Source organism: Camellia sinensis, unplaced genomic scaffold (genome assembly GCF_055761805.1).
Source record: "Camellia sinensis isolate YWXY unplaced genomic scaffold, ASM5576180v1 Unanchor4, whole genome shotgun sequence".
NCBI classification, from domain to species: Eukaryota; Viridiplantae; Streptophyta; class Magnoliopsida; order Ericales; family Theaceae; genus Camellia; species Camellia sinensis.
Window position 1 is genome coordinate 11,806,589 of NW_028129277.1, and position 288,358 is coordinate 12,094,946.

General features: G+C 39.1%; 7 protein-coding genes, 3 long non-coding RNA genes, 1 other non-coding gene and 1 pseudogene across 15 annotated transcripts; 6 read left to right on the forward strand and 6 right to left on the reverse strand.

The window, feature by feature from the left end:
- Positions 1-20,774: 20,774 nt before the first annotated feature.
- LOC114286831 (uncharacterized) lies at positions 20,775-32,573 on the reverse strand (annotated as a pseudogene).
- Positions 32,574-34,885: 2,312 nt separating this feature from the next.
- Positions 34,886-39,187, forward strand: LOC145816717 (large ribosomal subunit protein uL14). Of its 3 annotated transcripts, none has more exons than XR_014358804.1 (4): positions 35,319-35,476; positions 35,570-36,850; positions 37,327-38,138; positions 38,851-39,187. XR_014358804.1 is itself a non-coding variant. In XM_082912618.1 (4 exons), exons 1-4 carry the CDS (start codon positions 35,464-35,466, stop codon positions 38,931-38,933), a joined length of 423 nt encoding a protein of 140 aa, XP_082768744.1. In that variant the 5' UTR covers positions 35,320-35,463; the 3' UTR covers positions 38,934-39,187. The 3 variants fall into 3 exon arrangements, 2 of the variants coding, with proteins under 2 accessions (XP_082768745.1, XP_082768744.1); XM_082912618.1 differs by having other exon boundaries at positions 35,320-35,476; positions 35,570-35,854; positions 38,097-38,138; XM_082912619.1 differs by lacking the exon at positions 37,327-38,138 and having other exon boundaries at positions 34,886-35,476; positions 35,570-35,854.
- A 6,829-nt stretch (positions 39,188-46,016) lies between these two features.
- LOC145816715 (60 kDa jasmonate-induced protein-like) lies at positions 46,017-138,445 on the reverse strand. Of its 2 annotated transcripts, XM_082912615.1 has the most exons (3): positions 138,267-138,392; positions 46,238-46,987; positions 46,017-46,179 (listed from the first exon to the last, which is right to left on the reverse strand). In XM_082912615.1, exons 2-3 carry the CDS (start codon positions 46,973-46,975, stop codon positions 46,165-46,167), a joined length of 753 nt encoding a protein of 250 aa, XP_082768741.1. In that variant the 5' UTR covers positions 46,976-46,987; positions 138,267-138,392; the 3' UTR covers positions 46,017-46,164. The 2 variants fall into 2 exon arrangements, with proteins under 2 accessions (XP_082768741.1, XP_082768740.1); XM_082912614.1 differs by having other exon boundaries at positions 46,017-46,987; positions 138,267-138,445.
- LOC145816689 (uncharacterized) lies at positions 105,437-106,101 on the forward strand. Its single transcript, XR_014358772.1, has 3 exons — positions 105,437-105,574; positions 105,644-105,845; positions 105,989-106,101. It is a non-coding gene; the product is annotated as an uncharacterized LOC145816689 (long non-coding RNA).
- Positions 133,839-135,553, forward strand: LOC145816721 (uncharacterized). The gene is made up of 2 exons (XR_014358807.1): positions 133,839-134,367; positions 135,134-135,553. It is a non-coding gene; the product is annotated as an uncharacterized LOC145816721 (long non-coding RNA).
- LOC145816716 (60 kDa jasmonate-induced protein-like) lies at positions 136,170-138,274 on the reverse strand. Of its 2 annotated transcripts, none has more exons than XM_082912616.1 (2): positions 137,518-138,274; positions 136,170-136,512 (listed from the first exon to the last, which is right to left on the reverse strand). In XM_082912616.1, the coding sequence occupies exons 1-2, from the start codon at positions 138,252-138,254 to the stop codon at positions 136,497-136,499; spliced, it is 753 nt and encodes a 250-aa protein (XP_082768742.1). In that variant the 5' UTR covers positions 138,255-138,274; the 3' UTR covers positions 136,170-136,496. The 2 variants fall into 2 exon arrangements, with proteins under 2 accessions (XP_082768742.1, XP_082768743.1); XM_082912617.1 differs by having other exon boundaries at positions 137,501-138,272.
- Positions 138,446-154,406: 15,961 nt separating the features above from the next.
- LOC114280078 (uncharacterized) lies at positions 154,407-157,881 on the forward strand. The gene is made up of 4 exons (XR_014358808.1): positions 154,407-154,933; positions 157,344-157,426; positions 157,508-157,572; positions 157,813-157,881. It is a non-coding gene; the product is annotated as an uncharacterized LOC114280078 (long non-coding RNA).
- A 1,820-nt stretch (positions 157,882-159,701) lies between these two features.
- LOC114270116 (60 kDa jasmonate-induced protein) lies at positions 159,702-160,552 on the reverse strand. Its single transcript, XM_082912594.1, has 2 exons — positions 159,813-160,552; positions 159,702-159,726 (listed from the first exon to the last, which is right to left on the reverse strand). Exons 1-2 carry the CDS (start codon positions 160,550-160,552, stop codon positions 159,702-159,704), a joined length of 765 nt encoding a protein of 254 aa, XP_082768720.1.
- A 24,039-nt stretch (positions 160,553-184,591) lies between these two features.
- Positions 184,592-185,841, reverse strand: LOC145816697 (uncharacterized). The gene is made up of 2 exons (XM_082912595.1): positions 185,176-185,841; positions 184,592-185,104 (listed from the first exon to the last, which is right to left on the reverse strand). The coding sequence occupies exons 1-2, from the start codon at positions 185,839-185,841 to the stop codon at positions 184,592-184,594; spliced, it is 1,179 nt and encodes a 392-aa protein (XP_082768721.1).
- Positions 185,842-185,853: 12 nt separating this feature from the next.
- LOC145816698 (uncharacterized) lies at positions 185,854-187,611 on the reverse strand. The gene has a single exon (XM_082912596.1). It carries the CDS (start codon positions 187,609-187,611, stop codon positions 185,854-185,856), a length of 1,758 nt encoding a protein of 585 aa, XP_082768722.1.
- Positions 187,612-188,406: 795 nt separating this feature from the next.
- LOC145789030 (uncharacterized) lies at positions 188,407-203,830 on the forward strand. Its single transcript, XM_082912597.1, is given in 6 exon segments — positions 188,407-188,579; positions 188,830-189,174; positions 198,010-198,165; positions 198,290-198,368; positions 198,499-198,771; positions 203,648-203,830. Coding segments are annotated over 6 exon segments (1,209 nt in total).
- LOC114270126 (small nucleolar RNA R71) lies at positions 189,970-190,075 on the forward strand. Its single transcript, XR_003631852.1, has one exon. It is a non-coding gene; the product is annotated as a small nucleolar RNA R71 (small nucleolar RNA).
- Positions 203,831-288,358: the final 84,528 nt, after the last annotated feature.

Genomic DNA, 288,358 nt, shown 5'->3' on the forward strand with positions numbered 1-288,358 from the left:
TAGTCGCCTAAAGTAAGTAAATGAGTTTTGGCTACTAATATTTTAGTCACTTAAAGTCCAATTTTTTTTGCCTACTAAAAGTTTAGTCGCCTAAAGTTTTATCTTTTTGGCTACTAAGATTTTAGTCGGCAAATATTTTGTGTTTTGGCTACTAAACATTTGGTCGCCAAAAGTTCCACATTTTTCGCTACTAAATTTTTAGTTGGCAATTTTTTTTTTATTCTTCAACTTATTTTTTTAGCTACGAAATACTTTAGTTGCCATATGTTTGATTGTTTTTTGCTATGAAAAATTTTAGTCGCCAAATGTCTTATTGCTTTTTTGGCTACTAAACTATTAGTCGCCAAAACTATTTTCCCAATTTTTTTTTTAGCTACTAACAATTTAGTCGCCAAAAACATGATCTTATGTTTTATCGCAAAATTATAATTTCTCCACCACCTGTCTATATTCCATGCAACCTGTAATGCATATATAAACAAAGCAATACGTATACTATCAATCACTTCACATCTGCATCCGTATATAAAATAATTTTTTTTTTGAATAACTTTAAATGTCAAAGTCCATACAAACCAACTATTGTCCAAACTAAAATAATAATTCCATACAAAATATAGAATCATACAAAAATCAAGCCCTCCTTATACAAAAAATACATTTACTAACATGCGAAATGGCCATTTGGCATGGTACAAAAGCCGAGGATGAAAAAAGTATTAGTTGTATACGAAAGTGTAATTTCTTCTCCATATACCAAAATGAATTATCCACAAGTCCACACAATAAGCCATCTATAAAAAAAGAAGAAGATTGTAATAGGTTACAAAATATCAAGTGATCTAGACATAGGGAAAACTTGTAACATGCATTTAAGGTAGAACAATCTATAATTGTGTTCTTGGAAATAAAAAGCATATATATGTATCATGCAATATTTATTCCAACCAACTACACAAAAAATATTTTCTGTAATTTCTTCGTCCTATAAATATACAAAAGCACCTATTAGAATTTGTGGATGTTATTTTCATAAAGTTGTCAGTCTTCAAACTAGAGTTGGCGAGGTTTCCCTTTTATCTGCATGTCGTAGTTGTGGTTGTGAATTGTAGTGGCTATAAACATATACTACATTAGACCTGCAGTTTTCCATTGTCGGCAAAGCTGGTCGTGACTTCCTTATGGTGGTTCGAGGGCTGTTTCGCATTTTTGCCCCCTTAACGCCCCTTTTCAGTTAAGTTTGAGGCGTTTTTAGCTCTAACTCCCAACCTACACGTGCAAATTACATTTCTTCTATTGTTACAAGTCCTATTTGTTATGGGGAAGCTGGTTGTAACATCCATACGGTAGTTTGGGGGATGTTTCGCATGTTCACCCCTCGATTGCCCTTTTTCGGTTAAGTTTAAGGTGCTTTTGGCTCTAACTCCCAACCTACATGTGCAAATTACATTTCATCTATTGTCACAAGTCCTACTTGTCACAGGGAAGTTGGCCGTGATATCCATATGGTGGTTTGGGGGCTGTTTCGCATTTTTGCCTTCTTAATGCCCTTTTTCAATTAAGTTTGAGGCATTTTCGATTCTAACTCCCAACCTACACGTGCAAAATACATTCCATCTGTTGGCATAGGTCCTATTTGTCATGGGAAAGTTGGTGTGACATCCATATGGTAATTTGGGGGTTGTTTCGCATTTTCGCCCCTTGATCGCCCTTTTCCGGTTAAGTTTAAGGCGTTTTCGGCTCTAACTCCCAATCTACACCTGCAAATTATATTTCGTCTATTGTCACCGGTCCAAATTTTCATGGGGAAGCTGGACGTGACATCCATATAGTGGTTTGGAGGCTGTTTCGCAGTTTTGCTCCCTTAACGCCCTTTTTGGGTTAAGTTTAAGGCCTTTTCAGCTCTAATTCCCAACCTACACGTGCTAATTACATTTCGTCTGTTGTCACAGGTCCTATTTGTCAAGGAAAAACTGGTTGTGACATCCATAAGGGTTGGGGGCAGTTTCACAGTGTCGCTCCCTTAACGCCTTTTTTGGTTAAGTTTAAGGCGTTTTGGCCTCTAACTCCCAACCTACACATTCAAATTATATTTCGTCTATTGTCACAGGTCCTATTTGTCATGAGGGAGCTGGCCATGACATCTATATGGTGGTTTGGTGGCTGTTTCACATTTTCGGCCCTTGATCGCCCTTTTTCGGTTAAGTTTAAGACTTTTTAGGCTCTAACTCCCAACCTACACGTGAAAATTACATTTCGTTTGTTGTCACAAGTCTTATTTGTCACGGGAAAGTTGGCTATGACATCCATATGGTGGTCTAGGGGTTGTTTCACAGTTTCAACCCCTTCACGCTCTTTTTCGGTTAAGTTTAAGGCCTTTTCGGCTCTAACTTCCAACCTACACGTGATAATTACATTACATCTATTGTCACAGGTCCTATTTGTCATGGAGAAGCTAGCCGTGACATCTATAAGGTGGTTGGGGGGCTGTTTCGCAGTATCGCCCGTTAACGCCCTTTTTTGGTTAAGTTTAACGCTTTTTTGGCTCTAACTCCCAGCCTACATATGCTAATTACATTCTATCTATTGTCATAGGACCTATTTGTCATGGAAAAGCTGGCTATGACATCCATAAGGTGGTTGGGGGGCTGTTTCGCAGTGTCGTCCCCTTAACGCCCATTTTGGTTAAGTTTAACGCTTTTTCAGTTCTAACTCCCAACTACACGTGCTAATTATATTCTGTCTGTTGTCACAGGTCCTATTTGTCATGAAAAAGTTGGCCGTGACATCCATATGGTGGTTCGGGGGCTGTTTTGTATTTTTGCCCTCTTAACGCCCTTTTTAGTTAAGTTTGAGGTGTTTGAGGCATTTTTGGCTCTAACTCCCAATCTAGACGGGCGAATTACATTCTGTCTATTGTCACTGGTCGTACTTGTCACGAGAAAGCTAGCCGTGACATGGCTGTTTCACATTTTTGCCCCCCTTAACGCCCTTTTCCGGTTAAGTTTGAGGCATTTTCAAGTCTAACTCCCAACCTGCATGAGCAAATTACAGTCCGTCTGTTGTCATAGGTCCTATTTGTCATGGGGATGCTGGCCATGATATCCATATGGTGGTTTGGGGGTTGTTTCACATTTTTGCCCCTTGATCGCCCTTTTTTGGTTAAGTTTAAGGCATTTTCGGCTCTAACTCTCAACCTACACATGCAAATTACATTTTGTCTATTGTCATAGGTCCTACTTGTCACAAGGAAGCTAGCTGTGACATCCATCCTGTGGTTTAGGGGCTGTTTCGCAGTTTTTCCCTCTTCATGTCCTTTTTCGGTTAAGTTTAAAGCTTTTTCGACTCTAACTCCCAACTTACACGTGCTAATTACATTCTGTCTAGTGTCACAAGTCTTATTTGTCATGGCGAAGCTGGCCGTGACATCTATAAGGTGGTTGGGGGGTTATTTCGCAGTGTCGCCCCCTTGACACCCTTTATTGGTTAAGTTTGAGGCATTTTCGGCTCTAACTCCCAACTTACACGTGCTAATTATATTCTGTCTATTGTCACAGGTCCTATTTGTCACGGTAAAGCTGGCTGTGACATCCATACGGTGGTTGGGGGGCTATTTCACAGTGTCGCCCCCTTCACGTCCTTTTTTCGGCTCTAACTCCCAACCTACACGTGTTAATTACATTCTGTCTGTTGTCACCGGTCCTATTTGTTATGGCGAAGCTGGTCGTGACATCCATAAGGTGGTTGGGGGGCTATTTCGTAGTGTCGCTCCCTTAACGTTCTTTTTCGGTCAAGTTTGAGGCGTTTTCGGCTCTAATTCCCAACCTACACGTGCTAATTACATTCCATCTATTGTCACTATTTGTTACGACGAAGCTGGCCGTGACGTCCATACGGTGGTGGGGAACTATTTCACAGTGTTGCCCCCTCAAAATTCAAATGTAATTAGTCTTTTCAAATGAATTATTGGCTCAAAAATATGAGGAGCAGTTAAGGAGGCATTAGCAAGTTGATGATCGATGTAACCATGACCCGTTCGTATTAGCTCCACCGCTAGTTTGTAAAGGTCTTGGAAATAATCATTGGCATAAGTGATGCAAATTTAACAAATATCAAATGTTACCAACAAACAAAACATGTTATTGATGTGGACGGGAAAAAAAAAATATTTACCTTGAAAGGTTCCAAGCCCATCCACCATACAATCTCTTCTATATGATCAATGTATTCTTTCTTTTTAGCCTCGAGGTTTGTATCATCGTACCTAATATTGCAAAAAAAAAAATCATCAATAAAATTAGAAAAAGTCATCCTATTGTGTTAAATTTAATGGATTCAATAACTTTATTTATTTATTTATTTATTTATTTTTTAAAACTTTTCAGCAAAAAGAAATCAATTCTCGTGATCATTTGCAAGTAATATTCCAATAAACAGAAATATACGCACAAGCATATATATATTGGAGAGACTTCTAGACTCAACAAGAAGAGAAAAGAAAAAATTATGAGAGGGAGAGAGAGAGAGAGAGAGAAGGGGGGAAATCAAAGAGAAACTCAAAGATCAAGCTTGGATTCATCAAGTTTATGCATGATCAAGAGTTATTAAAGGCTTGAGGGAAGGTTTTACCTCTCAAATCTTGAAGAGTAAGTGTTAAAGAATGGGTTTCATAACTTATATGTGATTATATATATGTATGGTGTTATACAACTCAAGAATATGATAAGAAAATGTAGAATCTTGGCATCATATCATGTGATTTATGTTCATAGCTTGTTTTCTTGCATGTAAAATTGGGATTGAAACTCAACTATATATGTTAAATTGAAGTTTCAAATGTGGAATTGAGTTTTTATGTGACGTTATGATTTGTGTTTAAAGCTAGATATGTGAAATTTAGCATGATTTTATGAGTTTTAGGCTTAGAAATGTATGAAAATGAAGTTAGATTTTGAAATGTTTGAGTTCCAAAAGTTGAACAAATTTTCGGACTGAAGAAGAACCCAGCCGCACGTGCGGCTTGAAGCCTCGCACATGCGGAACAATTTTCCAACTTCAAAGTTTGATTTTGCTTAAACCACACATGTGGTGATGGTCTCGCTTGTGTGGAAGTGACTGTCGCACGTGCGGAAAATAGGATAATTTTCGAGTTTTGTTTCTGCTCCACTTTTTACCCTTCTAGACCTCTGTTTACATGATTTTCACGTGTTTTTATGTGCAATTGCATGGATAGAATTAACAAATGAATGGGAATAACCAAACAAATATTAAAGGAAAAGTAAACGAATTGTTTACCGAGAGTACATATGTGTTATGATGTGTAAAAGTGGGACATTGGACAGAACGAGGTGAGTAATTTCCTTGTAATGGTATTTTCTATATGACATATCTTTAATTTGTAAACCTATGCCTTGTATTTGTTATGTGCTTGACAAGAATATCCAGAAAGATAAAGTATGTTATGACCTCTAACGTAAATGTGATGTGGCAAGTTTCAGATACAAAATATGTACAATATGATGAGTTTCTAAAAGATTATGTTGATAAGAATGAATGAGTCTCCCTTTGAACAACGAATATGTTATAATGGAAAATGTACATTGACTTTTGGATATTGTTAATTATCTACGAATCATCTTAGCCATTCTGTACAATTAAATGATTTGTTATAAACGTTCTGTAAGGTGCCAATCTATGATGATTGTTCTGTATGATCTCAATGATAATCGTTCTGTATAAGCCATCAAATACGATGTTCTGTATAGTCATTCAAGTGATGTTCTTCATTCTGTACAAGTCATCTGTATGATGTTCTGCCATTTATGGTTCTGCCAAATGTGGTTCTGGCATCTATATGATGTTTTGTATAAATCGTCAATGTGACGTTCTGCCATCAATATGATGTTCTGTATAAGTCGTTAATATAATGTTCTGCCATCAATATGATGTTATGTATAAGTCGTCAATATGACATTTTGTATGATCTATCAATATGATGTTTTGTATAAGTCGTCAATATGACGTTCTGTATGATCCATCAATATGATGTTCTATATAAACCGTCGATATGACGTTTTGTATGAGCCATCCATGGGATGTTCTATAAGAGCCATTCTAGATGAATGTTCTGTATGGTAATTCAGCAAGTTAAAAGACCTTCGACACTCCGTTATGAGACTGGGAATATGAAAGGTTTGACAAACTAAATTTAACGCCGTGTGATTTGGATTAGCTTTAAATGTATGAAACAAGTTCTAATGCATTAAAGTTGTATTACTTTATTTAACTTATGAGACTTGTTCATTCAACCTCTTACATTGAAATTACTCATTGGGCCTGTAGCTCACTTTATTTGTTTATATGTATGTAGGTGAGTATCGGGAAGTCCCGCATTAGAGCCGTTGCAGTGTCAGCTTTTTTTTGTAATGCCGTCCAAAGTACGCCTCCGAGTCGAGGCCTTGGTTTTTGTCACATCAAGCTCAAAGAGCTTTTATGTATATAATTTATGCTTTTAGTTCAAGTATATGAATAATGAATGTTATTAAATGTTGAGATGTGTTCTGAATTATGTATTTATGGGGATGTGTGTAATCTTGCTATTTATTATTGCAAGTGTGTAGTGTGAGATATACCATGTATATTTCTGTTTGGCATGTATGCACAAGCTCAATGGACATATTGTATATTATTTTATAACTGCTTCCACGTCAGGCCCATATGTGATTAAACATTATTGAGATTTTGTTTTTGAGGCCTAAGTATTGGCCGGTCATGACTCAAACTTTTAGGGGCGGGTTTGGGTCGTGACAGGAACATTCTGCCTTTCACGACATGTAGCACAAAGATGATGAAATAAGGATTGAGCATGCGCTTCTCGGCACGAAGTGCTCCGTTGCATCTTAGCATTTTTTGGTTAATCGAATGGTCCAATAACGTCAAGGATGCCTACCCTCTAGTTTTTTGCCATGTAGAATCCGTTTTGGGGGTCCAATTTTTCAAATTCCGAGTCTCAGAGTAGGGTCAATAAATCGGCAAATCTAGAACGTTGCATAATAGATCAACGGTCAAATCGTGTCTGATCGGCATGCATTTTCAGCAGCAGGCTCATGACGCTAGGACATAATCATCCATCTTTATCGATCCTTCATTCATCACTTGGCCGTATACCACCCACTGGGGCAAGACCCATTTGGATTTCTTTTACTTTTGGCTTCGCAACATGCAATCTGCACTGTTCGCAGTCCAATCACAACGATCCAATAGTCGTTTCCAGTTATTTGAGGCATTTTGGACACATTCATACGGTCTGATTTTGCAAATTCCATACCCCAAATTTTCATATTTCAACCACTCACAATTCTCAACCGATCTGAGCCATTAGATTCATTTTGGCTACAATTACACCATCCAGAGTCCAATTCCAATGATCCAATAATCGTTTCCAACTATTTGGAGCCTTCTGAGCACATCCGTCCGGTCTGATTTTGCAAATTCAACAACTAGAAAATATTCATCGCAGCACAAACAATATTTTTGCTGCCAAACATGGAGTTTGATCGATGCCGACTTCCACAACTAAAAAATATTTAGCGATTTCCTAACTATATAACTGCCAATATCATTATGAATTCCTTCCGAATAACAAAGTTCATTCAAAAGCAATGGGGCATGGAATTTGCTTCAACAATTTGTGCTCGGCTTACTCCTCGGCAATATTGGCCTCTCAGTTTACTCCTCAGCAATGTTGGTCACTGTCCAATCTGAATTCCTTCCGCATAACAACTGTCATTCAAAAGAAATGGGGCAACTATACATTGGACAAAAATGCAACAAAAAGAAACAAAAACGCAACTTAAATAAATTGGCAACTCCTTACAACGGAGGAATACTATGTTTTAATGCTCTACCATTGGTGTACTTTTTTCCACTTTTCACTTATTTGTGATTAACAAGTTTACCTCATTTGGTACAGGCCATCAATGACATGGGATGCATTATTCAAAATCCTTACAATGTTGGCAATTGATCACCATTTAAAATCAGCAAAAGTCTCCGACTATGGCGCAATCTTCGCATTCGGTACGGAGCGCGATCAGTAAAAGCCTTTGAATTCGGAGCAAAACATACATATAGTAATTATGGCATCCTTAGTACAACCCTCACTCGGGGGATACAATACCGCGGCCTATGACCCTTGCCCGAGGGATATAATACCGCAGGCCTACACCCTCACCCGGGGGATATAATACCACATGCCTACACCCTTGCCCGGGGGGACACAATACCGTGGCCTACGACCCTTGCCCGGGGGATATAATACCATGGCCCATTGTTACAAAGGTCCCTGATGTCCCTTATACACATATATTTGTACATACAGTCATTCATTCATATGAAGAAAATAACAAACATGTTATTGTTGATCCCAAAGCAACATCAATTGTCATGAATGGCTCATATTGATGCCCACCAAAATCTCAGCAAAACTAAAGATTGAAGCCGTGTTGCATGCATAAAGAAGTCTTGCAAACCAATTCTTAACCAAGCCAAACACAAAGAGATGCCAACCAAATGTTTTGGCACATCGTGAACCTCGTAGAAGTTGTCGACCAAGAGTTTCGATACATCGAAAAGCTCCTACATTCCATAAAGAAATTGATTGGCACTCATAACAAGCTTGCCAAGTCATCAACAAAATTCTTATGATGATAAGCTCACAAATTCGAGATTCGGTTACCACATCTACTCTCACTCCGCAACATTCAAGGGTTGAATCACATCAATAACGCTTAATGGAGGCACCACATTCGTACTTGCTAGCTACCACCTTACCAAGAAAATAATCTCATCCATTTTCCTCAGCACCAGTAAAATTGTCAATTGACAATGGTTGCTCGGCACGTCCACGCATGGACCTTTGCATTACTTGGTAACTATTCCCTGTGGACTGGCCATTGGAACTTCCATCTATTCTGATGTCACCGCCGTTCAATGACAACTTCACCCATGTAAGGTCGTTTACCTTACCCCGCAATTATGTCTTAATTACACAATCTTTGGAGCTCACTTATATTCTAATCGACACAGCAATAGTTGCTCTGCCATACCGTCCTCTCCTCGGTGAAACAAATACACAAGCAAAGATGAATAAATACATGGACGAGCTCTTATCATAATTATGCCGACATACACTTGTAGACCAAGTATGGAAAAGCATTCTCGCCTCAATGTTGCACTTTCTCGCCGAGTCTTAAATTAGAGGGGGTAGTCCCCTCCTTTGTATTCCTCTTTACTTGCATTTTTGGCCTTCCAAAGGACCATCCCTCTATGCATTTTTGAGGCTTGGTTCAGGCCTATTTTTGTGACTTCTAGGACCTTCCTTGGCCCTGTCCAAGGCTTGTATGGTCATGTCTTGCTTGCATCTTGCATGTATTGTGTAACTCCCTCCATAGCTCATCAAAGTAGCATGTGTGCATAGTCTTTGTTGAGTCCATTTCAGTCCATTTTTGGTGATGTTTTACCATGCCATAAACCTGTTTTGGGTTGGTTTTGTTACTCCATGCTTGCTTGAAGCACTTATAGTGTAAATCCCCTAAACTAGCTTCATATGCTCTATGCCATGCCATGCCATTTTAGCTTGTTTGGTTTACATTCCAGCATGTATTTGGTCATCATTTGGCATGTTATGACCCTATCCGCAGTTGGTTTGATCATCATTTGTATGCTCCATATAGGTGTAGAACAAATCTTGTTTACTAGCCTCTTGTGCATGATGTTTTGACTCATCATACTAGCATATTTTGGTTTTGCTCAAACTTGATTTTATGCTTATTTTGAAGTGTTCTAGGACTGTTTTGGGCTGCCATGGCCATATCACTCATGCTTTGTATAGCTATAGTGTAAATGCTTAGGCTATTCTTGGGTTTTGAGGCTCCTACCATGCCATACATGTGATGTTTGCATGCCTTGCCCTCATTCCACATGCTATTTCAGTCCATGAAATGTCGTCATACACTTGCATTTGACATGCCTTGAATGCTTTGTATAGCTTGTGCTTTATGCCTCAAGAATGGACTTTTGTGCATGCCCCTTAGCCTAAGCCTTTGGCTCATCATTTCAGTGCATTTTGGGTCCTAATATACCATAATGTAACTCTGTTTTTGGTTGTCCAAGTCATGCCATGATTGGTTCTCATAGGTGTAGTGCATTGCCTCTTTAAAGCCTTGCATGCTCCATGCTTTTAGCCTTGTGTTCTAGCCTTTGTTGGCTAGCTTTGAGCTTGATTTTGGTCTTGTTTGGGCCTGCCCTAGGACTGTTTTAGGTCCCTTTGGCCCTTTAGGGCTTGCCTTATATGGCCATGGTTTAAGTCCCTTTGCTTACTTCGAGCTTTGAGTATCCTAACATGCTTTGCTTGCATTGTTGAGTTGATTTGGCATCACTTTACATGATATTTCAGAGCCTACTCCATTGTCATATATCCATGTTTGTTGCTCCTTAAGTGTGCTTAAGAGTTGTCCTCTTTGTGCCTTAATACTTAAGCCATTTGGCATGCATGTTTGCCTTGTCTTTCCATGCTTTTCATGCCATCAATTCCATCACTTTGGCTACTGATTTGGACCTAGTTGAGAGCTGTCCATCTTTGGTGTAAGCCCATCTTACCATGTTGTCGCATGCTTGTTTCATTTCGTATGTTGTTGCATACTTGTTTACCTTCGCATGCCTTGCATGCTCACATGTTCATGTTGCATTTTGTCATGTTGTCCAAGGTCGTCATCTCACATCATGCTTATATGCTTGTTGCATGTTTGGGTTAGTTGCATATTTGCACACTTAGGTCATGTTGCATGTTTGCCATGCTTATGTGTTGCATTGCTTGGATTAAGTATTAATCCGAGCACGAGGAATGAGGGGCGTTTCATACTTCAAGTGATGGAACGTGTCTTAAGTCTCGGTCGCCGAAGCTCTTGATGATTCATGATAGAGTTCTAGGCTTTACTTGCTTTATTTGTGCATTCATTTTCATATTGATGTGCACAAGTTAGATCTTTAGCCATCATGCATCGGGATGCGTGATTGATGGTCGTGGATCTGACTAGGCCTCTCCCTTGATGTTTTGAGGTGATTTGGAGTGCCATGGTGACTACATGTCTTTGGGAAACCCTCCATTTTCTCTATTTTGTGCTTCGTTGCAGTTTGGTGTCACAGCACACCAGTGGCCGGCAGCCTACCACTGATGGCCGGCAGTGTGCCACCCTTGGCCGGCAATGGACCATCTTTGGCCGGCAACTCTCCTTCCTTGGCCGGCAGGCCACTGGTGACTTCCCCTGCAGTGTTTTGGTAAGGTCCAGCAACAAGCACTGGAAGACACCCTGCAAACAGAGCCTCTAAAGAGCAACCGGAAGGCCTTCCAAAGCGAGGAACCGAAGCGAGCATGCATGCCTCTCTTCTTCAAACAGGGCTAGAGTAACACCATTTATTGCTTTCCCTACTTGCTTGTTGTCATTCATTAATTAGTTGATTGATTTGTTAATTAATTAAGTTGTATAATAATTAGTTGTAGCTAGTTATTCAATTTGGTTCTGTAATAATTAATTAGCTCGTGAGTTAGTTGATTAGGTGATTTGTATTATTTGTTCGAACCCTCCGAGCGAGGGCACAATTGTAATAAGTGTGCGTGTGTGTGGTGCATGTCTTCCAACCCCCACTTCTTTCTCCCTTTTACTTACCTGCTTTGATGGTTAGTATTAGGACATATTTACTTTAGCATACCTTATGCTAGCATGTTTGAATCTATTCATCAGTATTGCATGCACCGGGCTCGGCGCATCATACTAACTGCATAAGTATTTCAAATCTAACTTGAATACATGCTACTTGCGCATTTTCATATGTCATTCCTAGGATTAGCCGAGCCTATTCTAGATTGCATTTTGTATGCGATGCATTAGCCATTTTAACATGGACTAGGGTCACGCATGTTTGCTAACTAGTTTACTGTTTTGGCACGGAGTACACTGTAAGTATTTTATGCTTTAGCATCTCACATGAGTATAAATGTTAACATGACAGCATGCTTACCATGTGGCTAGATGCTTATGTGATAAACTGCCTGAATGCCTGTGGGTGAAGGTTGGATTGTTTGAGTTGGAACAACTCCTTGAAATCCGTATTTTAGCCTACTTGCGAGTAGCAAATTCCAAAACATTTTCCAAACAAATGGATATGCAATGTTTCATTCCAAGTTAGACGACCTAGTCTATATTGTATGTTGTACGCATTACATAGTAATTCTAGGCTAATAACCGGAATAAGAACACATAACGTTTTCAAAACAAGATATCACGGTTAGTAGAGGCCGATCTTTGGATCGGGCGAGAGGGGGTGCTCATAGCTGACCTTCCCCAATCGTACCCAAGTTCCCGAGCCAAGGCAACTTTGGTGATGACGGACACGTGGCCTTTGGCACCGTGTCAGGGTTTTCTAAATTCCCCTATTAAAAAATATTTAGGTGGCGACTCTGTATCTGGCAAAGCAGTCCATGTTTGGCACTTCTTTCAAAAATTTGTTTTCTTAAAACGATTTGCCGAATTTGGACTCTTTGGTTCAAGATTAAGAACCGTGACAAATTGAGTCCGAACTGTAACCCATGAGGTCCCTCGTGGACTTGTTACACCTGCCTCAACTATAGGTGTTATTAGGGCTCACCTGACCCTAACAGGTTTACGAGGCTTAACATTTTGGAATAGGGCTTGATTTCAATCACTGTGAAAGTAGAATCTACTTCATTAATCTTTTATGCACCCATTTTGCTTGAGAAATTCTTTAAAAGATATAAATCTATTTCTATTATATATAAATCCAACAACAGAGTTTGTCAGACAGGTGGTTTTGGTGGAAGAATATTTTTTATTTGGCTTCTTTAAATAGCTACCACTTGGCAAATCTGAGAAAGTTTCATATGAAAATATATGACAAGAGAGTGAGTGGAAAATAACTTTGTTTAAGAAGAATTACAATGAGATGAGGAACACATGCATAATGCATGTTCCCCTCCAGTAACACATTAACAGACAACTAGTTGCCATAACTAATGAAAAAACAACAAAGACAATGCCCAACTGCAATTGCTAGAAGATGATAATTGGTAACACAGTATATTCACAATGCAGTAAAATAATACGAACGCAAGATGAGAACATTGTATCCATCACCAGGCAGATACAAATGAACAGAACTCAGGGGAGAACTAGTCAGGTGAAGCAGAAGGTGGTGGGCTTCCCACAATGGCCTCCAAAAGTTCATAAAAGTTGTTCCTCGGATTGTATGTAAGGAAAACGTCCTATAGCACATTGTAGAATTACCATGTCCAAACTCCAAATATCACTCTTATAGTCATAAGTTCTTCCACTAATTCTTTCGGGTTGACAAAAGATAGGAAAAACATTATCACTAGTGGGATTCTTCAAATTACGCAATGCATACTAGTTTGCATAAAAAGTTTAGAGAAAACCAAAATATTCTCATACTACAAAACAAGAGAAGAATGACAATGTAATAACCCGACCCTCGTACATGTTTTCCGATATGTTTTCAGACCCTATTTTGTGCTTTTGAATGCTTATTGTGAAATCCTTTGAGAAATTATGGTTAAGTAGAGGAATTTCATGTTTAAGGATGCCTATCTGTTTGACAAAAAAAGTATTTGTTACGTCTATAAGTTAGAAGCAGGAATTGGAAGCCTTAGGGGCTTAATTATTTGAAATTGATTTTATATATGTGATCAGCATAATTTTTAGGTAATATTAAGCATGTTTGGGAGATTTCAATTTCGGATGTTTAAACGATTGATTTTTGTCCTTATTCAATCTATATATATGTATGCTTATAAGACCCTCTTTGAGTTCAAGACTTAGCAACTTTCTCACAAAATTCCCTTGGGAGAAAAGGGAAGAAAGGATAGGAGCAAGGAGGAATTGAGAGAGATTGAAGCTAAGGTAAGTCTAATTTCCCTAGTCCAATCCTCTTCCTCAATTGAAATAGGAAGCTTTTGATGTTGTATAAAGTCTTGGATGTGTGTGTGTTGAAGATTTGGTATAATACCCCAATCATTTGTGCATTTTGGATCCAATTCAAGTTATCTAATGGGAGCATCATCTTGTTTCTTTACATATCAAATTGGTATTCATGCTTATGCCATGTTTTTGTATATCTATGTATGGGTGTGTGAAGTTAAGAGCCTCAACAATGAAATTATGTTGATGAGCTTCAATTTTTGTCCAAGCCAATTGAGTTGTGTTCATGGGTTTAATTCAAGTTAGATTATGGTATGTTGTATGTTGTACCTTGAATTACATGCTTTTTGAACCATGAATTAGCCATGAAAAGCCCCAAGTTAGACCCCTTAAATATGCACCAAGAGTTGAAATGTTGCAGAAATTCGGATTGGAATTGCAGAATCGCCGCACGTGCGGGAGCCAATCGCCGCACGTGCGGGGGTTGTGGCCGCACGTGCGGGAGAAGAACAATTTAGGGGTTTTGATTCTGCCTAAAAGGCACGTGCGGGCCGCACATGCGGCACATGTGGAAAGATATGGGTTGCTCCGTTTTACGTGTAGGACCCTCTAATGTTGTCGGAATGTATATTTGATGCCTTTTTGATATTTATAAATTCCTTCGAAGTAAAGCAAAAGAGAAAGTAATTTGATATGGAAGATGAACTAAAATGTAAGTTTAAATGTGTGCAGGCCACACTACGGGAGGAACAAGCACGTCATCACAACACTGTGAGTAATAGTACCATTATATGCTTCACATGTAGCTAATGATTATCATGAGTACTGTGTTCAAGCATGATATGTAACTATGCTAATGTTTCAAAGTATGTACAGAAAGAAATGGGAAAAATGAAATATGTTCATTCTGTAAGGCTACGAAATCAAGCCGTTCTGTTATTATGATATGAAACAAAGTGCCACACGGAACTAAGTGATACGATGTGAGTCACCTCTAGAGTCCGTGTGAGACACCTCTTGAGTTCATACAAGCATGTTCAAGGGCTTAATGCCACATGATTCAAGGGCTTAATGCCAACTTATTCAAGGGCTTAATGCCACATGATTCAAGGGCTTAATACCAACTTACTCAAGGGCCTCGTGCCACTATGTTCAAGGGCTTAACGCCACCATGTTTAAGGGCTTTGTGCCACTACGTTTAAGGACTTATAGCCATCATGTTTCAAGATATTATGTTGCAAGCCACCATGTTTCAAGCATGGGCCAAGGCCGTCATGAAATTAATACAGATTCAGACTAACTATGTGTGCATCTTTTTATGCTTTGATGTATTATATTTCAAGTCAAGCATCGTTTTATTTATGTATTACTATTCACTGAGCTTGGCTCACTCTGTGTTATGCCTGTTTTTGTAGGTAACCAACCAGGTGGTCAGTCCTAGCCATGACACCCGTTTCCTTTTGTCAACCTTCGTGGGTCCAGGCACTGCACGAAACCATTTATTTTTGTAAAGTCTGTTAAGATGTTGGCTTATTTTGATTACCCAATTAAGGTTGAATGTATAGAACCTCATGTTTTTGTATATGCCCAATTTTAGGGCTGGGACTGTATATGTGTATGTATATAACCGATACTTCGAGATATAGTTGGAACGTTATCTATCTACCATGATGCATGTTATAAGATCCTGGCATATAGAAGTAGCTCAATGGAGTTTTTATGTATCTTTATTTTCATATTTAGTGCTTCCGATAAGGCCCTGTATGTTATGTACATCAGGTTAACTGTTCGTTTTTGAACGAGTCATGCCCAAACTTTTAGGGGCGAGTTTGAGGGCGTGACAGACAATCACCTAAATAACTAGACCAGCTGAATTCTGCTGCAAATACAAGGACAATAACTCCACTTACCGACATGTAGTTGTAAGTCCCAACAAATGTATCCCGTTGACCCATTGAATTAGCAAGCATTGCACTCACACCAAAACTTATTCGTATATCAATTTTTGTATTCCTAAACTTGTTCGTATATCAATTGTTGACCCTACATCAACCAAAAAGTATCTGAAAAAGAACAGAGCTAACGTGTAGTGTGTTTATGTGTTCATGAGAGCACAGATGGCAGCCAGGATCCATTAAATAATAAACTAATCAAAATCATCTCACTTGTAAGGAATGTGTGATTTCAGCACAGATGCAGTGTTGGCATTGCCAATTAAACCAGCTGATGAAGACTTTTCATTGTGTTGCCAATGCATATATGTCAGCACTCGCATAGATTACATGAAGTAACAAAAATTATACACAGAAATCTTGCCTAATCATTCCATCAAGTTATGAAAACTATAGTTAAATCCCTATTTATCTTTCATTTACTAAATTAACAAAACAGATGCACACTTGCTTGCATAGTACAAAATGATTCCAGGAGATGAATCAAGCAGATCAGGCATCAAAAGTTAACAATCTCAAGAGGCTTACACCACGGTTTAGCCTCAAGTACATCTTTTGTGCGTCAGAGGAAGAATGTGCAAAGAAATGAAAATAACTTGAACAATGATGTTCATAGGGATGAGAGGTAACTATCTTGAGGATGATAACAGTAGCATAAAAAAACAATTTGATGAATGCATTTGCAAGAGTTATGAGGCAACAATAAACAAAGATCAAATAAGAATAGTTCTCAAGGTTGAGTGACACAACACAGAATACTCACTAATGACGAGTAGCTTGATTCGATGTGAAGACACCACTAGTTGAATGTGAACACAAGCACTGTGAGTGAGAAGCCACAAGATGACTTTTTAATTTAGTTATTTATAAAATATTCAAAATGCTGAAAGGTTAACAAATATGATTCTTTTCTAGAAATCAACAATAGAATTGTCGGTCTCCAATGTGATCTTCTCAGTATAGTATGCAGTTAGCTGAAAAAATTAAGAATCGCAACATAAGCTAAACAGAGAGCTTCCTAATCAGAAGAAAATGAAAACTAATTACAAAAGTTCAGTTTCCAGGCTCTGAAGAATACAAAGAGCAGAAACAAAAAACAAAAGCCACATACACCCAGAATTCATTGGATGAACTTCCTTGTAAGCCAATCTATTAAATAATAAATCAAAATTTAAATGATGAAAATTTTATGGTCCAAAAGCATATGAACAAAAAGCATGAAACACAGAGTTCAAGGATTATTTGCCTTGCATCATAAATTGCAATTTTGGTAGTCTAGATTCAGGCAATTAGACTGCAAATTAAATAAATAGAAGGCTTATCAGACAATTCATATGCACGTTATAAATCTTGACATCATAAATCATAGTTTTACTCCAAAAGCCCCATTATAAAGAAACTTTTCTTGAAGCAAACCATCAAATTATGCACAAACAAAGCTGAATTATGCCCAAAACAATACCTGAGCCTATCCAAGAAAAAGTAACTAGATAAGCCAAACAAGCATCTATGGTGAATCCATTCAACTAAACCAAAGAGTTGAAATGTACAGTAGTGTAGCTACAATTGCAAGCTATGAAGAACATCTAAATAAGAGAATGAATCATTGAACCTGAGCCTATCCAAGAAAAAGTACATGACCGTCATCTAATCATACAAAGATGGGTTCCATTGGTGTTAAGAATGGAACTCAGACACTAAGAACAGTAATGATAGTCAACACTAGGTCCAGGCAATTGAATGTAACACCAAGTATTAGCATCTTTCCAAGTTTGGGGTACATCGGAAGCATTGTCATGTAGCGACTTGTCCAGGGCTCAGACCACATGAGGTTAAATATTCTAACAAAGAAACCTTAAAGTTTGTAGAATCTGTAAATACCAAAATGCATAAGGAAAGATAACGCAAATTTGCATACCTAAAACAGTCAAATTTTCATACGAGTCTCAACTTTAAAACACAATATTAGAAAGGGATGTAAACTCACATATATAATTGAAAAAATTTTCTTACCTAATTGATGTAGGATGAATAGTATTGTTAAGGTTTGGAATAAGGGAATTACAGTTCTACTGTGGGTCCCTTATTTTGCAAATGTGTTAAATTTCATATTTATGATTGAATGAAGAGTACATATTATGTTTTATTTTTTGGGATCTATTTGCAGTTGCTGCTTGTGTTGTATACTTGATCCATGTCTATTTGTATTTCAAAATGAACTTGTTGAAAACTGTTAGCTTGGTCGGCAAAAGTGTAATTTCTTGTGGTGGATATACGAAGGAAAACTTAACAGTTAACACTATTCTAAGGAATAACAAATAATATTAATATTAAAAACATTAAAAATCATGCCAACTGAATGAACACTATTGGGTTTTTAATTTATTAGATCAACATCAAATGGACCAAATTTACCTGAACATGGGAAATGAAGAGAGAGTATGCAAGGACCAGATCACTTTTAGGAAAGGGTTAAGGCCACTAAAATAAATCCTAGGAAACATAACTGAAAATTGATGGACTATATTTTCTCTATCCACAAGAAAATCCATAGGATTTTTGAAAGCCAAATTCTTCTTGACTTTTCCATTGCTAACTAGCACACCACCTCCTGCCCTCATTTTTTTTTCCTTCTAAATCTTCAGAAAAAATGAAAAATCTACCCATTCTTGTGCACTTTCATAAAAATGAAATCGCTATATCTAAAATACTTGACCACCCAATTACTGACAAAGTCAAAACATTGTTAGACATGTAAGAGACGCAGTAATCTAACACCCATGGTTAGCAGTATATTAACTTAAATTGAATTGCAGAGAAATTATAAAACAAAACTGCTTAAGAATGGAAAGCTATTGTATATTAAATCGCAAAAGATTAGAATCCAAGGTGGAGAGAGAGAGAGAGAGAGAGAGAGAGAGAGAGGGAAACAGATCACTCTTACTCTGCACACATGCTTAGTTTCCCCGAATGTTGGCTCTCGACAATCTTAAGAATCAACGATTTGTTCTCATCCAGATACTGCACAAAGCGAGGAGCAACCAAGTGATAAATGATGGCAGAGATAGTATGCCAGTTGTTTAAAAATAATAGAGATTAGAGAGTTTCCTTTTTCCTACTTCATGGTAATCACCCAAACAATGTGCAATAGAAATTCAATTTGACAACCTCAAACTAATATAGTAAAAGACAGAATGTTGAACCATAAGCCTCTAACAAGCTAAAAACTGAATGAATGAACCACCAATCACAGAAAATACCTAAATTATTGGGAGAACAGAGTTCTACTATCAAAGAATCTAACTATTTTTTATTAACGTATTAAGCTCTTCAAAGGAGAAAAAAAAATATTGAAAATCACAAATCGGGGAGTAAGAGAAAGAGGGCATGAGAGTGACTAGGTTACTTGAGAGGGTAAAGCTAGCGGCTGATGGTGGAAACCATGGCGGCTAAGAGTAGCAGCTACACTACAAGAAAAAAAATGCTAGGGTTCACAAATTAGGGATGAGAGAGAGAGAGAGAGAGAGAGAGAGAGAGAGAGAGAGAGAGACAGAAAGAGGAAATACCTCGTGCATGCGTGGTAAAGAGGAAAGAGCGATTGGCGAAAATAATCAATTACAAATTACGGCCAAATCACTAAATCTAATCTACCACACCAATAATCAGTTCAAAAGACCATAAATCTAGAACACAAATCAAAACCAATTAACTTATTTCACAGAAATCAAAATCCTACAACATCAAAAAAAAAACTCTAGAGTTAGAGTGAAATGGGAAGAGAGAGAAAGAGGGGACACAGAGAAAGAAAAACCTGAATGTCGACGAGAGGCGAGACAATGGTGAGCGGCAGTGGCAGTGTAATAATGTGCGACAGTGGAAGATGAGAGGTGGTAGTCATGTGCAACGGTGAGATGAGTGGCGGTGGTGATTCATTCCCTGTGTGAAAGAAAGAGAGCAAGAGAGAGAGAGAGAGAGAGAGCCTGCTTGCTTGTGAAGGACTAGGAGACTGATATACAAAAAAAACAAAAAAAGAATAATGGCAAAATTTGGGCGGCAACTTAAAATTTTCCCACTAGATTTTTTATATGCAATTTGCCAACTAAAAGAAGTTTTAGTCACTATTTATGTCACCATTTTTACCGACTAAACTGTTTAGTCAGAAAATGTTAATATATGATGATTAAAATCATTCAGTAACCAAAACATGAACTAATGCTGACCAAATTAAATTTTAGTCGGCAAAAAGTAGTATTCCCCGACTAAAAATATTTAGTAGCCTAAAACCTAAATTAATGCCGACCAACTTTAGTCGGTATTTGCCAAAATTTAGTTCAATATCACAAAAACGCGTAGTTTTATTATCTACAACCAAAATATTTTAGTTGCTAAAAAGTTTTTCATTCCCACTTTTTTTTTTGTCTTCCCTCTTCAACCCTTGCCGATCAAATTTCTATTTTTGTCGCAAAAAATTATATTTTGGCAACTAAAAAATATTGGTTGGCAAAACTCCAAACCTTTGCCGATCAAATTTTTATTTAGTCACCAAATGAAAATTTTTTGCGATTAAATAAAATTTAGTCGGCAAAATTGGTTGGGAAAAATATAATTTCCTGTAGTATCCCATGAAATGAGGTCGGCTACGTGAATCTTTATTCTCTATTCGACTCTATCAAAAGGCTATTTGTTTACAACAACAAATTCACAATGTACAATAAGGTGAGTTATACATCCGAATTACATACTAAAAGCAAGCTTAAGGTGAGTAATAAATCTAAATTACGTACTGAAAGTGACTTTATGAAACAAGTGCCTATAAATTTTTATCTGCCAATAACAAAGATGCCTTGTTGTGAGGTTAAAAGTGGAATTCATGCTCACAATCGGAAGGCATGTGTAACAACCCTCGTCACTGTTTACCGAATAACCACTGATTACCGTTAAACTGAACTGATTATGACTGATAAGTGAACTGGATAAACTACTGAACTGACTGACTGAAATTGAAACTGAATTGACTGAGTATATCTGTTCAATTGTATGTCTATCTGTTTGATTGTTAATTGATCTATTCGTGTTTTTATGTTTAAATTGCAAATTGAAGGTCTTATCGGCGGCCGAACCGGAAATTGATTAATGTTTCATGATCCTCATAATTTATAGGATTTTATGGTATATTTATCTGAAAACTGATTCGGTATGATTAAATTAGGTTAATTATTGAGAAGTTACATAGTTTGACTTAACTACAACTTTGCCATTTGAGTGGGCCACTACACCAAACCTTGTTTAAGCCTTAGCCTTGCATTACAAAACATTTCCTCAGCTTCTTTTGAGCACACCACCGAACGAGAGAGAGAGGAAGTGAGAGAGTTGAATTGTTCTAGAGCATTGGCTTGGAAGACTTGAAGGGATCATAGGAGAATTGCCTAATTGGACTTCTATACTTGTAATTGAAGCTCTAGGTGAGGAATTCAACCTCTCATTGTTGTGTTTAAGTGGACTCTTGCATTGTTCATGTCTAAATTGATGAATTGAGTCATGTTCTAGTCCTAGCATGTCAAATTGAAGCTCATTCCATGCATGCATGTTTGAATTGTTGAGTTGTGAGTTGATTTCATGGTAAAATGTTACATGCATATACATATTGTGTTTAAGTCCATGATTTCATCTTGTCCTTGGAAGAATTGGCTCACTAGAGTATGAAATTGAAGCTTTGAATTGAGTTAAACTCATGCATGTCATGTTGAAATATTGTTCATGAAAATTGGTTTCAAATTGAGTTTATTTGAAACACCCTTGGGCTTTGATTTTGCAAATTGAGCTTTGAATCATGTTAAAGTATGAGTTTTGATGTGTTTTCTGGAAAATTGGCCCAAGAGGATCGAAATTTATGTTTTAAAACTTGGTTTTGAGCTTGAGGTTCAAATCTGGAAATTCCAGAATTTGGACTGGCGCTCGAGCGGGGTGACTGGCGCTCGAGCGTGGAAATCGTGCTCCCAGCATTTTGTTCTGTTTTGAAGTCCGCTCGAGCGGAATAATTGACGCTCGAGCGGGACATTGTGTCTCATGCTCGAGCGGGTGTCGAGTGCCCAATCGAGCGTGATTTTCACCTATCCAGCACTTTTGACTGTTTTGCAGAACGCTCGAGCGGGTAAGTCTATGCTCGAGCGGAAACCTTTGTCTGCATGTCCGCTCGAGCGGAGTAACCTACGCTCGAGCGTGACCCCTGTTTTCTGAAAATGTCTTTAAAGTGCATCTTTGCATCTTCATCCCATTCTAAGCATTCTTAGGCCTAGTTTAAGGCATCTTAATGAGGATATAGATGTAGAACACACCGAGGCAAATTAGGGATTAAGTTATTATCTCTTGCGACTGTGTAGCTTAGTGTGTGTTTAATCTGTTAACTGTGTAGGATTGGCTTTCCAAGGAGACGCTCTAGCCTTACTGTAGCCCAGAACTCTGTGAGTAACATCTGTGTAAAGATATGTTCAAAATGATTATCTTCTGAACAATTGAGCTGTACTGCTTTCTGAACTGATTACTGTTAACTGAATGAATGTATGCCCTATATTCTGAACTGTATTGTGGCATCCTTAGCAACTACTGTTTACTGATACTGTTACAGAGATCTCTGTCGGTTCTCTCGTTGGAACTACTACTGTTACTGACTGATGGCCATCATTTACTGCTTGGTCTTTTAAGACCTACTGTTTACTGTACTGTCATGCTAATGGATGTACCACATATGACTGTATCGATTGAACGACTGAAATACTGATTTAATGAACTATTTTCATTACTGTAAGGACATTCATTCTTAACCCCTTTACGCATTGTGTTATTCACTGGGCTTTAGCTCACTGCTCATATATATATATATATATGTAGGTGTACAGGCACCAGACCGTAGCTAGAAGCGTCGGGGTAAACTCCAGTTTTGTCAAGCCAACCTATGTGCCTCAATGCGAGGTTTCGAGCATGTCAAGTTACGGTTTAGGGGTGTTTTTAATTTCCCCGTCTGTCTCTGTATCTGATCTGTACGACTGTATAGACTGTACTGTATTGAATGATTGTATATATGTATATACTGTTTTATCTGACTGTGTATATTTGAATGAGAAGTCTTTTTGCATACAGACTGTCACAGCTCATTGGACATTGTTTATTTACTGTATTGGCTTCCGCCAGCCCCTGTACTCTATATTACTGTATTACTGTTAAGCAGGCCTTCGGTAATCTCGGATTACTGGCCGGTTACGGTGCTAAACTCATAGGGGCGGGTTTGGGTCGTGACAGAGTGGTATCAGAGCGATACTTACCACGAGTTATACCGCACACACGTGTCCAAATGTGCTATAAGGTGTCCTAGAAAAGTGATTAGGGCATTTCATGAGCATGATAAGTGTGTGGTTATGACATGACTGAACATATGCTAATATGTTAATCTGTTTAAACAAATGACTACTTATGTTGATAACTGTTATAACTGCTTATAGTGAAATGGATAATGCAAACACTGCAACTGAATCCTCATCCTCTGAGGCCAGAATGGCCAGACTGGAACGGATGATGGAACTGATAACTGAAAGATTAGACCCGCAACAGAATCAACAGCCCCCACCTCCTCCTCCGATTGTACCGGAACAGAATGTGAATGTTAATGATGGGGATATAATTGCTCTGACACAGAAGTTTAGCAAAATGAAACCGCCATCCTTTCAGGGAGGCCTTGAACCGTTAAAAGCTGAAGCATGGGTTCTTGAGATAGAAAAATTGTTTGAGGTTTTTCCGTGCTCTGAGGCACACAAGGTACTGTTGGCCACCTTTACTCTGCAGGAAGAAGCTAGAAGGTGGTGGATGCTTATCTGTAATGAAAATACTGTTACGACTTGGGCTCAATTCAAAGGAGCCTTCTTCGAAAAGTATTTCCCTCAGTGTGTTAGGGACAGAAAAGTGACTGAATTTGAACAGCTGAAACAGGGCGCAATGTCTGTTGCTGAATATGAGACAAAATTTACTGAACTTGCCCGTTATGCACCACATATGGTGGACACTGACTACAAGAAGGCCAGAAAGTTTGAAGGCAGCCTTAATGTTGCAATACTCGACAGAATAAATGTTTTGAAGCTACTGAACTATGTAAATGTTCTTGACCGAGCCTTGATGGCTGAATCGAATATCGAAGCATTGAAAACTGAAACACTAGCGTCTGAATGGCGTGGGAAAAGGCAGGGTTTTAAATTCAAGAGAGGCAAGCATAACCCATTGAACAAGAAACAGAATACGGGGTCAACAACTAGCCCCAGCCAGGGAAGTGGTTTCATACTATCCTGTTCTGAGTGTGGCAAGAAGCACAAAGGGGTCTGTTACAAAATATCTAGAGCCTGTTACAGGTGTGGCAAGGTGGGCCACATGGTTAAAGACTGCCCCTCTGCTCCACAAGCCCATAGTAAAGCTGCACCAAGCGTAGCAGCATCAACTGTTGCACCAAAACCGAACCCCAAAGCTACCGGGAAAGAGCCCATGAGGCAGGGCCGAGTGTTCACCCTAGTATTGGGAGACGTACAAAATACAGAGACCGTTGTGTCAGGTATCCTCTCTATTTGTACTCAAAATGCTTATGTACTGATTGATTCGGGGTCTACGCATTCATATGTGTCGCATGCTTTTTCGCGAAAACTGAATAGACCATTAGAACCCATGAACTATCTGTTAGCTGTATCATCACCCATTGGGGAATCTATGACCTGTGCATATATGTACCCTGCTTGTGAAATTATTGTTGGAGATGCACATCTGTTTATTGATTTACTGCCACTGAACATTGACCATTTTGATGTTATATTGGGGATGGACTGGTTAACGAAATATCATGCCACCATAGACTGTGTAACGAAACAAGTAGTTTTCCGTCCACCTGGTTTGCCTGAATTTGTGTTTAATGGGGTTGGAGTAGTACCTCCTCCATATCTGATTTCATCTGTGAAAGCTGTTAAATTGATTAGAAATGGATGTAAAGGATATCTGTGTTCTGTATTGACTGTATCTACTGATGGTATTGCTAATGTGAACAGTATCCCGATAGTTAGCGAATTCCCAGATGTTTTTCCAGATAATCTGCCAGGGGATTTGATTGACAAGGAGATTGAATTCACCGTGGATGTGATTCCAAGAACACAGCCAGTTTCTAAAGCTCCTTACCGAATGGCTCCATCTAAACTGAAAGAGATGAAGGTGCAACTGCAAAAACTGTTAGACAAAAAGTTCATCAGGCCCAGTACTTCACCATGGGGCGCTCCTGTTTTGTTTGTAAAGAAGAAAGACGGCTCATTGAGATTATGTATAGACTACCGTGAACTGAACAAGGTAACTGTGAAAAATAAATACCCATTGCCACGTATTGATGACTTATTTGATCAGTTACAGGGTGCTCAAGTGTTTTCTAAGTTCGATCTCAGATCCGGATACCATCAGTTGAAAGTTAAACCAGAAGACATTGATAAAACTGCTTTTCGAACGAGGTATGGACATTACGAATTTTTAGTTATGCCTTTCGGAGTTACCAATGCACCTGCTGCATTTATGGACCTAATGAACAGAATCTTTAAACCGTACCTTGATGACTTTATTATTGTATTCATTGATGACATACTGATTTACTCCAAAAGTATAGAAGAACATGAACATCATCTGAGACTTGCCCTACAGACCCTAAGAGAACAGAAACTTTATGTGAAACTATCTAAATGTGAATTTTGGCTTGATCATGTTATGTTTTTGGGGCATGTTGTTAGCAAAGATGGAATTTCCGTTGATCCACAGAAAATTGAAGCTGTAGTGAACTGGCCTAGACCAACAAATGTGACAGAAGTCCGAAGCTTTTTGGGACTAGCCGGATATTACAGAAGATTTGTCAAAGACTTCTCCAAAATTGCCTTACCATTAACTCAACTAACACAGAAGGGGATGTCATTTGACTGGACTGATCAAAGGGAATCTGTTTTCCAGGAGTTGAAAACTCGACTTGTGACTGCACCGGTTCTTACCCTACCTTCAAGTACGGATGGTTATACTGTATTTAGTGATGCTTCTCATAAGGGTTTGGGGTGTGTTTTAATGCAGAATGGGAGAGTAATTGCCTATGCTTCCCGACAACTGAGACCGCATGAAAAGAACTACCCGACCCATGATCTGGAACTTGCTGCAGTAGTATTTGCACTGAAAATCTGGCGTCACTATCTGTATGGGGTGACATGTGAAGTATATATCGACCACAAGAGTTTGAAATATTTCTTCACACAGAAAGAACTGAACATGAGACAGCGGAGATGGCTAGAATTGATTAAAGACTATGACCTACAGATTTTGTACCATCCGGGAAAAGCCAACACCGTTGCCGATGCACTGAGTTGGAAATCGATTGGAAATTTAGCCTGTTTGCTTACCGGGCAGAAAGAGTTGCTTTGTGACCTTGAAAAATCTGAAATTGAAATTGTTTTACGAGAACAAGGTGGAACCTTAGCTGCTATATCTGCTCAACCAGCATTGATTGAAGAGATTAAAGAGAAACAGCAACTGGATGACTTCTTGAAGAAGATCATCGAAGAAAGGGAAACTAAACCCAGACCGGGTTTCAAATTTGAAAATAATGTACTGAAATTTCAAGAAAGACTGTGTGTACCAAATGATTCTGAATTGAAAAGAAGAGTTCTGCAAGAGGGCCACAATTCAAAATTTTCTATCCATCCAGGGAATACGAAAATGTATCAAGATCTGAAACTGAATTTCTGGTGGCCGGGAATGAAGAAAGAAATTGCCGATTTTGTATCAAAATGTCTTCATTGCCAACAAGTCAAAGCCGAACATCAACGACCTGCAGGCTTATTGCAGCCCTTACCCATACCGGAGTGGAAATTGGAACATATCACCATGGATTTTATTGTGGGATTGCCTCGCTCCAGTAAAGGTATGGACTCAATTTGGGTTATCGTTGATAGACTGACTAAATCTGCTCACTTCTTACCTGTTAAGACAATTTATAATGCGGACAAATCGGCTATACTCTATATTGATGAAATTGTTAGACTGCATGGAGTACCTGTGTCCATTGTTTCTGACAGGGATTCGAAGTTTACATCGAGATTTTGGCAAAGCTTACAGACTGCATTGGGTACTGAATTGAGACTGAGTAGTGCTTATCATCCTCAGATTGATGGCCAGTCAGAAAGGACCATCCAAACTCTGGAGGATTTACTGAGAATGTGTGTCCTTGATTTTCAGGGAAACTGGGAAAGCCATTTGCCATTGGCTGAATTCGCCTACAACAACAGCTACCATTCAAGTATTGGTATGGCGCCTTTCGAGGCATTGTATGGTAGAAAATGTAGATCTCCGATTTGCTGGGTAGAAGTTGGAGATGGGCCTTTGCTTGGGCCCGAGATTGTATATGAAACAACTGAGAAAGTAAAACTGATACAACAGAGACTGAAAACAGCACAGAGCAGACAGAAAAGTTATGCTGATGTCAGAAGACGGGACAGAGAGTATGAAGTGGGTGATCACGTGTTTGTGAAAGTGACACCGATGAAAGGCCAGACTCATTTTGGAGTCAAAGGCAAGTTAGCGCCGAGATACGTCGGACCATATGAGATTATTGAGAAAATCAATCCAGTGGCGTATCAAGTTGCCCTTCCACCTGAAATGGAGCATATGCACAACATCTTCCACATTTCTATGTTAAGGGACTACCTCCGGGATCCTTTCCATGTGATAGAGCCTACTCGTGTAGTGCTGAGTGACAACTACACTTACGAGGAACGGCCTATACAGATTGTAAACAGACGGATCAAGAAGTTGAGAAACAAAAAGATCCTGCTAGTGAAAGTTGACTGGTAGAACCATGGTGGCGTATATGCCACTTGGGAGAAGGAAGATGACATGGCTAAAAGATATCCTGAACTGTTCCCACTGAATCCTGTTTTCTTCCAGAATGAAGGTAACCCGAATTTAGGGGACTAAACTCTTTTTAAGGAGGGGAGACTGTAACAACCCTCGTCATTGTTTACCGAATAACCACTGATTACCGTTAAACTGAACTGATTATGACTGATAAGTGAACTGGATAAACTACTGAACTGACTGACTGAAATTTAAACTGAATTGACTGAGTATATCTGTTCAATTGTAAGTCTATTTGTTTGATTGTTAATTGATCTGTTCGTGTTTTTATGTTTAAATTACAAATTGAAGGCCTTATCGGCGGCCGAACCAGAAATTGATTAATGTTTCATGATCCTCATAATTTATAAGATTTTATGGTATATTTATCTAAAAACTGATTCGGTATGATTAAATTAGGTTAATTATTGAGAAGTTACATAGTTTGACTTAACTACAACTTTGCATTTGAGTGGGCCACTACACCAAACCTTGTTTAAGCCTTAGCCTTGCATTACAAAACATTTCCTCAGCTTCTTTTGAGCACACCACCGAACTAGAGAGAGAGAGGAAGTGAGAGAGTTGAATTGTTCTAGAGCATTGGCTTGGAAGACTTGAAGGGATCATAGGAGAATTGCCTAATTGGACTTCTATACTTGTAATTGAAGCTCTAGGTGAGGAATTCAACCTCTCATTGTTGTGTTTAAGTGGACTCTTGCATTGTTCATGTCTAAATTGATGAATTGAGTCATGTTCTAGTCCTAGCATGTCAAATTGAAGCTTATTCCATGCATGCATGTTTGAATTGTTGAGTTGTGAGTTGATTTCATGGTAAAATGTTACATGCATGTTCATATTGTGTTTAAGTCCATGATTTCATCTTGTCCTTGGAAGAATTGGCTCACTAGAGCATGAAATTGAAGCTTTGAATTGAGTTAAACTCATGCATGTCATGTTTGAAATATTGTTCATGAAAATTGGTTTCAAATTGAGTTTATTTGAAACACCCTTGGGCTTTGATTTTGCAAATTGAGCTTTGAATCATGTTAAAGTATGAGTTTTGATGTGTTTTCTGGAAAATTGGCCCAAGAGGATCGAAATTTATGTTTTAAAACTTGGTTTTGAGCTTGAGGTTCAAATCTGGAAATTCCAGAATTTGGACTGGCGCTCGAGCGGGGTGACTGGCGCTCGAGCGTGGAAATCGTGCTCCCAGCATTTTGTTCTGTTTTGAAGTCCGCTCGAGCGGAATAATTGACGCTCGAGCGGGACATTGTGTCTCATGCTCGAGCGGGTGTCGAGCGCCCAATCGAGCGTGATTTTCACATATCCAGCACTTTTGACTGTTTTGCAGAACGCTCGAGCGGGTAAGTCTACGCTCGAGCGGAAACCTTTGTCTGCATATCCGCTCGAGCGGAGTAATCTACGCTCGAGCGTGACCCCTGTTTTCTAAAAATGCTTTTAAAGTGCATTTTTGCATCCTCATCCCATTCTAGGCATTCTTAGGCCTAGTTTAAGGCATCTTAATGAGGATATAGATGTAGAACACACCGAGGCAAATTAGGGATTAAGTTATTATCTCTTCCGACTGTGTAGATTAGTGTGTGTTCAATCTATTAACTGTGTAGGATTGGCTTTCCGAGGAGACGCTCTAGCCTTACTGTAGCCCAGAACTCTGTGAGTAACATCTGTGTAAAGATATGTTCAAAATGATTATCTTTTGAACAATTGAGTTGTACTGCTTTCTGAACTGATTACTGTTAACTGAATGAATGTATGTCCTATATTCTGAACTGTATTGAGGCATCCTTAGCAACTACTGTTTACTGATACTGTTACAGAGATCTCTATCGGTTCTCTCGTTGGAACCACTACTGTTACTGACTGATGGCCATCATTTACTGCTCGGTCTTTTAAGACCTACTGTTTACTGTACTGTCATGCTAATGGATGTACCACATATGACTGTATCGACTGAACGACTGAAATACTGATTTAATGAACTGTTTTCATTACTGTAAGGACATTCATTCTTAACCCCTTTACGCATTGTGTTATTCACTGGGTTTTAGCTCACTGTTCATATATATATGTAGGTGTACAGGCACCAGACCGCAGCTAGAAGCGTCAGGGTAAACTCCAATTTTGTCAAGCCAACCTATGTGCCTCAATGCGAGGTTCTGAGCCTGTCAAGTTACGACTTAGGGGTGTTTTTAATTTCCCCGTCTGTCTCTGTATCTAATCTGTACGACTGTATAGACTGTACTGTACTGAATGATTGTATGTATGTGTATACTGTTTTATTTGACTGTGTATATTTGAATGAGAAGTCTTTTTTGCATACAGACTGTCACAGCTCATTGGACATTGTTTATTTACTGTATTGGCTTCCGCCAGCCCCTGTACTCTGTATTACTGTATTACTGTTAAGCAGGCCTTCGGTAATCTCGGATTACTGGCCGGTTACGGTGCTAAACCCATAGGGGCGGGTTTAGGTCGTGACAGCATGGCAGGTCGAATGCTGCTTGGATTCAGTGGAAAAAGAATGTTGTAGTAACCATCCATAACTGCTCCGAAATTGCAAGTTGCTGCAATCTTTGGAATCTGTTCAGGAAACGAATGTTACAGGGTTAGAAGTAATGAAATTTCAACATATGTGAGACGTTTGAAGATTACAATATCTAACAGCTGCATTGCCAAAGAGCTTATTTTCCTAAATGAATGCTCATGCATGGGCATATAAACATATGCCAGTTTTACTACTATGGATTATCAACAACTATGAATCATTAACTACTACATTTTCTGCTTGCTTTTTGTTTGAACTAAGAAAGTACGAGATCTTATTCAGTTAGATAATCCTGTTGAAGGATTAATATTACACACATACTAGAAGGTTGAGATAAAACAATCATAGAGTATCAATGAAAGCAATGTGATATTCTCTTTCTCCCCATCCCTCCCTCCGTTAGGCTGGTTCTAAACTTCGATATTAATATGTAGATGAAGCAATTAAAGAAGGTTTTATCCTGTTGCTTGATAAATGGAATAACTCATATGCTCAATTATTTGTATATTAGCACTTTGCAAGGAGTTCATTCACAAAAAAACATGGTCTCCATGTCAAATAAAACAGTGAACACCAGACTGATCTGGCATAGATGATGAAAGGATGATTGTTGAAATCACCAAAATTCATGTACATCATCACCAACTTGTTCTCTCCCCCAGATAGTCAAATATGACAAATCTAATAAAACCCTTTATTTATCAAGAAAAGAGAAAATAAAAAGCCTCTTCCAATCAGCATTTCGATCTTAATTAGATTTGCTGTTTCTACTCCTCAATGATTCCCAAGAACATTGAAATGGGTAAGTTGTAGATTGCAAGCTAGCATAATAACCCTATATATAAGATATTCTACACCATTAGACTGCTTAAGAATATAACAGTTACAGCATGAGTTGGTACCTGATGGGTATCGCGTATATATGCATGAAGGTTTGGATATTCAATCAGCTTCCTCTTTGTGCATTTGAACAAAACATTATACACAAGATCAAACCTAATCAAAGTTGTAAACAAACATATATCTGCTAGGGTCAACACATCACCACATAAATACCTAAAACTACCCAAGTGATCATCTACCATGTCCGATGTACTAAACAACTCATTCACTATTGAATCATACGTTTGTTGACTCTGAGCAAATCTACACTTGCACAATGCAACCACCATACAGCCACAATTCAATATGATTTGTATACAAAATTTCAACAATCCTTTGGTATCATACAATCATAAATCCAATATATATTTGCACAAGTAGTTTCAATAATTCTTTGAAGTCCAATGTTGAATCATATGCAATATACCTATAGACATCATTGTTAACATTAGAGTATATGATCTGATTCCAATCCTTAATCTTTTTCTTCAACGATGGCAGTGAAAGATCCAAATCAGGATTCTTCGCCAACCGATTCAAACCCAAATTAAACAATTCAATTATGTCATAACTCTCATTGCACACAACCTCCTTCCTCTCCACATCTAAAAGCATCGAAACAGTGGACCGACTATCATATCCCCATCTCCGAAGCCTATAAACCTGCCTTAGGGTTTTACGCCCATTCGCATTATCCAAACCGGGGACAACCCTATCCCCATCTGGGATATCCCTATGCCGGAACTCCCATGACCCGTCCAGTTCCGGCGAGGCGACCGAGACCGACACGGCATCTTTGAGGCCCTTGAGGGTTCGAATGATCAAAGTCCGGTGGGCCTAGGGGCAGGGCAGGCCCACGTAGAGATGAAGAATGCCTGGTTTTTTGCGGAAAAATTGTGTGGAGCGAAATTGGGAGGTGGGTCGGGTGTAACGGTCGATCGGGTTGGAGGGGGCGAGTTGGGACATCACGAGGTGCCATGCGGCGGACCAGGTGGAACGGACAGTGGAAATGAGGAGTTGGGGTGGAAGAGACTGACCCCATAGAAGTCTGGTGAGGGTTGTGAGGAGGTTAAGGTTCGGGGGTTATTGTTGGTTCAGTGACATTCTAGGGCTGACGTGGCGTGTTTTGGAGTTGGTTTTGGCGGTGGTGAGCTTCGTCGTCGTCGTCGTCTTTGTTGGGATGGGTAGGGCTAAGGTCAGCAGCAAAGTGCAGTTGTAGGACATCGTCTCTGGTTATCGATCTACACAGTCATACCATTGATCTCAAAAGTGATGGAAGGGTACTTTTGTTTTTGCACTTTAAGGCCTCGGCTTTGCTAAATAAAATAAAACCCAAACCCAATCTTAAAAAAAAATTTATAAATTCAAAATTTATTTCTTTAGGGCTAGTTTGATAATGAACTATTTTAATTATTATTTTTTTATTTTTATAAAAACATATGTAAAAAAGCAAAGAGAATAATATGAAAACTTATAATGACTTTTTAGCCACTCCCCAAACAAAGTTTATTTATTTAGGGCTCGTTTGATAATTTACTATTTTAGTTACTTTTTTGATTTTTATAAAAAAAAAAAGTAAAAAAGTAAAAAGAATAATGTAAAAACTTGTAATGACTTTTCATTCACTTCCCAAATAAGGTCTTAATCCAATGTAGTAGAAATTACAATTAAAGTTTGGCAAGTCCATAAAAAATCAAAAAGTCAAAAAGTTATTCAAAAAGTTAAAAAGTTAACATTATTCACCAAAAGTCAACAATTATGGCTGTACAATTCCCAATCCTAATTTTCTTTTACAAACCAATTTTTACAATTTTTTATTACACATTTTTCCATAAAAGGTCAAAAAGTTAACCTAAACATCTATATTTTCTTTCTCAATTTTTTAGTCCAAAAAGATAAAAAGTGTACTTATTTAGGACGCCCCAAACAACATATGGTAGTTTCACAAAATAATTATAAGTTCATAATTTTTAAAAAATTTTAGTTATTAATATTTATAAATTTTATCACTAATTTAAAATTTTTATAAGGTATACACTCTATTTCCCTTACAATATACATGCGCTGTTATTTATTAATTTTATTTTAAAGAGTGTTAAAATAAATGGGTAAATTACACTAACACTCCCTGAGATTTATAATTATTACCGTTCCTCTTTCACCTTTTGAAAATTACATCTCTCCCCTTGAGGTTTAAAGTTTCATTACAAATTTTCTCCCTTAACAATTTAATTTTTTTAAATACCAATTTTGCCTTCATTAGGTAAATTACATTGACACTCCTCACATTTTAGAAATTACAATCCTCTCCCTAAGGTTTAAAGTAGCATTACTAATTGCCCCCTCAGTTAGTATTAGTTAAAAAAAAAAATTTAATTGGAAAAAAAATTTATTAGTAAAATTTTTAAATTTTTGTTTAAAAACTAACATAAACTCATTTTTTGAATTTATGTTTTTTCCTCAAATTTACAAACAGAGACAACCATTTATAAATCAAAAAAATTATCAAATTAGTTTTTATGACAGTTTTTTAAATTTTTATAAATATAAATTGAAAACTGAAAATGAAATGGTTACCAAATAGGCTTCAGATGGTAAAAATATCGTAACATTAACAAATAATTAAATAAGTTACTAACGTAAGAAATGACTTATCAAAAGATTCTTAAGCTATAAATGGTTTGATTTTTAGATTTTTTTTAATTAAAAATTAATTTGGTTAAGAAATAAGAAATAAAAAATAATTATCATTTAAGGATAAAAAATAATTATTATTTTAAATTTTGTTCATGTTATATATACGTATTGCTGTTTCAATTTATTTTGTAAAAAATTATTTCTAACCACTTGAAAGATAAAAATTATATAAAAATGATAATTATTTTTTATTTTTTATTTCTTAACTAGATTAATTTTTAATTTTTAATTTTTTTTAAATCAAACCATACATAACCTAAGAATCTTTTGATAAGTTATTTCTTACGTTGGTAACTTATTTAATTATTTGTTAATTTTTTGATATTTTTACTATCTGAAACCTATTTGGTAACCATTTTGTTTTTAGTTTTCAATTTATATTTACAAAAATTTTAAAAACTGTCATAAAAATTGTTTGATAATTTTTTTTGGTTTATAAACGATTGTCTCAATTTGTAAATTTGAGGAAAAAACGTAAATTCAAAAAATAAGTTTATGTTGGTTTTTAAATAGAAATTTAAAAATTTTACTAATTTTTTTTTTCAATTTATTTTTTTCAAATAATTTTTTTCCGATTAATTTTTTTTTTCAATGAATTTTTTTTTTCAACTAATACTAATCGAGGGGGGCAATTGGTAATGCTACTTTAAACCTTAGGGACGTGATTGTAATTTTTAAAATGTGAGGGGTGTCAATGTAATTTACCTAGTAAGGGAAAAGTTGGCATTTAAAAAAAATAAACTGCTGAGGAGGAATCTATAATGAAACTTTAAACTTCAGGGGGGAGATGCAATTTCCAAAAGGTAAAAGAGGAATTGTAATAAATATAAATCTCAAAGGGTGTCAGTGTAATTTATCCTAAATAAATTTAACCCTTTTTATAATCATTTCAATGTGAGTTATTAAGAAAACAAATTTGGGCATTTAACAAATGTTTGATTTTAAGTCATAAAAAACATATATTTAAACTTTTATTATAATTCAATTAAATAATGCAAGAACTAAAACTAATATTTTTAAACAAATGGACCAGACTAATTTTTATTTTTTTGGTTTCAAACATATTTTAATTAATTTATTTATTTAATTGAAGTATAATTTAAAATTTAAACAAATTAAAAATATCTATTGTCATGGGTCAAATATCCAAATCTACACTTTTTTTTAGTTACGATTGGCGGCCTATAAACGCAGACGGGCTTTAATGTTTGATCTTCACTGTCCACTACTACGACACTGGTTTGGGCTTTGAGAAGCCCATATAATAGGCTAGTCAATCACAAACTAACCCCCTCAATTTAAAAACCCCAGATCAGAAAAGGTGCAAGCCATATAAATTAAAACCCTAGCGTTGCATCTCAGCTACTACGCCTTCTTGCTCTGGGGAGAGAGGGGAGGGAGAGAGAGAGAGCACAAGATGTCGAAGCGAGGTACGTCGGACTTTCGATTCTCACATTTTCTCAGTAACCAAACAGATTGATCGTTTGAATTTGTGTTGTTTCGTTTTTTGTGTGGATTTTCAGGTCGCGGTGGTTCGGCGGGGAACAAATTCAGGATGTCGTTGGGTCTTCCGGTGGCGGCGACGGTGAACTGTGCAGACAACACTGGGGCGAAGAATCTGTACATCATATCAGTGAAGTGTATCAAGGGGAGGCTGAATCGGTTGCCTTCGGCCTGCGTTGGAGACATGGTGATGGCCACCGTGAAGAAGGGGAAGCCAGATCTCAGGAAGAAGGTCATGCCCGCCGTCATCGTCCGCCAGCGCAAGCCCTGGCGCCGAAAGGACGGTGTCTTCATGTACTTCGAAGGTGATTTTTTCGTCCTTGTTTCCATTGATGGCACTTGGGTTTAGACTATTTTATATGATTTGTGTTTGAAAATGGGAATTTGTATGGCTTTTGATTTATTTGTTGTTACTTTGATCACTCTAAGAAAACAATTGATACCGCGACCACAATTTCCCTGTATTTGAAGCTATGCTCCTCAATCTTGAAGTTTGATATATATATATATATATATATATATTCATTTGAACTTTATAGCAAGTATTCTTAAACAGCTTTATTCATGCGGTTATGCTTGTAATTGTGAAATTATATATATAGTTCTGCTTGGAATTGGGTAGTTGAAGACAAGCTTGTCCCTACAGTACTCATCTCTGCCCACACAAAAAATATAACTATTCTCATTTATGAATTAGGATTCAATTTTGAGATCCTGCTCAGAAGGTGTGGTAATGCATTGGTAGCACTTGCTAATCTAAGTAGAGGTGTATGACTTTTTTCAAACTCAATCTTATTTCAAGTTGATATAATTTATTTTTATTTATTTATTTTTATTTGTTTGCGATTTGATTCTGATTAATTATTTACACCAAATTAAATGTTTCATCCATAATATAGAATTTTGTTAAGTTAATTAATATTGTAACTCATAAGTCAATACATTGACAGACTACTTAATGTCATTCTATATTGTCTCGAGTTTCATTGAAGTAAATATATTGTATATGTTTGTTTTGCTCATGTGTCCTCTCCCCCTATTTTTTGCTGCTCAAGCATCCTATGAATCTTGTTTGCTTGTTTTCGGGTTAAGTTTTGATGAATCCTTGATAATGTGTTTTTAGCTTTATAAGAGGTTAAATTTTGTAGCTCGAGGTTTGTACTTTGATTTTTCTTACCCTTCTTTGAGGTTGCTTTTTTGAAAGGCGAATGACCATTCTAAAAGTTGGTCAGTCATATCGGGTAGCATATATAAAGAATGTATTGCCAGTTTTAAACAGCATAATGTTCTTCTGTTGCATTGTGTTACCCTAAGAAGCATGGACACGGACACGTGACACGACACGGATACGACACGGACACGCCGACACGCTAATTTTCAAAAAATGCAGGACACGACACGCGGGGGACACGCATGAAATATATGATTTTATATATTTATTATATGTTATATATATGAATATATCATTCAAAGATAATAAAAATATTAAATATGACAATAATTCTTATGAATTTATATGATTTTTGTTTTATTATTGTATCTTAAGTTGTTTTGTTCAAACTTATAATTGGTTTCACATGTGTCTAATTGATAGACACGTGTGTTTAAGAGATACACATGTATTCTCCAAGTGTTCAAAGAGTGTCCGGGTCTTTAAAAATAGGACACGTTTTAAAGAGTGTCGGACACGTGTCGGGAAAGTGTCCAAAGAGTGTCGGTGTCCGACACGGATACGACACGGATACGTTACCTTCTTAGAAGTGTCCGTGCTTCTTAGGTGTTACCTATCACCTGGTAAATTTTACTTAATGTTTTTGCAGGTGAAATTGCTAACTATTATAATCCCCCTATTCAAATCACAGTTAAATTTCGTGTTTATTTTAGAATCAGCTAAGCTGCCTTAAGAAAGTTGGTAATTATTTTATTATTAGTCTTTCTACATGCCTAATGTTTATTTCTCATACATTGAGATTTCCAAATTAAGGGGAGAGATTATTTTTAGTGTTTGCATGTTGTGCATTTGAATCCACATTTTAGTTAATTCTTAGGTAGCTTGATTGTATTTTTTTGGGTACCAAATTACCAATAAAGTTATGCTCTTTGAATCTGATGCTGTCTAGTTTTTTGGGTTATGGATCAATTGTGTAATAAGTAACTGAATGATGTTTTCTTTTTTTGTATAATGGCTTGAAATTGATTTTGCAATTGTGTTAGATTTTTTGATATTCCTCCTGGAATCTTGGCAGTATGTGGCTTTAATTTTTTTCTTTTGTCTTTCAGTTTTTATAATTTCCAAAGTGGGGGCATGTCAAGTAATATGACATAAATGTAATCTTTATATGATCTATCATAGACTAGTATTATATTCCTTTTTGTTGCTGTTGGAAAATAATAAAACCAACCACTGTCATTTTTTATAATTGGAATGAGGTGTTGCTATCAACTTATTGCTTATTTACTTGCTTCTTTTGGGAACTCTAAATGCAAACTATTATCTTATTCAGTTCTTCTTTTGGAAATGCCATACTTATGTTTTTGTATGTGCAGATAACGCTGGTGTCATTGTGAATCCCAAAGGAGAAATGAAAGGTACTACTTACATGTGATGATGTATTTGATAGATGTGGTACATGCGGCCCTCATAAATTCCAAGTGAAAACCAAATTGGACCACTTTGTTGAAGTTATGTTGGCACATGAAATTGGCAGAAGTTATGTTGTGGCCTGTGTTAAACTGGAAATGAAGTTGTGTGTTTACCTAGATTTGATTTGTGATAGCTTTCAGGTTGCAATTTTGAATATTTGAACAGTTCCTTTTGCCTATATGGTGGAATATGCCTCTGGCTGAGATGTTCTTAATTCCTTGCTGAGTTAATGACATATTTTTGGTGCACTCAGGACTTTTGTACAATTACCTTCATTGTTATCTTAGTAATTTCAAATATTCATTCCATGCTTTTTTTGCTTGATGTTGGTATGGAATCTCCATTAACTTGATTGGTTTGTTACTTGGGTTTTGTGATTTTGGTTGGGGAACCACTTTAAAGTTATCATTGATCAAGGGAACCATTCACTTCTGATCATCTGACTTTGGACCAGGGATTATTAAGGAACTATCTCGTTTGACCCATCATATTTTTTTCCCTGTAGGTTGTTTGAATAACATCAATGATCATGAATCATGATCATATGCTTTTACGTGAGGACATGATTAATATGAAATTATCTTGTTTCCATGAAACCGAGCCTTCATATTTTGTGTCGGTGATTCTCATTTGGTTTTTTTGCATTGGTATTTGTAGGTTCTGCAATAACAGGTCCAATAGGAAAGGAGTGTGCTGATCTGTGGCCGAGAATTGCTAGTGCTGCAAATGCTATTGTTTAGGAAGTTGAATAGCAAGTGATTTGGAACAATCAGTTTTGTTTGTCTAGGTGTGGTATCAGGCTTGGTTGTTTTGGGCCTGTCAGAACTAAGATGTTTTGGTTTTGAGCTTATTATGATGTGATGCTAGATTTGGCTATGGCTATTTTTGTTTGTGGTCTGAAAAGGATGAACAATTTCTTAGTATCTTTGGTTTCATTGTGCTACTTTTTTTAGTATTTTTTCGTTTTGAGTAATTATTCATTAATTTTGGAGTATTATGTGTTTTACATGGCTGATATATGTTATAGTGTCGGATTTGGTCTGTTAGCATCCTCACCCCATTGCTCCATATTAATGTGTTAATTTGAAAATATTAATTATTGTTTTATACAGTAACCAATAGGGTTATTGTTAAATATTAACAATGGCCTTATTGTTTGAGTTATGAGATTGTCTTGTAATATAAATAAACTAAATTTGAATTTATTTTGAAACTTGTTAAAATTTTAAGTTTAATACTTGGCTGACTTTTTTTTGAAATCTTATATGGTGAAAACTGGATTATACAGTGACTAAATTAAAAAAGTAAACATATGCATGGATAGAGTGAATCTGTTCAGTTATAACATAGACATCCAATGTGATAAGCTTTTCGTTCAAAATACTTGCACATAAATAGATTTTATTTGAAGTCTTATTTATTGTATATTATTTTGGGATTATTTTTTGCTTATTATATATATGTGAGTCTTATTCATTTTATAATTTTTTTTTATTTTATTTAAATGAATTGTATTTGATCTGTGACGAAATCAAAGTAACATGATAAAGAATAATATTATTTCTATTATGGGGGAATCATGACATTTATGTGTAAAATATAATTTTAAGGTTAATATAAGTTTTTGTTTGTTTTTATTGAAGATAATATATTTTTTGTCTACTATTTGATTTAATCTAGTAAAATAATATAATAATAAGATGTAGTTTTTGTAAATTAGAATGATCAAATTGAGTTGAAATTAAATATTGAATAACTTCATTCAATAAAGATTAGTTTTATTAAATTGACTCGTGGAATTTTTTTTTAAAAAATTTCATATAATTTTTAGTTAATGGTGAGAATATTTGACAATAACTCGTTAACGTGACACGAATTAAACACAGATTGAAAATGATAATAACACAAAATAATAAATAACACAAAATAATAAATTAATTGAGTTAGTATTGAAGTAATTGTGATCCAAACTTAGAATAACACGAACATGACGCATCATGACATGACTCCCATTCCTAATTGCAGGAAAAAAATTCAGAAAAAAAATTAATAATAATAAAAGCAACTTAGGTTTTTTCATATGATTTTCTATTTTTGGATATAAATAATGTTTGAAAATCCAAAAATATATTTTTGTGTATTTATTAGTTTATAATTATAATTTTGATTTTTTCTCTTATTTTTTTTGGAGATTCAGTTTAAGTTTTTGTAAAATTTAAACCTAATCCAACTAAATAGAGCCAAATTGTAAGAAAATGTTTATCAATTAAATTAATGTTGAAGTAATCTTGATACGAATATAAATGACATGACATGAACACCATTTACAACGACATGTAATCCAGTCAAAATTAATTTGGTGAAAAAAACATAAAAGCACTTATTAATTTTAATATATATATATATATATATATATATATATATATATATATATTTTTGGAAAAATTGATCTAGGGTCCTTTCTCCACTTTTCGTAATGGAAGAGATCCACAAAATTATTTTTTGATGTCTAAGGTCCCTAAACATATATCAGATAAATTTGTCTCTCTTCCTCGCATACCAGAAACCCCTCTCTCATTCTCACCCAAAAATGGCGTCAGACATTCTCGTGGAAAGATTAATCATTGCCATTACAAAACAAAATCAAAATATACACAGAGAGAGAGAGAGAGAGAGAGAGAGAGGGGTTTTGTAGCAGTTTTTGTGGTTGATTATGAAAAGGAACACAAGAGGAGGCGGAGCTATATATATATATATATATATATATGTATGTGGTAGAGGCGCAAAGCTTAGATCCTGTGCAAAGGCGCAAAGCTATGGATCTAGATCCTTCAACGAAGTTAACTTAAATCCTTCAACGAAGTTATGGATCTAGATCTTAGCAGAGGCGCAAAGCTTCAGTGATGGAGTGTTCTTGGAGGACAAGAGGTAAGAAGCTTCACTGTGCAAAGGTAGAAAAAAGTGATGAAAACAGGAGAGATGAAAAAAAATATATATATATATATATCTCCAAACCACAAGTTTATCTATCTATGTTTATTTTCTCTCTGTGTTTTGGGAAAATTGGTTCTTTGGCTGTAAGTTCGGTTTGTAAAATTGTTCCGGCACTCTCGATATATCCTCAGAGAAATTCTCTGGGTTTGAACTAAAATTTCTCTGGATTGAACTAAATATATATGTTGTCCAGGAGTACTTGATAATATGTAATCATGAAAGGTCCAATTTTTAGCTCTGTATGTAATTGCATTTGTTTTAAATTATTTTGATTTTCTTTCTGGATTTTGAACTCTACTGTACTTGTGTGATGCATCATTGTAGTGAAAATGCAACATGAAATTGTTTTGCATCTGTTTTGTACTAGCCTTAATAATGTAATAAGTTTTGTGCTGATGCAAAGAGGTTGATTAGTAGGAGGTTCACTCTAGAGAAATTTGAAAATTTCTCTGACTTCGCAGGCCTTCTCACAAAATTACCACTCCAGAGAAATTTGAAAATTTCTCTGACTTCACAGGCCTTCTCACAAAATTACCACTCCAGAGAAATTTGAAAATTTCTCTACAACCTCCTTCACTTGTGCATGTGTTAAGCACTGGACCAATCGACTTGCCAAAACCTGGGGCATAGACATATATGAATGAGAAAGTATGCAAACGGGACACCAACAAAATTGCAGCATAGATACAAGGGTGGGTGTGGGTTCTACACCACTTTGTTCTGTGAATTTTTACTGTATCCGTAGCAAAAATTGTTGAGAGATTATCCTTAATTATGTTGAGAATAAGAGTGTAATCCAGAAGATCATGACATTTTTTAGAAATCTATTATCAATAATTCTGTATCATGGAATCCACCTACTAAACTCCAACACTAGCATGTGTTGAATTATGTAATGTCAGAGCATTTATTCTATGTTGGTCTGGCATTGCTTGAAAAATGTTGCTCTTCAAAAAAATTTCTTTTTAATTAAAAAAATTCAGATATTTGTAACCCAAAGCTGTAGAAGATGCAAAAAACAGAGTAAAGAGTCATAAAAGACCAAAATGCAAGTATGAATCATCTGAACAATAATTTAGAAGAAAGACATTGAGATTGTGTCAGTTGAAATACAAAACTAAAAGATCTATTGGAACTGTAGCTGTAACTACATTTGTGTACAAACATCTCAAGTTTTTTATCGTTAACATTACAAGAAATTGGAATCATTTGATTGCCATTAACCAGAGGTATTTTCCAGTCTCTGACAAGCCAGAGAAATACTCAGATTTTTCCAGAATTTCTCTGGTGCTGGTAAGTTGTCATTGTTATCCCATTCTAATGTTGCTTACATATTACAATGTGGAATTTTTCCAGTTGAATTTAGTTGAACAATGTTGCTTACCTAATGAATCATAATGATTTGGATGTGAATGAGAAGAAAAGTAGAGAAACTCATCCAGAGAAATTTGGTCCAGAGAAATTTCTCTGGGCCAGAATTTCTCTGACCAATTTTCTCTACACTGAAATTTCTCTGGACTGAAATTTCTCTAGGCCAAATTTCTCTGGACCAATTTTCTCTGGACTGAAATTTCTCTGGACTGAAATTTCTCTGGATCAAGGTTAAGGGACCTTAGACATTATGAAAATATTGTTGAGGGACCTTAGACATTATGAAAATATTTGGTATCCTTTATGCTATAAAATCATAATACCAGGGACCTTAAAAAAAAAACCCTATATTTTTTAAGACATAATGTTTGAATTTTTTTTTAAAAAAAATAAAAAGATCTCTTTTCATATTTTTTGTTAGCAAACAAATTTTAAAATTTTATTTTCGTTTTTTTAAACTCTTCAGGTTGGGTCGGTCATGTTCTAAATTCCCATTCGGTTGGTTCGGGGAGGGGTACTCGCTCCATATCCATATGTTTTGACAAACACAGTTTAGGTTTTGCACTCTCTCTCTCTTCTCCGACAGCGGCTATCTCCATCGGCTAGATGAGTCTCTCTCTCTTTCTCTCTCTCTGTGTGCATAGTAATTGTTTCTCTGAGATGGGTGTGTTGGAGCTGTGGGTAATCTTCACTTTATCTCTCGTGTTCTCTTCACGAGTTCAAGTTCTGTTTTTCTGATTTTTTATTTTTGCTTTCAAGAAACCCTACTTGGGAATGGTGATGATGCCTGGGTTTTTCGTTTGTTAATTTGTTGGTACTACTTTCAATTTTGGAATGGTAGAACTGTGATTTTGGATTTTTTGGGTTATTGATTTGTGTGAATTGCTGGTTTTTCAAGTAAAGTTCTTTGTCAAATGCAAAGTTTTTTCTTTTGGGATTAATGGGAGAAACGCACTTTTTTTTTGTGTGTTTTATTGTTTTCTAATGTTTGTTGAAAGGAAGAATGTAAAGTCATGGATTTAAATTGTAAATTTAATGTTTTCAATTATAATTTATTTATTTATTTTTTTCGATCTGGTAGTTTCACAGTTAATGCCTTGATGTCAATGAGAACATAAAAAATTTGTTACTAAGAAACTGTGCATATATTATGGTAGACAACTATAAGATATATTTTTTTAGATTTTTTTTTAGTGATTTTTTTTAATTTGTGTTAAGTTTTTTGACTTTGAAGGCCAATCTAGTCTAGAAGAACCTAAAAAATAATATATATATATATATATATAAATATATCTAAAGATGAAAAAACTCCTAAAAAAAACTTATTTTATGTTTTTCTGGATTTCTTTGATTTTTTTTATTACATTTTTGATCCGTCTAGTCTAATAAATCATAGAAATGATTTTTTTAAAAAAAATTAAAAATAAATTCACTAAAATTAAAATAAAAAAAATCAACAAAAAAAATATTATAAATGCAAATCCCAAACTCTCACTTAGTAAGGAAAGTGTCTTTATTGCCAACTGCGCGAATAACTTGACATGCCAAGCCAGCTTAGAGAGTCTTCCGGATTTTAAAATTGTATTCAACTCAAAGACCTTTATTCTAAAATAATAAGCTATTGAGTGTTTTATATTTTGTTTGGTGTGTTTTCAAATGCACAAATTCTTTTTTTTAAGTATTCTTGTATTCTTTTAGCAAGGGTAGGTTTGACTGAATTTTTTTTAATGATTTTTTTGTTTTTTTTGTTTTTTTTTTGTCTTCAATGAATTTTTTTTTTTAAAAAGGTTTTGCATTTCTAGGATCTATTCGACTAGATCAATCGAAAAAATAAAAAAATAATTATACTTTAAGGGCTGTCATAGAAGATGAAATAAGTTTTTTTTTAAACTATTTGATTTGTTGACTTATTTTCGTCTTTTTTTTTTTGATCAGCGACTTATTTTCGTCTTTAGCGAAACTTTTTTTGAATTTTTTTTATTTTGAATTTATTTATTTATTTTTCATTCACTTGCTAATACAATTTTTTTGAACTCAATTGAATTATGTTTAACGTCTAATTTCTAAGGTAATTTGCGCATGCGCACACACCAAAAAAAAAAAAAGAAAAAAAAGATAAGGATACTAATAATTCAAACTATTTATTTAAATTTGTACGGCTCCTCTTATTTTTTCTTAACTTTCATCTGAGATATAAACAATATATTTTAAACTATTTTTATAATTTTTTATTCTTTGACACTTTATTTTTCTTTTTATAAATGATATTACTGTTTTACTTTCACTGCATAACCATTTAAGCATGCATTCAAAATTTATTATTTAATAATATTATATTTAAAAACATAAAGTATTATATTTAAAATTTCAAAAATAGAAATCGTGTATAGCACGGATAAAAAACTTTTTTATTAATGTATTTGTTAAAGTCCTAGTATTACTGTTTTGTATGTTTTATATGATCGCTATCATGGATGGATGGGTTAGGTGACTGGTGTGGTGTAAAGCATTATAATTAGGGATTGACTTCTCTCTAGTTGGATACAATCAAGTCCAATCAGTGTTGTTGTGTTCACCACGAATTATACTTGATTGATAGAGTCGCATCTTTGTGTATTCACCATCCGTGAAGAAAAAAAAAAAATGATTAACTCAATAATCGTAGCCATCTAATTTCATCAAAATTTTCTTTCAAAAAATGAATGACATTTTTCTTCATGAAAATGAACTTTCTTTAAAAAAAATAAAAATAAATGTTTTAATTTTAAATCATACTTGTCATCATTAAAAATAAATAAATAAACAATTCAAATTACCAAAGTAAGATCCGTGGTAAATATCAAGAATTCAACTGAACCGAACTACACTTCTCTCCAACTCAGTCCCATATAATTACTATTTGTTAACAATTGAGATCACAATTTACTAGCTTTTGCATTTTTATATGGCGTTTATTTTAAATATTTACAGATTTGACCAAAGCTGGTGCCAAATTTGACAATAGATTTGACCGTTATCAAATTTGGCAGCTACTATAACATGTCATTGGAGAAGTCATTTTTGCCCAAACTGCCATATTATGACTTTGGCAGCTGCTTTAGATTGGAGATGCTCTAAGAAATTAATATAAGAAGACATTCATCAAAATTAGAAAAAATTAGATTCTAGTAAGAAGAACTTAAAGTTTTTATAACAACTTGTCTATATTTTCTCTCTTCACCCTTTGCTTTTCAATTTTTCTCTCTCCTCGTTATCCGGTGGTGTGTGTGCAGGTCGTGAAACAGCTTGGAGAAACTCCGGCGACTCTCCAAAAATCACGTCGGAGCCGTAATCGGACTTAGACTAGGGCCGCAAAAAACAAATTGACATGGAAAAATAGCCTGGGAATGAAGCTCAATTACTGAATTGTGAGAAGTATCACTTTTATGCTTATCAATATCCACAGACATATTAAACAATTTAACAACATCAAAACAGATTAATTATTTTATATGTAATCAATAATATAGAACCTGAAACAACCATACCACACCTACAATCAACTTATTAAAACAAAACACTCGCCATAAATGACTAGTGACATATTTATATATATATTCGTCGGTCTCAAGTCCAAGTGACCTTAACTCATGCTGTCCAAGTGACCTTAACTCGGATCTCACCATGCTGTCCAAGTGACCTTAACTCGAATCTCACCATGCTGTCCGAAAATGTTCTTCTGAGATGTACCGGAGAGTTGAGCAGGTAACTCTGCAGTGCCCTTGGCAATCTCACCGTCGTTATCCATCAGATCCGCCCGAACTATGAGGGAGGAGTTCGATGGCACGGCCACCACAGATCTCGACAACGGGATGGGCTGCTCAGGCCTTACATCTACGTGCTCATCTGATTTCTTCCGGAAGAGCACGCTTTCATTCATGAAGTTTCCATTGCGAGCAGTAAGCAGTCCGTAAACATGGGCCGAGTTTTCCCCTTCCCCACCTCTGTTTACGAACGTAACTTCCACAGTAGCCTCAAACGCATGACTCAACACTACGTAGTTGACCGTCACCGAACCATTCTTGAGAGGAAAGTCGTCGTATAAGGGCTCATCATACTTATTGGGGGTGGCGAGGTAAGGGTTCCACCATGTCTGCTTGCTGCTGACATCATCGTCCGGAGACAATTTGTCCTTATCCTTGAGAGCCACGTCGATGGCGACGCTGTCGTAGGCTAAGATGGATCGAGCTGGGCCAGTCAGCAAAACGGGTTGGCCCGGGCTGATGGATTCGTAATGATCTCTTGATCGGTTGTAGATGGATTGAGAACCCGGTGCGTCGGTGACTTTGATTGTGCCGTAGAGGTTCTCTCCGTTGATGTGGTTGATGCTCACCGAGAACACCTCCACCAACGGTCGCAGGAATACATCATCGGCCATGCGCAGAAGAATCTTTTTATTAATATCAATGAGACTTTAATGCGATATCTACCTATCAATATATTATATAAGGCAAAGAATCTTTTTCTTTGCCTCCAAGTTTTTTTGTCCAACAAGTTTCTTCTTTTCCGAGAAAACCATTTCCTTGCCGACCAAGTTTTCTCACATATGAAAACCCTTTTTGTTGTCCACCAACTTTTCTCTCCTATGATTTATGATTTTTAAAAATATATGTATATTTTTCTATTTCAAAATTTAAAATTATGTGTCATGAAAAATGCTAAACGATTCAACAAAATCTAAAATTTATATATATATAAAAAAAACTCTTTCAAATGGTTACATTATCTATACTATAACTAACATAATAATCTTTTTCAAAATGTATAAGAACGCTTCTTTCAAAACTCAATATAGTAAGTTTTTAAAATTACATTAAAAAAAATAAAATTATTTTTATTTATTTCCAAACTCACATACTAAGTTTCTTGATTAATTTTTATTTATTATTTAAAAATAAAGTATTTACACACAAGTCTTAATTTATGAACTTATACTCTATTAAGTCTTAATTAAGATTTTTAAACTCTCAAGTCCCATTAAATATCTATATATATTATATAAGGGAAATAATCTTTCTAATAGCAAGACTTGTGAGAGTTCTAAATCTTCGAATTAAATTTTATGATTTTTAAATAATAAAAAAACATTCTATTGGTTAAACTCTCAAGATTTAAAATTATGTGTCATTAAATTTGCTAAACGATTCAACAAAATCTAAAATTCATAAAAATAAATAAATAAATAAATAAATAAATAAATAACCTTTCAAATGGTCACATTATCTATGCTATAACTAACATATGAATCTTTTTCAAAATGTATAATAACGCTCCTTTCAAAATTCCATTTAAAAAAATAAAATAATTTTTATTTTTATTTATATTTATTTCCAAACTCACATACTAAGTTTCTTCATTAATTTTTATTTATTATTTAAAAATGAAGTATTTACACACAAGTTATGAACTTATACTCCATTAAGTCTTAATTAAGAGTTTTGGACTCTCAAGTCCCATTAAAATTTTAATAGTCAGAATTGTCCTTCAAACAGTGATTGTTTATCATTTATGATTGTCTATAAATGAACATGATAATTTGACATTTATTTTTATTTTTAAAACTTTAAAACATTAACTTTTAAATTGAAAAAAAATTAAAAAAATTATGTGCCAAAAAAAATAAAAAAATAAAAAAACCTTTCAAATGGTCACATTATCTATGCTATAATTAACATAGGAATCTTTTTCAAAATGTATAATAACGCTCCTTTCAAAATTCCATTTAAAAAAATAAAATTATTTTTATTTTTATTTATTTTCAAACTCACATACTAAAGTTTCTTCATTAATTTTTATTTATTATTTAAAAATGAAGTATTTACACACAAGTTATGAACTTATACTCCATTAAGTCTTAATTAAGAGTTTTGGACTCTCAAGTCCCATTAAAATTTTAATAGTAAGGTTTTTAGTTGCCAAAAGTAAGGTTTTTAGTTGCCAAAATCTTTTCCCGACTACATATTTTGGTCGCGGGAAAACAGTCAAGGAAGGTTTTGGCGACTAAAAAAAATTTAGTCGCCAAAAGTCCTATAAATGGCTACTAATGTTTTAGTAGGGAAAAATACGAGGTATTGGCGACTAAATATTTTTTAGTAGCCAAAAGTCATAAATTGGCGACTAAATATTTAGTTGCCAAAAGTTTTCAAATAAAATTAATTTTTATTTTCAGTGACTAAAACTTGTAGTCGCCCAAAGTATCATTTATTATTAGCTACTAAATATTTAGTCGCCAAAAAAAATTAATTTTCATATTTTTTTTTAGCTACTAAATTATTTAGTCACCTAAAGTCTCATATATTTTTTACTATTAAATTTTTAGTCGCCAAAACATCTTTGATTTGTTTTTTGCTACTAAATTTTTAGTAGCCAACAAGTTTTATTTTGTTTTTTTGACTACTAAATATTTAGTCACCAAAAACTTTATTTAGTGTTATTTATTTATTTATTTATTTATTATTATTAATTTCTGCACAACCTGTATTTATTTCGTGCAACCTGCCCCTGTATATAAACAAAACAATACATATGTCTATTTCTATTTCATTTTCAACCATCCAAAAATTTAGTCTTGTAACATCAAATTCTATACAAACCAACTATAATTCAACCCAAAATAATAATTCCATACAAACAGATAATCATACAAAAATGATGTCCTCCGTATATAAAAAAGAAATACTACTAGTAATCTATACCACCAAAAAATAACTTCATCTCTGTTGGATCAGCACAAGATGTTTATTACAAGTAAGAGAGAGAGCTCAAATTGAACAGTGAATCAGGAATCTGTCCAGTAAATTTGTTGAAGCTCAAATCCCTCAAAAATTATATAAATCATGGTCAAGTAAATTCATTATATAATAATGTAAATACATTAAAAATATTTGCTTCATTATATATATATATAATTTTTCAAATAAATTATATATACTTATTGATCGCTGCAAAACAATGATTTGGTCTTGGGAAATAATTTTTTTAAATCATTATTGCTTTTCGTATTTTTTTAATTTTAATAAATATTTTTATATTTTAATTCAATTTTATTTTATTTTCTAGATATATCTAGATTAGGTGCATTTAAAAAGTAAAAAATTGATTCCAATATGAAAAAAATTACTAAAAAATGAAAGATAATTGTAAAAAAAAAAAAAAAAAGTTCTAGAGTTTTGATATTTTTTGTGATTTTTTTGTCTTTTGATAATTTTTTTTTCATATTTGGGTAATTTTTTTTTAGATGCACCAAATTTAGATGCATCTAAAATATTAAAAAAATAACTAAAATATGAAAAAAAAAAATCATTAAAAATAAAAAAAATACGAAAAAATAATGACTTTGAAAAATTATTTTTCAAAACCAAACCAAATGGAGCCCTAGTTTGAGTTGGATTATATTTACAAAAATAACATTATCACATCATTCTTGTGAAATTTTTTTATATAAAATTAACAGAAATTCTATGTGTCCAGAAAAGACTACCAGATTTTTGTCCAAAAAATTTGTGTGGTAGAGATTGAATGGTGTATTGTGGGATCTATACATGGAGGAAATCTAGACAATATGTTAATAATTCTAAATAAAAAATTTAAGTATATAATATTTCTATGAAATTTATGTATGAATATAATTTTTTTTTCTTAATAATGAAATTCTTACCTTCTTCCAAGAAAGCAAGGCCCACGAATTGATTGAAAAAAAGTTATATAAATGATGTACACGTGAAGCTATTTTATTAAAGCATTTTCAACATACCTTTTATATCTTTAAACATAAAAGATTAATCCTCTAAAATTATTTTCCACTCATTTTTTAATATCATTTCTATTTGTGAGAATACATATTCATTCTCCAAATATAGAGAAAGTATAAAAAATAGAGGATAGCCTCTATAATACTATTCACTTTTTAAATACCAACTTTGTCATTAAGGGATTTTCCTTTCAAAATTATATGCCAACCACATCCTTTTTAGTTTCGATTAAATGTTATAAAATACAAATCAGCTTGCTTGTTTTCATTTTTCAGAAAATACTTTTCAGAAAATTCTATTTTCTTATTTTTCATATTTTTTTATTTTTACTGATTTTTTTTAATATTTTAAGCAATTTTTTTAATTTTTAGACACACCTAACATAAATACACCTAAAAAGTAAAAAAATTATAAAAAAAATCTTTTAAAAATTCACTAAATATCAAAAATACAAAAAAAAAAAAAATACAATAATTCAGTACATTTTTTGTATTTTATGTATTTATTAATTTTTTAAAATATTTTTTCACAAATTTTTTACTTTTTAGATACATCTAACTAAGGTGCATCTAAAAAAGTAAAAAAAATGTTTAAAATTTAAAAAATATTTACTAAAAACAAAAGAATACAAAAACCAAAAAACTCACTTTTCAAAAAATTTAATTCAGAAAACTCAAATCAAACACACTGAATAACTTTTAATATGTACATCTAATTTTTATAAATTTAATATCATTAAAAAGACTTAAATCATACCTTTGAAATGAGTCTAATATTAAATATTTTTAACAAAAAATTGAAAATTAAACATTTAGGAGGAAAATATTTAGAGAAGAAAATGAAGATTTGTGGTTAGAGTTTGAGTCAATAGTGAGATGCTCTATATATATTTTTTGAATAAATTTTTTATTTTTACCCTCTATTTAAAAGCATTGGATTGGAGATGCTCTTAGGAGGAGGGTCTCTGTACGGATGAAAATTTGTGTCGCCCTCAATCTTGGTTGCTGTGTAAGATTTTTTTTTTTTTTACGTGACAAGAAAATAGAAATGAGATAGTATTTGCTTTCTAGTCCTTTATTTTTTTGTTTTCGGTCCAATTATATTAAATAAATAAATTTTATATGTATGTATATAATTTAATTTGTTAAAAAAAAAAATAGTAAGAACACTAAAAAATTCCTATACATCTCATATTTGACATCTCTATTTCTCTTTTCAAATTTTTTTAACTCTCATTACTTATCAATATTTTTTTCTCTCATATACTATATTATTTATTTTTCATTAGTATCATCTTCTCCTAAATGTGACAAATTACCTTGATACTTTCCCGCCTCCTTCATCTCTGATTTTTGCACCCTGACAAAGTAAAGGATGAGGGACTACAACCCGGCCAAATTGCCATTCCTACTATTGTGGATAAGGCACAACAAGGGTGTTGCTCTCTTTGGTGGGCTCCACTTAAGAATCATTTTAATGATTTAAATCGTTAATTTTGTAAGGTCCGTCAGGATAATTATACACGTAAACAAATAAAAGTAATCAGATATTGATAGCCACATGATCGGATCTATTTGTCTTCAAGGGAAAAAAAAATTTGAGAATTAAATATCCAACAAGAATGACATGATCATGTGACTATCGATATTCAATTAATTTACTTTGTAACATGCATGATATTTAAGACAAGCTTTACAAAATGACAAATTCAAATTATTAAAATAAATTTTAAGTGGAGCCCACCAATGGGTTCAACATCCCTTGCTTTGCCTCGAAGACCCCTTCTCCACATTGATATTCTTCATCAGTTAGGCTAGTTAGATTTCAATTGTTCACACATGTAATAAAGTGACCGATCAAAAACAATTTTTTAAATTAAAATAGTGAGAAATCCCCCATTTTGGCCACCAAATAATAAAAATTATTTAGAAAGGACTTTTACACCTAGTAGCAAGGACTTTGAAAATTCGAGCCAAACATGTGTTTTGTTCACGTTCGGATCATACCCTGAAATACCTCCAAAACGATGTTGTTTTGGACACTCCCTAGGGGCGTAAATGAAAAGGGCCAAAACGATGTCATTTTGGTCCCTCCCACAAAAAAAAAAAAAAAAAAAAAAAAAAAAAAAAAAAAAAAAATCAAAAATCAAAAATCAAAAGGATGAAGCGTATGACAAAAGCCTTCCAATTGAGCGCGAAGCAGGTTCGCGTAGCAGACAGGGGGAGAGAGAGAGAGGAGGGGGAAGAAGACGGACGCAGCGACGAAGACATCCGGCGATTGGCGATTGTAGGAGACCGACTGGCGTCGAGCAATAGCGGAAGAAAAGACGAGCGACAAAGAACCACATTGTCAATATGTTCTTCGTTCTCAACTCTTCTTCTGCTTTTTTGTTGAATATTCACATTAATCAAAGAAATGTAATCAGATTTGATAAATGTGAATAAGAAATTTCAAAATTTTAGGGTTTATGATTTGGGGATTTGAGAAGACAAAATAATATATTTTTGGGGACTCAATCTCACAAGAATGAAAAAATCTTAAACCAAGTGTGTGTTGCTAAGATTTGTACAACTATCTCATGTGCAGTGGGTTTGGATAATAATTGTGTGGTGGAGGTGGTTTTGTAAGGGTTTTTTTTTTTTTTTTTTTTTTTTTTTTTTTTTTTTTTTTCAAATATCAATTGCCGGAATGCTTGTGCTGATGATGCCGGAATGCTTGTGCTGATGATTCTGGGTGCATTCATTATTTATTCATACAGTCAATTAGTTTTATGTTACATGATTTGTTGTATGTAAAAGAATTAATTTGAAACATAGAATTGAATTGTAATGTAGTAATTTTATGTGTCCCACATATAATGTAAGTAATTTAAGTATTTATTTAATTGTAATGTAGTTTTCTATGTCATCATTTTTCCTTTTAATTGTTATACATTATTATTGTTGCAGATGAGCAATATGTCTATTCTAATGCCATTCATGTATTCTGCACCTACAAGCTATCGAGCATTGCTTAACAATGCAAGTGGTTATGAGTTCGGGTTACTAGATTCACATGCCTCAAACAATCCTACATGTAGTCAGGTATATGATATGTACTAGTGTAATTTAATTTTTTTTTTTTGTTTCATATAAATTGTTAATAATGTTAAGTTTCATTTTCATATTCATTTCAGGCGCCACAGTGGCATGGGCATGATAAAACAGTTGATACATTGAAAGCACATGATCATGATGGAATTTAATGGATTAGAAATTTGTCTTTGTTTCCTTGTGAAAGTTGTTTTTGATGTATTAAGTACTCACTGTTATTTGGGATTTATTAGCGACTTCGTTCTAAATTGTACTCTTATTAGAGTATGCTCGTGCCTGAAGGCACGATATAAATAATTGTGATCAACATACAGTTATAATTTATATGTATCATATTAAAATTTATTATGAAGTCTGTAATTTTTTTGACAAAAATATTGAAAAAATATAAAGAAATACTATTCTTTTTAAAAATTGTAACAATTTTATTTGTATCTTAAGTTTTATAAAACTCAAATAAAATAACAACGAAATAATCCAAAACTCCAGTGATGCATCTCACAGAGAAGCACCGAAATACTCTCACTGCCGGCAAACAAATAATTATTCTATTATTTATACCCATTAATATATATAATACTACCAAATAAATAATTATTATATTGTTTAAGAATTTCAATTTAGTAGTTTGTCCAACAAATAATAAAAGCAAAATAAATTAAGATTTTAAAAATAAAAATAATAATAAATACAATATTTTGATTTCTCAAAAGTCATGGAATTTTCTGACCTCTTCCTGGTTGATGGTGGGTCACCCAAAGCTCTTTCATTTTATTTTTCTTTTATTTATTTATTTATTTATTTATTTATTATTTTAGACTTCACTCTCTATCGCTTTTTCTGCTTGCTTTTTCTGTCCAACCAATCACATTCCGCCCGCATGGTCTTTGTTTTGATGACCCAATTTCCAAAGTCTTTAAAGCTTACAACAACTTGAAAGTGCTCAAAAAGTTCAACTTCTGTCAATAGATTCTTGAAAGTGCTCAAAAAGTTCACCTTCAGATTTTAACACCTTCAAACTACTGATTTATCTGCTAATAGATTCTAACCAAGCAAGTCCCCAGGGTTGATTTGGAGGTTTAAAAATGTATATCCGTGTCTAAATTAATTATAAGATTAAAATATAATTAAATTTAAAAGTATTGATTTAAAATGTAATTTATCAAATTTATTGACTTTGAAATGAATTTTGTAAAAGTACCCAAACATAAATATATTTGCAAAAACACAACTTTTTCTTATTAGAATCAATACTCAACACCTGCAATTCACACATTCCCAAAATAAAATAAAAGAAGAGAATGAATGAAAGATTTTCAAGGAGAAATGAAAATTCAGCAATTGAAACATCAGAAAGCCCAATCTGAAATGAAATTCAATCATTCAATATTTTTTTTGGGTAATTTTCTAATTAAATTTTCTGATTCCTTAACATTGCTATTGAATTGAAACATTTGCAAAAACACAAAAATAAGCAATTGAAACATCAAAAGCCCAACCTGAAATGAATCTCCATCATTAAAAAAAAAAATTTGTAATTTTCTAATTAAATTTTCCAATTACCTAATATTGTTGTTGAAACATTTATAAAAACATACACACATATAGTGGGACCTAATTTAAAATGAATCTCAACTACTCCAATATTTTTCTGACTAATTTTTGAAGTAAAGTTTTCGATTCAATATTTTTTTCTGACTAATTTTTGAAGTAAAATTTTCGATTACCAAACATTTCTGTTGAAACATTTATAAACACATATATATGCATATACCTGACTGATCATGAGAGAAGCTTGGCTCCAATGAAATGCAAAGTAGGCAAGGATGCACCTATCAAACTCCTCAACCAACTTCACATACAGCTCATCAACATTTGGATCATCAGCAAAATACTCATAGATAGTACTCTCACACTCTTTGGATTTTTTGAGGTACTCATATGCTAATTTGCAAAGTTGGGGACATTCACTTCCATATTCAAATCCTATCTGCCTAGCTGATCCATCCCCATTCCCAAAATCCAAAAAACAAAAACAATAAAACATTTTAGTTGTTGTAAAGTGGAAAAACATTATGAAAAAAGAAGAAGAAAAGAAGAATGGAGATGAATAGATTTTTACCGACATAATTGGAGAATCTTTCAAGTTTGGAAACACAGCCAGACTCATTCCTGTCTAACAATGGAACTACGGTTTGATCTTCCAACTGTTTTTGGGGCTTGTCGATGGTAGTAGTGAAACGCAGTGGCAGAGATGACTCCAATGGAGGTTGCAGCCAGGATGTGTGCAAGGATATGCCCATCTAAAGATAGAATTTGAGAGAATATTGTTACTACTGCTGCTGTTACTACTATGAGAGAGAGAGAGAGGGAGAGAGAGAGAGTATTACCTTTGAGTTGCCTGGTTTTATACATAGTTCAAACCCGAATTGCAACAGACAGAAAATAGTCAATCCAAAAAAAAAATAAAAAATTTGTTTTAAATTTTTTTATCATAGACCACCGTTAAAGCAATCCTATTCATACAGGACTCAATCAAAGATAGTCAGTTAAACACCAAAATCGATCAAAATCATTCAAACAGATCCAGTAGGTAATCCATAAAGTAAAGCTCTCGCAATAATATATAACAAATATAAGTACATCCAATTCGAGAGAGTAAAGTTTGTACGATCGGAATTAAATAAATAAATTAGAACAAAAGAAAGTTCTAAGGTTGAGAATTAGAACAGAAATAAATAAATAAATAAAAATAAAAAATACACATACAACAGAATTAAAAAAACAAAGTTAGTTCTAAGGTTGAGAATTTAACTGGAAAAAAAAAAAAAAAACATTACCAACATCTCAATAAATAAACATTACCAACATCTCAATAAACATTACCAAAAAGGGATATGCTAGAATCAGGTCATGGTATTTGACAATAAATAAATAACTAAATAAATAAATAAATTTTAAAAAAATAAAAATAAAGTGAGAAGTTAAGTTTTCAATAACCTAATTGATGTTTTCATGATTTTCAAAATAGGAAAAATCAGCTCATGAAATAAAATTAATTCTAACATTTCTAAACAACCAAATAAGCATCAAAGGAAAACGAAAAAATTGAACACAATGAACATAATCCACAACTACCTCTTTGGTAGCAGATGAATAACATCTCAACGCGGATACTGCAGGCTGCTGTATCCTTTGCAAGGATTGTTCTAAAATCTGAAATTAAATACTATCTATTAGATGCAAAAAAAATCTTCCTTTTTCAAAATCAAAACATACAATTGAAAGACCTACCGGAACAGGAAATCCTCCAGCTCCAAGTTTTTGCCTTGCAATCCTCCATATCCTCACAAATGAACTAAATACATACATACATACATAGTCCACATACACAAAGAAACCATAAAATTAAGCAGATAATATCTCCAAATCAGAGGCAAAACAAAATATTATACATAGTTCAAACCCGAATTGCAACAGACGGAAAATAGTCAATCAAAAAAAAAGAAAAAAGAAATTGAGACTCAATCAAAGATAGTCAGTTAAACACCAAAATCGATCAAAATCATTCAAACAGATCTAGTAGGTAATCCATAAAGTTTTTCTGAATATAGCCATGAATTGAAAACACAAATATATAAATAAATAAATAAATAAAAATAGAATTTATTGGGGAAAATACAGCTTTGATGGACGATAGCGATGTTTCGGATGGACATGGAACCCAAGAAATGTGTTCTGATGAAGTGCAGACTCTTCCAATTTTGCAGAAATTTGAACAAACATATTCTAAATAAAGCCAATTACAAACATATACATACACAAACAGATATTGTTTATGCTCTATTCTTACTGCTTGATCACAACCCATAAGCTTCAACTTGAGGACATAAATGCATTACCAAGACATAAACAAATGAAAAATTACAAAAAGAAATTTCTCAGAGAAAAAACAGCTATAAGTCTCCACAGTCCTTACATATCACATCAAATGTTGCCAAAAAAAAGTAGAAGTGTACCTAAAATAGGCTATGATCTCATATTCATCTCCATAATTATTAAATCCATCTATATCTATTAACTCTTTAACTTAGAAAATATTGACATTTGTATTCCTTCGAATATTATTAAACTAAATCAAGAGATTTCCCAATTGGCCTATAATAAAATCAGCCACTTGACTCAATGCAGAAAGAGGTTTCCAAAACCATTTCCAGTATTTCTATTCCATTCTGGATATTGACAATGACAGAAAACTCTTCCCTCAGTAAACATTGTCCTCAAGCAAGCATCATATATGATAAAAAATTATGTCGTTAAGTAATGTAATGCAAACTAAATAAGCTCAATTGGACCTGGAGATTTCATGTTCAGGATCAAACAAATAGCATTATTAAGATAAGAATCCGTTATCCAATTGCAAAACAATCCATCTTTTGTAATGAAGTGGAGTCCCACAAACATCAAACATTACAAATTTACAATGATCATTATATCATAAACATTGTATCTGAAACAACTGATCAACCATCCAATTTTCACATGATGATAAATGTGCCACAATAATCAATGTAATGCTGAAAGAAAAAAGTCACCTGATCAATCTGCCTTGTAGTGGGCGTGATTTTACTCTCGACAGCCTTAATTAAATCATTGTAATAGCTCTCAGGCACCGTAGATTTCTTCTTAGCCGCCCCGGAGAGCGAAAACCAGACCTTAGGCCGTAAAACCGCCGGAATTCCCTTCCTTATGAGATTCTTGAGCGTAATTGCATTTGCTAAAGCTGAAAATCTAAGGGAAGCTTTAAGGGTGGAAGAAACATGAGTCTGCAAATACCAAGTTCAGGTAAATCTTGAAATTTATACTCTTAAACATTGATTTCAATGACATATTTGGTTATAAATTTCTTGTAGTTTTCTCTAATTTTTATTTTTTGTTTCAGAATTTAAAGAAGGAGCATGCAGCTTTATGCAATGAAGTGAACAGCATCAATTAGATGTTCAAACATAAATAGCAGTGGAGAATCTCATTTCCAATAACCCTGTGGGAGCATAAAATGCATAGCCACTACAAATTAAATTTGCTCACCTTCAATTTGTAGAATTTGGGAGAGCTGTGTCTCTGCTAGCGACCAGAGCGTCGAACAAATTTTAAAATCTACAACAACACATTTCAATTTCAATTTTCTTTTTTTTCCCTTTACAAAAAACCCTAAAAAACAAAATCCCAAATTCTACAACAACAATAACAGATTTAACTTTTATTTTTTTTGCCCCCTTAAAAAAATCCAAAAAAAAACCTAAATTCTACAACAACAGATTTCAATTTGTAGTTATATACCTGTAGGTTGGAGTCGCTGGGTCGGGTCACAGACAGAATCTGGCTGGTCGAAGAGACAGAGTCGAAAGAAGACAGATCTGTCGACAAAAGACAGAGCGTCGACAGAAGAGAGTCTGGTGGGACTGAGCAGCGAGAAGCGAGTCAGGCGAGAGACTCGATCGTCGGAGAGAGTGACTCGACTCGATCGTCGAATGGAGGGAGGCTCGGTCGGTGACAGCCTCGGTCAGGTCGAAGAGAAGGGTTGTAAGGGAAGGAGGAGTAGCGTAGCGAAGAGGGAGGGTGGGTATCGAAGGGTTGGGTATCGAAGAGGGAGGGTGGGCATCGAGGGGTTCGAAGGGTCTTCAATGGCTGTGGTGATTAGAGACACTGTGACAGAGAACGTGGGAGAGAGGGAGAACGTGGGAGAGAGGGAGCTGAAGAGAACGTGCTTGGGGACGTGGGAGAGAGGAAGAGATGAACTCAAACGGGTGGGAAAATGTATATAGACCATTGATCTAAACTCAGGATTCATCTTGGCCGTTAAAACCAAATGTATCTCTGTTACATTTGGGACATTTTCAAAAACAGTCCTCCCTTATTATATAGATTTTTTCTAGGTGATCTCTGGTTGCAATTTTGGGTTATGATTTTGAGGATTGACACAACTTTTTTGGTACCATATAGTAAAGTAGTATTTGTCAATTTACATAAGCAGTGGCTCAACAGAGATATGAAATTACAAAAGCAAAATGGGTAATGTCTAGCACATTGGTATTGTTTAGTAACGTAAATAGTAGCTTAATATAAACATACAGGTGCAGAAACAAAATAGTTGTTCAATGGAGAGTTTTATATTTGGGGAGTTTTTGCTGAAGGTCCACCTGTTTCAATATTTGTGGCAACAGCAGTAGCAGCATCTGAGGGAAATACCTTTAGAGGTGTTTTAGATCAATTGAAGAAGATATTTCATGCTACAGAGGTGTTTTAGATAAACTTTTAGCAGTGTGTCCTGTTATAATATCAACATTGGTTTAGCTGTGTTATTCTGTGACATGCATTGATAGTTTTAGTTGGTTGTGACTTACAACAATCAAAGGAGAGGTTCCTATGACTCTTCCAGCAGAAAATGATTCATCCAATAAATCAAGATTTTTATCAGTTATTATTCTTCCTTTTGTCACTAGGGATTCATGGCAGCCACATCTTTTTTTGTCATGCATGTGCAAGTCAGACTCACACGATCTCTTCTTTGTTATGAATAATGTATCCTTATAGTTTTCAAATTTTGAGTGGGGATGATCTTGCTAACTCATAATATTTGTTGGAAAGGAAAAAATTAAAAATTTAGACCAGATCATTTCAGCTATGGTTAGCAACAATTGCATTTTGTTTCAAGTCAATTTTTCTGGTAAAGTAGTTGTTATGCTGTGCAAAAATGGGTGGAAGAATATTCTACCTATTTGAGAGGGAAATTGACCTAACCATGCCCTTTGACCATCCCGTCTTGAACTCAACTTGATATCATGTTAAGTCTTAGGGCAATGCTTGAAAGGGAAATTTAAATATGTTATACAAATACATAATATATCTATCTAAAAGTTAAGATATATATAAACGCAATTAATAAAAGTAATAACACTGTTATTTGTGGGAGCCAGAAAAATATTTATATCAGCTTAATGAGGCTAATCCAAATAAGGCCTATAATGAGTCCAGCCCAAACAAATATCCTCTATCCCCTATAAAAGGAGGACACCCCAGACACGAGATATGCTTTTCCTCTACACTCTACACACAACACTCTTTACTATTCTTTCTCTTCGTAGATTCTAACTTTGTCATCGCAGTATCCTCGGGCAGTAACTCCGGTTGGGTGACATCAATCATATTTATCTCTTGCAAGTTCATGGGATTATCTTCGTTGAATCTCAGCAACAGTTCATGTAAGGGATTATTTTAGATCTCATAATTGGCGCCGTCAGTAGTAAAGAGAGATGAAAGCTAATCAGATATTTTGATACCCTAAAGGTTTACATCTTTCTAAGTCATTGCTTGGTTACAACAAAAGAGAGTCTAACTTTATACAAATAAAGCCCTTGGCTATACAAAAGGAAATACAACAAAAGAAGCTTTTGCTCCAAAGTCTCTCCAAGCTATTGCCTTAGCAAAAGCATATCACCAACACTTGAAAATGATTTTTTCCAAAATAGGGTGAGCTAAAGCCCAGTAGAAACAATCTGACACAGTATATGGGTCTTAACAAAGATATAAGTACAATGTGCATTTATAATACCAGTGAGAAAACGTTTATATTTTATGTTATCATAAAGTACGAAAATTCATAACTCAATCCTTTTTACTTCCCGTCAATTCAAGTTAAATCATTTCATCTCAATTCATGAGCCAAATTCATTATATTTCAATCAACCCATCTGAGACTACAACTCAGTGGTTCCCAAATTAACACAATTATCACACAAACATTTCAATTTGTCATTTTATGAAAATTTCGTCCGCAGGATCGACACCCATGTATATGAGCGGTTTCAGGTCTTTCACCTAGGACACACAAGCCAACTTAGTTTCAATGGAGTCCATCCCCTAACAATGGAGTACATCCCCTTTCTCCTCCCAAACAATTATACATATACAATGTATTTAAAACTTAGTCATATTCAATGACAACTAACAAGAGATTAGTTTCAATTTACCCAATCCTCATGCAATTTCTACAACAATCATAACTATCCTCCACCGATAGCCCAATACAGATATTTTCTAAATAGATATTCAATCTCAAGACAGATAATTTATTCAAATTCCCATAGGTGTGAGGTAACACATGTCCAACTCCATCATTTATACTAACATCCATCCAATTTCATATTTATAATATCAATTTCATTTATTTATACAAAATAAACATTTGAAGCATTTAGGGCAAACTCCATTTTTTCCCCCAAATATCAACCAAATGCCAAAATCAACTATGTTGACACAATATAGCCTCATATTCAATCCAATAACCATTTATAGCTCATTCACTTAGAAACCTCTCTTTTGATATAATACTCAAACCCTAGGTTTGTTCACCATACCCCAAATTCCACCATTGTTACACAACATCCCATAACTAAGTTAAAAGCCATATAAAAGTGTAGAAAGTTCTTACCTCAAAGAGAGAAGACGAGCCAAGCAAGGGTGGAACTTCAGTGACACTGGAACCAAGTTCCAATCGGATCAAAACGGAGCTTTAGGAATGCTCTAACTTTTTCTCAAAGGCACTAGGGTGGAGAACCCAATGGATCTAGGTAAAAATGTAGAGAGAAGGTGATTTTTAGAGAGAGAGAAAGCCTCAAGATCTAGGTTTTTGGAAATTTTTAGAGAGAGAGGAATGAAAAGGTGAAGTAAAAAGGATTGAGTTATGAATTTTGGTACTTTATGATAACATAGAATATAAATGTTTTCTCACTGGCATTACAAATGGACACTGTACTTATATCTTTGTTAAGACCCATATACTGTGTCAGATTGTTCCTACTGGGTTTTGGCTCACCCTATTTTGGGAAAAACTATTTTCAGGTGTTGGTGATATGCCTCTGCTAAGGCAATAGCGTGGAGGGACTTTGGAGCAAAAGCTTCTTTTTGTTGTATTTCCTTTTGTATAGCCAAGGGCTTTATTTGTATAAAGTTAGACTCTTTTTTGTTGTAACCAAACAATGACTTGGAAAGATGTAAGTCTTTAGGGCATCTAAATATCTGATTAGCTTTCATCTCTCTTTACTACTTGCAACACATGCTATAGATTCAAGATGAACTGTTTATGAATGTACATTATATATGTCACTTTTGTATAACTGTACGGGGAGGAAATAATTCTCCTCGTATAATCCTGTTGACCAAGTCCACGCTCCTCCATACGACGTCGCTTTATCACCTGAAAACACAAACGTGAGCTAGCCGGCGGGTGTGTGCCGGAAACCTCTCCGATGCCTAAGTCAGTAAGCTTGACAAATAGACAAAGTTTTATGTTCTCAGAAAGAATTATGTTCAATTACCTCCTCCAAGGTGGTGCTTGTGAGCTTTTATAGGTTTCGAGTGGCATAATCCTAGTAGGACTTTTATTTCTCCATGCAGAGTCCTCCTAGGATTCATACTCCTAAGGATAATGCTTATCCTTTTACACCCTCCCCCACTGCTTAAACCAAGTGGGATGGTTTTCACTTTGGCCGAACTACTATATGACCGAAATAAGCTTGGCTACGCAGAGCCACAAAGAAGGCCGAACTGTCCTTAGCTCGGTCTTCTCCTCCAACTCCTTATCTCGGCTTTCCCCTGTTCAACCATGGTGTGTTTAGATCAAACTTCCAAGTAGCAGGTTCTGACCGACCTAACCATAATATGTCACGACCGGACTAAATGCAAGGCCGGACTCACTTCAAACTGCCACCGGATCGGAGTTGCTTTACACATTCTTGAACCGGAGTAACCACACCTCTCTTGGGCCGGAATAACTTCACTTCTCCTGGGCCGGAGTATCTATACCTCTACTGGGCCGAAATAACATTACGGCTTCTTACCGATTCCTTCACATTTTGGGCCGCAGGGCCCAACTCACAGCTCGGCCCAATTCTTTCCCAAAAATTACCCTTTCAATTGCCCCTTAATTTCATCTGCATAGCATGATTGAGATTACAAATCCTTCAACCGAGCTGAAGTTCTACAAGCCTTTCCAGCCGAGATAAAAACCCTTCAGTGTATCCAGCCGAGCTAGTTTTACTCCGAACTCTGCTTTATCCGGTCAAAACGTCTCTTCAATCACGACTATAACGCTTCCCTTTCCCTTGCCACGTGACGGGCTCTGATAGGCCGTGAGCTGTTATCACGCCGCCTTTGTACTTCGAACTTTTTGAACAGTCCCGCCCCTTTTTGCCGCTTTTTTCTCTCTCCTCTTTCACAAAATAGCCTTTCTTTCTCTTGAATCATTCACCTTCCATTCTTCATCTTCTCTCTCTGTGTTCTTGCTGTTCGTGTTCTTCCTTCACCTTTGAGAACTGATTTTGCTGCCACTTTCCCATCATCAGATCCCTCTTCTTCCACCTGGTAAGTAGACTCACTTTGCTTCCTTTATTTCATCTGCATAGTTTTGTTTTGCATGTTTTTTGCAAACATTTTCTTTCATTTTTGACGCTTCGCTTCTGTACTTTTATGAAAAAATAATAGCAGAGCTCATACGTGTATGAACCCCTGTAAAAAACTTGCTTTAGATCCAAAATTAGGTAGCAACCGAACTAGAATCCTGTTTGCATTAAATAGGTAGATCACTGTAGTCAATAACCGAACTAGAACTTGAAAGTTTCAAAGAGTTACCAGAGCCTGACTCACTTCAGCCGAAATAAGATCACCGAGTTTTGAATATATCAAACTAGGAACCTCGGTTCTCAACCGAACTAAGCTTTTGGGGCCAAGCAGGCTTTCTTAGTTCCTAAACCGAACTCAGAAAGCCGCCCGTAGAGGCTTAACCGAAGTAACTTTATTCATACTGCAACCGATTTAGGCCTTGGGGCTAAACCAGGTTTCTTAGTTTTTTAGACCGAACTCAGAAAGCTGCCCCCAGACGTTAAACCGGTCTACCGAGCAAACTGCTCAAACCGAGCTACCAAACCTTTTGATGAACCGAGATAGAACCAGTTTTTTGAGGCCGAAGTAGGGCTCTTATACCTTGCTTTTAAATTGTAGCACGGTCCAACGATCAGTGCTTTAACCCCCTCTGTTTTCTACTTTGCAGACTTAGGTTACCCAGGCACTCCTGCGTGCGCTCAACCGAGCTACTGAGCACGATTTTTGCACCGATATAAATTATAAGTAAATTATACATCAGATGGGTAAGTATAGGTATCTAGTTGAGACCCCTGGTGGTATGGCCGAATTTAGGAAGGATTACCATATTCCTGAAGACGTCCATCTGATGTTAGCCGAAAAAGATGTTATTCCCTGGGAAAAAGAAGGCTACGCCCCTTTTACCCTTCAATCCATAATAGAAACCGGACTACGGTTTCCTGTCCAACCGCTGATCTGTGAATTTCTTAGGCAGACTAGATTATGCCCCACCCAACTGTCCACCAATACATATCGCATTATAATGGGAATAGCCGCATTGAACCACCAAACCGGACTAAACCTCGGCCTGGCCGAAATTTTCCATCAATACTCCATCGGCTCAAAAGATGCTGGGTGGGTCTATTACCTTAGGATTCGCCGCCGCCGAGAGAAGATAGTTAAACACACACCGAACAAAGATCTTAACGACGATGATTTTTTCTGGGTCTTTGGGAACTTTGAGGATTTTCAAGCCCAAATTCCTGGCCGACCTATAAATTGGAAAAAGGGAGAGCCCGATAATTTAACTTCGGTCTTCTTCCTTGTATGTTATTTCGGTTTTTTTGGTCTATTAACTGAACTAACACTTCTCTTTTTGCAGATTTCGCCCACCTCCGTTCCCTATATAGCTATCCCAACCTTGCGATTTTGTGAGCCGCACTACGGTGTAAAGAAAGGAGTTGGGCCAAGCTTCTAAACTTTGAACCGACCTACCGGTATAGCGGTCGTCGAAAGGCCCGAGTGACCGATTTCCTTCTAGAGGAAGCACCTGAACCGGACCCAAACTTGCCCGAAATACGACTTGTCCCATTAACAGCTGAAGAAGAGATGGCGAAGAAAAGCAGAGTGAGGGCCCTTCTGACCGCAACAACCAGGGCCGAAGTGCAACCATCCTTAGAAACGCAGCCTGCCGTTGTGGCCCTCCCTTCTCAACAACCTTCTTCAACTCGTCCTTCCAAACGTGCCCGATCTACATCGACCGAACAGCAACTTGTTGATGAGGTTGAATCCATCCCCCAAAGTCCTCAACCTGCCCTCCAACCGGAGCAAATTGACCGAGCTGAATCTCCGAAGTGGGCTCCGCCGCTGACCTTCAACGACCGAAACATCAAAGCTACTGACTCGGTTGTGGCTGAAAAAGATCACCAATTGGCCTTTAACCTGGCCAAAAGTGTGTGCCTCCCCAAGGACATGGAGCACCACTTAAAGCAATTAAACACCGAAATGAAGTCAATCCGGTCCACATCGAAGTCCATGATCTTGGTAAGTAGCTCTGTCCGTTTCTTTTGTCTAGTTTCCAACTTTTACTTCGGCTTAAGAGAAGTCTTTGTTTTGTCAGGCCTTACAGAAGAACAACATTACTTACAAGAAAGTCCAAGAACTCAGAAAAGCCACTAGGCAGGCAATGGCTGAAGCCGAAGCAAAAGCAGCCGAGCTAGAAGAAGCCGAAAAGAAAATGGCCGAGCTACAAGCGGAGAACGGCCGTCTTGCCGATCTGGTTAGTTTGGCGGAGGCAAAAAGGCAGAAAGCGGCCATTGCTATGAAGGACAAATACCTGCGTGAGCTGGTAAAACTTGAAAAGAGAAAAGATGCCGAAATAAGCCAACTAAAAAAGAGCGTGTAGGAAGCTGAAAAGGAGGGGTACAAGCAAGGTTACAAGAAGGCAGAAGACGCCTATGTCAAACAATGCGACGCCGCCAAGGAGCTGTTCTTCAAGTGCGGCTGGAGGGCGGTTGTGGAGAAGCTCGGTCATGATCAACAGACCGAGGTTTTCGACCCTCCAGCTTACTTTATACCGAAGTCCCTTGCGGAATATGCAGACGCCTTGCAACAAGAGTTTCTGGAGGACTCAGATTCTGATGACTCCTCTGCTCCTGAAGACATTCCGGTTGTTAGTGCAGACCCATCACTTCGGTTGGAGCCCATGGTGGATGACCTACCTATCGAACAGCCAAATGAAACCGTGGTTCCAACCGAAAGCATCCTGGCAACCGAGAGTGAACTGCCTCTTCCAACCGGCCTTCAAGTTGCTGGTGACGCGGCTTTTGACGCCGAAATTGAAGAACTTTTTTCCTGATTGTGTACTTTTTCTTGTTGCTTTTTGCCATTGTAACCGAACTATGAACCTCCTTTGTAATAGTTTCAATGAATGAAAAATTTTGCTTCAACTCTTGCTCCGGTTCTGATATGTATGCCTGTACTTTGTAATGCTTCAGTTACTCCAACTGTTATTTCGGTTTTAGGTGGTTAAACTATGCTTGCCAGCCAACCACTCCTTAGCCGATATATTTATTTCGGCTGAGGAGTACAAAGTGTTTAATCCAGCCAATCCAATTTCAGCCAAACCCTTACTTTGGCTGAGGAGTAACAAGAGTTGGTTTATTCCAGCCAACCACTCTTCAGCCTTGCACTTACTTCGGCTGAAGAGTAACAAGTGTTGGTTTATTCCAGCCAACCACTCTTCAGCCTTGCACTTACTTCGGCTGAAGAGTAACAAGTGTTGGTTTATTCCAGCCAACCACTCTTCAGCCTTGCACTTACTTCGGCTGAAGAGTAACAAGTGTTGGTTTATTCCAGCCAACCACTCTTCAGCCTTGCACTTACTTCGGCTGAAGAGTAACAAGTGTCGGTTTATTCCAGCCAACCATTGAAGTTAGTTTTTCCAGCTAACTTATAGTATTTGGTTATTCCGACCAAATGTCCTGCAGCCTGGATCCTTATCCTGGGCTTAGGAAGGGTGTTGGTTTATTCCAGCCAACCACTCTTCAGCCATACCCTTACTCCGGCTGAAGAGTAAAAAGAGTTGGTTTATTCCAGCCAACCTCTAAGTTAGTTTTTCCGGCTAACTTAGAACAATGTTTGGTTATTCCGACCAAAACGTCCTGCAGCCTGGATCCTTATCCTGGGCTTAGGAAGGGTGTTGGTTTATTCCAGCCAACCACTCTTCAGCCATACCCTTACTCCGGCTGAAGAGTAAAAAGAGTTGGTTTATTCCAGCCAGCCTCTAAGTTAGTTTTTCCAGCTAACTTAGAATAGAATGCTTGCAATATACTTAATCTTTACTAAAGCTAACTTTTACAAGGAACAACTTGTGCTAAAAAGAATTTCTCATTTTATTGAAGGAAGAAAAAATTACATATGTTTGAAAAAGAAAAGCTAAAAGTAAAATAACTTGAGATTGGCCGTATTCCATGGCCTAGGGATTGCCTTGCCATCCTTGTCTTCTAGGTGGTATGCCCCTTTGCCTGCTAACCCAACCACCTTATAAGGACCTTCCCAATTTGGGCCTAACTTGCCGTCTCCTGGGATCAAGGTGTTTCCCATTACTTTGCGTAGTACCCAATCCCCAATCTTGAATTGTCTTGGATGCACCTTTTTGCTGTATTTTCTGATTAACTCTCGTTGGTATGAGGCGATGTGGACTAGTGCTCTTTCTCTTCTTTCTTCTGCAAGGTCGAGTTCTAAGGCTATGGCTTCTCCATTTAAGTCTGGATAAAAATTTTCGCTTCGAATTGTGGGGAGGCCAACTTCTAGTGGGATCACTGCTTCCATTCCATAGGCTAAGGAGAATGGTGTTTCTCCAGTTGATCGCCGAGGCGTGGTGCGGTAAGCCTATAAGACATGAGGAAGTTCATCTGCCCACTTGCCTTTTGCTTTCTCTAGCCTTTTCTTGAGTCCATCCAAGACGACTTTATTTGATGCTTCAGCTTGCCCATTTGCTTGAGGATATGCCGGTGTAGAATTATAGAACTCTATCTTATACTCTTCACAAAAGCTTCTGAAGATTCTGCCGTCGAATTGAGTACCATTGTCTGAGATCAGTGCTTTTGGTATGCCAAACCGAGTGATAATATTCTGCCAAACAAACTTCTTCACGTCTTTTTCTTTGATTGACGCCAATGCTTCTGCTTCCACCTACTTTGTGAAATAGTCTGTTGCTGCGAGAAAGAATTTTCTGCCCCCGGGCGCTGTTGGAAGTGGTCCTACTATGTCCAAGCCCCACATTGCGAAAGGCCATGGGCTAGTTAATGGTAGGAGTTCTCTTGCTGGTTGATGTATTTGGTGCGCGAATTTTTGGCATTTCTCACACTTCTTCACATATTTCTCTGAGTCTGCTTGCATATATGGCCACAAATATCCTTGTGAAATAGCCCTGTAAGCGAGCGACCTTCCCCCTTGATGACTTCCACACACCCCTTCGTGTATTTCGAACAAGAATGCTTCTACTTTGCTGGGATGAACGCACTTGAGGTAAGGCCCAGAGAATGACTTCTTGTATAATGCCAAAGATGGAGATAGCCAAAATCGCTGCGACTTTGCCCTTATTCTGTTGGCTTCTTTTTTCTCTTCTGGTAGGATGCCGTCTTTTAGGAACAGGATGATGGGATCCATCCAAGAAGGGCCTAATTCTGTGCAGCATACTTCTTCTGCTTCGGGGTCTTCTATGCTTGGTCTTGGTAAGAAGTCGATGAGTAATGGATGAGGGATTGATGTATCTGCCATTGAGGCAAGGCCTGCTAGTTCGTCCGCTCGGCAGTTTTCCTCTCTGCCAATTTGTTCTATTCTTACTACATCAAACTTCTTGATCTCTGTTCTGACTAACTCTTGGTACTTGGCCATTCTGTCATCCTTTGCTTCGTATTCGCCAGAAATTTGGTTTACCACCAGCAGAGAGTCACTGTATACCATTAGTTCGGTTGCCTTCATGAAGTGTGCTGACTTGAGTCCTGCGAGAAGCGCCTCATACTCCGCTTCATTGTTGGATGCTGGGAAGCCAAGGTTGATTGCTTGCTCTATAACCAGGTCGTCTAGAGAGATGAGGACTATGCCAAGCCCTGCACCATGTCGGTTGGACGCTCCATCCACAAAGAGCTTCCACATCTCTCCAACGAATAGTTTCCAGCATGTGGAAGGATCAGATGATGTCGTGAGGTCAAGAATGGTGTTTTCTTCAAGGTCCATGTTGGCTGTCTGCCCTTCGTCTTCTGCTTGAACTGCTGGTGAGCCTTTGTTTGTCTCCTTCTTGTTGTCCTTAGTATAGTCTGTCTTGGTGCTTGATTGACTACCTTCTACTAGGGGTTGCGCTATTCCGGCGTCAACTTCCGTCCCTAGTTCGGTTGTGTCAGTTAGGTCGACTGGGCAGATATGATGACTTCCAGGAGTAAACTCTGCGACGAGGTCTGCCAAAGATTGGGCTTTTATTGTGGTCTTGGGTTGGAACTTGATGTCGAATTGTCCCAACTCTACTGCCCACTTCAAAATTCGCCCACTAAAGTTTGCTATTTCAAACAGAGCTTTTAGTGGAAAGGTTGTGAGGACGACTATGGTGTGGGCATGAAAGTAGTGCGCCAATTTCCTGGAGGCCATCATTAATGCTAATGCTAGTTTCTCCAAGGGCAAGTACCTTGTTTCGGCTCCCAACAATGTCTTGCTGACATAAAAGATGGGCAAGTGTTGTATTCCTTCTGCACGAACCAACACTGCGCTGACTGCGTGCTGAGAGACTGCCAGGTACAAAAAGAGTTCTTCACCAGGTACTGGAGTAACAAGTAGTGGTGGGGAAGACATGTACTCCTTCAAGATTTCCAGAGCTCGGTCGCATTCTTCATCCCACTCAAATTTGGCTTTTAAAGCTTGGAAGAACGATCGTAGTCTATCTGATGACCTGCTTATGAACCGGTTGAGCGCAGCGGCCATACCAGTGAGATGCTGTACTTCTTTGACTGAGTTTGGTCTCTCCAACTCCTGGATTGCTTTGATCTGAGAGAGGTCTGCTTCTATACCTCGGTTGGTCACCAGGAAGCCCAAGAATTTGCCAGATCCAACTCCGAATGTGCATTTGGACGCATTGAGGCGCAGCTTGTGTTTCTTCAGGATCTGGAACATCTCGCCTAGATCTTTAAGATGGTCATTCTCATCCTTGCTTTTGACCACCATGTCGTCGATGTAAGCCTCCATTGTTCTGCCTAACAATGGTTCAAACATCTTGGTGACCATCCTTTGGAATGTCGCCCCTGCGTTCTTTAGGCCAAAGGGCATGACCTTGTAGCAATATAACCCCCTTGGTGTTGTGAAGGATGTGACCTCCTGGTCTGGTTCATGCATGGCGATCTGGTGATAGCCTCTGTATGCATCCAGAAAGCTAAGTCGGTTATGCCCTGCCGTTAGGTCCACCAGTTGATCTATCCTTGGTAGAGGAAAGCTATCTTTAGGGCACGCCTTGTTGACTGTTTTGTAGTCGACGCAGACACGCCATTTACCATTCTTTTTTGGCACTACAACTGTGTTGGAGATCCATCTTGGGTAGTGCACTTCTCTTATTGCTCCTGCCTCCAGCAGGTTGCCTACCTCTTCTGCCACTATTTCGGCGTGGTGGAGTGCCGATCTGCGTGTGCGTTGGATGACTGGTCTGGCGGATGGGTGGACATTGAGTTGGTGACTGATGAAGTTTGGGTCAATACCTGGCATGTCGTAGGGTGTCCAGGCAAACACTTCGATATTAGAGGTCAAGAATTCCAAGACCTCTAATCTCTCAGTGCTGGACAACGATGAGCCAAGCAAGAAGAACTTATCCGGGTTCTTCTCATCTATTTTTACCTCCACCAAGTCCTCCACCGCTTTCTGATCAGCCTCTTTGCCGACGTCCGCGAATAGTTCATTACTTTCTGGTTCTTCCACCGAATGAACGTATCCTTTGGCAGCTCGGCTTCCATTCGCTGTGGCGAAGCATTGTTTTGACATGATCTGATCGCCATAGACTTCTTCAATTATGCCGGTGTCGTTGGGGAACCGCATTACCTGATGGTATGATGACGCTACCGAACGCATGGCATGCAGCCATGTTCTGCCCAAGATGATGTTGTATGTGGAGGGGACCTTCAATACCCAGAACTCCACTTGTTTTGTTACACTCCCTGCTCTGACTGGAAGGATTATTTTGCCGACAGGCCACTCTGGCATGGAGTTGAATCCAATCAGGGGAGAAACTGCAGGCGCCAAGTCTTTGTCTTGCAGCTTCAGTTGCTTGAATGTGTCGTAGTACATGATCTCACATGAACTACCCTGGTCAATCAGAATCCGCTTGACGTCAAAATCCTTGACTCGGAGAGTGACGACCAGCGCATCATTGTGAGGACAGTATATTCGATCCAAGTCCTTATCCGAAAAGGACATGACATTTGTTGCCTCTGTCTTCCCCTTCTTGGTGGCAGGTTGGGTACTTAATACTTCCCTAAAGTGCTCAGCCTTTTTAATTGATCCTCTGAGCTCGCATACGCGCTCAGGTTCAAAAACTCCATGTATGACATTGATAATACCTTTAGGCGGTGCGTCGATTGGCATTCTGTTGGGATGGTTATTATGATCTTGGGGGGCCGGTTGCGTCCCTCCTTCAATGTATTTGTCCAAGTGGCCTGCTGCCACCAATTCTTCCAAGTGCTGTCTCAGTGGCGCGCAATTCTCAGTTCGGTGCCCCTTTTCTTTGTGGAAGGTGCACCATGATCTGTCGTCGTAATTTTTCTGAGCTTCCCCCAGCTTGGCTGGCCATTTGACAAAAGGCTCATCTTTTATTTCGCTCAGAATCCGATATATTGGTTTTTTGAACACCGTTGTTATAGTAGTGCGGATTCTCAACCATCTTTTGTCTGGGTCTTCTCCGTTATCTCGTCTGCCACGCCCGTTTTTATTCTGCCGATCTACCGTATTGACCTTTGCTAAGGTCTTCTTTTCTAGTACTGCGGTTGCACTAGATTTTGCTTTGGCACGTGCGCCATCCTCTTCTACCCTGATGTGCTGATGCACTCTCTCCATCAGGGCTTCCATGGTAAGGGGTGGTGTCATGGTGATCGAGTCCCTTAGTCTGTTTCCGACTGGAAGGCCTCTTTTATACTGCGCAATGGCTAGATTGGTGGGGCAGTCTCCAATCTGGTTGAATGTCTCCCAGTAGCGACTGTTGTAAGATCTGAGGGTCTCTTTTTCACCCATGTCGATGGAGAGCAACTGGTCTATTTCCACCGGTGTTTTAGTGTTTGTTCGAAACCTTGTTACAAACGCTTCTGCCAATTGGGCCCAGGAGGCTATGCTGCCCTCTGGGAGCTTCTCGAACCAAGTCAAGCCGAGGTCGCCAAGGCTTGATGGGAAGAGTATGCACATTAAAGCCTCGTTTCGCCTGTACACAACCATGACTTGGCGAAAGTGGCTCAGGTGTGAATACGGGTCCGTCTTCCCTTCATATGTAGTGAATTTCGGCTGAAGGAAGCCTGATGGTAGGGGCGCGTTTTCGATTGCTGGAACAAACGGCGACGTCTGTAGTCTTGCCAATGCCTTGTCCGTTGGTTCGTAGGCCGGTCGCGGTATTGGCATTCCAACCTCGACGCTTCCATGCGTCCGAGGAGCCAACCGTTGTAAGGCCGAAACTCGGTGTGGATCCCTTGCCCTGGCATCCTCCTTGCATCGTGCTTTTTCTTCGAGCACGGTTCGTAAGTCGGATGACCTGGGCAGCTCTGTTTGTCTAGATCTGGTTTGGTGTGAATGTGAAGGCCAATACGTGCTTCCTTCAGTGTATGATCTTTCGGATCTCGTCCTCTCAGACCTGGAGTGACGAGTTCTGGAAGATAAGGAATGAGTGTCACCTGTCCTGAGGCTTCTGCTCTCTCCTTGGGAGGGTGTAGTATTCCTACTACGATTCTCTGAGTGGCGAGGGGGCGTCTTGTGCTTGCGCCCCTCTCCTGTCGCCACATCTTTAGTCTTCATCTGGCGTTTTAATGCTTCCATGTCCGCCGCCATCTTCCGAATTAGTTCATCTTGTTCCTTCACGCGATCTTCCAGGGCTTGAGGATCAATCCTCCTCCTTTGCCTGTCAGGACTTTGAGAGTGACGAGGGCTGCTATTCCGCCTTCCCCTGCCACTCCTCCTGGAGTTATGTTGTTGGGGCTCCAGATCTGCCATAGGAGGGACAGAGGGTAATCCTTCTCGCCTTGCGCCCCCGTCTGGAGTTAGCCCGTCGACGGCGGACTGCGGTAGTTCTTCAATGTGTGCCATTGATTTGAGAAAAATGAGAAGCTTAGTCAAGAGGTTTTTGTTCTTGTCTGTTGTTCCCACAGACGGCGCCAATTGTACGGGGAGGAAATAATTCTCCTCGTATAATCCTGTTGACCAAGTCCACGCTCCTCCGTACGACGTCGCTTTATCACCTGAAAACACAAACGTGAGCTAGCCGGCGGGTGTGTGCCGGAAACCTCTCCGATGCCTAAGTCAGTAAGCTTGACAAATAGACAAAGTTTTATGTTCTCAGAAAGAATTATGTTCAATTACCTCCTCCAAGGTGGTGCTTGTGAGCTTTTATAGGTTTCGAGTGGCATAATCCTAGTAGGACTTTTATTTCTCCATGCAGAGTCCTCCTAGGATTCATACTCCTAAGGATAATGCTTATCCTTTTACACCCTCCCCCACTGCTTAAACCAAGTGGGATGGTTTTCACTTTGGCCAAACTACTATATGACCGAAATAAGCTTGGCTACGCAGAGCCACAGAGAAGGCCGAACTGTCCTTAGCTCGGTCTTCTCCTCCAACTCCTTATCTCGGCTTTCCCCTGTTCAACCATGGTGTGTTTAGATCAAACTTCCAAGTAGCAGGTTCTGACCGACCTAACCATAATATGTCACGACCGGACTAAATGCAAGGCCGGACTCACTTCAAACTGCCACCGGACCGGAGTTGCTTTACACATTCTTGAACCGGAGTAACCACACCTCTCCTGGGCCGGAATAACTTCACTTCTCCTGGGCCGGAGTATCTATACCTCTACTGGGCCGAAATAACATTACGGCTTCTTACCGATTCCTTCACATTTTGGGCCGCAGGGCCCAACTCACAGCTCGGCCCAATTCTTTCCCAAAAATTACCCTCTCAATAACAATCCAGATTAATGAAAGCTTAGTATTCCAATTATGTTGTCTTGCGTTAATTGTGATTGGGATGTATTATGATATTTTATCGGGCATTACACCGTTTGTGGAAAAGATTGAACGAGATCAATGAAGAACACAACAAACATGTTAGTGTAAGTAAACATTCAACAACACTTTGATGGTTATCATGAGCCACAACTAAGCTTTAAATTTTCCCTTTGATGAAATTTATTATAAAATTACTCTAAAATTGATTCTTGAATTGTATACATATATGCCTGTGTGTACTTACAAACTCCACAGAAACTCTTTTCTTTTTTCATGGTAAATCTTGATGAAAAGTTTTACAATAAAACAATGCTCATGGATTTACTTTTGCATCTTCATTTTCTCTCTCTAAAAATGGGTTTCAGATTATGTTTGTAGGAGCTTCTTTTCGGCATTATCAAAAGGGTTTCTTTGGCCCACCCCCAGGATTGTTTATTTAGTTTTTGCCTCACAGGAGTTTATTTTATAATTAATTCTTGAGATATACATATATCTATACTAGCAATTTTTATGGAATCCACAGTTGGGTCTTTACTTTCTCTCTCTAAAAGTCTTTTGGCCAGCAACCCAATGTAGGTTGCCGAGAAAAAATAGTGGAAGCATCCAAACAGCTGGTTTATTAATCAAGATATTCGGCACCATCATCCTCTAGGCGGAACCGAAATGAGACTGAAGTAATTGTTAAACTGAAAGGCCCATTTAATTTGGCACTTTATTTGGTTTGCCTATCTACCAACTAAGCAACAGTAACTCTTTATTGGGTTGTCCGCCAACTCTCTTGTTATTCTAAATCTCATATCTAAAAGCTATCTCTATATTTGTAAAGATACATTTATGTATTCATCGATACAAATATTTGCATATGCATTAGACTTGTTTGTTCGGCTCACAAACAAGGTGTTATAGGCCGACCACGGCTTTCTCTAGCGCTATTATCGGCAAAGGTGGAGTCGTGCTGACCAAGTGCTTCATCATGTCAGCCATGGCGATTTGCCTTCCAAATGTCTTGGCAAGACAAACCCAGTGAAGCGGCCGACCCAAAGCTGTCGGGAAGTGAAAAACAAAAACAAGTTGTTGACTCAATAACTTCAGAGTAGAAATGATGCCACACAACTGACAGTTTTGTTAAAGACAGCAGCACACAACATTCTTCGGCCAACCACTCAAGTTTCTTGGCTTTCCATTGAATCAGTTGGGTTTAGAATCACAATGGACCTGTCCGGCAATCCAACAAGGTTGTTCGGCAACTTTACATTTATTTCAGGCATTCGAGCCATGCATATTCATTTCGGCAGTGTCGCGACTCATAGCAAATCACTTGGCAAAGCTACAAAGTTACTCGGCAGATCTGTAACCCCGAGCTCCATTCTTTAGCAACGAAAACGGCCTCGATTATTCACTGCCAAAAGCATATTCAACAATGTGCACCAAGCTCTTTTGCCGAACACCTTCCTTTAGCTGACCACACTTTTACTGAGGACAAGAGCTGAACAATACCCAAAAGACACTACAACATATAAGAGTTTTAGAGACCAAATATTTTGATCTCTAAAAGTGAAAATTTTGTTGCAAAAGACATTTAGGGACCAATTTCTATCATCGTGAGGATACTCGCTAAAAGGTCATCCCGAAAAATAAAAAATAAGGCTTTTAGCCACAAAATTTTGAAAATGTCACTAATAAAAAGACTTTTAGGGACAAAATAATTTGGTCTCAAAATGATTTATTTTTTAAGACAAAAAATTTGGTCCCAAATAGATAATAATTCATCACTAATTTCCAATTTTTGTTGCTAAAAATATAATGACATTTTTCGCAACAAAAATATTTGGTTCCTAAAAAATAATTTTGTCCCTAAATTTTGGTCCCCAAAACCTTAATTTTTTGTAGTGAGAAAAAGAAAAAGAAAAAGAAAAGTAATAGAATAACCTTATTTTTGCTCAACTTTAGGAGGTCCGACAGCATCCAAACAAAGTCAAAATGAGGCATCTAAATGGTGGAATGAATACTAGGCCGAGAGATGAATCCAACGCCGCAAGAATGAGGCCAATCGGACTTAAAACAATAGAGATATAAAGGCTCAAAGTCAGGAGTTCGAACTTAAAAAATTATGGATTTCACGACCTTCTACATGGAGAAAATGACATAAGAATTTATTGTGCGCTTCTCGACGCAAGGTGCTCTATTGCATCTTAGGGTGTTCGGGTTAATCGGGTGGTCCGATAAACTTTGGGGGTGACTACCTTCTATTTTTTCGCTATGTAGAATTCATTTTTAGATTCCAATTTTGCAAATTCTGAGTCTCATATTGAGATCAATAAATCGGCCGATTGGGAACATTAAATGAAAACTCAATGGTCAAATCGTGTCTAATCCGCATGCAATTTTGACAACAGGCTCATGGAGCAAGGCCGCACTCATTCATCTTTGCCGCTCCTTCATTCATCACCTTGGCCACATACCGCCAACTGGGGTAGGACCTACATCCTGGATTCCTTTTATTTCTTTCTCCGCAACATCAAATGATTAACTCATTTTTGTAGTCTTTGCATATAAATTTATTTATCACCTTGATCCTTGTGGCAATCTCTTTTTTAGGTGTTCATTTCAGTTTGTCAAGAAAAATTGCAATGACCATTTTGGCAACTCAGCTACCCACTACGGCAAGTTGCTTGAGGTTGGGCAAGCAATGGAATAAAGAAAGTTATGAGGGGTTAATATCACATAATCAGTTGCCGATCAAGCATTTCGACAAACAGCCAGATAAAAGACCAAGAGGTACAAAAGAAGTCTGTGAGCCAATGAAGTTGCTGACTTGCCGATCATTAGTATAAAAATAATATTTGTTACAAGATAATAAATATTTGCATAAATATGAATATTGACTTGCATTTATATGTTTACGTCCAAGGTGTCATGGATAGCTTGACGAATTGTTTGGCTCAAGAACTGGATCTTACCATTAAATCCATGGCTGGGTCTTCACTCTCTCTAGAAAAATTCTTCCCAAGAGTTATCGACAAAGTTTGACCATGAGTTATTATAGTAATTTATGGTAATATTTTGATCGGCTTTATATGAAGCTAATTAGAAACTCCATATTTAAAATATGGTCTTGACTAAGTATGCAGAGCTATTAATATTTCCATGGTTAGGAGGCCAAGTTTAGTGATGCATATGTTGTTCAACATACATTTGGACTACTCGGCTAATGTTTTGGTCTAGTAATTTCTTTCTCTTTGGTTCAATTTACTTTTAAGTAGTTTACTTCCTGAGATTATGCAAACACAAGTTGCTAAGTGGAACCTTTATTCTTTTCTCTTTGAATAACTATTGTCTTCAATATGATTTCTATATACATATATGCCTATAACCTTCAATTTAATTAAAAATATAGATTGTAGTACTCCACCATTTCTCTGATAACTGACCAAGTGCTATCAAAGAGCAGAATTTACGAACTGCCGACCAATTGTTTCGACAAGCTAAGAAACCAAGAGATGTCGACCAGTGTTTCGGCAAGCCAAGAGGAGTGTCAATCGGAACCAACAGTTGGGTCTTGCTCCTCTAAGAACAGTTCTCAGCAAGTAACAAAAAGTGATTGGCAAATGATTTTTAATATGTGCCAACCAAATGCCGAGTAACTCTCGCCTGGGGTGATCAAGGAGTTATGCGCCGAACACACAAGACCCTTGTGGCAAATTGATCGGCAACTAATCACTCACCGAGTTCCAATCCAATCAAGAGTTTCAATACATTGGCACCTCTCTGCCACTACATATTCTAACCAGTTTGGGAACCTGCACTTCGGCAACATCGCTTATTCGGCTAACATTGCTTACTCGGCAAGATTACTCGGGCATATTTCTTATTCGGTAACACTGCTTGAAATTATTATCACATGAAAATTATTCGGCTGCCAACTTGAATTCACACAAGTTTGCTTTCCCATTCTCGGCACCTTAACGCCGTTATCAAGCTCAACGCAATGATAATCACAGATGGCACGCGTATATCATCATATCGGCTGCAAACTACACAATCTTGCTCGGCACTATTATCTTGGCATAGAACTAGTATCTCGGCTTGCCGAAATCCACATCTAAACATACCATAGGATTCGCATCGACTCAAAGAGTCTAAACCCACCAACCCGAGGAGCCAAGTAACCAAAGTGTGTCGAAAGTAGCGAAATGGATCACATGTGCTGGAACTTAAAATTTTGAAGCTGTCAAACTCAAGTTTTGACCATAACAGTGTGAATTAATCATTGAGACAAGTCTAACGCAACAAACCACGTTAAAATCGGAGCTAAAATGAAGCTGTACGGGCTAGTCGAACTTTGTCGAAACAATTTCATTTCCACTGGAGAAGACGACCCAAGGTTGGCAAATATAAGAAATTATTCAATGCATTGCGGCTAAGTGACATTCTGTAGTAGCTGAACAATAAAGTTCAAATGTATAATGTGCAAAATATAAACACAAGGATATGTCATGACCAAGCAAGAATTCAATTCTTACTAGCAACATTTTCCTTATATTTTTTGCCAAGCTGCCTAGCCAAGTCGAGTCAAGCCACGCCGCGAGCCACCAAGATGAATAGTCTAAATCAGCAATATAAGAGCAATTATCCAGCGCTTCGCGATGCCCCCACTTCTTCACCGATTTGAGCTGTCAGATCCATTTTTGGTTACACTTATGCCATCCGGAGTCCGATTTCAATGATCCAATAGTCGTTTCTACTTATTTGGAACCTTTTGAACACATCCATACGGTCTAATTTTTCAAATTCCATACCAAAAATTTATAGATTTTATATGTAATGCCACATATCACAGCTCAAACAATATTTTTGCTGCCAAGCTCGAAGTTTGATCGACGCCGACTTCAACAACTAAAACATATTTGGAAACTTCCTAACTATACAACCGCCAAAATCATTATGAATTCCTTTTGAATAACAAATTTCATTCGACAGCAATAGGGCAATGAATCTGCTTTAACTTGTTGTCGGTTTTCTCGGTGCAACTCTTTGGCACTCTTGGCAAGACTCCTCGGCAGTGGGGCTAGGAATCCTCGTCAACAATATGTTTTTGGCTTACTCCTTGGCAATGTTGGCCAATGTCCAATCTGAATTCCTTCCGTCTAACAACTATCATTCGAAAGCAATGGGACAACTATACGTTGGACAACACAACACCTTAAATAAATCGGCAATCTACCTCAATCTGCTTTCCACTTATTTGATTAACAAGTCTACCTCATTTGGTACAGGCTGTCAATGACATGGGATGCATTATTCAAAATTCTTGCAATATTTGCACTTGATCGCCACTTAAAATCAACAAGTCTGAATATAGCGTAATCTTCATACTCGGCACAGAGCGCCATCAGCCAAGGCCTACAACCTTGCTTGGGGGTAATAATGCCGCAGGTTTGAAATAAAATTAAATATCACATTTTTGACGACTAAATTTTTTTGTCACTAAAAGCTTCACTTATTTTTAACGACTAAACATTTAGTCATGAAAAAGATTTTTAGCTACTAAAGATATTAGTCGCCTAAAGTAAGTAAATGAGTTTTGGCTACTAATATTTTAGTCACTTAAAGTCCAATTTTTTTTGCCTACTAAAAGTTTAGTCGCCTAAAGTTTTATCTTTTTGGCTACTAAGATTTTAGTCAGCAAATATTTTGTATTTTGGCTACTAAACATTTGGTCGCCAAAAGTTCCACATTTTTCGCTACTAAATTTTTAGTCGGCAATTTTTTTTTTATTCTTCAACTTATTTTTTTAGCTACAAAATACTTTAGTCGCCATATGTTTGATTGTTTTTTGCTATGAAATATTTTAGTCGCCAAATGTCTTATTGTTTTTTTGGCTACTAAACTATTAGTCGCCAAAACTATTTTCCCAATTTTTTTTTTAGCTACTAACAATTTAGTCGCCAAAAACATGATCTTATGTTTTATCGCAAAATTATAATTTCTCCACCACCTGTCTATATTCCATGCAACCTGTAATGCATATAAACAAAGCAATACGTATACTATCAATCACTTCACATCTGCATCTGTATATAAAATAATTTTTTTTTTTGAATAACTTTAAATGTCAAAGTCCATACAAACCAACTATTGTCCAAACTAAAATAATAATTCCATACAAAATATAGAATCATACAAAAATCAAGCCCTCCTTATACAAAAAATACATTTACTAGCATGCGGAATGGCCATTTGGCATGGTACAAAAGCCGAGGATGAAAAAAGTATTAGTTGTATACGAAAGTGTAATTTCTTCTCCATATACCAAAATGAATTATCCACAAGTCCACACAATAAGCCATCTATAAAAAAAAAAGATTGTAATAGGTTACAAAATATCAAGTGATCTAGACATAGGGAAAACTTGTAGCATGCATTTAAGGTAGAACAATCTATAATTGTGTTCTTGGAAATAAAAAGCATATATATGTATCATGCAATATTTATTCCAACCAACTACACAAAAAATCTTTTCTGTAACTTCTTCGTCCTATAAATATACAAAAGCACCTATTAGAATCTGTGGATGTTATTTTCATAAAGTTGTCAGTCTTCAAACTAGAGTTGGCGAGGTTTCCCTTTTATCTGCATGTCGTAGTTGTGGTTGTGAATTGTAGTGGCTGTAAACATATACTACATTAGACCTTCAGTTTTCCATTGTCGGCAAAGCTGGTCGTGACTTCCATATGGTGGTTCGAGGGCTGTTTCGCATTTTTGCCCCCTTAACGCCCCTTTTCAATTAAGTTTGAGGCGTTTTTAGCTCTAACTCCCAACCTACACGTGCAAATTACATTTCTTCTATTGTTACAAGTCCTATTTGTTATGGGGAAGCTGGCTGTAACATCCATACGGTAGTTTGGGGGATGTTTCGCATTTTCACCCCTCAATTGCCCTTTTTCGGTAAAGTTTAAGGTGCTTTGGCTCTAACTCCCAACCTACATGTGCAAATTACATTTCTTCTATTGTCACAAGTCCTACTTGTCACAGGGAAGTTGGCCATGATATCCATATGGTGGTTTGGGGGCTGTTTCGCATTTTTGCCTTCTTAATGCCCTTTTTCAATTAAGTTTGAGGCATTTTCGATTCTAACTCCCAACCTACACGTGCAAAATACATTCCATCTGTTGGCATAGGTCCTATTTGTCATGGGAAAGCTGGTGTGACATCCATATGGTAATTTGGGGGCTGTTTCGCATTTTCGCCCCTTGATCGCCCTTTTCCAGTTAAGTTTAAGGCGTTTTCGGCTCTAACTCCCAATCTATACCTGCAAATTATATTTCGTCTATTGTCACCGGTCCAAATTGTCACGGGGAAGCTGGACGTGACATCCATACAGTGGTTTGGAGGCTGTTTCGCAATTTCGCTTCCTTAACGCCCTTTTTGCGTTAAGTTTAAGGCCTTTTTAGCTCTAACTCCCAACCTACACGTGCTAATTACATTTCGTCTGTTGTCACAGGTCCTATTTGTCAAGGAAAAACTGGCCGTGATATCCATAAGGGTTGGGGGCTGTTTCACAGTGTCGCCCCCTTAACGCCTTTTTTGGTTAAGTTTAAGGCGTTTTGGCCTCTAACTTCCAACCTACACATTCAAATTATATTTCGTCTATTGTCACAAGTCCTATTTGTCATGAGGGAGCTAGCCATGACATCTATATGGTGGTTTGGTGGCTGTTGTCACAGGTGTTATTTGTCACGAGGAAGTTGGCTAAGACATCCATACGGTGGTCTAGGGGTTGTTTCACAGTTTCAACCCCTTCACGCTCTTTTTCGGTTAAGTTTAAGACTTTTTCGGCTCTAACTTCCAACCTACACGTGATAATTACATTACATCTATTGTCACAGGTCCTATTTGTCATGGAGAAGCTAGCCGTGACATCTATAAGGTGGTTGGGGGGCTGTTTCGCAGTATCGCTCGTTAACGCCCTTTTTTGGTTAAGTTTAACGTTTTTTTGGCTCTAACTCCCAGCCTACATATGCTAATTACATTCTATCTATTGTCATAGGACCTATTTGTCATGGAAAAGCTAGCTATGACATCCATAAGGTGGTTGAGGGGCTGTTTCGCAGTGTCGTCCCCTTAACGCCCATTTTGGTTAAGTTTAACGCTTTTTCAGTTCTAACTCCCAACCTACACGTGCTAATTACATTCTGTCTGTTGTCACAGGTCCTATTTGTCATGGAAAAGGTGGCCGTGACATCCATATGGTGGTTCGGGGGCTGTTTTGTATTTTTGCCCTCTTAACGCCCTTTTTAGTTAAGTTTGAGGTGTTTGAGGCATTTTCGGCTCTAACTCCCAATCTAGACGGGCGAATTACATTCTGTCTATTGTCACAGGTCCTACTTGTCACGGGAAAGCTAGCCGTGACATGGCTGTTTCACATTTTTGCCCCCCTTAACACCCTTTTCCGGTTAAGTTTGAGGCGTTTTCAAGTCTAACTCCCAACCTGCATGTGCAAATTACAGTTGGTCTGTTGTCATAGTTCCTATTTGTCATGGGGATGCTGGCCATGATATCCATATGGTGGTTTGGGGGTTGTTTCACATTTTTGCCCCTTGATCGCCTTTTTTTGGTTAAGTTTAAGGCATTTTCGGCTCTAACTCTCAACCTACACGTGCAAATTACATTTTGTCTATTGTCATAGGTCCTACTTGTCACAAGGAAGCTGGTTGTGACATCCATCCTGTGGTTTGGGGGCTGTTTCGCAGTTTTTCCCTCTTCATGCCCTTTTTCGGTTAAGTTTAAAGCTTTTTCGACTCTAAGTCCCAACTTATACGTACTAATTACATTCCGTCTAGTGTCACAAGTCTTATTTGTCATGGCGAAGCTGGCCGTGACACCCATAAGGTGGTTGGGGGGTTATTTCGCAGTGTCGCCCCCTTGACACCCTTTATTGGTTAAGTTTGAGGCGTTTTCGGCTCTAACTCCCAACTTACATGTGCTAATTATATTCTGTCTGTTGTCACAGGTCTTATTTGTCACGGTAAAGCTGGCTGTGACATCCATACGGTGGTTGGGGGGCTATTTCACAGTGTCGCCCCCTTCACGTCCTTTTTTCGGCTCTAACTCCCAACCTACACGTGTTAATTACATTTTGTCTGCTGTCACCGGTCCTATTTGTTATGGCGAAGCTGGTCGTGACATCCATAAGGTGGTTGGGGGGCTATTTCGTAGTGTCGCTCCCTTAACGTTCTTTTTCGGTCAAGTTTGAGGCGTTTTCGGCTCTAATTCCCAACCTACATGTGCTAATTACATTCCGTCTATTGTCACTATTTGTTACGACGAAGCTGGCCGTGACATCCATACGGTGGTGGGGAACTATTTCACAGTGTTGCCCCCTCAAAATTCAAATGTAATTAGTCTTTTCAAATGAATTATTGGCTCAAAAATATGAGGAGCAGTTAAGGAGGCATTAGCAAGTTGATGATCGATGTAACCATGACCCGTTCGTATTAGCTCCACCGCTAGTTTGTAAAGGTCTTGGAAATAATCATTGGCATAAGTGATGCAAATTTAACAAATATCAAATGTTACCAACAAACAAAACATGTTATTGATGTGGACAGGAAAAAAAAAATATTTACCTTGAAAGGTTCCAAGCCCATCCACCATACAATCTCTTCTATATGATCAATGTATTCTTTCTTTTTAGCCTCAAGGTTTGTATCATCATACCTAATATTGCAAAAAAAAAAAAAAAATCATCAATAAAATTAGAAAAAGTCATCCTATTGTGTTAAATTTAATGGATTCAATAACTTTATTTATTTATTTATTTTTTAAAACTTTTCAGCAAAAAGAAATCAATTCTCGTGATCATTTGCAAGTAATATTCCAATAAACAGAAATATACGCAAAAGCATATATATATTGGAGAGACTTCTAGACTCAACAAGAAGAGAAAAGAAAAAATTACGAGAGGGAGAGAGAGAGAGAGAGAGAGAGAGAGAGAGAGAAGGGGGGAAATCAAAGAGAAACTCAAAGATCAAGCTTGGATTCATCAAGTTTATGCATGATCAAGAGTTATTGAAGGCTTGAGGTAAGGTTTTACCTCTCAAATCTTGAAGAGTAAGTGTTAAAGAATGGGTTTCATAGCTTATATGTAATTATATATATGTATGGTGTTATACAACTCAAGAATATGATAAGAAAATATAGAATCTTGGCATCATATCATGTGATTTATGTTCATACCTTGTTTTCTTGCATGTAAAATTGGGATTGAAACTCAACTATATATGTTAAATTGAAGTTTCAAATGTGGAATTGAGTTTTTATGTGACGTTATAATTTGTGTTTAAAGCTAGATATGTGAAATTTAGCATGATTTTATGAGTTTTAGGCTTAGAAATGTATGAAAATGAAGTTAGATTTTGAAATGGTTGAGTTCCAAAAGTTGAACAAATTTTCGGACTGAAGAAGAACCCAGCCGCACGTGCGGCTTGAAGCCTCGCACATGCGGAACAATTTTCCAACTTCAAAGTTTGATTTTTCTTAAACCACACATGTGGTGATGGTCTCGCTTGTGTGGAAGTGACTGTCGCACGTGCGGAAAATAGGGTAATTTTTGAGTTTTGTTTCTGCTCCACTTTTTACCCTTCCAGACCTCTGTTTACATGATTTTCACGTGTTTTTATGTGCAATTGCATGGATAGAATTAACAAATGAATGGCAATAACCAAATGAATATTAAAGGAAAAGGAAACGAATTGTCTACCGAGAGTACACATGTGTTATGATGTGTAGGTGGTAACATTAAAGTGGGACATTGGACAGAACGAGGTGAGTAATTTCCTTGTAACGGTATTTTCTATATGACATATCTTTAATTTGTAAACCTATGCCTTGTATTTGTTATGTGCTTGACAAGAATATCCAGAAAGATAAAGTATGTTATGACCTCTAACGTAAATGTGATGTGGCAAGTTTCAGATACAAAATATGTACAATATGATGAGTTTCTAAAAGATTATGTTGATAAGAATGAATGAGTCTCCCTTTGAACAACGAATATGTTATAATGGAAAATGTACATTGACTTTTGGATATTGTTAATTATCTATGAATCATCTTAGCCATTCTGTACAATTAAATGATTTGTTATAAACGTTCTGTAAGGTGCCAATCTATGATGATTGTTCTGTATGATCTCAATGATAATCGTTCTATATAAGCCATCGAATACGATGTTCTATATAGTCATTCAAGTGACGTTCTTCATTCTGTACAAGTCATCTGTATGATGTTCTGCCATTTATGGTTCTGCCATTTATGGTTCTGCCAAATGTGGTTCTGCCATCTATATGATGTTTTGTATAAATCGTCAATGTGACGTTCTGCCATCAATATGATGTTCTGTATAAGTCGTTAATATAATGTTCTGCCATCAATATGATGTTATGTATAAGTCGTCAATATGACATTCTGTATGATCCATCAATATGATGTTTTGTATAAGTCGTCAATATGACGTTCTGTATGATCCATCAATATGATGTTCTATATAAACCGTCGATATGACGTTTTGTATGAGCTATCCATGGGATGTTCTGTAAGAGCCATTCTAGATGAATGTTCTGTATGGTAATTCAGCAAGTTAAAAGACCTTCGACACTCCGTTATGAGACTGGGAATATAAAAGGTTTGACAAACTAAATTTAACGCCGTGTGATTTGGATTAGCTTTAAATGTATGAAACAAGTTCTAATGCATCAAAGTTGTATTACTTTATTTAACTTATGAGACTCGTTCATTCAACCTCTTACATTGAAATTACTCATTGGGCCTGTAGCTCACTTTATTTGTTTATATGTATGTAGGTGAGTATCGGGAAGTCCCGCATTAGAGCCGTTGCAGTGTCAGCTTTTTTTTGTAATGCCGTCCAAAGTACGCCTCCGAGTCGAGGCCTTGGTTTTTGTCACATCAAGCTCAAAGAGCTTTTATGTATATAATTTATGCTTTTAGTTCAAGTATATGCATAATGAATGTTATTAAATGTTGAGATGTGTTTTGAATTATGTATTTATGGGGGTGTGTGTAATCTTGCTATTTATTATTGCAAGTGTGTGGTGTGAGATATACCATGTATATTTCTATTTGGCATGTATGCACAAGCTCAATGGACATATTGTATATTATTTTATAGCTGCTTCCACGTCAGGCCCATATGTGTTTAAACATTATTGAGATTTTGTTTTTGAGGCCTAAGTATTGGTCGGTCACGACTCAAACTTTTAGTGGCGGGTTTGAGTCGTGACAGGAACATTCTGCCTTTCACGACATGTAGCACAAAGATGATGAAATAAGGATTGAGCATGCGCTTCTCGGCATCTTACCGCTTTTTGGTTAATCGAATGGTCCAATAACGTCAAGGATGCCTACCCTCTAGTTTTTTGCCATGTAGAATCCGTTTTGGGGGTCCAATTTTTCAAATTCCGAGTCTCAGAGTAGGGTCAATAAATCGGCAAATCTAGAACGTTGCATGATAGATCAACGGTCAAATCGTGTCTGATCGGCATGCATTTTCAGCAGCAGGCTCATGAAGCTAGGACATAATCATCCATCTTCGTCGATCCTTCATTCATCACTTGGCCGTATACCACCCACTGGGGCAAGACCCATTCGGATTTCTTTTACTTTTGGCTTCGCAACATGCAATATGCACTGTTCGCGGTCCAATCACAACGATCCAATAGTCGTTTCCAGTTATTTGAGGCATTTTGGACACATCCATACGGTCTGATTTTGCAAATTCCATACCCCAAATTTGCATATTTCAACCACTCACAATTCTCAACCGATCTGAGCCATTAGATTCATTTTGGCTACAATTACACCATCCAGAGTCCAATTCCAATGATCCAATAATCGTTTCCAACTATTTGGAGCCTTCTGAGCACATCCGTCCGGTCTGATTTTGCAAATTCAACAACTAGAAAATATTCATCGTAGCACAAACAATATTTTTGCTGCCAAACATGGAGTTTGATCGATGCCGACTTCCACAACTAAAAAATATTTGGCGATTTCCTAACTATATAACTGCCAATGTCATTATGAATTCCTTCTGAATAACAAAGTTCATTCAAAAGCAATGGGGCATGGAATTTGCTTCAACAATTTGTGCTCGGCTTACTTCTCGGCAATATTGGCCTCTCAGTTTACTCCTCAGCAATGTTGGTCACTGTCCAATCTGAGTTCCTTCCGCATAACAACTGTCATTCAAAAGAAATGGGGCAACTATACATTAGACAAAAATGCAACAAAAAGAAAAAAAAAACGCAACTTAAATAAATTGGCAACTCCTTACAACGGAGGAATACTATGTTTTAATGCTCTACCATTGGTATACTTTTTTCCACTTTCCACTTATTTGTGATTAACAAGTTTACCTCATTTGGTACAGGCCAACAATGACATGGGATGCATTATTCAAAATCCTTACAATGTTGGCAATTGATCACCATTTAAAATCAGCAAAAGTCTTCGACTATGGCGCAATCTTCGCATTCGGTACGGAGCGCGATCAGTAAAAGCCTTTGAATTCGGAGCAAAACATACATATAGTAATTATGGCATCCTTAGTACAACCCTCGCCCGGGGGATACAATACCGCGGCCTATGACCTTTGCCCGAGGGATATAATACTGCAGGCCTACACCCTCACCCGGGGGATATAATACCATATGCCTACACCCTTGCCCGAGGGGACACAATACCGTGGCCTATGACCCTTGCCCGGGGGATATAATACCGCATGCCTACACCGTTGCCCGGGGGATATAATACCATGGCCCATTGTTACAAAGGTCCATGATGTCCCTTATACACATATATTTGTACATACAGTCATTCATTCATATGAAGAAAAGAACAAACATGTTATTGTTGATTCCAAAGCAACATCAATTGTCATGAATGGCTCATATTGATGCCCACCAAAATCTCAGCAAAACTAAAGATCGAAGCCGTGTTGCATGCATAAAGAAGTCTTGCAAACCAGTTCTTAACCAAGCCAAACACAAAGAGATGCCAACCAAATGTTTCGGCACATCGTGAACCTCGGAGAAGTTGTCGACCAAGAGTTTCGATACATCGAAAAACTCCTACATTCCATAAAGAAATTGATTGGCACTCATAACAAGCTTGCCAAGTCTTCAACAAAATCCTTATGATGATAAGCTCACAAATTCAAGATTCGGTTACCACATCTACTCTCACTCCGCAACATTCAAGGGTTGAATCACATCAATAACGCTTAATGGAGGCACCACATTCGTACTTGCTAGCTACCACCTTACCAAGAAAATAATCTCATCCATTTTCCTCAGCACCAGTAAAATTGTCAATTGACAATGGTTGCTCGGCACGTCCACGCATGGACCTTTGCATTACCTGGCAACTATTCCCAGTGGACTGGCCATTGGAACTTCCATCTATTCCGATGTCACCGCCGTTCAATGACAACTTCACCCATGCAAGGTCGTTTACCTTACCCCGCAATTATGTCTCAATTACACAATCTTTGGAGCTCACTTATATTCTAATCGACACAGCAATAGTTGCTCTGCCATACCGTCCTCTCCTCGGTGAAACAAATACACAAGCAAAGATGAATAAATACATGGACGAGCTCTTATCATAATTATGCCGACATACACTTGTAGACCAAGTATGGAAAAGCATTCTCGCCTCAATGTTGCACTTTCTCGCCGAGTCTTGAAGGTTACCAAGTACATCCTAGCACCTATTGTACAGTCGCCAACCTTCAGAACTTCACTTGGTGCTTGATCCATGTTCATGGTCGTTACCTTTTTGGCAATGGAAGCAAAACCGAGGAAATTTTGCAACTAATTCCATGACGGTTCAATGTGGTGATGATATAATTAATCAGCTTAAAGTTCATCGCCGAACTCACTGAACAAAACTCTTACACTCACTCGACGCTTTCAATTCAGCAACTTGGCATTTCAATCTCAGTTTAGCAACATCAAAATTCTCATGGCCAGCAACATTGTCTTCCACGACATCGCTCAAAACCTATACGCCACTCATACACCTGCAACTGGGTCACTACTGTTCTTGGCAACCTATTATCTCAATTGAACTTTATGACACCATTATCTCGGAAACACTTACGCTTTTGTTTATGGATTCGGCAACTTCGTTGCACCTAGTATATGCCAACTGTTTTACATGGCATGTCAACAGAGCCAAACCCATATTTAAATTTCAACTCATCGGCAAATTCCAAATTTCTTCCAAATAAATAAATGTTGTTGGCAGGTAATGGGTCAAGACTAAGATAAATCAACCTTAATTGGTTCAACATACCATTGCTGAACAACACAATTCGAACCAACATAACGGTTGTTGTAGATGTTACATACTCGGCAAAGGCTTCGCGAACATGCTCATACAGTCGTGGTTCACTACTTCGCTCTACTCGGCCCTAAATTCATCCAGTAACAACCGACCGAAAGTCATTCAGAACACTCAAGCTTAGTTCATAGCCGAATATCAACAAAAATTCCAGAATCCCACAAAATCTATTAGATTCCATTACAAATTTGAAATCCCACCGATAACGTGACTCCGATAATGTAGTAGAATCCGTTTTTGCAGTCTAATTCTACAAATTCTGAGCCTAATATTGGGATCAACGACCTGAAAAGTTCGGGAGTTAAAAGATTGCTCAATGGTCAAATCAGATCCGATTGGCACGTAATTTCAGCAATAAGATTGTGGGGCTAGGAAATAATCATTTGCCTTCCCCGATCATTCATTTCGTTACATTGGCCATTTATTGCCGATCGGGACATCTTAATCAATTTTTCACTTTCCAATGGGAGCATCTCAACCGATTATCATCTAAGCACCTTTGCTATGCATGCATACTCGGCCAACTTGGTACAAGCATTACAAAGAATTACTTGAGTTACAAATTCCCGCTCCTTTTCACACAGCTCCAAGCAAGCGACAGTTTTGGAGCAATCATACATTCACACATACATGCATTCATATACACAATTATACGTGCATTTGTTCATTTGTTTTGTTCACATATATATGTATCAAAAATGATTTTTCTAACGGATCTAATATTTATTTAAGCAACATCACTAGGTAATGTGGTCTGGGAGTAAGACCTACATCAACTGCGTGTTATCCATCAAAGATCTAGCATCTATTTATGCCACAAACTCAAAGCAAAAAACTTCCACTTCTTTTGTCGAAGAAAGCGAAAGTTTTGGGGCTATTGTGGGAACTAGAAAAATATATATACCAGCTTATTGGGGCTAACCCAAACAAGGCCTATAATGGGCCCAGCCCAAACAAATATCTTCTATCCCCTATAAAAGGAGGACACCCTATACACGAGATGTATGTCTTTTCCCCTACACTCCACACACAGCACTCTTGACTAGTCTTGATCTATACTCTTCATTCATGGATTCTAACTTCATCATCGGAGTGTCCCCAGCAGGTAACCCAGGTTGGGGGCATCAACCATACTTATCTCTTGTAGGTTCATGGGATTATCTTTGTTGAATCTCAACAACAGTCCATGTGAGGGATTCTTTTGGATCTCACAAAAAATCGTGTATTACAATTATGTAATGAAAACGATCACAATCCATTGTGTGGGTTTGGTTTTAGTTAGTAATATATAAGTGGGTCCACTTGTGGCATGGGATGCCAATTGGTTCTTGGGCAAAAATCTGGTAAAAGAGATTTCTGAGAGGATAGAATTACTGTTTTGGAAAAAAGGTCAAAAGCAATAATCTCTTTTCTAAAAGAGGTTTCTATTTTTGGAGAATGAATTTATACACACAATATGAACAATATAAATATTGTGATTGATCTAAATTTGTGAATTCATATTCAAAAGTGTTTTTGTGAGGGCTACACTTTTAAACCAATCATAGTACACGTTTTGTTTATACACTTTGTCAAGTGTGTGAACAAAATTGGACTCATACTTCAGAAACAAAAGAGATTCCTACTTTAGAGGTTGTTTGGAAACTAATTAAATAAGATATATTTTTTTAGATTTTTTTTTTTATTTTTAGTGATTTTTTTTTTTAATTTGTGTTATGTTTTTTGACTTTGAAGGCCAATCTAGTCTAGAAGAACCTAAAAAATAATATATATATATATATATATATATATATATATATATCTAAAGATGAAAAAAACTCCTAAAAAAAACTTATTTTATGTTTTTTTGGATTTCTTTGAATTTTTTATTACATTTTTGGTCCGTCTAGTCTAATAAATCATAGAAATGATTTTTTTTAAAAAAATTAAAAATAAATTCACTAAAATTAAAATAAAAAAAATCAACAAAAAAATTATTATAAATGCAAATCCCAAACACTCACTTAAGGAAAGTGTCTTTATTGCCAACTGCGCGAACAACTTGACATGCCAGGCTAGCTTACAGAGTCTTATTGTCTCCGGATTTTAAAATTGTATCCAACTCAAAAACATTTCTTCTAAAATAATAAGCTATTGAGTGTTTTATATTTTGTTTGTCGTGTTTTCAAATGCACAAATTTTTTTTTTGTAAGTATTCTTGTATTCTTTTAGTAAGAGTGTTTGTGAGGGTAGGTTTGACTGAAATTTTTTTAATGATTTTTTGTTATTTTTATTTTTATTTTTTTGTCTTCAATGAAATTTTTTTAAAAGGTTTTGCATTTCTAGGATCTATTCAACTAGATCGATCAAAAAAATAAAAAAATAATTAAAAAATAATTATACTTTAAGTGCTGTCAAAGAAGATGAAATAAGTTTTTTTTTTAAACTATTTGATTTGTTGACTTATTCTCGTCTTTAGTGAACCTTTTTTTGAATTTTTTTATTTTTTTATTTCTTTATTTATTTTTCATTCACTTGCTAATACAATTTTTTCGAACTCAATTGAATTATGTTTGACGTCTAATTTCTAAGGTAATTTGCGCGCGCAACCCCCCCCCCCCCCAAAAAAAAGAAAAAAAGAAAAGACAAGGATACTAATAATTCAAACTATTTATTTAAATTTGTACGACTCCTCCTATTTTTTCTTAACTTTCATCTGAGATATAAAAAATATATTTTAAACTATTTTTATAATTTTTTATTCTTTGACACATTATTTTTCTTTTTTTTTAAATGATATTACTGTTTTTCTTTCACTGCATAACCATTTAAGCTTACATTCAAAATTTATTATTTAATAATATTATATTTAAAAATAGAAAGTATTATATTTAAAATTTCAAAAATAGAAATCGTGCATAGCACGGGTAAAAAACTTATTTATTAATGTATTTGTTAAAGTCCCTAGTATTACTGTTTTGTATGTTTTATATGACCGCTATCATGGATGAAATGGGTTAGGTGGTTGGTGTGGTATAAAGCATTATAATTAGAGATTGACTTCTTTCTAGTTGGATACAGTCAAGTCCAATCGGTGTTGTTGTGTTCACCACGAATTCTACTTGATTGATAGAGTCTTTGTGTATTGACCATCCGTGAAGAAGAAAAAAATATGATTAACTCAATAATCGTAGCCATCTAATTTCATCAAAATTTTCTTTCAAACAATGAATGACATTTTTCTTCATGAAAATGAACTTTCTTTAAAAAAAATAAAAATAAAAGTTTTAATTTTAAATCATACTTGTCATCATTAAAAAAAAATTAAATAAACAATTCAAATTACCAAAGTAAGATCCGTGATAGATATCAAGAATCCAACTGAATCGGACTACACTTCTCTCCAACTCAGTCCCATATAATTAGGGTGTGTTTGGTAATGTTTACGTTTTCAGTTTATATTTACAAAAATTTTATAAACTGGTTTTTGTTTATTTTTAGAAAAACATAAACTACAAACGCGTTTGGTAATTAACAAAATGTTTAAAAAATTTTAAAAATATAAAAAAGAGTGAGAAATGGCAAGTGGTGGCAAGTGGCAGCGGAAGACGGTGGTGGAAAGTGGTGACGGTGGGTAGCTAGTGGTGGTGGGTGGGTGGTGGCGGGTGGGTGGTGGTGGTGGGTGGGTGGGTGACGGTGGCGGGTGGTGGGTGGTAACGAGTGGGTGGCGGTGGCAGGTGGGTGGCGGGTGGTGGTGGGTGTTGGCGGGTAGGTGGTGGTGGTGGTGGGTGGGCGACGGTAGTGAGTGGTGGGTGGTGGTGGCAGGTGGGTGGCGGATGGCGGATGGGTGGTGGGTGGTGATGGTGGGTGACGGTGGTGGGTGGTAGCAAGTAGGTAGTGGTGGTGGCAAGTGGGTGGCGGATGGCGGGTGGGTGACGATGGCGGGTGGTAGGTGGTGGTGGCAGGTGGTGGGTGGTGGCGAATGGGTGGTGGGTGGTGATGGTGGGTAGGTGGGTGACGGTGGTGGCCAGTGGGTGGTGGATGACGGGTGGTGGTGGGTAGTGGCGGGTGGTGGTGGTGGTGGTGGTGGTGGTGGTGGTGGTGGGTGGGTAGGTGGGTGACAGTGGCGGGTGGTAGGTGGTAGCAAGTGGGTGGTAGTGGTGGTGGGTGGTGGTAGCAGGTGGGTAGCGGGTGGGTGGTGGTGGTAGGTGGGTGGCGAGTGGGTGGTGGGTGATGGTGGTGGGTGGTGGTAGCGGGTGGGTGGCAGGTGGCTGGTGGTGATGGGTGGTTGGTTGTGGCAGGTGGTGGATGGTGGTGGCAGGTGGGTGGTGAGTGGCGGTGGCAAGTAGGTGGCGGGTGGTGGTAGCGGGCAGTGGGTGGTGGCGAGTGGATGGCAGGTGGTTGGTGGCTGGTGGTGGTGGCAGGTGGGTGGTGAGTGGTGGTGGCAGGTGGTGGTGGGGGTGGGTGGTGGTGGCGGAAGACGGTGGTAGAAAATGGTGGCGGGTGATAGCTAGTGTTGGGTGGTAAAAAAAAAAAAAAAAACTAAAAACTCAAAGCGGAAACACATTTTTTATGTTTTCATTTTTTGGCCAAATTTATAAATTGAGATCACTGATTTATAAATCAAAAATTTTACCAAATAAGTTTTTATTTGAATTTTTTTAATTTTTATAAATATAAACAGAAAATTGAAAACGTAAGTGTTATCAAACGGCACATTACTATTTGTTAACAATTGAGATCACAATTTACTAGCTTTTGCATTTTTATATGGCGTTTATTTTAAATATTTACATCAAACTATGCAACAACCAGCAAAAGATGTGAATATTGGTGTTATTCAATTTTGAAAAATACTACACATTATCACATGATTCAACCACAACATGAGTGGCATTTGTCTCATTCAGCACAGAAAAATTATGATTCGATAAAGAGCCCTTTATGCGTATGAGATAAGGGCCAACTACAATGATACCCAGTAGTGAGAGAAAAATATTCAAAACAATATTCAGAAAATATAACGTGTGAATCACAATTATTTTAGGGTAACTGACAAAACAAGAAGTTTGAATTTACACCACCCATTTAACTTTAGAGATAAATTTTATAAAATGTAGATTGTCTTAGGCCCGTGGACCTGTCACGTGTCTTATTTTGATAATTTGTTCCGTTGATTTTTTTGGTCTCAGTGGGTGAATCATCCATAAAAAATAACAAATTAATCTGATAATTGTAATTATATGAATTTATCACATTGGTATATAAAAAAATAGATAACAAACATAATTTTGAAAATAAACCATTCAATTTTTTTAAAAACAAATGTGATTATCGAATTAATTTAATTTTTTTTATAAATAACCTAACACAGTGAGACCCAAAAAAATCAACGAAAAAAAAAAAAAAAAAAAAAAAAAAAAAAAAAGCCAATGGTGAGAGCACGGGACATAATTGGACCGTCCAGTCCCTTTTAAGGGACCGAAAGAAGCTTTGGTTAATTTTATAATACATTTTTATTCCACTTATCTTTTTTCGGGCCCACTATGACAATAATTGAGCTTCCAACAACCATTCATTTCTTTGAAGATGAAAACAAAAAGGGAATAAATATGAAAGGCTGAGAAATCAGGAGGTTAAGAGCATCTTCAATAATTTTTGTTATAATTGTTGAAAATGGTTATAAAATTTTGGATAAAATCAGAATTTTTTCTTAAGTTCGGTCTATTTTTTAGGTGGGCCCCGAGTGTCGATTTACTCGGGTCAAAGTGGTAACGCGTTCTATGCCGCATTGTGATTCACGTGGTATATTTGGTTGTTCAAAACCATTACCGAGTGAATGGGAAATTGAAGCCAAAGTGTGCTCCATGGAAATGGAGTTTTGGTGGAAATTCCTTAAGGTTGTAAATTGGCTTGTCCCACATTGATTTGGTAGGAAGTTTTGAAAGGGTTTATAAGGCTTAGGGTGAGATACTTGGGGTGTGCCCCAAGGGGTACCCAAGTGTTTTAGAGGGAGAGGTTATGGGCAAAATGGGTTAGACCCATTGGACCCAAAAATCACCACGCGCGCGCGCCGCCGCCGCCGTCCATCGGGTTGGGCTTCTAATCTTTTTGGGCCAAAAACATTTGAATTTAATTTTATTTTTTGGTAAAATAAAATCCAGAATTCAAATTAAACTGATTTGGATTTTCTGTACATCCAAACAGGGCCCTTCCCGTTTTCAAACAGAAATAAACTGTTTTGGAATTAGTGCACACCCAAACAGGGCCTTTCCCGTAATTGCTATCTGTTTGAATTGTTGAATCTGTTTGAATTCAAAACCCAACAGGTATCATACCTGTTCAATTCAAAACCAACAGCCACCTTCACATCTATAAATAGGACCACCCTCATTTGATGTTTTCATTCAGAAATTTCGTATTTCACTTCTGCTATTTATATTCTTCATCTTGCTGCATTTTATTTCCAAAAGAAAGAGTGTAAACACTTAGTGTGTTCGTAAGGCAAACAATTTGTAGTGCTGCTATTGTTTGTGGTAGATCATTTCATCCTGGGAGATAGACATCCAAATTCTGAAAGCACCGTGGAGAGGACGAATCTGTCTTAAGGACACAGTGTTAAACACTGGACTTGATCAGAAAAGTTATTCAAATAAATTAACCAAGTAAGTTGTTTAATTTTATTCTGTTTTTTATTTGTTTATTTAATCAGATTTTGGTTTTGTTTTTGTAACAAAATAAAATCTGTGGTTTTATTTATTTATTATTATTTCGAGTTTGATTTTTGTAATCAAACAAATTCTCTCCTTTTATCTATTTCTTTTATTCTTGTTGTTGTTTTGTACACAACATAATTTAATCTATTTAAATACAGTGAAGATTGTCCAACAATAATATCATTGTTATTCTTATAATTTAGTAATGAATAGTATTATTTTATCAAATTATAATAATAATGTTTCAATATTTACTTACTATTTTAACAAATCTCAACTAACTTTCTTTCTAACTTTATAAGTGTTGCTTAGATATATGTTTTGTTGGGTGGGAGGGAGGATGGGAGGGAAGAAAACGGTTGAGATTCGGTGAATTGACACATTTGGTAGCTGCCAAAGCTGGTGCCAAATTTGGCAACAGATAGATTTGGTGAGTTGGCACATTTGGCAGCTGCCAAATTTGACAACAGATTTGACTGCTGTTAAATTTGACAGCTACTATAACATATCATTGGACATGTTATTTTTGCCCAAGTTACCATATTATGACTTTAGCAACTGTTTTAAATTGGAGAAGCTCTAAGAAATTAATATAAGAAGACATTCATCAAAATTAGAAAAAATTAGATTCCAATAAGAATAACTTAAGTTTTTATAACAACTTGTCTATATTTTCTCTCTTCACCCTTTGCTTTTCAATTTTTCTCTCTCCTCATTATCCGGTGGTGTGTGTGCAGGTCGTGAAACAGCTTGGAGAAACTCCGACGACTCTCCAAAAATCACGTCGGAGCCGTAATCGGACTTAGACTAGGGCCGCAAAAAACAAATTGACATGGAAAAATAGCCTGGGAATAAAGCTCAATTACTGAATTGTGAGAAGTATCACTTTTATGCTTATCAATATCCACAGACATATTAAACAATTTAACAACATCAAAACAGATTAATCTATATAATAAGGCAAGAGGGATTTTGAAAATGTCTTAAAATGTATGTGTAAATCAAAGTACAAAATATGCAGCGGATAAAATGTTTAGATCATACCTTTTTGATGATAAAACCTCGTGGATAAATCACGTGCTTCCAGAAACTGATAACCAACCCAGCAGTGAAGTGATATCACAGATTGAATATCACCCACACAAATCACAGTACAAATGACTTGATCGTTATTTTGGGAGAGAGTCAGTGGGTTCGTTTGGTTTGAATTTCTGAAAAAAATTTGGGAAATTTTCTCTACAAATAAGTTTTTAAAAATAATCAAACCAAACAAATTTTCCCAAAAAAATTTCTCAAAACTTGTAAACCAAACAAGTTTTCCAAACAAATCTCTCTCTCACACACATCAAATCAATCACTTTTTCCAAAACTCTCTCTCAAAATAATTTTCTAAAACATCTTTTGAAAAAAACCAAACCAAACAACTTTTCGTACTTTTTATCTCTAAAACACATCTCTCAAACACAAACCAAACATACCCAGTATCTTGAAAAAAAAACAAACATACGTTGTTTTTCCACTTAATCACCCATATCCCATATATCAGATATATAATCTATTTATCTCATTTATCCATTTGTTAAATGAGATAATATCTGATATCTATATCATCTATCCATATCATGATATGATAGATATATATCCTGAGTGGCTATCCAAATAGGTTTGAATTCAAATTCAAAACCCATTTGGATGAGGTTCAAAAGGTTCTAAGGGTCATGCCACATGGGCGCCCAATTTCTAACATCTCCCACTCGGACATGAGTTGGCATGACACTGCCACGTCTCAATCTCAATCTCAATCTCAATCTCCCCAAAAATAAACAATCTCATACTAGCCACTGCACCGTGCGACTGCTGAGAACACCTGCATGTGGGAGCTCTATACTAGAAACTCAAAATGAGCCAGCATAGAGACATCAACCCAAAAAGAAAAGAAATAGTGTCTCATATACCCCAGACCCATCTAATTACACCGGTCCAAAAAACATCTCTAATCCCTCAAAAAAAGAGCATGTTTGACCCTCTCAATTCTTGCAATATATTCACACTCAATTCGCCTCTCATACAGAGCGATATGAGTTGCCGACAGTGAATATACAACAGTGGTGTAATACTAGATGATCTTCCCTTTGCACTCATGCCATTTAGTTTAGGATTGACCGCTTTCCCAGTGATGTCCCTTAAGGCCGAATCATGCATGACCGCAGGCAACATACCAAAGTAGCAGAACATCAACCCCTTACCTTATGACATAGTCAAAAGTCACAAAAGGGTACATAAATGAAAGTCATATCAATAATGACACGTAAGACTCACACGGTGAGGAAGCAGGGATCCATTCTCTCACCTCATTACTCGGTCGCCAAGCACATATAGTATGAATACATGCTACGGTGGAGTAACTCTTCCATAAAGAGTGATGTCATACTCGATACACCGTACAGATATTAATCTAGTCGCTTTCTAGCGCCTAACCCAAATTCTCTATTTGCTCGCCTTCTAGGCGCCAAATGAGATCTCGCATCTGGCTAATCATAACAGGCACAACATGGAAAGTGGGTACTATCATCCATGTTTGGTCCTTAACACGACCTCATCTTGGTTGTAACCAAGGCGACATGCATAGTGGATTATTTAAGCCTCTCTTGGCTCCAAATAAAAATAAGCCACTAGTCTCAACCTTGCTCGCTCCTAAGCGCCAAGGGCGATTGCTCGTGTGAGTGAGCCAATCTTGCCTGCTGACATCATCATTTGCTAATCATTATGACACAAACCATAATAGTGTCAAACATCCCATCATCTCAAAATAAGTGATCAATTTTTAAAAAATGACCACAGCTTACGCAATTATAGATTCCAAACATAAGCCTTATTAGCACCTCTTGCGATAAGTATATACAACAGAATCCACCATGTGCGCCTCACATGAAATGATTTAAGATCACTACCTCTTGCGCAATAACCTCTCTAAAGATATTTTGGTGACCAATTTGCGTTCATTCTTAATGCGCCCAACTAGCGCAGATGCGCCCAACTAGCGCATTGAATTTTACAAGGAGCAAATTAATATGCTTCTAGTAAAGCATTTTATCCACAGTCTAATGAGCAAGGTCAATGTCTAAACAACTCAGTTAACCATTTATCAAAGATAACACTTATCATGCCGAATAAGCCCACATAGCGTACCTTAGGCTCCCACAACAAAGAAAAGATCAAGGAATATAGGTCATCTGTTTCTCCCAAAGACAATCTGAGGATTCACTCAATAGCTAAGGCTCTGGCTTTTACCGATAAGTAAGTCAATGGGTTTGCAATTTTGCATCTAGAATCATTCTAGGATATTCCTTATGTAAGTCATCGAAGACAAACCGAGAATTTTCCTAAAATAATCCCTAAGGATCGTACATCCGAGCATATGAATTACATCACCCATGTCCATCATATCTAAAATGGAGGACTGCCCACCCTAGGTGGCGACAACCTTATAAATTCCTGGCTCATAATGACTAAGTAAGGAAAAAACTTCTTTTGGACCATTGATCATGCCTCAGTGGTCTTCATCGATCATCGTTGGCCTATCATGGCTTGACGAAATCTAAGAACCACTGTTTGGATAACTACTTTAGGCTGTAAAAGATTTATTGGAACTAGCAACCTTTTTGCGCTCCTAACTTTTCACCATAAAAGCAGAAGGTAAATTCTTACGGATCTACTTATCCAATTCTCTAATGAAAAATCGGGTCACAATGTCCACAAATCAATGTTCCGAACTTATGTCAATCATAGCCTAAGTCAAAATAACCTCACTCCCCAGGAGGAAGTCTTCTCATGGTCTACACTTTCCTCAATGGTGCGACCATTCGGTATCTAGCGAGCCTTATGCCTCAACAATGACTATCCAAATTACACATAACTTTATAACAGTTTTGCGTCATAATGGAAAGTCAACCAAATTATAAAAATGGTTAATCCTCAAAGACTTTGTCTTAAACTGCGCAACATTGATTCACTTTCTAAAAACAGGGGACTAGAGCCTTTGGCATTATCCTAGGCTCTTTATCATCTTGCGGAGCAATCATGAATGTTTCCCTCTCAATCACCCAGTGATGACGTGGAAAATTTTCACATTTGCTACCACGCAACTAAGAATGTAGAGTATTTTGCTCTAATGGAGTAATCCATTAGTAGGCACATCGCTCCCACTGTCCCTAGGATATTAGAAATTTCTTTCCATTCTCAACTAGGCTACATAGAGCGCTATGCTTGGAATTCTCCATCTTATAGAGTTCCAAAAACTCTATTCACGTCACCTTTACTAATAAAACTTTATGTGACTTAGTTACACTACCACAAAGCTGCTTACCTATATGCACATGACCCGGAGGGTTTGCATGACTGCATACAATAATGCACCACACGACCCTTTATGTTTACAAGACAGCATACAATAATGCGCTATAGAACCCTAGGTCTGAACTTCGCAATCTTATGAGAAGTAAAATAAAGATAAGTTGCTTAACGGTTACAGATCGCCCATAGATGGCTCTCCGCTAACCCATTACTCAAATGGAGTGTAAAATTTGATATGGAGGGCACTTAGTTAGGGATATAGGCAACAAACTAGTGCAATTTCCAATTGGGAAACATTTTGCGCCATTATCCACCTATCATTAACAATATTCAATTCCTTATCTCTACTACACAATTGTGTTGTTGAGTACTAGGAATAATCAATTTTCTAAGCACCCATCTCTCTTCACAGAGTTTTCTAAAAAATAACTCAAATAGATACTCGCCACCTTGTTCAAAACTAAAAGCATGAAAGCTGTTATCTAATTGATCTCAACCTCATATGTGCAATGTCAAAAATCATCTCAAAACTTTTGACTTATGGGAAATCAAATAGTCTTGACTCTGATGCGTATCGTAATCTATAAATGTGTCGAGATTGAGGTTTAGCTATCATACCCTCACACATATCTAGTCACAAATATCATAGTGGACTAAATGCGCCAATACAAATGACCTTCTACGGCTTTCCTACTTACTTGTGCACACCCATTGCGAACAAAGTTACACATTCACATGAGAGCAGGATGTCATAAGCGAGTGGGCTCGAGAAGGCCTACTCAAACCATCGTGTCATCATCTCATTAATGTGATTAAGTATAATAAGCCACTGGTTCATGACCAATGTCATAAACTAATTCCAATCATCTTAATGTGTGAGTTCTCAAAGACAAGTTTTAAAGGTTTAGGCCCAACTAGGTAATGACTCACGACAAAGTCATATTCACTAGATCATAAAAGGGATGTCATGGAGATATCAAGTGCGCCTAAGTCGCAAATTTAACTAGTAAGTGTTAATCCCCTGCACCTTCAAGTCAATTTTATTCTCCATACACTTTACTGCATCTAGTTGAAAGATGACGATACTCATCTTGCCATATCTATTTCTCGCTTCATAGTTACTTGGAATTAATTCTACTATCCACAAGAAGGAGAGAATAAGCTATCAACTATGACAGCTCCAAAGTAACTTAAGCGCGAATTTAGGCTAAAGAGTCTAATTCAACACAATGCTCTCACAAGTGATGCGTCAAATTCTTAGAGTCATAACAACCTTGTCGGCCTTGACCTTTTCATCACTATGCCGCAACGTTTGCGCTTAGTGTTAAACGTTATTAAAAAAAAGGTTAGCCTAGCTAAGGAATTATACAAAGAAGCCCCTCCTCATGTCTCACACTCAAGTGTGGAAACAGTAAGTGTCCAGACTTAGACAAGTTGGCAATGCTAATAGATTTTGCAGCCACTAAGTGCTAATCTTTTCACTTAGTGTTAATAGATTTTGCAGCTACTAAGCGCTAATCTTTTCACTTAGTGTTAATAGATTTTGCAGCTTCTAAGCGCTAATCTTTTAACTTCACGTGATATTTCAACACACACTATTATAGTGCATGAAATTTTGCTCCATCCAACTCCCAATAATTGGGTAGAGAGCAAAACACTGCTCATACTGGCTACTTGTCTTACACTTAATGACTAATTTATTTAAACTCGCATTTCTAGGATGACGTGACTCTTGAATGTTACTTCATCCAATGATGTAACATTATTTACAAATCAAATTACAAAGTCAATCCGCGCAGCTCATTAGTCAAGATCATATACTGATCTATTGAGGGCTTACTAATTTCATAACTCCAAAACTCGCCAACCAAAACTACGTAGTATGCCGCTAACCATAGCGCACACATTAGTTTTTATTGTGCCAAACAAGGCACCAAAACCACGGCGACTTTGAGTCATGTTTCCTTACTTTGGCTCAATTAAGGTTTGACCTAAAGTCTCCAAGACTTTTGCTCATCTAAAGAATGGGATTAGTTTGTTCATATTTGAACATCTCTACTAAGTCTAGGTCAATCAAATTAACTTCCATAAGTTAAATCAATTTAGAGAGAAATTCGCATTGGGATTAATTTGATTAGCATAATATAATTTTGCCGCAAAAAACTAAATTAAATAGTGACAATATTACACAAGTCGCAAGATCGAAAATCCGCTATGCTCGTAATCATCTCTTGCGCCACAGGTGACAATTATCCAAAATTTAATTTAATTTATGCGCAAAATATTGGTTTTCGGGAGTTAATCTACAAAGATTTCTCTCAACCGAATAACCTCCCACTGACTATGGCATATACAAACCATGATAAATTCCATACAATAGCATTTTAATGTAAATTTACAAATAACTCATGCTATATTCATTTAATAATGGAATTTTAATAAATAAATAAATAAATAATCATGCTCCTCTAATTACAACATATTACAAACTCTAAAAAAAATATGCTGTATTAAATATTTAAATTATGCCATAACAGAAAGTACATCATCCTGAAATTTTTGAAATTTTCTGGTATTTTCTGGAATTTTTTGGAATTTTAAATAACTAATAAACACACACAAAACCAGAAATAAATATTCCAGAATCTCATAAAATGCTATAACTATACCAGTAAATAGTAAACTATATCAATAGTCTACAATAAAAAATTCAGCCCCAGAAATTTAATCATGCAACACCAGATGCATTTTAAAGCATAAAACATGAATTATTAACACAGAAAAAATATTTTATATTTTCGTAAAATTTTCAAAAATTTTACAGAATGTAGAAAAATTAATTTTGAGTCTAACGGTACTAACCATGCTTAAAACAAAGCTATAACGAATAAATTATGGCCAATTAACGCAATTTAGAATTAAAAACAAACAAATAGAGCCTTAGAGCCAAGCCAGGCGGGAAAAACGGCTCGGCTCGGCTTGGCACCGCTCAGCGCAACTCGGCGTGAGTCGGCTCAATGCGGCGCGGCGCAGCACCGGCTCGGAGCGGCTCGATGCACGGCTCAAACGCGGCTCGGCGCTCGGCTCCAGCACGCGGCGCGCGTGCGAGGCGCGGACGGCGTGCGCGTGGACAGCGCCGCTGACGCGCGCGTGATGGCGCGTGCAGGCGCGTCTGGCGCGTGTGGGCGCGTGGCAGCGCGTGGGCGCGCGTGGCTGTGGTGTGGTGGCGCGTGCATACCACGCGCCACCTTCCAGGGTACTAACTGGTCCGATTTTTACATTGCCGGACTCCTTTTTTCAAAATAAAACCGTTTATGGTATGAAAAAAGACATTAATGAACATAAAAAAATATTTATGCTCTTAATCTAATAAAAGTAGATTTTTTTTTTCTCCTTTACAAACATTCATGTTTATAATGTAAACATACACATGTAAAAATATACACATGATTAAAAAGAAACACGAAAATATCCATCAATGGCTCTAATACCAATGTAAATCAAAGTACAAAATATGCAGCGGATAAAATGTTTAGATCATACCTTTTTGATGATAGAACCTCGTGGATAAATCACGTGCTTCCAGAAACTGATAAACCAACCCAACAGTGAAGTGATATCACAGATTGAATATCACCCACACAAATCACAGTACAAATGACTTGATCGTTATTTTGGGAGAGAGTCAGTATCTTGAAAAAAAAAAACAAACATACGTTGTTTTTCCACTTAATCACCCATATCCCATATATCAGATATATAATCTATTTATCTCATTTATCCATTTGTTAAATGAGATAATATCTGATATCTATATCATCTATCCATATCATGATATGATAGATATATATCCTGAGTGGCTATCCAAATAGGTTTGAATTCAAATTCAAAACCCATTTGGATGAGGTTCAAAAGGTTCTAAGGTTCATGCCACATGGGCGCCCAATTTCTAACAGTATGTGAGATACATTTCAATTCAACGGTTGAGATGAGTTGTTTTTAACCATGGAGGGCTGAGATATTTTGTGACATTTTCACATTCCCGCCCAAAACAATCCCTCTCTTGCTCTCTCTGCAACGTGCCACCCACCCACCCACGACAAACCCAAACAATATGCACTTCTCATTGAAGGCTGAGATACTGTGTGACATTTGCACTTCTCTCTTCTCAGGTGTCAATCTCTCTCTCCTTAGATATCTCTCTCTCTTCCTCTCTCTCCCCCTCCTTTCCACTGCTGCTCCGCTTCCACCGTTGCGCCGCCTCCGAACTCCACCGACAGCAACTCTTCATCTTTTCTCCCTCCCAGATCTCAGATCTCAGATCTTCTCTCTTCTCCGATCTCCACCGACAGCAACTCCTTCTGCCTCTCGAACCCGGCTTGCAAGGTAAGATTTCTGCCTCTCCCATTCTCTCTGTGTCGAGCTGTGTTTTGGTTAAGATTGTGTCAGGAGCATTCTCTGGTGCCTTTGCAACTGCGCTGACCAACCCTGTGGAAGTTCTGAAGGTATTTAGATTCAAAAGCTTTTCTAAACATCTAAAATCTTTGTCTTACTTAACGCTCTTCTTTTTTCAGGTGCGGTTGCAGATGAATCCAAACTTGAGAAGAGGAGCAATAGGGGAAATGAGAAAAATTGCTTCAGAAGAGGGAATAACGGCTCTCTGGAATGGGGTTGGCCCTGATTAGTTTAGCAGAGGGAATAGCAGCTTGCAACATATGATGAATCCAAGCGGGTCAAGTTCTAAGCATGCTATTTTTCACTTTGAATATCCACGACGTAATTTCCAAAGTTTCTGATTAGTTTAGCTCTTATTTAATTTGTAGTCTAAAATGGGTTTAGGCTTCCCATTTTGCTTTTCTTTGTATCTGCTATATTTTATTTATTTTTCTAATATTTTTTCATCTATTCCTCTGTTGCAGGTTTTGATAAGGTGGATCTCATGTATGGCTTCTAGCTGTTCCACTTCTCCTTATTATCTATTAAGTAGTGCACATTGAATTTTATTGAGTTTTAGTTTTCTCGAAACAAGTACCGTTTAAGCAAAACCCTAAGGTTGTGTTTGGATCTATGATAATTTTATAATGTTTTCATGTATAATTGTTAATTTTTCATCTACAACATGTTTCTTTGCTAGAACAAGTTTCTTGCTCTTTTGTACCAATGAAATACATCTAATCAATTGCTTCTCTTATAATATGGGCTCTCTTTACTCATCTTCTTATAATATGTTCCACTTCTCCTTATTATCTATTAATTTTTCTATAATTTGGAAAAATTACAAATTAGTGAGTTTTTAAATATTTTGTGAAGTTATCACCTATTTACTCATCTTCTTACTATACATTTTCTTTTGTATATATAGGTCCAATGTCTACGATAGATAAATGTTGGTGTTCTGATCTGTGATGAGTAGGACCCAAATTTTGGTCTTACATTCACATTTGGAAAGTTTTTTTATAAGATTTGACTTTAATTTATTTTTTATTTTTTAAAATTACAGATGATTGGTTGGTGTGTATTGTTTGTTGTTTTGTTTTAATTAAATTATTTTAGAATTGAAGAGCACTGGTGTGCATTGTTTGGTTAATTTTATTTTATTATATTTGTAGAACATTAGTTTATCATTTTAATTTTAATGAACATTATAAATTTTATACGTTTATTCCTTAATTTGCATTAAGATTAGGGAGAGTTGTTATTTTTAATTGAATTCTGTAGAGGGTATGATACATATAAATTACAAATATATTTCAATCCCAATATTAATTATACCGTGCCTTTAGGCACGGATATACAGTAGTATATATATATTATGAAAATAAAATGAAAAAGATTAAAATAATTTTTTTTAATTTTTATTAGAAATGAGTGAGAGAGAGAGAGAGCACATCAATGAGGGAGAGAGAGAGTGTCAGAGGGAATTTTGTATTTTTCTTTTTTAACTAATCTAAGTCACAAATTTTTAGTGTAGTGACGTGACCCAATTTAGACTGTGCCTCTGGAGGGAAAATGTTGGAGAGGATCTGAACTCATTTAGCCAAGCCATGAAGAAAGAGAAGGGGGGAAACCACATTGTCCCATGGCAGAGTAGTTAGAAAAAGATGTGAAAATCACATGTATTTTTATTTTTATTTTTTATTAGTTTTATATATATCATTAAACATACATTTTTATTTTTAACACATCATTGTACACTCTAAATTAATAAATTTTTAACACATAAATTAGGCCCTATTTGGAAAGTTGGCTATTTCAGTAGGCTATTTTAGTTTTTAGCTATTTTAGTAGGTTAAAATTTTTGTGTTTGGGAAGATGGTTAGAATTTTTTGTAGTTGGATGTATTGTTTGTGACAGAAAAAGTAAAATGATTATGGATTTGATATGACATTTTGTCTTATTAATTATTTTAGTCTATTTTATCTTTTTGTGAATTTTAAACTAAAAAATCAAGTTTTAACCTTTGTCAAACAAGACCTCATATTTATGTTATACGACACATTAACACCCAAATTTAGTCACTTCATTATGGTGCTCTAAGTGTTCTATTTTGCTTTTTTATCTATTCATTTATACATCATTTTTTTTTTAATTTTATTTTGTTTATGTATGCATTTATTTCATAGATTTTTCATGAACACCTGCAATAAAATGCCAAATAAAGGAATTACAAATAATTTGTCTTGCATCTAATCAAAGTGGCGCAGCGGAAGCGTGGTGGGCCCATAACCCAGGCTCTGATAATTTATTTGTTTTGTTGTTGGTTTTTATTTTTTTTGACAAACATACAAAATCAACCCTGGCTTTTACTTTCTGATAAAATAATAGAAAATCACTCTCTCACATATAAACGTATAAAATATTATTTTGTTGTTAGTTTTTATTCTTTTGACAAACATACAAAATCAATTTTGGGTTTTATCTTTTGATAAATAGGAAATCACTATCTCTCACACAAACGTGTAATATTGTGATTCGGGGAGTCAGTAGATACTTTTGTGTAGCTTAAACATTTTCATTATTCTTTTGACAAACATACAAAATCAACTCTAATTTAGTTCGCATGTTCGAGTTTAGTTCGCATGTTCTCATTTTCATTTTCATTATTCATTAAACATGCAATTTCACAATTTCTTTGCAATTTCAATATTAATTTCTTTATTATTTGTTTTTAAACTTACTTATCTTAATGTAAGGTAATGCGTTTTCTTTCGGTTTTCGTTTTCTCCATCAAATGCGTCCATTCTGAGTACCCGTTTTATATCTGTCTTCTAAACCACAATTTCATATGACTTCTTTTCAACATGGGTCATGTATTGCTTAATAAATATTCAAAATGTATTTAAGGTTGGAAACAAAATGAATCTGAATGGGTGTCGGTGAAGATTGAAGAAGGTGATGGAGGGTGGTTACATACACAAAACGGATGGGACTAAATTGGACAAAATAAATGGGGTTTTTTAGGCTATATTGATTTGTAAATTATGGAGGAATTAAGTTAGTTAGTGTACGGGGAGCAAATATTCCGGCGTGCCCGTATTCCTTTCTTCCGTGCTCCGTCGATATCCGATCACCTGCGAGCAAATAACGGTGAGTTACCCGGCGGTGTGTGGCCGGAAAAACCCTCCGACGGTCAAGTTAGCACACACCTTAGAGGGAATAGAGAGAAGGGAGAGAGTGTTTGAGTGTAAGGATTTTCTTACAGAGTGTTCGTGTGTTCCGTATGGGGGGCGCAGACATGCTTATATACCTTCTGAGCCCCATATCCACTCCCTGTCATCTCCTGACACGTGGCTCTGCTATCCCATCTGTCAGCATAAACCATGCCATTCATCACCTGCTCTCAACTGCCTGCCAACACAGCTGGTGCTCGGCAGCCGAGCTGCCCTACCCCGGTCGTACCATGCTTCATACCTTAAGCGCCTGACCGGATAAACAAACGGTGGACCGGGCTAAGCGGCATCCCGGCCGAGCCTAGCCCGGATGCTCACTTTGATCGGCCTTCTCGCCGGTCAATCAACTACCTCGGCTGACCGCGCCTTTCCGAGCGCCGGTCTCTTGGTCTGTCTGGTTTCGACCATCCTCGGACCAAGCATCCTGGTCTGACCGGTCACTTCCCGACCGAGCAACTTCTGCACGGTCCGAGGCGGCACACAGTCCAAACCTTGCCCGGCCCAAGTTCTAGTAGCCCATCTCCGGGTGAACAGTTGATCATCTCGGCCCAATGCATTGCTGGGCCCTCAGCTTGCCTGGTCGATACCCCGGCCCAACACCGGATCATAAATCACCTTCTCAATTGCCCCTTAATCCCGTCCGCGAAAGCGTGACTGGGATTACTCACTTCGACCGAGATAACATTTCTCCGGTTGTCAAGACGCCAAGCCTTTGCCGAGCTAATCTGCTATCCTTACCCGGTCATGTTCCTCGGCTTTCGGCCTTTTCGTCGAAAGTAACTCGGCTGGCTCTTCGTCTCTTCATCCCGTCGCTTCAATCCTGACGTAGCCATAAATGGGGACACGTGGCGAGCTCCCATTGGTCATCGAGAAGCCAACCCGCCGTTCTTGTCAGATTTTGAATTTGGGCGGTCTCTTTCGCCTATACAAACTCCCCCCCCCATCGTTCCATTTTTTTCCTACTGCTGCCTCCATCTCTTGTAATGAATTTCTTTATCAATGAAAGATTTTGAATTTTTGCAAGTGTACGCACGGTTGTAATCAATTCTGTCTTCAGCAAAACATCTCGGTACTTTAGCAGAACGAGACAAATTCATGAACCGAAATAGCCACTTCGGCTGTAACTAAGTTGAACAAACCAACACTTCCAACCGGAGTACATCATCTCGGTTGGGAATCCAAAGTTGGACAAGACACCAACTCTTCCAACCGGAGTACATCATCTCGGTTGGGAAGCCTAAGTTGGACAAGACACCAACTCTTCCAACCGGAGTACACCATCTCGGTTGGGAATCCTAAGTTGGACAAGACACCAACTCTTCCAACCGGAGTACACCATCTCGGTTGGGAAGCCAAAGTTGGACAAGACACCAACTCTTCCAACCGGAGTACACCATCTCGGTTGGGAAGCCAAAGTTGGTTAAGACACCAACTCTTCCAACCGGAGTACACCATCTCGGTTGGGAGGCCAAAGTTGGACAAGACACCAACTCTTCCAACCGGAGTACACCATCTCGGTTGGGAAGCCAAAGTTGGTTAAGACACCAACTCTTCCAACCGGAGTACACCATCTCGGTTGGGAAGCCAAAGTTGGACAAGACACCAACTCTTCCAACCGGAGTACATCATCTCGGTTGGGAATCCAAAGTTGGACAGAACACCAACTCTTCCAACCGGAGTACACCATCTCGGTTGGGAAGCCTAAGTTGGACAAGACACCAACTCTTCCAACCGGAGTACACCATCTCGGTTGGGAATCCTAAGTTGGACAAGACACCAACTCTTCCAACCGGAGTTCACCATCTCGGTTGGGAATCCTAAGCTGGACAGAACACCAACTCTTCCAACCGGAGTACATCATCTTGGTTGGGGATCCGAAGTTGGACAAGACACCAACTCTTCCAACCGGAGTACACCATCTCGGTTTTAAACATTAAAAGAACAATCCAAGTGCTAATGCAAAATGACTTCTATAATTTGACAAAAAGAATTACATTCTGCTTTGCAAGCCAAAAAATTGCTTTAAAAAGAGGAAAGTAAAAAGCTTTAAAATAATACAATTTCAAGTTGGCCGCATTCCATGGCCGGGGTATGGCTCTTCCCTCTAGATCCTCCAAGTGGTAAGCCCCCTTGCCAGCCAGACCAGTGATCTTGTAGGGTCCTTCCCAATTTGCCCCTAGTTTGCCTTCTCCTGGCACCAGGGTGTTGCCCATAATCTTCCTCAAAACCCAATCCCCAACTTTGAACGGTCTGGGGTGCACTGTCTTGTTATACTTCTTGGAGAGCTCTTGTTGGTAAGCGGCAACATGGATGAGGGCTTTCTCCCGGCGCTCTTCCGCTAGGTCCAACTCCAAGGCAATAGCCTCGGCATTTAGCTCGGGCTCAAAACTCTCAGTTCTGAGGGTGGGCATTTCGACTTCCAAGGGTATGACCGCCTCCATGCCATAAGCCAAAGCAAATGGGGTTTCCCCGGTCGAACGACGCGGGGTTGTTCGGTATGCCCAAAGGACGCTCGGTAATTCTTCAGCCCACTTGCCCTTAGCCTTTTCCAACCGTTTCTTCAACCCATCCAGTATAGTCTTGTTTGATGCTTCGGCTTGACCATTGGACTGCGGGTAGGCCGGGGTGGAGTTGTAGAAATCTATCTTCATATCTTCACAAAATCCCCTGAATAGGCGACCGTCAAACTGGGTGCCATTGTCGGAGATCAAAATCTTGGGGACGCCAAACCGCGTGACCACGTTCTGCCAGACAAATCGCTTCACGTCTTTTTCTTTGATGGTTGCCAAGGGCTCAGCTTCAATCCACTTTGTGAAGTAATCAGTGGCCGCGATGAAGAATTTCCGGTTGCCCGGTGCTGTTGGCAGTGGTCCCACTATATCTAGTCCCCACATTGCGAAAGGCCAAGGACTGGTGAGGGGAAGAAGTTCCCTGGCGGGCTGGTGGATCTGATGGGCGAATTTCTGGCATTTTTCGCACTTGCGGACATATTTTTGCGCGTCGGCCTGCATGCACGGCCACCAGTATCCCTGCGAAATAGCTCGGTAGGCCAAGGATCTGCCCCCGATGTGGCTACCACAAATGCCTTCATGAATTTCAAACAAGAAGGCCTCCACACGATTCGGGTGCACGCATTTGAGATAAGGACCGGTGTAGGACTTCTTATACAACGCGCCAGATGGAGAAAGCCAAAACCGCTTTGACTTCACCCGAATTTTGTGCGCTTCTTTCTTGTCTGTTGGAAGAGTCCGGTCTCGGAGGAACAAGATCAAGGGGTCCATCCAGGAAGGGCCTAGCTCGGCGCAGAGTACATCCGTCTGCCCGGCGTTTTCAATGCTCGGCCGCAGAAGAAAGTCAATCAACAATGGGTTTGGAGACGTGCTATCGACCATGGAGGCGAGGCCGGCGAGTTCATCAGCCCGGCAGTTTTCTTCTCGGCCAATCCGTTGGACTCTGATTGCCTCAAACTGCTTGATATGGTCTCTGACCAGAGCTTGGTACTTCGCCATCCTGTCGTCCTTCGCTTCATAAATCCCTGAAACTTGGTTAACCACAAGCTGGGAATCACTATATACCAGAAGCTCGGCAGCCTTCATTTGAATTGCGCTCTTGAGCCCAGCAAGAAGCGCCTCGTACTCAGCCTCGTTGTTAGACGCCGGGAAGCCGAGTGTGATAGAATGCTCAATGGTTAGGCCGTCCGGGGATATAAGAACGATACCTAGGCCGGCGCCATGACGGTTGGACTCTCCATCAACAAAAAGCTTCCACATGTCCCCCACAAAAAGCTTCCAGCAGTCAGATGGGTCCTGAGAGTTGCGAAGGGCGATGGGATCACAACTGCTCGGCTGTGCGGTGTCAAGTTTGGTGTTGACCGGTTCAAATTCAGTGCCCCTTGGTGATTCGGCACCGGACTCAGCAAGTTGGTCCGTAATGCCCAAGTCCGTAGGCGAATCACCAGGTTGCGGTGTGAAGCCGGCCGCAAGGTCTGAACTGCCTGGAACCATTACTCCTCCCCTTGAGGATTCGGCACCGGACTCAGCAAGTTGGTTCAGAATGTCCAAGTCCGTAGGCGAATCATCAAGTTCTGAGCTGTGCGGAACCATGCCTGCCCCCCTTGGTGATGCCGTACCGGACAGAGTGGATGGGTTGGTGATAGACAACTCCGTCATCGCATCGCCGGGTGGTATTACCGTGCAAAGTGAGGGAACTTCGATGGTGCGCGCTAACTCCGCGGCGCGACCTTCTTCAGCTGGTTGTTCCTCAGTTGGCATTGGGTGCGTCTCATCATCTGCCTCGGCAATGTCGACCGGGCATACCGGATGAGTGCCAGGTGAGAACTCGGCAACAAAATCGGCCAAGGTTTGCGCTTTGATTGCGGTGCGCGGCTGGAACTTCACTTCGAACTGTCCCAACTCGACCGCCCACTTTAAAATTCGGCCTGAAAAGTCTGCGCGCTCAAACAAGGCCTTGAGGGGAAACTCGGTCAGTACGACGATGGGATGGGCGTGAAAATAATGTTCCAATTTCCTCGAAGCCATCATTAGTGCCAACGCAAGCCTTTCTAGCGGCAAGTACCTCGTCTCAGCCGGCAGCAAGGTCTTACTTACGTAAAAAATTGGGAGGTGCTTGATTCCTTCAGCCCGGACTAACACCGCACTTACTGCGTGCTGGGAGACGGCGAGGTAAAGGTAGAGTTCCTCACCGGGCTCTGGTGTAACCAACAGCGGCGGAGAAGACAAATAATTCTTGAGCTCGGCCAAAGCTCGGTCACACTCGTCATCCCATGAGAACTTTGACTTCAAGGCTTGAAAGAAAGGGCGGCAGCGATCTGATGACCGGCTTATAAATCGATTAAGCGCGGCGGCCATCCCGGCCAGATGCTGCACGTCCTTAGCCGAGCTGGGCTGCTTCAATTCTTGCACGGCTCTGATCTGAGTAGGGTCTGCTTCGATGCCTCGGTTCGTGACTAAGAATCCCAAAAATTTCCCGGACCCCACGCCAAAGGCACACTTCGAGGCGTTCAAGCGCAGCTTGTGCTTCTTTAGAATGGCGAACATCTCGGTTAGGTCGGTCAAATGGTTTGCCTCATGTCGGCTCTTTACCACCATATCATCGATGTAAGCCTCCATCGTCCGGCCGAGCAAAGGAGCAAACATTTTGGTCACCATCCTCTGAAAGGTTGCCCCGGCGTTTTTCAAACCAAAGGGCATAACTCGATAGCAGAAGAGTCCCCTTGGAGTCGTGAAAGAGGTGATCTCTTGGTCAGGCCCATGCATGGCAATCTGGTGATAGCCGCGGTACGCATCCAAGAAACTGAGCCGATTGTGTCCAGCCGTCAAATCCACTAGCTGGTCAATGCGCGGCAAAGGGAAGCTGTCTTTTGGACAAGCTCGGTTGACTGTCTTGTAGTCAACACAAACTCGCCACTTTCCATTCTTCTTAGGCACCACTACCGTGTTGGAAATCCACCGAGGGTAGTGCACTTCCTGTATTGCTCGTGCTTCAAGCAAGTTTTTTACCTCCTCTGCTACTACCTCGGCGTGATGCAGCGCCGACCTCCTTGCTCGCTGGATGACTGGCTTTGCGCCAGGGAAGACATTGAGGTGATGGCAGATAAAACTTGGGTCAAGGCCGGGCATGTCGTAGGGAGACCATGCAAAGACTTCGATATTTGCCATCAAAAACTCAATCATCTCGGTTCTCTCCATGGCCGAGAGACTTGAACCGAGCAAGAAGAATCTGTCCGGCTGCTCGGCATCAATCCGCACCTCAACCAATTCTTCAACAGCCTTGTCCTCGGCTTTGGTGCCAACATCATCCAGGACACTCTGGTCCTCCGGTCCCTCGATCATTTGAACGAATCCTTTGGCAGCCCGGCTCCCGTTGACCGCCACGAAGCATTGCTTGGACATGACCTGATCACCCCAAATCTCCTCGATTGCCCCCATAGCCGAGGGGAATCTCATCACCTGGTGGTAGGTCGATGCTACGGCTTGCATGGCGTGAAGCCATCCTCTTCCAAGGATAAGGTTGTACGTTGAAGGGACTTGTAGCACCCAAAACTCCACTTGCTTGACCACGGATCCCGCTTTGACCGGCAGGATAATCTTTCCCAATGGCCACTCCGGCTGCGAGTTAAATCCAACCAGTGGCGAAGTGGCCGGAGCCAAGTCTGTCTCACGGAGTTTGAGCTGTTTGAACGCATCATAATACATGATCTCGACCGAGCTTCCCTGATCGATCAAGATCCGTCTAACATCAAATTCTTTGACGCGTAGTGTTACTACAAGAGCATCGTTGTGCGGCGTCTGGATACGCTCTAAATCTCTTGAGGTGAAACTTATCACGTCTTTCTCTTCTGTCTTCCCCCTCTTGATGGCAGGTTGCACTGACAACACTTCCCTCATATGCTCGGCCTTCTTGATCATGCCCCGGAGTTCGCAGACACGCTCCAGTTCCACGATTCCGTGGATGACATTAATAACTCCCTGTGGTGGTGCATCTCGGTCGTCCTGTCCCCTGGGATCGACCGGAGCCTGATTCGGTTTCACTCCGCCATCGATGTAAAGGTCCAGATGCCCGGCCGCAACCAGTTCTTCCAAGTGTTGTCGCAGAGGCAAACAATCCTCAGTCCGGTGGCCCCTCTCCCGGTGAAACGTACAACGATACCGCGGATTGTAGCCCTTTTGTCCATCGCCCAATTTAGCAGGAAACCGGACATACTCCTCGTCTCGGATTTCACTAAGTATGCGATAGATTGGAATCTTGAAGACCGTGGTTATGCCAGTCCTTGCCTTCATCCTTCTGTTTGCGTCCTCAACGTCATCTCGGGGATAATCATCCCGGTCATTCCGACGTCCTCTACCCCGGTTTTTTCGATTTGAACCTCGGTCTGATTCCTCTGCTCGGTCATTTGAGCGGTTGGACTCTTGCCCAACTGCGTGCACCTTGCCTGCTGTCTTCTTGTCTGTTCCGACCGGAGTGGCCTTCACGGTGGAAGCCGACGCATCATCCTCTACTCGGATGTGCTCATTGATGCGCTGCATGAGCTGGCCCATGGAGGTCGGTTGGTGCATGGTAAGCGAGTCCCGCAGTCTATGTCCGACCGGGAGACCGCGCTTATATTGCGTGATAGCAAGGTTGACCGGGCAGTCTAAGATCTCGTTGAAGGTTTCCCAATACCTTGAATTGTACGCCTTCAGTGTGTCGCACGGTTCCATCTTGACACTTAGCAAGTGATCGACTTCCTTTGGTGTTTTTGTGTTGGTTTTGAAGCGCGTAACAAACGCCTCGGCCAACTGATGCCACCTTTGTATGCTCCCTTCCGGCAACCTCTCGAACCACTTTAGGCCCAGCTCGCCTAAACTTGACGGGAAGATTAGGCACATAAGTCCGTCATTGCGCCGATGTCCGGCCATAACCTGTCGGAAGTGGCTCACATGCATGTACGGATCGGTTTTTCCGTCGTAAAGTGTGAACTTAGGCTGGTGGAAGCCTGCCGGAAGCGGCGTTGTTTCTATTTCCAGGGAAAAGGGAGTGGCACTAAGCCTTGCCAAGTCTGTATCTTCGAATATTGGCATTGCTGGGCGGGGTGGAGGCATTCCGACCTCCTCACTGCCGTGAACCCCGTAGGAGAGCCGCTGGAAAGCAGGTATTCTCTGAGCTTCGCGCCGGCGAGCCCGCTCCCTTAACACTGCCCGTAGATCCTCTGACTGAGCAGAATAAGAGTACCTCGACGTCGTCGCCGGACGTGAGGGTTTGTAAGTGCTGTCTTGCGCGCTAGACTTTTCTGCACGCATGTCGGAATCACCAACCTGGTAACTCCTGGTGATGGAAATTGACTGAGTACGTCGCTGACTCTGATCGCCTGACCGGCGGGATGGGGTGCGCTCACTGTGGTCTCCCACTCCAGCTACACCTTTCCCTTTGACATGCCGCTTTAGATCCTCCATCTCCGCGGCCATCCGCCTGATGACAGCGTCTTGGTCCCTTAACTTGCTTTCCAATCGCCTGGAGTGTGAGTCTCTCCGCCGGTGACCGTCTGGACTCCGTGAATGCCCATGACTCCTTCCGCGCTTATCCCGCGCGTCACCTGACTGTCCTCCAGTGGGCGTCCCCAAGTCAGCCATTGGATGGACAGCAGGTGGTCCCTCTCTCCTTCGGGTATACTCCGGGGTGGCTCCATCGATGGCGGACAACGGGAACTCGTCGTTGTTCGCCATGGATGGCGATCAGATGAACCTGGAAGACAAGGTTTTGTCTGTCAAGATTCCCACAGACGGCGCCAATTGTACGGGGAGCAAATATTCCGGCGTGCCCGTATTCCTTTCTTCCGTGCTCCGTCGATATCCGATCACCTGCGAGCAAATAACGGTGAGTTACCCGGCGGTGTGTGGCCGGAAAAACCCTCCGACGGTCAAGTTAGCACACACCTTAGAGGGAATAGAGAGAAGGGAGAGAGTGTTTGAGTGTAAGGATTTTCTTACAGAGTGTTCGTGTGTTCCGTATGGGGGGCGCAGACATGCTTATATACCTTCTGAGCCCCATATCCACTCCCTGTCATCTCCTGACATGTGGCTCTGCTATCCCATCTGTCAGCATAAACCATGCCATTCATCACCTGCTCTCAACTGCCTGCCAACACAGCTGGTGCTCGGCAGCCGAGCTGCCCTACCCCGGTCGTACCATGCTTCATACCTTAAGCGCCGCCGATCAAAGTGAGCATCCGGGCTAGGCTCGGCCGGGATGCCGCTTAGCCCGGTCCACCGTTTGTTTATCCGGTCAGGCGCTTAAGGTATGAAGCATGGTACGACCGGGGTAGGGCAGCTCGGCTGCCGAGCACCAGCTGTGTTGGCAGGCAGTTGAGAGCAGGTGATGAATGGCATGGTTTATGCTGACAGATGGGATAGCAGAGCCACATGTCAGGAGATGACAGGGAGTGGATATGGGGCTCAGAAGGTATATAAGCATGTATGCGCCCCCCATACGGAACACACGAACACTCTGTAAGAAAATCCTTACACTCAAACACTCTCTCCCTTCTCTCTATTCCCTCTAAGGTGTGTGCTAACTTGACCGTCGGAGGGTTTTTCCGGCCACACACCGCCGGGTAACTCACCGTTATTTGCTCGCAGGTGATCGGATATCGACGGAGCACGGAAGAAAGGAATACGGGCACGCCGGAATATTTGCTCCCCGTACAAATTGAGAGGGTGATTTATGATCCGGTGTTGGGCCGGGGTATCGACCGGGCAAGCTGAGGGCCCAGTAATGCATTGGGCCGAGATGATCAACTGTTCACCCGGAGATGGGCTACTAGAACTTGGGCCGGGCAAGGTTTGGACTGTGTGCCGCCTCGGACCGTGCAGAAGTTGCTCGGTCGGGAAGTGACCGGTCAGACCAGGATGCTTGGTCCGAGGATGGTCGAAACCAGACAGACCAAGAGACCGGCGCTTGGAAAGGCGCGGTCAGCCGAGGTAGTTGATTGACCGGCGAGAAGGCCGATCAAAGTGAGCATCCGGGCTAGGCTCGGCCGGGATGCCGCTTAGCCCGGTCCACCGTTTGTTTATCCGGTCAGGCGCTTAAGGTATGAAGCATGGTACGACCGGGGTAGGGCAGCTCGGCTGCCGAGCACCAGCTGTGTTGGCAGGCAGTTGAGAGCAGGTGATGAATGGCATGGTTTATGCTGACAGATGGGATAGCAGAGCCACATGTCAGGAGATGACAGGGAGTGGATATGGGGCTCAGAAGGTATATAAGCATGTCTGCGCCCCCCATACGGAACACACGAACACTCTGTAAGAAAATCCTTACACTCAAACACTCTCTCCCTTCTCTCTATTCCCTCTAAGGTGTGTGCTAACTTGACCGTCGGAGGGTTTTTCCGGCCACACACCGCCGGGTAACTCACCGTTATTTGCTCGCAGGTGATCGGATATCGACGGAGCACGGAAGAAAGGAATACGGGCACGCCGGAATATTTGCTCCCCGTACAGTTAGAGTTTGTTGTTGAATTACCAAGCGAAAAGTTTGCTTTTTGAATTTTATTTTATTAAATTCTTTCTTCAGAACACTTCCTTCTTAAATTTTCCCTCTAACCTTATGTGATCAATTAAAGGAAGTTCCAAAAAGAAAGAATTGAAAAAAAAATAAAACCCAAAGAAAATATTAATTGATTTGTGTAAATTAATGTTTTTATCAGTCATTAATTTGTATCTATGTTGACAATATGTTGTGTTTGTTCGTAGTGTTTGTATTAGGTAACTGTACGGGGAGCAAATATTCCGGCAAGCCCGTACTCCTTTCGTCCGAGCTCCGTTTCTGTCTGATCACCTACGAGCAAATAACGGTGAGCTACCCGGCGGTGTGTGGCCGGAAAAACCCTCCGACAATCAAGTTAGCACACATCTTAGGATAGAGAGAGAGAGAGAGAGAGGGAGGAGTGTTTGAATGTAAGAATTTCCTTACAAAGTATTCATCTCTGCGCGTATGGGGGCGCAGACATGCTTATATACCCTCTGTGCCCCATATCTACTCCCAATCATCCCCTGACACGTGGCTCCGCTATCCCATCTGTCAGCATAAACCTTGCTGAACGTCATGTAATCTCAACTGCCTGCCTTCACAGCTGGAGCTCGGCAGCCGAGCTGTTCTATCTGTTTCCGTGCCGTGCCGTGCTTCATACCCAAGCACTTCACTGGCTAAGTCCAAGAAGGACCGGGCTAGGTGACATCTCGGCAAAGCCTAGCCCGAGGCACCTCCTGTGGCCGGCCTTTCTGCCAGTCAAACAGTTACCTCGGCTGACCACGCCTTTCCGGGCGCCGGTCACTCCGCTTGTCTTGCTTCGGCCATCATCTGATCGAGCAGCTCGGTCCAACCGAGCAGCTTCTTTACGGTCTGGGGCGACACACACTCGGCGCAAGTTCTGCCCGGCCCAAGTTCTGCCCGGCCCATCTCTTGGCGGATAGTCAATCATCTCGGCCCTATGCACCGTTGGGCTCTCAACCTGCTCGGCCAATACCACGGCCCAACTCTAGATCATAAATCACCCTCTCAATTGCCCCTTAATTCCGTCCGCGAAAGCGTGACTGGGATTACTTACTTCGACCGAGATAACATTCCTCCGGTCTCCAAGATGAGAAAGGGCGACCGGGCTAGTTAACATAACTGTCTGCAAACTTGACCGGTTGTACGCCACGGTTGACGTCCTCTTCTTCAGAAGTAGCTCGGTTGGCTCTTCGACTCTTCAACCCGGCGTTTCAGTCCTGACGTTCCATAAATGGGGACACGTGGTGGGCTGCCATTGGTCATCGAGCAGCCAACCCGCCGTTTTTGCCAGAATTTGAATTTGGGCGGCCTCTCATGCTTACATATACAAGACCCCCTTTATGCCATTTCTTCCTACTGCCTCTTTTCTACCTGACGATTCAGAGCTCAAGCCATTTCCTCTCATACTGGACTGCCATTCTTCGTGCTTGGAAGAACAGCTCCAGCCCTTCACAGGTAAGATCTTCAATCCCTCTTGAGTTGCTATTTTCTTTCATATTACACACATTAGGGCACAAAAACGTAGCTCTTAGGGCATAGGCCACAGAATCCGTCCCAAACCTCCCACTGTTCTTGGTGTTCTTCATCTCCATGAAGAACACTGAAGAACTGGGGCGAACCGGGCTCCTGGTCTTCTTTTGATCCAAAAAAAACCATTCTGACCAAGCAAATAACGTGTTTGTCTCAACCCCGGCAAAAACCGAGATAACAAAAGGAATGGTCGCTCAACCGGGCTAATATCTGGCCTGCCTGGGCGACTGCTCTCTAGTTAGCTTAGGAGACCGAGGTGGTTTGGCACACTTAACGACCGAGCTAAAGACTAGCTCCTTCCGCGCGACCGCGCTCACACTTACACTTGCCCTCTTTTTCCTGCAGAGTCCAAGGGGACCACTGTCCATTCCTCAAGTTCTCAAGACCGAGCGATTAACAATTGCCATTGTGCCAAACACCTCAGCCGAGCTACCACAGTCCGGCCACAAATGGGGAAATTCCGCTTCCTAGTGGATACTCCGGCCGCGCTAGCTGCTTTCAGAGAGGAGTACGGCATCCCGGCCGACGTACATCTCGAACTGGCTGAAGAGGAGACAACACCCTGGGGCAGACTAGACCAATGCCCCTTCACCGTGCTCTCAATTGTCGAAGGGGGCCTCCGTTTCCCGCTCAACCCACTTATAACCGAGTTCCTCTGCCGCACCGGGCTGGCACCCACACAAGTGTCCACCAATACTTATAGAATAATCAACGGTGTTCACGAATTGAACAATCGGCTAGGCACCAACTTGGGTCTAGCCGAGATATTGAGGCAATACACAATGGGCCACACCGGGGACGGTTTAGATTATTACTTGAAGATCAGACCGGGCAAGGAAAAAATTGTAACCGGCACCCCGGATAAAGATCTTCACGGCGACGATTTTTTCTGGGTGTCGGGCAATTACGAAACAGCCGAGGTGCCGGGCTGGTTTATAAACAAGGACTTCGGTTCTTCATGTAAGCCACTCAAACTTGCTCGGTCAGCCTAACTCTTTACTCTGTAACTAATTGGTTTTCCTGTTTCTTTTGCAGCAATCCAAGCCTTACAAGCCAACTATCAATTTCCAAACGTTGAGGCAATTCGGACCGTGCTTCGGTATTCCCACCGAGATTGCAACGATTTACTCGGCTACACCCCGACCTACAGGTATTCTGCTCCGCGCCGGAGTAGAGTAACTGACTTCCTCCGAGCTCCTTCGCCACCTCCAGATCCTACCCTTCCAGACGTCCCCTTGATCCGTTTGACAGAAGAACAGGAAATGGCTAAAAGAAGCCGCATCAAAACCCTTCTAACTGCAACCTCGGCCGAGATACCGAGCGTTGTCACCCGCTCCCCGGCTGGTGGTCAATCAAGTGCCGCCGTGGTAGCCCTAGCTTCTCCAGCCGCCGGGCAGTCTAGAAGAGAAACACGCCGGGCTAGAAAAAGACCACGGGCAGATCCCTCTGCCGAGCTCGTCGCCGAGCTGACAACCGAACATCCATCTGAAACTCCTGTCCCCGTGCCAGCCTGGCGTCCACAGCTGAAGCACCGGGGACAAGACATCCCGGCGACGGCTTCGATCAAGGCCGACAAAGAACATTTGCTCGCCTTCGATCTCTCCAAAGCTTTTCTTCTACCGAGCGACGTGGTCGGCAGCGACCACGTCCCTGACACTCGGTTTGTAAAATCCTCAGTAAAGTCCATGGCCAGGGTAAGTCGATGTTCCTCTGAAAATTTTCACAAGTGTTTGCTCGGTTCCTTTTCTAATCAACTTTGCTTTTTGCAGGCCATTCAAAAACAACACCTGGTTTTGGAGCGCATCCACAGGCTTCGGCAAAAGGCCAACGACACAGCCAGCCAGGTCGAGAGCCTTCAAGCCGAGCTCGGCCGGGCTAAGTCATCCCTTGAGATGGCCAACGCCGATAATAACAGACTGCTCGATCAGCTGGATGCGGCCGAGAAAAAATGGGATGAGCTCCAGACCGAGGTGGACACCCTGAAAAAGTCGAAGAAGAAAGCTTGCCGGGCTGCCAACAACGCCGATTTTAACGAGGCCGAGCAGAGCTACAAGAAGCAAGTCTTTGCAACACAAGACATTTACTTCAAGGCCGGCTGGAAGTCCGCCTGCGAACACCTCGGCCAGGGCTCTGACACCGACGTATTTGCCAACCCTCCTCCAGCTTCGCTACCGGTCTACCTCGTGCCTTATGCAAACGACGTCTTCAGCGCTTTGCAAGCTGAGGCCGAGGAAGGACTTGAAGAGGGAGACGGTGAGACAGATTCTGAGGCAGAGGAGGCCGAGGTGCAAGAGCAGCCCGACAATGATGAGCCCGGTGCCCAAGACGCAAGTCCAACCATCAACCTTGATGCTGGCGAGGACGAGTTCACCAATCTCTCCCCCTTAGTTTAGTTTTCTTTTCTTTTTTGTATTTTTACTTTCAACGCTTTTGATGTAACCGGGCTATGTCCCCACCTTTTGTATTGATTTTCTTATCAATGAAAAAACCAAATTTTGCCAAGTGTTTGCGCGGTTGCCATCAATGCCATTTTCAGCAAAGCATCTCGGTATAAGTCATTGTTTGAACAAAACACCTCGTCGACCGGAATTCATAACTCGGTTGAAGTACTTAGGCAGAACAAAACAAATTCATAAACCGAAATGATTATCCCGGTTGGTAATAACAAAGTTGAACAAATCAGCAACACTTCCAACCGGAGTACGTCATCTCGGTTGGGAATCCGAAGTTGGGCAAAACACTAACTCTTCCAGCCGGAGTACATCATCTCGGTTGGGAATCCGAAGTTGGACAAAACACCAACTCTTCCAACCGGAGTACATCATCTCGGTTGGGAATCCAAAGTTGGACAAAACACCAACTCTTCCAATCGGAGTACATCATCTCGGTTGGGAATCCGAAGTTGGACAAAACACCAACTCTTCCAACCGGAGTACATCATCTCGGTCCGTAACATTAAATGAAAGTCCAATTGCTAAAGCAAAATTACTTCTATAAATTGACAAAAAGAATTACATGCTGTGGTACAAGCCAAAAAATTTCTTTGCACAAGAAAAGAAAGCAAAAGCTTAAAAATAATATAGTTTCAAGTTGGCCGCATTCCATGGCCGGGGTATTGCTCTTCCCTCTAAATCCTCCAAGTGGTAAGCCCCCTTGCCCGCCAGACCGGTGATCTTGTAGGGTCCTTCCCAATTTGCCCCTAGTTTGCCTTCTCCTGGCACCAGGGTGTTGCCCATAATCTTTCTCAAAACCCAATCACCAACCTTGAATGGTCTGGGGTGCACCGTCTTGTTGTATTTCTTGGAGAGCTCTTGTTGGTAGGCGGCCACATGGATGAGGGCCTTTTCCCGACGCTCTTCCACGAGGTCCAATTCCAAGGCAATAGCTTCGGCATTCAATTCGGGCTCGAAACTCTCGCTTCTTAGGGTGGGCATGCCAACTTCCAGGGGTATGACCGCCTCCATGCCATAAGCCAAAGCATATGGAGTTTCCCCGGTAGAACGTCGCGGGGTTGTTCGGTATGCCCAAAGGACGCTGGGTAATTCCTCAGCCCATTTTTCCTTTGCCTTTTCCAGCCGTTTCTTTAACCCATCCAGTATAGTCTTGTTTGATGCCTCGGCTTGACCATTGGACTGCGGGTAAGCCGGGGTGGAGTTGTAGAATTCTATCTTCAAATCTTCACAAAATCCTCTGAATAGGCGACCGTCAAACTGGGTGCCGTTGTCAGAGATCAAAATTTTGGGGACGCCAAACCGTGTGACCACGTTCTGCCAGACAAACCGCTTCACGTCTTTCTCTTTGATGGTTGCCAAGGGCTCAGCTTCAACCCATTTCGTGAAGTAATCTGTGGCCGCAATAAAGAATTTCCGGTTGCCCGGCGCTGTTGGCAATGGCCCCACTATATCTAGCCCCCACATGGCGAAGGGCCAAGGACTGGTGAGGGGAAGAAGTTCCCTAGCAGGCTGATGGATCTGATGGGCGAATTTCTGGCATTTTTCGCACTTGCGGACGTACTTTTGTGCGTCGGCCTGCATGTACGGCCACCAGTATCCCTGCGAAATAGCTCGGTAGGCCAAGGACCTGCCTCCTATGTGGCTGCCACAAATGCCTTCGTGAATTTCGTACAAGAAGGCCTCCACACTATTTGGGTGCACGCACTTTAGATAAGGACCATTGAAGGACCTCTTATACAACGCGCCAGATGGAGAGAGCCAAAACCGCACTGACTTCACCCGGATTTTGTGTGCTTCTTTCTTGTCAGTTGGAAGAGTCCGGTCTCTGAGGAACAAGATCAAGGGGTCCATCCAGGAAGGACCTAGCGCGGCGCAGAGTACATCAGTCTGCCCGGCGTCTTCAATGCTTGGCCGCAGAAGAAAGTCAATCAACAGGGGGTTTGGAGACGTACTATCTACCATGGAAGCGAGGCCGACCAGTTCATCAGCTCGGCTGTTTTCTTCCCGGCCAATCTGTTGGACTCTGATTGCCTCAAACTGTTTGATATGTTCCCTGACCAGAGCTTGGTACTTCGCCATCCTGTCGTCCTTTGCTTCGTAAATCCCAGAGACTTGGTTAACCACAAGCTGGGAGTCACTGTACACCAAGAGCTCGGCAGCCTTCATTTGTATTGCGCTCTTGAGCCCGGTGAGAAGTGCTTCGTACTCAGCCTCGTTGTTAGATGCTGGGAAGCCAAGCGTGATAGAATGTTCAATGGTTAGGCCATCCAGGGAGATAAGAACGATACCTAGGCCGGCACCATGACGGTTGGACGCTCCATCAACAAAAAGCTTCCACATTTCTCCCACAAAAAGCTTCTAGCAGTCTAATGGGTCCTGAGAGTTGCGAAGGGCAGTGGGATCATCATTGCTCGGCTGTGCGGTTCCAAGTTCGCTGTTGACCGGTTCCAATTCAGTCCCCCTTGGCGATTCAGCACCGGACTCAGCAAGTTGTTCTATAATGCTCAAGTCCGTGGGCGAATCATCAGGTGGCGGTGTTAAGTCGGCCGCAGGTTCTGAGCTATGTGGATCCATTCCTTCCCCCCTTGATGATTCGGTACCGGACTCAGCAAGTCGATCTGTAATGCTCAAGTCCGTAGGCGAATCATCAGGTTCCGGTGTTACGCCGGCCGCAGGTCCTGAGCTGTGTGGCTCAACTTCTTCCCCCCTCGGTGATGCGGGACCGGACAGAGTGGATGGGTCCTTGATACTCAACTCTGTCATCGCATCACCGGGTGGTATAACCTTGCAAACTGAGGGTGCTTCACTGGTGCGCGCAAACTCCGCGTCGCTACTCCCAACAACACGTTGTACCTCGGATGGTCTTGCGTGCACCTCATCATCTGCCACGGTAATATCGATCGGGCACACCGGATGAATGCCAGGCGAGAACTCGGCGACGAAGTCGGCCAAAGTCTGAGCTTTGATAGCAGTGCGCGGATGGAACTTCACCTCAAACTGCCCCAACTCCACCGCCCACTTAAGAATTCAGCTTGAGAAGTCCGCCCGTTCAAATAAGGCCTTGAAGGGAAACTCTGTCAGTACGACGATGGTATGGGCGTGAAAATAATGCGCCAACTTCCTCGAAGCCATCATCAATGCCAAAGCAAGCTTTTCCAGCGGCAAATATCTCGTCTCAGCCGGCAGCAAGGTCTTGCTGACATAAAAAATTGGGAAGTGCATGATTCCTTCAGGGCGGACTAGCACCGCACTGACCGCGTGCTGGGAGACGGCAAGGTAAAGATAAAGTTCCTCTCCCGGCTTTGGTGTAACCAACAGTGGCGGAGTAGACAGATATTCCTTGAGCTCGGCCAAAGCTCGGTCACACTCTGCGTCCCATGAGAACTTTGACTTCAATGCTTGAAAGAAAGGGCGGCAGCGATCTGATGACCGGCTTATAAACCGATTAAGCGCGGCGGCCATCCCGGCCAGATGCTGCACGTCCTTAGCCGAGCTGGGCTGCTTCAATTCTTGTACGGCTCTGATCTGAGTAGGGTCTGCTTCGATGCCTCGGTTTGTGACTAAGAATCCCAAAAATTTCCCGGATCCCACACCAAAGGCACACTTTGACGCATTCAAGCGCAGCTTGTGCTTCTTTAGAATGGCAAACATCTCGGCTAAGTCAGACAAATGGTTTGCTTCAAGTCGGCTCTTTACCACCATATCATCGATGTAAGCCTCCATTGTCCGGCCAAGCAAATGAGCAAACATTTTGGTCACCATCCTCTGAAAGGTTGCCCCGGCGTTCTTCAAACCAAAAGGCATGACTCGGTAGTAGAATAGTCCCCTTGGAGTCGTGAAAGAGGTGATCTCTCGGTCAGGCCCATGCATGGCGATCTGGTGGTAGCCGCGGTAGGCATCCAGGAAACTGAGCCTATTATGTCCAGCCGTCAAGTCCACGAGCTGGTCTATTCGCGGCAAAAGGAAACTACCTTTGGGACAAGCTCGGTTGACCGTCTTATAGTCGACACAAACTCGCCACTTTCCATTCTTCTTCGGCACCACAACTGTGTTGGAAATCCACCGAGGGTAGTGCACTTCCTGGATTGCTTGTGCCTCAAGCAGGTTCTTCACCTCCTCCGCAACTACCTCGGCGTGATGCAGTGCCGATCTCCTTGTTCGCTGGATGACTGGCTTTGCTCCAGGGAAGACGTTGAGGTGATGACAGATAAAACTTGGATCAAGGCCAGGCATGTCGTAAGGCGACCACGCGAAGACTTCGATGTTGGCTGCCAAAAACTCAACCATCTCGGTTCTCTCTATGGCCGTGAGACTTAAGCCGAGCAAGAAGAACTTGTCCGGCTGTTCTGTATCAATTCGCACCTCAACCAATTCCTCAACTGCCTTGTCTTCGGCCTCGGTGCCCACATCATCCAAGACACCCAAGTCCTCCGGTCCCTCAATCATTTGAACGAATCCTTTGGCAGCCCGGCCCCCGTTGACCGCCACGAAGCACTGCTTGGACATGACCTGATCGCCCAAAATCTCCTCGATTACCCCCATAGCCGAGGGGAATCTCATTACTTGGTGAAAAGTTGATGCCACGGCTTGCATGGCGTGTAGCCATCCCCTTCCAAGGATAAGGTTGTACGTCGAAGGCACTTGCAGCACCCAAAACTCAACTTGTTTGACCACGGATCCCGCTTTGACCGGCAGGATAATCTTTCCTAAAGGCCACTCTGGTTGCGAGTTGAATCCGACCAGTGGCGAAGTAGCCGGAGCCAAGTCTATCTCCCGGAGTTTAAGCTGCTTGAACGCATCATAGTACATGATCTCGACTGAGCTTCCCTGATCGATCAAGATCCGCTTAACATCAAAGTCCTTGACGCGTAGTGTTATTACTAGGGCATCGTTGTGCGGCGTCTGGATACGCTCTAGATCCCTTTAGGTGAAACTAATCACGTCTTTTTCTTCAGTCTTCCCCCTTTTGATGGCAGGCTGTACCGACAAAACTTCCCTCATATGCTCTGCCTTTTTTATCATGCCCCGGAGTTCGCAGACACGCTCCGGTTCCACGATGCCGTGGATTACATTAATAACTCCTTGTGGTGGTGCGTCTCGGTCATCCTGTACCCTGGGATCGATCGGAGCCTGATTCGACTTCACGCCGCCATCAATGTAAAGGTCTAGATGCCCGGCCGCAACCAGCTCTTCCAAGTGTTGCCGCAAAGGCAAACAATCCTCAGTCCGGTGGCCTCTCTCCCGGTGGAACGTGCAACGATACCGCGGATTATAGCCCTTTTGTCCATCGCCCAACTTAGCAGGAAACCGGACATACTCCTCGTCGCAGATTTCACTAAGTATGTGATAGATTGGAATCTTGAAGATCGTGGTTATGCGAGTCCTTGCCTTCATCCTTCTGTTTGCGTCGGCTACATCATCTCGGGGGTAGTCATCCCGGTCATTCCGACGTCCTCTACCCCGGTTTTTACGGTTCGTGCCACGGTCCGATTCCTCTGCTCGGTCACTTGAGCGGCTGGACTCTTGCCCAACTGCGTGCACTTTGCCTGCTGTTTTCTTGTCTGTTGCTACCGGAGTGGCCTTCACGGTAGAAGCTAACGCGTCATCCTCTACTCGGATGTGCTCATTGATGCGCTGCATGAGCTGGCCCATGGAGGTCGGCTGGTGCATGGTAAGCGAGTCCCGCAGTCTATGTCCGACCGGGAGACCACGCTTGTATTGCGTGATTGCAAGGTTGACCGGGCAGTCCAAGATCTCGTTGAAGGTTTCCCAGTACCTTGAGTTGTATACCTTCAGTGTGTCACTCGGTTCCATCTTGACACTTAGCAAATGATCGACTTCCTTTGGTGTCTTTGTGTTGGTTTTGAAGCGTGTAACAAACGCCTCGGCCAACTGATGCCACCTTTGTATGCTCCCTTCCGACAACCTCTCGAACCACTTTAAGCCCAGCTCGCCTAAACTTGACGGGAAGATTAGGCACATAAGTCCGTTATTGCGCCTATGTCCGGCCATAACCTGTCGGAAGTGGCTCACATGCATGTATGGATCGGTCTTTCCGTCGTAAAGTGTGAACTTAGGTTGGTGGAAGCCTGCCGGAAGCGGTGTTGTTTCTATATCCAGGGAAAAAGGGGTGGCACTCAGCCTAGCCAAGTCCGTATCTTCGAAGAGTGGCACTGCTTGGCGGGGTGGAGGCATTCCGACCTCCTCGCTGGCGTGAACCCCGTAGGATAGCCGCTGGAAGGCAGGTATTCTCTGAGCTTCACGACGGTGAGCCCGCTCCTTTAAGACCGCCCGTAAATCTTCTGACTGAGCAGAGTAAGAATACCTCGACGTCGTCTCCGGACGTGACGGTTTGTAGGTGCTGTCTTGCGCGCTAGACTTCTCTGCACCCGCGTCGGAATCACAAACCTGGTAACTTCTGGTAATGGATATGGACTGAGTACGTCGCTGACTCTGACCGCCTGAACGGCGGGATGGGGTGCGCTCATTGTGGTCTCCCACTCCAACTACACCCTTCCCTTTGACATGCCGCTTGAGATCCTCCATTTCCGCCGCCATTCGCCGGATGACAGCATCTTGATCTCTCAACTTACTTGCCAGTCGCCTGGCGTGTGAGTCTCTCCTCCGCCGGTGACCGTCTGGACTCCGCGAATGTCCATGACTTCTTCCGCGCTTATCCCGCGCGTCTACTGACTGTCCTCCAGTGGGCGTCCCCAAGTCCGCCATTGGATGGATGGCGGGAGGACCTTCTCTCCTTCGGGTGAACTCCGGGGTAGCTCCGTCTATGGCAGACAACGGAAACTCGTCGTTGTTCGCCATGGACGGCGATCAGATGAACCCGGAAGACAAGGTTTTGTCTGTCAAGCTTCCCACAGACGGCGCCAATTGTACGGGGAGCAAATATTCCGGCAAGCTCGTACTCCTTTCTTCCGAGCTCCGTTTCTGTCTGATCACCTACGAGCAAATAACGGTGAGCTACCCGGCGGTGTGTGGCCGGAAAAACCCTCCGACAATCAAGTTAGCACACACCTTAGGATAGAGAGAGAGAGAGGGAGGAGTGTTTGAATGTAAGAATTTCCTTACAAAGTGTTCATCTCTGCGCGTATGGGGGCGCAGACATGCTTATATACCCTCTGTGCCCCATATCTACTCCCAGTCATCCCCTGACACGTGGCTCCGCTATACCATCTATTAGCATAAACCTTGCTGAACGTCACCTAATCTCAACTGCCTGCCTTCACAGCTGGAGCTCGGCAGCCGAGCTACTCTATCCGTTTCCGTGTCGTGCCGTGCTTCATACCCAAGCACTTCACTGGCTAAGTCCAAGAAGGACCGGGCTAGGCAACATCTCGGCAAAGCCTAGCCCAAGGCACCTCCTGTGGCCGGCCTTTCTTCCAGTCAAACAGTTACCTCGGCTGACCACGCCTTTCCGGGCGCCGGTCACTCCGCTTGTCTTGCTTCGGCCATCGTCTGATCGAGCAGCTCAACCGAGCAGCTTCTTTACGGTCTGGGGCGACACACACTCGGCCCAAGTTCTGCCCGGCCCAAGTTCTGGCAGCCCATCTCTTGGCGGATAGTCAATCATCTCGGCCCCATGCACCGTTGGGCTCTCAACCTGCTCGGCCAATACCACGGCCCAACTCCAGATCATAAATCACCCTCTCAGTAACCAATTATTATTTTGCAACAATGTTTGTGTTTAGTTTGAATTGGGTGGTCTATAAAAAAAACCTTTCATTAGTGTGACAATGCATGTGTTTGTTTTGAATTGGGTAGTCTCTTTTAATTATCATATTGTTTTTTTCTATATTTTACAGGTGGATGAAGACTAGAAGTGAATAGTAATATTGACTCCCTTTTTATAGGTCTACATTTTTTAAAGCTTAAGTTTTTCTTATCTCTCTAATGATTTTGTATTTATTGTTGTGTAAACTAAACATGCACTTCTTTGATTGATGAGTGTTGAAAGAGTGGCAATCTCAAGGGCAAAATTTACATTATTTTTGGTTTCATTGTTGACAAACTTTGAAAATGATTGGCATTGTATAAAGTTAAAGATTATTTAGAGGCAGATTGATGTTGTGTAAATTATTGTTGTATTTTTCTTATCAAAATCAAACCAAACTGAAACTGTATTTGTGTTTGTGTTGAAAAAATTAAACATATTTGTATTTGTGGGTTTTAAAATCTGTTGCAGATGCAGTTGAGTGTCTCTCTCTTATTTTGGTTTCTATGGGTATCTATGAAAAGCCATGAAATTATTGTTGTATTTTTCTTATCAAAATCAGACCAAATTGAAACTGTATTTGTATTTGTGGGTTATAAAATCTGTTACAGATGCAGTTGAGTATCTTCATTCCGGTAGAAGTGTTGGCAAGGTATGGATTTTTTTTTTAAGGTCTTAACATGCTTATTTCTTTGCATATTTTCTGTTATGCATTGTTGAAAATTTCCTGACCCAAAAAAATCTTACAGGTGGTTATTTGCATTGACTCGACTTTCAGTCAGCAAGTAGCAAAGTATAGAGTATGTGCGTGTTCAAATTGTGAGATGGGTTTTTATATTTGGTTAAACATCACCGGTTAGAGTTGATCTCAAGCATTGCCCATTTGCGGAGGTAATTTATCTTTATTGATTGTAATTTATCTATATAGATTTGGTTAAACATCAAACACATTCCCTTACAGTAGGTATGGTTAATGATAAGAAAACTGGTAGTGTAGTATGCTTAATACATGTATGGTTGAAGATCATCTAGCATGCTTAATACACCATTGAGTGTTATTCTTTATTACTTTTTAATCTGAATGTTATTCTCTGTTTCTTTTCTTTTTTTTCATTACCAAGATGAGTTCAATTTGGTTGTTGATTTAGATTTTGTTATTTCTTTTTTTTCCTATTAGTTGGTGCGCTTTTTTATTTTATTTTTTTGAAGTACATTAGTTAATGACAGGGCTTTTTTTCCCCTTTGATTTGATGTCCAAGTCTGAATTTAGGACTTATATGTTCTAATTTTTTTTTTAATACTAATACAATTTGTTATTGAAGTGATTAATTATTGAAGTGATGAACATGAGCATGGAGAGAAGCCTACAGATCACCACCACAGGTGGTGATGGTGTAGTTGGTGGTGGTGGTGGTTTGTTGGTGAAGAAGAGAGGGAGGCCAATAAAGTATGACTCAGATAGTAACTTGAGACTACCATCTATATCACCACCACCACCAGGTTTTTCTTTCTCACCTCCTTTTCCATCATTATTTACACCAGACCACTTGGTTCTGGTAACTGCCAGCTACTTGAGATGAATAGGTGAGTTCATCGAATCAATCCTTTAAATTAACCTTTTCCCTTGCTGCAATTCAAGACTTCCTTCATCAAACACATTGAAAACAATAGGTATGGTTTAACTTGATTTTTATTTTTTTTAAGTACATTAGTTAGTGTGATTTTTATTTTTTTGAAGTACATTAGTTAGTGTTATTGCACATGGTTAAATCGGAATGAAAGTGTTTATTCATTCTCTTCATGGGTTTTAGGTTCATTGAAGCGTATGTGGAAATAATTCGACAACCTTATGTATGAGGTGGAGAGCCTGTGTTGCTAATGGCATCCCATGTTCTCAAGTGAGTTTTATTCACTGTTTCAGTGAAGCATTTATGTTGTCAGTATGAAGCAATTTATGTGCAAAAACCAATATCATAGTGTTCATCAAAGTGTTTTTGCATATTGCCTCATATACAATGGTATTTGTCTATTTATTAGTTTGACAGAAGGGTTTGTTTCTAGAAAGTTATATTTGACACTGTTAGTTGAATTGGATGGGCATACATAGGGACATGTGAATGTGAGATTTCTGGGTTTTTGACCGTTCGTTTATCTAAATACAAATTTACCTCTTATGGTTTGTGAGATTTTGTTCGTTCTTGGGTTTGAATCACATTTCAAATTTTTAAGTGGTTTTGTTTTAACTGTTATGATGCTGAAAATTATGGTTCTGTCTTAACTGTTATGATGCTGAAAATTATCTCCGATGGTAGTGTCGTTTTCTTTAATCTCAATATTTTATGATGTTGAAAATGCTATTTGGTGCAAGTATGTCATATTCTACCATTGATTAAACTCTAAGCTATTAGTTCACAATTGGTGGCTTGCTGCAACTGAAAATGCTATTTGGTGCAAATATGTCATATTCTGCCATTGATTAAACTCAATTGATTAAATTCTAGGAACTCTTTGAGCTACATTATTATTAAAGTATTAGGAAATGGATGAGTATCTATATAATAAAGCATGACAGTTTTTGAAAATATTTGGCATGCTTTTATTATTTATGTTAAAACCCAAACTTCAATTGTTCTTTCAAGTGTAATGCCCTACAACTCAGCGGGATTATATTACCCGTCTATTGTTCTTTCAAGTTTAATGCCCTTTTTCCATTGTTGATCATAAAAACTTACAGGGCACTTAATTGCACTTAATTGCATTTGTTGATTATGCCCTTTTTTCACATGTACTGAATCAAGTAAGTTCTTACTTCTCCTGATGGCACACTTGGGCTCCAACCAATTGAAGTTTCTTCCTAATTTTTAGGAAAGGAAAGGTGAACACGGGTTGTTTTGTCTGACCTCCCATTTGACTGTTTAAGCTTTATATATATAATCTAACCCCCAATTGATAGACTGGAAGAAACAGTATGAATTAGGCTTGATGATTATATTTTATGCTGTTTGATTATTGCATTGAAGTGCATGACTGATTTGACTTTTATCTTGCAGTATTTACCATTATATAATTTTGAAACTTGAAAAACATTTTTGGCTTCTTTTGCTAAGTCCTCAAACCCAACATTTTTGGCTTCTTTGGCTTCTTTTGCTAAGTCCTTAAACCCAACTTCCCAACATCGGCTATATAATTTATATTAGATCTGCAGCTCTTTTCCAATAAGTTTGCCTTATTATACTGAGTGTTTAATACATGCACTATTTTTGATCCATTATTTGTCGATCTCCATGATGGATTAATGAAGAAATTAATTGTTGTAAACAAAGGTGGTGCCATAGAATTTTAGTAATTCAGTAAAGGGGAAATTGCACCAATGATAGCTATTCATCATTATTTACACCGTGCCTTTAGATACGGGCATACGCTAATTATTTTATATGTAATCAATAATATAGAACCTGAAAGAACCATACCACAGCTACAATCAACTTATTAAAACAAAACACTCGCCATAAATGACTAGTGACATATTTATATGAAAAATGATTCAGGCCTCGAGCGCGGGAGGCGCGAATGGCGCGAATGAACTCTGTGACACGTGTGGCTCTCTTTCTCCTTTCATCTCTCTCTCTTATTCAACCCAAAAACAATCTCACTCTCTACTCTTTTCAAACCCAAATCTGGGACTCCCTCTCTCTGTCTCTACTCTATTGAAACCCAAACACTATTTCGGTCTAGCAAACAAGAGCAAAATCAGCCAACCCATTGACGGCGGTGGCGGGCTTCCTGCGTTTTCCGGCGTCCCTTCTTTGCATGGACACGTTGCACAGTTACCCAAGCCCTAGATCCCCAAATCTCCTCCATTAACAACCAAGGTCAGATTTTTTTTTTTTTTTTATTATTATAAATCATTTCCATTAATCTCCATGATAAAGCTTAGTGATTAATTTGTTTTTTTTTTTCGTTTTTTTTTTTTTTGAAATCCTCTCCATTTAATCCTCATGATGAAAAGCTGTGTGATTTTTCAAAAAACTGTTATGAAATCATACTTGCTGAAATAGACTTGCTGAAAATGTTATGAAATCATACTTCATAAAAATCATACTTGCTGAAAATGTTATGAAATCATACTTCATGAAAAAATGTTATGAAATCTTACTTCATAAAATAGACTTGCTGAAATCATACTTGCTAAAAAGCTGGAGAGGATTTTTGGAAAACAGAACAAAAGTCCTGTGATGAAGAATGTTATGAAAATATACTTGTTGAGTTCTGTCGTGATTTTAAAAGAAAAATCAACTTGTTGAAATGATGAATTGAAGGCATATGTGATAGTTGAAAGCAGGTGTGATTCTCCCTACACTTACATTTTGCATTGCAAGTGTATGCTAAAATGCCTCAATGAAATGCTTTGTGAATGGCCAAATTATTGTTTCTAGACTTACATTTTGCCTCAATGAAATGCTTTGTAATTTTGAATAACAATACCAATTTTTTTTGGCTATCATACTTCCAACAGTAAACTTCACCAGCAAAACCATATACCTTCTTCATTCTATGGGCCATTTGACATTATGAACGGAGAATTATATTTTTTATGCTCAATAATGTATTAATTATTTGTTAAATTCCTATTATTAGGAGTAACATGTCAATGGCTTATACCTCCACTAGTTCAAGCAACGAATGGTCGCCTTTTCGAAAATCGAAGTTGCAAATGTGACAAAAAAGTAGCCATTAAGATATCAGACTCATAGAAAAATCCAAGGAGGCTTTACTTCAAGTGTGCAGATGGCAAGTGCAATTACTCTGCATGGTGGGTGCCTACTACCCAACATGGCAATGCATCAAATATCCAATGGAGGCCTAATCTTATTCATAGGAAGAATGAAGATGAGGGGAGGAATGATTCTAACAGAAACAAGGAATCATAGTGTGTACTAGTTTAATGGTGTTAATTTGTTTAATATTAAAATGAATGTTGTAAACTTATACATTTGGTTTTGGAATGGACTCATGGTTTTGTAGAATGGTTGACGAATGTGGGTATCTTTATGGATTCTACGTGTTGCTCCTGAATGTGTGTGTTTTTGGGATGCTGATTCATGGTAATATGATTTTTTTAATGAAATATAGGAGTACTCTTTTTCTTTCCCTGAAATACCATATGACATACATATATAAAGTTAAAAACTATAAACCATACGTTTATCACATCAAAATAGTGCCCATGAAACATGTTAAAAAATATCCTAAGATACTGACTAAAAAATTGTAAATTTACCACCAATTCAACAAGCCTAAGAAACCTTGTAACTTATCTTAACATTTCAGCAACCATAAGACATATTCCTAAAGAGAAATATTAAAGACTAGTTTAGACATATTCCAAAGGAGCTCTTGTTCATTTTAATCCTTAAGCAGAACTTTAATATCTAATTTCTCTCAATGGTTTGATAGCATTTGTTAAAAAAAAAAAAAAAGAGGGTACACACAAAGAGAGTTAAAACTACAACCACTCTACTACATCTGTGGTATCAGGGGTCTGTCCTTCCCCATTATTCGGCTAACCATATAGCATAGACATGTTTAAAATAGGTAAGCACAATTCAAGTCACCTTCTAAAAAATAAAACCATATCAACATAAAACTAAATTAAGCTTCCACCAAAACTGAATTAAGCTGGAACCAAAATTGAATTAAGCCAATATAAAACCATATCAACATCATCCAAACACCCAAGAGAATAATAAGTCACCTTCCAAAATATGTTGTTTAAGGCCAAAATCACTTGATTGGATCCTAAACAAACCAAAGTATCCAAAGTTTACAAAACAAAGTCATAAAATTACTCTTAAAAACTAAAAATAAAAGGGGGCATTTGGATCCACATTTATATTCAAGTCAACAAATTTTGAAGCAATTGATCCACTTTGACTGCTTATATTGTTCACAATTCTTGAATGACTAAGAGATGCGCTTCCAATATTGTCTACCATTTGCATTAAGCTACCTTGTGCCTATTCAATGAGAAAGTAAACAATATGAAAAAATTTAGTTGCTTTCTCATAAATAAACCCAGTGATATTATATAAAGAGTAATTGACATGAGATCAAGGAAACTATTGGGAAATGGTAAAAAAATCATTCAAGAGAAAGGACAGTATCGAGAAAAAGCAAGCTGGGAGCAACTTGGAGAATAGAATACAACCAGTCAAAAACCATTTACTACATAAGAATCATCAATGAGGGATCACAAGCAAGCTACAAAGACAATTCAGGTTATAGGCATATCAAATTCCACCAAAAATTATCACATACAAAATCAAGTGATATAGAACAACATCAAGAAATTGAAATCAATATACTTTATCAAACCTCTAAACACTACATGATGTAGAAAGTAATTTTACTTGTAAGATAGAACAGAGCCAATTAAAATGAAACAAATTCCTGACTATTTATTTACAAACTTACCCCAATCTCTCTTCCTTTTTTTCCTTTTTCCTTTTTTATTTTTATTTTTATTTTTTATAATTATAATTAAGCTCACGCAACCAATTAAGCCCCAGCTGTGGGCAACGCTGCCATGAAAGAGTTGTAAAATGACTCCAAAATCATTGGTAGTCCATCATTGGTTTTTGTTTAATGTTCAAACAGTTTAATTTTTGTTCAATGGATAAGAGATTTTGTTCAATGAATGTTCAATCTGTTTCTGTATTGTTTCCATCTCCAAATTGGATAAGAAATTGAATCCAGCTCTACATTAATTTCTTCATTACAGTTTGGTTTTTGTGATGAACTTCAACATTTCTCAACAATGAAATAAAGGTACCATACACATAACAATTGTCTTAACAAACAAAATCTTTCTATGTGGACTTTCAACAAACACATAGAATGCATCAATACAAAAGCACCAAACTTGTTTAAAACAAATTATGGACCAAGAAGATTTCAACCAATGTACAGAAATAGGAGCAAAATCATGGACCAAGCAGATTTCACCTTAACTCGGATCTCACCATGGTGTCCAAGTGACCTTAACTCGGACCTCACCATGCTGTCCGAAAATGTTCTTCTGAGATGTACCGGAGAGTTGAGCAGGAAACTCTGCAGTGCCCTTGGCAATCTCACCGTCGTGATCCATCAGATCCGCCCGAATTATGAGGGAGGAGTTCGATGGCACGGCCACCACAGATCTCGACAACGGGATGGGCTGCTCAGGCCTTACATCTACGTGCTCATCTGATTTCTTCCGGAAGAGCACGCTTTCATTCATGAAGTTTCCATTGCGAGCAGTAAGCAGTCCGTAAACATGGGCCGAGTTTTCCCCTTCCCCGCCTCTGTTTACGAACGTAACTTCCACAGTAGCCGCAAACGCAATACTCAACACTACGTAGTTGACCGTCACCGAACCATTCTTGAGAGGAAAGTCGTCGTATAAGGGCTCATCATACTTATTGGGGGTGGCGAGGTAAGGGTTCCACCATGTCTGCTTGCTGCTGACATCATCGTCCTTATCCTTGAGAGCCACGTCGATGGCGACGCTGTCGCAGGCTAAGATGGATCGAGCTGGGCCAGTCAGCAAAACGGGTTGGCCCGGGCTGATGGATTCGTAATGATCTCTTGATCGGTTGTAGATGGATTGAGAACCCCGTGCGTCGGTGACTGTGATTGTGCCGTAGAGGTTCTCTCCGTCGATGTGGTTGATGCTCACCGAGAACACCTCCAGCAACGGTCGCCGGATTTCATCGCCCATGTGCAGAAGAACCCTTTTCGATGACGAGGCAAGGAATTTAGCCCCTTTATGTCTTTGATAAGAAGGAATACTTTGGAACGACAACCACCATACAAAAAAGATAAGTATCTATTTATATATTAATATTAATGATATGTGACTTTAATGCGATATCTACCCATCAATATATTATATGCGATGTCTACCTATCAATATATTATATAAAATAAAGAATCTTTTGCTTTGCCTCCAAGTTTTTTTTGTTCAACAAGTTTCCTCTTTTTCGAGAAAACCATTTCTTTGGCCACCAAGTTTCCTCACCTGTGGAAACCCTTTTTCTTCTCCACCAACTTTCCTCTCCTATAATTTATAATTTTTAAAAAATATATGTATATTTTTCTATTTTAAAATTTAAAATTATGTGTTATAAAATATGTTAAACAATTCAACAAAATCTAAAATTTATATATATATATATATATATATATAAAACCCTTTCAAATGGTCACATTATCTATGCTATAACTAAGGGAAAATCGGTCTAAGGTCCCTATCCAACTTTTAGTAATGGATTAGGTCCACAATCTGTTCTTTTGTAGTCTAAGGTCCCTCACCCCATTCCCTCTCTTTCTACTCACTTTCTCTCTCTACATGGGCTCTCTGTTTCTGCTTCACATTCAAATAATGGTCAGCAAACAAACTTCTATTTGTGTGTCATTCACATGGCATCCAATGCTATCACTTGGTCTGCTAATCGTGATGCTCCCATTTCGAATTCAGGAAAGATGAGTCTAACCCTTGATGGGATTTCAATTACCGATCAAGATGGCGCTTTTAGATGGTCAACTGCGCCATTGAAGGCGTCGGTGTCCGCTCTTCAGTTAACCGAAATGGACAATCTTCTTTTGCTTGATCAATTCAATGTTACCCTTTGGGAGAGCTTTCGTTATCCAACGGACACGATTGTGATTGGGCAGAATTTGCCTCTTGGGATATTGCTGTCGAGCACTGTATCAAGCGGGTGACTTGTCAACTGGCAATTACAGGCTCGCGGTTAGTGCCTCAGACCCTTTACTGCTGTAACAACCCTCATACTGTTTACTGATTAAGGACTGATTGATTACCGATAATCACCGATTACTGCTAAACGGAACTGATGATGACTGATAACTGACTGATAATTGAACTGATTAAAGTACTGAACTGACTGACTGAAATTGGAAACTGAATTGACCGAGTATATGTTAGTTAATTGCATTCTATCTGTTTGATTGTCTGATTATCTGTTCATGTTTATATGTTTAAACTGCTATTTGAAGGCCTTATCGGCGGCCGAATCTGAAACCGATTGATGTTCCGTGACCCTCATAATTAATGTGATTTTATGGTATAAGTATCTGAAAACTGATTAGGTATGATTAAATTAGATTAAATTAAGCTAATTAAAGAGTTGGACTTAATTACCATTTTGCCACTTAAGTGGCCCACTACTTGGATCATCTTTGATTCTCATTATGCTCACACATACACATTTCATCAGCTCATTTTGAGCACACCACCGACTAGAGAGAGGGAGGTAGGGAGTTAGAGTGAATTCACCTTGAATTCCTTGGAAACTTGAAAAATTGCTTGGTAGTTGAAGTGTATTTGCATATTTGAGCTCCCTCACTCCTAATTCTACAAGATTAAGGTAGGACATCCATCTTCTTGTTGCTGTTCTTGAGTTCATTCTTGCATGATTCATGTTAATTTGTAGAGCTAAGTCATGATTTGGTCCATAAATGATGGATTGAAGATCATCTCTTGCATGCATGTTGGTATTGTTGCATTTTGAGGTTGATTACATGGACATTGGTACATGCATGCTCATATTGTTGTTATAGACCATGTTTTCATCTGGTTTTGGAAAGAAATGAGCTCATTTGAGCAAGCCTTGGAGCTTCAATTTGGTTTAAAACTCATTCATGCATGTTTGAATGTTGTTCTTGAAAATGGGTTTGAATATGGTTTTAATTGACTCACCTTGGGGCTTGAATTCATAAATTGAGCTTTGAAACTTGTTATACATTGAATTTAATGATGTTTTCCAGAATTTGGGCCCAAGAGGTCGAGTTTGGAGTGGTTGAATGCTTGGTTTGAGCTTGGGAGGCAAATCTGGAAATTCCAGATTTGGCTTCCTCGCTCGAGCGAAGGATTCCCCGCTCGAGCGAGCACCTTTGTCCAGGGCTCCGCTCGAGCGACCATCGAGCGACCATCGCGCGTAAAAATTTCAGCATCCAGTACTTTTACTGTTTTGCAGACCGCTCGAGCGAAGGATTCCTCGCTCGAGCGAAGCCTTTGATTTTGGACTTACGCTCGAGCGTAGAAAGTCTCGCTCGAGCGAGGCTCCTATTTTCAGCAAACTTTGCGAAATGTTTTCTAAGTGTATTTTTGCATCCTCATCCCATCCTAGGCATTCTTAGGCCTAGTTTAAGGCACCTTGATGAGGATATCATTGTAGAACACACCAAGGCAAATTAGGGATTAAGTTATGAGATTTCCCAACTGTGTAGCTTAGTGTGTGTTCAATCTGTTAACTGTGTAGGGTTGGCGACTAGGGAGACACGCTCTAGCATACTGTAGCCCAGAACTCTGTGAGTAACAATTGTGTAAAGATATGTTCAACTGATTATCTTCTGAATACCGAACTGAACTGTTTACTGAACTGGTATTATTTACTGAATGAATGTATGTCCTTTATTTCTGAACTGTACTGTGGCATCCTTAGTATCTACGGTTTACTGTTACTGTTACTGTCACAGAGATCTCTGTCGGTTTCCTTGTGGAACCACTATTGTTTACTGACTGATGGCCATCATTACTGTTCGGTCTTTTAAGACCTACTGTTACTGTTATGCTAATGGATGTACCACATATGACTGTTTACTGTACTGAGCAACTGAATTACTGATTGAAATGAACTGTTTTCATTACTGTAAGGACATTCATTCTAAACCCCTTTACGCTTTATGTTATTCACTGGGCTTTAGCTCACTGCTCATATATATATGTAGGTGTACAGGCACCAGACCGCAGCTAGAGGCGTCAGGGTTACTCCAGTTTTGTCAAGCCAGCCTTTGTGCCTCACTGCGAGGTTCCGAGCCTACTGTTAAGGCTTAGGGGTGTTTTAGAATTTCCCCCTTTTTGTACTGTTTCACTGTTTTGTATAGACTGACTGTTTACTGTACTGTTATACAGGGATTAGGTCCCTGTACTGTGTGACTGTTAATTTTGTATACTGTGTTGTACAGACGGAATGTTTTCTGTACTGTTATGTGGGGTTGAGTCCCTAGTTAAATGGATGTGAATATTGTGTATACTGTTCTGTACTGTCTTTGTATAATGTATGAAAGCCTTTTTGCATACAGACTGTCACAGCTCAATGGACACTATTTATTTACTGTATTGGCTTCCGCCAGGCCCTGTACTCTGTTTCACTGTATTACTGTTCAGCAGGCCTTCGGTAATCTCGGATTACTGGCCGGTTACGGTGCTAAACCCATAGGGCCGGGTTTGGGTCGTGACAGAGTGGTATCAGAGCGATACTTACCACGAGTTATACCGCACACACGTGTCCAAATGAGCTATAGGGTGTCCTAGAAAAGTGATTAGGGCATCTCATGAGCATGATAAGTGTGTGGTTATGTTATGACTGAATATCTGTTAATGTGTTAAACTGGTAAACAAATGACTGCTTATGTTTAAAACTGTTATAACTGCTTATAGTGAAATGGACAATGCAAATGAACCTGAGTCCTCATCTACTGAGGCAAGAATGGAAAGAATGGAAAGAATGATAGAACTGATAACTGCTAGACTGGAACAACAACAGAACCAACAGCCCCCTCCTCCTCCTCCGGTGCAGCCGGAACCTAATGCGAATGCGGATGATGGGGATATTATTGCTCTCACCCATAAATTCAGTAAGATGAAACCGCCATCCTTCCAGGGAGGCCTTGAACCGTTAAAAGCTGAAGCGTGGGTGCTTGAGACAGAGAAATTATTTGAGGTGTTCCCGTGCTCTGAAGCGAATAAAGTACTGTTAGCTACCTTCACCTTACAAGAAGAAGCTCGAAGGTGGTGGATGTTAATCCGTGAAACAAACACTGTTATGACTTGGGCTCAGTTCAAGGAGTCCTTCTTTGAAAAGTACTTCTCTCAGTGTGTCAGGGATAGAAAAGTGACTGAATTTGAACAGCTGAAGCAGGGCACAATGTCCGTTGCAGAATATGAAACCAAATTTACTGAACTTGCCCGTTATGCACCGCACATGGTGGATACTGAATATAAGAAGGCCAGAAAATTTGAAGGTGGCCTTAATGTGGCAATACTTGACCGGATAAATGTTTTGAAATTACCGACTTTTGTGGGTGTTCTCGACCGGGCATTGATGGCCGAGTCGAACATTGCAGCAGTGAAACAATCTGAAACACCAACGACTGAATGGCATGGAAAAAGGCAGAGTTTCAAATTTAAGAAAGGCAAGCACAACCCAGCCAACAAGAAACAGAATACGGGGTTAACAACTAGCCCCAGCCAAGGGAGTGGTTTCATACCACCCTGTTCTGAATGTGGCAAGAAGCACAAAGGGGTTTGCTACAGAATATCTGGAGCCTATTACAGGTGTGGCAAGGTGGGCCACATGGTTAAAGATTGCCCTTCTGCTCCTCAAGGCAATAGCAAAGCTGCAGCCAGCGGCGCAGCAGTATCAAATGCTCCACCAAAGCCTAACCCTAAAGCTACCGGGAAAGAGCCTATGAGGCAAGGCCGAGTGTTCGCACTAGTACCGGGAGATGTGCAGAATACCGAGACCGTTGTGTCAGGTATTCTCTCTATCTGTACTCAAAATGCATATGTACTGATTGATTCGGGGTCTACGCATTCTTATGTATCATATGCTTTTTCACGGAAATTGGATAGACCCTTAGAACCCATGAACTATCTGCTAGCCGTATCATCACCCGTAGGGGGATCCATGACATGTGCTTATATGTACCCCGCATGTGAAATTATTGTTGGGGATATGCATCTGTTTATTGATTTACTGCCATTGAACATTGATCATTTTGACGTAATATTGGGGATGGATTGGTTACAAAAATATCATGCCACTATTGACTGTGTGACCAAGCAAGTTGTTTTCCGTCCACCTGGTTTGCCTGAATTTGTGTTTAATGGGAGTGGAGTAGTACCTCCTCCGTATTTGATTTCGTCAGTGAAAGCTGTTAAATTAATTAGAAAGGGGTGTAAAGGATATCTGTGTTCTGTACTGACTGTGTCTACTGATGATAGTGTTAAAACTGATGTGAATTGTATTCCTATAGTCAGGGAATTTCCAGATGTTTTTCCAGATAATCTTCCAGGAGATTTGACTGATAGGGAGATTGAATTTACCGTTGATGTGATTCCCGGAACACAACCAGTTTCTAAAGCTCCTTACAGAATGGCTCCAACTGAACTGAAGGAACTGAAAGTGCAATTGCAAGAACTGTTAGATAAAAAGTTCATCAGACCTAGCACTTCGCCATGGGGTGCTCCTGTTTTGTTTGTCAAGAAGAAAGATGGCTCACTGAGACTGTGCATTGACTACCGTGAACTGAATAAGGTAACTGTAAAGAACAAATACCCTTTGCCACGCATTGATGATTTATTTGATCAGTTACAGGGTGCACAAGTGTTTTCTAAGATTGATCTCAGATCGGGGTATCATCAACTGAAGGTTAAACCGGAAGACATTGATAAAACTGCTTTTAGAACAAGGTATGGACATTATGAATTTCTAGTTATGCCTTTTGGAGTCACGAACGCACCAGCTGCTTTTATGGACCTCATGAACAGAGTTTTTAAACCGTACCTTGATGACTTTATTGTTGTATTTATCGATGACATATTGATTTACTCCAAAAGTATAGAACAGCATGAACATCATCTGAGACTTGCCCTACAAACCTTAAGGGAACAGAAACTGTATGCTAAACTGTCTAAATGTGAATTTTGGCTTGACCATGTTATGTTTTTGGGGCATGTTGTTAGCAAAGATGGAATTTCTGTTGATTCGCAGAAAATTGAAGCTGTGGTGAACTGGCCTAGACCAACAAATGTGACTGAAGTCCGAAGCTTTTTGGGATTGGCTGGATATTACAGAAGATTTGTCAAAGATTTCTCCAAAATTGCCCTACCATTGACTCAGTTAACTCAAAAGGGGACATCATTTGACTGGACCGACCAAAGAGAATCTGCTTTCCAGGAGTTGAAAACTCGACTTGTGACTGCACCAGTTTTGACTTTACCCTCAGGTACGGATGGTTATACTGTATTTAGTGATGCTTCTCATAAGGGTTTGGGATGTGTTTTAATGCAGAATGGGAAGGTTATAGCTTATGCTTCCCGACAACTGAGACCACATGAAAAGAATTACCCGACCCATGATCTGGAACTTGCTGCAGTAGTATTTGCACTGAAAATTTGGCGTCACTACCTGTACGGGGTAACATGTGAAGTATATACCGACCACAAGAGCTTGAAGTATTTCTTCACACAGAAAGAACTGAATATGAGACAGCGGAGATGGCTAGAACTGATAAAGGATTACGACCTACAGATCTTGTACCACCCAGGAAAAGCCAATACCGTTGCCGATGCATTGAGCCGGAAATCGATTGGAAACTTAGCATGTTTGCTTACAGGACAGAAAGAGTTGCTTTGTGACCTTGAAAAATCTGAAGTTGAAATTGTTTTACGGGAACAAGGTGGAACCTTAGCTGCTATTTCTGCTCAACCGGCACTGATTGAGGAAATTAAAGAGAAACAGCAACTGGACGATTTCTTGAAGAAGATCATCGAGGAAAGAGAATCTAAACCGAGACCGGGATTCAAATTTGAGAATAATGTACTGAAATTTCAAGAAAGACTGTGTGTACCGAATGATACTGAACTGAAAAGAAGAGTTCTGCAAGAAGGCCACAATTCGAAATTGTCTATCCATCCGGGGAATACGAAAATGTACCAAGATCTGAAACAGAATTTCTGGTGGCCGGGAATGAAGAAAGAAATTGCTGATTTTGTATCCAAATGTCTTCATTGCCAACAGGTCAAAGCTGAACATCAACGACCTGTCGGATTACTGCAACCCCTACCCATACCAGAGTGGAAATGGGAGCATATCACGATGGATTTTATCGTTGGATTACCTCGCTCCAGAAAAGGTATGGATTCCATTTGGGTTATTGTTGATAGACTAACCAAATCTGCTCACTTCTTACCTGTCAAGACGATTTATAATGCGGACAAATTGGCTGTTATCTATATTGATGAAATCGTTAGACTGCATGGAGTGCCTGTGTCTATTGTTTCTGACAGGGATTCGAAGTTTACATCGAGGTTTTGGCAAAGCCTACAAACTGCACTGGGTACTGAACTGAGACTGAGTAGTGCCTATCATCCTCAGACAGATGGCCAATCAGAAAGGACCATCCAAACTCTGGAGGATTTACTGAGAATGTGTGTCCTTGATTTTCAGGGAAACTGGGAAAGTCACTTGCCCTTAGCTGAATTCGCCTACAACAACAGCTACCATTCGAGTATTGGTATGGCGCCTTTTGAGGCATTGTATGGCAGAAAATGTAGATCTCCAATTTGCTGGGCAGAAGTTGGAGATGGGCCTTTGCTTGGGCCCGAGATTGTGTATGAAACAACTGAGAAAGTGAAACTGATACAGCAAAGACTGAAAACTGCACAGAGCAGACAGAAGAGTTATGCCGATGTCCGAAGGCGGAACAGAGAGTACGAAGTGGGTGATCACGTTTTTGTGAAAGTGACACCAATGAAAGGCCAGACTCGTTTTGGAGTCAAAGGCAAGTTAGCACCGAGATACGTCGGACCATATGAGATCATTGAGAAAATCAATCCGGTGGCGTATCAAGTTGCGCTTCCTCCTGAAATGGAGCATATGCATAACGTCTTCCACATTTCGATGTTGAGAGATTACCTTCGGGATCCTTTCCATGTAATAGAGCCTACTCGTGTAGTGCTGAGTGATGACTACACTTACGAGGAACGGCCTATACAGATTGTTAACAGACGGATCAAGAAACTGAGGAACAAAGAGATCCCGTTAGTGAAAGTTGACTGGCAAAACCATGGTGGTGTGTACGCCACTTGGGAAAGGGAAGATGACATGGCTAAACGATATCCTGAACTGTTTCCACTGAATCCTGTTTTCTTCCAGAATGAAGGTAACTCGAGTTTAGAGGACTAAACTCTTTATAAGGAGGGGAGACTGTAACAACCCTCATACTGTTTACTGATTAAGGACTGATTGATTACCGATAATCACCGATTACTGCTAAACGGAACTGATGATGACTGATAACTGACTGATAATTGAACTGATTAAAGTACTGAACTGACTGACTGAAATTGGAAACTGAATTGACCGAGTATATGTTAGTTAATTGCATTCTATCTGTTTGATTGTCTGATTATCTGTTCATGTTTATATGTTTAAACTGCTATTTGAAGGCCTTATCGGCGGCCGAATCTGAAACCGATTGATGTTCCGTGACCCTCATAATTAATGTGATTTTATGGTATAAGTATCTGAAAACTGATTAGGTATGATTAAATTAGATTAAATTAAGCTAATTAAAGAGTTGGACTTAATTACCATTTTGCCACTTAAGTGGCCCACTACTTGGATCATCTTTGATTCTCATTATGCTCACACATACATATTTCATCAGCTCATTTTGAGCACACCACCGACTAGAGAGAGGGAGGTAGGGAGTTAGAGTGAATTCACCTTGAATTCCTTGGAAACTTGAAGAATTGCTTGGTAGTTGAAGTGTATTTGCATATTTGAGCTCCCTCACTCCTAATTCTACAAGATTAAGGTAGGACATCCATCTTCTTGTTGCTGTTCTTGAGTTCATTCTTGCATGATTCATGTTAATTTGTAGAGCTAAGTCATGATTTGGTCCATAAATGATGGATTGAAGATCATCTCTTGCATGCATGTTGGTATTGTTGCATTTTGAGGTTGATTACATGGACATTGGTACATGCATGCTCATATTGTTGTTATAGACCATGTTTTCATCTGGTTTTGGAAAGAAATGAGCTCATTTGAGCAAGCCTTGGAGCTTCAATTTGGTTTAAAACTCATTCATGCATGTTTGAATGTTGTTCTTGAAAATGGGTTTGAATATGGTTTTAATTGACTCACCTTGGGGCTTGAATTCATAAATTGAGCTTTGAAACTTGTTATACATTGAATTTAATGATGTTTTCCAGATTTTGGGTCCAAGAGGTCGAGTTTGGAGTGGTTGAATGCTTGGTTTGAGCTTGGGAGGCAAATCTGGAAATTCCAGATTTGGCTTCCTCGCTCGAGCGAAGGATTCCCCGCTCGAGCGAGCACCTTTGTCCAGGGCTCCGCTCGAGCGACCATCGAGCGACCATCGCGCGTAAAAATTTCAGCATCCAGTACTTTTACTGTTTTGCAGACCGCTCGAGCGAAGGATTCCTCGCTCGAGCGAAGCCTTTGATTTTGGACTTACGCTCGAGCGTAGAAAGTCTCGCTCGAGCGAGGCTCCTATTTTCAGCAAACTTTGCGAAATGTTTTCTAAGTGTATTTTTGCATCCTCATCCCATCCTAGGCATTCTTAGGCCTAGTTTAAGGCACCTTGATGAGGATATCATTGTAGAACACACCAAGGCAAATTAGGGATTAAGTTATGAGATTTCCCAACTGTGTAGCTTAGTGTGTGTTCAATCTGTTAACTGTGTAGGGTTGGCGACTAGGGAGACACGCTCTAGCATACTGTAGCCCAGAACTCTGTGAGTAACAATTGTGTAAAGATATGTTCAACTGATTATCTTCTGAATACCGAACTGAACTGTTTACTGAACTGGTATTATTTACTGAATGAATGTATGTCCTTTATTTCTGAACTGTACTGTGGCATCCTTAGTATCTACGGTTTACTGTTACTGTTACTGTCACAGAGATCTCTGTCGGTTTCCTTGTGGAACCACTACTGTTTACTGACTGATGGCCATCATTACTGTTCGGTCTTTTAAGACCTACTGTTACTGTTATGCTAATGGATGTACCACATATGACTGTTTACTGTACTGAGCAACTGAATTACTGATTGAAATGAACTGTTTTCATTACTGTAAGGACATTCATTCTAAACCCCTTTACGCTTTATGTTATTCACTGGGCTTTAGCTCACTGCTCATATATATATGTAGGTGTACAGGCACCAGACCGCAGCTAGAGGCGTCAGGGTTACTCCAGTTTTGTCAAGCCAGCCTTTGTGCCTCACTGCGAGGTTCCGAGCCTACTGTTAAGGCTTAGGGGTGTTTTAGAATTTCCCCCTTTTTGTACTGTTTCACTGTTTTGTATAGACTGACTGTTTACTGTACTGTTATACAGGGATTAGGTCCCTGTACTGTGTGACTGTTAATTTTGTATACTGTGTTGTACAGACGGAATGTTTTCTGTACTGTTATGTGGGGTTGAGTCCCTAGTTAAATGGATGTGAATATTGTGTATACTGTTCTGTACTGTCTTTGTATAATGTATGAAAGCCTTTTTGCATACAGACTGTCACAGCTCAATGGACACTATTTATTTACTGTATTGGCTTCCGCCAGGCCCTGTACTCTGTTTCACTGTATTACTGTTCAGCAGGCCTTCGGTAATCTCGGATTACTGGCCGGTTACGGTGCTAAACCCATAGGGCCGGGTTTGGGTCGTGACAACTGCAGTGGCAGAATTTGACATATTGGAAACTGTCAATGGATACCAAGGCTTATACGAACTCAAATTATGCAGTGGAGTATATGGCGATAAACCAAACAGGTTTGTATCTGTTTGGTCATAATGGTAGTGTAGTTGTTATTCAGGTGAACTTGTCTCCATCTGAATTTCGAATAGCCAAGCTTGATTATTCTGGACTTGGAAATAGTGATGTGAATCATGCGATAAGTGTACATCTCTATAGTTCCTAGATGAATCAAGAAGAAGATGGCTCCACTTTGAGGGTCATGTTAATTACATAAGGTATTTACATCCTATGAGATCAATAGGAAGGCATCATCAGCCTACTTCCTTGAAAAGCATCCTAGTGGATATATGAAGGAAGCAAACAAAAAATTATTTTGGAGAACTAAGATTTGTCATGTAATTCTTTACTGTAGTGCTAGATTAAGTTTTAAGATGCATGTGGATTTTTTTGTTTTATCTTTACTGTGGGAGCTGCTAATCAAGATATTAGTGAATTGGACTGAATTTTCTCTGGGTTGATCCAGAGAAATTCTCTGGTTTGAACTGAATTTTCTCTGGGTTGATCTAGAGAAATTCTCTGGTTTGGATTGAACTAGTCCTCAAGTGTTGTCCAGAGAAATTTGGCATTTTCTCTGTGAATTTTCTCTGGTTTGGAAATCATGTTTTTTGAATCTTTAGTATGTATAAAGGTGTAATGATGTCATGTTGAGAATTGAATTCATTTTATAACCCATAGATTTCTTCTCTCAGTGCTCTAATTCATTTGAATTCTTTTTTCTTTTTTTTCCGTTGATTAAAATTTCTTTACAAAGTTGCTCATTTTATTCCCCCAAAACGAAAACCACATGTGATTTAAGGCAATTATTGACAAGATATTCCAGTGTTTAAATCACCAGAAAATACTCTGATTTGCATCATTTTTGGGAATTGGATGAGACATTTGCAAAACATAGAAAATTAAAAAAATTGAACAAATCAGAGAAATTTCAAATTTCTCTGGTTTGAAATTTCTCTGGATGGAAATTTCTCTGGGTTGAAATTTCTCTGGATAGATTTTCTCTGGACCTGCAGAAATTTTTCAAAAAATATTACAAACCAGAGAAATTCTCAATTGTTATTTTTAATAAACCAAAGTAATTCTCAATTGATATTTCAATAACAAACTAGAGAAATACTCAGATTTTTCAAGAGTCTCTCTTGTTCTGGTAAGTTGCCATTGTTATCCCATTCTAATGTTGCTTACATATTACAATGTGAAATTTTTCCAGTTGAATTCAGTTGAAGAATGTTGCTTACCTAATGAATCACAATGATTTGGATGTAAGTGAGAAGAAAAGTAGAGAAACTCATCCAGAGAAATTTGGTCCAGAGAAATTTCTCTGAGCCAGAATTTCTCTGACCAATTTTCTCTGCACTGAAATTTCTCTGGACCAAATTTCTCTGGACCAATTTTCTCTGCACTGAAATTTCTCTGGACCAAATTTCTCTGGACTGAAATTTCTCTGGACTGAAATTTCTCTGGATCAAGGTTGAGGGACCTTAGATATTATGAAAATATTGTTGAGGGACCTTAGACATTATGAAAATATTTTGTGTCCTTTATGCTATAAAATCATAATACCAAGGACCTTAAAAAAAAAAACCCTATAACTAACATAATAATCTTTTCAAAATGTATAAGAAGGCTTCTTTCAAAACTCAATATAGTAAGCTTTCAAAATTACATTTAAAAAAATAAAATTGTTTTTATTTATTTCCAAACTCACATACTAAATTTCTTGATTAATTTTTATTTATTATTTAAAAATAAAGTATTTACACACAAGTCTTAATTTATGAACTTATACTCTATTAAGTCTTAATTAAAATTTTTGAACTCTCAAGTCCCATTAAATATCTATATATATTATATAAGGGAAATAATCTTTCTAATAACAAGACTTGTGAGAGTTCTAAACCTTCGAATTAAATTTTATGATTTAAGTATTTACACACAAGTTATGAACTTATACTCCATTAAGTCTTAATTAAGAGTTTTGAACTCTCAAGTCCCATTAAAATTTTAATAGTAAGGTTTTTAGTTGCCAAAATCTTTTCCCGACTACATATTTTGCTCGCTAGATTTGTCGCGGGAAAATGGTCGGGGAAGGTTTTGGCGGCTAAAAAAATTTAGTCGCCAAAAGTCCTATAAATGGCTACTAATGTTTTAGTAGGGAAAAATACGAGGTATTAGCGACTAAATATTTTTTAGTAGCCAAAAGTCATAAATTGGCGACTAAATATTTAGTCGCCAAAAGTTTTCAAATAAAATTAATTTTTATTTTCAGTGACTAAAATTTGTAGTCGCCCAAAGTATCATTTATTATTAGCTACTAAATATTTAGTCGCCAAAAAAAATTAATTTTCATATTTTTTTTAGCTACTAAACTATTTAGTCATCTAAAGTCTCATATATTTTTCCCTACTAAATTTTTAGGCGCCAAAACATCTTTGGTTTGTTTTTGGCTACTAAATTTTTAGTAGCCAACAAGTTTTATTTTGTTTTTTTGACTACTAAATATTTAGTCACCAAAAACTTTATTTAGTGTTTTTTATTTATTTATTTATTATTATTATTATTATTATTATTAATTTCTACACAATCTGTATTTATTTCGTGCAATCTGCCCCTGTATATAAACAAAACAATACATATGTCTATTTCTATTTCACTTTCAACCATCCAAAAATTTGGTTTTGTAACATCAAATTCTATACAAACCAACTATAATCCAACCCAAATAATAATTCCATACGAACAGATAATCATACAAAAATGATGTCCTTCGTATATAAAAAAGAAATACTACTAATAATCTATACCACCAAAAAATAACTTCATCTCTGTTGGATCAGCACAAGATATTTATTACAAGTAAGAGAGAGAGCTCAAATTGAACAGCGAATCAGCACTCTGTCCAGTAAATTTGTTGAAGCTCAAATCCCTGAAAAATTATATAAACCATGGTCAAGTAAATACATTATATAATAATGTAAATGCATTAAAAATATTTGCTTCATTATATATATATATATATATATATATATAATTTTTCAAATAAATTGTATATACTTATTGATCGCTGCAAAACAATGATTTGGTCTTGGGAAATAATTTTTTAAAATCATTATTGCTTTTCGTATTTTTTTAATTTTAATAAATGTTTTTATATTTTAATTCAATTTTATTTTATTTTCTAGATATATCTAGATTAGGTGCATTTAAAAAGTAAAAAATTGATTCCAATATGAAAAAAATTACTAAAAAATGAAAGATAATTGTAAAAAAAAAATAAGTTCTCGAGTTTTGATATTTTTTGTGATTTTTTTATGTCTTTTGATAATTTTTTTTTTCATATTTGGGTAATTTTTTTTTAGATGCACCTAATTTAGATGCATCTAAAATATTAAAAAAATAACTAAAATATGAAAAAAAAATCATTAAAAATAAAAAAAATACGAAAAAATAATGACTTTGAAAAATTATTTTTCAAAACCAAACCAAATGGAGCCCTAGTTTGAGTTGGATTATATTTACGAAAATAACATTATCACATCATTCTTGTGAATTTTTTTTTACATAAAATTAACAGAAATTCTATGTGTCCAGAAAAGACTACCAGATTTTCACTACAAGAATTTACACATTTTGCGACCACTTTTGCCGACCAAAAAAATTTTGGTCACAAAAAAATGACATTTGGCGACCAAATATTAATTAGTCGCGAATGATCATTAATTTTGGCGACCAAATATTATTGGTCGCAGAAGGTTATATTTTGGCGAACAAAATTTGAGTTGGTCACAGAAAGTGGTATGCTTTTGCCGACCAACTACAAATTTGGTCGCGGAAGGTCACATATTTTTTGGCGACCAAAAATTTGGTCGCGAAAAACTTATTTTCAGTAACAAAAAAAAAATAGTCCCAAAATTAGTACTTTTAGCGACTAATTTTTTAGTCGCCGTTGATTGAGATTTGGCGACTAAAAAAGTTTGTTGGCGAAAGAACCTTTTCTGCGACTAATTTGGTCTTTTGGTCGCCAAAAGTTTGGGGGGAAATTTGAAACGTGGGGCGGGAATTTGAAATTCGCCATTGCCCTCACTACAACAAAAATCACCTTTGGCGACTAAATTTTTAGTCGCCAAAAGTCCCTGTTTAGTCGCCAAAAGTGGATTTTTTAGATTCAGTGACTAAATGTTTTAGTCGCCCATTTTGTCGCCAGTACTTAGTCGGCAGAGGTATTGGCGACTAAACAAATTTTAGTCGGCAAAAACAGGTGTTTCAGCGACGAAAGTCATGGTCACCAATAGTGAATTACACTTTCGGAAATTATACATTCAGCGACTGATATTTTAGTCGCCGATAGCCATGATTCGCCGACCAAAGTCATTAGTCGCCCAAAGCAACACTTTTGGCGACGACTAATTTTAGTCGCCAAAGGTATTCCGTGAAAAAAAAAAAAAAAACCTTATTTCTTTGCATTTGCTGAGTTTCGAACCACTAACCCTTTCACATTCTAAACCTTTAACCAAACACTCCCTCCATTATGCCACTATAACATCACATGAATGTATATGCAATATATATTATTTATATAGTATATTAATCGGTATTAATACAAAACTAATTATATAAATATAATTATTTTTATTGAATATAAATTATGTAAAAAATAAATTTTTTATTAAAAAAAATTTAGGCCACTTTTGGCGACTAAAACCATTATTTAGTCGCCAATTCTATTATTTTGGGCTACTAATGATTTTTTTGTCGCTAAAAAAATTAGTTGCAATTAAAAATATGCACTTTTGGCGACTAAACCTGTTTTTAGTCGCCAAAAACATCACCTTTTGGCTACTAAACTGAATTTTAGTCGCCAATACTCAATTTTTAGCTACTAATTTTTTTTTGGTAGCCAAAAAGCTTCACTTTCAGCCACCAATATGTTTTTAGTCGGCAAAACACCTACAATTGGCGACCAATCTGTTTTTTAGTCGCCAAAACCATCACTTTTGGCGACTAAATTATTTTAGTAGCCAAAAACTGTCACATTCGGCGACTAAACTACCTTTAGTCGCTAAAACCCCCAGATTCGGCGACTAAACTGCCTTTTAGTCGCTAAAAACCTTGTATTCGGCGACTAAACTGTTTTAGTCGGCAAAAGTGACCAATTTTGGCGACTAATTCCATTTTAGTCGCCAATTCTACTACTTTCAGCGACGAAAAAAGAAACTTTAGTCGCCAATTCTGCAATTTGTTGTAGTGCCTCTGTCTTTCTCTCACACAGATCCTCAGACCACACTCGACCTACGACCACATTGATCTCTCGTTGATCCTCATATCCTCAGACCACGCTCGCCATAAGGTGACTCTGAAATGTGTCTGTATATGCAAAGTAAGATCGTTTTACAGCTGATCCAATAACCATCCATATAAAATATCTCCCGCTCTTACTCTCTCTCTGTCTGAAAATTTTTTGAGTGCAACAGTCCATCTCTTCTCCACTTGCCCTTCATCAATCGGCAATCTCTAACAAATTCACAGTTCCTCTTCTTCTCAACTCTCACGATCTCTGAACTTTGTCACCAGCAGTCAACTCTCCCTCTCTCTCAGTTGCATTCTCATGCTTTTGTTGTCATGTTCTTGTTTTCATTCTCAATCGATTGATCTTTCACTCTCACCCTCACTCTATCTCAAACAATCAGATGAGGATAGAGATATGGGAAGGAACTCTCCCGTCCTGATCTTCTTCACTCACATCCCAGACAATCTTGATGTGGCGAACTCCCTTAAAAGATTAGCATCTTGGTCTTCTTGGACGATCATAAGGTGATTTCAAACCGTTTTTTTTTACTGAATATGTACATTTTCTTACTGAATATGTACATTTTTTTAAAAGCAAAACTTTAATAACAAAGGATTTGTGTTTTTTGTTTTTTTTTTTTTTTTTCTTGCCTTCAAACTGTTTGATAAAATGTCTATTAAGGCTTCTCAAAATTCTAAGCCACAAGCCTAACCCATTATATAGAAACAATGACAGTGGAATTGTTTTCTGTGCTGTCTATATTTGTTCTCTTATGGTGCTTTAGTGGGACATTATATCTTAACTTTCAACCTAATAAATCAACTTTCAACCTAATAAATCAACTTTACAGTGGGACATTCTCTTGTGTTATTAATTGGATGATTAAAAAATTGTCAACTTTATTGAATGAAATTTTCTTCGGAATCTAATTTAAATAATAGAAATTGAAATCAAGTACTAAAATGTGAGTCCTATAATTTAATAATTTAATTTCTATATTATAATTTGCTCATTTAAATATGCTCTTAATGTATCAAATATGAGTCGCGCTCAAATTACTTGTCGTGTCCAACTCATTTGTGATGTCTCCGAGATAGTAGATTAAAACATGGGTGTGTCCAACTCATTTGTGATGTCTCCGAGATAGCAGATTAAAACATGGGTGTTGAAAGGTAGAGGATTCTGAAGATGAAGACAAAAATATACTACACTTTTCGACTAGTATGGACCCCAAAATGCACCTGATTTTCCCTTTTTCACCATCAGATGCTGATATCTACAAAGGAATTAAGCTTAGCAGTCTGCACCTTGTAAACTCAGTAACATTTGTACCTTAGAGGTCATAACTGTTTGACATGTGCCACTCAATAAATACCCATCATGGTGAGAGACAAAAATAAAAAATATTAACAATGATTAGTATAGTTTTGTGTTGTCCTAACATCAATGTGCAAAACTGGTATAGTTTTCCTTTGCCTTGTATTAAAGCAACAAATTCTGGAATGGTCTAGTCTTGTAGACTTGCTCCTCTATGCAATTGAAGACATGCATTCTTGCCCTATACCTCATATATTTTCATTGATTTTCATGCAGCAGGTAAGGCTTCTAGAATTGATAAGGTATCACTGTCCATGTAGGCATGCAAGGTTGCTACTTTTCAGTATAAGAATAATCAGTTCATGATAATTGATCAAGTTAATTGAAAGAAAGACGCAAGTATCACCTTAATCCACACTACCAGCCCATGCCATCTCTTTATGGTTGTTTTTTGCTAGCCTAATGCTAGGCTTCATCTCAATGTTATATTTTATGTCATCTCACTTCTCATCATATTCATCCTTTTCTATTCTATGATTTAGCACCACACCTTTGCCTCATCTTTTTTCACCCATCATATATTTATTCAAAATAGAAAAAGGTAATGTTTTACATGTTTCCAAAAGAAAAGTTTGATATTGAGTAATGCTTCAATTGGTGAGATGCCTCTATCTTCATAGTGCAATACTTTTGTGGCGTTCAATTTTATTTCTTTCTTGTTTCCTCCAATTACTTTGAGTGATATGAGACAAGGGGATCGTTTATTTGTTATTTGTTAACATATAGCAGTTTGAAACAAGAGAAATAAGTAGTGAAGAGGACTCACTTTGAATAGTAATTTCATAATATAATTTTTAAAAGGAAAGGAGTTTAATATCTTTTATTTATTTATCAGAATTACTGAAAATTAAAAAAATAAATTTTTTATATAGAATAGACTCAATCCGCTCACTATTTTTCTAATCCTATCCAAAATCTAACCAAGCTAATCCCCCTCCTGAGGGAGATTACTAAGCCCCTCACACTGTTAATCCCTCCTCCCAAATCATCACCAAACAAGGTGTGGGTGGGACCCACACCCATACTAATACAATCCAGCCCCCTATGCCGCTAAACAAACATGGCCTTATAGTATTTTTTCCTTCTTTCTATTTGATCTTAAACTGGCTGTTTCATTGCCTAATTAATGAATATACTCAAGCAACTTATGACTGCAAGCTGAATGACTTTTGATGATTTATAGAGCCTGTTTCCCACTGTTTTTTATTTTTTCGCGTCCATCATTTGTTACTAAGCTTATACTAATGACTTTCCTTTTCTTTCATTTTATTTGATCTTGAACTTCTGTTTCGTGCCTCATTCTCTTATTGATGAATAAACTCAACTTGACTAGGGTTTTATTATGTTATATTTGTAATTGATTGACAAATTAATTTCAAAAGCTCTTAAACATTTTGCCAAACAATCTTAAGAAATTGGGCCAGTGTTTGCAATATATACCAGGAGTCTTTTGTTTCTCATGATCAAGTTATTAGTTGTCATTTGTCAAGTAAATACATTATACTCTAATCATTCAGCAAAGTTTTAGCTAACATGGGGTTGTTGCCTTTGCTGTAGCTAGTTCTTTCTTGGCACATGAAGGCAGCCACTATGTGTGAATTTTCCAAGCAGGAGTTCATTGGTGGTTTGCAAGCTCTTGGGTAACTATTGGTCAAGTTCTATGTTAGTTTGCTGTTTCTTTTTAATTCCAATAATAACAGAGTTTATATTTTTAATATCAGGATAGATTCGCTGGAGAAATTCCGCGATCGTATGCAATTTATGCGTTCTGAGCTGAAAGATGAGCGTATGAATACATGACATTCAATTTTCCTCATTAGTTGCAAGTAGTTATAAATTATAACCCACGTTGCTCCTATTTCATATGTCATGTTGCTGGTGACAATGACAGTTCGTATGTTGACATATATCTTGATGAGAAACTAAAACGCTTTAGGAGAAGATTGATTTGATCAGCTTCAGCATAATATGTTGAATTTCAACTATTTTGTTACTAAATTAATCTTCTTTTATTATGATCATCTAGAAAAGTTTCGTGAGATCTACAACTTTGCTTTTGGCTGGGCAAAAGAGAAGGCATGCATGCATACTAAGCACAAAGACTTGGATTGCATTTATTATCATTATTGAGTCTCTCGAGTTAAAAGATTGGTTCATACTGTCCAAAGTTCCAGAAAAATTTCAACCTTGCTATAACTTTTTATGTTTACCCTTGTAATGGCTTCACCTGTTCTGTTTGTGATGCTTGTCTTGGTGGATAGCTTTCTTGATAAATGAAAAATAATCTGGCTTGAAGTACATGCTTGCCCATGTCCTATGTAATGCAATTAAAAGAAATTAGAATGGCATCCAATTCCTAAAGCAAGAGTGAGAACGGCTATCTCTAGAAGTAATGCAGTTGAAAACGTCAGCATGACAGTATTTATATACAAATAGTAAATGTGCATGCAAGTTAAAATTATATAACGATTAACAATAAAAGCATTCTAGCTTAGTGGCTCCTTTTGGGTTGTTTCAGAGTTGATCGAGATGTGAGTTTAAATATCTGCTGGCGAAAGACATTTTAATTTTTACCAAGGAAGCAGTAAGCACCCAAACATAGTTAAACTGTCCTGTCATTGTTCTGTTTTGTGGCTCCTACAGGGTGGCTTCAGAGTTGGTCAAGGTTTGAATGCTTGCTGGCAGAAACATTTCGACTTTTACCTAGGAAGCAGACACCTCCCAAACAGTCAGTCTCTGCAGTTGGTGCAAAAGAAAAATGGAATCCATAACCAGATGATTAATCTTGAGTCAAATGCCAAATTTATGATTTTTACTTGGTCAAATGGCATAATTGACAGGGTTGCAAGGTAAAGGGTTAAATCCATGAATTGGAGGGCTATCTGAGTGTGACTGTGTATTATGCCAAAGATCATTTGTACATATGATTGCAGACACCTTTCAGAGTTGATCAAAGATCATTTGTATCCAAAACCAACTTCAAGCAATTGGGATTTGAGTGTGACTTGTGTATTAGTTTCTTAAATCATACAGTTCTCAGAGCCATTAAACCTTAGGTGCCCTCTATAGTAACCCAATTTCTTAGATCCAGTTGTTGACGATGGTTTAGTTTTTTAAAGCTTAAAAATTTCTCTGTTGCTTGTGGCAAATTTTTTTAGTTTCATTTTCCCCTGATTCAGTAAGAGCTTATAAAAAAAATCTTGACTCTCCAGATTTTCTAATTTTTTATTGAGAGTTAACTATGGCTTGGGTTTTCAGCTCTTTATTGATGGTTTTCTATATTGTAAACTTGACTTGGGAAGAAAACAGTTGAGATTTGGTGAGTTGACACATTTGGCAGCTGCCAAAGTTGGTGCCAAATTTGGCAACAGATAGATTTGGTGAGTTGGCACATTTGGCAGCTGCCAAAATTAGTGCCAAATTTGACAACAGATTTGACTGCTGTTAAATTTGGCAGCTACTATAACATGTCATTGGAGAAGTCATTTTTGCCCAAGTTGTCATATTATGACTTTAGCAACTGTTTTAAATTGGAGAATCTCTAAGAAATTAATATAAGAAGACATTCATCAAAATTAGAAAAAATTAGATTCCGGTAAGAATAACTTAAAGTTTTTATAACAACTTGTCTATATTTTCTCTCTTCACCCTTTGCTTTTTAATTTTTCTCTCTCCTCGTTATCCGGTGGTGTGTGTGCAGGTCGTGAAACAGCTTGGAGAAACTCCGACGACTCTCCAAAAATCACGTCGGAGCCATAATCGGACTTAGACTAGGGCCGCAAAAAACAAATTGACATGGAAAAATAACCTGTGAATGAAGCTCAATTACTGAATTGTGAGAAGTATCACTTTTATGCTTATCAATATCCACAAACATATTAAACAATTTAACAACATCAAAACAGATTAATTATTTTATATGTAATCAATAATATAGAACCTGAAACAACCATACCACACCTACAATCAACTTATTAAAACAAAACACTCGCCATAAATGACTAGTGACCTCAACTCGGATCTCACCATGGTGTCCAAGTGACCTTAACTCGGATCTCACCATGCTGTCCGAAAATGTTCTTCTGAGATGTACCGGAGAGTTGAGCAGGAAACTCTGCAGTGCCCTTGGCAATCTCACCGTCGTGATCCATCAGATCCGCCCGAACTATGAGGGAGGAGTTCGATGGCACGGCCACCACAGATCTCGACAACGGGATGGGCTGCTCAGGCCTTACATCTACGTGCTCATCTGATTTCTTCCGGAAGAGCACGCTTTCATTCATCAAGTTTCCATTGCGAGCAGTAAGCAGTCCGTAAACATGGGCCGAGTTTTCCCCTTCCCCACCTCTGTTTACGAACGTAACTTCCACAGTAGCCGCAAACGCAATACTCAACACTGCGTAGTTGACCGTCACCGAACCATTCTTGAGAGGAAAGTCGTCGTATAAGGGCTCATCATACTTATCGGTGGTGGCGAGGTAAGGGTTCCACCATATCTGCTTGCTGCTGACATCATCGTCCTTATCCTTGAGAGCCACGTCGATGGCGACGCTGTCGTAGGCTAAGATGGATCGAGCTGGGCCAGTCAGCAAAACGGGTTGGCCCGGGCTGATGGATTCGTAATGATCTCTTGATCGGCTGTAGATGGATTGAGAACCCCGTGCGTCGGTGACTGTGATTGTGCCGTAGAGGTTCTCTCCGTCGATGTGGTTGATGCTCACCGAGAACACCTCCACCAACGGTCGCCGGATTTTAGCATCGGCCATGTGCAGAAGAACCCTTTTCGATGACGAGGCAAGGAATTTAGCCCCTTTATGTCTTTGATAAGAAGGAATACTTTGGAACGAGAATATATTATATGCATGTCTACCTATCAATATATTATATAAAATAAAGACTCTTTTTCTTTGCCTCCAAGTTTTTTTTTTTCCAACAAGTTTCCTCTTTTTCGAGAAAACCATTCCTTGGCCACCAAGTTTCCTCACCTCTGGAGACCCTTTTCCTTGTACACCAACTTTCCTCTCCTATAATTTATAATTTTTTAAAAATATATGTATATTTTTCTATTTCAAAATTTAAAATTTTGTGTCATAAAATATGTTAAACAATTCAACAAAATCTAAAATTTATATATATATATATATATATAAAAACCCTTTCAAATGGTCACATTATCTATGCTATAACTAACATAATAATCTTTTCAAAATGTATAAGAACGCTTCTTTCAAAACTCAATATAGTAAGCTTTCAAAATTACGTTTAAAAAAATAAAATTATTTTTATTTATTTCCGAACTCACATACTAAATTTCTTGATTAATTTTTATTTATTATTTAAAAATAAAGTATTTACGCACAAGTCTTAATTTATGAACTTATACCCTATTAAGTCTTAATTAAAATTTTTGAACTCTCAAGTCCCATTAAATATCTATATATAGGGAAAATCGGTCTAGGGTCCCTCTCACACTTTTCGTAATGGAAGAGGTCCACAAAATTATTTTTTTATGTCTAAGGTCCTAAACATATATCAGACAAATTTCAGTCAAACCCACCGCCATTCTTACCCATAACCACACAGACATGTACTTACATACATACATATAGAGAGAGAAACCCAGAGCTTTCTAGAGAGAGAAAATGAAGATGATCGGAACAACACTCCTTTCTCTTCGGAAACCATACGCCGTCGCCGTGAATACAAGAAGTTGCGAATCTTGATGAATCGCAACATGGTGAGAAGTCTTCCACAATTAGAGCTTCGAGAAAAGACAATCTGTCCAGGATGCACTATCTATAAGTGGACCAGGGCTCAAACCGACGAAGATGGAGTCGAAGGAGGTGCGAACCAGAAGCTCCAGCCACCGTTGAACCGGAAGCTCTAGCTGTTGAGCCTGTGAAAGTAGAGTCCGTGGAGATGAACCAGAAGCTATAGCCATTTCGCTCCCCCTATGGTGACCCTGTTTCAGCAGCACCACCCCCTTCCTCCTTTCTTTCTTTCACTCTTTTTCTTCTTCTAGATCTAAAAGAAACCACACCCAGTTTTGCTATTAGAGAAAAAGTATTCAAATTAATCATCTTGAATCCATACAAGCAATACCGCTTTTCAATTCTAGCCACCACCAGCAAATTCCAATAGAATATTTCATTTTCTCTTTCTAACTTCTCTCTCAATTAAACCCACTTCTTTGTGTATTTAACTTTCATTATTCAAACATATTTTTCAGAAGGTAAATATCGTTTATGGGCTCGAATAAAATAAACATCATTTATGCTATAAAATGTATAGAACAAATGAATTTATTGTATATAATTTGAGTATCACTACAACACCAACAAAGATCAATATTTGGAGAACTATTTCCTCACCTGAACTTGGACAAACCAAGTAAAGAAACCCACATATTATTGTTTTGTTTTATATATTGATTATTTGTGTATTTGTTTGTTTTAATTTATAAATATATATATATATATATATATATATATATAGAGAGAGAGAGAGAGAGAGAGAGAGAGAAATAGATGGATTGAAGCTAAAGGGATAAGTGCAGATCCGCCTCTTTCTCTGTTTTTTTTTTTTGTTTGGACTAAATTTTTTTTTTATTTGAACTGAATTTTCTCTGGGTTAAAGAGAATTTCTCTGGAAATGTTTCTTTAGGAATTTCATTGATTTTGAGAGATTTTCTCTGGCTTAAAGTGATCCAGAGAAATTCCTAAAGATATTTTTCTTTTATCTCCCATGCTGAAGTGAGTAGATTTCTTCATAATTTTGTGTATTTTGTAGAATCAATTGTTAATGTCTCCCCAGTTAAACATATTCTTTTGCTTTCGAATGTCTACTACTTGCTGTTTCAGTTATTTGCAGTGTATGTTACTAAAAATTGTTTGATGATAATGAAAATGATTGCATTCTTTTTAAAGTTTGATAGGCGTTCTTTTAGTATTTCCTTGACTATCTCTGCAAAAATTAGGACACTAGCAAATAAGAATAAGAAATTATCAAGACAAACCAGATAATTTCTCTGGATCAACCCAATTGAATTTCTCTGGGTTGAAGTGTCCAGAGAAATTTCAAAAACCAAAAACAGAATTTCTCTGGGTTGTTGTTGTTGTTTTTTTTTTTTTTTTTTTGCTGATGCAGAAAATTTCTCTGGTTTTAAATCCAGAGAAATTCTCTGGTGATGGGATTTTCTCTGTGAATATGTATCCAAGTCACCGCAAAATCGATTGGTTCTATAGTGGATAGAATTTTGAAATTTTTTCTGAAATTTTTTATGTGATTTGTTCAGAGAAATTTGAAATTTTCTCTGTAATGTCCAGAGAAATTTTATGGATAGAATTTTCTCTGGAAATTTGATTTGGAATCTGATAAAAAGCTTCATAGTTTTAATATAGGGAAGCATTCCTACTTAAAGACTTGTGCCACAGTTGGGGCATTTGAGTCTCCGGAGTGGAGTGGCAGTGGAGATGGTAACAACAGTAACAACAATGATGGAGGATCTAGGGTGTTAAGGAATTCCGGTGGGGACATATTAAGGGATCATTACTTATGTGATGGGTCATCTGGTGGTGATAACACTACTGTCCCTACTGTAGTTGTTTGGAGCTGGGAGGGGTTACTTGACACAATTGCTTGCAGACTGTTTTGGAATCAATCAAGTCTTTTTGGTCTGAGAGAAAGTCATACAAGCTTTAGGTTAGTTGATTTGATTGAACGAAAAGGTTTACTTATTCATTGATTTGCTGAACTTAACTTCACTTGTATACACTTTTAGTAAGTCAAAACATGAGGCAGAGTATTGGAGCACCTGATTGATGCAAATTTTAATCTTCGCTTAGATTGATGGAAACCTTATTTGCTTTTTATTGTCATGAAAATTCACTTCAAGGATGATCAAAGTTTGCAACAAGCTTGATATTAGAATGTTTGAGAATTGACAGTAAGGCTTTTCATAATCCTGCTGTCATGGAATTTTTTTTTTTGTTTTGTTCTAAGTTTATCATTTCCATGCCCTTTAATTTTTTATGATCTATTTTCAATAAATTCGACGAGGACAGATGGTTGATCAAGCATAATGAATATTTTTTTTCAGTCTTTCTGCAATATCAAACTAATTAAGAATGCACAATGCACGAATGCCCCTCATAGATAATGTGATATGCAAAATAAACCCAGATTTTTCCAGAATTTCTCTGGTTCTGGTAAGTTGCCATTGTTATCCCATTCTAATGTTGCTTACATATTACAATGTGGAATTTTTCCAGTTGAATTCAGTTGAACAATGTTGCTTACCTAATGAATCACAATGATTTGATGTGAATGAGAAGAAAAGTGGAGAAACTCATCTAGAGAAATTTGGTGCAGAGAAATTTCTCTGGGCCAGAATTTCTCTGACCAATTTTCTCTGCACTGAAATTTCTCTGGACCAATTTTCTCTGGACTGAAATTTCTCTGGACTGGATCAAGGTTGAGGGACCTTAGACATTATGAAAATATTGTTGAGGGACCTTAGACATTATAAAAATATTTGATGTCCTTTATGCTACAAAATCATAATATCAAGGACCTTTAAAAAAAAACCCCCTATATATATTATATAAGGGAAATAATCTTTCTAATAACAAGACTTGTGAGAGTTCTAAACCTTCGAATTAAATTTTATGATTTTATGATTTTTAAATAATAAAAAAACATTCTATTGGTTAAACTCTCATTTAATCATTACAATAAAACTCTAATTATTCCATAAATTATAAATTTTAAAAAGAAAGTATGCTTACTATTTTAAAATTTAAATTTGTTTGTCACTATATATAGAAACAATTCACTAAAATCTAATTATTTTTTATTTTTAAAAATGTCTATTAGTTAACTCTAATTTAACCATAACAATTAAATTATAATTATTCCATAAATTATGACTTTTAAAAAGAATGTATGCTCAACTATTTTAAAATTTGAATTAATATGAAAGCAATTCAGTAAAATCTAATTATAATCATAAAAAAAACTCTAATTATTTCATAATTTATGATTTTAAAAAATATATGTATATGTTTCTATTTCAAAATTTAAAATTATGTGTCATTAAATTTGCTAAACGATTCAACAAAATCTAAAATTCATAAAAATAAATAAAAAAATAAAAAAAACCTTTCAAATGGTCACATTATCTATGCTATAACTAACATAGAAATCTTTTTCAAAATGTATAATAACGCTCCTTTCAAAATTCCATTTAAAAAAATAAAATTATTTTATTTTTATTTATTTCCAAACTCACATACTAAGTTTCTTCATTAATTTTTATTTATTATTTAAAAATGAAGTATTTACACACAAGTTATGAACTTATACTCCATTAAATCTTAATTAAGAGTTTTGGACTCTCAAGTCCCATTAAAATTTTAATAGTCAGAATTGTCCTTCAAACAATGATTGTTTATCATTTATGATTATCTATAAAGGAACATGATAATTTGACATTTATTTTTATTTTCAAAACTTTAAAACATTAACTTTTAAATTGAAAAAAAAAATAAAAAAATTATGTGCCAAAAAAAATAATAAAATAAAAAAACCTTTCAAATGGTCACATTATCTATGCTATAATTAACATAGGAATCTTTTTCAAAATGTATAATAAGGCTCCTTTCAAAATTCCATTTAACAAAATAAAATTATTATTTTTTTATTTATTTCCAAACTCACATACTAAGTTTCTTCATTAATTTTTATTTATTATTTAAAAATGAAGTATTTACACACAAGTTATGAACTTATACTCTACTAAGTCTTAATTAAGAGTTTTGGACTCTCAAGTCCCATTAAAATTTTAATAGTCAGAATTGTCCTTCAAATAATTACTGTTTATCATTTATGATTGTCTATAAAGGAACATGATAATTTGACATTTATTTTTATTTTCAAAACTTTAAAACATTAACTTTTAAATTGAAGAAAAAAATTTAAAAAATTATGTGCCAAAAAAAAAAAGTAAAGCTTGCTTGTTTTGAGTTTTCAGAAAACACTTTTCAAAAAATTCTACACTCTTATTTTCCGTGTTTTTTTGTTTTTACTGATTTTTTTTTTTAATATTTTAAGCAATTTTTTTTACTTTTTAGACACACCTAACATAAATACACCTAAAAAGTAAAAAAATCTTTTAAAAATTCACTAAATACCAAAAATACAAAAAAAAATATAAGAATTCAGTACATTTTTTGTATTTTTATGTATTTAATAATTTTTTAAAATATTTTTCACAAATTTTTTATTTTTTAGATACATCTAACTAAGATGCATCTAAAAAAGTAAAAAAAAATGTTTACAATTTAAAAAATATTCACTAAAAACAAAAGAATACGAAAATCAAAAAACTCAGTTTTCAAAAAACTTAATCCAGAAAACTCAAACCAAACACACTAATTTTTTTTTTTTTGAAAAAATTGAATTGTTTTTTTGTACAAAATTGAAAATTTATCAACTTATACTGTAGTAAGTTTTAATTAAGATTTTTGAGATTTTTGGACTCTCAAGTCCCTTAAATATCTATATATTATATAAGGGAAATGATCTTTCTAATAACAAGACTTGTGAGAGTTCTAAACCTTCAAATTAAATTTTATGATTTTTTTGATTTTTAAATAGAGTAATGCTAGAGATCCTAAAAATTCTATCAAAAGTTCTACCAAATGTCTCACATGGATGTGGGATCCACATTAGCATTCTATTGGTTAAACTCTCATTTAATCATAACAATAAAACTCTAATTATTCCATAAATTATAATTTTTAAAAGGAAAGTATGTTGAACTATTTTAAAATTTAAATTTGTGTATATAGAAGCAATTCACTAAAATCTAATTATTTTTTATTTTAAAAAAATTCTATTAGTTAACTCTAATTTAACCATAACAATTAAATTATAATTATTCCATAAATTCTGACTTTTAAAAAGAAAATATGCTCAATTATTTTAAAATTTGAATTAATATGAAAGCAATTCAGTAAAATCTAATTATAGTCATAAAAAAAAAAACTCTAATTATTCCATAATTTATAATTTTTTAAAACATATGTATATTTTTCTATTTCAAAATTTAAAATTATGTGACATTAAATATGCAAACAATTCAACAAAATCTAAAATTTATTAAAAAAAAAATAAAAATAAACCTTTCAAATGGTGACATTATGTATGCTATAACTAACATAAGAATCTTTTTCAAAATGTATAATAGCGCTCAATATAGTAAGCTTTCAAAATTACATTTAAAAAAATAAAATTATTTTTATTTTTATTTATTTCCAAACTCACATACTAAGTTTCTTCATTAATTTTTATTTATTATTTAAAAATGAAGTATTTACACACAAGTTATGAACTTATAGTCCACTAAGTCTTAATTAAGATTTTTGGACTGGCAAGTCCCATTAAAATTTTGATAGTCACAATTGCCCTTTAAACAATGCTTGTTTATCATTTATGATTATCTGTAAAGGAACATGGTAATTTGACATTTATTTTGATTTTCAAAACTTTAAAACATCAAACAAATTGAAAAAAGAAATTAAAAAAAAATTATGTGCCAAAAAAAAAAAGTAATATTTTTTATAAAAAAAAAATTGAAAAAATTGAATTATTTTTTTGTACAAAATTGAAAATTTTGTATATGTAAAGAAGCATGATAATGGAATATTGATGTGCAAAACTAGAAAAAAAAAAAATTTAAAATGAAAAAAATGATAATATTCTCAGTTTTAAAACTAAAAAAAAATTGATAATGTTCTCTATTTTATTAAATAGTTGAATCAAACCAATAAGTAGAAAGGCAAAAACGTTTAATCTCATACTCTATATTTTTTATCAGTTAATGAAACAATTATCTGGAACATTACTATGCAAAATTGATAATATTCTTAGTTTTAAAATTTGAGAAAAACTGATAATATTTTCAATTTTACTTAGTAAGACTTATTGGTTCAAAAAATTTTAAATAGGATCTGAACTACCATAACATTTATCAATAGGACTTTTAAGTAACTAACTCTTAAATAATTAAAAAAAAAAAAATCTATTGGGTAACACTTTCTCAAAACTCAAAAGTGTGCCATATAACCATTAAATAATTTTCTCATAATTTATGACTTTTAAAAAGAAAGAACACTAAATCAAATTTAAAAATTTAAAATTGTGTATCACAAATTATGAGAAGTAATTCACATCGCCCATAAATCTTCTCTCTTGCACTCATTGGATTCAAGTAAAATTAGAGTCGGTATTCATCAAGTATTGTAACTATTAGTGATTGAGCAATTGTGAAGAATTCAATTGATAAATTTTTTCACTATAAGTTTTTTTTTTAAAAAAAAAAAAAAATCAATTTCTAATCTTTAGTCTCCCACATCCTTATTTCTATTATACATTTAACAATTATGTTAATTTCTAAAAATGTATTGCATGTTTATTTAATCTAAGTGTATTTTTATAAAAATAAATCTCTAATCTCTTCGATCGAGATTCAATGGTTTAAAATCTATATTTATCAAGTGCATAAATATGGATGAAAGAGACTATTGAGAAAATGTGCATATTTATTCGCAATATAACTAGCAACAAATTTCATTATAAGTTTCTTCTTCTTCTGGAGGATGCATATAATTATAATATTACTTATGCATTTATGTTTTGTAATTTCCATGATTTCATATTTCAAAATTTTTATAAAGTTTACTTTTAATTTTTAGATTTTATAGTTGGTGCATTTTTTCTTGAATAATGCTATACTTATTATATTTTATTGTGTGACTAAGTTTATTTGGTTGTAATTTTACATTATAATTTATTTGATATATATATTTTTTAAATTACAATTTGTAACTTCTTTTTTTTTTTTTTTTTTTTTTTATAAAAAAGCTTATTTGAAACCCTTAAATATATATGAATATAAGAGTCCCATATCTTTCGTCTTAGTAATAACTTTTGAGGCACTATGTATATGTATATTTACACAATAAAAATGTTATATAAATTATCAAAAGTTACAATGCACCAAATAAATTTACAACTTATTTTAAGTTAATAATTTAAATTTTACTTACATTTTATAACCATTATATTGGTCATGCCAAACATTAAATAAAATTCAAGAAATACAAGTGCATTTAAATTAAGGCCTAAATTACATAAGCTTAATAATGACAGCGAATGGGAGAAGCCCATGTTAGCAAGGAAGTCACATTGGCAGTCTTTTTATCAGAGAGCGCCATTGGTACCAACCCAACGGTGGGACATGATGTTATTTTTGAAACGTCAAGGGGGAATATGTAATTTAGCTAAACCTCAAGGGGTGTAGGTAATTTGCCCGTCAAAATAAACAAGTATTTACATCCTAATGTGCCCATGAAAAAAAAAAGAGAAATAATGTTCCCAAGATTTTCTTATTATCCAATTGTTCTATTAAGGAGATATACACCATCTCTACTTTTTGTATTTGCTTTATTATAGTTGATATAGCGATCCCAGTTTTGCCCCGACTTTCCTTGTGTCCCGGACTTGGGTTCCGTGGTTAAATATTGTATCTGTGTCTTGTTTTTCCCCTTTGACTCTTTACATTTGAGTTTTGGAACTTGTTGGGCGCGTTTGGAATAGGTGGGTTGTTAATTGAGTTAGATTGTTATTGCCCAGATTTTGGCCTCTTCGCTCAAGAGAGGCTTCTTGTGCTCGAGCGAGCTTTTTTGTAATTTGCTTCTTCGCTCGAGCGAGGTTTCTTGCGATCGAGCGAGAATAAGGTGTTCTCGGGTTTCCTCCCAGACACAGCATTTTTGGGGAGGATGAAGTCCTTCGCTTGAGCGAGACTTCTTGCGCTCGAGCGAGCCTTGTGTTATTTGTTCCTTCGCTCGAGCGAGGATTCTTGCGCTCGAGCGGGTGTGTGTGTCTGTGGCAGACCTGAAGCTTTGCATTCTACGCTTGAGCGAAGCTTCTTGCGCTCAAGTGAGGTTACTTGTTGTGTCTGGTCACTCGAGCGACGACTCCTTCGCTCGAGCGAAGACTGCGTATATTAGTTTGCAGTAGAGATATTTTACATCACTTTTTGAATCCCTTTCTCCTAAAAACCCTAATTCGGCACCTCCACTCTCTAAAACTCTCTCTCTCTCTCTCTCTACAAATACTCTTTGATCCAAGCACCATTACCCTACTCTTGAGAAAAAGATAGAGCAACTCATGGACTTCCATTTGATCCAAGAAAGTTTGAGTTTTGGGCATCTTCAAAGTTCTTCATTCTCTCCTTTGAGGTTCTACACTTGAGGTAGCGGTATTCTATGCTTTAATATGGTTTTTAACCTAGCTATTTGAGGTTATGTATAAATGGTGGGGTTTGGGAGTGATTTGAGTAAACTAGGGCTTTGGGTACAAATCAAAAGAGAGACTTTTCCATGTGGGTTTGTAAAATGACTATGGGACTTTAAATATGTGGCTCTCTGGTAGTAAAATGGGAAATTTGGCTTTGGATTTGATATCTAAGAAAAAAGGGGAAATTTGCCCTAATTTATGTTAAATAATTATTTTGTATAGATAATGAAATTGATATGAAAATTATGAAATTGGGATGATATGTGAATGAATGGTGTAGTTAGATTTGATAAATCACACACCTATGGAAAATTTGATAATTTATCTGTTGATAAATAGTATATCTGTTTAGAAATATCTATTTTGGGTTATCGGTAAAGGATAGCGATGATTGTTGTAGAAACTGCATAAGGATTAGGTAAATTGAAACTAATCTTTTGAATTATGTCATTGAATATGATGGTTTGACTAAACCATTGAATATGTGATTTGGTTAATCATTGTATATGACGACGCTTTTAAATACATTGTATATGTATCTTTGTTTGGGAGGAGATAGAGGATGTACTCTATTGTGTGAGAGGAGATAGGGGATGAACTCCATTAAAAATTAAGTTGGCCGGAGTGTCCATGGTGAAAGTCCTAGAATCTTATGTGTATATGGGTGCCGGTTCCCTCGGATGTGAATCCCGTAAAATGGCAAGAAAATAAGAAGTGTTGAACTGATGAATGTAGTAAATTGTGAACCACTGAGTTGAAAACTCATTTTGGTTGATTAGATGATAATGAACTTAGTTAATAGATTTACCCAAAATGGATGATTGGAAACGAATCGATAATATGGTTATTTATATTGAATGGTCTTGGAGAGAATAAATGTTGGTTTAGAGTATTGCACATTTATCTGATGCTTATGCTTTAGTTAAATCTCATATATTGTTTTAGCATATCTTTATTAGGCTTTGGCTCACCCTACTTGGAAAATCATTTTCAGGTACAGGTGACATGCCGTCCCCAAGGACATAGCTTGGGAGGTCTAGGGGTTGAAGACTTTATTTTGTTATTTTGCTTTGTACTAAATGTTTACTTCAAGTCGAGGGCTTTATATGTATGGAGTTTAGAACTTTTTTTGTTGTAACCAAGTTATCTCTTGGAAAGATGTAAGCCTGTAGGGCATTTATTTTGTTATTCCTAAATTAGAATTACATACTATAGTTTCAAAACGAATGTTTATGAAAGTGTTATGCATGTAATATCTTTTGTAATATAAACTCTGATGAATGAAACTATAACATTTCTATTTTGTTTATAGATCTTATGAATGGTTGATTTATATTATTTTTTTGAGGGCGTTACAGCTGAAATTTCATATTTGTCACGGGGAAGCTGTCCGTGACAACCACATGATGGTTTGGGGGTTGTTTTGAATTTTTACCCCCGGAACGCCATTTTTCAACTAAGTTTAAGCCGTTTTCGACTCAAAATCCTAATCTACAGGTTTGAATTACATTCCATCTATTGTCACAGGTCACATTTGTCACGGGGAAACTATCTCTGATAACCACAAGGTGGTTCGGGGGCTGTTTTGAATTTTCGCCTAGAACGTTATTTTTCGACTAAGTTTAAGGCATTTTCGACTCTAACTCCTAACCTACGAGTGTTGTTTATATTCTGTCTGTTGTCACAGGTCGTATTTGTTCTGAGGATGCTGTCTGTGATAGCCACACGATGGTTTGGGGGCTGTTTTGAATTTTCGCCCCTACAACGCCATTTTTCAACTAAGTTTAAGCCGTTTTCAGCTCAAACTCCTAACATACGCGTGCTATTTACATTCTGTTTGTTGTCACAAGTCGTATTTGTCATGGAGAAGCTGTTTGTGACAGCCATACGGTGGTTCAGGGGTTGTTTTGAATTTTTGCCTCTGGAACGCCATTTTTTGTCCGTGACAACCATTCAGTCTTTTTTTACATAAGGAAGAATTATCTAGAAGGGAGAGGGAGAGGGAGAGGGGAAGAGAGAGAGAGAGAGAGAGAGAGAGAGAGAGAGAGAGAGTACCTTTGTGATGTTCAAATTTATCGACGGGTTGGATGGATAATACAATTTTGCGGATGGATTGGTCAAAATCAAAACTTAAAAATGATAGATACATAACTATATGAATCGAAATCAATCAAAAACTTTAATCGGTAAAGAAAACAAGCACAATGTCGAAGAAATCTATAGAAAAATGAACGAAGATTATGATATATATATACGTAACTATATCTACATGTATCGAAATCAATCAAAAACTTCAATCGGAAAAGGACAGAGAATAATCTGAATGTCGATAGGAGGCGAGGCAATGGTGAGCTGTGGTGGTGATGTTCGACGGTGGAAGATTGACAGACACTGTGGTCATGTGCGATGCTGAGATGAGAGGCGGTAGTGATTGATTTTGTCTATGTGTGTGTGTGTGTGTGTGTGTAACAGAGCAACAGAGAGAAAGAACCGTGTGAATACTAACAGATTTGGGCAAAAATTTAGGCACCAATATGAAATATTTCCCACTAAAATTTCGAACACATTTGCCGATTAAATTTTTAATGGCCAAAGATAAAAATTTATTTTTTATTTTTCACTAGGCGACTAAATAATTTTAATAGTCAAAACTCACTATTTGGTGACTAAAATTTTATTTAGTCGCTGAAAATAGATTTTTGCGACTAAATTTTCAGTCGTCAAAGATAAAAATTAATTTTTTATTTTTCATTTGGCAACTAAATAATTTTAGTAGTCAAAACTAACTATTTGGCGACAAATTTTTTTAGTCGCTAAAAATAGATTTTTGGCGACTAAGGTTGCGTTTGGTAGAGTTTTATAATTATGATTTGAGAGTATGAGTTGTATTTTGAGTTTGTGGGGTTTGGAATTATGATTTGAGTGTAGAAAATTTGTTTGGTAAAGAGTTTTGAAAAGAGTTTTGATTTGAGTGGGGAATTATTAATGTGACATTTGATATTTGATACAAAAATTTATAACTCATAACTAAACATACAACTCAAAATTATTTTAAAGCATATAAAAAATTTTAAAAATTTCAGAAAATATTTTTTTTGATTATATAAAAATTAACATATCAATTGCAAAAAAAAAAAAAAATCACTATTCCGGTCAACCAGGCGGATGACCAGTTAGGCAAAATTTTCAAAAAAAAGAAGTCTGAAAAGCGTGGCTGAGACAGAACTCCTACCAAGCATCATTCTTGAATCAAGGTGCAGAATCATGATTTGAGAACATAACCAAACACAGCTGTGATGCCCCAAAATTTTTTTTTGAAACGTCATAAGATTTAAATAACGATAACTCGCTAGATAAAATTTTAACTACTAATTAGGAACTTTTAAGTTCTTACATAGTCAAAGTCTAACAACAAAATAAAACTACAAGCTCACACACAACGTCACAACATAGTTAAATCCTAATACAAGGGATAACAGGATTTTATTTTGATAAAATCTTGACTCTAAGTCAGCCAAGGTTCGATATTGGCAGCAGCTCCAATTTCAGCCTCAGTCCCTTCTTCGACATAATCTGGCATGAAACGCCAGGGCAACAAAATATATGCCATGAGTTTTGCAACACAGTAAGAAAACGTAACTAACCTACCATTCTTTTTAAGAGAAAAATAATAATATTCTAAACATGAGATAACAATATATTATACACAGAAATTACAACCATTAGAATAATTTCAGTAATTTTAATAAATTAGGTGACACTCAAAATCTCACCAAAGAGATTTAACTTACCAACTACTAAGCATGGCAACGGTTAATTTGAAACCCTCCCTTGGTCAAATATTTAAGTGTTACCAACCGTAACTACCAGGGATGTCCACATCCGGAGTTATATACCCAAGTAGTGGCATCCGTGGTCTGCCCCAAGGAAACGGTCTGCCAGGGGTAAGTAACTTTCTTGTGTGCCATCTGCACATCCACCCTTATTCCAAAACCGAATACCGAAAAGGGGTCAAATAAGTCCCGTGCCATCTTAGAGTTTCGCAACCCAATTTATGTGAGAATTCTCAAAACCAGGGCTCACCCTGAACAACTGGTGTTAACCGTCAACTCTTAATCCCGTACAGTCTTTAAACCAAGACTCACCCCGAACAATTAGTATTAACCGTCAATTGTTAACTTTGTATATGTCGTTAATCATTTCAGTTAATTTTGATATTAATCACAAATAATTCCAAATTTTTAATCACAAGTAATGTTATACCAACTCATTAAAATTCCTAATCATAAAATATTGCATGTGTCACACAATACTAAATAAAAGTACAGAATTTAAATAAACAATTTATTTAAACCATGGTATGAAATAATAAGTTAGATACAAGAATTAAACCCTAAATACACACATGCACAAATTTTTGATTTACAAAATTAGACTAGCATAATATTAAAGTGGTGATTTTATTCTGTTCAGAAAAATTTTCAGAGTATATATCTTGTAAATAAAATTATAAATGCATTACTTATACAACTCTAAAATTCATATCAATCTACAGGATACTCAATAAACATGTTATGGTTATTTTTTAGAAAGTATTTTCCAAAAATAACTTATAAATAATTCTAAACAAATTCCAAGGGTGTTTATGACACAGATTTGTCACATTTCCTTACATTAATTCCATGCTTAAATTTATAGATCAAACCCATAATCTAAAAATTTATCGTGAAACTAGACTTCTCAAATTTCATCTTTTAGTTAGGAATTACCAGATTTGGCTTAGTATAGAATTTAAAATAAATTTTCAAATACATGGTAAAATCTGTCTCACAGTTTCAGATTTAGTTAGAAATTTGTATAAACTCGTAGAAAGCTCAAAAATTGTTTCCAAAAATTTCTAGATAAATTAGGCATCATTATCAATAATTTTGTAAAAGAAATCATCTCGAAATTTTGAGTGTAAAATTATCTAAAAATTCGGATAAACATGCTGGCAGGTTCAAAACAGATTATTCTCAACACAGTTTCAGATTTAGTTAAAAATTTGAATAAATTCGTAGAAAGCTCAAAAAGTGTTTCCAAAAATTTCTGGATAAACTAGACATCATTACCAACAACTTTGTAGAAGAAATCATCTCGAAAGTTTGAGTGTAAAATTATCTAAAAATTCGGGTAAACATGATGGCAGATTCAAAACAGATTATTCTCAACACAGTTTCAGATTTAGTTAAAAATTTGTATAAATTCGTAGAAAGCTCAAAAATTGTTTCCAAAAATTTCTGGATAAATTAGACATCATTATCAACAACTTTGTAGAAGAAATCATCTCGAAATTTTGAGTATAAAATTATCTAAAAATTTGGGTAAATATGCTGGCAGATTCAAAACAAATTATTCTCAACACAGTTTTCCTACACATACATATAAAATTTCTATTTATGAGTAGTCATTTTAATCACAAGGAAGTAATCTGAAAGTTTCACTAATAAAAAGAAATGAGAGGGTTGAGAAGGTTTTCTTACTTAGTTGTAGGGTGACAAAATGATTGAGAATTTTGGCTTCCTTAATCTCCTACTCTTCTTCCTCTCATACCACTAGCTTGGTTGCTTCAGGGATTTCTCTCTTCTTTTTTTTTTTCTCTCCGAATGCTTGCATGCACCCTATAGACAATGAAGACTTGCATGCATATATATATACAATGCTTGTTGCACAAATCTCCCTCTCTCTCTCTCTCTCTCTCTCTCTCTCTCTCTCTCTTCATTATAAGTTTTCTTTCTCTCAATTCCAAGAGCATCATTACCTCTTCTTCCCTAAACAAGCATGCAAATCAACACGTGGAAAGCATCCACCAAATTTCTGCAAAGGTTTGATTCCCTCTTTTTTTTTTTTTTTTTTTTTTTTTTTTTTTTGTATTTGTATTTGTGTGGGTTTCTGAAAATTGATACACTAAGATTTTTAACTAAGGTATTTAGTAAGAATAATTATTATATTGAATCCTAATTAAAATAATTTATAAACAACAAATATTGAACACTCACAAAATTATTATTCTTAATTGAGTCAATTTAAAACTAACTTTTACACTAAAATACAATTTAGATAGACTGTAGACAAAATTAATTAATTAATTAATTTATTTATTTTCTTTTAAGAATAATTAAATGTGGGATTTTCACAAGCTTAAATTTTTAGTCACCAAAGATAAAAAGTAATTTTTTATTTTTGGAATTTTTAAAAATATTTAAGAGGTGCAAAGTACAATAAGCGGGAGGTGAACTAGTTACTGTTTGGAATTTTTAAAAATAATTTTTTGAGTTTTTAATTTGTATTTTTATATTTAGTAATTTTTAAAAATATTTTAATCAAGTTTTTTTTTTTTTAAATTTTTAAATCCATTTAATCTTGATATACTAAAAAGTATAAAATTTATACAAAAATCTTTAAAAAAATTATTGAATACAATAAAATACGAAAATGTATTAAAATTTATTTTTTAATATTCTTTGTATTTGTTGAACCTTTTTTAAAAAAAGTTTCACTGATATTATATTTTTTTAAGTATATCTACAAAAAGTGCATCTAAAAAATACATATTTATAAAATTCACTAACAAACAAAAAATATATATATATATATATATATATATATATAATGAAAAAAAAAAACTGAATTTGTAGTACAAGAAAAAAAAATTCAACCAAATGGCCAACGGTTAAAAAAAGTGGGCATCAAGATGATAAAGAGTTTTTTTTTGTTTTGTTTTTTTTTTTCTTTTTTTTGCTGAGTAGGATAAGAGTTGTTAAAAAAATAAAATTAAATAAATAAATAAATTATTTATAAGATAAGAGAAAATATCTATATATACAATAATGCTATCTGTAAACTAAGAAAATGCACAAATAAACTCCTTAATTACAAAAATGTATCAATTGAACCCCTTAACAGAGAGCCACGCTTGGAAGTGTTGATTTCAGTGGAAAAGTTAAAAAAATACTAGAAAGTTAAAAAAATTTAACTCATAAAGAAGTCAATTTTTTTTTTTTTTTTTCATTCACTCTATTTTATACAATTTTTTTACTAAAAAGTTAAAAAGTCATTTTCAAACTTATTTATGTTTCAATAATGTTACGCATGCATAGGACCAAGCACAAAACCAAATACATAAATTGTTCATTTGAATGATGTTTTCAATAATGTTACGAATGCATAGGACTAAGCACAAAACCAAATACAGAAATTGTTCATTTGAATGACCGGCCCAATGACCAAGCACTAGACAAGATGACAAGATGATAACCTCAGTCGACAAGATGATAGTCGTGGTTGATGAGAAGACAACCGTGATTGACAAGATGATAGCCGTGGTCAACCACCTTGTCATCTGACCAGCTGTTCGGCCGATCGTTCGGATGAACAATTTATGTGTTTGGTTCTGTATCTGGTTCCTTGTGTGCGTATCATTCCTGTTATTTTTTTTTACCTCACATTTAGTCAAAAAGTTACTAAAAAAAACTTGTTTTCCAAATGGGCTTTATATAAGCATGACTCTTCTAAAGGTTTAATCCTACGGAGAGATCATAAGTTCAATTCTCCCTAAAGAGAGTTGAATTAGGAGAAAAACACAAGAATGGGAAAATGAACTCTTATAAATGTCAATCTACCTAATAAAATTATCTTAAAATAGAAACTCCTATATAAAAGAAAACAAGTGAAACAAAATAAAGAATAAATTATACTGATCTTTTTGATATTAAAAAAAAAAAATCTACAAATTTAACACAATTATATTGAGGGCTTTTTTAATAAGTTAAACCAAATGAAATTAATACAGAAAATATAAGGACACAAGAATAAGTAATGATAAAGTATACAATTAGTCGCCAAAGATAAAAAGTAATTTTTTTTTTTTTCATTTGGTGACTAAATAATTTTGGTAGCCAAAACTAACTATTTTGCGACTAACACTTTTTTAGTTGCTAAAAATAGATTTTTGCCGACAAAAAGATAAAAGTATTTTTTTTTAAATTTTTCATTCGATGACTAAATAATTTTAGTAGCCAAAACTAACTATTTGGCAACTAAAAAACTTGATTTTCTAATTTGACGATAGCTTGCGTGTTCAAGTGAGTGGAGTTTTTAAATTTCTACTATGGATTGACTAGTCAGTTGCATGAATGTCTTTAGAGTGTTTTCTAAGGATGAATTTTGTTGTTGTGGTGCAGCAAACTGAAAATTAGCTCGAGGGGCAGTAGGTGGATTAGGAAAAGGTTGATTAAGAAACGATTGGGTAGGAGGACAAAAACCTGGTGGAAATTGATTATTCGATTGTAAAGGTTGTCCACCTACATTCAAGGGAGGTTGATTCAGTTTCCAAGAGAAATTTGAATGGTTTCGTCAATTGGGGTTGTATGTCTCTGAAAAGGGATTAATCAATGGTTTTCCATAGTTATTCAACGCGTTTGCTTGATCAAAATAATAGCCTGAATAACCAACCATAGATGGACACATCTCTGTGGTATGCATAGGACTAGCACATATAGAACACGCATTACTATGAACTCGATTGGCGGATTCCATAGTCTTATTCAAAACTAGTGCCTTCACTTTTCAGGTAAGGCTATCTAATTTTATTTTTATCTCAGAATCGTCTTTTACTTCATACAACCCTCCTCTCTTAGATGAAGAAGCTAATTTTTCTCTATGAGAAGTAAAATCTCATTGCTGGGAGCTGTCAGATAATTTATCAAGAAACTCATAACCTACATCATCCCTAAGACTTAAGAAACTACCACTGTGCGTACCGGATTCCGCACTAGATGAAAGTGGATCGGGGCTCCGCGCTCGGTTGGACTATCCAGGGACTGGGGTTCCTGCCATGAGAAGCACCGTTAGAGCTGCCCGGCCGGGGTTGGCCGGATAACCCCTCCGGTATGGGAATTAGCGATCGGAGAAGGAGTGTATATAGGGTTTTTCTGTATATAAGTGTGGTTCAGATTTTTAATAGTTCCCCCCCTCTTCAATGTGAAGTTCATGTTGTATATATAGTGCTCCTTACTTGCTTCTCAAGGTGAGTTCATGGAGTGTAAAGGCTGCCAGGTGTCCTTTTTGCATTGCTCCAGGTGGGAGACCACTTGGTAGTTGCCATTGATTGCATATTCTCATTGTAGGCATGTTGATAACAAACCACATTCCTTTGGCTCAACGACTTCTGTGATTCTAGGTATGGGGGACCAGCTGAGGTCGCAACCTGCATATGCTTGCGCTCACAGCTCCCACGTTTCCTTGTGAGGTTTCTCCAGCTCGGTACCAATGTACTTCAGTTCGGTACTGGTGTGCCTCACCTCGGCCTTTTTTAGGATCATTCATGGAGAGGGGTTGGACCATTATCGGTTTGGCCCATAAATTCCGTTCTGCGGCTCGGCCCAGACCAGCACTACGGCTGGGCTAGCCTTTCCGCTACGGGCTGGGCCCAAGTGCTGGAGGACTTGGGCGGACTGTTGATCATGAAGTTGGGCTCAACTAGTCTGTCCATATACTCATCTGACCCACTTAGATTTGGGCTTTGTCAGATTGGGCCGGCCCAAGGCTTGGACCTGCCCCATTTCACATTTAGCCCCTTCATTTGCCCCCTAACTCGTGCTAAGGTTCCTCTTGGGGGGAGCTATTGTTCTGCCTTCCAAGCGTCGCATCATTTTGGCTTCTCCCCAGTTCGGCCTTGGTGACGGTTCAATCCTGACACACAATTCCTGCATGCGTCCTTTCATGCGACACGTGGCAACGTGCGATGGGCGTGCAGAGATAATGCGTCGACTCCATACCGAAGGTCATGATTTGTGTTCCTGCACATCGACTGGTGTAATAAATGCTCAGGTTATCAATTCAAATCCCTTGATTTGATTTTCTCATTCCTCTAGTGAGTTCCAAAGAGAGAGAAAGAGAGAGAGCCTCTTCCCATTCCTCTGGACCGATCTCGCCGGTGCTCCGCTTGGGCTTCTTCGCCGCTGATCCTGCTTTGCTATCGCCGCTGTAATCTCTGTAAGTCCTCTTATGACTCTTCTTCTCTTTCCCCTTTGTGTTTTAATCATCTCATCTTGCCTACTTGCTATCCGTGTCCCATATCCTGTTATCTGAATCCTACTTCTGTCCCACTAGATTAGTCGAATGGGGAAGTTCCGTTCCTTGGTTGACACCCCCGAGGCCATGGCTATATTCCGTTTGGATTACAATATTCCTCATGACGTTACCTTCTCACTGGCGAAAGTAGACGCCAAACGTATGGGTACGAGGAACACCGTTGCCTTTCCCATCGCGGCAATAGTCGAGGGAGGGGTTCGGTTTCCTCTTGACCCGTTAGTGCACCGTTTCCTGCAAGTTGGTGGAAATTGGGAGTTCCCCGCCGGAACTGAGTTTCAGTCTGAACGGATGCCACAGAAAGACGGCTACCCAGGTTTGGGCCTCTCCTTCTAATGCCTTTGGTGTTTCTTATTTTATCTTGAATATCGCTCTGATGGGTTGCTTTCTTTTTGCAGAGTCCTCCCGTTTCCAACGGAGGCCGAATCGAGAGAATGCTGAAGCCATCAAGGCTGCCTTGAGGTATAAAAAGAGATCTGCACTCGAGTTATTGGACTACCAGTCTACTTACTGTTCTGTTATTCCAAAGAAGGCGAGGCTTGCTGCTGCCCTTTTGGACTCTGATACCGAGACGGACACGTCTCTCACCCCGCTGGTCCCGAGACGTTGCAGTAGTCAAGATGCATTTCCTGAGAGAGCGCCCTCCCCTGCCCCCAGTTTCGCAGGGAGCGGGTCTGTGGCAAAGAGAAGGGTGGTGGTGGACTTGGAGGCCGAGGCCTTTGGAGCCTCTGGCACTTTGCAAACCCCTCTGGAAAAGACCGAGATAAAGAGTCTCATGGAGGTAAAGAGGGAAGTTGGAGCTTCTGGGACCCCTGTAACTGTTGCCGAGCCCTCGGCTTCAGTCGCTGCACGAGCAAAAAAGAGGAGAAAGGAAACTGGCAAAGCAGTGGTGAGGGAAGCTTCTCAGGATCCTGCTGAGGATGATACTTTTGAGAAATGAGAGCCGCCGATATCGTATGAGGGCAGACCCATTTCCACCTCTGATTCAGTTGTCACTTCACAGGATTTTGCCTTTAGTTTGACCAAGTTTTTGTTGATGCCGGTCGATATGGCTGACCATAATGGGCCTCGTGACATTCCTATCTTGAAGGGGACCCTTCAAATGATGACTGCTGTAAGTGTTTTCTTCGCTTTGCTTAACTTCATTGTTGTATTGCTGTCTTCCTTTTTTCTAAGTTCCTTGTCGTCCTTTGCAGTGTATCCAGAGAATGCACCTGTCCATCACCCGTGCTGAAGAGCTGGAAAGGGCCGTGCTGGAGGCCGCAATGAACGTTGAGAGACTGATGGTAAACTTGGAGTCAGAGAATGAAGGACGCCGAACCGCTGAGAGGGAAGCCTTTCGTTTGAACAAGATTGTCGCTTCTGCTGAATAATTGAAGGAGGCTGCCATTGAGACACAGGCTCAACTCGAGGGGAAGGTGGCCGAACTGGAGGCCGTTATTGCTGTGATGGCTGCCGAGCGTACTGCACAGGAGGCCAAGCACTGGCAACAAGGCTGGGATGAAGCTGGGGCGGCGTACAAGGAGGAGGTTCTAGTGTTGCGAGACAAGCTTTTTGTGAAGGGTTGGACAAGTGCCCTAGCCGCTGCGATGGTTCCTAAAGGCTCTTCTCTGTATCATGATGTCCTTGTTCCTTCGAAATCCTTGGGTTTGAAGACTACTCCTGCCTCTGCTGTTTTGCCAGACGATGTTTCCCCAGAAGATGATTCCGTAAGCAAGACCCAGAGCATGAATGTTGCCACTGAAACGGTGGACGTTGAAGGGGTTGAGACCCCAGAGACCGAAGCCACGGGAGATGTGGTTAAGGTGGCTCCTATTTCTCAGGAAGTTGGAGCTTCCTCTACTTTTCCTCCTGCAGATGGCCTAGACAAAATTGCTGATGCTGCTCCTGAGTTGCCCACTGTTGATGGAAATTGATATTGAAAGAATTTGAACTTTTTGCTTTTCTGTTTTGGTGAAGACAATGTTTTCCTTTTTTGTTTTTTGCTGTTGGTTGTGAGGCCTTCTGTGCCCTTTGCTTGGATGATATGATTTTCTCTTTGAACTTTGCAATTTGATGTTGTTTGGCTTTGATGTCTGAATGTATTCTATACTACTTGCCCCCGGCCGAGCTCTGTTGGGTCCTTTGGGCCGAATAGGTGTTCGGTCTGATTCTGTACTGCCTGCCCCCGGCCGAGATCTATTGGGACCTCGGGGCCGAACTGATGCTCTGTGTGGCACTGCACTTACTTGCCCCCGGCCGAGCACTGTTGGGACCTCGGGGCCGAACTAGTGGTCGGCGTGGTTAACGGATACGTGGTATGGCTGTGATTTGAGTTTGTAAGTGGGTCTTACTTAGGTCCAGGTTGGTCTCGAAAGGAAACAATTGTTTGCCCCCACCTGGAGCTAAGTAAGATCGATATTGAAGAGTTGTCCCTTGCATGGAACTGCTTGAGTCTGTTTCAACTTTGATAGTATAAGTGCATTTGAATGAGAGAAATGCAAAGAGAGATGTCTTACTCAAGTCCAGGTAGGTTTTTTAAGAAAACAAGAGTTTGCCCCCAGCTGGAGCTGAGTAAGGCTGATGCTAGAAGTTTGCTCTTGACGTAGCTCAGTTGAGTTTGTTCCAACTCTGCTTGTTTGAATCAATACTGAAGTGTTGTTGTGCTGATACTTAAGAAGTTTTGTAGGTGCACAGATGTGTGCTTAGGATATGTCAGTGTAGTTTCCACCAAGAAATGCCACTTAGCTAAATAAAGGTGTTTACTTAAGATACATTAGTGCAGTTTCCACCAAGCAATTCCACTTGGCTAAATAGAGATGTTTACTTAAGATGCATTAGTGCGGTTTCCACCAAGCAATTCCACTTGGCTAAATTCCAATTCAGTTGCCAAACATTTTCCACCAAGCTATACCACTTAGCATGTTTGAATGCTAACCAAATTTAAATTCCGTTCAGTCGTTCTGAAACTGAACCATTTGGGTTAAAACCAAAGTTAATCCTATTTGATAAACATCAAAGCAAATTCCGTTTGGTAAAGACCAAAGCTAATTTCGTTTGGTAAAGACCAAAGCTGATTCCGTTTGGTAAGAACCAAAGCTAATTCCGTTTGATAAACATCAAAATTAATTACAAGAATTGGATAAATTTGAGAGGAGTGGGAAAACATTTGTATTGGTCAACAAATAAGTGCCTTTACATCCTGATAAAGAGGTTGGGGAATGACTCTATTGGTAGTATTTCTTGAGGTTTGCTACGTTCCAGAGCCGAGGTATTGCTTTGCCATTCAGATCCTCTAAGTAGTAAGCTCCATTTCCAACTACGGCTGTGATATTGTAGGGACCTTCCCAGTTCGGCCCAAGTTTGCCCTCACCAGGCAGCTGTTTGTGATCCATGACTTTCCTCAAAACCAATTCTCCTGATATAAATTGCCTTGGGAAAACTTTCTGGTTAAAACTTCTGATGAGATGCTGTTGATACGTTTCAAGTCTGATCAGCACTGCCTCTCTTCGACCCTCTGCCATATCCAGTGCTTGCGCGATAGCTTCCTCATTACTGGAGCTTTCAAATAATTCAGACCGAAGGGTTGGGAGACCTACTTCGAGTGGGATGATGGCCTCCATTCCATAGGTCAAAGAGTAAGGTGTTTCTCCTGTGGGGCGTCGTGCTGTAGTTCGGTAGGCCCATAATACGTGTGATAACTCCTCGACCCATTTGCCTTTGGCATGTTCAAGCCGTTTTTTCACTCCGTTGATGATAGTTTTGTTCGACGCTTCTGCCTGACCATTGCTCTGCGGGTACCTTGGAGAAGAGTTCCTATACTCGATTCTGAGGTCGGCACAAATTTTCCTGAAGATCTTACCATCGAACTGCGTTCCGTTGTCTGCAATCAGTATCCGCGGAATGCCGAAACGTACTACCACATTTCTCAAAACAAACCGCTTTGTGTCTGCCTCTTTGATGTTTGCCAGTGCCTCAACTTCAACCCACTTGGTGAAATAAACGGTCGCAGCAATGGAGAATCGCCTATGCCCAGTGCCTCGCACCAATGGTCCAACAATATCCAGGCCCCATTGCGCGAAGGGCCATGGGCTGGTGAGTGGAGTGAGGGTTTTGGCTGGTTGATGAATGAGTGGAGCAAACCTCTGACATTTGTCGCACATTTGCACGTACTGCTGTGCATCTTGCTGCATTCGTGGCCACCAGTACCCGTGAGTTAGGGCTCGGTGCGCCAGTGACCTTCCGCCAACGTGGCATCCACAAATCCCATCGTGAATTTCGTAGAGAACATTCTCGACGAGATTTGGATGCATACATAGGAGGCAGGGGCCATGCTAGGAACGTCTGTAAAGCTTCCCAGACGGTGAGATCCAGAATCGAGCTGATTTATGCCTGATCTTGTTGGCTTCCTTTCTGTCTTTGGGGAGTTTACCAGATTTCAAAAAGACCAATATTGGATCCATCCAGCTCGACTCTAAGTTGTTGCAGAGGACTGGAGATGCAATACTTGGTTTTGGTACGAACTCAACCCAAACTCTTCTGGCATCCTTTGTGTCCACTGATGAGCCTAGGCATGCCAGAGCATCTGCGTGGCTATTTTTGTCCTGATTGATTCGTTCCACCCGTATGGATTGAAATTTTCTGAGTAGGTCTCTAGCCTTGCCTGCATACATAGCCATTCTTTCATCTCGAGTTTCATAGACCCCGGAAAGATGGTTTACCACTAGTTGTGAGTCACTGAAAACAAGAAGCTGTTCTGCACTGAAGTGTTCGGCACTACGCAAGCCAGCCAATAATGCTTCGTACTCGGCCTCGTTGTTTGAAGCCTTCCAGCCTAGCCTGAGTGCCTGTTCCCAGATAAACCCTTTTGGAGAAATAAGAATTACTCCTGCCCCCGAGCCTCGGTTATTGGACGAACCATCGACGTAGAGTTGCCAGATGTTTCCAATAAAGAGTTTCCATGCTTCCGAAGCGCTGGGTTTTCCTTGTTCGGTGGCGCATGGCACCTGTGCCGAACTCGCGGTTCGGTACTCTGGGTGGGAGTAAATTCTGCAACAAAATCCGCTAAGACCTGGGCCTTGATTGCTGTTCTAGGTTGATACCGAATGTCAAACTCACCAAGTTCTACAGCCCGCTTTGCTGTTCGGGCAAAGAAATCAGCTTGGCTGAATACAGATCTGAAGGGGAATTCAGTGAGGACGTTAATGGTATGCCCCTGGAAGTAATGTTGCAACTTTCTTGAGGCGATAAGCAGCGCGTAAGCTAACTTTTCCAGTGGTAGATACCGTGTCTCGGCATCTAGTAAAGTCTTGCTAACATAATATACTGGTTTCTGTTCCTTGTCAACTTCTCGAATTAATACTGCGCTCACAGCGTGATCTGAGACTGCTAGATAGAGGTACAACTCCTCTCCCGGTTCTGGTGTGGATAGCAGAGGGGGTGTACTGAGGTATCTCTTGAGACTCTGCAGTGCTTCGGTACATTCGCCATTCCATTCAAATGCTGCCTTTTTCCTCAAGAGCTGGAAGAAGGGCTTCATCCGATCTGAGGATTTGCTGATAAACCGATTCAGTGCGGCCGCCATTCTGGCTAGTTTCTACAGTTCCTTAGACTTTGTTGGCACTTCGAGATCCTGTATTGCCCTGATTTGATCCGAATTCGCTTCAATTCCTCTGTGAGTGACCATGTATCCCAAGAACTTCCCTGTTCCTACCTCGAAGGCACATTTCGAGGCATTGAGGCGAAGCTGGTGGTTTTTCAGGATGCCAAAAACTTCTCCTAAGTCGGTAAGGTGGTTTGCAGCGAACTTACTTTTTACTACCATATCATCTATATAGGCTTCCATGGTTTTCCCCAGTTGGTCTTTGAACATCCGAGTGATCATTCGCTGGTAGGTTGCCCCGGCGTTCTCGAGGCCGAACGACATTACTCTATAGCAGTAAATCCCTCTCGGGGTGATAAACGCTGTCTTTTCTTGATCCGGACCGAACAGTGATATTTGATGGTAACCGCTATAAACGTCCAGAAAGCTCATGCGCTCATGTCCTGCTGTTGAGTCTACTAGCTGATCAATGTGAGGCAGCGGAAAACTATTTTTAGGGCAGGCTTTGTTCAAGCAAGTGAAATCGACACAAACTCTCCATTTTCCGTTCTTCTTCTTGACTATAACTGTGTTAGACAGCCACTGCGGGTACTGAACTTCTCTGATTGCTCCTAAGGCCAGGAGTTTTTCGACTTCGGCAATTACTGCTTCGGTGTGCTCAACTGAGGATCTCCGACTTTTCTGTACGATGGGTCGAGCTGAAGGATTGATGTTGAGCTTGTGGCAAGAAAATTCTGGGTCCAACCCTAGAGTATCATATGCTGACCACGCAAATACCTCAATATTTTCCCTCAGCAATTCCAGCAACTGAAGTTTCTCATTAGCGCCTAGCGAGGTACCGATAAGGAAGTACTTTTCCGGGTCGTCCTCTCTCACCAAGACTTTCTCCAAATCCTCGACCATCTTTTCCTTTGGAGTTCCCCCCACATCTTCCAAGACTGGTTGTCCGGCCACTTCTACCATCTGTATCCGATTGCAGAGCTGCTTTGCCTTTAATGCTGCCATGAAGTAATGTTTGGACGCAACTTGATCCCCAGAGATTTGCTCTACTCCGTGTTCCGTTGGGAAATGGATGAGCTGGTGATAGGTTGAAGGGACTGCTTCCATTCGGTGAATCCACAGGCGGCCAAGTATGGCGTTATAAGGGGAAGGTGTGTTAATAACCAAGAATCCTATCTGGTGGGTTTTTGTCTCCGCTACGACTGGCAATACTATTCTGCCGAGCGGCCATTCCTGCTGTGAATTGAAACCGACCAGCGGGGCTGCCGCTGGGGTGAGATGTTGCTCGGAGAGGCCGAGCTTTCTGAACAAATCATAATATAGTACGTCTGCTGCACTGCCCTGATCTACTAGGACTCGTTTCACATCAAATCGTTTCCCAATCCCAACAGTTATAATCAATGCATTAGTATGTGGGTGTTGTATGCCTTCTAAATCTTTGCTAGTAAATGAAACAGTGCACATGGGGGATTTAGGCACGGTACGCACCTTTTTCGATGTCGGCTCCACTGACATAATTTGCTGAATTTGCGCAGCCTTAGCGATCTCCATCTTTAGTGCCTCCTCAGATTTCTGAGCCGCTGTTCCATGGATCACATTTATTATCATCCGGGGTGGATGCTCAATATTCGCTTCTGGAGGTGGGTTCCCCAGCTCGGCCACTTCCTTACCCTGATCAATATATTCCCTTACGTGCCCAGCTGCCACCAGGTCCTCCAAATGTTGCTTCAGTGCCCTACAGTTTTGAGTCATGTCCCCTATCTTGGTGGTAGGTGCACCTGAGCTTCTGATTGCGCCGAGCTGGATCTCCCAACATTTTCGGCGGCCAAACAAAGAAGGGTTCTCTCTTGATCTTTTCCCGGATTCAATAGATTGGCTCTTTGAACACAGTCACAACGGCTTCGTGGGATCTGGACTTATCTACCTCATTCACTGCAATCCCTCGGTGTTCTCCTCGATCCGTTTTCTTCTTCTGTCGGGCTGCTTGTTCTGCTGACACTACCTCAATGGGGATCTGATCGTCTTCGAGACGAGCATACTGCTCAATCCAGGCGCGCAAGTCTTTCAAAGCTGTGGCCGGGCGCGTGGTAAGTGATTGTCTCAGCTTACTTTCCGGGAGCAGACCATGTTTGATGGACATGACGGCCATTTGCTCGCTGCACACATTTTCTTCCAGATCGTTATACTCTTCCCAGTATCTTCTAGCATAACTGCGCAGCGTTTCCTCTTGCTCATTCCTGAGGCCGAATAGTGCATCCGGCTCTTTTGGGATCTTAGTATTGGAGACGAACTTGGCCAGGAACTCTTCGGAGAGCTGCTTCCAACCATGAATTGATCCAGCAGGGAGTCGATCGAACCATCGGAGTCCGGTTTCTCCCAAGCTGAATGGGAAGACTTTGCACATCAGTGCCTCATCTCTGCTCTAGAGGGACATCATCTGTCTAAAATGGCTAATATGTGTCAGAGGGTCCGACTTCCCATCGTAGGAAGTGAACTTTGGTGGAGTGAACTTCTTTGGAGGTCTCATGGTCTCAATCTCTGGAGAGAATGTCGAAGAGACGAGTCAGTCCAGCGCTCGATGCTCTCTTTGGTGAACGGTACGGTCCAGATGATCCCGATGTTGCTCGTTCTGCCTATTGCCAATCAGCAAGTGCGAAGGTCCTGAGGAGGGTATTCAGTTTGTTGACTACCCGTCTTCTGCCTCTTGGCCCTCCTCCGGCGTGACCCACGGGTGTGGCTACTTGCCGCTTCGCTTTGTGTTGGGATTGGTTGGCTTCGTTGCCCGGAGTCATTCCTGGGGAATTTCTTCACTGGCAATTCTCTAGACGAGCTCCTTCGTTGCAAACGAGAGGGCTCTGCTTCCGTCTTCTTTTCCGTTGGATCACCTAACACCTTCTTAAGTTGGGCTTTCAATTCCTGTATCTCCATTCCCATGGAATCTATAATTCGATCTCTATAATCCTTTTCCAGAGGAAATGATGAGAAGAACCTCCGGCGAAAGGCAATCGATGCTCGACAGATTCGGGGGTTCGATTGTTTTTTCCAGTTTGCTCCTGCAGAACTGTCGGGAGTGCCAAACCTTTGTCCTTCGTCTTCTCCGTCTGAGGAGTATGTGATGAAGGCGGAACGTCCTCAATCCCCATTGCCGGAACTGAATGCAGAGCTCAGAGGCGAAAATGATCCACGTTCACCGCACCAATTGTGCGTACTGGATTCTGCACTAGATGAAAGTGGATCGAGGCTCCGCGCTCAGTTGGACTATCTAGGGACTGGGGTTCCTGCCACGAGAAGCACCGTTAGAGCTGCCCGGCCGGGGTTGGCCGGATAACCCCTCCGGTGTGGGAATTAGCGATCGGAGAAGGAGTGTATATAGGGTTTTTCTGTATGTTAGTGTGGTTCAGATTTTTAATAGTTCCCCCCTCTTCAATGTGAAGTTCATGTTGTATATATAGTGTTCCTTACTTGCTTCTCAAGGTGAGTTCATGGAGTGTAAAGGCTACCAGGTGTCCTTTTTGCATTGCTCCAGGTAGGGGACCACTTGGTAGTTGCCATTGATTGCATATTCTCATTGTAGGCATGTTGATAACAAACCACATTCCTTTGGCTCAACGACTTCCGTGATTCTAGGTATGGGGGACCAGCTGAGGTGGCAACCTGCACATGCTTGCGCTCACAGCTCCTACGTTTCCTTGTGAGGTTTCTCCAGCTCGGTACCAATGTACTTCAGTTCGGTACTGGTGTGCCTCACCTCGGCCTTTTTCAGGATCATTCATGGAGAGGGGTTGGACCATTATCTGTTTGGCCCATAAATTCCATTCCGCGGCTCGGCCCAGACCAGCACTACGGCTGGGCTAGCCTTTCCGCTACGGGCTGGGCCCAAGTGCTGGAGGACTTGGGCGGACTGTTGATCATGAAGTTGGGCTCAACTGGTCTGTCCATATACTCATCTGACCCCCTTGGATTTGGGCTTTGTCAGATTGGGCCGGTCCAAGGCTTGGACCTGCTCCATTTTGCATTTAGCCCCTTCAACCACCATTCATGGACTCAATCATGTGATGGTGTGACTGAGTCAAACCGTTATAAAAATATTGCACAAATCTCCATGTCTCAAAACCATGGTGGGGACACCTTAAAATAATGTCTTTAAATCTTTCCCAACTCTCATAAAATTTCTCATGTTCTTCCCGATAAAATCAGAAATTTCTCTTCTTAATGCATTAGTTTTGGACATTGAAAAAAATTTAGAAACAAATTTCGTGACAGGAAGCTCCTGTGTAAGGATCTTCCTTCTCTAACCCATAAAAAGTAGGAAGGAGTTGGATTATGTGTGGTTTTAGCTCGATTGCATTCGTTGCTGGCAGCACTATGCAAGGAGGATTCATGGTTATGGGTGAAAATAAATCCCTAAGAGCTTTGGGCTCTTTAGTATTTTCAGTAATTTCTCCCATGTCTGACAATTTATTGTGTGACTATTTGTTTTCTTAACCTTCTTTTAAATGTTCTTTCGATTTCAGGATCAAAAGGCACTAGTTCTAAATTTTGCGAACAATTAAGCACACACTAAACACTTGATTAAAAAAATTATTATTATTTTTTTTGTTATTTATTTATTTTTTAAATTTTAAATTTTAAATTTTTTTACGTTTTTTTAATTTATATTTAATTTTATTATTATTATTATTTTAAATCCTATATTCTCAAGGTTAAAAATGAAATTAAATCAAATAAATAAATAAAAATAATAATACTAATAAATGTCAGTCAATCCTTCAAGAATTCTTAAAAATAGAAATATCCTAAACTTACGGCACGTTGGGTTTGAATATAAACAATATGTGAATTAATTTATTATTATTATGCTTCTTGTACCCTAGACTTATTTATTATTTCAATAGACAAGGCTTAAGCGGCGGAGTGGGTGCTGCGGCAAGTTGGTCTCAACTGCTTCTTCGTTTCTTTTCTTTTCTTTTTTTTTTAAAAAAAAAAAAAATTAATTAATTAATTACTTATTTATATAAAGCTCCTAACTATAACTAGTAGAAAGGTAAAATTAATTCAAATTCAAATTTTTATTTTTTATTTTTTTATACAAGTTCTCGACGTCAGCGCCAAAAACTTGTTGTATAGAAGTATAGTGTTACGAATGCGAGATCGAACACACAGGAACTTGTGATTTATGCAAAAACTAATTAATCTGAATTTAATTTAACCCTAACCTAGTTAACAAATTTATGATTTGGTCAAAATTAATTCTAAATATTTACTGAATAAATAATTAAATCCAAAACAAATTGATAGGAAAAAGCGAAAGTAATCAAAATAATGAGGCTACGGTTTAAGAATCCACACTCATTAATTTATATCAACATATATTCATGATCATTAATTTTTATCCAATTACTCACGATAATCTTAGAAATCAATCTTGTTATCACAAAAGATAAACAATTCAAGTATTGTAAAGAAATTTTAAAGTATGTTCTTCGCTTTAATATATAAAATTAAAAACAAATCACATTAAATATCCAATTTTAATTCTAAAAATATAAACCAAGCATTCAATTGATTAAGACAATCCTAAATCATGAGAAAAACATGATTGAACTCATATTCAGAATCTGTACCTTTATCAACTGATTTGAAGAAAGAACAATTTAATCATTAAATATCATATAGAAAAATCAAATATCAAATGAATTATTAAATATTTTATCAAATTTCTTATATAGATGTAGGACTCACACAAATTATATGTGTATAAATCTCACACCCATATGAAAGGTTTAGTAAAATATTTGATAATTTATTTAGAATCTATGGCGTTTTCCATTTCACTCCGATCACACCGATCGTTATGCAAGAAAGAATGGTACACCACTCTATTATACCCCTTACACAAAATACCACCTCGATAATTAAACTTAAAATAAAAAATAGGATTAATAAGACAAATGATCCCCAATGTCAGCGTTTCGTTATATTTTAGTCCTTAATTTTTTAATTTTTCACTTTGGTCCGTCAAGTATACGATCTATTACACTTTTGTCCCTAATAGCAACACCATTCAAAATTAATAATGGGAGGAGGGGTATTTTTAATTTTTTTTTTTAAAATGTAACAAAATTACAAGATTGGGAAAGAAAATGCAAGTACAAAATTTAGAGACTAAAATGAAACAAATTTCACTTTTTAGAACCAAAATATTATAAACATGCATATTTTTTAGACCATGTATATATTTGATCATTTTAGAAAATACTCGTTCTCCTATTATTGATTTTGATCAGCACTGACATCAGGAATTAAAGTGTAACAGATCACATATTTTGGCAATCAAAGTGGAACAATTAAAACATTGAAGACTAAATGTAACAGAACGTATACTTTTGGGACCAAAGTGGTAGGGGTGTTCAAAAAATCAGTGGAACCGGTGAACCGATTCAATCCGATCTAAACCGTTGATTTGGTCCTCTCTTTTTTTTTTATTCTAGTTCCGGTTCCAAAAATAGTGGAACCGTTCGAAACGGTCCGGTTCGCGATTTTAAGACTTCGATTACGATTCTGAACCGAACTAAACCGTGATACTTTTATTTATTATTTTTTAATATTTTTATATATAAAAGAAGGGTGTAGAAGTAGTTAGCAAAATTTAAATGGTAAACTTGACTATGGAATTAATAAGTTTCAACCAACTCAACTATGTTAATTATTGTTAGTATTTTTATTATTATAAAATATATAATATATATTCCGTTATATTAATTTTTAGAACTGAACCGAACTAAATCGGTTTTTATGATTCGGTTTTAGTCCGGTTACATAACCTCAATAATCCGGTTATGATTTTAATTTTTTTGGAATCATAAGAACTGGTTCGGTTCTTAGTTATTCAAAAACTGGACCAATTCGATTTGTAAACACCCCTACAAAGTGGAACAATTAAGAGATTGAAGATTAAAATGTAACTGAACGTATGTAACACGTCCGCGAGGGACCCCGCTACAGTTCGGACTCGATTTGTGTCACGGTTCTAAATCTGAACCAAAGAGTCCAAATCCGGCAAATCGTTTTGAGAAACAGATTTTGAAAAGAAGTGCCAAACATGGACTGCTTTGCCAGATACAGAGTCGCCACCTAAATATTTTTTATGGGGGAATTTAGGAAACCCTGACTCGGTGCCAAAGGCCACATGTCCGTCATCACCAAAGTTGCCTTGGCTCGGGAGCTAGGGTACGATTGGGGAAGGTTAGCTATGAGCACCCCCTCTCGCCCGATCCGAAGATCGGCTTTTATTAACCGTGATATCCGTTTTTGAAAACGTTAGGGCAATTATATCACATAAGCAGCTAGTCTCATGGTAATCATGCTATCATGGCAACACTCACACGCATGCAAGGATGCTAAAGCATAAATACTTACATCATACTCCGTGCCAAAATAAGGAACTCGTTAGCAATTAATGCATGATCCAAGTCCATGTTTAAATGCCTAATGCAACGCATACGGAATGTCACTAGAGTAGGCTCGGCTAGTCTATGAATGACATGTGAAAATGCACAGGTAGCATGTATTCAAGTTAGATTTGAAATACTAATACTGTTAGCATGATGCGCCGAGCCCGGTGCATGCAATACTGATGAATGATGCACGCATGCATAGCATAAGGTATGCTAAATTAAACATGACCTATTACTAACCATCAAAAGCAGGTAAGTAAAAGGGAGAAAGAAGTGGGGGTTGGAAAACATGCACACACTCACCCACACTTATTACAGATTCACCCTCGCTCGGAGGGACCAAAAGAATAATACAATTCGAATAATGAATTAACTATCCTAGCTAATTAATTATTACAGACCAACTAAATTAATTAAACAAATTAATTAATTTAAGAAAGCAAGAAAAAGGGCCTTAGGAAGAGGGCTCAATGCATGCGTGCTCGGGTCTTGCTCGGAAGTCCAGTGCCATGCACAAGCCGCCTCTGTTTTCCCTGCTCTGCTTCTCTGAAGACTGCCAAAGTCTCAGGATGTGCTCACTGGATGTTGGGGAATGCCACCGGTTGGAGGGAATCATCATTGGCTGTGATTTGGTGGCGATCGGCCAAAAATGAATCCATCGGCCACCGAGGGATTGCCGGTCGGCACTCTGTGCAGTCGATCGGCAAAAAGTTCCTGCAGAATCTGTTTGACAGCAGCAGAGGATAGAGCTTTGCATGGCAATGTAATTCAAGCAATGTATGCACCAACCATATCCCTTATCATGTTTATGACTTAAAGGGACATGGTCCTTGGTTCTCGGACCATCAATCACGCATTTCAATGCGTGATGGCCCCAGAGACCAAGTTATGCATGTTTCATTTCAAATATAATGCAATGCACATAGGCAAACAAATTGAACTCAACCTCTATCACAAGCAATTCAAGAGGTTAAGCATGCATGCCAATGCGATGCAATCCTAAGCATGTGAGCCTAAGTGTGCAATGCGGGCATGCAAGCAAATGATGATGCTAGGCACACAACCTAAGGAATCAATCATGCAAGGCATGGAATGACAAGCATTCAACATGTAATATGGGCATGCAAGCAGGCAAGGCATGTGACAACATGTTAGACAACTTAACCAAGATAAATGCATGCCAAATGTGAAGCCACCTAAACGTGCAACATGTTAATAGACTAAGTACCTAAACATACAAACATGTATAGCATGCAACAACATGCCAAAGGGATGGTCTTAAACTAATTTGGACAGCTCTCTACTAGGTCCAAAACAGTGGCCATCAACCAAGGAAATAAGGCCAAATGCACATGCAAGCATACATGACAACATGGACCAACATTTAAGCACATAAAGGTAACTTTTAAGCGTACTTTAAAAGAGGCATAGCATGGACAATTAACATGCAAATGAATCTCTAAAAATCATGCTATAGGAGGTGCCAAACCAACTAAACAAAGCAAGCATATCATGCAACCAAGCCCAACGCCTAAGGCTCACCAAAGAGGCATTGGACTACACTTATCCAGACCAAACATGGCATGATTTAAGCAACTAAAATTAGGGTTTTAGCATGTCAAAATGAACCCCAAAAACCACTTAGATAACATCTAAATGACTTACACGGAAGCATGCACAAATGCACTTTCAAGGAGCATGAAACACAAACTCTTGAAACATCAAAGAGCCATGAAATGCAAGTATACAAGCATGCTAAGTGGACTAAAATGACATGGAAAATAGTCCCAACTCACTAAATCAAAGCAAGTAATGCATGCTATACACTCACATACTTGAAGCCTACAAGCTAAAATGCAAAGGGGCTATGCAATGCATGCTAAAGTCGACCCAAACAACCAAGGACAGACCTTAAACATGGAAAAATAAGCATGAAAGCTTCACAAAGCTAGGCCTAAAGCATGCTTGAACAAGGGTTAAAACCTAGATGCATGTTAAGGCAACAAAATGGCATTACAAGGCATGTATGGTAAGCAAGCATGGTGTACCAAAACCAACTTAAAACAATGCTATTTCATGGAAAAATAAGCATAAATAACAGCTAAGGCATGGTCAACAAGAGCCTAAGCTAGGTGCTCCCTCAAGAGGCAAAAAAGGTCATTTTCAAGGACAACAAGGAGAGGGGGCGGCCCTCTCCTTCTTGGGACCTCAAGGCACCATCCTCACCTCTGAAATCCCTCAATATTTCAGTGGTGAGGAGGCCCAAACACCAAGGTCTTGGAGCTCACCCAAAATGGCACAAAATGGAGCCTTACAAGGCTTAAGGGGGGTCAAACAACCCCAAAGCTTGAAACAACCTTAAACAACTATTTAGAGGGCCTAAAAAAAAAACTTTTTTATGTTATACACAAAGCTCAAATATAGATGCAAGATAGGTAAAAGTAGTGTGCAAAAATGGGGGATAAAAGGGAAAAGTGATTACCCTTGTAGACCTTCTTCAACAATGGAGCTCCAGTAGCTTCTTGAGGTTGAAATCATCTCCAAGAACTCCAAGAACACTCCTTTGGCCCTCAATAACCAAGAAAAGGTGTAATGGTGGGTGTTTGTGTGCAAAAGTAGGACCAAACACACACTAAACTAACAAGAGAGGGAAATATAGAGATGGAATAGATACAAATTCCTAACCCTAATATCAAAGCTCTCTAAAAATGTTGTCTAACCCTAAATCAAAGAGAGGAGACTCTCTCTTATAAAGCTCTCTCTTGTAAAGCTTGTCAAATAAGCTTGTCAAGAGAGAGATCCCTCCATACACGTGTATGGAGGGGAGAAAAGGTGGGTGCCAGCTATCACAGCTGGCACAAAATATCTACTAAAAGTAGATGAACAGTGATCAGCTATTCAAAATTGCCATTTTGGCAAAATAAATGTCCGACCGGCAATAAAGAGTGCCGACCGGCAATATACATTGCCGATGGCATAAAATCACTGGCCGGTGGCCTCAAGCCATGGCCGGTGATGTGTGGGGATGCCTCACAAGGCATTCCCTGCCCCTCCAAGGCAAATCACAAGTGTTTGGTGAAAAACCAGACACAACACGGTCGAGTCGAGAGATCCTGAGGCAAGGCACGCAACCGAGACCTCCGGGAACTCAAGACGAACACAAACAAGGGTAATCACCAAGTGTTCCAATGGTGACGTCCAAGTCTCGAGGACAGTCAAAAATGGGGTGTCTACAACGTATACTTTGAATATCAAAATAGAGCAATTAAGAGATTGAAGATTAAAGTATAACAAAACGTATATTTTGATAACCACTAATAATTAACCCAAAAAATAAGGTTGAGATGGAATCCAAAGGGAATATTCCCACAATAAAAAAGCAATATACCCAAGGGGGCATTAGTGGCTGTACAACGAGCAGTGCTAGCAGCTCTAATGCCAGTTTTAATGAGCTGGTATGGAGGGGAAAAAAAAAAAAAAGACACATCTATTACATCAGCAGTGGATGGAATCATCCACTGCCAACTCATTAGTGATGGCTTTAGAGCTCACTATTTAAAGCTCTAAACCATTTTTCGTTGTACAACTTGTACTAAAAGTAAAATACAATATGATATCTAAGGTGGAAAATCTTTCAATGAGACAGTCCTATCGTCCATTTGTGTTGACAAGTCGTACAATAAAAAGAAATATTTTTTAGAGAATCGTTACATATGAGCCACATATAAAAAAAGCTAAATCGGTGAATGAAATTACATATAACAATGATCACCATCGTCTTCGAACACGAAAAGTTCTCATATGCGTCATTGGACATGTTTGACTTAGTGATTATGATAAATTACCCTTTTTCATAACTAAGGAATTTACTAAACTACCCAAAATTTACGAAACTACCCAAAATTTTTGACACCTCCATTAATGCCTCAACAAACCAAGCCACCATCAACTTCCTAATCATAGCCATCAAAGCTGAGCAAGTTAGCATAGATAATAATCCCAAATACAAAAGAAACAAGAACTACCCAAGTCCAGTGGGCCCGTTCAAGTTGACTCTACAAGGTCAGTGATTCAGCCCAAGGTCAATCAGTGTTAGTGTCGCTTAGTACACCAGTCAGAAGAAGGCCTTGCAACGATTTAGATGGAGCTCCAAAATTAGATTTGGGCGGCCCAAGAGCCAAGAACCTGCAATGCAATGCAGAAAGCAATTGGAGTACTGTGCGGCCAGAGCATCAGCAGTATCCATGGAGAAACCAATGATTCAAGTCGAGCACAAGTATCTATAAGCTTATTTTTACAGAAAATCATCTCTTTTTTATCTGCAGCACCTTCTTCCCACTCATTGACAGAAAAGGAATACTTCGATATCAAGAATTTTAATTGACAACCTTGGTCAAATGAAAATTGACAATCTCAATAGTCTCGTCACCTTTTCGATCCGCAGGGTTGACTCTTGCGGTTTCCATGGATACCTACAGGCTTGGGCAGGCCTGAATAATTTTTTTTGTTTTTTTTTTCTATCAAAATTTTATTATTTTACACTAAAAAAGACATTAGGCTTTGGTCTAGACTTCAAAATGATGGCCCAGGCCCAAGGTCTTGGGCTGGGCTTTGGCCCAAGCCTAAATGGGCCAGGCCCACCTTAGTCTGCCTACAGACCGCGGGTTATTTTTACACTCCTAGTCATTATTAGCTGCAAATTTGACTTTTTTGAGGCTCTAAAGATGTATGGCATAAAGAATGATTGGACTTCTCTAGCTCTCATGCTTGTAGATGGGGACACGTGGTCTATTATGCACAACTGGGCTTTACCAACCAAGTCCTTCATGGAGTTCGTAATGTTTTCTAGGTTTGAAAATTTGCATAATTGGTTACCTCTATGGGAATGCTTATTATGATTTTCTAACTCAACAGGGATTTAAGAGTTCATTGACTTTGTGAAATTGTTGGTATGGGTGTGATGTCATTTGCAGAATGTTTGTAGATGCATTGGGTGCACAATTCTATGAAAATCACCATCAAAGTGGTCATTGTTATCTGAGTTTATCCAAGGTGAATTTCTTCTACTTAAACAAATACATTTGTGTTCTTGCAAAATTGTTATGATCTTACCACCCTTTCAAGTTAGTTTGCAATGAAGTTTATTTTATAGGAATTGGAATAATGGTATATTATCCAGCAGGACAAGCATTGTTACTCTCAGGTGCTTGAGCTACTCATAAATGTGTGGGCATACCATAGCTTAAGGAGCATAGTATATGTGAATCTAGAGACTGGAATAATGCAAGAACAACACAAGTTGAAGAACCGGAGGGGTCAAATGTGGGTCAAATGGTTCTCATATGCCACCCTTAAGAGCATGGATGAGGACCTGGCTGAGGAGTTTGATTCTGAACACCCTATGAGACGATGGTTGTGGCCGTCAATGGGTGAGGTCTTTTGGCAAGGAGTGTTTGTGTCACGACCCAAACCCCCCCTCCCCCCCCCCTAAAAGTTTAGGTTATGACCGACCTGCATTCAGGCCTCAAAGACAAAATTTCAAAACTATTTATTCAAACACGGGGCCTTAAGCGGAACCAAATAAATAGCAGAACGTCCATTGAGCAGTGCTTACATGCCAGGATCATTAAACAACATATGCAAATGGTTCACATACACAGTTTTTATATACAAGTATAAATCATGTACGCTAGCAATCCAAAAATTACATATCCATAAATGTCTAAGCAACAAGCTTCAAAAGACTTAACGAATGTGGACTCAATTCCAAAAAATAAAAGGCTTCACTTTTAAGGCTTAAGAAAACCGGTCCATCCAAAAGTTTCCTGAGGCTGACCTATGGCTACCCTCCAAGCTGATCACCTACATAAACATATATAAAAATGGAGTGAGCAAGGCTCAGTGAATAATAATAATGTAAAAAGGTTTGGGTGAGTAGGCATATGTCTTGGAGAATATTTATTTAACGTATGCATGTCCCCTTCGTCACATTCCAAAAAGGCCTTGGGCCCACATAAGACGGAACGGCCTAGGGCCCAACATGATGCACAACGGCCTCAGGCCCAACATAATACATAACGGCCTCGGCCCAACATATCAACAGCTGTTCTGGACTTTATAAGGTAGATGGAACATCGGCATGTCTCTATCTCCCTTGGCCTTAGAGCTATTAATCATAAAAATTCATATCATGGTAGGGTAGATGGAATATCGACATGTCTCCACCTCCCTCGGCCTTAAGGCCACCATATATAACGGAAACAGAACGACCTTAGGTCCATTTCATATGCCATTGCTTATATTTGTACCATTGCTCAATCGTTTCCAATCACTTGTAATTTGTTTAACGTCTACCACTCATAAGCAAAAATGCATGAATCATAGCACCATTTATCCCAAATTTGCCATTCACAATCATAATGCATAAACCATAGCATAATTTATCTTGAACATGTCAAGCACAATCAAGGTACATAATTCATAATAAAAAATACATAAATAAATATGTCGTTACACTATTATTACTCACAGTGGTTTAGTCGAGCGACGGTCGCTTCCCGCAAGTGACCTACACATGGCACATACACAAATGGATAAGCCACACATTTTTTTTTCTTAAAGCCACACATTCTTTTCTTAACTTCCATTCCTTAATCATTTTTCTGTTTCGTTCAATTCTTATTTTGCTCTAAGCTTTTCGGAGGGATTAAATACACATATTACCAGATTTAGAGGATAAAAAAGGGTAACAGAGACTGATAAGATTCTTCCCCAATTCCCGCACGTGTGGAAGTCCTTCACCGCACATGTGGAGAGATGTCCCGCACGTACGGCCTCACATGTGCTTTTATTTCAGAATGCCGAAGTTGCTTCCCTTGTTTTCCGTACGTGCGACTGTGAGCCTCGCACGTGCGAGCCCCGCACGTGCGGCCATGGGCCTCGCATGTGCGGTCCTGGGCCTTGTTTGAGCAGTTTGAAAATTCATCAAAATCAAGCTGTTCAAATGCATTTCTAAGCTCAATTCAAGCAACTTCACTTCAACAACATGACGTATGATCAAAACAAACATGAAACCTAAACTGAAGTGGATCATAACTCATTTTAATTTCTCATATATAGCTCTAATTTCCACATTTCCTCATCTTTTCATGATAGATATCTACAAACATATATACAAATATATACATATATATGCAAGAGTTCAAAACATGCCAAAAACTAAAGATAAAAAGGCAATGACCTGCAATGTAACTCAAGACAATTCAAAACACAAGAATCAACCTTTAAATTAGCCAAATCCAAAGATTACATCTTCAATTTCATGAAATTGGTTAAGTTGAGATCATAACGCAAAACCCTAACTCATATACATGTAAGAAACTTCATTTTAAGACTTGATTCCAAGCAACTGAAGAAATATTGAGAGTATTTGCGTTGATTAACACTTACCTTGAGCCAATCTTAAGGTTACTCTTCCAATCTCCAAACTTAAATTGAATTGTCTTCTTTTCTCTCTTTTCTCTTCTTCTTCTTCTTTCTCTCTCTCTCTCTCTCTCTCTCTCTCTCTCTCTCTCCACGGTTTTGTCTCTTAAAAAGCTAAAGATGAGCTCAACTATATAACAAGTCATATGTACTATATAGGCCAACCAAACATAACTTAACGAATTAGATGATATAAATTTTCAATTAAACTGCCCGAATGGCTCTAAAAATTCCCATTAGCATATTTATGTACTCAATTTCGGTTTTTGAACTCATTGAAGTTGTTAATTTTAGTTTCAAAGTGTTAAATCTAAGAGGTTTAGCCAAATAGAGCTAATTAATTCATTACGAATCAAATTTTTACAAAACTTCATATAATGTCCTAAAAATCATGCTAATTGTAGACACCCCATTTTGACTAGCCCTAAGACTTGGACATTTTCTTTTGAACACCCGTTGGTGAAATTGAAATATGCTACTTTATGAATATCTCAGTAGAAAAATAAAATTCTAGCTTTAATCCCAAACCTTACCCATGTGCAACCAACTAATTCTCCGTGCTACCCTCAACACACAAGCTCTCTCTCTCTTTGCCTTTGTTTTTATGGAGTGGGTGGTGATATGGTTTTTAAATAAAAAGCACGCACGCACATCCACACAAAGACATACACAGCAAGGGAGGAGTTCTCTCTCTCTCTCAGGGAATAATAAACACTTAATCTCTCTCTCTCTCTCTCTCTCTCTCTCTCTCTCTCTCTGTTACACAGTTGAGATTTCAAGATCAGCATGAAAGGAAAGGAGATTGTTGTACACATGTAGAGAATAATGGAAGCTAATTTATGTGACCTTAATCACTTGGACTCTGATGTCCTTTTGCCTCCTCGAAAGTGGCTTCTTGCCATATTAAAGAAACAGAATTTCGATGCCAATTTTCACCACCCTTCGGCTTCTAGTAGTTGCGTGTATTTGACACCCGTCTTAACAATTCGATGAGATCTCATTTGAAAAACCCTAATATTTCACCTGAGGAGATTATGGAGGCCTCGAGATTAGCTGCTGCAGCTGCAGTTAGGGTGGCGGAGGCTGTAAGAGCTGTGGCTGAAGAGAAAGCTGAGATAGCAGCAAAGGCAGTTGTTACAGCCAAGAGTGCTTTACAATTGGTTGAAACTATTTCTGAGGAGGCAACTAGCAAAGAAAGATACTTGAAGAAGAACAAGATGAAGAAGCATCTTCCTTGTAAGATGTTGAACAATAAACACAAACGTGTTGAGAATTGCAAGACTGATGAAGAGTTAGCCCGTATGCTGCATCAAGCCATGAATAGCTTCCGGAGAATTTCAAAGAACTCTTCAACTTCTGAATTGAAGAGTAAAAAATATAAAAAACTGAAAAAGGACACCATACTGTTGATGCTGGAGATTGAACAGAAGAGGAAAACGAAGAGTAAGAGCAAGAGGGCCAAACTCAATCACACCAGAAGTTCTTATTTTATTTTTATTTTTAATTTGAGTGTTTTGTGAGGCTTTATTTTATTTTATTATTCCCTTCTCTCTCTCCCTCGGATTTGTAATATTTAAAATGTTGTAATAATTCTCCATCCCTGCTTATTTCTATCCCATTCTTTAAACGCTTTCCCTAACTGTACATATGTATATATCTGACATGCCATGCATATCCATGCTTTGCATCCTTATTCATGCCTAGATCTGGCTAAATGTGCATCTTTGTGCTTGAATTGATTCTTACATGATTTTGTGCGCTATCGCATGTTTTGCAATGTTTCACATGTCATGTTTTAGAAGCCAGATCTTTAGAAGCATTCTTGTGTATGTATTGCATTAGGATTTTGTATATAAGATCATGCGTGTTTTTACTAACTTTGTTTTGTAGCTGTTCGCGGAACGTCGGTAAATATGTGAGTTTTTATACTTTAGCATCCCGCTTGTACATAATTTTCTTATTATGTTTAGCATCCTACCATGTGGCTATTTGCTTATGTGATACATCTTTATGAATGCCAGTGGATGAAGGCTTGTTGCTTGAATTAGAATGATTCAATGAATGTACGTTTAAACCCACTTTGTCAAATGGCAAATTCACAAGATTTAAGTTCACTTTGTTATGTGGCAAAATCAAACCATTTTCGAAAAACAAACATGAAATTGAATTATTCCAATTCAGGCAAACCAGTCTATACTTGTATGCTTCACATAATAAATTTTAGGATTTATTAAACAATCAGAACATGAAAATATAAGAAAATAAAATTCATATCATGGTTAGTAAAAGTCGATCTTTTGATCGGGTGAGTGGGGGTACTCAATTAATGACATTCCCCCTTCATACCCAAGGTTCCGAGCCAAGCAATCCTTGGTTACAACGAACAGTGGCTTGGGCACGAGTCACAGGTTTTCTAATTTTCCCAAAATAAATATTAGGTGGCGACTCTGAGATCTGATGACGCAGTTCATTTTTGACAAAATTGCAATAAAATAGCTTTTCAATGAATGTTGCCAAATCTAGACTCTCATCTATGTTTTACATTGCACTCGTGAGACTAGATCAAAGAGATTGAGGGTCCAAACTGTTTAACGCGCACGGGTACCCCCCAGGCATATTACAATAATCATAACTGTAAAATCAATTTCGGTTTATCGCGTCTCTAAGACTTTCAATTTCAGTCCAAATGTTGCAATTTCAACAGATTTTTGTGATAATCGACAGATACAATTGATATATATGTAATTCACACATTGAAACATGGAATTTCACATTAACCACATAAACACATATATAATCACACATATAATGAGGGAATTATAGCATATGAGAGGATCGGGTTATTACAGTTTGAGAAGGACATAAATCAAAAAATCTGAGAGAAATAGAAGAAAAGACAACAAAATAAGGAAAAAATTTTGAGGATGAGGAGACAGCATCGCCAAAAAACAATAGGAAAGTATGTGAAGCCTCCACTGAAGGAAGGGGATGATTCGAACTTGATTGAGGTTGTAGCCAGGCTTTTGAGATAACATTGTTCTAATGGGGTATTACTGATTTTTGAGGAAAGTAGTCTCTAATTTGATGGTTCAATTCTTTTTTTTGGAAATTTACCCCTTCATTTTTTCATTCTTGTCAAAAAGGATGCCTAGGTTTGTATTTTGTATGTGAGGGCTTTCGTGTATCAGTTGTTGCATCCTTCATGGCAATTAGTGCTTGAAATGTATAGGATGCTTTTTCACTTCTCTAGCTAAGACATTAGGAACAAGTAGAGGCAGATAACTTTGTATCTCATGAACATTGTTGTCTGCCACAGTAATTTTGTGGATAAATGATATGTTACTCAATTTTGTGGATAAATCATATCTTACCTTTTTTTTTTTGGATACATCAGAGGCTGTGTGAGAAAAAATTTGCCTATGATAAGACTCGAGCTCTTGACTTGTTAGTGAGATGTAATGGTTTTAGCCAATTGAACCACCTTCATGTAGTTAATGACATGTTACTTCATATGCTTGCTTTACAAAAGAATTATGTATCTCGAAAAAGTATTTTTGACATTCCACTCTCTTAGATGGATGTACAAAAGCCAAACACAAAACAACACTCTTTCTCTCTCTCAAGTGATAGGATATTAGAAACGAAACACAAAACTATGCCCAAGCACATTGGTCTTGCAGCCTATGACACATGAACCATATCGCATTGGTGGTACTATAGATATGCCTGCTTGCTTGCATTGATCATGCCTGTAAAGTTCAAAGGATGCAAAGAGAAGGTGACCAGAGACATTTGCAAACTGGAGTTAATCACAAACAAATTTAAGTCAAGGATGGTCACAGAGCATTTAATGGGTCTACCGACCCCTCGGGTCCGGCATCCTGTCCCAGAGCTGAACGAGGGACTACTGAGGGCTAACCTTGATCTTGTTGAAGAACTTCGAGAGACCACTGCTGTCCGGCTTGCTTCCTATCAACAAACAATGTGTAGACGTGCCCCGGGGGGCCTCATGCTACTACTGTTCGGACTCAAATTGTCACGGTTCTTAATCTGATCTCACGATGTACAATGTGAGACTGATAAATCACTAAAGAGTCCAAATCCGGCAAATCGTTTTGGAAAACTGATTTTTGTAAAGAAGTGCCAAACATGGACTGCTATGCCAGATACAGAGTCGCCACCTAAATATTTTATTTTGAGGGGAATTTAGGAAACCCTGAGTCGTGCCTAAGGCCACGTGTCCGTCATCACCAAAGTTGCCTCGCCTCAGGAACTTGGGTACGATTGGGGAAGGTCAGCTATGAGCACCCCCGCTCGCCCAATCAAAGATCGGCCACTACTAAACATGATATCTAGTTTTTGAAAACACATGTGTTCTTATTCTAGTTAATTAGCTAGAATTACTAGGTGATGCGCACAACACGCAAGTATAGACTAGATCGCCTAATTTAGAACAAAGCATTGCATATCCGTTTGTTTGGAAATGGTTCGAAGTTTGCTACTCGCAAGTAGGCTAAAATACGGATTTCAATGAATCATTTCAATTCAAGTAATCTAACCTTCACCCACAGGCATTCAGACAGTTATATCACATAAGCAATTAGCCTCATAGCAAGCATGCTGTCATGTTAACACTCACATACATGCAAGATGCTAAAGCAAAAAAGAAAAAAAAAACACTCATAGTGTACTCCGAGCCAAAACACAGAACTAGTTAGTAATCAATGCATGATCCAAGTCCATGTTAAGATGGCTAATGAAACACATAAAAAATGCAACTAGAAGAGGCTCGGCTAATCTAAGATGGCATGTGAGGTGCGACAATTCGATACATGTATTCAACTTGGAACTGAAATACAATGCAGTTAGTATGATGCGCCGAGCCTGGTGCATGCAATACAGATGGATGGATGCAAACATGCATAGCATAAGGATGCTAATTGAAATATGTCCTAGGACTAACCATTGAAAGCATGTAAGTAAAAGGGAGAAAGAAATGGGGGTTGGAAGACATGCATCACACACACGTACGCTTATTACATAATTGGGCCCTCTCGACGGAGAGACTGAAAGAATAATACAAATGAACTAATTAACTAACTAACAAACTAATTAATTAATTACACAACATTTAACTAATTAAGCTAAGGAAACAGTAAAACAGCCTCGGGAAGAGGGATGCATGCATGCTCCGACGGCTTCGCTCGAAAATCCATCGCCATGTCATATGTTGCCTCTGTTTGCACTGCTCTGTACCTTTGAAAACTGTGCCAACCTCTGTGACACTTCTGAACCACCTTCTGAGTGCTGTGGGAGGCCATCGGCCAGGGAGAAATGGTCATCGGCCATATGTGAGGCTCTCGGCCAACAATGTATAGCCGACCGGCACTGAAGATGGCCGACCGGCCATATCTTCCTGCAGAATGCTGTGTTACTGCAGCAGAGGACAGACAGAGCATGTCAATGCATTTGCAAGCAATGTGTGCACAACCACCCTCCCTATCATGTTATGAACTCAAGGGAGTATGGTTCTCGATCCTCGAACCATCAATCACGCATTCCAATGCATGATGGGCAAAGAAGTCAAGTGTGCAACTTCAATATCAAATGAAATGCACACAAAACACATAAGGGCCCCAACCCCTATCATGCTTGATCAAGAGGCAAGGGACGCATGTATGCAAGCAAGACTAACGCAACATAGGCATGTTAATGACAATGCCATACAAGGCTAATGGTAACAAGCATGCCAAACACAATGCAACTTAGACAAGCATGCAAAATGTGACATGGACATTCAAGCATGCAAGGCAAACATGTGACAACATGTAAAGGGACAAGATATGCAAACATACAAAGCTACTTAACAAAAGCATGCCAAATGCAATACCACTTGAACCTGCAACAACATGTTATGGACTAAGTATGCAACAAGGCACAATTGAACTAGCATGTTACAACATGTAATTTACCAAATATGCAACAAGCATGCGACAACAGGCAAGGCAAGCATGCAACAACATGCAGGAATGGACTTAAACCAAAATGGACAGTCCTCAAATAGGTCCAAATCAGTGGCCGATATGCAATGGAAATGAGGACAAATGCACATACAAACATGCATGTCAATTGGCCTAAAGACTAAGGCATAAAAGGCAACTTTTAAGCACACTTAAAAGGAATGAAAAGCATGCAAATGTGACAACATTACATGCTCTAAAATGATGCTAGGAGTGATGCCAAATCACAAAACAAGTCAAGCACGGCATGTTTAAGGCTTAAAGCCTAAGACTAGTCAAGGGACTTGGACCAAAGCTACCCAAAACAAGGAGCATATGGCGAGCATAACCCAAAACAGTCCTAAATCATGGCAAAGATGATCCTAAAACATGCAAGGAATGAAGCCCAAATCATGCTAGGACAAAGGACCAACGGCATGAAGAAAACATGGCCACAAAAGAGGTATTACACTACACCTATCAAAGCCAAACATGGCATGACTTAAGCAACCAAAAATAGAGTTATGGCATGTCAAAATGAGCCCAAAAACCCACTTAGATGGCATCCCAAATGCCTAAGCAAGGTTGTGAGAACCCGAATATAAAAATTAAGTAAATAATTAAATAATAATATTACAATCTCAAATATTTTGGTGGCGAATTCTAAGGTGCAAATTAAATATTATTGGAGGATCCTTTAATTAATTTTTAAACCTAAAATAAATTTATGGTGAAAGTCATTGATTTAGAAGCAAGATTTATTATTAAAAAAAAAATAGAGAAGAGGGTGTGACTTGAACTCTAGACCATAAAATTAATAAGTTAGGCTCTTACCATTTGAGTTGCATGTAACTTGTATATGTATTTTGTATATTTATCTATCTATTTGACCTAAGTGTGCCCACTACTAGTATAAAATAAAATAAACACAAACCCTAACTCTTGTTATAATTGTTTTCCACAACACTAGCAGCCCTAGCAGCCGTGGGTTTATGAAGGGAAGAGAGGGGTTTTTCAATCATCAAGATTATTGTTGTAGCCATGAAGGAGAGCTTTGGGTGTGTTGTGCTGTGTGGCCTCCTAGGTTTTCTTCTCTTCTTTCTTTGTTCTTCATCCTTATTCTGTAATTATTTTATTCATTCATGGAGAGGTTGTAGGTTTATGTATTTTGTAAATATATGTATACACTGTTAAGAAATCTGAGGAGCTAAATTTATGTGTAAAGAATGGGTGTAATTCTTAGTTCAAAAATTTTGCACACAATCACAAACTTTAAAAATCAAAAAACCATATCAAACGGATGAATTTCGAACTGAAATTTTTACAGTAGATTAATTACATATTGAATTGCATATCTGAATTTTTTCATAATTTTTGGGAGTCAAAATCCATATAAATTGAGGTATTCAAATCTGTCCAGGAAACCAGTCCGAAACAGTAAATTCGGGATTGTTGTTCTCTTTGGGTATAAATCCAAAAATTATCAAATTAGTGTCATTAGAACCAGTTACGAGTCTAGTTTCGTAAGTTTTTGGCCTTGCATTGATTGCTCGTGTATATTAAGAGAACCGTCAATTTCTTTAAAGTGCTGCAGAAAACAACCTGTTTGGATATAATAAATTGTAGATAATTATTTTGATAAGCAAATCAAGTGAAACCAATTGGGTTTGAAACTTAGGATATATTAGATCATATCTGGAGGTTATTGGAATTTTTCGAATAGCGTGGAGTGGGTTTTGTAATTTTCAAAGTTAGCGAATAGGTTGGGAAGGCTTGTTTGAAATTCTGTTTTATCTTAAAGTCACAATTAATTAAGTTTCGATTTGAACTCATCTCTTGGGTGATTTTAGACCGTGAAGAACATGAACTTATGTAATATTTAAAGAGTAACGGTGAGTTGGGTTGAGCCGTGTTAGTGCACTTTAGTTTGGGGTTACTTAGTTTATTATTCTTTAGTATTTTTAAATTAGTAGTGACGTATAGTTTTCATATTGGTTCAGGGCACTAGTTGGACTTTCATACTTTATTCGAGGATTATATTATTTCGTTTTCAGGTGAGTAGTTTCATGCTACATATTTTTATAAATGTTCCCCTACCCTGAACTGTTGAAAAATTAAATTGTTGTTTCATGATTAAACTATTTTGATGAATTATTATATTATCAATTGAATCAAATTATTTCTGAAACATGTGTGAACTTGGCATACTGTAAATTATTTGTTTTGGTCTCATGTTTATAATGATGAACTACCATATTTTGCGAAACTGATGTGTATTGATTATTGGGACCATGTGTGTATTTAGTCCAGGGAAATTATTCCACTGTGTGTGGTGACTCTGGCCACTAGGGAACAGATCCGGGTTGGGCCGTGATGACTCTAGTGCTCAACGATTGTAAGGAAAAGACCTTTAAAAATAACTAGGTGACCTTCAATCGGATCGTCTTTGAGAAAAGGCCCAGGTGCCACCCTGAGGATGACTCTTAGTTCGGTATTGGATCCAACGGGGCTTATAGCCGTGAGAACTGTGTGGCAGATTATTTGTTTTTATTGGTACCCAGAAAATTATTGGTGTTCATGTTATAATCTGTTTTAAGTGGAAAATGTTGTTTATCATGTTCTTGCGAGACATGAGTATTTTAAGTGTTGAACTGTGGAACCTTTTTTTTGAAACAGATTGTATTTACCAAACTGTATGCCAATCTAGTTTCTGTGATATATATCTTATTTTGGAATTGAACCCTGTTTTCAAAACTGTATTTACTATCCATGTTGCTACTCACTGAGCTATCAGTTGACTTAGTTGTTTACCATTTCCAGGTGTTAGAAGGACTTAGAGTCGACTCATGGCGTAGCGGGGACTCAATTGCATGGACCTCTAGGGCATTTATTTAATTTGTTTTAGGTTGCTTTGTCGAGTTTTGTGCATACATTGTGGTTGGGTTTTATTTAGAATTATTTTAATTTACGGGCGGTTTGTGTCCCATTTAGTATATATATATTTTTAGGAAGTTGGTTATGACTTGTTTTCACTTGTGGTATGCCACTGGATTGAGTGTTGATTTATTTATTTCTGAGCTATTATCACATTTATTCTTTTTGGTTTTTGGGTTCATGTTTAGGCTTATGTGTGCCTTGGGCTAAGTCCCTGTGGGCCACGGCCGGTCATGCCCGGATTTGGGGTGTGACAAAGGTGGCATACATGATGACACATTCATGAGGCATAACATACCAACTCTTTAAAGCATTAAAGAAACTACAAGTGCAAGCGTATGAACATACTATATGGACTGAAATAGCATAACAAGTGGTGCCAAACCACTGAAATGGTCGAAATAGTGCATGCTAATGACTTGAACACTCAAAGCTAACAAGCTAGATTACATGGTGGCTATACAAAATAATGTAAGCATGACCAAGAAAAGGCAAAACAGAGCTCTAGCATGGTAAAACAAAGCTAAAAGCTTCATGGAGTTGAGCCAAAATCATGCTAAAAAGACATGTTACAACATGGTGCATATTAAGGCAACTTGTGGGATTACACGACAAGTATACAAAGCATGCATGGTATGCCTAAACCAAGCCAAACAGTGCTATATCATGGCAAAACAAAGCCTAATATGTACTGAAATGAAGCTAAAACAAGCTAATCACACATGCTATAAACATAAGCTGTTTATGCAAGCATTAAAGACAACAAGGAGAGGGGATGGCCCTCTCCTATTTGAGACCTTAAAACACCGTCCCCTCCCTCTGGATTTCAGTGGTGAGAAGGCCTAAACAAGGTGATCTCAAAGCTTAAAAATAAAGCACAAGAATAAGGCCAAACAAGGCCTAAGAGGGGGGAAGCAATCCCAAACAAAAAAATGACCTTAAACAAAGGTCTTAAGCACTAAAAATTAGAACTTTTGTCAGTTATAATCTAAGCTTAAAACAATGAGCAAGAAGGGCTAAAAGCTGAAGCAAGAATGGGGTATCTAAAGCAAGGAACTCACCCTTGTAGAACCTCTTCAAGAACAAAGCTCCAGCAGGTTTTCTGAGTTTAAACCAACCCAAGAACACTGAAATCAACCTCCTAGCACCTCAGTAACCAAGGATGGTGTTCTAGTGTGTGTGTTTGTACAATAGTAAGACAATACTACACTTTTGTATACAAAACAAGGCTAAACTAAGAAATATAGCTACAAGGGTATATCTATTCCCTCAAGAACAGATTTTTTGAACCCTGGAGGAGGGAGGAGGAGCTCCCTCTTTAAAGAGGTTCAATTCTAAAGCTTCTAAGAGAAGCTAAGCAAAGGGGCCAATCCCTTCATACACGTGTATGGAGGGGGTGAATTGTGGATGCCAGCTGTGCTAGTTGGCTCAAAATATCTGCATAAAGCAGATGAACAGGGTTTGGCCAGCAAAAATGGCCAATCGACCAACACAAGGGCCAGCGGACCAAAAATAGTGCCGACTGGCCAATACTCTTGGCCGATGGCAAGAACAAGGGGCCGATGACATCATGCCTTGGCCGGTGGGTTGAGGGGATGGTAAACAAGCCATCCTCTTCTCTTAGAAGCAAAAACACAAGTGTTTGGTCCACAACCAAGCACAAAACAGACAAGTTGAGAGATCTTGAGGTAAGACGTGTAGCTGAGACCTCCGAGAACTCAAAACGAACACGAACAAGGATGATCATCGAGTGTTCAAACGATGACGTCCAAGTCTTGAGGATGGTCAAAAATGGGGTGTCTACACAATGCGACGACATTATAACAACAAATTCTGGCCCAAGGCGTTCGCCATAGGAGACCTTGTCCTCAGAGAAGCAACTCTGGCCAGCAAGAACCTGGCCGAAAAAAAGTTAGCAGCCAAGTGGGAAAGGCCTTACATCGTCAAGTCTAGGCCACGCCTAGGCACCTACCGCCTCCAAGATATGGAAGGAAGAAATCTCCCACACCCATGGAATGCAGAGCACTTGAAGCAGTATTTCCAATAAAACGATCCTTCTTCCATCTTTCTTTTGTCTCCACTGACCTATTTAGAGCAATCTTGTTGTATTTTTACACTTCAATACTATGTATTAGCTGACTTTGGCAAGATTTCTTATTAATGAGAAGAACTTTACCCCTTTTTGTCTGTCTTACTTAAATTTATATCAAAGCCTCAGCCAGACTGAGCCATTAAAGCGCTCAGCCAGAACGAGCCTATAAGCCTCAGCCAGATTGAGCCCTCAAAGTGCTTGGCTAGAATGAGCCTCTAAGCCTCAGCCAGACTGAGACGTCAAAAGCGCTCGGCCAGAACGAGCCTCTAAGCCACAGCCAGACTGAGCCGTCAAAGCGCTCGGCCATAACGAGCCTCTAAGCCTCAACCAGACTGAGCCGTCAAAGCGCTCGGCCAGAACGAGCCTCTAAGCCTCAATTAGACTAAGCCATCAAAGCGTTCGGCCAGAATGAGCCTTTAAGCCTCAACTAGACTGAGCCCTCAAAGCGCTCAGCCAAAATGAGCCTCTAAGCCTTAACCAGATTGAGCCTTCAAAGCGCTCGATTAGAACAAGCCTCTAAGGCCCAAGACCAAGTGTGGTCAACGCCACGATTTCAGAAGACATAATACGAACGAGTTAGGACCCAATTTTATTCAACCCACAAACTTTTTAGCTAAAATTCATAATTCATATAAACTCATACAAGAAGCAGCCTTAATACGACACATGTTCATTCATTCATCACAATTCTATTAACAAGTACCCATATTCATTCATCAAACTTTTTTCAAAAAAAAAAAAAAAAGATAAATAGAAAAAAAAAAAACTACATGTACAACTTATAGAGACACACACAAACAAAATAAGAACACCTTATTACAATCTCCACCACACTCAATCTCCTCCTCCTCTGCCGCTTTCTCCCTCTGAGGCTATCAGGTCTTCTTCATTCACCACCTCATTCAATGGTGTGCAGGCAATGTCTCCACCTCCTACTTCCACCTGATCGAAGTTGATTTCTGGAAAGATCGCCTCTACCCTCTGCCTAAACCTCACCTAGCCACTATCCCAATACTCGCTCAGCAAGTGTTTGAAGTAGTCAGAATGTTGGAAGTTTTGTATTATTTTGGCCTTCGTCTGTTCCTCAACCACCTCAACCGTAGCTACGCTTGAGGGCCCCACCTTTCCTCTCTCTTCCCTGGCTAGACTTGCCGCAACTGCAATGTCTGCTACAATTTGATACTCGGTCGACTGCTTGAACTGCTCCACCACAACGCCATAGAGGTTGGGGTAAGCTACCCTCTCTGACTCCATCACTCTGGTCAGCTCCGCCGACTTCTTCCTTTCTTTATCCAAAGCCTTCCTCTCCTCACTGAGTGCTTTCTCCAGCTCAGCAATCCGTGAGTCAACCTCCTCCTTCTCTTTCGATGCTGACTCACATAAGTCCTCCATGTTGGCTAGGACTTCTTCCAATATTTCCTTGGCGGCCGTGCATGCCAACTCCATTTCTTTTTCCTTTTTTTGCTCCATCACCACTTCGAACTCCAGTGATACGATTCTGCAATGTGCAACTTCCAGGTCAAGTTTGGCCTAGCTCAGTTACGTTTTTACCCCTGCCCGCTCCATCTCCACCTTCGTCCTCTCCTCCATGGCTCGGTCAGCCGTCCACACCTGCACCACTGCCAACACTTCCATCTCTTTGGCCTTTTTTGCATGTGCTAGGCCTTTAGCACAAGCCCCTCATGCCATTTTTCGCCAGTGTGCACACTCTGCCGTCGCCTTCTCCACTTTCTTCTTGAGCGGCTCTATATCTAATTTTGCTATCGCACTCTTTCCCATTAAGGCCGTCGGCAAGGTCAAGGACTCTATCTGCGTTGAGCAGAACGCCCTCATCAGTTTCGCCTCACCAAACCTAGAAATCCCTTTCATCGCAGAGCCTTCCAAGGTCCCTAGCATACATTGACGCTAATCGCACCAACTGATGCATGATGGACGGCTCTCTCCCTTCGGTTTGGGATCGGCTTACCAGTGCACTTAGATGCCGGACGACGGTGCCCACCTTTCTAACCTCTATACCCGTGCCTGAACCAGTTGGCTGAGTAGAGGAAAGGCACTTCTCTCCTGTGAAGACCCCCACTGTCCCTAGGATATTGGAAATTTCTTTCCATTCTCAACTAGGCTACATAGAGCGCTATGCTTAGAATTCTCTATCTTATAGAGTTCCAAAAACTCTATTCACGTCACCTTTACTAATAAAACTTTATGTGACTTAGCTACACTACCACAAAGCTGCTTACCTATATGCATATGACCTGGAGGGTTTGCATGACCGCATACAATAATGCGCCACACGACCCTTTGTGTTTACAAGACAGCATACAATAATGCGCTATAGAACCCTAGGTCTTAACTTCACAATCTTATGAGAAGTAGAATAAAGATAAGCTGCTTAATGGTTACAGATCGCCCATAGATGGCTTTCCGCTAACTCATTACTCAAATGGAGTGTAAAATCTGATATGGAGGGCACTTAGTTAGGGATATAGGCAACAAACTAGTGCAATTCCCAATTAAGAAACATTTTGCGCCATTATCCACTTAACATTAACAATATTTAATTCCTTATCTCTACTACACCATTGTGTTGTTGAGTACTAGGAATAATCAATTTTCTAAGCATCCATTTCTCTTCACAGAGTTTTCTAAAAATAACTCAAATAGATATTTGCTACCTTGGTCAAAACTAAAAGTACGAAAGCTGTTATCTAATTGATCTCTACCTCATATGTGCAATGTCAAAAATCATCTCAAAACTTTTGACTTATGGGAGATCAAATAGTCTTGACTCAGATGCGTATCGTAATCTATAAATGTGTCGAGATTGAGGCTTAGCTATAATACCCTCACACATATCTAGTCACAAATATCATAGTGGACTAAATGCGCCAATACAAATGACCTTCTATGGCTTTCCTACTTACTTGTGCGCACCCATTGTGAACAAAGTTACACATTCACATGAGAGCAGGATGTCATAAGCGAGTGGGCCCGAGAAGGCCTACTCAAACCACCATGTCATCATCTCATTAATGTGATTAAGTATAATAAGCCACTGGTTCATGACCAATGTCATAAACTAATTCCAATCATCTTAATGTGTGAGTTCTCGAAGATAAGTTTAAAAGGTTTAGGCCCAACTAGGTAATGACTCAGGACTAATTCATATTCATTAGATCATAAAAGGATGTCATGAAGATATCAACTGCGCCTAAGTCGCAAATTTAACTAGTAAGTGCTAATCCCCTACACCTTCAAGTCAGTTTTATTCTCCATACACTTTAATACATCTAGTTGAAAGATGACGATACTCCTCTTGCCATATCTATTTCTCGCTTCATAGTTACTTGCAATTAATTCTACTATCCACAAGAAGGAGAGAATAAGCTATCACCTATGGCAGCTCCTGAAGTAACTTAAGCGCGAATGAGGCTAAAGAGCCTAATTTCAACACAATGCTCTTACAAGCGATGCGTCAAATTCTTAGAGTCATAACAACCTTGTCGGCCTTGACCTTTTCATTACTATGCTGCAACGTTTGCGCTTAGTGGTAAATGTTATTCAAAACGTTAGCCTAGCTAAGGAATCATACAAAGAAGCCCCTTCTCATGTCTCGCACTCAAGTGTAGAAACAGTAAGTGTCCAGACTTAGACAAGTTGGCAATGCTAATAGATTTTGCAGCTTCTAAGCGCTAATCTTTTAACTTCACGTGATATTTCAACGCACACTATTTATAGTGCACGAAATTTTTTTTTTGCTCTATCCACTCCCAATAATTGGGTAGAGAGCAAAACACTGCTCAAACTGGCTACTCGTCTTACACTTAATGACTAATTTATTTAAGCTCGCATTTCTTGGATGGCGTGACTCATGAATGTTACTTCATCCAATGATGTAACATTATTTACAAGTCAAATTACAAAGTCAATCCGCGCAGCTCAATAGTCAAGATCATATACAGATCTATTGAGGGCTTACTAATTTCATAACTCCAAAATTCGCCAACCAAAAACTACGTAGTATACCGCTAACCATAGCGCACACATTAGTTTTTATTGTGCCATACAAGGCAACAAAACCACGGCGACTTTGAGTCATGTTTCCTTACTTTGGCTCAATTAAGGTTTGACCTAAAGTCTCCAAGACTTTTGCTCATCTAAAGAATGGGATTAGTTTGTTCACATTTGAACATCTCTACTAAGTCTAGGTCAACCAAATTAACTTCCATAAGCTAAATCAATTTAGAGAGAAATTCACATTAGGATTAATTTGATTAGCATAATATAATTTTGCCGCAAAAATCTAAATTAAATAGTGACAATATTACATAAGTCGCAAGATCGAAAATCCGCTATGCTCGTAATCATCTCTTGCGCCACAGGTGACAATTATCTAAAATTTAATTTAATTTATGCGCAAAATATTGGTTTTCGGGAGTTAATCTACAAAGATTTCTCTCAACCGAATAACCTCCCACTGACTATGGCATAAAGCATGATAAATTCCATACAATAGTATCTTAATGTAAATTTACAAATAACTCATGCTATATTCATTTAATAATGGAATTCAAATAAATAAATAAATAACTAATCATGCTCCTCTAATTACAACATATTACAAACCCAAAAAAAATATGCTGTATTTAATATTCAAATTATGCCATAACAGAAAGTATATCATACAGAAATTTTCTGGAAATTTCTGGAATTTTAAATAACTAATAAACACACATAAAATCAGAAATAAATATTCTAGAATCTGATAAAATGCTATAACTATACCAGTAAATAGTAAACTACAACAGTAGTCTACAATAAAAAATTCAGCCCCAGAAACTTAATCATGCAACACCAGATGTATTTTAAAGCAAAAATAATGCATTATTATTTCAGGAAAAATATTTTTTATTTCCATAAAATTTTCAAAATTTTATAGAAGATAAAAAATATAATTCTGAGTCTAACGGTACCAACCATGCTTAAAACAAAGCTATAACGAATAAATTATGACCAATTAACGCAATTCAGAATTAAAAACAAACAAACAGAGCCTTAGAGCCAAGCCAGCGCGAAAAAATAGCTCGGCTCGGCTCGGCTTGCCGCCGCTCAGCTCAACTCGGCGCGAGTCGACTCAACGTGGCGCGGCGTATGGCGCGCGCATGGCTGCGCACGTGGCGCGGCTAATGCGCGCGCGTGGAAGGGAAGGGACAGCTCGCGCGTGGGAAGCACGCCTAGCGCGTCTCAGCGCGTGGTGGCACGTGGCAGTTCTGGGCGGCGTCATACAGCGCGTGAATCACACGCGCCGCCTTCCCGGGTGTTTTCTGGTCCGATTTTTGTACTGTTGGACTCCATTTTTCACAATAAAAATATTTATGGCATTAAAAATGACATTTAAATAACATAAAAATGAGGTATATCACTTTCTCAATCTAATGGAGTTAAAATGCAAAAAACCATGCACTTCATCTTCCTCCTCCATTAATATTCATGCATATATCATGTATATATATTTATATAAAAAATATACACATATTTTAATGCATAAAAATAAGCACGAAAATATCCATATTTATGGCTCTGATACCAATGTAAATCAAAGTATAAAAATGCAGCAGATAAAATATTTAGATCATACCTTTAGATGATAGAACCTCGTGGGTAAATCACGTGCTTCCAGAATCTGATAAACCAACCCAGCAGTGAAGTGATATTACAGAATGAATATCACCCACACAAATCACAGTGCAAATGACTTGATCGTTGTTCTTTGGGAGAGAGTCAGTATATGGGTAGAAACAGATCATACGTTGTTTCTCTCTTTTTATCACCCATAACCCATATACCAGATATATAATATGTTATTATTATCTATCCATATCAGTAATGGAGATAATATTTGTATCCTGAGTGGTTATCCTAAATAGGTTTGAATTCAATTTCAAAACCTGTTTGGATAAGATTCAAATTCAAATTCAAATGGTCATGCCACATGGGCGCCCATTACTAACAAACATTTTGCTTATTTTTTCTTTTATCATGTCCAGAACTATATTTTATAGAAAACATGCTTATATAATCAACAATTCACTACAATTCAAAATCCATTGAAATTCAACCAACAGAAATTCAACCACATAAATCTGCAAAGAATATGTTTACATACGCATTGAAATAGTTATATTATCTTCACAATCTTTCAAAGAAAAAGTTTACATAAATTAGGCACAAAAATTTGAGATTATTAGGGTATAGAAATTAGGACATTCAATCTAGGCACACGATTTGAACAAAAACCTAAAACCAATTAGGGAAAAGAAATTATAGAAATCAGAGCAAAGATTTCCATTAAAATGAGCTGAGAACTTGAGAGAGAGAAGACTCATGGCTGGAGAGAGAGGACTCTCGAGTCTCGATCACTGCTGGAGAGAGAAGACTCACTGTTGTTGCTCAAACGAACGAAGAGAACCAATTTCATTCACTACTTGATAGTCTGATGATATAAATATCTGTCTCTATATATAAAGAGCCGATGTTGGGCGACGAAAATTTCGGCCTTGTGGCAATTACGTAATTGAGCCCCCCCTTTTTTTTTGAAATGATCTAAATAAGTATATTTTCTGACCTTTTACAAAAAGATGTGTAAAAAGTTAGAGGAGTAATGTGAAAAAAAAAATAAAAAGATAAAAAATGTGTACTTATTAATACACCCCAAACAAGGCACACCTAGGGATAATAATGGAAATGACAAAAGAAATATAATTCCATCCTCCTCTTGTGGATGAGCTCCATCCACGTGGGTTTTCTTTATGAAAAAGGGTCTCCATTTTGTTCCTGCTTTTGCCAATTTTTACTTCCCTTTTCTTTCGCAAGCTCGCTTGGTTATTGTTCTTGAAATGTTATTGGTTTTGGGATTGCAAGTTGGGCATATGGTGTTTTTCATTGTGTGTAGGTAAGAATCAATTTGCTTTTTCCTTTGTGTACCATTTTTGTTGTTCTGTTTGAGAAGAAGACCTGAGTAAAGAAGAGTTTTGTGAAGGTTCATGTATTTATTTTCATTTATTTCTTCTACATACTTACATATCTGTATGTATAGGTTTACACACTTACACAATTTTATAGCATCTAAAAAAAAAAAAAAAAACAAAAAATACTTCCAGTGTAATGTTATTATCTTCAAATGCTTGGTTGAGAAGTGTTTTCATTTTGTTCCCTGCTTTTGCAAATTTTTACTTTCTTTTTCTTTTATTGCTCTTCAAATGTTGTTGGTTTTGAGGAGTGCAAGTTGTGCATACATAGATAAGAATCAATTTGCTTATTCTTTTGTGTACCATTTTGTTTGAGAAGAAGACATGAGTAAGAATTTTGTGAAGATTCATGCATTCTCATTCATTTCTTCTACATATTTACATACCTGTTGTAGACGCACCTCGAGGGCCTTATGCTACAGTTCGGACTCAAATGTCACGGTTCTTAATCTGATCTCACAATGTACAATGTGAGATTGATAAATCACCAAAGGGTCCAAATCCAGCAAATCGTTTTGGAAAACTGATTTTGAAGAAAGAAGTGCCAAACATGAACTGCTTTGCCAGATACAGAGTCGCCACCTAAATATTTTAGTTTGGGGAATTTAAGAAACCCTGACTCGTGCCTAAGGCCACGTGTTCGTCATCACCAAAGTTGCCTTAGCTTGGGAACTTGGGTACGATTGGGGAAGGTCATCTATGAGCACCCCCGCTCGCCTGATCAAAGATCGGCCTTTACTAACATGATATCTTGTTTTTGAAAACACATGCGTTCTTATTCTGGTTTATTAGCCTAGAATTACTATGTGATGCGCACAACACACAAGTATAGACTAGGTCGCCTAATTTGGAACAAAGCATCTCATGTTTGTTTGTTTGAAAATGGTTTGGAAATGCTACTCGCAAGTAGGCTAAGACGTGGATTTGCCACCCTCAGGCAGGCTTAAGAAAACATGATTTTGCCACCCTCACGTGGGCTTAAAACTCACATTTCATGAATTGTTCCAATTCAAGTAATCCAACCTTCACCCACGGGCATTCAGGCAGTTAAATCACATAAGCAAATAGCCTCATGGCAAGCATGCAATCATGGCAACACTCACACACATGCAAGATACTAAAGCATAAACACTTATAGTGTCCTCCAAGCCAAAAAAGAAAGCTAGTTAGTAATCAAATGCATGATCCTAGCTATGTCAACAATGCCTAATGCAATGCATGCAAAAATGCAACTAAGATAGGCTCGGCTATTCTAAGATGGCATGTGAATGCTACATTTGATACATGTATTCAATTTGGTATTGAAATACAATGCAGTTTGTATGATGCACCGAGCCCGGTGCATGCAAGATAGATGAATGATGCAAACATGCGAAGCATAAGTATGCTAATTGAAAATGGCCCTAAACTAACCATGAAAAGCAGGTAAGTAAAAGAGAGAAAGACATGGGGTTGGAAGACATTCACACACGCACACACACTTATTACAAATTTGCCCTCTCGACGGAGGGTCCGAAAGAATAATACAAATTAACTAACTAATCAAGCTAATTAATTAATTACACAACCAAATCGAAATAAATAACTATTATAAGTTATTAAAACACTAGAATGGCCTCGAGACGAGGGATGAATGCATGCTCGGACGGCTTCACTCGAAAATCTATCGCCATGCTTTATGTTGCCTCTGTTTGCACTGCTCTGTACCTCTGAAGATTATGCCAACTTCTGTGACACTTCTGAACTACCTTGGGGACATGCTGAGAGTCCATCGGCCAAGAGATAGGGCCATCGGCCAAGGTAAAGGTGCCATCGACCACTTATGATGATATCGGCCAAAAATGGTTAGCCGATCGGCACTGAAAGTAGCCGACCGGCCATTTCTTCCTGCAGAATGCTGTTTTGCTGCAGCAGAGGACAAACAGAGCATGTCGATACATTTGCAAGAAAAGATGTATGCAACTACACCCCTTATCATGTCTAAGGCTCAAAAGTGTGTATTACTCGACCCTTGGGCCACCAATCACGCACCTCGATGCATGATGGCCAATAGAGGCCAAGTGTGCACTTCAATGTAAAATGAATGCACAAAAACACATAAATGCCTAGAACTCTATCATGCTTTGATCAAAAGCGTCGGCGACCGGGCATTGAGGCACGTTTCATCACTTCAAGTACGAAACATCCCTCGCTCCTTGTGTTTGGTTTGACACCCCAAACCAAACACAATGCAATGCATGTATGCCAAATACAATGCAACATGGAAATGCAATGTGATGCAACATGAGGATGCCAAATGCAATGCAATGCAACCTAACATGTGAACAACATGGCATGCAACAAGTATGCAACAATACTATGCAACCTAAACATGCAAACATGCAATGTACCAAGCATGCAAAATCAATGCAACCTAAATATGCAAACATGCAATGTACCAAGAGCATGTCAACAACCATGTAAACAACGAGTATGCAAAAAACATATAATGCAAACAAGCATGCAAGATGGACTTAAACCGGATATAGACAGGCCTTAGCCATGCCCAAAACAGTGGCCAAAGTGATGAATTAAGGCACCAAAAGGGCAAAACACACATGTGCACACATTGATCCATAAACTATGCAACAATGCACAATCCTCAAACATGATTGAGATGTGATAAACATGAGAATGTGACAATGCAATAAGCTCTGAAATCATTCAAGGAGTAGTGTCAAACCACTCAAACAAGTTAAGCATAGCATGCTAATAAACTCAAAGCTCAAAGCTAGCTAAGGGACTTGCACCAAGGCTACAAGAATCAAGCCTTGAAGGGCCAAGGTGAACCAAAACAGTCCCAAGGAAGACTAAAATAAGGCTAGAACATGCATGAACTTAGCCTACACGAGCTAAAATAGAGGATCGAAAGCATGAAGCATGAAAAGGCAACAAAGAGGTGTTACACCACACCTATCAAAACCAAACATGGCATGACTTAGGCCAACAAAATCAGAGTTATGGCATGTTAGAATGAGCCCAAAAACCCACTTAGATGGCATCCTGAAGGCCTAAGGATGATGGCATACACAATGACACATTTATAAGGCATAAAACACAAACCCTTTAAAGCATCAAAGGAGTGATAAGTGCAAGCATGTGAGCATCAAACATGGACTGAAATAACATAAAAAGTGATGCCAAATCACTGAAATGGCCCAAGCAAAACATGTTAGTGACTTGGACTCTCAAGGCTAACAAGCTAAAATGCATGGTGGCTATACAAAACAGTGCATACATGGTCCAAATAACACCAAACAGAGTTTAATCTTGGTAAAACATGAGGGAAAGCTCCTTGGAGTTGAGCCAAAACATGCAAGAATAGTGGTCCAAACACAAGATGCATGTTATGCAAACATGCAAAATTACTCTACAAGTATGTGAAGCATGAAAGATGCCATCAAACCAACATGAAATAGAGTTAAGGCAGGTCCTAAAAGTCATTAAAAAGTGCTGAAATAGAACCAAGACATGCTAAGTAAACATGCTAACATTATGAGCCATTTGTGCTAGCAATTGAGAGACAAGGAGAGGGGGGGGGTGTTCCTCTCCTATTCAAGACTTCAAAACCACTTCTCCACCACTAAAAATCCTCTAGATTTCAGTGATGAGAAGGTCAAAATGAGATGATACCAAAGCTCAAAAGTAAAGGCACAAAACAAAGCCAAACAAGGCCTAAGAGGGGGTAGACAACCCCCAACCAAAAAGTGACCTTAAGAAACTATAACAAGCATACAAAATCAGAACTTTTTATAGTTTAGAGTCAAGCTTGAAACAATATGCAAGTATGTGCAAAAGTTTAAGCAAGAATGAGGTATCTAAAGTTTAGAATCTCACCCTTGAAGAACAACTTCAAGAACACTATACTAGCAACTTTCTTTGATCAAAACTAGCCCAAGAACACTAAAACCAACCTCCTAGTACCTCAGCACACAAGGATGGTGTAACACTAGGTGTCTTAGTGCAAAAGTATGAACAAAACACACTTTAGAACACAAATACACACCCAAATATAGAGAGAGGGAGTTATATATATATATATCTCACTTCTCCTCAGATTTTTTGAACCCCTGAGAAGGGAGGAGGAGCTCCCTTCTTATAGAAATCCAATTCTTAAGCTTCTTGGAGAAGCTATCACAAGTTGCAAATCCCTCCATACATGGAGGGGGTGAATTGTGCATGCCAGCTGTGACAGCTGGCATAAAATATCTGCCAAAAGCAGATGGAAAGGGTTCGGCCAGAAAATATGGCCGATTGGCTAACAAAGGTGGCCGATCGACCAAAAAAAGTGCCGATCGGCCAACACCTTTGGCCGATGGCAAGAAAAAGGGGCCGATGGCTTCATGCCTTGGCCGATGGGTTGAGGAAATGGCCAAAAAGCCACCCTCTTCCCTCAAAAGCAAAAACACAAGTGCTTGGTCCACAACCAAGTACAAAACAATCAAGTTGACAGATCTTGAGGCAAGGCGTGCGGCCGAGACCTCCGGGAACTCAAAACAAACACGAGCATGGATGATCATCGAGTGTTCAAACGATGACGTCCAAGTCTTGAGGACAGTAAAAAATGAGGTGTCTACACCTGTATGTATAGGTTTACACATATGTGCATTTACACAATGTGATATCATCTTGGTTACAAATCATTGTAGAAATTGTAGTTATCTTAGGAACCATTGTGACTATAGTATAATCATTTAAAATTTATGAACCATTGTGATTAAAATAAAATTATGAATCATTGTGGTTTTATTATTAATCATTGTCGTAAAATTAGTCAATTGGGTTTTGAGTCTTCTACAACAAATAGATATTTACAGAGAAAAATATTAGAATAGATGTTTTAAATGTTTTAAATTTGTACCTAATGAGTTTTGATGCAACAAATTGATATGTACTATGAACAATATTTACAAAGAAATAGGTTTTCGAAAATTTTAAAATATTTTTCTTAGTTTGTAGTCAAATGTTTGACCCAAAGAGACTTATGACACTTGAAAGTAGGGGTTGGCATCATGTCGTGCTGGGTCATATTCGTGTCGTGTCATGTTGTGTCATTTTGGATTCATGTCAAAATTATCTCAATATTAACACAACTCATTTATTATCTTGTGTTATTGTGTCCTGTCATTCTGGTCTGTGTCTAGTTCGTGTCGTGTTAACGTGTTATACCAAAAAAATTCAACATTAGTTAAAAATACCTAATGTATAGATTTTTTTTATTTTTTTATTTACAAAATAAAATCTAATGAAACTAATCTCCACTAGATAAAACTATTTATAAAAATATTTGAATTCAAGTTAATTTCATTTCCCTAATTTACAAAAATTATATCATATTATTATATTTATTACTAGATTAATTCTAAAATAGTAGACAAAAAATATATTATCTTTAATTAAAAAAAAAAAACAAAGCTGTATTAGCCTTAAAATTTAATTTTACATACTTTTTAAATTAGTTTGATGGAGTTAGTTACATAAGGGATTCAAAACTTTTATGGCACCCACCCTAATTAAAAATAACATTTAACTGTGTAACTAATTTTTTATTAAACGAGTTATTCGTGTCAATTTCATATTATGCGAGTTTGACACTAACCTGGCATATTTAATATTTATGTTATCAGGTCATGTCATATAGGTGTTCATCTTGAAAATTGTCAATCCTAACCCACTAACTTCATGTATGATTCAAGTCGTGTTATCGTGTCGTGTCGAAAATTCTCACCCCTACTTGTAAGATAGGTATTTTTAACTTCAACAATGATTCATCCCTCTAATTTTGGAGCTCTAATTGAGCACTAATGAGGTGGAAATTCAAAAAAAAAAAAAAAAAAAAAAACTAAGGCCAAAATATCACATCAATGGATGGAGCCCACTCCCTAGAACTCCTTTAGAGTTCATAATTTAGAGCTCCCAAACAATTTTCTTTTAACTTTATGGATAAATGTTTGGCCCAATAGAATTACACTATATGTTTTTGTATGTTTGATATTTTAAAAATATAGAAAATTATAAATTTTGTTTGAGATTTTTAAACTTCTAACAGCATTTTTACTAAAAAAAGTGTCTGTTGTATGATAATTATCTATTACTCTATTATATCTCTATCTATATCTATCTATCTATCCCTATATATACGAAAATAAATTTGTTCACATATATTTTTAAGTGTGTGAACACAACATAAAATATGATTGGTACGAAAATGTGAACTTTATAATCAAAAAATGTATTGACCCCACATAAAATTATAAATTTCACTATTTCACACTAATCAAAAGTGTATCAATAAAATTAGACTCTATATATAAAGAGGTGCGGCCTCTAACGAAACTTTTGACCTTGTTGAAATTATGAAATTGACCCATTTTTTTAAACTTATTTATAATTTATCTTTGCAATAGTTACTTTTTCTCGGTTCGAATAACACGTATAGTTTAGTTATATTTTAGTTTGATTTCTTAACCTTATCTTATCATTTTTCATATTTGTTTTGGGGAAAGTTATTGCACACACCTCCTTACCATAAAAAAAAACACATGTTAATGGTGTTAATTACGAATCATTGTAATTATGTTACGAAGAGGTGCATCTTAAGAGAAGTCTTGGTAGGATAAAATCCACAGGTCTCGAGTTCGAGTCACGCCTTGGGGCCACTAGAGGTTTGCCCGGTCGTTAACTTTAGGGCCCTCAGGATTAGTCCTGGCTTCCCTTAAAATCAGCGGGTTGGGGATACCTGAGTTATAAAAAAAAAAAAAAAAGAAGTCTTGGTTACAAACTATTGTAGTTGTCTCTTCTCTTGGTTTGAATAAGACTTATAATTATAATTTAGTTTATTTGGTGCTTGTTTTACCATTTACCAATAACTGTTTGGGGAAAAACTATGGTACACACCTCTCTACCATTAATTGTTTTGAAAAAGACCATGGAACGTACTTTTCTACTATAAGGAAGTTACGAATTTTTGTGATATTAATTTTTATAGTATTAATTACGAGTCCTTGTAATCATTATCGTAAAATTATCAATTAGGTTTTCAGTCTTCTACAACAAATGGATATTTACAAAGAAAAACAATTAAGAATATGTGTTTTGAATGTCTTAAACTTGCGTCCAATGAATTTAAACGCAACAAATAGATATGTACAAAAATCAATATTCGTGAAGAAATACGTATTTTAAATCTTGAAAATATTTGTTTTAATTTGTAGACAAATGTCTAACCCCATGAAGTTGTGACATTTATAAGATGGATATTTTAAATTTTCAAAAAAAAAAAAAAAAATTTGTAGACAAATGTCTGACCCGATGAAATTGTGCTACTTGTATGTTTGACATTTAAATAATATACAAATTTTATTTGAGATTTTAAAACTGTCAGAATAATTCACTACAAGGAAAAGCATTATCCTCTACATTTATTTTTGTCGCCCAATGTCCCAAATTCATCGCGAAATGTTTCCACGAAAACTTCCTTTTTTGTCTGGGAAAGGCAACCTCGACAACTTTACATTTTGTTGCGCATAGGACCCTAATTTGCGACAAATCAAATGGCCGCTATAATTATACAAATCTATCGCTAAGTTCATTTTGTCACAAAAAGTCTACTTCAAAGATAACCATATTCAAAGCTTTTAGGGACAAATAATTTTGTCGTAGAAATTTATACTTTTAGAGATAAAGTGTCACATCCCAAACTCGGGTATGACTGACCGTGGCCCATAGGGCCTTAGCCCAAGGCACACGTAAGCCTAAACACAAATCCATAATCACATTGAACAACTATACAATAGTCCAGTAATAAATAACCAAACTCAATCTACCACAAGTATAAACGACAAACCAACCGTAATCAATACCATCCAAACTTATAGGATATAAACAGATCATATATAAAAATAAAAAAAAAATCTAAAAAAAAAAACCCGACATAACAAGCTAAAATAAAATAAATGAATGTCCTAGAGGTCCATGCAATTGAGTCCCCGCTACGCCATGAGTCCACCCTAAGTCCTTCTAACTCCTGAAAATGATAAAAAACTAAGTCAGTTGATAGCTCAGTGAGTAGCAACATGGATAGTATATACAGTTTTGAAAACGGGGATCAATTCCAAAATAAGATATATATCACAGAAACTAGATTGGCATACACTTTTTATAAAGATAATCTGTTTTAAAAAGAAAGTTCCACAATTCAACAATTGAAATACTCATGTCTCTCAAGAACATGATAAATGACATTTTCCAGTTAAAATAGATTACAACATGAACACCAATAATTTTTTTTGGTATCAAGAAAAACAAGTAACATGCCACAAAGTTTTCAAGGCAATAAGCCTGTTAGATCCAATATCGAACCAAGAGTTATCCTCAGGGTGGCAACTCAAGCCTTTTCTCTAAGACGATCCAGTTGAAGGTTACCTAGCCTAGCCTAGGTCTTTTCCTTACAATCGTTGAGCACTAGAGTCATCACGGCCCAACCCGGATCTATACCCTAGTGGCCAGAGTCACCACACACAGTGGAATAATTTCCTTGTAACACCCCCAAAATATAACCATAATTTAACCAACAATATATATAAATGACTACATAAATTAGAGTATAATGTTCCTTCATTTTATAGAGTTAATGGTACAAAAGTGTTTAGCATAAATAAATGCCCTATAGGCTTACCCCTTTCCAAGTCTTGGCTTGGTTACAATAAAAGTGAGACTAGCTCATACAATTAAAGCCATTGGCTGTACAAAAGTGAAACAAAATAAAGAAGCTCTTGCTTCCCAAAGTCTCTCTAAGCTATTGCCTTGGTGGAGGCATGCCATCAATACTTGAAAATGTTTTTCCTAAGTAGGGTGAACCATAACCCAGTAGGAATAATCTAACACAATATATTAGGTTTAGAAAATATGTGAGTACAATATGCATAAACAATGCCTGTGACAAAATTTTCATATTTCTATAAAATCATAAGGTATCAAATTCAACTCTTAATCCGTTTCCATTCAATTCATTTCAATACACGAGTCAATTTCAATATCTTTTAATAACCCAACTGAGACTACAACTCAATGGTTCTACAATCACACAATTTTCACATAAACACTTCAATCTGCCATTTTAGGAAAATTTTATCCGTGGGATTAGCACCCATGTATAATTTCGAGACTTGTACCCAGGACACTGTGGCCAACTTAATTTCAATTTAGTCCATTCCCTTTCTCCTCCCAAAGAATGGAGTACATTGCTTTCATCCTTCCAAACAATCATACATATACAATGTATTTAAACACATAGTCATATATAGAGTACATCCCCTTTCTCCTCCCAAACATCATACATATACAGTGTATTTAATGAATAGTCACATTCAATGACAATCAACATTAGATTAGTTTCAATTTACCTAATCTACATGCATTTTCTACAACAATCATATATATGCTCCACTGATAGCTCAATACAGATATTTCTAAACAGATAAACAATCCTTTCAATAGATAAATTATTCAAATTTCCATAGGTCGGTGATTAAACAAATCCAATAACACCATTCACGTATATATCCTCCCAATTTGACATTTTCCACACCAATTTCATTATTTATATAAAATAATTGCTCAAGACGTTTTAGGGCACAGCCCCTTATTTTCCAAATATTTGCCCAAAGGCCAAAACCAACCATTTTGACACAATATAACCTCATATCCAAATCCCATAGTCATTTATATAGCACCCACATAGAAACCCCTATTTTCAAACTTGAACCCCAAACCCTAGTTTTACTCAAACTACTCCCAAATCCCACCATTGTTACACAATGACAATAGCTAAGCTAAAGATCATATGGAGGTGTAGAAAATCCCTACCTCAAAGAGAGAAGACGAGCCAAGCAAGAATGGAACTTCAAAGACGCCAAAACCAAAATCTATTCGGATCAAAATGGAGATCTTGAAGTGTTCACTCCTTTTAACAAAGGCAAATGGGTTAAGAAATCACTAAAGCTAGGTGAAAATCTAGAGAGAAAGTAAGTTTAGAGAGAAAGGGTCTCAATTTTAGGGTTTTAGACAGAAAGAATCTAAAAAAGTGATGTAAAATATTATTTTCGCGATCTAATATACGCACAGTCCGCTCAAGCGCGAGAAGTGCCGCTCGAGCGTCAGACACGAAAAGTTGTTCCACTCAAGCGCAAGAAAGGCCGCTCGAGTGCCAAGACACAAAGAAGACGCTCGCCGCTCGAGTACAAGAAGTGATGCTCGAGTGTAGAAAACACAGATCCAGTAGTTTTGCAAACTACATGCCAACGCTCGAGTGCAAGAAATGCCGCTTGAACGCCCACCCGGTCGAGCGTAGAAATCACTCTCCCAACAGTTTTGTAGACCTGCAAAGTATTGAGAGTTTGCAAAGTACTGAGAATTTACAAAGCCCATTTGAGCGCAAGAAAGGTAGCTCGAGCGGAGCAGCAAAAACCGTGAAGCCCGCTCCAGCGCAAGAATACCCGCTCGAACGGAGGAGCCAAAATCTAGGTAACAAAGGTTTGGAAAAACAAGCAACCAACTTGTTCCAAAATACACAACTACAACCTGATAACCAAAATAGAGGGAAGACAAAAGAAACAAGATATGAATAACCATTCAAAACTATACAAACCCGAGTCCGGAACACAACGAGTGACGGGTCAAAACCAGAATTATTATAACCTCTCCCCCTTAAGGAATTTCGTCCCCGAAATTACAAATTAAGTTCAAAAATTATTCTTAAACCATTCACAACAACGTTAATCTAACAAGTTCAACACCATGACCTACTCTCCGGTCATCCATTTCCATCAACTCGATACACAAGTCCCATATTAAAATGCAATTTACAATTTCTCAAAACATTTTCAATGTTTAATTAAAATTGGAGTTTTCAAAATCTTCACAACATATACAATGCTCTTATTAAGCTTGAGTTTCCAAAACATATTCAACATATACAATGCTCTCATATTGCAAACAATATACAATGCTTTTACATTCCATTAACATGATCAAATTCTCAATATATGTTCAAACACCAACAAAAAAGTCCGGATATTTCTCTCGAACTTCTAATTCATGCTCCCAAGTTGCTTCCTCAACTCTGTGATGTTTCCACAATACTTTAACCAAGGGAATCATTTTACCCTGCAAAACTTGGTCCCGTGTATCCAAGACTCTCACTCAGAGTCGGTCCAATCCAACACGTGCGCGATGGATCTGGCTCATACTTCCGAAGCATACTAATATGAAACACGTCATGAACCCCAGAAAGCTGTGGCGGTAATGCCAAACAGTAAGCAACCTCCCCGACCATCTCAAGAATCTCAAAAGGTCCAATAAATCGAGGGGACAACTTCTCACTCTTCCAAATCTCATCAAACCCCTCCTAGGTGATATCTTTAAGAACACATGGGGCTTGTTTGGTTTGAGTTTGGAAAATGAGTTTTAGAAAAAAATTTCCAAAAATTTGTTTGGTTTGAGATTTTTCTCAAAAAATTTCCAAAATCACTCTCTATTTTACACATCAATCAATCACTTTTTCTCTCTCCTCTCTCATTCTTAATCACTTTTTCTCTCTCACACACATCTACTCAATTCTCCCAAAATATCAAATCATCCCAAACTCCCCAAAAAAATTTGTCTCTTAAAATATACAACCAAACAAACCAAATTTTTTTTAAAACAACTCTCCCAAATTTTTTTCAAAAACAACTCTCCCAAAAACAAACCAAACAAGCCCATGGTCTCCCACCTCAAAAGACAAGGGTTTTCTCCTACACTCTGAGCCGTAACTAACCGCTTACGGATAAGTGCCACTTTCTCCATCGTTTCCCAAACCAACTCTGGACCCAACAAAGGTGCATCACCCACCTCGGCCTAACACACAGTAGACCTACACGGTCGGCCATACAAGGCCTCAAACGGTGCCATGCCAATACTCGATTGGAAACTATTGTTATAGGCAAACTCCACTAAGGGCAAATGCCTCTTCCACGTTCCCTTGAAGTCAAGGACACAACCTTGAAGCATATCCTCAAGGATCTGAATAGTACGCTCAGATTGCCCGTCAGTCTGAGGATGATACGTTGTGCTAAAAGTCAGTTTAGTGCCCAAGGCACTCTACATGCTCTGCCACAATCGAGCTGTAAAATGCGGATCTCTATCTGAAATGATTGTCACAGGGACCCCGTGCAACCTTATGATGTTGCTGATATAAAGGTTGGCAAGATAATCTACTGAATCACTTATGCGCATAGGAATAAAATGCATCGACTTTGTCAGCCAGTCAATTACCACCCAAATGCCATCACTACCCCGTTGAGTCCTAGGAAGACCCACAACAAAATCTATCCTGACATGCTCCCACTTCCACTCGGCTATAGGCAGGGGTTGCAACAAACCCGCTGGACTCTGATGCTCGGCCTTCACTTGCTGACAAGTAATGCACTTCGATACAAACACTTGCGACTAAGGTCGTGATACATCTTTGTGCTTCCTGGATGCACCGTAAGGCGTGAATGGTGAAACTCTCGGAGTACTTCTTCTCGGCAAGACTGCGATACAAACAAATGGTCACGATATCTCACACTCTGGTCGGGATACACATTCATGCCCCTCTTCACTTTCCTACTGGAGATCTTCTCTCGAATGAATTCTACCTCAAGGTTACTCTTCTTCACCTCTAACACTTGGTTTATAAGTGTAGGTTGTGCAATCACCGAAAATAAGGCTGAAGACTCAATAGAATCGCCCAGATGCAAGTCGAACTCACCAAGAGCACCTAACATCTCCCACTCTCGGATGGTAATACTAGCAACACTGTTAATTGATTTTCTACTCAAGGCATCGGCCACAAGATTGGCCTTCCCCAGGTGATAATGCAATTCGAAATCATAATCCTCTATGAACTCCATCCACCTCCTCTACCTCAAATTCAAGTCTTTTTGTGTAAACAGATACTTAGACTCTTGTGATCAGAAAACACCTCAAATCTCTCACCATACAAATAGTGCCTCATAATCTTCAAGGCAAATATCACCATTGCTAACTCTAGGTCATGAGTAGGGTAGTCCCTCTCATGTGTCTTCAACTTCCGTGAGCCGTAGGCTACTACCTTCCCCTCTTGCATCAATACATAACCCAAATCTTCCCGTGAGGCATCACAATATACTGAATAGCCTAAACCCCTCTCTGGAATAATCAAGACTGGAGCAGTGGTAAGTCTAGCCTTAAGCTATTTGAATGATTTCTCACAAGTCTCATTCCACACAAACTTAATTCCTTTCCTTGTCAACCTAGTCAAAGGTGAGGCTAACCTAGAGAAATCCTTCACAAACCAACGACAATACACAGCCAACCCCAAGAAACTACGAATTTCAAAAGCATTCTTAGGTTGTGCCCAATCTTGCACTGCCTCTATCTTGGATAAATCTACAGTCACCCTTTCCCCGAATACTACATGGCCTAAGAACTTAACTTCCCTCAGCCAGAACTCACACTTCCCAAATTTAGCATACAACAGGTAGATTCTAAGTAATTCAAGTACCACTCGCAAGTGTTCCTTGTGTTCCTCCTCGGAGGGTGAGTAAATCAATATGTCGTCTACAAAGATGACCACAAAACGATCTAGGAACTCACGGAAGATTAGATTCATCAAATCCATAAATACAGTCGATGCATTGGTCAGCCCAAAAGGCATCACTAGAAACTCATAATGGCCATATCGCGTACGGAATGTCGTCTTCAGGGTATCCTTCTCTCTTACTCTTAACTGGTTATAACCCGATCTCAAGTCTATCTTAGAGAAGCAACAAGACCCCTTCAACTGGTCAAACAAGTCATCTACACGAGGCATAGGGTACTTGTTTTTAACTGTTACCCGGTTCAACTTCTGGTAATCAATACAAAGTCTCAACGCTCCATCTTTCTTTTTAGCAATGAGAGCTGATGCTCCCCAGGGTAAAGCACTAGGGCGGGCAAAACCCTCATCTAATAATTCTTGGAGTTGAATCTTCAACTCACTCAATTCAGCAGGTGCAAATCTATATGGTGCCATAGAAACTGGTGCCATGCCAAGCACTAAATCAATAAAGAACTCGATCTCTTGATGAGGTGGTAAACTAGTAAGATCCTCGGGAAAGACATCGGGGTATTCACAAACAACCCTTGGCAACTCAACCCAAACTTCATCACATTCACCACTCAAGAAGCTAGCAAGAAGACAACTAAGTTCACTTTGCCCACGTGGATCAAATACCGGTGATAAGACTCTATCCACCTAGTCTCCCAAGAAATAAAAGTAATCACCGCTCAAAGTACATACAGTAACCCTCTGACGGTAGGAATCTATAACAGCCCGATATGATGATAACCAGTCCATACCCAATATAACATCAAAGCTAGACATATCAATCAATACAAATGCAAATCGAAGTCAACGGCTAGCAACCTCTATGTCATAACTCCGACACCCCTGTTTCAAAATAACTTCACTACCAATAGGTGACTTTACACAAATAGGAGATGGTAACTATGCGAACTCCAACCCCAACACTGATGCAAATGCAGACGACATAAAAGAATGGGATGCACCCGTACACATTAGCAACTGAATTGCAAAACAAGAAGGTACCTATCACTACTAAAGGAGTAGGTACAAGGTCTGGTGCGGTAACGACATACACACGCCCAGTAGGTCTCTGCTCAATCTACTCATCCCTCGGAGCATATGCCTGGTGCATTGACTGAACCAAATAGGCTCCCTAACTGGCCTCGAGGCCCTGTGCTGACTGTGTTGGCTGGTGACTTTGTGTCTGCCTTGAACCAGACATAGTAGATGTGCCACCTAACTGAGGGCAAAAACTCTTCATGTGGCCTGCCTGCCCACACTGATAACAATTGGGTGGCTGGCCTCTCCCCTCACTCTGGCCTTGAGAACGAGCCGAAGACGGAGTTGCTCGCTACCCTCCTCCCCTCTGCTGACAAGCCGGAGACTTGTGGCCCAACTAACCACATTTGAAACAAGTAATGTCTCCCTGACCACCCCTCCTAGAACCCGAACTCGGTATTGGAAAAGTGGACCTCGACTGAGCTCCCTGGGATGACTAAGGGTTAGAACCCCTCTGCTTGCATAATAGTCTTAATATGGGTTGTCACCTCCACAGGGCACCCATAATCTCTAATCATGGATCCAACCACTTTAAATATGAGCTTGGTCCTCAACTGCTTCTCGAACTCTAGACAACGGCATTTCTCAATCGCCACGAGTTCCGGTGCAAACCTCGACAAATTGGTGAATGTGGCCTCAAACTCGGCCACTGGTGTGTTCAACTGCACCAACTTAGAGAATCGTTCTCTCAAATTCTCCCTAACAATGGGAGGCAAAAACTTGTCCTAGAAGGCGTCGACAAAAGCTTCCCAAGCCCCTCTAATGAGTCCTCACACATACTTCCACCTTTGACCCGCATCTCCCTTCAGTTGGAAGAACGCCAAGGTCACTCTCAAACCCCCTTCTTTGATGCCGAGCATCTCAAACGTCTTCACCATCTGCTCTAGCCACTCGTTCGCTTTCATTGGCTTCTTGGGATCACCCAAAAACTCATCCGAATTCGACCGGAAAAATTCTCTCTACAAGAAAAACGGTCGTGCCTCAACTACTTGGGCCTGGACTTGATTCTTAGCCCTGAGAATGTCCATAAATTCCTACAATGCTACGGTCATTTTGCAGGCTAAGGTGACCATGGCCTGTTGACCAATTGGTGCAGCCACATTGGCCTGACAAACTCCTTCCTGTGCCAGAATATCATCCGGTATGGGCACTGTAGACGCTCCCGAACGCCCCGGGAGGATGAGGTCCCTCCCTCCCGTTCTGTTCATATTGGGTTCACTACAGTTCAGGACTCTCAGATAGTCACGGTTCTTAATCTGAACCAAAGAGTCCAAATCCGGCAAATCGTTTTAAGAAAATAGATTTTTAGAAAAGAAGTGCCAAACATGGACTGCTTTTCCAGATACAGAGTCGCCACCTAAATATATTTTATAGGGGAATTTAGGAAACCCTGACTCGGTGCCAAAGGCCACGTGTCCGTCATCACCAAAGTTGCCTCAGCTCGGGAGCTTGGGTACGATTGGGGAAGGTCGGCTATGAGCACCCCCTCTCGCTCGATCCGAAGATCAGCCTCTACTAATCGTGATATCCGATTTTGAAAACGTTATGTATTCTTATTCCAGTTAATTAGCTAGAATTACTATGTGATGTGCACAACACAAAAATATAGACTAGATTGCCTAATTTGGAACGAAGCATTGCATATCCGTTTGTTTGAAAAACAGTTTCAAATTTGCTACTCGCAAGTAGGCTAAAGCACGGATTTCAACGAGTTGTTCCAACTCAAACAATCCAACCTTCACCCACAGGCATTTAGACAGTTTATATCACATAAGCGTCTAGTCACATGGTAAGCATGCTGCCATGGCAAACACTCACACTCATACTCATGCAAGATGCTAAAGCATAAAAGCTTACCTAGAACTCCAAGCCAAGACAAGAACATGTTAGCAATCAATGCATGATCCAAGTCCATGTTAAATGGCTAATGCAGTGCATACAGAATGCAATCTAGAATGGGCTCGGCTAATCTAAGGATGACATGTGAAAATGCACGGATAGCATGTATTCAAGTTAGATTTGAAACACTTTATGCAGTTAGCATGATGCGCCGAGCCTGGTGCATGCAAGACTAATGAATGATGCACGCATGCGTAGCATACGGTATGCTAAAGTAAACATGTCCTAATACAAACCATCAAAAGCAGGTAAGTAAAAGGGAGAAAGAAGTGGGGGTTGAAAGACATGCACACACGCACCCACACTTATTACAAATTTGCCCTTGCTCGGAGGGACCAAAAGAATAATACAATTAATTAACTACGAGCTAATTAATTATTACAGTTCGTTAGCTAGTTAAATTAACTAATCTAAGAAAAAAAGTAGTAAACAGCCTCGGGAAGGGGGTTCCATGCAATGCATGCTCGGTTCCGCTCAGAAAGTCACTGCCATGCGCAAGTTGCCTCTGCTTTGCCCTGCTATACTCTTCTGAAGACTGCCAAAGTCTCAGAGCACACTCTATGGATGTTGGGAAATTCCACCGGCCAAAGAGAATCATCACCGGCTGTGATTTGGTGGTCATCGGCCAAGAATTAAGCTATCGGCCATACACTTTTGGTCGATCGGCACTCTGTGTAGCCGATCGGCCAAAAATCCCTGTAGAACCTGTTTTGACAGTAGCAGAGGGCAAAACATGGCATGGCAAGGTATTTCAAGCAAATGTATGCACCAACTCACCTCTTATCATGTTCATGACTCAAAGGGGTGTGCTCCTTGGCTCTCAGACCACCAATCACACATTTCAATGCGTGATGGCCCAAGAAACCAAGTATGCACTTTGATTTCAAATGAATGCAATGCACATAAACATACAAGGGAGCCTTCAACCTCTATCATGGCTTGATCAAGAGGTGAGGCATGCATGCTAATGTAATGCAACCTAGGCATGTGAACTAGGCATGCAACATGAGCATATGGGAAGCATGCAAGGCATATAACAAGCATGCAAGTTAAATGAGCATACAAGGCACGATGCCAACACACAAACATGCAAAATATATGGCATGTTAAGCAACCAAAACAAGAAGGAGAATGCATGCCAAATGCAACACCATTTCAACATGCAACAACATGTCATAAGCCAAGCATGCAACAACATACAAAGGGGTGGACTTAAACTAAACTAGGCAGCCTTTAAACGAGCCTAAAACAATGGCCAAAATGATGCAACAAAGGCATGAAAGCACACACACAAATATGCATCAACAAGGGCCTAAACATGGAGCATAAGCCACCAACTCTTTAAAGCATGAAAGGGATGGAAAATGCTAGCATATAAGTACATCATGAGGTCTGAAACAACATACCAAGTGATTTCAAAACACTGAAACAAAGCAAGGATGGTATGCTAGAGAGGCCAAAACTTAAGGCATTCAAGAGGGATTGCATGGTAGCTATACAAAGCAAGACATGAATGACTCAAATGACCTAATACAGTCCCTTAGCACATCAAAATATGCATGTAAGCTTCACAAAGCTTAGCCAAAACACATGAGCATGGTAGTCTAAATGCTATGCATGTATTGAGGCAAATCATGGCATTACAAGGCATGTATGCTAAGCAAGCATGGTGTACCAAAACCAACTGAAAACAGAGCTATATTATGACATAATAAGCACAAAAATCAGTTAAAACATGGCCAACATACACTTAAACTAGATGCTCCCTCAAGAGGCAAAAATAGCCCCTTTTAAGGACAACAAGGAGAGGGGGTGGCCCTCTCCTTCCTAGGACCTCAAGGCACCATCCTCACCTCTGAAATCCCTCAAGATTTCAGTGGTGAGGAGGCCCAAACACAATGGTCCTGGAGCTCAACCAAAATAGCATCAAAAGGGGCCAAACAAGCCCTAAGAGGGGTCAAACAACCCCAAAGCTTAAAACACCCTTAACAAACTATTTAGAGCACTCAAAAATAGAACTTCTATATGTTATATGCTAAGCTCAAAAATAGTTGCAAGATAGGCTAAAAAGCTTTGCAAAAATAGGGTAAAAAGGGACAAAAGTCTTACCCTTGTAGACCCTCTTCACAAACAATGTTCTAGCAGCTCTTTTGGTTCCAAACCAGTCCAAAAGCTTCAAGGAAAGACCTCTGGTACCTCAGCCACTAAGAAAAGGTGTGATGGTGGGTGTTTGTGCACAAAAGTAAGACTAAAACACACACTAAACACAAGAGAGAGAGAGAGAGATATAGAGATAGAGGATATATGTAAACCCTAACCCTAAAGCTCAAGCTCTAAAAATAGTGTTGACTAAGTTCTCTCACCCTTCCTTTTCTCTCTTTTTTTCTTCTTCTTCTTCTTCTTCTCTTCTTTTTTTTTCTTTTTGTGAGAGAGCTTGATTGATATAGATATGTATCAATCTGTAGCTCCTCAGAACACCCACGTCCAAGTATGGGCTGGGGTATGGCCTTAGAATGACAGCTGCTAGCTGTCTACAGAAATATCTGTTGAAAATCACACTTAGCTGGTCGGCCATCAAAGTGGCCGACCGGCAGTCAAAATGGCCAGCCGGCCATCACATTTGGCCGATGGCAACAAAACACTGCCGGTGGCCTCAAGCCATGGCCGGTGGAGTGTGGGGATGGCCCAAAAGCCATTCCCTGCCCTCCAAAGCAAAAAAAAAAAGAAGTGTTTGGTGCAAAACCAGACACAAAACAGTCGAGCCGGGAGATCCTGGGGCAAGGCGTGTAGCTGAGGCCTCCGGGAACTCAGGACGAACACAAACAAGGATGATCACCGAGTGTTCAAGCGGTGACGTCCAAGTCTTGAGGACGGTCAAAAATGGCGTGTCTACAGGCACCTCATGCCTTCTAGGCCTACCACGCCTACCACCACCACGTATACATCCTGACATCCGAATGAAGGTAACAAAAGGTATTAGCAGATTTACAAATGTGCCGAAGCTAATTCACTCGCATCCTAATATGACGGACAATAGTAAATCACTCCATATAAGCACGTAGTCACGTAAACACATATGAAATTCCTTCCTAGATAATGACTGTCCCGCAGCGTTGCTAGAGTTCCAATTAGAAACAACAGTGAGCAAGTGCTCTTCTAAAAGGACTTCCAGAAACCCGTAGACCCAATCAATATCTTAGGAACTAAATCCCATACCCATATAATCAACAATATATGTCAATGACTACATAAATCAGGGTATAAAGTTCCTTCATTTCATAGAGTTAATGGTACAAAAGAGTTTAGCATAAATAATTGCCTTATAGGCTTACACCTTTCCAAGTCTTGGCTTGGCTACAACAAAAATGAGACTATCTCATACAATTAAAGCCCTTGGCTGTACAAAAGTGAAACAAAATAAAGAAGCTCTTGCTTCCCAAAGTCTCTCCAAGCTATCGCCTTGGTGGAGGCATGCCATCAATACCTGAAAATGTTTTTTCAAAATAGGGTAAGCCATAGTCCAATAGGAATAATATAACACAATATATAAGGTTTAGGAAAGATATGAGTACAATATGCATAAACAATGCCTATGACAAAATTTTCATATTTCTATAAAATCATAAGGTATCAAATTCAAGTCTTAATCTGTTTCCATTCAATTCATTTCAATACACGAGTCAATTTCATTATCGTTCAATAAGCCAACTGAGACTACAACTCAATGGTTCTACAATCACAAAATTTCCACACAAACACTTCAATTTACCATTTTATGGAAATTTCATCCGCGGGATCAGCACCCATGTACATTGTATAATTTCGAGACTTGCACCCAGGACACTCCATCCAACTTAATTTCAATGGAGTCTATCCCCTTTCTCCTCCCAAACAATGGAGTACATCCCCTTTCTCCTCCCAAACAATCATACATATACAATGTATTTAAACACATAATCATACATGGAGTACATCCCCTTTTTCCTTCCAAACATCATACATATACAATGTATTTAATGTATAGTCACATTCAATGACAATCAACATTAGATTAGTTTCAATTTACATAATCCACGAGCATTTTCTACAACAATCATAGCTATCCTACACTGATAGTCTAATACAGATATTTCTAAACAGATATACAATCCTTTCAATAGATAAATTATTCAAATTTCCATAGGTTAGTGATTAAACAAATCAAATAACACCATTCACGTATATATCCTCCCAATTTGATATTTTCCACACCAATTTCATTATTTATATAAAATAATTGCTCAAGACGTTTTGGAGCAAAGCCCTTTATTTTGCAAATATTTGCCCAAAGGCCAAAACCAACCATTTTTGACACAAGATAACCTTATATCCAAATCCCATAGTCATTTATATAGCACCCACATAGAAACCTCTCTTTTCAAACTTGAACGCCATACCCTAGGTTTACTCAAACTACTCCCAAATCCCACCATTGTTACACAATGACAAATAGGAAGCTAAATCCCTACCTCAAAGATCATATGAAGGTGTAGAAAATCCCTACCTCAAAGAGAGAAGATGAGCCAAGTAAGAATGGAACTTCAAAGATGCCGAAACCAAAGTCTATTCAGATCAAAATGGAGATCTTGAAGTGTTCACTCCTTTTAACAAAGGCAAATGGGTTAAGAAATCACTAAAGCTAGGTGAAAATCTAGAGAGAATGTAAGTTTAGAGAGAGAGGGTCTCAATTTTAGGGTTTTAGAGAGAAAGAATCTGAAAAAGTGATGTAAAAAGTTATTTTCACGATCTAATATACGCACAGTCCGCTCGAGTGTGAGAAGTGCCGATCGAGCTCCAGACACAAAAAGTTATTCTGCTCGAACTCAATAAAGGCTGCTCAAGCGCCAAGACAAAAAGAAGACGCTCGCCGCTCAAGCGTAAGAAGTGACGCTCGAGCGAAGAGAACACACATCCAGCAGTTTTACAGACTACATGCCAACGCTCGAGTGCAAGAAATGTCGCTCAAGTGCCCACTCGCTTGAGCGTAGGAAATGCCACATGAGCGTAGAAATCACTCTCCAGTAGTTTTGTAGACCTGCAAAGTACTGAGAGTTTGCAAAGCTCGTTCGAATGCAAGAAAGGCCGCTCGAGTGGAGGAGAAAAAACCATGAAACCCGTTCGAGCGTAAGAATACCCGCTCGAGCGGAGGAGCCAAAATCTGGGCAACAAAGGTTTGGAAAAACAACCAACCAACCTGTTCCAAAATACACAACTACAACCCGATAACCAAAATAGAGGGAAGACATTCAAAACTATACAAACCTGAGTCCGGAACACAATGAGTGATGGGTCAAAATCGAAATCGTTATATCCCTAGATTAAAATATACGGATGGTCCCAATAATCAATACAATTCAATTTTGCAAAGCATGGTAGTTCACCATTATAAACACGAGACCATAACAAAAATTTTACAGTATGCCAAGTTTACACATGTTTCAGAAATAATTTAATTCCATTGATAATATAATAGATTATCAAAACAGTTTAGTCCAGAAACAACAATTTAATTTTTCAACAGTTTAGGGTAGGGGAATATTTATAAAAATATATAGCATGCAACTACTCACCTGAAAACGGAATAATGTAATCCACAAAAAGAGAATAAAAGTCCAACTAGTGCCTTGAACCAAGTATGAAAACTACACGTCACTACTAATTTAAAAATAAAATAAAATAAAATAAAAAGAGAATAACAAACTAAGTACCCCACACTAAAGCACACTAACACAGGTCAACCCCACTCACCGTTACTCTTAAATAATACCTAAGTTCAGGTTCTTCAAGGTCTCAAATTACCCAAGACATGGGTTCAGATCGAAACTTAATTAAAAGTAACTTTAAAATAAAACAGAATTTTAAATAAGTTTTTCCAATCTATTTGCTAACTTTGAAAATTAAAAAACTCACTCCACGCTATTCAAAAAATTCCAAAACCCTCCATATATCAACTAATATATCCTAAGTTTCAAACCCAATTAGTTTTACTTGATTTGCTTGTCAAAATAATTATTTATAATTAATTATATCCAGACAGGTCGCTTTCTGAAGCACATTAAAGAAATTAATGGTTCTCTTAGTATACACGAGAAATCAATGCAAGGCTAAAAATGTAAGAAACTATACTCGTAACCGGTACTAATGACGTTGATTTGATAATTTTCGAATTTATACCCAAAGAGAACAACACTTTCAAAGATACTGTTTTACACCAATTTTCTGGACAGATTTGAACACATCAGTTTATATGGATTTTGACTCCCAAAAATTATGTAACAAATTCTGGTATGCAATTAAATATGTAATTAATCTACTGTAAAAATTTCAGTTCAAAATTCATCCGTTTGATATGGTTTTTTGATTTTTTAAGTTTGTGATTCTGTGCAGAATTTTTAGACTAAGAATTACACCCATTCTTTATACATGAATTTAACTCCCTCATAGCATATCCATTCCACCAATTAAATATAAAGAAATAAGTAAACCCCCGCTGCATACTTTTATATTTTTAGTTACATACATAGATATCTAAATAATATCCCTACGTATCTAATCATCAAAACACACCACAACAGCCCTATTACTTCACACCTACCATACCCAACAATTCCTTTGCCACAGATGCACTACTCTCACACACAAACCAACCGAGATACACATGTAATATATATGACTAACCAATTAACTTTGTTGTTTACATTAGTATAAGTATGTATGTAGGTACATCTATAAAAAAAATTCCAAAACCCACCAACCACGCAACACTCACAATGGCAACAAGGAAATAAATAAAGAAAATAACAACAAAAAGGAAAGATAGTGAAGAAATTACCTTGATATGGACACCACAAAACTGAAACAATCTTAGGCACCCTTCACCCAACCACCTTGTCATCTCTTTTCATCTCTTCTTTCTTTCTCTCACGGCTGCTATGTGTTGAAAGTGTCGTGGAAAAATATTATAATAAGAGTTAGGGTTTTTGTTGGAAAACTATGGTTGTTTTATATATATATATATATATATCTAATTTTAAAAGATTTTAAATTATTATCCTGTGTTTTATTTTATTATATTTTCTCTCATCATTAATTTAAATTAAATATAACTATTATTAGATCAAAATATACTTACTAACCGCCCCCCTTTTTTTAAATAATAAATCTTACCTATGAATTAGAGATTTCCACTAAAAATTTATTTTAGGTTTAAATTAATTACAAGACCCTCCAACAATATTTAATTTGTACTTTAGGATTCATCAATAGAATATTTGAGATTCTAAAATTATTATTATTTAATTATTTACTTTATTTTTATATTCTGGTTCTCACACAAAGTCCATTTGTCGCAAAAAGTTCTTGATGCGACCTTTCACGACAAATTGAATTGTCTTCGAAAAGCTTGAGTTAAAACAGTTTTAGCGACAAATTAGAAATATGTCGCAAAAAGTAGATTTTTGAAATATAATTTTGCCTGAATTTATTTTTATTATTATTATTATTATTATTATTATTATTATTATTATTATTATTATTATTATTATTGTTTTGTTTTTTGTTTCCCTATTCATTCAAGCAATAAACCATTACACAATTACACATTCATATCATTCATCCATTATACATTTATTCCATTCAACCATAAACTTGGTCATTTGAATAACAAAACCTGAATAACATCCAAGATCTCATCAAATATGTCCAACCCACAACATCAAAACAAAGTCTAAACATATATTCATATCTCCAAATAACATATGTCCAAGTTCTAAATAGAACAAAATAGAAGTCTTGAAATAAACACAAGTTGTCTTTGCGCCCAAAACACCTCCATTAGTCCACCACTAATCTGTAAAAAAAATAAAATAAAAAACAATTATTAAAAAGTTATCAATAATAAATTATCTGATTAGTGATATCATAATATTTTAAGGATTTTAATAGCTTAACATTAAGATTTAGCCAGCTTCACCGGGCCTTATCAAAATTCATATAGTGAATAATCACTAAATCCAACCAAGCTTCTCACAACTGCATACAAATGCATTATCAGCACCAACGCCAAAAGAAACTAGTGTGATGTGAATTCTTATGGCATCAATCTTAAGCAATAAATATATCACTATGATGGCCATACCCATTCTTGAGGTACTTTATGTCAAAACAAGTAAAAACCAGACTAAATAAAAATCACCATTCACAAAACCAAAACCATCCTCTTAAATTCAGCTAAATGCAGTGAAGCCGTACATGCAAAAATAACAAACTTGGAACAAAAGAATATGAATAGAAGCGAGAATGTAAAACTTAAGTCTGGGCAAACAACTTTCATTCAGGAAACTTTAGATCCATCCATTAGAACAAAAGGCAGTAAATATCAATTAAAGAGAAGAGGCCCTAGTGTACTCATCTCAGAAATAAAACCCTCGATATTGAGAGACAATGTTTGAACACAAAATAGACTTTCTAAATTTTGCAGTGATAATTCAGAAAACAGAGTACATTAATTGAAAACTTTAAAAGCTTGGTATTTGATAAAAATGTGTAGGAGACAATGAGAGAAAGGCTTTGTTTGTACATTTTAAGTACAAATATTTTTACTGCCAAATTAGTAGTGCTGAAATATTTTTGAATTTGAATTTTGAAAAGTGAAAGTTTAAAAGACATATTTTTTCATCAATATTAAAATACAAACCACCTTAAAACTAAGACAGTTCTACGCAGGTTTTATAGACTCTGTCTGACACAATCCTAATATGACTCTTACTCTCCTTAGCACAGTCCTCTTAGGAATCACATTCCCAAGGATAATGCCTATCTTGATAATACCGTAGTCACTGCCAACAAAGTGAGATGGTATAATCCTTTACCTTGGCTTTAATGATATTACCTCGGTCTGTTACAGGATGTCATCTAAACAGCTAGGTCCAGGCCTCAGTGACTCATCTGTCTGGCTTGGTGCCAGCCTGGCCCAAGACCGAGCTACCTAATGCCCTTATTACTGCCCATAGCCCGGCCCTTAGCGTGGCCCAATTTATCTATATAAATTACCCTCTCAATTGCCCCTTAATTCCATCTACGAAGCATGATTGGGATTATTGTCTTCCAGCTGTGCTAAGTTATTCAAGTCACCCAAGCCAAAATGCTCTAGCCAACCTTGCTAAAAACACGCTCAGTTTTTAGAATCCACGCCAGTCGTATAGCCCGTTGTCCCACGCATCTGACATCGTGTTCTTATTGAGACACGTGTCACACGTCGATTGCTCTATAAACCCATCATAGTGACACTACAAAAGTATTTTCAGTCATTTTATGCATTAAAATGAGCTTAGAACTGAACTAGCTTCCCAAACTCCGTACTTCTAGGAAGAACTCCCACCAAGGGGTACTAAAACCAAACAAGAGCATTAATTTTGATCCAACATCATAAACAAACCGAACTAAAAACTGTCGATAGTGTTGCACACAAGTTTGACTGAACTAGGAATCCAACCCAAACTGAGCTAAAGACCATACCCTAGGCCAAGATTGGGCTAAACCATAGCCCCTTCTCTGGCCGCGCTACATGTTGCACACACCATCTTGGCCGAGCAGACTATAAACAATTTTGCGTTGTTGTCATAGCCCGGTCCCCACCTGGCCATAACACATTCTATGTTCTTCACTGTGCAGACGGGACTAGGTTATTCAAGCACACAATCACCTGCCCCTCGGTGGCTTTGCTCGACCGAGCTACTCCCCATTCAATGCTGGGCTAAGGAGCCGAACAAACTTATATTAAATTAAGGCCACCCCATGGGCAAATACTGGTTTATGGTGGGCTCTCCAGGTGCCGTAGCCGAGTTCCGATGGGACTAGAACATCCTTGACGAGGTACACTTCAAACTAGCCAGGCTAGACATCACTCCCTAGGGCAAGCCCGGCTTCGTCCGTTCACCATGTTATCCATCGTAGAGGGTGGACTCCAGTTCCCCATGCAGCCACTCATCTATGAAATCCTTAGACAAACCAGACTGTGCCCAACCCAATTATCCACCAATTCATACCGAATAATAAACGGCATCGCCAAACTCAACCACTGTCTTCGTCTCAACCTTGGACTGGCCGAGCTATTTCATCAGTATTCGTTGGGCCAAAATGACGACGGTTGGGTTTATTACCTAAGAATAAGAAAAGGCCGAGAAAAAATCATCAAATGCACACTAAACAAGGACTTAAATGATGATGATTTTCTCTAGGTCAGTGGGAACTTTAAGGACAACGAAGCCCCAATACTGGGCCGAAATATCAACTGGAATAAGGGGACAGTTGGTAAAGATAGTCTGGTCTGTCTTTTTTGTCATTTCAAGTACTTCTGTCGTACTAACCCTTGTTTCCTCTTTTGCGGATTTGAATCACCTTAAAATAACCTACGCTTTCGCAAATCAAAACGCCCTTCATGCCATGCTTCACTACTGCAACTCAGATTAGACAGAGTTCTTAAATTTCGAGCCAACTGTAGACACCCCATTTTTTACCGTCCTCAAGACTTGGACGTCACCATTTGAACACTCGGTGATCATTCGTGTTCGTGTTCGTTTTGAGCTCTCGGAGGTCTCGGCCGTGTGCCTTGCCTCAAGATCTCTCAACTTGACTATTTTGTGCTTGGTTGTGGACCAAACACTTGTATTTCTGTTTCTGAGGAAAGAGGGTGGCTTGTTGGCCATCCCTTCACCCTACCGGCCATGGAATGAAGCCACCGGTCCCTTTTTCTTGCCATCGGCCAAGAGTATTGGCCGATCGGCACTATATTTAGTCGACCGGCCATTGTTTTGGTCGATCTTGCTGGCCGAACTCTGTTCATCTGCTTTTGGCAGATATTTTATGCCAGCTGTCACAGCTGGCATCCACTTTACACCCCCTCCATACACGTGTATGGAGGGATTTGCTCCCTTGTGTTAGCTTTTTCAAGAAGCTTAGGAGTTGAATTCTTATAAGAGGCGAGGCCCTCCTCCCTCCTCAGGGGTTCCAGAATTTAGGTTAGAAGATTTTGTATCTATCTATCTCTATAGTTCCCTCTCTTTATATTTGTGTGTGTGTGTTGTGCCCTAAAGGTGTTTTTGTTCTTAGTTTTGCACTAAGACACCTAGTGTTACACCATCCTTGGTTGCTGAGGCTCTAAGGAGTTGTTGTTATTGTTCTTGGGCTGGTTTTGATCTAAGGAAGGTGTTGGAGTTGGTGTTGTTGAAGTGTTCTTCAAGGGTGAGAACTACCTCTTTTATTCCCCATTTTTACACAAGCTTTTAGCCTATCTTGCATACTATTTTAAGCTTAGTGTATAACTGATAAAAGTTCTATTTTTATGTGCTTAAAATAGTTGTTTAAGATCACTTTGGTGTTTGGGGTTGTTTACCCCCTCTTAGGCCTTGTTTGGCCCCCTTTTTTTGTGCCTTTTTTGTGAGCTCCGGGACCACCTCGTATTGGCCTTCTCACCACTGAAATCCAGAGGGAGAGGGCCATCCCCTCTCTTTGTTGTCTTTAATACTTGTCATATTTGCCTCATGTGTGAGCACCTTGGTTAAGTTCATGTTGGCCATGTCTTAGCTGGTATTTGGTGTTATTTTGCCATGATTTATCTCTGTCCAAAGTTGGTTTAGACATGCCATGTATGCTTCATACACTTGTCTTGTAATCCCATGTTTTGGCCTAACATGCATCATGTTGTAACATGTCTTTCTAGCATGATTTTGGCTTGGCTCCATGATGCTTTTATGCATGTTTTCGTATGCTTGAGGTCTGATTTTGGTTGTATGGGTCATCCATGACTTGCTTTGTATAGCTACCATGCAATCTTCCTTATGGGCTTTGAGTGTTAAATCCTCTAGCATGCTCTACTTGCATCATTTCAGTGGTTTGGCATCACTTGTAATGACATTTCAGTCCATATAGCATGCTCCTATACTTGCACTTATTGCTCCTTTGATGCTTTAAAGTGTAAGAACCCACATTTTACGTCTTAATCATGTTCATGAGCATCTGTATGATTATGGCTTGTTAAGCTTGCATGTGTATGTTTGTGACTTGTTCTGCTTAAGTGAGTGAGATCCATGCCTTGTTTTGATGCCTTTGTGATTTGTCTAAGTGTTGTGTGCTTGCCTTGCTCCTTCCTTGATGTGAAACCTAGGTCACGCCTTGCCTAAGTTATGATTAGCCGATGTTATGCCAAGCCTAGGTTACGTTATGCCTAGACCATTCCGAGCCGAGGTCATCCTCAGCCTAGAAGTATCTTGGAACCCCTTTCGTTGACCACCATCCTTGCTTTGACGCATTGGCCGAGATGTCACCTTTGCGCCCAAGTGATCTCGTCCTGGAGTGGTACGACCTAGACCGAGGTGTGGCACATCTAGGCCAAGATGTGGCACAGCTTAGTCAAGTGTTGTCTTTCCTAGCCGAGGTCATTGTCACCTTAGTTGCCGAAGCCCTTTTGTTAGCCGATGTCACCCCTTGCCGGAGTGTCATTCCGTGTAGCTTGTTAGATACGCCTTGTTATTAGCTGATGTCATTGCCTCGTCAGAGAGCCCATACCGCTTTACTTGTTGAACACCCTTTCGCCATGCTTTGTTTGGTCTGTCAGCCACCTTTTCAGAGAAACCCAACCAGTCGCCGCCACGTGTCCCCGCAGAGGGTTAACCCTAGAACCGGGTAAGGGAAATTATCATTTGGTATCATAACCTTGCCTTTTAGAGAGAGAAGCTCTAGGAGGAAGAAGAAGTTTTAGAGTGAGAAAGTAAGTCTTCAAGCTTGATTCCAAGAGATCGAAGCGTTAGATTCGTGTATTGAGGTTAGATCCTTGGCTTACTCTTGTTGTTCCTTGTGTTTATCTAGCTGCATTGCATGATCGAACCTGTTCTGCACGTCATGCATTAATTTGAAACCGATTTTAGAAAGAGAAAATAATGTTTATGCGTTCTTGAAGAAAAAGTCTTGTTTTGATCCGAAAGCTTGCATAGAGAATCATGTTTTTGTGTTTATTTCCGCAAGAACTTCAAGTACGGGTACCCAGGTCCATGTTTTCAAACCCGTAGCATGAAAATCCCAGATTTTGTAATAACAAGTTGTAAATGAACATTCATATTCTTCATGTTTTCGTACTCATGTTCTTCATGTTCATCAGCAGAGGGAAACCCAGAGTTTCCCGACCTCTTTTCCTTGCATGTGGCCCTCGGGGACACACCTCGGCAAGGAGGTGTGGATCCTCGGCCTAGACCTGATTAGTGCCCAGCATGTTTTTCCGAGATCATTGGTATACATATGAAACTTGTTTGAAAGTGCATTCAATAGACTTTGCCATGTGTTTGTAGGACTTGAGCTTGTCTCGACCCCGACGTTTGAAGAGCTATGTGAGTGGTATTTTTAATAAAGCTATGTTATACTTGTTTTGATAAATCTCGTTTTGCTTTGTTCTGATAAAAAGTATTTGATTTAGCATGAATGACTATCCCTATTTGTATATCAAGCACTATCTTGTTTTGATGACATGTCTTGAAAGTCCTTAGTGCCAGGGGACTATAATGCAACTGCACTCTTGTCTTGAAAGTCCTTAGTGCCAGGGGACTATAATGCAACTGCACTCTTGTCTTGAAATGTCATCGCCCCTTGTAATATGTAGATGTTATTAACATCCAAGGAATTTGAAAGACCGGCAACGAACTTGATTTTTCCCCTTGATTGTAAAGTATGCTATGTATTGTTTTGAAAGAGACCTTGGATATCAATCATGCAAAACCTTTATTTCTAATATCATTCACTGAGTATCCAAGCTCACCCTCTCTATATATATGTAGGTGATGAACAAGAAGGCAATGAGGCTTAGACGTAATGCCGATATGTTTTTGGGTGCATTGCCGACCTATTTGGGGATTGCATTTTGTACCATCTTGAAGATCATGCTTCTTAGCTTATATTTCATGTGTACTTGTATACGTCGGCTTGAGAAGCCTTTTGGTCAAGATGTATTTTGTACCTTATTTCCTTATTGTATTTAAGTTTTAAGACTTTGTAAAAATGTATGTCATTCCATTGGACTTATGCACGGCTCTCATGGACTACTCAGATTTTTTTTGTATATATTGCTTCTGCACTTGTAAGCCCCATATTTCATACTCTGATTGTGTCAGATTTTGTAAGTCGGCCTTCGGTAACCTCGGATTACTGGCCATCACGGCACCAAACTACTAGGGGCGGTTTGGGGGCGTGACATAAAGGGTTTGTGCTTTATGCCTCTTAGATGTGTCATTGTGTATGCCATCGTGTGTAAGCCTTTGGGTTGCCATCTAAGTGGGTATTGGGCTTGTTTTACCATGCCTTAACTCTGTTTTCCATTGCTTAAGTCATGCCATGTTTGGCTTTGATAGGTGTAGTGTAACACTTGTTTGGTGGTTTTGTTTGCCTTATGTTTTGCCCCTTTGATTTGGCTTGTTTTAGCTTTGGTCATTGCACGTTTTTAGGCTTACTTTGCCATGTTTTAGGACTGTTTTGGGTCATGCTTGCCTTACGCCTTTTGTTTTGTGTAGTTTTGGTTCAAGCCCCTTGACTAGTTTTACACCCTAAGCCTTAAGCATGCATGCTTGACTTGTTTATGTGATTTGGCATCACTCATAGCATAATTTCAGAGCATGTAATGTTGTCACATTTGCATGCTTTTCATTCCTTTTAAGTGTGCTTCAAAGTCCCCCTTTTATGCCTTAGTCTTTGAGCCAATTGGCATGCATGTTTGTATGTGCATTTGACCTCATTTCCATTGCTTTTTTGGCCACTGATTTTGGCATGATTGAAAGCTACCCATGTTAGTGTAAGTCCATCTCACCATGTTGTTGCATGCTTGTTCCTTTTTGTATGTTGTTGCATGCTATACATGTCCACATGTTTAGGTTTTATGCCTATTGCGTATTGCATGTTAACATGATCATGTTGCATTAGATTTGTTGCACACTTGAGTTATTTTCATGCTTGCTTGCTTGCTTAGGTTGCATTGCACGGTGTGTGCATCCCTTGCCTCTTGATCAAGCATGATAGAGGTTTAGGGCCCTTATGAGTTTTTGTGCATTTCATTTGACATCAAATATGCATAGTTGGCTTCTTGGGCCATCATGCATTTGAATGTGTGATTGATGGCCCGAGGGTCGAGAACCATACTCATTTGAGTCTCAAACATGATGAGGAGGGTGGTGGTGCATACATTGCTTTGAAAATGCATTGCCATGTCTTGTCTGTCCTCTGCTGCAGCAAAATAGGGTTCTGCAGGAAGAGATGGCCGGTCGGCCATCTTAAGTGCCGGTCGACCAACCATTTGTGGCTGAGAGCCGTATTCTTGGTCGATGACCAGTTTCCAATGGCCGGTGGTGTTTCCACTTGGCCGATGGCCTCTCACAACTCCCAAGGAGTATTTCAGAAGCAACCTTGAGACTTGTACAGTGTTCAGAGGTGCAGAGCAGTGTAAATAGAGGCAGCATGAGTATGGCGATGGATTTCTGGGCGTAGCCGAGCATGCGTGCATTTGTCCCTCTTCCTGAGGCTGCTTTACCGCTTTATTAGCTTGGTTAATTTGCTTAACTAGTTAAGTGGTCTGTAATAATGAAATTAGCTAGAGTAGTTAATTATTTATTTGGTTAGTATTATTCTTTCGGCCCCCTCCGTCGAGAGGGCGCAATTGTGTAATAAGCATGCGTGTGTGTGATGCATGTCTTCCAACCCCATTGCTTTCACCCTTTTATTTAACCACTTACGATGGTTAGATTTAGGGCATATTTCATTTAGCATCCTTATGCTATGCATGTTTGCATCATTCATCTGTATTGCATGCACCAGGCTCGGCGCATTATGCTAATTGCATTGTATTTTAATTCCAAGTTGAATACGTGCATCAAATTGTTGTATCTCATATGCCATTATAGATTAGCCGAGCCTATTCTAGCTGCATTTTGTATGCGTTGCATTAGCCATCATTAACATGAACTAGGATCATGCATGATTACTAACTAGTTTCTTGTTTTGGCTCGGAGTACACTGTGAGTGTTTACGCTTTAGCATCTTGCATGTATGTGGGCGCTAACATGAAAGCATGCTTGCCATGAGATTATTTGCTTATGTGATATAATTGCTTGAATGCCTGTGGATGAAGGTTGGGTTGTTTGAATTGGATCAAATTCATCGGAACCCGCGTTTTAGCCTACTTGCGAGTAGTAAATTTCAAACTATTTTCGAAACAAACGGATATGCGATGCTTTGTTCCAATTCAGGCGACTCAGTCTATACTTGTTTGTTATGCGCATCACATAGTAATTCTAGGCTATTAACTGGAATAAGAACACATTTGTTTTCAAAACAAGATATCATGTTTAGTACAGGCCGATCTTCGGATCGTGCGAGCGGGGGTGCTCATAGATAACCTTCCCCAATCGTACCCAAGTTCCCGAGCCGAGGCAACTTTGGTGATGACGGACACGTGGCCTTAGGCAACGAGTCAGGGTTTCCTAAATTTCCCCAAAACAAAATATTTAGGTGGCGACTTTGTATCTTGGAAAGCAGTCCATGTTTGGCACTTCTTTCTTAAAAAATCTGTTTTCCAAAAAGATTTGCCGGATTTGGACTCTTTGGTGATTAATCAGTCTTGCATTGCACATTGCAAGATTAGATTAAGAACCGTGACAATCGAGTCCGAACTGTGGTAGTATAAAGCCCGAGGGCGCATCCACAGTTTCTGGCGACTCTGCTGGGGATTTAGAGAACTTGACTCGAACTCACGATATCTTGTTTTGACTACACTTATGTGTTTCTTTGCATTGCATGTGCATTGGTGTGCCTAGGACACCGTGTTTGCCATCCGCTATTCCTGAACGGTTTGCCAGAGGCTCGCTTTGAGGAGCGTGCCATAAGGTGACCAGTTACGGGCTCTGCCATGATGGGAACACAAACCCCAGTCTTTACCGGGGCACCCTTTTTGACCATTCGACCTAGTGCATATTCGGAATCTATAGTGACCATTCCAAACTAGGATAGGTTGCTTACCCGATCACAGGTTGTTTGAAACCGTTGTGTGCGTAGTGAAACCCTAGCTCCTGACAAAAAAGGACAGGGAAACCCTACCCCAACATAGGGGTGTATTGGCTCTCATTTGCTTGTTATGTGCTTTTAGAGTTGTGTCTCTACAGGGAACGCACATATCCGGTTGCAAGCCCAGGTATCAGGCCCGTGGGCACCAGTTCAGTGTATTGAGAATCAGTTATATCTACAGGTATCAGATTCAGTTTTGGGGCAGTAGTTTTGGGGAACAGTGATCAGTGATCAAATATAGTTATTCAGTTGTGCTTACGATTGTTTAGGTAAAATTGGGTTGAGCTACTGCCTGTTTTCTCTTTTAGGGGGAGGGGGGAGTTTCAAAGATCTGAATTCAGAATAGCCAGTGTTCTCCTTCGCCGAAGCAAGGTAGATATCTAATCAGTCAAGTCACCAGTCACACCACCTCCGTTCAGTTCAGCGGATTTATGATGGCACAAAATTCAGAGGAGATTGTGGTTATGGCAGCTGCGCTAAACCAAGGGATCATCTTACAGGGTGAGACCGATGTTGAGGTATCACACCCACCTAGGTCGCCTGCTGCGCGTCCGATCTGGGAACCTCAGCTGTTTCAAGCTCGTGAACCCACCACGTTTGAGTTAATGGGAATGATCGGCGACCTCCAGAGATCTGTGGCTGATCTAGCCTATGGAATGTCGGTTCCACCACCAGCCACATCATACACCAGGAACTTCATGCAGGAAGAGCCCCCGCTACTAGGGCGAATTGTAATTGAGCTCAGCCAGCCTGAAGCTGTCTTAAGCTCCGACAATGATATGTCAACAACAACAAGGCCCCACTCTGATCAGGTAACCCAAATTGTTCACCAAGCTGAGGCTAGTGGAAAGGACAAGACGAAGGCAGGCGCAGATCCCTATGCACAACTCTAGCAAGCTGTTGAGGCTCTGAAAGCCAGGGGATTGAATAAGCAACGAGTACTTGCAGTTGTGGCTAAAACTGTGGATGATATCTTCCCTACTCGGAGCGAGAGCAGTACAAGGCAAAGGGAAAATCGGGATAGGGCCCGTCATATCCGAACAGTTCCTTCCTATCCTAACCCTACACCTGGGAAACATCAGAGAGCCAAGGCAGCACCTGCTGATCCTTTTGCTAGTGTGTCCAGCAAAGGTCCACAGACTTCGAAGTATCTGCCCCGAGGGCACAGGGTTTTTCATGCCCTCTACATGCCTTTGTCTAAGGTGCTTCAAATCCTTGCTGAAAAAGGACATCTTAAACCCCTTGAGCCTTGGCCTCTCCCTGCTCATCTTTCACCGGGTCATGATGCTACCCAATACTACGTGTACCATCAACAGACTGGTCATACCACCGACAACTGCTTCTGACTTCGCCACGAAATACAGGATCTGTTTGATAATGGGGTCTTCTCCCACCGAGCTCAGCAAAGTCTGTCACCACTGAGTTGGTGGACTTCGAGGATAATACAAGTATGTGATCAGGGGAAGGTCCACCTGCGGGCGGCGCTCAGTTTATTTCAGATGTGGCATTTGGCACGCACTATTTTGAGCATTGGCAAATGCTAAATTTTGTACTTTCCAACTTGGGTGATTGAGTTAGTTCTTTGGTTTTGTTTCGAGTCAGTCTCTTTGTTTTGAGTCAGTCTTTTTTACTTAAAGGTCTATCTTGTTGTATCGAGTCAGTCTTGTTGTACAGAAGTTCGGTGATTTCGGGGGTGTTACCTCGGACATCACCTGCTTGTTTTATGTTTCTCTTTTTCTTTCTTTTGAGTCTGTCTCTGCTGTGGAGCCAGTTGCAACCAAGAAATCTGAATGGAACAGCTGTGGCTATCATGTTTTTGCGCTTGTTGCTACTTTAAGCCTGTTGTGGCAACAATATCTAGAATGAAACGGAAGAACTTTTTTCCTACTTTTCTGTGCCTCAAACTCATTGCGTTGACCTAAGTTTTCCAAAACTTTTCAAACACTGTGATGAAAATGAAGATGGAGGAATTCCTCGTGTTTTGCAAAGTTTGATCAATTGAGAGAAAGAGAGCCATGTTAAGCCCTTAATGAATGAAATCATGTTTGTTAATGTGAGTACTGAGAAGGACCCTAGCTTGATCCAGATTGGTTCTACACTATCTTTAGCGCGAGTGATTTGTCGCTTTCTTAAAAAATTTCAAAACATGTTTTGCGCGGTCCTATGAAGACCTGTGTGGAATCGCTCTTGAGATTGTGTAGCCTAGGATCGCTCTCGGCCTTGAGACTCGACCCCTTGCTTTTGAACCTTGAACTTAGATTATGAATGTTCAATGGCCAACCACCATGTAAGGCCCGTGTGGCCAGATTTGAAGCAGCCCTCGAACAAGAGGCAAGAGAGTCAGATCAAGAAAGTCAGATCAAGAAGGTCAGACGTTGTCAACAGAAGCTTGTGAAGTTAAGTCAGAAATACCCCTTGAACTAGGGGCAAAAGATGCTAGATTGTGCTCGAAGAGCCGAAGATGGATCATTCAACAAATTAATGAAGATCAGCGAGAATGCCAAACCCCAGAAGGAAGGAAAGAAGAAGACATTGCTGAAGGACAACCGAGTTCCTATCCATAACACTAGGGGCAGATTCACCCCCCATTGGATGGGCTCCTACATTATCAGTGAATAACAGTCATTCTCCTGGATTCAGATGGCTCCGAGATCCTAAAACCATTTGACATGGACAAAGCTACACTTTACCCTTGAGAGGCTCGCTGGGCCAAAAACCCAGAAGGGCGACCTAGGAAAAAGTTAGAGCAAGAAAAAGAAGAAAAAGAAAAAAAGAGAAAAATGCAAAAAAAAAAAGAAAAGAAGAAAATGAAAAGAAAAGACGAAAATGAAAAGAAACGAAAAGAAATGAAAAGAAGAAAAGAACAAAGCTCGCAAGGTTGGAAACCCAGAAAGGGTGGCTTTGGCAAAAGTTAGAGTGCAAAAGGAGAGGTTAATACCCGAGTGTATCTTACCCGAACCACGTAAGGCTTGATTTCCATGTTTGGGATACATAGGCAACTTCATCCTGAAGTCTAGCCATAAACACTTCCAAATCGACTGTGTCCATGTAATGGTTCTGATCATCGTTGTCTTCTCTGTATCTAAGAGTTCGGTTGTGATCGTCACTTTGAGGACTGATTACAATGCGCTGCGGTGCCATTCAAACAAGGGGCAACTTTCCGTTGCCGTGCAGTGCCGTTCAAGCAAGGGGCAATTTTCCATTGCTATGGATCTGAGGTTGCGCATCTTGAGAGTAGGTTCCGTGCTCGTTGAGCAGTGACCGTTTGCAAAAATAGTTTTTGAGAATTTTTTTTTTACTGAGGTTGACTAATTGTCTCAAAAATTATTCAATTTTTCCAAAAAACTGGACCTTTCCTTGGACCCAAAAAAGGAAAATTTTCAGTGCTCATAATCTAACTTGCATGATTTTGAATCAGAAAAATCGAACAAGTTTGTTAATCTAACTCTCATATTGATCAAAATTGTTTTAGTAGAAAACCAAAAACAAAAAATGGTCAAAATGATGAACTAGGGGCACAGTTGAGTCAGGTGATCTGTCTTTTCCCCATCGTCAACATACTTGCCAGGAAGGGCACTCCATTCGCCAGAAAGGGCATGACTGAGGTTAACAACAAAGGGCTGAAAGCTCTTATACCCTCCAAGCAACGAGGTATCAAGCCAAGTGCGAAGCGCGAATTTGAACGGATCGAGATACTTCATTCCCTCATCCGAGGCATTGACTAAACGTCACTGGAGGACATAGCTGCGAGCTAATAACGCCGGGCATGAGCCCACAACTTCTTGTTTATCCATCAACCACCCAGGGAAAGGATGAAAAATGAGAGATTGAATAATAGAGAGATGTGCGCCGAGAGAAAAAGTGAGGAAAAAGGCTTTTTCAGAAAAACAGAGCTTGAGGGCTGAGTGATATGAGAATCACAAGTGAGATAGGGTGGGAAACAATACCCATAGAAACAAGCTCCCTGTGAACGCCTGAGTGTCGTGTCTTTTTGTTCTTGTTTTGAGTCATTTCGAGTGTTACTCGATGTGTTTAGGTTGTTACCCTTTGTTTTTCGGTTCAGTCGTTGTTGCTGTGTTTAGTCGTAGGCTCAATGCCCGGACAAACACTCATTTCGTATTTCAAAATAAGTTGTTTTGTGCTCAGAGTGCTGTGCCATTCTTCACATTTGTGCAAAACAGAATTTGTTCTTTCATAAAACCGCAGTGTTTAACCCAGGTCATGTAAGAATAGTGGAACCAGGACCTATCTGAAGCTATGGGTTCTAGACTGCGATGCAAAAGAAAAGAGGAAGGATTCAGAGCATCTGAGTTTGTTTTGACTTTTGCAAATGTCATCTTTGCATCCTGTGTGTTCAAAATGAAATGCTGTGTTATGGACTGTGAGTTCAAAATGAGCAATGTTCAGAATAGGCTGTGTGTTCAGAATCAGCAGTGTCTTGCATGAGCCGTATGTTCCAAATAAACAGAGTACTGTGTTACGAGCTGTGCATTCGAAATGAGCAGTTTATGTGTTGAACATGTCGGGAACTTGTGATTAGTTCCACTTCCAGTGCCTTCCGGTGTTGATGTTGCGAAGTCCCACCTGTGCTACTTCAATTTGCTTACTGAGTTGTTGCACATTTGCTTATCGAGTTGTTGCTCATTTTTCTGTCAAGTTTTGCTCATTTGCCTATCGAGTTGTTGCTCATTTGATTACCAAGTTTTTGTCACAATTTTGCTTATCGAGTTATTGCTCATTTGCTTATCGAGTTGTTGCTCACTTGATTACCAAGTTATCGCAATTTTGTTTGTCGAGTTGTTGCTCTTTGCTTATCGAGTTGTAAACTTGTCAAGGTTTTATTGCTACTTATTGAGTTAAGTTGTTTTATTACGTTGGTTTACCTGACCTGGTAACACATGCATGTTCAATTCCCAATTCAATTACATTGTTATGTGATATGATGCGATGCGATGCGATCCGATGTACAAATGCAACATTTTTTTTTGGCAAAAAGCTTGTTTCATTCCATCATCTTGTCAAATACATAGTTTTGAGAAAGTAAACCTGCCTCAGGCAGTACAAGGTGCTCAATCTACCAAAACAAAAAAGGAGGATAAAGCAAAAAAGAAGAGAAAAAGCAATAAAAGGTCTGAACAAAGCAAGAAAAAGAAGAAAAGCAGCAGAAGTCTAGATCAATGTCAACTGGTCTCAGGCATGAGAGTCTGTCCTCATCCTCTTCCTGGACAAAGGTCCAGGAACATCGTCGCCGGCTCCACCATCTGAGCTCGAGCCCAAATCATCTCCGGTCTCGTCCTCAGGCGACTCTGCCTGTGCCTCTGTCTCGGACTCATCATTGTCTGGAATCGGTGCCCGTGAGTTGCTCCCAACATGAGTGCACCTTGCTTTGGTGCGGTGGTGTACTACCGTCCCTCGCCCTGTTCTCCCTCCTCCTCGTGCAGATGCAGATAGTCTTGTTGGAGCACCCCCTGCAGCCGACATCTGGAATGGGGCCTGAAAAGGACAAATGGAAAATGCATCAGTTACAGATAAAATATAATACAATATGTGAATATAGTGTATGAATGCTGTGAGCAATGTATCAGTACAGAATACAGTGTATGAATGCTGTAAGCAATGTATTAGTACAGAATAGAGTGTGTGAGTACAGTGTATGAATGCTGTGAGCAGTGTATCAATACAAAATACAGTGTGTGAGTACAGTGTATGAATGGTGTGAGCAGTATATTGGTACAGAATGCAATGTAGAAGTACAGTGTATGAATGCCGTGATGAACGCTGTGTGGGTTACAATGTATCAATGTCGTGAGGGCCGTGTATCGAGTGCTGTGTTGATAATGCGATGCATCAGATTATGTAGGGTTTGAGATTGCGGTTGAAAAAGCTTACCGGGATACTGTAAATAGCCAGCAGGTCGAGACTCCGCTATAGCATCCCCATCACGGAGGCAGTCAACTCCAAAGACTGGCGCGTGTACTCGGCAGAAGCCTGCAAGAGTGTTAGAAATATCAGTATTCTACAGAACGTCAAGAGAAATGAAGTGAAATGACTGTACAGGATGCAAAATGCAGTAGTACATACCGGGGGCAAGCTGTAGAATCCAACTAGCTCGTGATCAGCCGGAGGGGGAGCAATGGGGATCTGGTAAGTCTCCCCACCCTGCCCTCGGCATGTCATCATCGTAGGTAATGCTGGCCACTCGCCTCTCAGCTCTCTCCGAGATCCGCTCCTGCTATGAGCCTGAGCCGCCCTCCGTGCTCCTACTCCGACCGCTGGCGCCGCAGGCCTCTCCCTCTCAGCTCTGTGAGGACCGGCCAGAGGTGGCATCAGATAAGCCTGAATGTACTCGGCGTAGTCACCCTCCTTCGTGAAAGGGTCGGAGTCCCAGCCGATAGTGTAATCTATCATCTCCTCGAGAGTGTAACTCTCGGTATGCCTCATGTGAGTAGGAGGTGGCTGCGAAACTGGCTGCTCTGGCACGCCCAAGGTTTGCCGCACGAAGCGCTCGCCCAAGTACCAGACGTGGCAGACGGGGCCCTCTAGTAGAACTCTGAATCGGGCCGTCTCTCGGACACCAACATACCGGTCCCGAACTGCATCAGGCAATGGGGCCCAAGGCTGCCAGGTAATCTGCAAATAAAACACAGTTTGTTAACTACTGATATTGCAAGAGCAATGTAGAGAAAAGCTTAAATGAATTGTAATGTTTGACATACCTTGGCTACGGTGATGGTATCGAAGTAGCAGGGAAAGAACATGAAGGACTCCCGTGGCCTCCACTCACATCTCACGTCGAAGCGGTGAGAGAATGGAACGCCGAGAGGAATCTCCTTATCTGGCACTGGGGCAAGCCTCGGCAAGTAGGCATACACCCACAACTGTACAGTGTGACAGAACAGATATGAGCATGCTTATCAGATAAAGCAGTATGCAGATAAAGCAAAAAGCGGTATATACAGTGTATTGTACAGTGTGTGCAGTGTATAGAGTACAGATAATGTAAAACAGAACTGAAAAGACAAGAAAAGAGAAGATGTACCTCCCAGGCTTGCCAGTAGCCTCCAAGCAACTGTCCGCTGAGGCGGGAGGAGGAACTCATATAGCCGTAAAGAGTGGCCAAGCCTGCGCCACCCCAGTCATAGCGGCGGATCTGTGTCACATCCACAAGTGTGCTCAGCAAGTAGAGGGCGACGGTGTTCGCCCGGTCGGCGAAGAGCGTAGTCCCCAGCAAGAACATAATGAAGCCCCGGGTGTACTGCTCCTCCTCCTCTTGGGTAGTAGGCGCCTGGATTCGGAAATGGTCCTCGAACCAAGAGTATGGCACAAACCCTGCTCGAGTGAGAGGTGGCTGAGTGCCGAGCAAATAAAGTTGAGCGGCGTCCCACTCGTCCATGTCTGTATCAAAGGGGATCGGATCACCCCCCACTCTGATGCCTGTGAGCATAGAGAAGTTGAAGGGAGTCATCGTCATCTCCCCGGTGGCGGAAAGGTGGAAGGAGTCGGTGGTGTCCCACCACCTCTCCACCAATGCAGCAAGAAGCGGCCTGCTCATAGTAAGGCACGAGAGCCCCATGCAGAAGGTCCCAAAGCCGGCCTGGTCGACGATGCGATGAACCGCGTCCGGTAGCTCCATGTGCCATCTGCGAGCGACGGTATTCCCATATCCTCAGAAGGCATGGGAATCTCCCTGTGGTCAAAACAAACGGTTGCGAAGCAGTGTTATAAATATAGTGTTGAATGCGCTCAGAATCAGTGAAAATACAGTGTGTATGCACGTGTTCAGATTCAAACAGATATTGGGTGCGGGTGTGGTCGCAGTGAACTCCAGCATATGATGTATCAGTCTACTTAAGTGAATCAGTGAAAATGCAGTGTGTATGCACGTGTTCAGATTGAAACAGATATTGGGTGCGGGTCTGCTCGCAGTGGACTCCAGCATATGATGTATCAGTGTGCTTGAGTGAATCAGTGAAAATGTGGCATGTGTACACGTGTTCAGATTCAAACAGATATCGGGTGCGGGTGTGCTTGCAGTGAACTACGGCATATGATGTATCAGTGTGTTTGAGTGGTTCGGTGGGAAATATAGCGTGTGTACACGTGTTCAGGTTCAAACAGATATCGGGTGCAGGTGTGCTCACAGTGAACTACAACATGTAGTGTACTAGTGTGTCTGAGTTAAGCAGTTAAAGAACAAGTTTGACTATTGCAATTATATGTTCCACATCGCGGCAAATGTAATAGAGGGAGAGTGTACCTCGGAAGCGCCATAGGATAGGTGTGACTCTGGCTCGCACAATAGAAGCTCCGGTAGCACACCCCTCGCGAAGCTGCTGAAGTGGCGGATGCTGTCGGGAAGCAATACGTGTATCGCTAGCCTGTAGGTCGCCGGGTCGAACGACCGGATGTGAAGAGACAGGAGCTCGGCCTCGGGATCAACGTCCATCTCCGGAGGAGCCCCACCGCCTGGAAAGTCATCTGCTATCTCAAGAATAGTGTGAAAATGGCCGACAATGTGAAAACCGGGCAAGAATGTGAAAGGTCAACCCAAAAGTCAACCCCGAAAGGGTGAAAAATGGGCGGAAAGGTCGGAGTCAGAAAAAGGCACAAAGATCGAGGTAAGCTCGTGGCAAACAAACCCCAAGTGGTGGAAAACGAGAAAAGTGCGCCGAAACGGAGATTTGTTCGGTTCAAAACGTGCGAAACGAGGGGGGTTTCGCGAATCGAATGATGAAAAAGTGTCGAGAACACAAGAAAAACAAGGATCGATGGCGGGAAAATCACCTAGAGAGAAGGGGGAAGGGTTTATGAGTTTGTGAGAAGTGAAAATATGGGGTTTGGAACCCCATATTTAAAGACCCGTGGCCAAAGGACAAAATTGCCCCGATTCAGCAATTTTTGGCCGGTCGATCACATTGTGAGCTGATCGGCTAAACATTTGGCCGATGACCTTATTTTGTGGCCGATGAATGGCCGATGGCCTCCTCTTGGGTTCGGTGAGCCTTCTACACCCTTGTTTGGGTCAATTACGTGGTTTGGAACCTTTATTACTCAAGACAGTGCAAGGAAATGGACTTTTGAAGTTTAACCGGTGTCCGTGTTGACCTCAAACCTTGTCTCTTGTATGCGATGCTCAGTGCGCGCAAGGTGTATCCTTTCGTATCTCTTGGTGTCTAGCGAGATTCAATAACCGCTTTAAAAGCGTTGCATTGCGTGTGTTCTCTTGTTATGATACACATACATGGGTTGCATCGTCATGCACGTCTACACGCGTTGTAGCGCACACAACTTGCATTGATATGCACTACTCACTTGCCTCGTTATACACATACTACAATGCATTGTAACCCACGCCAGTCTTACATTGTTGTGCACTGTTCATTCGTATTGTCATGCATTTCAAGGAATGCGCGTTGTCGCGCATTTGTGTTTATTCGCATTGTCATGCATTTCAAAAAAAATGTGCATTGTCGCGCATTTGAGTTCATTTGCATTGTCATGCATTTCAAAAAACGTGCGTTGTCGCGCATTTGTGTTCATTTGCATTGTTATGCCTTTCAAGAAACATGCGTTGTCGCGCATTTGAGTTCATTTGCATTGTCATGCATTTCAAGAAACGTGCGTTGTCATGCATTTGAGTTCATTTGCATTGTCATGCATTTCAAAAAACGTGCATTGTCGCGCATTTGAGTTCATTTGCATTGTCATGCATTTCAATAAATCATACATTATCATGCATTTGAATTACACGCATTGTCATGCATCTTTCATCTACATTTCAGTTCACATTTCAGTTCATGCATTGTCATGCGTGTCTCGTTTGCATCGTCATGCATTTCAATAAATCATGCATTTCAATTACACGCATTATCATGCGTCTTTCCTCTACATTTTGGTTCATGCATTGCCATGTATTTCAGTTCATGCATTGTCATGTGTGTCTCATTCGCATTGTCATGCATTCCAATAGTTTACATTACCATACATTTCAGTTCATGCATTGTCATGCGTGTCTCATTCGCATTGTCATGCATTCCAATAGTTTGCATTGCCATGCATTTCAGTTCATGCATTGTCATGTGTGTCTCATTCGCATTGTCATGCATTCCAATAGCTTGCATTGTCAGGCATTTCAGTTCATGTATGACCATGCGTGTCTCATTCGCATTGTTATGCATTTCAATAATTTGCATTATCATGCATCTTTTGTTTGCATTGTTTTGCATTTCGAACAACTCGCATTGTCATGCACCTTCTATTTGCATTATCATGCATATTAATCTCTCGCATAATCTAACTTTTCTCCACTCGCATGCCACGTGTGGACGTATCTAACTCTAACTTTTCTCCACTCGCGTGCCGCGTGTGGACGTATCTAACTTTTACTAACCTTTACTAACCCTTCCCCCCATTTCTCTTCTTTTCGTATTGTTACACACATTGCATGCGTTTTCGCGTGTGCTTTACTTATAAGTGTTTATGCACCTTTCTCTCCTTTTTGCATTGTGACACACATTGCATGCGTTTTTGCGCGTGCTTTACTTATATGTGTTTATGCACCTTTCTCTCATTTTTGCATTGTGACACACATTGCATACGTTTTTGCGCGTGCTTTACTTATATGTGTTTATGCACCTTTCTCTCCTTTTCGCATTGTGACACACATTGCATGCGTTTTTACGCATGCTTTACTTATATGTGTTTATGCATCTTTCACCCTTTTTCAAGTTCCTATACACATTGCATGCGTTGTCGCGTTATGCTTTACTTATATGTGTTCAAGTTCCTATATACATTGCATGCGTTGTCGCGTTATGCTTTACTTATATGTGTTCAAGTTCCTATACACATTGCATGCGTTGTTGCATTATACTTTACTTATTTGTGTTCAAGTTTCTATACACATTGCATGCGTTGTCGCGTTATGCTGTACTTATATGTGTTCAAGTTTCTATACACATTGAATGCGTTGTCGCGTTATGCTTTACTTATATGTGTTCAAGTTCCTATACACATTGCATGCGTTCTCGCGTTTTGCTTTACTTATATGTGTTCAAGTTTCTATACACATTGCATGCGTTGTCGCGTCATGCTTTACTTATATGTGTTCAAGTTCCTATACATATTGCATGCGTTGTCGCGTCATGCTTTAGTTATATGTGTTCAAGTTTCTATACACATTGCATGCGTTGTCGCGTCATGATTTACTTATATGTGTTCAAGTTCCTATACACATTGCATGCGTTTTCACATATGCTTTACTTACATGTGTTTGTGCCCCTCTTGTTACGCACATTGTATGCGTTGTCGCGCATACTTTACTTACATGTGTTTATGTTTCAAATTGCATTGTTATGCACCACTCGGCTTGCGTTGTCGCGTGTGCCCTCCTCGCATTATTATGCTTATTTCAAATCGCATTGTTATGCACACACTTGGGTTGCGTTGTTATGCACCCCTTTCACCCGCATTGTCATGCACCCCCCTCACTTGCGTTGTCACGCACCTTTCAATTGCATTGTTATGCATGTTTCTAACGATATTGTACCTATTAAGTTTTCTTTTTTTGCAGGCACGATATTATATGTGCGGTTCATTTGAAGCTGGCACGGCCAGACGAACCGCACAGGTATTGTATTCTCCGCGTCAAACGTAGCGAGAATTACATAATTCTCTTACATCCTTTCTGCATTGTAATGTAGTTTGGTTTTTGGTTTTTGGCTTGCTTAAAACTGTTGAATGTTATGCTTTGTTACAGCTTCTTTTGCATAATCATAAGTTGAGCTCGGCGTTGTGCATGGTTCTTGCATCTTGCCCCTGCCTTCGGGCACATATCTTGCTAGCTTGTATGCTTTGTCTAAGTCTTCGGCCTTGTCCAAAATGGGTCGTCTCCGGGCTTTGACACTCACTCCCGTCATTGTTATGACTTTCGAGTTTTGTCAAAGAGGGGCAACTGTAGACACCCCATTTTTGACCGTTCTCAAGACTTGGACGTCACCGTTTGAACACTCGGTGATCATCCGTGTTCGTGTTCGTTTTGAGTTCTCGGAGGTCTCTGTAGCGCGCCTTGCCTCAAGATCTCTCAACTTGACTGTTTTGTGCTTGGTTGTGGACCAAACACTTGTATTTCTATTTATGAGGGAAGAGTTCACCCCACCGGCCATAGAATGAAGCCACCGGCCCTTTTTTCTTGCTATCGGCCAAGAGTGTTGGTTAATCGGCACTATATTTAGTCGACCAGCCATTGTTTTGGTCGATCTGCTTTTTTTTGCTGGCCGAACCCTGTTCATCTGCTTTTGGCAGATATTTTATGCCAGCTGTCACACCTGGCATCCACTTTACACCCCCTCCATACACGTGTATGGAGGGATTTGGTCCCTTGTGTTAGCTTCTCCAAGAAGCTTAGGAATTGAATTCCTATAAGAGGGGAGGCCCTCCTCCCTCCTCTGGGGTTCTAGAATTTAGGTTAGAAGATTTTGTATCTATCTATCTATCTCTATAATTCCCTCTTTTTACATTTGTGTGTGTGTGTTGTGCCCTAAAGGTGTTTTTGTTCTTAGTTTTGCACTAAGACACCTAGTGTTACACCATCCTTGGTTGCTGAGGCTCTAAGGAGTTGTCGTTAGGGTTGTTGCTGAGGCTCTAAGGAGTTGCTGAGCCAAAATTTGGGCAACAAAGGTTTGGAAAAACAAGCAACTAACCTGTTCCAAAATACACAATTACAACCCGATAACCAAAATAGAGGGAAGACAAGAGAAACAAGATATGAATAACCATTCAAAACTATACAAACCTAAGTCCGGAACACAATGAATGATGGGTCAAAATCGGAATCGTTATATCCCTAGATTAAAATATACAGATGGTCCCAATAATCAATATAATTCAATTTTGCAAAACATGGTAGTTAACCATTATAAACATGAGACCATAACAAAAATTTTACAGTATGCCAAGTTTACACATGTTTCAGAAATAATTTAATTCCATTGATAATATAATAGATTATCAAAATAGTTTAGTCCTGAAACAACAATTTAATTTTTCAACAGTTTAGGGTACGGGAATATTTATAAAAATATATAGCATGCAACTACTCACCTGAAAACGGAATAATGTAATCCTCGAATAGAGTATAAAAGTCCAACTAGTGCCTTGAACCAAGTATGAAAACTACACGTCACTACTAATTTAAAAAAAAAATAAAATAAAATAAAAAGAGAATAACAAACTAAGTACCTCACACTAAAGCACACTAACACAAGTCAACCCCACTCACCGTTACTCTTAAATAATACCTAAGTTCATGTTCTTCTCAAATTACCCAAGACATGGGTTCAGATCGAAACTTAATTAAAAGTAACTTTAAAATAAAATAGAATATTAAATAAGTTTTCCCAATCTATTTGCTAACTTTGAAAATTACAAAACTCACTCCACGCTGTTCAAAAAATTCCAAAACCCTCCAGCTATCAACTAATATATCCTGAGTTTCAAACCCAATTAGTTTTACATGATTTGCTTGTCAAAATAATTATTTACAATTAATTATATCCAGACAGGTCGCTTTCTGCAGCACATTTAAGAAGTTAATGGTTCTCTTAGTATACACAAGAAATCAATGCAAGGATAAAAATGTAAGAAACTATACTCGTAACCGGTACTAATGACGCTGATTTGATAATTTTTGAATTTATACCCGAAGAGAACGATACTTTCAAAGATACTGTTTTACACCAGTTTTCTGGACAGATTTGAACACATCAGTTTATATGGATTTTGACTCCCAAAAATTATGAAACAAATTCTGGTATGCAATTAAATATGTAATTAATCTACTGTAAAAATTTCAGTTCAAAATTCATCTGTTTGATATGGTTTCTTGATTTTTTAAGTTTGTGATTCTGTGCAGAATTTTTAGACTAAGAATTACACCCATTCTTTATACATGAATTTAGCTCCCTCATAGCATATCCATTCCACCAATTAAATATAAAGAAATAAGTAAACCCCCGCTGCATACCTTTATATTTTTAGTTACATACATAGATATCTAAATAATATCCCTACGTATCTAATCATCAAAACACACCACAACAGCCCTATTACTTCACACCTACCATACCCAACAATTCCTTTGCCACAGATGCACTACTCTCACACACAAACCAACCGAGGTACACATGTAATATATATGACTAACCAATTAACTTTGTTGTTTACATTAGTATAAGTATGCATGCAGGTACATCTATAAAAAAAATTCCAAAGCCCACCAACCACGCAACACTCACAATGGCAACAAGGAAATAAATAAAGAAAATAAGAACAAAAAGGAAAGATAGTGAAGAAATTACCTTGATATGGACACCACAAAACTGAAACAATCTTAGGCACCCTTCACCCAACCACCTTGTCATCTCTTTTCATCTCTTCTTTCTTTCTCTCATGGCTGCTATGTGTTGAAAGTGTCGTGGAAAAATATTATAATAAGAGTTAGGGTTTTTGTTGGAAAACTAGGGTTGCTTTATATATATATATATGAGAGGGTAATTTTTGGGAAAGATTGGGCCGAGCTGCAAGTTGAGCTTTGAAGCCCAAAACGCAGTGGACTAGGTAAAAAGGCCATACAGAATACTCCGGCCCAGAAGGGCAAAATTACTCCGGCCTTGGGAAGACAAAGCTACTTCGGCCCAAGGAGACGGAATTACTCCGGTTCAAGAAGAGATCGTTACTTCAGCCCGAGGAAGAGTAAAATTACTCCGGTCTGGAGGCAATTCACAGTTAGGCCGGTCTCAGAGTTAGTCCGGTCGCAGTATGTTCTAAGAAGGCCGGTGTCGGAATTAGTCCGGTCGTGACTTATATTGGTTAGGTCGGTCCGAACTTGTTACTTGGAAGTTTGATCTAAGCGCATCAAGGTCGAACAGGGCAGCCGAAGTAAAGAGTTGGAGGAGAAGACCGAACTAAGGATAGTTCGGCCTTCTGTGGCTCGGTATAGCCAAGTTTACTTCGGTCAAAAGGAAGTTCGGCCGTAAAGAAAACCATCCCACTTGGTTTAAGCAGTGGGGGAGGGTGTAAAAGGATAAGCATTATCCTTAAGAGATTGAATCCTAGGAGGACTCTGTATGGAGAAATACAAGTCCTACTAGGATTGTGCCATATGAAACTTATAAAAGCTCACAAGCATCACCTTGGAGGAGGTAATTGAACATAATCTTTCTGAGAACTTAGAGCTTTGCCTATTTGTCAAGTTTTCTAACTTAGGCATCGGAGAGGTTTCCGGCACACACCCGCCGGCTAGCTCACGTTTGTGTTTTCAGGTAACAAAGCGACGTCGTACGGAGGAGCGTGGATTTGGTCAACAGGATTATACGAGGAGAATTATTTCTTCCCCGTACAATTGGCGCCGTCTGTGGGAAAAACAGACAAGAACAAAAACCTCTTGACTAAGCTTCTCCTTTTCTCATTCAATGGCACACATTGAAGACTTGCCACAGTCCGCCGTCGACGGACTAACTCCAGAAGGGGGCGCAAGGCGTGAGGGATTACCTACTGTCCCTCCCATGACGGACTTGGAGCCCCAGCAACATAATTCCAGGAGGAGTGGCAGGGGAAGGCGGAATGGCAGCCCTCGTCACTCTCAAAGTCCCGACAGGCAAAGGAGGAGGATTGATCCTCAAGCCCTGGAAAATCGCGTAAAGGAACAAGATGAACTAATTCGAAGAATGGCGGCGGACATGGAGACTTTAAAACGCCAGATGAAGACTAAAGATGTGGCGACAGGAGAGGGGCGCAAGCATAAGACGCCCCCTCGCCACTCAGAAAGTCGTAGTAGGAATACTACACCCTCTCAAGGAGAGAGCAGAAGCCTCAGGACAGGCGACACTCACTCCTTATCTTCAAGGACTCGTCACTCCAGGTCTGAGAGGACGAGATCCGAAAGATCATACACTGAAGGAAGCACGTATTGGCCTTCACATTCACACCAAACAAGATCCAGACAAACCGAGCTACCCAGGTCATCCGACTTACGAACCGTGCTAGAAGAAAAAGCACGATGCAAGGAAGATGCCAGGGCAAGGGATCCACACCGAGTTTCGGCCTTACAACGGTTGGCTCCTCGGACGCACGGAAGCGTCGAGGTTGGAATGCCAATACCGCGACCGGCCTACGAACCAACGGACAAGGCATTGGCAAGACTACAGACCTCGCCGTTTGTCCCAGCGATCGAAAACGCACCCCTACCATCAGGCTTCCTTCAGCCGAAGTTCAATACATATGAAGGGAAGACGGATCCATATTCTCACCTGAGCCACTTTCGCCAAGTCATGGCTGTGTACAGGCGAAACGAGGCCCTAATGTGCATACTCTTCCCATCAAGTCTGGGCGACTTAGGCTTGACTTGGTTCGAAAAACTCCCAGAGGGCAGCATAGCCTCCTGGGCCCAATTGGCAGAAGCGTTCGTAACAAGGTTTCGGACAAATACTAAAACACCGGTGGAGATAGACCAGCTACTCTCCATCGACATGGGTGAGAAAGAAACCCTCAGATCTTACAACAGTCGCTACTGGGAGACATTCAACCAGATTGGAGACTGCCCCACCAATCTAGCCATTGCGCAATATAAAAGAGGCCTACCAGTAGGGAACCGACTAAGGGATTCAATTACCATGACGCCACCCCTCACCATGGAAGCCCTGATGGAGAGAGTGCATCAGCACATCAGGGTAGAAGAAGATGGCGCACGTTCCAAATCCAAAACAAGTGCGGCCACGGTACCAGAAAAGAAAACCTCAGCAAAGGTTAATACGGTGGACCGAAGTAACAAAAATGGACGTGGCAGACGAGATAACGGAGAAGACCCAGACAAAAGATGGCTGAGAATTCGCACTGCCATAACCACGGTGTTCAAAAAACCAATATATCGGATTCTGAGCGAAATCAAGGATGAGCCTTTTGTCAAGTGGCCAGCCAAGCTTGGGGAAGCTCAGAAGAATTACGACGACAGATCACGGTGCACCTTCCACAAAGAAAAGGGGCACCGAACTGAGAATTGCACGCCCCTAAGACAACATTTAGAAGAATTGGTGGCAGCAGGCCACTTGGACGAATACATTGAAGGAGAAGCGCAACCGGCCCCCCAAGATCATGACCAACCCAACAGAATGCCAAACGACGCACCACCGCAAGGCATTATCAATGTAATTCATGGAGTTTTTGAACCTGAGCGCGTATGCGAGCTTAGAGGTTCAATCAAGAAGGCTGAACACTTTAGGGAAGTATTAAGTTCCCAACCCGCCATCAAGAAGGGGAGGACAGAGGCAACAAACGTCATGTCCTTTTCGGATAAGGACTTGGAGCGAATTTACTGCCCCCATAATGATGCCCTGGTTGTCACTCTCCGAGTCAAGGATTTTGACGTCAAGCGGATTCTGATTGACCAGGGTAGTTCATGTGAGATCATGTATTACGACACATTCAAGCAACTAAAGCTGCAGGACAAAGACTTGGCACCCGCAGTTTCTCCCCTGATTGGATTCAACTCCATGCCAGAGTGGCCTGTCGGCAAAATAATCCTTCCAGTCAGAGCTGGAAGTGTATCAAAACAGGTGGAGTTCTGGGTATTGAAGGTCCCCTCCACCTACAACATCATCCTGGGCAGAACATGGCTGCATGCCATGCGTTCGGTGGCGTCATCATACCATCAGGTAATGCGGTTCCCCAATGACGCCGGTATAATTGAAGAAGTCTATGGCGATCAGATCATGTCAAAACAGTGCTTCGCCACAGCAAATGGAAGCCGAGCTGCCAAAGGATACGTTCATTCGGTGGAAGAACCAGAGAGTAATGAACTATTCGCTGACGTCGGCAAAGAAGCTGATCAGAAAGCGGTGGAAGACTTGGTGGAGGTAAAAATAGATGAGAAGAACCCGGATAAGTTCTTCTTGCTTGGCTCATCATTGTCCAGCGCTGAGAGATTAGAGGTCATGGAATTCTTGACCTCTAATATCGAAGTATTTGCCTGGACACCGTACGACATGCCAGGCATTGATCCAAACTTCATCAGTCACCAACTCAATGTCCACCCATCCGCCAGACCAGTTATTCAACGTACACGCAGATCGGCACTCCACCACGCCGAAATAGTGGCAGAAGAGGTGGGCAACCTGCTGGAGGCAGGAGCAATAAGGGAAGTGCACTACCCAAAATGGATCTCCAACACCGTCGTAGTGCCAAAAAAGAATGGTAAATGGCGCGTCTGCGTCGACTACAAAACAGTCAACAAGGCGTGCCCAAAAGATAGCTTCCCTCTACCAAGGATAGATCAACTGGTGGACTTAACGGCAGGACATAACCGACTTAGCTTTTTGGATGCATACAGAGGCTACCACCAGATCGCCATGCACGAACCAGACCAAGAGGTCACTTCCTTCACAACACCAAGGGGGTTATATTGCTACAAGGTCATGCCCTTTGGCCTAAAGAATGCAGGGGCAACATTCCAAAGGATGGTCACCAAGATGTTTGAACCATTGTTAGGCAGAACAATGGAGGCGTACATCGACGACATGGTGGTCAAAAGCAAGGATAAGAATGACCATCTGAAAGACTTAGGCGAGATGTTCCAGATCCTGAAGAAACACAAGCTACGCCTCAATGCGTCCAAATGCGCATTCGGAGTTGGATCTGGCAAATTCTTGGGCTTCCTGGTGACCAACCGAGGTATAGAAGCCGACCCCTCTCAGATCAAAGCGATCCAGGAGTTGGAGAGACCAAACTCAGTCAAAGAAGTGCAGCATCTTACTGGTATGGCGGCTGCACTCAACCGGTTCATAAGCAGATCGTCGGACAGACTACGACCGTTCTTCCGAGCTTTAAAGGCCAAGTTTGAGTGGGATGAAGAATGCGACCGAGCTCTGGAAAGCTTGAAGGAATACATGTCTTCCCCACCACTACTTGTCACTCCAGTACCTGGTGAAGAACTCTTTTTATACCTAGCAGTCTCTCAACACGCAGTCAGCGCAGTGTTGGTTCGTGCAGAAGGAATACAACACTTGCCCATCTTTTATGTCAGCAAGACATTGTTGGGAGCCGAAACAAGGTACTTACCATTGGAGAAACTAGCATTAGCATTAATGATGGCATCCAGGAAATTGGCGCACTACTTTCATGCCCACACCATAGTCGTCCTCACGGCCTTTCCATTAAAAGCTCTGTTTGAAAGGGCGAACTTCAGTGGGCGAATTTTGAAATGGGCAGTAGAGTTGGGACAATTCGATATCAAGTTCCAACCAAAGACCGCAATAAAAGCTCAAACTTTGGCAGACTTCGTCGCAGAGTTTACTCCTGGAAGTCATCATATCTGCCCAGTCGACCTGACTGACTTAACCGAACTAGGGACGGAAGTTGACGCCGGAATATCGCAACCCCTAGTGGAAGGTAGTCAATCAAACACCAAGGCAAACCACACCAAGGACAACAAGGAAGAGACGAATAAAGGCTCACCAGCAGTTCAAACAGAGGACGAAGGGCAGACAGCCAACCAGGACTTTGAAGAAAACACCCTTCTTGACCTCACGACATCATCTGATCCTTCCACTTGCTGGAAACTATTCGTTGGAGAGATGTGGAAGCTCTTTGTGGACGGAGCATCCAACCGACATGGTGCAGGGCTTGGCATAGTCCTCATCTCTCCAGACGGCCTGGTTATAGAGCAAGCAATCAACCTTGGCTTCCCAGCATCCAACAATGAAGCAGAATATGAGGCGCTTATCGCAGGACTCAAGTCAGCACACTTCATGAAAGCAGCCGAACTAATGGTATACAGTGACTCTCTGCTGGTGGTAAACCAAATTTCGGGCGAATACGAAGCAAAGGACGACAGAATGGCCAAGTACCAAGAGTTAGTCAGAACAGAGATCAAGAAATTTGATGTGGTAAGGATAGAACAAATTGGCAGGGAGGAAAACAGCCGAGCGGACGAGCTAGCAGGCCTGGCCTCAATGGCAGATACATCGATCCCTCATCCATTACTCATCGACTTCTTACCAAGACCAAGTATAGAAGACCCCGAAGCAGAAGAAGTATATTGCACTGAATTAGGCCCTTCATGGATGGATCCCATCATCCTGTTCCTAAAAGACGGCATCCTACCAGCAGAGAAAAAAGAAGCCAACAAAATAAGGGCAAAGTCGCAGCGATTTTGGCTATCTCCATCTTTGGCATTATACAAGAAGTCATTCTCTGGGCCTTACCTCAAGTGCGTCCATCCCAGCAAAGTAGAAGCCTTCCTATTCGAAATACATGAAGGGGTATGTGGAAGTCATCAAGGGGGAAGGTCGCTCGCCTACAGGGCTATTTCGCAAGGATATTGGTGGCCGTATATGCAAGCAGACTCAGAAAAATATGTGAAGAAGTGTGAAAAATGCCAGAAATTCGCACACCAAATACATCAACCAGCAAGAGAACTCCTACCTTTAACTAGCCCATGGCCTTTCGCAATGTGGGGCTTAGACATAGTAGGACCACTTCCAACAGCACCCGGAGGCAGAAAATTCTTTCTCGCAGCAACAGACTACTTCACAAAATGGGTGGAAGCAGAAGCACTGGCATCAATCAAAGAGAAGGATGTGAAGAAGTTTGTTTGGCAGAATATTATCACTCGGTTTGGCATACCAAAAGCACTGATCTCAGACAATGGAACTCAGTTCGACGGCAGGATCTTTAGAAGCTTTTGTGAAGAGTACAAGATAGAGTTCTACAATTCCACACCGGCATATCCCCAAGCAAATGGGCAAGCAGAAGCATCAAATAAAGTCGTCTTGGATGGACTTAAGAAAAGGCTAGAGAAGGCAAAAGGCAAGTGGGCAGATGAACTTCCTCATGTTTTATGGGCCTACCGCACCACACCTCGACGATCAACAGGAGAAACACCATTCTCCTTAGCATATGGAATGGAAGCGGTGATCCCACTAGAAGTTGGCCTCCCCACAATTCGAAGCGAAAATTTTGATCCAGACTTAAATGAAGAAGCCATAGCCTTAGAACTCAACCTTGCAGAAGAAAGAAGAGAAAGAGCGTTGGTCCACATCGCCGCATACCAACGAGAATTAATCAAAAAATACAGCAAAAAGGTTCATCCAAGACAATTCAAAATTGGCGATTGGGTATTGCGCAAAGTAATGGGAAACACCTTGGTCCCAGGAGACGGCAAGTTAGGCCCAAATTGGGAAGGTCCTTATAAGGTGGTTGGGTTAGCCGGCAAAGGGGCATACCACCTAGAAGACAAGGACGGCAAGGCAATCCCTAGGCCATGGAATACGGCCAATCTCAAGTTATTTTACTTTTAGCTTTTCTTTTTCAAACATGTGTAATTTTTTCTTCCTTCAATAAAATGAGCAATTCTTTCTAGCACAAATTATTCTTTGTAAAAGTTAGCTTTAGAGACTAAGTTTTTTGCGAGCATTCTATTCCAAGTTAGCTGGAAAAACTAACTCAGAGGTTGGCTGGATTAAACCAACATCCTTCCATAAGCCCAGGATAAGGATCCAGGCTGCAGGACATTTGGTCGGAATAACCAAATACTATAAGTTAGCTGGAAAAACTAACTTCAAATAGTTGGCTGGAATAAACCAACACCTGTAACTCTTCAGCCGAAGTAAGTGCAAGGCTGAAGAGTGGTTGGCTGGAATAAACCAACACCTGTAACTCTTCAGCCGAAGTAAGTGTTAGGCTGAAGAGTGGTTGGCTGGAACAAACCAACTCTTGTTACTCTTCAGCCGAAGTAAGTGCAAGGCTGAAGAGTGGTTGGCTGGAATAAACCAACACCTGTAACTCTTCAGCCGGAGTAAGTGTTAGGCTGAAGAGTGGTTGGCTGGAACAAACCAACTCCTGTAACTCTTCAGCCGAAGTAAGTGCAAGGCTGAAGCGTGGTTGGCTGGAATAAACCAACACCTGTAACTCTTCAGCCGAAGTAAGTGTTAGGCTGAAGAGTGGTTGGCTGGAACAAACCAACTCTTGTTACTCTTCAGCCGAAGTAAGTGCAAGGCTGAAGAGTGGTTGGCTAGAATAAACCAACACCTGTAACTCTTCAGCCGAAGTAAGTGCAAGGCTGAAGAGTGGTTGGCTGGAATAAACCAACACCTGTAACTCTTCAGCCGAAGTAAGTGCAAGGCTGAAGAGTGGTTGGCTGGAATAAACCAACACTTAATACTCCTCAGCCGAAGTAATTATGTCGGCTAAGGAGTGGTTGGCTAGTAAGTATGGTTTAACCAACCAAAAACCGAAATAACATTTGGAGTAATAGAAGACATTACAAATGCAAGCACACACATAATAACCGGAATAAGAGAAGTAAAATTTTCATTTAAAGAGAAGTCATTACAAAGGGGCTTAGTTCGGTTACAAAGAAAAGAGTACAAATTTAAGAGAAAAGTTCATCTATCTCGGCATCAAAGGCAGCATCAGTGTCAGCTGGAAGACCGGTTTCTGGCGGCAGGACTCCTTCAGTCACAACAGTGGTATCGACTGGAGCCACAGTTTCATTTGGCTGTTCAATAGTCAGATCTTCCACTCTGGACTCGGGCCGATCTATCTGATCCACATTCACAACCGAAGTATCTCCATGGGCAGAGTCTTCATCAGAATCTTCATCATCTGAGCCCTCAAGGAACTGCTGTTGCATGGCCGTGGCATATTCCACCAAGGAGTTCGGTATGAAGTAGGCTGGAGGGTTGAAAACCTCGGTCTGAGGATCATGACCGAGCTTCTCAACGGCTCCCCTCCAGCCGCACTTAAAGAAGAGATCCTTGGCAGCATTGCATTGTAGGGCGTAAGCATCCTCTGCCCTCTTGAAACCCTGCTTGTCAGCCTCTTTTACCTTCTCCTTTATTTCGGCATCCTTCTTTCGTTCAAGTTTTAGCAACTCGCGCAAGTACTTGTCCTTCAGAATTATGGCAGTCTTTTGTTTTTCAACTTCGGCCGAACTAACCATTCCGGTCAGTCGGCCGACCTCACCCCGGAGTTCGGCCAGTTCCTTGCGAGCTTCTTCTAGTTCGGCCGTTCTCGCCTCTGCCTCGGCCGCTGCTTGCCTAGTCACTTTCCTCAGCTCCAGTACTTTCCTGTGGGTGATTTGGTTTTTCTGGATGGCCTGACAAAGCAAAAACCTCAATTTAGCCGAAGAAAAAGTTGAGTAGAAAAACAGAAATGCGACCGAAGTTACTTACCAGAATCATTGATTTAGTGGCTGACCGGATGGACTTCAGCTCGGTGGTTAACTGTTTCTGGTGGTGTTCCATGTCTTTGGGCAGACACACGCTCTTGGCCAGGTTGATGGCCAACAGGTGGTCTTTCTCAGCAACGACCGAGTCTGTGTCTAGAATGACTCGGTCGTTGAAAGTTAGTTTCGGTGCCCAACAGCCGATAGTTCGGTCGGAAGACTCCGGTTGGGGGCTCGGTGGCAAGCTCGGCTGAGTAGGAGTTTCTTCATCAATCAGAACTCGTTCGGATTCGGAAGTTCGGGCGCGTTTGGTTCGGCGGGAAGAGGATGGCTGTTGGGAAGGAAGGGTGACAACAGCAGGTTGCGGTTGGCTGGGAGGCGCCACTTCGGGCCTAGCTGTTTCGGTTAGGAGGGCCCTAACTCTACTCCTTTTCGCCATCTCTTCTTCTGCTGTTAGAGGGACAAGCCTTATCTCGGGCAAAGTTGGGTCCGGCTCCGGCGCTTCCTCGAGAAGAAAATCGGTTACCTTTGCTTTGCGGCGACCGCTGTAACGGTAGGTCGGTTCGAAATTGAGAAGCTTGGCCCAATCTCTTTCTTTAACCCGAAATGCGGCTCGCAACACTCCGAGGTTGGGATAGCTATACAAGGAATGGAGATGGGCAAAATCTGCAAAAAAGAGAAGTGTTAGTTCGGCTAATAGACTAAACAACCGAGATAACTTACAAAGCAGAAGACCGAAGTAAAATTACCAGGCTCTCCCATTTTCCAATTTATAGGTCGGCCAGGAATTTGAGCCTGAAAATCCTCAAAATTCCCAGAGACCCAAAAGAAGTCATCATCGTTAAGATCTTTGTCCGGAGTGTGCTTAATTATCTTCTCTCGGCGGCGGCGAATTCTAAGGTAATATACCCACCCAGCATTCTTTGAACCGATGGAATACTGATGGAATATTTCGGCTAGACCGAGGTTTAGTCCGGTTTGATGATTTAATGCGGCTATTCCCATTATGATACGATATGTATTGGTAGACAGTTGGGTGGGGCACAACCTAGTCTGTCTAAGAAATTCGCAGATTAGCGGTTGAACAGGAAACCGTAGTCCGGTTTCTATTATGGATTGAAGGGTAAAAGGGACGAAGCCTTCATTGTCCCAGGGAGTAGCATCTTTCTTGGCCAATACCAGTTGGACATCATCAGGAATCTGGTAGTCCTGCCTAAATTCGGCCATGCCACCAGGGGTTTCGACTAAATATCTATACTTACCCATTTGTTGTATAAATTACGAATAAATTATTTCGGTACAAAAATTTGGCTCAGTAGCTCGGTTGAGCACACGCAGGAGTGTCTGGGCAACCTAAGTCTGCAAGGTAGAAAACAAAGGGGTTAAGCACAGATCGATTGGACCGCGCTACAAATTATAAGCAAGATATACAAATCCTACTTCGGCTTAGTGGGCTGGTTCTACCTCGGCTCTTCAGAAGGTTTCTTAGCTCGGTTTTGAGCAGTTTAGACCGGTTTAACGTCTAGGGGCAGCTTTTCTGAGTTCGGTCTAAAAAACTAAGAAAGCTGGTTTAGTCCCAAGGCCTAAAACGATTACAGTATAATTACTTCGGTTGAGCTCTTAGGGGCGGCTTTCTGAGTTCGGTTTGAGAACTAAGAAAGCCGGCTTAGCCCTAAAATCTTAGCTCGGTTATAGACCGAAGTACCTAGTTCGGTATGAGCAAGCTTGTTCGGTGAACTTATCTTGGCTAGAGTGGGTCAGAAGAAACTACTGATATTCCTACAAGTTCTAGTTCGGTTACGTTCTGAATCTATCCACATACATAACACAAACAGTTTCCTAGTCCGGTTGCTAGGTGATTTTGGATCTAAGACTATTTTTCTACGAAATAGTTCATACATACATAGAGTTCTACTGGTTTCTTCATAAAAAAGTACAAAAGCCAAGCAGATAGAAGGAGAAAAATGTTCACAAAAAGCATACAAAACAAAAACAGATGGAAGAACAACCAAAAAAGCAAGAAAGGGTAGGCTTACTCACCAGATTAGAGTAGAAGAAGCTAAAGGTGGAACAGTAGCAGCAACGAAAAGCACGGATTTGGAAGCAAAGAAATGAAGACAGAGAGAGAAGATAGGGAATGTGAATACAGGTGAAGGTTTCAGAAAGGAAAGGATGTTTTGTGAAATATGAGAGAGGGAAAAGGAAAGGAAGAAGCGGGAACTGTTTCAAAATCACGGAGCACGAAGACGGCGTGATAGCCGTCCTTAGCCAACCAAAACATGCCACGTGTCATAAGAATGGGAAGCGTTACAGACCTTATGATTGAAGAGACGTTTTTGACCGGACAAAACATGGCCAGGAGTAAAGTTAGCTCGGCTTAAAATTCGAGAGTTTTTAGCTCGGCTGGAGAAGCTTAAAACGACACTAGCTCGGCCAGTGGACTGGTAATCCCAATCATGCTATGCAGATGGAATTAAGGGGCAATTGAGAGGGTAATTTTTGGGAAAGATTGGGCCGAGCTGCAAGTTGAGCTTTGAAGCCCAAAACGCAGTGGACTAGGTAAAAAGGCCATACAGAATACTCCGGCCCAGAAGGGCAAAATTACTCCGGCCTTGGGAAGACAAAGCTACTTCGGCCCAAGGAGACGGAATTACTCCGGTTCAAGAAGAGATCGTTACTTCAGCCCGAGGAAGAGTAAAATTACTCCGGTCTGGAGGCAATTCACAGTTAGGCCGGTCTCAGAGTTAGTCCGGTCGCAGTATGTTCTAAGAAGGCCGGTGTCGGAATTAGTCCGGTCGTGACTTATATTGGTTAGGTCGGTCCGAACTTGTTAGTTGGAAGTTTGATCTAAGCGCATCAAGGTCGAACAGGGCAGCCGATGTAAAGAGTTGGAGGAGAAGACCGAACTAAGGATAGTTCGGCCTTCTGTGGCTCGGTATAGCCAAGTTTACTTCGGTCAAAAGGAAGTTCGGCCGTAAAGAAAACCATCCCACTTGGTTTAAGCAGTGGGGGAGGGTGTAAAAGGATAAGCATTATCCTTAAGAGATTGAATCCTAGGAGGACTCTGTATGGAGAAATACAAGTCCTACTAGGATTGTGCCATATGAAACTTATAAAAGCTCACAAGCATCACCTTGGAGGAGGTAATTGAACATAATCTTTCTGAGAACTTAGAGCTTTGCCTATTTGTCAAGTTTTCTGACTTAGGCATCGGAGAGGTTTCCGGCACACACCCGCCGGCTAGCTCACGTTTGTGTTTTCAGGTAACAAAGCGACGTCGTACGGAGGAGCGTGGATTTGGTCAACAGGATTATACGAGGAGAATTATTTCTTCCCCGTACAATATATATATCTAATTTTAAAAGATTTTAAATTATTATCCTGTGTTTTATTTTATTATATTTTCTCTCATCATTAATTTAAATAAAATATAACTATTATTAGATCAAAATATACTTACTAACCGCCCCCCTTTTTTTAAATAATAAATCTTACCTATGAATTAGAGATTTCCACTAAAAATTTATTTTAGGTTTAAATTAATTAAAAGACCCTCCAACAATATTTAATTTGTACTTTAGGATTCATCAATAGAATATTTGAGATTGTAAAATTATTATTATTTAATTATTTACTTTATTTTTATATTCTGGTTCTCACACAAAGTCCATTTGTTGCAAAAAGTTCTTGATGTGACCTTTCACGACAAATTGAATTGTCTTTGAAAAGCTTGAGTTAAAACAGTTTTAGCGACAAATTAGAAATATGTCGCAAAAAGTAGATTTTTGAAATATAATTTTTCCAGAATTTATTATTATTATTATTATTATTATTATTATTATTATTATTATTATTATTATTATTATTGTTTTGTTTTTTGTTTCCCTATTCATTCAAGCAATAAACCATTACACAATTACACATTCATATCATTCATCCATTATACATTTATTCCATTCAACCATAAACTTGGTCATTTGAATAACAAAACCTGAATAACATCCAAGATCTCATCAAATATGTCCAACCCACAACATCAAAACAAAGTCTAAACATATATTCATATCTCCAAATAACATATGTCCAAATTCTAAATAGAACAAAATAGAAGTCTTGAAATAAACACAAGTTGTCTTTGCGCCCAAAACACCTCCATTAGTCCACCACTAATTTGTAAAAAAAAATAAAATAAAAAACAATTATTAAAAAGTTATCAATAATAAATTATATGATTAGTGATATCATAATTTTTTAAGGATTTTAATAGCTTAACATGAAGATTTAGCCAGCTTCACTGGGCCTTATCAAAATTCATATAGTGAATAATCACTAAATACAACCAAGCTTCTCACAACTGCATACAAATGCATTATCAGCACCAACGCCAAAAGAAACTAGTGTGATGTGAATTCTTATGGCATCAATCTTAAGCAATAAATATATCACTATGATGGCCATACCCATTCTTGAGGTACTTTATGTCAAAACAAGTAAAAACCAGACTAAATAAAAATCACCATTCACAAAACCAAAACCATCCTCTTAAATTCAGTTAAATGCAGTGAAGCCGTACATGCAAAAATAACAAACTTGGAACAAAAGAATATGAATAGAAGTGAGAATGTAAAACTTAAGTCTGGGCAAACAACTTTCATTCAGGAAACTTTAGATCCATCCATTAGAACAAAAGGCAGTAAATATCAATTAAAGAGAAGAGGCCCTAGTGTACTCATCTCAGAAATAAAACCCTCGATATTGAGAGACAATGTTTGAACACAAAATAGACTTTCTAAATTATGCAATGATAATTCAGAAAACAGAGTACATTAATTGAAAAATTTAAAAGCTTGGTATTTGATAAAAATGTGTAGGAGACAATGAGAGAAAGGCTTTATTTGTAAATTTTAAGTACAAATATTTTTACTGCCAAATTAGTAGTGCTGAAATATTTTTGAATTTGAATTTTGAAAAGTGAGTTTAAAAGACATATTTTTTCATCAATATTAAAATACAAACCACCTTAAAACTAAGACAGTTCTACGCAGGTTTTATAGACTCTGTCTGACACAATCCTAATATGACTCTTACTCTCCTTAGCACAGTCCTCTTAGGAATCACATTCCCAAGGATAATGCCTATCCTGATAATACCGTAGTCACTGTCAACAAAGTGAGATGGTCTAATCCTTTACCTTGGCTTTAATGATATTACCTCGGTTTGTTACAGGATGTCATCTAAACAGCTAGGTCCAGGCCTCAGTGACTCATCTGTCTGGCTTGGTGCCAGCCTGGCCCAAGACCGAGCTACCTAATGCCCTTATTACTGCCCATAGCCCGGCCCTTAGCGTGGCCCAATTTATCTATATAAATTACCCTCTCAATTGCCCCTTAATTCCATCTACGAAGCATGATTGGGATTATTGTCTTCCAGCTGTGCTAAGTTATTCAAGTCACCCAAGCCAAAATGCTCTAGCCAACCTTGCTAAAAACACGCTCAGTTTTTAGAAACCACGCCAGTCGTATAGCCCGTTGTCCCACGCATCTGACATCGTGTTCTTACTGAGACACGTGTCACACGTCGATTGCTCTATAAACCCATCATAGTGACACTACAAAAGTATTTTCAGTCATTTTATGCATTAAAATGAGCTTAGAACTGAACTAGCTTCCCAAACTCCGTACTTCTAGGAAGAACTCCCACCAAGGGGTACTAAAACCAAACAAGAGCATTAATTTTGATCCAACATCATAAACAAACCGAACTAAAAACTGTCGATAGTGTTGCACACGAGTTTGACTGAACTAGGAATCCAACCCAAACTAAGCTAAAGACCATACCCTAGGCCAAGATTGGGCTAAACCATAGCCCCTTCTCTGGCCGCGCTACATGTTGCACACACCATCTTGGCCGAGCAGACTATAAACAATTTTGCGTTGTTGTCATAGCCCGGTCCCCACCTGGCCATAACACATTCTATGTTCTTCACTGTGCAGACGGGACTAGGTTATTCAGGCACACAATCACCTGCCCCTCGGTGGCTTTGCTCGACCGAGCTACTCCCCATTCAATGCTGGGCTAAGGAGCCAAACAAACTTATATTAAATTAAGGCCACCCCATGGGCAAATACTGGTTTATGGTGGGCTCTCCAGGTGCCGTAGCCGAGTTCCGATAGGACTAGAACATCCCTGACGAGGTACACTTCAAACTAGCCAGGCTAGACATCACTTCCTAGGGCAAGCCCGGCTTCATCCGTTCACCATGTTATCCATCGTAGAGGATGGACTCCAGTTCCCCATGCAGCCACTCATCTATGAATTCCTTAGACAAACCAGACTGTGCCCTACCCAATTATCCACCAATTCATACTGAATAATAAACGGCATCGCCAAACTCAACCACTGTCTTCGTCTCAACCTTGGACTGGCCGAGCTATTTCATTAGTATTCGTTGGGCCAAAATGACGACGGTTGGGTTTATTACCTAAGAATAAGAAAAGGCCGAGAAAAAATCATCAAATGCACACTAAAAAAGGACTTAAATGATGATGATTTTCTCTAGGTCAGTGGGAACTTTAAGGACAACGAAGCCCCAATACTGGGCCGAAATATCAACTGGAATAAGGGGACAGTTGGTAAAGATAGTCTGGTCTGTCTTTTTTGTCATTTCAAGTACTTCTGTCGTACTAACCCTTGTTTCCTCTTTTGCGGATTTGAATCACCTTAAAATAACTTACGCTTACGCAAATCAAAACGCCCTTCATGCCACGCTTCACTACTGCAACTCAGATTAGACGGAGTTCTTAAATTTCGAGCCGACTGTAGACACCCCATTTTTTACCGTCCTCAAGACTTGGACGTCACTATTTGAACACTCGGTGATCATCCGTGTTCGTGTTCCTTTTGAGCTCTCGGAGGTCTCGGTCGCGTGCCTTGCCTCAAGATCTCTCAACTTGACTGTTTTGTGCTTGGTTGTGGACCAAACACTTGTATTTCTGTTTCTGAGGAAAGAGGGTGGCTTGTTGGCCATCCCTCACCCCACCGGCCATGGAATGAAGCCACCGGTCCCTTTTTCTTGCCATCAGACAAGAGTGTTGGCCGATCGGCACTATATTTAGTCGACCGGCCATTATTTTGGTCGATCTGCTTTTTTTTGCTGGCCGAACCCTGTTCATCTGCTTTTGGCAGATATTTTATGCCAGCTGTCACACTTGGCATCCACTTTACACCCCCTCCATACACGTGTATGGAGGGAATTGCTCCCTTGTGTTAGCTTCTCCAAGAAGCTTAGGAATTGAATTCCTATAAGAGGGGAGGCCCTCCTCCCTCCTCAGGGGTTCCAGAATTTAGGTTAGAAGATTTTGTATCTATCTATCTCTATAGTTCCCTCTCTTTATATTTGTGCGTGTGTGTTATGCCCTAAAGGTGTTTTTGTTCTTAGTTTTGCACTAAGACACCTAGTGTTACACCATCCTTGGTTGCTGAGGCTCTAAGGAGTTGTTGTTATTGTTCTTGGGCTAGTTTTGATCTAAGGAAGGTGTTGGAGTTGGTGTTGTTGAAGTGTTCTTCAAGGGTGAGAACTACCTCTTTTATTCCCCATTTTTGCACAAGCTTTTAGCCTATCTTGCATACTGTTTTAAGCTTAGTGTATAACTGATAAAAGTTCTATTTTTATGTGCTTAAAATAGTTGTTTAAGATCACTTTGGTGTTTGGGGTTGTTTACCTCCTCTTAGGCCTTGTTTGGCCCCTTTTTTTGTGCCCTTTTTGTGAGCTCCAGGACCACCTCGTATTGGCCTTCTCACCACTGAAATCCAGAGGGAGAGGGCCATCCCTTCTTCTTGTTGTCTTCAATACTTGTCATATTTGCCTCATGTGTGAGCACCTTGGTTAAGTTCATGTTGGCCATGTCTTAGCTGGTATTTGGTGTTATTTTGCCATGATTTACCTCTGTCCAAAGTTGGTTTAGACATGCCATGTATGCTTCATACACTTGTCTTGTAATCCCATGTTTTGGCCTAACATGCATCATGTTGTAACATGTCTTTCTAGCATGATTTTGGCTTGGCTCCATGAAGCTTTTATGCATGTTTTGGTATGCTTGAGGTCTGATTTTGGTTGTACGGGTCATCCATGACTTGCTTTGTACAGCTACCATGCAATCTTCCTTATAGGCTTTGAGTGTTGAATCCTCTAGCATGCTCTACTTGCATCATGTCAGTGGTTTGGCATCGCTTGTAATGACATTTCAGTCCATATAGCATGCTCCTATACTTGCACTTATTGCTCCTTTGATGCTTTAAAGGGTTTGTGCTTTATGCCTCTTAGATGTGTCATTGTGTTTGCCATCGTGTGTAAGCCTTTGGGTTGCCATCTAAGTGGGTATTTGGGCTTGTTTTACCATGCCTTAACTCTGTTTTCCATTGCTTAAGTCATGCCATGTTTGGCTTTGATAGGTGTAGTGTAACACTTGTTTGGTGGCTTTGTTTGCCTCGTGTTTCGCCCCTTTGATTTGGCTTGTTTTAGCTTTGGTCATTGCATGTTTTTAGGCTTACTTTGCCATGTTTTAGGACTGTTTTGGGTCATGCTTGCCTTACGCCTTTTGTTTTGTGTAGTTTTGGTTTAAGCCCCTTGACTAGTTTTACACCTAAGCCTTAAGCATGCATGCTTGACTTGTTTATGTGATTTGGCATCACTCATAGCATAATTTCAGAGCATGTAATATTGTCACATTTGCATGCTTTTCATTCCTTTTAAGTGTGCTTAAAAGTCCCCCTTTTATGCCCTAGTCTTTGAGCCAATTGGCATGCATGTTTGTATGTGCATTTGACCTCATTTCCATTGCTCTTTTGGCCACTGATTTTGGCATGCTTGAAAGCTACCCATGTTAGTGTAAGTCCATCTCACCATGTTGTTGCATGCTTGTTTCGTTTTGTATGTTGTTGCATGCTATACATGTCCACATGTTTAGGTTTTATGCCTATTGCGTATTGCATGTTAACATGCTCATGTTGCATTAGATTTGTTGTACACTTGAGATATTTTCATGCTTGCTTGCTTTCTTAGGTTGCATTGCACGGTGTGTGCATCCCTTGCCTCTTGATCAAGCATGATAGAGGTTTGGGGCCCTTATGAGTTTTTGTGCATTTCATTTGACATCAAATATGCATAGTTGGCTTCTTGGGCCATCATGCATTGAAATGTGTGATTGATGGCCCGAGGGTCGAGAACCACACTCCTTTGAGTCTCAAACATGATGCGGAAGGTGGTGGTGCATACATTGCTTTGAAAATGCATTGCCATGTCTTGTCTGTCCTCTGCAGCAGCAAAACAGGGTTTTATAGGAAGTGATGGCCGATCGGCCATCTTAAGTGCCGGTCGACCAACCATTTGTGGCCGAGAGCCCTATTCTTGGTCGATGACCAGTTTCCAATGGCCAGTGGTGTTTCCTCTTGGCTGGTGGCCTCTCACAACTCCCAGGGAGTATTTCAGAAGCAACTTTGAGACTTGTGCAGTGTTCAGAGGTGCAGAGCAATGTAAACAGAGGCAGCATGAGTATGGCGATGGATTTCCAGGCGGAGCCGAGCATGCGTGCATTTGTCCCTCTTCCCGAGGCTGCTTTACCGCTTTATTAGCTTGGTTGATTTGCTTAACTAGTTAAGTGGTCTATAATAATTAAATTAGCTAGAGTAGTTAATTATTTATTTGGTTTGTATTATTCTTTCGGCTTGTGTAATAAGCGTGCGTGTGTGATGCATGTCTTCCAACCCCATTTCTTTCACCCTTTTATTTAACCGCTTACGATGGTTAGATTTAGGGCATATTTCATTTAGCATCCTTATGCTATGCATGTTTGTATCATTCATCTGTATTGCATGCACCAGGCTCGGCGCATCATGCTAATTGCATTGTGTTTCAATTCTAAGTTGAATACGTGCATCGAATTGTTGTATCTCATATGCCATTATAGATTAGCCGAGCCTATTCTAGCTGCATTTTGTATGCGTTGCATTAGCCATCGTTAACATGAACTAGGATCATCCATGATTACTAACTAGTTTCTTGTTTTGGCTCGGAGTACACTGTGAGTGTTTACGCTTTAGCATCTTGCATGTATGTGAGTGCTAACATGAAAGCATGCTTGCCATGAGGTTATTTGCTTATGTGATATAACTGCTTGAATGCCTGTGGGTGAAGGTTGGGTTGTTTGAATTGGATTAAATTCATCGGAACCCGTGGTTTAGCCTACTTGCGAGTAGCAAATTTCAAACTATTTTCCAAACAAACGGATATGCGATGCTTTGTTCCAATTCAGGCGACTCAGTCTATATTTGTTTACTGTGCGCATCACATATTAATTCTAGGCTATTAACCGGAATATGAACAGATTTGTTTGCAAAACAAGATATCATGTTTAGTACAGGCCGATCTTCAGATCGGGCGAGCGGGGGTGCTTATAGATGATCTTTCCCAATCGTACCCAAGTTCTCGAGTCGAGGCAACTTTCGTGATGACGGACACGTGGCCTTAGGCAATGAGTCAGGGTTTCCTAAATTTCCCCAAAACAAAATATTTAGGTGGCGACTCTGTATCTGGCAAAACAATCCATGTTTGGCACTTCTTTCTAAAAAATCTGTTTCCAAAACGATTTGCCGGATTTGGACTCTTTGGTGATTCATCAGTCTTGCATTGCACATTGCAAGATCAGATTAAGAACCGTGACAATCGAGTCCGAACTGTGGTAGCATAAAGCCCGAGGGCACGTCCACACCGACCTACCGGTATAGTGGTAAGAGGAAGACTAAGGTCACAGACTTCTTCCTTGAATCATATCCCGTGCCGGATCCCAACCTCCCCCAAATCAATCTAATTCCTCTGCTGAAGAGCAAGAGATGGCAAAAATGTGAGCTGTCCCAGCCCTTATTACAGAACAGACTTCTGTCTCCAATGCCAAGGCGTAGACTGAGCAGCCCTCAACTGGTTAGTTGTGCGAGACCATTGCCACCCTTCTATCTGCCAGAGCTTCCTCATCTCGACCCAGCAAGGCACCCCGTACCTCGACAAGTCAGACATAGTGACTAGTGGATAAGGAGGAGACCGGGCTGACTGAGGTTGCGCTCCCCGAGCAATCACTAGATAGATGCCGATCTACCTCGTCTCCCACTCCGACGTGGACACCAACTGTGTCTTTCAAGGGCTGAGCTGTAACTACGGCAGACTCTGTTTGGGCCGAAAAAGACCATCTTTTGACTTTTAAGTTGGCCAAGAGTGTCTCCCCGCCAGCTGACATGGAGCACCACACACACTTGACCGAGTTGAAGGCGATACGATCCGCCAACAAGTCGCTAATCTCAGTAATCCTTAATTCCACACCTTCTAGTGTATCTACAAACTTGCCACTCGGTTTACCAAACTTATTGCATATGCCTTGCAGGCCATGCAAAAGAACCAGATCACCTATCAGCGTGTACTGGAATTAAGAAGAACGACCAAGGTAGCCATTGCAAACGGACAGCAAGCAAAGTTTGCTGAGTTGAGCACTTAGCTAAGCATCTTAGTGCTACTGAGGCGGACAAACAAAAAACTCTAGCCAAAAAAAGGACCGCTACCTTTGAGAACTGGCTAAACTGGAGAAGAAGAAAGATGCCGAGATAAATTCCCTACGGAAGTAGATAAAGGACGCTAAGGAGCACGACATCAAATAAGGTGAGGAAATCTATGTTAAGCAGTGCGAAGCCGCCAAAGATATTTTCTTAAAGAGTGGTTGGAAAGCTGCAGTAGAGAGGCTTGGCCAAGAAACGGACTCTAACATTTTTCAAAATCTCCCTTCCCACTTTATATCGAGTTACATGGTGGAATACGCCAATGTCGTTCAACAAAAGCTCTTGGTAGTGAAGGAGGAGAGCCTGACACCAAACCATGCTCCATTGGATCCTCCTATTCGGTCAGAGGGGCCTAACCAGACTGAACGAAGTCTGGTAGTCGAAGAAGGTACCATCGAATTAACTATAGAAAATGGTGCTAGAGTGAACCTAGCTAGCAAAGTTGGTGACGGTGTTGATGCCGAGCTTGAAGATCTACTTCCATGAAGATCTATTTTTTTCCCCTGTTTTTTTGTTTTTGTTTATCTTTGCTATGTAACCGGGCTATAAGCCCTACTTTTTGTAATCATTTTGATGAAAAATTTCAAACTCTTTGCTCGATTATTACGTTTCTTCTGTGTTTGTGCATCATTTTGATTGTATCTCAGCCACTGATTGGCCGAACACATTGGCTCAGTCTTACCTTACCCAGCTAACCTTCTCTAGCCGAGATACTTATCTCGACTAAAGAATCAAAAAACATTTTGGTCAAACCTGCCAACCTTCTCTGGCCAAGATACTCAACACGGCTATAGAGTGCAAAAAGTTATGTTGGTCAAATCTGTTAATCTTCTTTGGCCGAGATACTCATCTCAGCTAATCAATGCAAAAACTTGTGTTGGTCAACTTGCCAAAATTCTTTAGCCTAGATCCTTATCTCGGTTAAAGAACCCAAAAA

What these genes read in the sequence shown, in the direction of transcription:
- LOC114270116 (XM_082912594.1), bottom strand. Translation starts at nt 160,552, where the DNA reads ATGGCCGATGCTAAAATCCGGCGACCGTTGGTGGAGGTGTTCTCGGTG. An exon ending in AAGGTCACTTGGACACCATG is followed by an intron (nt 159,727 to 159,812) that starts GTGAGATCCGAG and finishes TGGTTGTTTCAG; the next exon opens with GTTCTATATTATTGATTACA.
- LOC145816717 (XM_082912618.1), top strand. An exon ending in TGTCTTCATGTACTTCGAAG is followed by an intron (nt 35,855 to 38,096) that starts GTGATTTTTTCG and finishes TTGTATGTGCAG; the next exon opens with ATAACGCTGGTGTCATTGTG. An exon ending in TCCCAAAGGAGAAATGAAAG is followed by an intron (nt 38,139 to 38,850) that starts GTACTACTTACA and finishes TGGTATTTGTAG; the next exon opens with GTTCTGCAATAACAGGTCCA.
- LOC145816698 (XM_082912596.1), bottom strand. Translation starts at nt 187,611, where the DNA reads ATGACTCAAAACTGTAGGGCACTGAAGCAACATTTGGAGGACCTGGTG.
- LOC145816697 (XM_082912595.1), bottom strand. Translation starts at nt 185,841, where the DNA reads ATGGCGGCCGCACTGAATCGGTTTATCAGCAAATCCTCAGATCGGATG. An exon ending in CTGGCAACTCTACGTCGATG is followed by an intron (nt 185,105 to 185,175) that starts GTTCGTCCAATA and finishes ATCTGGGAACAG; the next exon opens with GCACTCAGGCTAGGCTGGAA.
- LOC145816715 (XM_082912614.1), bottom strand. Translation starts at nt 46,975, where the DNA reads ATGGCCGATGATGTATTCCTGCGACCGTTGGTGGAGGTGTTCTCGGTG.
- LOC145816716 (XM_082912616.1), bottom strand. Translation starts at nt 138,254, where the DNA reads ATGGGCGATGAAATCCGGCGACCGTTGCTGGAGGTGTTCTCGGTGAGC.